Source organism: Trachurus japonicus, chromosome 24 (genome assembly GCF_045865225.1).
Source record: "Trachurus japonicus isolate A0001 chromosome 24, Traja_1.0".
Taxonomy (NCBI): domain Eukaryota; kingdom Metazoa; phylum Chordata; class Actinopteri; order Carangiformes; family Carangidae; genus Trachurus; species Trachurus japonicus.
The window spans coordinates 20,861,834-21,150,191 of NC_140930.1; the positions used below are offsets into that span (position 1 = coordinate 20,861,834).

A 288,358-nucleotide genomic window follows, 5' to 3' on the forward strand; every position below is an offset into this window, starting at 1 on the left:
CAAATTTGTTTAGTTAGCAACACTGCAGGTGTATAAAAGTCTGTAAAAGTCCACTTACCAGCTTCTACCTGAGCTTTGGATCATGTCTTGCTCAGTTCCTCAGGTGATTTCGTTTAAATAGTTGCTATTAGAATGACTGGAAAACCCTGTTTACTGATGGAGACCATGGTAAAATTGCACCCAGACCTCGAAACCAAAGTTTTTATACCCCTGTGCTGGTGATCACAGTGATCTTGGTTCATCAGGGGGTCACACATTAATTCACTAATTTAAGATAAATGTCTATAAGGATATTATACTGTAATAAGATTTTTATTTCCAAAAGGTCAAAGGTCAACTTGGCCGGTCAGTGGAGGAAACAACATATATGAGAGAAGGTTCTAACAGAACAGCGTGTGTTTTAGTGTCCTTACAGTCAACTGTAGCACAGTAAAGATGATTCATACTGGAAAATAAGGGACTGTCTTTGTTAATCCTTATTTTGGGCTTCTCCGCTTACTTCTGATCATTTTACTTTAGCACAACTCCTCCATACTTCAACTGCCGCTGATCTGATCAAACGTCACAGGTTCAATCCTCAGAGCCGCCAGTGTTGGTGTGTCCCATCCAGCCTTTGTGTGAAATGTTAAATGGAATTGGAAAAAAACAAAACATGTAGGGGTAATCTATGTTGTCGAGAGTTTACTATAGAGGGACGGGGGAAAATCACAAAATGAGCCAACGCTGGGAGTGTATTTTACAATCACCAGAACAGATGGATTAGGGGATCCAGGCCTTTTTGGGGAAGGTTGTCTGTGTCTGTTGCTTTGGACTCACCAGATAAGGGAGCGTGAAGTGGCACGCAAGACCTGGAACAATAACAAACAGTGGATTTATTGGCGCTGGCAGGGTGTGTGTTTACAGAAATCACCGCCATGCGAGAGCTGATAAAAGCCTGGACATCACCACCAGAGTTCCCTTCACACACACTGATGTGAGCAAATCATTTTCATGTCAGGTTTGATAAGCAGGCCAAACTGGTCTGTGCAGACTGAAAGACCAAAATGATGAAGTTCAGGGCTGTTTGAATGAGTTGCACACAATGCTGTCTTATCAGTGAGTTGGTGCGCAGCACATGGACAGGATGTGTGTGTTCTCAGATCCCAACTTCAGATCCTTTACCGCAATGTTGCTCTCATGACCTGGGTGAACCATATGTTGTCGGTTAGATACCCTCTTCATATAGTTAAAACAGCAGCCCTATCAAACATTTGACCTCTAGCCAATCATATAAGATTATTTAAAATGGAAATGAGACCAGAGGTGAGGAAGGTGTTATGTTTTCATAATGTGGTGCATGCTGCCACCTTCTGGTTAACTGTATGCTTTACAAAGAAATACACACACCTCTTAATGATCTGTTTAACTGTTACCAGAAATGTATTTATTACCTTTACAAATGAAAAAAAAAAATCAATCTGAAAGCAAATCATGAGAATTCAATCAACAACTAAATTGCAAAAATACAAAACACCCAGTGATGCAATCCAATCTGCTACATAAATGTGAAGTGGATTCCTTATTGACACTGAATGTAAAAAAAAATTGTTTGCACTGAAACACCCGCAGAAAATGATAAACCAGCTCTGCAGCTCCTCCACAGGGCTTTTTAGCCTCGTGTAGCTTGTTGGTTTGGTTTTTCATGTCATGAGACCTGTTTCCATCTGCAGCAGGCAGCTGAAGATGTTTCTTTAAGGAGCAAATTGGACGTACATGTACAGCGGAGGCTAGAACACTTGGTATATTTAAGAGGTTTCAGTTGTTTTTGCTGAGTTGGCCATTGCTCATCATTATGCTCTATAAACAATAGAATAGAGCCATCATAAGAAGATTTAGATCATTTTCCTTACAGAAAATAAGCTGGGACTTAAACCCCATCAAGCAAATTTGAGGTGATTTGGAAAATCTATTATACATTCAAAGGAAAACCTTTGGCTTGAATAGCAGAAGGCATGGGATAACATTAGTGTTGAAGTTCTCAGGAAATATATTGGCACTATGCCAGAGGAATGTGCTGCTGTAACTACTGCAAAAGGTGGACATACACAATATTAAAGTTAAAAGTGGATAAAAACTGTAGGACTCACTTCATCTGATTGTGCTCAACCATCTGTATATTTAATGAACATTATGAAATAAATATTTGGATGCCAAAAAAGGTCAGGTATTTTCAGCTCCGTCAGCTGTTCTAATAATTATGTTTGACTAGAGCAGACTGTGATATCAGGGGTGCTGTTTAAATGAATATTGACTCAACACAAACAGCAAATCTCTATGTGAAAAGTCTTACAACTCTTGTGCTGTAGTAATAACAGCAACACAATCCTCTTCAGGGCATATGAAGCTCATCCACATGTGTTTGGTTTTGACAAATGAAAGCTTTTCTTGAATTTCTCACTGTTCACATGTGTCAATCACTTCTCAGTTTGGCTCAGAGGGGGCGGACAGTGAGGGTGAGGTCTGACTCATGTGTGGGAATGATGTAGCGCTCCTCTCTGAGCAGGCGCAGCAGCAGGTCCTGGGTGTCCTGGGGCCAGTGGTAGATCCTGGTGCTCAGGAGCCAGTTGGGGACGTGTCTCTGTGACACACATGTAACACAGAAGGTCATCTTCACACTCACACTCACAGTTCATCTTCTATATCAATTTGACTATGAAGTTCTGACTTCCTGATTTCATTAAAACGCCAATCCCCCCCCCCCCCCCCCTCCTCCCAGCTCAGTATTGATGTTGATTGTTTTGGTTGTGATGCAGCTCACAGTACTGTTTCTGAAAGGCTCCAGACAAACTTCTTTTACTAGGAGCACAGTGGCCCCCTAACTTAAAATTTTTGTAGCGCAAGCAGAAAATTTAGGGGCACACACGCCAAAAATGGACTTGAGAAGCAAATATTCACTTTGAGTCACCCCTTCCACGTTTCGCCAGTGTTATAAGAAAAAATAGTAAAAGTAAAAGAAGCCAAATTTACTGGTTGCACATGTGCAAGTAGATGAAAAATCTATTTATTTACACTGTCTCAAATTTTAGAATGCCTCCATTTAGGGGCAGTCTGGAGGCCAGACTGACAGAAAGATCAGACCTTTCAGAGAAGATGAGGAATGAAGACTGACGGATGAAGACAGTGAAATGTGGTTGAAAGCTGTTGAAAGTTGAAAATACCGACTTTAAGATGACCTGAGAAGATTTTGGTGTCCAAAGGTCAAGGTTATAGTGATTCCATATATTTGTCAAAGTAAGCAAACTTCTGTCATAAAACATGTGTGTGGCCAGAACAGACAAACCAGTTGACTATATGACTCAATTTAACCTAAATGTCTGTCAGGATGATATAAATGATGACATGTTACATTTAAAATGTCAAAGGTCAGCTTCATTGTGACACCCTAAAACACTTGTTTTTGTTATTCAACACTATATCTAGCCAGGAGAGGCTGTGAGCATGTCACTTGTTTGGTTGGTGGAGTGAACCTGAACTTGGCTGAAGTGTGTTTTTGCTGTTTATTGCTTGTACCTACCTTAGTTGCGTTAGGAAACAATACAGGCACCAGTCTGAAGTTCCGGCAGCCCTGTTGGATGAACTCATTTTGGATCTGTGCCCACAGGAAAAGAGGAAAATCAGTTCACATAGAACTCAATAACCTTACCTTAAGTGTTTTACTTAATAACACAGGCAAAAAAATAAAAAAAATCAATACACTCATTCCTTTAGGTTTGGATGAGTACAATTGTTTGCATTTGTCCATGTCCATACTGTGAGCTGAATTGGAGTTCCTGGATTAGCTTTTTAATTTACTGAAGATGTGATGAATACAAGACAGACATGGAAACTGTATTCATTTTCTCTTTGGAGAATAATAGGCAAAAAGCTTTTTTCATTTTTTACGTACAACACAGAGAGGCTGGACTGCACTACACTACACTGAGCTGTGATGACTGTCCACACAGACACACACACACCGGCCAGGCTGCTTTAGCATGTGTGTGTCAAAATGTGAAATGGAGAGACTGGGTGGAGCTAGAAAATGAAATGCCTGTTTCCTCATTCTTTTCTCTATACTGGCATCATGTGTGAGGAAGGACTTTAATGACATTACAGAATCAAAACCACTTGAGAGTGATATTGCAGACAAACACTTCTGTTGTCAGCTGTTTTCATGGTTGTGTGATGCTTACCTGATTGTGAATGTACTTGGTGTGCAGGCCATGGTCGTCGTCTCCATCTCCCTCCACGTCCTCCTTGTACTTGGGGCTGATGACCACAATGATGAGCACTGATTTCTGTAGAATATCATCTCACTGTCAGATGTTTCGCAGATGACGACATTGAAATAATATAAACTTGATTTACCGTCTATCTTCAGACTTACATCATTCAAGAAGCGGTCCATCCATTTGGTGATGCCCATTCTTCGGATTGGATTATCAAAGATGTCAATCTGTCGAGAAGGAGGCAAGTGTGAGCGATTGTATGGGAGCTCAGTCTGACACAGGTGACGGGGAAGCGACAGGACTTACTGCAGGTTTGAATCCTTGATCAGTCAGAAACTTGGTGAAAAGAATAATCTCTTTGGCCGTGTCCACCGAATATGTGATGAAAACGTTCCCTGTGATGGAAAGTCAGTGCAACGTCATTAGCTGTGATTATTACAACATTTCACATTTAGTTACATTGCACATGTTCATGCAGGGACAGAGATGGGACTCACTGCTTTCCTCAGGTAGGCTTATGGTCTTCTTGATCTCCCTTGTGACCGGTCCTGAATGAGGCCTGTGGGAGTAATCTATACTGAGCTCATGCACCACATCTCCAAGAGGAGCCGCCCGCTGAGCCGGCCCAGACCCCTGGGCAGCGGATGGAGGATCTTGAAGTTGTGGCCTGTTTTGCGGAGGATTCCTGTGAAAAGAAATAATCAGAAACCATTGTAGTTCATGCTACCTGTAGGAGGTCAGGGCTGGAAATATTACATCAGCATGATAAACAGGACAGCTTGCTCCTACCAGGAATGCTGGTTGTGTCTGGGATCCTGTTGGGCTTCTTCTGAGTAATGATGCTTGTTATGATAACCATAATTATAATTGAGACGCCGCCTATCTGTCGGAGGGCAGCACGCACAATACCTGGACTGAGTCCCCTGCTTTGGTTTGGGGCCTGCAAGAAAGACATGCAGGAGCAGACATGGCACATTAAAGGTTAATATTTCAAGAAAAGAATTTCACTGGAAGAATAAAGTCTTGCTAAAGTTAACTTATCAGGAATATCATGACTTATTTCTTGTAATATATATTTTTTTAAAGTATATTTTTTGGCGTTTTTGCCTTTTTTATTAGTACACAGTGAGATAGACAGGAAAGGGGGAGGCAGAGAGAGGGGGAACGACATGCAGGAAAGGTCTGCCTGACGCGGGACTTGAACTGGGGACGCCTGCGTTGAGGACTGTAGCCTCTACATGGGGCAGCCGCCTTAACCACTGCGCCATGCACCGCCCCTACAACTTAATTCTTGACATTTCAGATTTGTTTCTCCTATTTGTGGCCATAATAATCCATTGTACCAATGACACCCACACAAATGAAATTATTTTGGGGTGAAAAATTCATTAAACCACAATACGAAAAACACAAGGTCTATGTGAGGGCTCAAGGTAAAATAAGACTAAGAGCTGCAGTGCAATACTAGCAGCTTGGTGACATTGTATGAGGATTAAAAAATACATGAATGTCTCTACTGGTAAGCACAGGAAAGCATGGGTAACACACCGTAGTTGGGGCAGTTAATGTCAGACATAAGTGGGAGGGGGGTTTCCAAGCATTCTGTGTCCTCCACAGAGCAGTCCTGGGGCCAGTCTGAAGGCCCTGCAATACCTCTGCTGGGATGTTCTCTAATATTGAAGTCCCATTCATGCAGTTCTACCTCTCTGGGGCCACGAGGCCAGACACTGGCAGGGTGGGTTTTTTTTATCCGTCCTGGGTGTATTTGAAGTGCAGCTTGAGCGCCGTCCATGTCTCTTGATTGGTACTGGTACCGGCTCTCAGGGGACCCCCTTTGTCCATCAGTGTGTGTTCGACTGGGTGGATCTCTGTCATTGCCCCGTGGCCTGGTCTCTGTATGTCCACTACACTGTTCACATGCAGCAGGCCACACCAAGTCCAGACTAGAGGATGTCATACTCTCATCCATCTCCACAGGGACACTCCGATGAGGGCAAGGTCCTGACAACAAAAACCAACAGGGGAAAACAAGAGTGCGTTTCATTCAGACTTCTTTAGTGCCAAGAAATCAAATGAAGAATATAGAGCAGTAAAAACATACATGGAAAACAAATGTTTAGAGTAGGTTTTCATACTATTTACGTTATAACAACATGCAACAGCACCAGTCAGTGTCTTTAGGGTTTAACTTAAAATACTGATTGAATAAAAACTGTAATGTATATCCTTTCAGGGTTTAACACGCTGTATGTTATGTTACTGGTTATAACGTGTAGCTATATGTGTACATGTCGTAATGTGCTTTACAAATACATTTGCCTTGCCTCCTTTTGGGGGGGGGGTGTTTAAAGACTGCTCTTATACCTCAGCTTTCTGGCTGTAGAGTAAGAGAGAAGGAGAGAGCTGCCAACTCATTAAAAGATTTAATAATGCTCTTTGGGGTTTTGCTGAGTGTTCTTGTAGTTTCTTTTACCAGCTGAATGAGGTCAAAAGCTTTGCTGACCTGACTGAGTGTCTACTAGATGATTTTCTTCTCCATTAATGGTGAAGTCCTCGTGAGACTCTGCATTTTTTTTTTCCATTAAAATAATTTTTGACATTGCCCAAATTCCAATACATCACTGCCCTTACATGACCTCTAATCTTCATGACAATATCGCTCACAATGATTAAGACACCACCTCTCTTGGACCCTTGCGACTCACCGTTAAGATTAAACCCTGAAACATTTGATGACGGTGCATTTCCGTTGTCTTGTGTAAGGTCTCAGGCAAAAACAGGAAATCTGGGTTAGAGTCCAACATAAGACAGTGGATTTGGTATATTTTGATTAAAATGTTCCTGTGTTCAGATGCTCCAGTAAGACCCCTAATTATTCTGGACTGATGATCCATTTGAAGTTTTGGGAAATGGTAAGAGTTCCAGCTCTCCTGCCTGTTTTTTTTCTTGCAGGAAAATGATTAATTTAGTCTTGTTTATAAAAGACTTGTTTTCCGAGAGTATCTAGGACCAGGATCCAGTTGATCATAAAGCTGTGATAGAATAGACAGATTTATGAGTGCTGTGAGGCTGATAAGCTTTTGTTTCCTACCTTTGAAAGAGTCCATTTTCTCACAGAGAGAAGAAAGTGTCAGTTACGTCTGGCAAAGTAAAAATGAAGACAATGTTGAAGGAATTTAATAGTGCACAACACCTTAAAGACACAGCGCAGTCCAAACCACAAAGTCAACAACACAGCACAGTCCAAACTGTAGTTCCAAACAAAGGTTTCAGTACTAACAGCTAAACAATCATCACTGAATGAAATGCACAGTTTACAAAGTACAAAGAACTTGAAAAGGATCAGAACAACCATAATGAAGTAACATAAACTGTTTTGAGGAACTGTCTTTACACATTCTTCTATCTGACACCCTGAATGCAACACTACACACACCCTTTTAGTCATTGTTGGATTTAACATAACAACACGGTCATTGCAAACTAGTACAAAGGTCAAAGTCACTGATCCACAGGTGTGTCAGGTATGTCTTCTTAAAAACTAGGTTTTGTTATGTTTTTTACATTCACAAATGTAATCTACATATACAGTGAATCAAATAAACTTCTTTGTACTCCTAGACCTACCTTTCCTTGCTTAGAGCTCCGTATCCACAGCACAAACCTGTTCTGAGGCAAACAGGAAGTATTCCCATTGCTCACTGTACTCCTCTCTGTTTTATGCAAAGCTTGAAAGTCTCGTGACTCATTCATGCAAATAATGCGGGGCGTTAAGGCTACAGCTGCCAATCAGATAGTTTCTTAACAGGAAAAGTTTTCTGCATCAGTTCAGGTTCAACTGCTTTTTTGATTTGAAAGATGGTAAGGCAAATAGTTATACACAACAATAACATGACAAACAACTGACACTTACATGTACATGAATACAATTTGCAAATGCAATGTGTGTTCAAATGTATTGAACATATATTCATTTGGATCAAATGACTATGTTCAACTTGATGTGAAGCCTGGTGGCCAGTTGCATTGCACACACAGCCAGATGACTCAAACACTACTGAACAAATACACAACTCTGAGTTAAATTAACATGTTAACATGGAGACTGTACAGTGCTATTGCTGTTTTAGTTCAGTGTGCAACATGCTAACAACAAATTCAACTTTTTACCTTATTAAGAATAAAGATGAAAGGTTTGGAATAACAAAGTCAGAGAGAGATGTCCCTATATCAAAAGTGACATTGCTTTATACAGTATGTCACATATATTAGGATAGATCATTACATACAATACCCATAGTAAAATTTGAATATGTAAATGTATATAATAATGTATATCTACATACGTAATTATATATATTTTAAATATTGACATAATATTACATAGATTTGAAATTCAATTCAATTTCAGTATAGTTTTACATTATTAGCACATATTTTATCAGTTATATTGCATTTGTATGGGTGGACAAGAATATCCAAACTATATTTAATGGCAGTCCAAATGACACACCTTATGGGACCCAATATTTTTTTTTTTAAAAACCTATTCTTGACCTGTTGGTGACATCATTAATGTCTTGATATCATCATGGTTCCTACTGTATGTTTGTATCTACAGATGAAGACTGTGATGGGAAATTTAAACATTAGTAATAGTTGAAAGAAGTAAATGAGTGTTTAGAAAAAGTACTTTTTCCAAAATTCAAGATTGAACTTTAAGGCCAAAATTCTTATGAAGTCTGATCTTTTTCCGTCTGTTTAAGATTGGTAAGCACCACAGTCACATTGTTACTGGACAGCAAGGCCTTATGATCCACGACTGAGAAGACTTTCATGGTTGTTTGGGTGAGAACTGAGCCCAGCTCACGTGCCTTTGCCTTAAAAGTCACCACCTGGACCAGCTCCCGTCGGAAGCGTTGACTGACCATGCAGTAGAGCAGGAAGTTGGTGGTGGAGTTAAGATTCTGCAGCATGTTGGCTAAGTCTCCGGCCACATTGATTGGGATCCTGTAGTCGTTCCTGTTGAAGTTCTCGTTGTTGTACTTGGTTCTCAGGATGCAGTAAGTGACAAAGCGAGGCAGGCTCAGAACCACAAAGGACACAGAAACTGTGCCCAGCAACAGGATGGTCCTCCTTAACACGCCCCTGGTGCTCCTCCCATGCATGACACGGCGCTCTTCCTCCGTAAAGAGGTTGCTGGCACGGCAAAGATGATATCCTATGAGGTAATTAAAGATGATGACCAACACAATGGGGATTCCCCCTGACAGGAAGGTGGTTATCCACACTATAATAGTAGAGTAGGTCTCATTACGGTAACGACATCTGGGCAGCGTCACGTTCTCCCCATCCACAGTGAGGTTCACATGTGTGACAATATTGATCCAGCCCAATGGCACAGAGACGAGATGGGACACAAGGACGATAGCCACGCAGGTCAGTTTAGTGACCCAGGCCTGGGAGAAGTTCTGCTTGGCAGCTGTGCTGCGGAGAACAAGGTATCGCTCGATGGTGAACACCACCACAATCCAGGAGGAGCTATACAGCGATCCGTACTGCAGGAATCCCAGGATACCACACCAGGGGTGAGAGTGCCAGAAGGGCTGCAGCAACCAGAAGGTGAGGGTCAGGTCAATGAGGATCACCCACACCAGGTAGAGGGTGTCCACAATGGCCAGACAGCTCAGGTAAACGATGGCTGTGTTGGACATTCCACAATTACGGAAGCAGATCATATAAAATGTGAATAGGTTGGCTGAAGGAAAAGACGGGAATAAAAAACATTAGATGAATATGTGACATTTGACAGACAGACACCACAAGTTTTCACAAATCCTGAGTAAAATTTTTCAGCTGACGTCAGATGTTGTGGTCAAGTCCGTAACGTTAAATAGCTCCACAGTTTATGTACTTCTGCTGTGGCTTTGTCAGTGTCCTTAACAGTTAACTGTAACCACTGCTTTGTAGTTGTGTTAAAGGGACTACGAGGAGTTTCGGAAAGCAAAGTGTTTTCACACTACATTTCCCATGAGCCTCTGCATGCACGGTGAAATTCTTGGACCTGCGTTAAGACGGACGAAAGCGAAAACATTTGCCAAGAATGTTTTCATTAATCAAGAACGAAAGTCGGAGGTTCGTAGACGATAGTTCCGACCATAAACGATGCCAACTAGTGATCCGGTGGCGTTATTCCCATGACCTGGGAAACCGAAACTAGGAAATGCTGGGCGAGTCGACCACTAAATAATAATATCAAAAATAACTATAAGACAAAATGATATATTTATCGAAAATAGACCCATTAACAAGTGTGGGTAATGTAGATTCATCCACATTAATATGAGACTCTTATAACCTAAAAAAAACTCCTCTGGGTCTCTTTAAGTAAATATACTCTAGGCCTACTACTCTGACAAGATGGCCCATGCTGCGCCAATGATATGAAATGGTATACCTCCTGTGGGTATGGTCACCTGTATGGATACAGGTATTCTAAGCGTTGTGTGAACGTGTGAATGGATAAAAGTTGTGCATTGCATATGTTATCGGCAGAGGTAAGTGAGCTATTTATATTTTCTTAGCTAACATTAGATATTTACACAGCTTTAAGTCATATTTCATATTTAGCATTAAGAAAATTAGCTAGCGAGAGCATTTGCGAACATTAGTTGACATTAGGTTAAGATTTTAACACGGTTCGTGCTAAAATTAACCCTAGAATAAGTTAACGTTTGGTATTGAACATGATAACGTGATAAATAAATTAAAAAGAAGTCCAAAATATAGGATAAAATCTCGCAAGAGTGTGCTGTTGAGACAGAGACAGTCTTGGAACAAAGTTCATTTTCTCCCATTTGTCGGTCTGAAATTTGCATCAAAATGTTTAGAAGATATGTGGCTTGTGTTCCAGTTGTTATGTGATATGAGAAAGAAACACTAGGAGTGGGTTAATCATCAATAAAGTTATCCAGAATGTATAGTATTGTATAGTATTGTTTATCCTACTGATTATAACATGAAAAGCCAAACACACACAAAATAAATGTCAAGCTACAAACCTGGAATACCCAGAATGCAAAGTAATGGGTAATAGAACTTCTGAACAGTGACAAAAATGGTGACGCCGGCTCCCTCCATGACTCATTCACTGCTGGGCACTGGCTCACATGCTAATACCTGCAATAAAGCCATTAGAGAGCCAGGTGAGAAGAGGAGAGGAGCATTGATGATGATAAATACTGGTGAGGGTCTAGAATGCACAGTAGAGCTTTTTACTGCATGATTCAGCTTGATCGGAAATGAAAGGCATAAAACCTGTTGCGCCTAATTTAAGGTTGTACAAATATTAACTATATGACTACAATGTAGAGATCATTCACAGAGCAAGAATCATAGAATTGAACCAACCCCGATAGGATAAGGCCATCATGTTTGTACAGAGAGGTCAGTTTATTTATTTCTTTAACCTATTTGGTTGCACAACTAATGTGTCATCACTCCCAAAAATGTTTGTTGAGCCATGTTTGAACTCGTACACAGAGACTTGATACCTCTTTCTGTGCTTCAGAAACTTGATTTGGCTTGAAAGGTAAACTGGGCAACTCAGCCGATGACTCAGTATAACCTGGACATATATATGCATATGCTTTGGGTGGGTCTCAGCTGAGAGCCACTGAGAACAAGAAAGCAGCAGAAGGTTCTGTACAATGTGTTTTCAGTAACTCCCTGTCTACTGTTGGTAACTCTACAGAAAGACTTGATCATTCATTGAGCCCCTTTAGTTCTATATACATGGTACTGTAGGCTATATGGTTGTCTTTTGAGATTAATATAAATAACCTTTTCAGAAAATTAAGCTTTAAAAAGTTTTCACCTCTCACGGTGCAACATAAATCCTCTGGACTGGTACAGATTGCTTATCATCATCAGGGTGAAAATATCAGCCCTCACTGTTAAAACATAAAATCTGACATACCTGGTTCATATAGGACCTCCTTGGTGTCTTCCCTCTAGCTATAAAGATACATACAGGAGTGGCTCTGTCCACAGAGCTGCAGGCCAGATGGAAATCTCTCACTGATGACATATGAGGCGGCAGCAGCAGCTGCTCCTATAAAGCTTCAGGAGGAGGGAGTCGCATCACATGGAGACGTGGAGAATCAGTTCTTTCTAAAGGACAAACTCAACATCTGAATGATGACACCCTAAATTAAGACACTTTAAACAAAATTATTAATAAACACAAAACTCTTTCATTATAGGGCTTGTTGATATTTTCATTATCTTTAGGTTATTGATTTTTGAAGGGAAATGTTTTGCGAGTGATTGGTTAGGAAGTCCCAGCAAGCCAACCATCACTTTATTGATCTGAGAATCAATTCTTTCCCAGGGACACAGGTTAGTATATCCTTTTAGAACTGCAACAGAAAACAAAGTTCTGAGAGTGGAACAGATTTCTGGAGAAAGAAAAATGTAAAGATTTGTTACAGGAAAATACTACAATTGATGCTCTGAGTCTGGATGACTACTAACAGGTAACCCTGTATATCCATATGTGTAATAGTGAAATGCTCATGGAGCACCAATTAGCTAATTCTGTTTTTCTGGATTAAAGCACAGAGTCATTGTAGACCTATTATTTAATTACCACAATAAAACAAAACAAGATGCAGGCAACTTCTTAAACCTCTCATGCAGGTACGTCTGGATTTATCCAGCTGACAGGTTTTCCCAGAGAGAGGGTCTAGTTTCTATGGACCATCAACCTTTTTCCATCAGGCCTCTCTACAGAAATCTGAACTTTTCTATTCATCCCCATTCTCTCCTTCATAATATTCCTATATACCATTTTCATTTTTATTTTATGTGCATGAATTTACACATTTTGAGAAAGTCTCATGGTTTAAGCTCAAAAGAAAATGTTGATGGTGCAAATACTTCGGTTAATTAGGTCTTGAGCACAATGCTGGGCTAAATGAGGACTACAACTGACCACACACATGGAAACTGTCGATGTCCGTGCAGCCAGAGTCCGCTGTGCTTTAGGGGGACGAGTCAATTCTGTCACACACACAAGCACATCATGGTTGAAGCACAAACACTCGCGTGTGGAAAAGAAGTGTCTTGGAAAGAGTGTAAAATGTTTATTGTTATTTAAACGCCAAATCACTGAATTAACAAAACAAGTCATGTTAAAAATGGAAATAAAACATGTAAAGGAAGGAAGTTAGCGACAATTAAAAAGCATTAAGCTGTAAAACTGAAAAAAATGAGGGCATTCATTGGCCATGAAACCATCTGCATTGAGACCAGATCAGAGCCGGGGACCAGTTCATCTTCAGTTCAAACCTTCAACTCTTCAACTTCCTGTTCTCAAGTGCAACATGAACTGGTCCCGAAGCTGCTCTGAACTTACAGTACAACTGACTCTTGATGGATCACTTAGAAAGGTTCAAACAAAAACAATGTCTGTAAAAATCAAAGACTCAAATACTGATAGAATATAACATTGTCACTAAAACATAATAAGTCAGGAGGTGAGGCGGTCCAGCTTCAGCTGCAGGTTGGCGCCCTGCAGGCCCAAGTGGAGGATGTGCAGGAGACGGGAGAGGAAAAACCGCCACAGACTTCCTTGATGATGATGATGATGAGGAGGAGGAGGATGAGGAGAGGCCTTGGAATAACAGCTCATATAAAGGCAGATGACCTCTTCTCAAATGAGGTCAACCTGTCTTTTTCCCAGCTCAACAGAAACAACATGCGTGGTACAAAGGCAGAAATATTCCACCCAGATTTTCTCAAATTATAAGCGAGGAGGGATATGTTGAAAATCCTTTCGCACTTGGCTTGAATTTACAAAAATCTGATGTATGTCGTTTGTAAAAGAACTCTGCTCTGACAGCGTCGGCTAACGACTAGCGCTCTGAGGAAGCTGAGGAGGGCTGCAAGAAAAGACAAGAGGCTGACGGAGGACTGCACCATGCTCGTCCCAAGAAGCCTCTGCACAAACTGAAGAGTCACGAATAAAGCAATAACCTGGGAGAAGTTGTTTTTTTTACATTATGGGAGAAAAAAAATTAAATGGAGGCTTCCAATTAAATTTCTAGAAAATAATACAGGAACTACAATATATTACAGATTAACTGTGCCTGCTCAGGTGCTCGCCTTCCTTTGCATTTTCATTTTTATCATCATTATTATTATTTTGTGCAGGAGAAAATAAAATCTGAAACAGAGGCAAACAAATAAACTAAAACAAGCCTTTCTTATTTACACTGAATACAGGTATTTCATTGCATTACAACAACCCCAGCTGTGGCTGTCCGTCCTCCATCTCTCACCTTCCCTAATTATCATAATTGCAGAGTTCAGACACTAGGGGGCGTGTCAGAGACTGAGGGGCGTGTTTCTGGGGGTTTGTTGTTGGAACTGAAAAGCTCAGGTTGAGCTGAGGAAGCTGTACAGATCCTTAAAATAAAGGCCTATCTGGGAAGGCTTCAGAGTTTTTTGAACAGCACTGGTTCGGCTAATGTGGTCCCAACCCTGAGCCCCCCCCCCCTCTGGAGAGAGAGGCCATGGAGGGGGGTTTAGAGGTTGTCCCCGGGCTGGTACTGAGGCTCAGTGGCTGTGAAGTAGTCCTCCAAGAAGGCCTGCAGGTACTCAAAGGTGGGCCGCTCCTCGGCGTCCCTTTTCCAGCACTGCAGCATGAGCTCGTGCAGCGAGATGGGGCAGTCCTGGGGGCACGGCATCCTGTAGCCCCGCTCCACCTGCTCCAGCACCTCGCGGTTGTTCATCCCTAAAAAAAAAAAAAATCAAATACACCCAGAGTATGAGAATGTTTAGCTCAAGGCTCCCAAACACACTAAAAAGACAGTCTGAGGACTTTGAGGACCCTCAACAGAGCTTTTACAGTGTTAACAAGTTTATCTAAACATTTTAGATGTAAGAAATCATTTTAATTGAGACGTTTGAAAGAGTGTCTTTGGTCTAAAACTTTTTACCAAGATTAAGAGTATTAGAGCCATGCTGAGGGAAACTTTGGGAAATTTTGAGAATAAAGTAATAATATTATGAGAATTCTTTTTTTTTTTCTTGCCAATTAATTGCACAATTTACTGACACTGTTGTTGTCATATCTAAAGTACATTTCAATTCAAATCCTAATGTTTCATGTAGTTCTCTGAAACCATCAAAATTCACTGTATGTTGTTGTTCTATGCACTGACAGTAATAATAACAAAACCGAGGTTGATATGTTTGAGTGGCAGCTGAATTTCAGATCCAACAAGACCACTGAAATGACCAGCTTAGATTTATTACATGCACTAATATAAATGATATTAATAACTCCATTCACTCATTCAGTAGCTGCACACCACTGACATTACATTATGAGTGAGAATTTCACATACTTGTTAATAGCAACAGGCCACTAATGATTTTCCCTGTGCGTTGTGTAAGCACAGAAACATCCAACGTTATGTTGTTAGTAGTTGTTTAGAGTCATTGACGAGTGCATGAAATCTGGATTCTGTCTTTCATCAGAGTCAGAGCAGCACAGCTCACAGCTCAGCCACCACATGACGTGAACCAATACAATGAAGCTCAACACTGTGTCTTGTTGAAGATTACATCATTGGAGCCAAATCTTGGAGCATCAGACTTGCCTCATATTCTGTCAGAGAGCGAGAGTTCACCCAGATGAACTACATGAGATGTCACAGGAAACAGACTGTGTGTAATTAACAGACCACTTCACTGACATGTCCCCACTCCCCAGGGGCTCAAGGTTGTTAAAGCTAAGCTGCTAAGTTCTCCCTCCTCACCTGGATAAGGCACCCGGCCCTTGGTGACCAGCTCTGTGAGCAAGATGCCAAACGACCACACATCTGACTTGATGGTGAACTTCCCGTACAGCGCAGCCTCTGGCGCCGTCCACTTGATGGGGAACTTTGCACCTGCAGGAGAACAGAGAGAAGAACATGACCTCTACTTCCTGCTTACATCATCATCATCATCATCATCATAGTCCACTGCTGCTGCCTCTACACTACACATGTGAACACTGTGGTTATTGTATGCTGTTATGTAACTGCTCCCATGTGAGTCTTCACTTGCTGTAATTCCACAGGTGAAAACAGTGATGTGCCTGTATATTTGTATACCAGCTAGCCTGATCCTCCAGTCAGTGCCCCTGACCAAAGGCACTGGCTCATAATCTGGAGTTGGTCCCCGGGCGCTGCACCGTGGCTGCCCACTGCTCCTCAGGGATGGGTTAAATGCAGAGAAAGAATTTCACTGTACTAGCTGTATATGTGACAAATAAAGTACCTTTACCTTTACCTTTACCTTTACATGTGTGCATTGTATATGTTACAAATAAGAGCTGTGAAAATATCTTTTATGTAAGGGAAAGTTGACACACATTGTTGAAGGGTTCAGGGTCGTCGTCTGGGCCTTGTAACTACGCAGAGTAAAGACTGTTAGAAACTGGAGACTTGGAGAGATTTTCCTGAGCAGGAGAGGAGAGATGTTACTGAGCTCCATATTGGGAATAATCAGATCCAGTGTGTGTGAAGTTTGGTCACTCTGAAAGTGAAACTATCTCTGCACCTGCTCTTCTAAGCTCTTATCAGTCCCTTTATGATGAGGCTCAAACTGAATGTGAAGTGTCATGTGGTGCTAGATGCAGAGTGTATGGTCAGTAGGTAGGATGTAGATTCAAAGCAAGAACAGACGTCTCATCTATTTCCAGTGCAGTGTTGATGCCTCTGAGCTGCAATTAGCTGAAATGATAGGTTCTCTAATTACTCTTCAGGAGCCTTCAACTCCATCTCAAGGTCTTCTTCTTGTAAATAGAGCTGACGGGTTGTCAGGGAGATGATTTCATGGTTACGGTGAGCTCATGTGGTCATACTTAGATCAACTGATGACTTAACTGTCTCCATGACAACTCACCTTTTCCATTAGTTAATGTAAGACAGGCGATGTGGCTACAAACTGGACGTTGACTTTTTTTTTGTCTACAGTTTTAAAGGCCAACAAAATGTTTCTTTAGCTCTGATGGATGTTGGTCAGACGTGTTCTACACTTTAACAGAATCTGGACGTCAGTAATTGTTAATGAGTTATGACTATTGCTTAGTGATGTGTTTGACTGTTAATGATATTGTTTAAAACTGACATCATGAGTCACTACTAGCTGAAAGGACAAAATACCCCCCTCCAAAATAAGTTCAGTCTCACAATTAGACTATTAGGTCAATATGACGTCATCAACCTCAGTCTCCTACTGCGGCTGATTCTGATTGTAGCTACATTGCTTAATATTAGCTTGTCCCTTTGATGAGGGCGCACTGAGAGAGTTTCCTCCATGACCTAATGCAGTCACCATGTGAATGTGTGCGTAGGAACATCAGGAATGTGCATTTGGGAGCCCCACCTTGCCGAGCAGTGTACTCATTGTCTTCAATGAGCCTGGCCAGGCCGAAGTCAGCGATCTTGCACACCAGATTGTCTCCCACCAGGATGTTGGCGGAGCGCAGGTCTCTGTGGATGTAGTTCATCCTCTCGATGTAGGCCATGCCTGCTGCCACCTGCAGCACAGCACAGACAGTACGCTGCATTAACACACATACATACACACATACACACACACACACACACCATCCTCACACTCACTCTGCTCAATGCTGGAAATATGATTTACTTCAGGATACATGGAACCGCTCTGTCTGTACATTAAGCTACCAGTCCCACTTTGTTTGTGAATGGCAGAGAAATCATGTCCAACCACTCAGTGGACCGGATTCTGATTGTGTAGAGAAGCAGCTAATCTATTAATGAAGAGACAGACACATTCATCTTGTTTTGACTGACTGACTGACTGGTGTTAAGCAATTACTGTAAGCATCGAATATCAAAACTCATTGCCCATGTTTCAAAATAAAGGTCTTACAGACATTTCACAAATTTAATGTGAAATACTTTTTACTCGTGAATAGAGTTTGATGATACCTTGAAAACAAAGTAAAACATTGGGGATTATATATAATAACATATATCATACATATCTGATGGTCAATTGAATATTTTTGGGCCCTTTAACAGGAAGTCTGGATAAATAACTTTGTGCTTTAGGTCAATATTAAATGCAATTTTCTCTATTTTTCAACATTATAAAGACAAATTAATGAATTAATTGTGAAAATATCTAGTTTAGCAATATTGCACCTGTACTGAGTGTGACGTAACTATAACAGGGCACCTTCTCTTTCGGCTTATCATAATGAATTTATCATGGAATATGGAGGAAGTGTTGAGCATCAATCAGGAAACATGTCTCATTAAAATAGACAGATATAAACTCTAAGCTTGTTTTAAGCCAGTTTTCTCTGCTGCTAAGGGAAGTAAAAGAAGTTTCCAAGGTATTTATAAAATGTTGCTCTCCTGTAACAGAAACAGAAACACACAGCGACCACACAGTGAATATAAACCATGCAAGTCTCTGCTCCAGGTCTACCTGAGCTGCCATGTCCACCAGGTTCGGCAGCTTCAGACCTCGCCCTTCTCCGTCCTTCAAGAAGTCCAGCAGGCTTCCTACAGAGGACGTAAACACAAGTCTCATGTTAGTTCATATACATACAGACTCTGAAGACACAGACTGCTCCTCTTTGTCCCACATCCACATGTTAATGAATGGTGCCCTGGGAGCAGTCCCAGTATGGCAGCTGGTGGTCTGGATCTGAGGTTTGTAAATTGCCTTTCACTTCTATTTCAGATCATAAACAGTAATAACAAAGGAGCGGGCCAGGCACAGATATTTCAGACATTCATAAAACTGTTTCCCTCTTTCAAAACACATTCTCCAGCTTAATGGGCTGACCCAGATGTGGCAGCAGCTGCATACAGCAGACACACAGTGATGCACATCAAAGTTTCCATTGTTGTGCTCTTTGGTGTTAAATGTGCATGCACAGCTCTCTGTCTTGTGTGGTTTCTACATTCCAGGGTTTTGGTGGATTGTTTTTGAAGACCTTAATCATCTTCAGTGTCTTTGGAAAAAACGCTCACCATAACAACAGTTACAAAACACTTCTGCCTTAAGGGAACCCGTTTCTACCAAGACCTTTCTTCTTGTACCAACATCAGGCTAAATAATATTTCCACTCAGAGACAAAATATTCAAATCAAATGGCAGATGGTCATCTCTGCTAAATTTACTAAGTCTCTACTTCAGAGAGAATAAACCCTCTCTGTTTTCCTATTTTACCTTTGGGCCAAAACATAAGCTTATTGCTCTAAATACATCATCTCCATTACCAATGTAATAGTGAATACCATCCCAGGAGAACTACTGCTCTAAGCCTTTGGGCAGTCATGTGTTAAGTATCAATTAAACTGACTTTACAAAACACAAGGGTTACAGAGATATCATAACCTCTTCTGTGAGTTTGTGGTCTAATGAGAGTGAGAGCAACATTAAGGAACAAGGACTGAGACATCTGCTGCTGCTGCAGCCACAAAGGAAACACTGCAAACTCAGAGACAGCAGACGACACGTCTTCTAATTATAAAGAGAAGCTACAATAAGAGTGCCCTCTGTAATAACATATAGCACACAGTAGTCCACCTTTTCTGTTTCACATAGACTATAAAGAGGAATACAAGTAACACATAGTATAACCTGATGACATACAATAAATGTATCTAATGCTGCAGTGGTGTAACCAGTATTTTACATTATAAATATTGAGTTAAAGCACTTGAGAACTTTTTAATTTCAAAAATACTCAAGTACTCAAAATAAAATTTTCAACGTCAACTTACTGTTATATTTACAGAACCTAAAGACTCTGAAACAAACTAATTAAAGCAGAAGTAAGTGATCCGGTGGTTTTGGCTAACTTCCTGTCAGCAGATGGAGTTAGCAGTCCCCGCCCTCGTCCCTACGTCACCACATTCACGTGCATCCCTTGGCTGCACACACAGAGAGGACCGCCCCTTTATGCCGTTCTCTCTCCTCATTGGATAAAGGTTGTAGGATACAAGGAAAGTTTTCTCCTCGGCTTACAGCAGAGCAGAGTGACTGACAGACCCGTGTTTCAGTCCAAACACTCTATATAAGTGATTGCTGTCGGAAGAACTATTTAAGACTTATATTAACACAAACATTCTGCTTACTTCTGCTTTAATATACTGACTTGATCAGGGTTAATCTATAGAACCTGTAGGATAGTAGAGTATGAGACCATGCCAATAGAAATGACTATAAAACACAACTGAATCAACAAAAGTACAATGTCTTGGGTCATCAGACTAAATTAATCTGAACCATGAAGCATCTTCTGCCTCATCTTTATCTGACGTTGCGATGAACAGTGTTTAGTTCATCACATTCTTCAAAATAAAATAAAATTCAGTCCATTGAATAAAAGATGCTTCAAAGTAAGAGTGGCTCACAGACAGGGAGTGCAGTGAAGGTTTCCAGAACAAAATATTCAGGTAAAGTGCAGCAGACACTGGATGCTCAGCTTCGCATCATTTCTCTTCAGCTATTTGTGGCCAAAACATACAAGTTTCTTTTTCCTGAGGCAAAGTGGCTACACGTGTGTTTTGTGCTGCTAGTGGACACATGATGACCAGGGTGAGAGTAGCTGAAGTTGCATCACCCTGTGATTTAATACGTAAAGAATGTTGTGTTGCAAAAATATTTCGCAGCACCAGCAGGGCGGCACAGTGGTACAAAGGTCCAGAGTCCATAGGGTTCCAGACTGCCCCTAAATGGGGGCATTTTGCCCCTAAAATTTGAGACTGTGCAAGTAAATTTTTCATCTGGATAGATAGATAGTCTTTATTGTCATTCAGATTCAAGATGTACTGCAGAACAAAAAAAAGTTTGCATTAGGCCACAATAAAAACAAATAAATAGGGTGGTGCCGATGCCGAATAGTTATAATAAAATAAGATACAAATAAGAAAGAATAAAATAAAATAAAAATCTATTTGCACATGTGCAACCAGTAAATTTGCAGGTTTTTATTTTATTTTTGCTGAATATTTGCTTTGCATCAATTAAGTCGATTTACAGTGTGTGCCCCAAAATTCTCTGCTTGTGATCCTAACATTTTAAGCTAGGGCCACTGTGCTCCTAGTAAAAAAAAAAAAAAAACTTAGTCTGAAGCTCCGTCATATTGGTCCATTAAGTCCATTATTGAGTAACTGGAGACTCTAAAGCGCCCATAGGTTTCCAAGCAACCCTCACCCTGTGCCAGCTCTCAGCTACATGGGTAAGTGGTATAACCAACAGATGAATGGAATCAACACTGCAGCTACAAAGTGGGTATGTATAGTTCAGTTTCAGGTTACACGTTCACATAGGTTCCTACAGCTCTGAAAACAGAAGGAAAAGTTAATGAACTGAGTTTCTGAAAGTGAATCAAACCGCAAAACGCAAAGAACAATGCACATGCTAGTTAGAGGTGTTGTGTGTGTGTGTGTGTTCATCTACCTTTGCCCATGTACTCTGTGACGATGTAGATGGGCTCCTCTGACACCACGGCGTACAGCTGCACCAGCTTGTCATGGCGGAGCTTCTTCATGATCTGAGCCTCCTCCAGGAAGGACTCTGGGGACATGGTGCCAGGCTTCAGAGTCTTCACCGCCACCTTAGTGGTGCCGTTCCATGTTCCTAGCACGCGCACACAGGACTCCGTCAGTGCACCGCCAGCGTCGATTCATATTCATATCACATCATTTCAAAGTCTGACTCTGCAACCCTGCTGTCTAACCTGAGGAGATGATTGACGGCTGAGAGGAAACGCTCCTCAAAAAACAAAAAAAGGGAAAGTCTGACTTTGAAATGACAATGAGGTAAACACGCATCACAGAATGAGATTAGGAGACACTATGAAAATCAGTCTGTTTTTAATTCTCATGGCTGCAGGTTGTGCTGAGGGATAATTAAATGGGTATGAGATTTAGAGTGGACCTTGATTTGAAATAGCTTTTTAAAAGCCAGCAGCGCTTTGAGAGACACAATATGCCAACACGGGAGCAGATAATCCTTTGTAGGATGATTAACAAAAGCAAGTCTGTAAGCTCCTCACTGACTGCATGCCAGTTACTGAAACAGTAGACACAATAACATGTCGATCACTGATTGACTTCAGTGGAATAGTCCTCCATTTCTATCATTCTGTGACAGTGATGGATACAGGGTGGGGTTAGTGGGATGGGAGGGAGGGGGGGATTTCATTAAGGAGTGAAAGTGGGCTTCTTCACTGATGCAGCTATGCAGAGACTTTGAGATACGAGACCGAGCAGGTGATGATCACCTGCTGGATGAGGATCCCAGGGCCACTGGGTGTCATCTGCAGGGACCTGAGAGCGCATCCTCATGTTCTGCAGTATGGAAGTCTAACACGGCAAATATCCAAAACACAAAAAGATGTAGTGGAATAAACATCCCACAAGAGATGGAAAAAAGTAATTTCTAGATACAGCTTCTCTCTCTTGATCTCTTTTCTGCTCGCTTGAGTTTTCAAGTATGACTCTAAACGTCCTACTGGAAAGAATGTCTGACCCATCTCCTCTCCTTCTACAGTATGACGACCAGCTGTCACCTCAGCTTTGAGCCTCTCCTTTGGATAATATGTTTCAGAGGTGTTTGAACAGCATCTCTAACGAACAATAATATATATTATATAATATATATAATATATATATAATAACAAGTGTTTGACTACTGATGGAAACAGTAAATTTGAGCTTGCAATTGCAGCTGCAAGCACGTTGTCAACACCACACCTTGTAACACCCAATGGTGACACGTTCAGGGACATTTTGAACCTATTCCAGGTTTTTTGATTGCTTAATTAGCTAAATGAGTTTTGGATGCTGTTTTTAACTTTGCATTATGCAAATTAAAAACAGTTAGTTAAAGCCACTGTCACTGATGCAAGGGTGAAGTAGCTGCTTTATTCAAAGTGATTTGAGAGTCAACATTAAAAGGCAGAGAACCAGCAGCTTATTTCATTGTCCTAAAAAAATCTACATACTGTTTTTACATGTATTTAACAAAATACGTTTAAAAGTAGAAAAAAAACTTTACTGTATGTACTTTTGTTTATATTCAGTACTGGCTTTTGTTTATACATTTTTTCGCGTCAAGGACATACATTGAAAATTGGTGTGTCACACTGCAGAACATACTGGATGTGAGGTAGAAAGGTTTTCATGGGGAGAAACTGATTTTTGTATCCTATTATATGGATTATGTTACAAACTGCAATAAAATCTAGTGGGAAGAAAGAAATCCTTTTCTTTTATTTCTAACTAATTAACAAAATGTGTCATTTCTTATCCTGTCACATTAAAAAAAAGTAAAAAAAAAAATTGTAAATCTTCAGATTCATATCCAAGGTGGGTGGGTCGGCTGTGAAAATGAAAAAGATAAAATCTTCTGTTTGGGGGATTTTCTTACCATAGAAGACATCAGCAAAACATCCTGTGCCCAGCTTCACCTCCAACTCAAGTGCGTCTCTGCTGATCTCCCAGGCATCATGACTCAAGCCCACAGTGTCAGGGATGTAGTTCACACACACGCCCGTTAAATTAAAGCACAAACCATCCGCACACTCTACAGGGGGGGAGGGATGATGAGGCACACACACACAGTGTTAACTACAGGTACATGCAGTAAGGCCACATGGAAGGAAGCCATCTTTAGACCGTGAGAGCAGAGTCTCGGGACACACTGGGATGTTTTTCTACTTAATTTGGGGAGGACGGGGTCAGAAGTTTTTCCTCTGGCAACATCCTCAAACTGAGAGTGATCAAAATTCCCCGCCCTGTTTGATCTGACCCCTCCCTCCTCCCAGGTCACGATCATCTGTTTTAGAGTCAGTCTGGTGTCTCTGCTGATTCACAGCGGCTCCTTCCCTGTGACCTCGTCTTCTGAAGGCGACTGGATCCGTACCCATCCAAACCTCCCCAAACTGCCCGTTCCCAAGACGCTTGATTAGCTGCAGCGACTCCCGTGGGATTTCCCACACGTCTTTGGTTTTGACGGACAAGTCGGCGAGGCGAGGCATCCCTTTGTGGCAGGGAACCACCAAGCGACAGCAAAGCCCAGCGGCTCGGTCTGCACGTGCCGAGCAGGCGATGCACAAATAAGAGCACAGAGAGAGAGAGAGAGAAATACAGAGTTAACGTAGCACCGAGCAGGGGCGGACAGGAGAAGCTCACAGCAACGCCGCAGATAGAAACAACATGGACCAGAGATGGAGCAAACATAAAAAAGCTGTTTGGTGGATGGCTGCTGCCAGGTCAGAGGATGCAGCAGTGATTGGTCTAATAATAATAATAATAAGTCTCCAAGACGGGGTCTGTGACCCTTAGACGGTACTCAACTCAACTCAACTCAAAATGTATTTATATAGCACATTTAAAAACAACCTCAGTTGCCCAAAGTGCTGCACAACATACATAGAGTCAAGTGCTAGCAATATAGATAAAAACAGCATAAATCATCAACATAGATTAACAATGAAATAGGGCAATAAGAACAACTAGAAAATTTCCTCTCGGGAAATTTTGAAAGGCCCACGGGGCTACTGCCGGTTTTGCCATCTCTGTCAACATGGGAATCAAACCCACCATCTTAAGGTCAAGACAGAGCTGATCAGACAGACACATGATCATCTTTCTATAAGCACTGATATGGAGGAGCTGTAACCACATTAGGTTAACTGTGTGTGTGTGTGTGTGTGTGTGTGTGTGTGTGTGTGTGTGTGTGTGTAATCACATGAAGTTACCTGTGTGTGTTAGAGTGTGGGAGAGGAGCATTTGTATGCATTTGTATGTTACCAGTGTGTGTCTGTAACTGTAATCACATGAAGCTGGTTCTAGAGTCTCTGTGTGTGTATGACTATGAGCTGCATCCTGTGTCAGTCTGATTTAGCTGTGTCTGTGTTTATAAACATTTAAACGAGCGCCAGGTGGATTGTTTATGAAGTTAACGAGCTCTGGCCTGAGAATCACAGAGGTTACCACGGCGATAGGGCCCCCCCCAGGCTGAGACAGACAGAAATGTGGAGAAAAAGAGCGATTTTCTGCCTCTGCACCGGTCTCACATTTAGGCTTACTGTGACAAAACGGTAACTCCTATCAGAACAAAACACAGATCACGTTGCTCTAAGGACTTCCTGAAAAATTTGGTACGATTTGGTGTTTCTACAGTAAATATTTTGGAGAGGATGGCAGTTTTAAAACATCAGTCCGTTCTGCTTCTCTCAGAAAATATTTGTATTGGAGTCAATGAGGAGCAGAGACAGACGTGGCCGCACACAGAGGCTTATTCTGTAAATTCTGTAAGTCTCTCTGATATTTTGAGCACATGACATGAGAGATAACAAGTTTGTCTTACAAATTCTGAAAAAATTATGTGTGCAGAGTGTAAATTGTGGCCGGGCTCAGTGTGGAGAGAGAGTTTTTCTGGCATCTCTCCCACTCTAACCGATGATGTCACGCACTCTGACACGAACATTCCGTGCAATACACAACCATTATAATCTCATAATTTCTCCAAAAATGATCATGGTCATTGAACAGGGATTGATCAAAAACTATATGACCCATCAAAACGTGGAGTAATACGACAATACACAAGACTTGTGTCTACTGTTTAAAGTTTAAATGAAGTCTCTAGGTGAAAGTATGCCTGAGCAGTAGACGTTTGTTAAACTCCAATGATTGGTCTTTTTCGCTCTTTTTTTTTCGCCCGTCCCATTGACTTCAATGCAAAATTTTGCGCAGTTTTTCGCGACTTATGTCGCGAAAAATTCGTACACTGTTGAGAAAAGTAATAGCACACCGATCCCGATCAAACCGCACGTTTTGATATATAATTTGTCCTGCAACTCTTCGCCCGGGCACTGGTCCCTGCAGCTATTTCATAGCTGTAGGGATCAGTGCCCGGTGCGATGGCCCGTGGCCCTAATTATTAACATAAGGTAAAAACAAATAAAAGCTATACTAAAAGATGAAAATAAGAGGTCAGGGTACTAATAACAGGTACTGCAGGGGGTCACGAAATCTTTGGTTGATTAGACAATTTTTATAGTTTTTCGTTTCCATATTTATCTTTGAAATAAAAACATCAATTTAAATGATTTCTGTCTGTGTGATTATCATATAACTGACAGACATTGCTGATGTTGGCATTGGTATCAGTGAACAAGGTCTGTTTATAAATGGAAGTGGGACTGCCACCCTACTAACCGTACCTGTACATGAATAAATGATCCTGTTCATTATTTGAATAGCTTAGTATTAATAGAAAACACAATTTTATACAATGGGGCAGGGTCCCTGGGGGTCCCTGGTCTGAAAAACGTTGAAGACCCCTGGTCCAACGTCTCTCAGAGCTCATCAGATGATCCAGATCTGCCTGTACCCATCTGACCACTCAGAGTGCGACCCTCTTCCATCACCTGTGGCTCTATAGGAGCTTTAATTTTGGCAGATCTGGCTAACAAAAAGACACTGTGGAGTTGCATTGTGGGAAAGTGAAACACTTTTACACCTTGACCCTGGCTCCAGCCTTTGCCTCTGTGTATTACCATTACATTCAAGTCGCAGAGCTGAGCATCTGTTTTTCTGCAGATAAGCACCAAGCCAAGGCCGACGGGCTCTTTTAACATCACTTATTCTTTTCTGACGGTATTTCCTCCAGGATCCTTCACAACTCACAGGAAACTCCTGGAAACCTCTGGCTGAAAAACTATTCCATCTGCAGCAGCACCATAAAACAGTTTAAAGTTAGCTTCTCAAACTCTGAATATTTCCTTCAAATGCAGATGTGGAACGACATATCTGTCCCAGCCCATTCAGTGAGAACAAAAAGATATCAGTTATGCTTGTTATGACTTTTGAAGAGATGGCGTTGCCATTTGTTTTTTTACGTTCATTGTCCCTGGAGGGTGGATCCTAATGATTCAATACGTTCTGTTCATTCATGTCTAATCTGAAGTCAGATGGTGTTAGCAGTCACAACTGTCTACCTTAGACTTTTAATTATACTATGGATAAACTAAGCTAACGTGGTTTGAGCTCAGTCTTCTCCACTGTGTTATGGTGGCCCTGTTGAATGAATCTACAGCCAGGATGAGAGCAGCTCATAGTAAACGTACATGCTCTATGTCAAGGTTGAGTTAAGCTAATGGCATTTTCTGCCTCACATACACTTTACGATAATGACAGTCATTTATCTGAGGAGAGAGCAGCGGTCACTCATGGGGGAGATCTTCATCTATAGTTGTAGTGAAACACAAAGGCAGAGCAGGGACTTGATGCTCCAGGAGGAACATTAGCAACGTCCTTGTTTAGACGGCTGAGTGCTTCTCCTGTTGCTTCCACTTCCATCCCATCTTCCTCCGACTTGTTTTTAACTGATGTCACCGTGTCATGAAATCAAACATGTTTACTCATGAGGAAGACCTGCTGTTTGCCAGCCATTGATTAAACCGCTGAATTAGGGGGAGAGTTTCCGCTGAAACTTCCACGCTGATATCTAGAGACCTGATATCTGCTGCTATAAGGTGTTTGCATGGGGCAGTAAAGACGAGATAAAGGCCAGTGCTCAACTTTCAACTCGGCCATTAAAGCCCATCTGGCTGGGCCTGCTGCTTCATCTGCTGCACTCACACATCAATACGGCTCCGTGTTCACTCCGCTGGCCGTCGCCGTGGACACTACGTACTGTAGTGGTTAGGAAACAGGCACTGGTCCAACCTGAGGACAAAGCTACACACTGACTGCACATATTCACCACCGTCTCATGCTCCTGCAAAACTAAAACTTCTGCCACCAGCTTTAAAGCGTAGAGGTGCTGTGGTCACATTTCAAGTCAATAGAGGGACTTTAACTTTTGCTGAGCAGCCAGGAGCTGGCATGTTTATATAACTATAAGTATGACCACATTCATTTCTAATGGTATATTTGTGTTTATTTTTTGTATGTTGTCATTATTTTGAGTCTGATGTAGAGGATTTATATCCTGTATCAGATGTATTTTCAATAAATTTCATTAAAAATGTTTTTTTAATGAAATCAATTTTTAGTCTCCTCTGAATCAGAGGTTTTAAGGAGGTTTTTAATTATTATAATAACCCAACCTGCGGGGCCACTAAGGTGCTGAAAGTGGACTGACAAATCATTTACTGAACACAATAATTCTGGTGAAAAAATGTAAATGTTAATAAAAAATATATCTTAAAAAAAAGAAAAGAAATTTATTTATTTTCAAAACAATAGTCTCTATCACTGTGGACACTGTGGTTTCCCCTGGTTTCTGTTCAATAACATATAAATACAAATTAAGAGAGGTTTATTAGTGCTGCTGACACTTGGAAAAGGTGGGGAACTTCTGCCCCAGTGGGAATAGTGTCAGAGAAAAAGTTCAACCCTTTGTAATAGGAAGAATACACCATGTGTTCTTTCAACTTCCATATCTTCACTTTAACTGTGCTGTAATCTAACTTGAATCTCAGCTGATCTTCGGGGCCTCTTGTTTTTATTGTTTTCTGTTGTGTCCAGTTCATGTGAAGAATAATCTGTAGTGTGTGGCATGGCTCATGAAAGACAGGAAACACAGAAGAAAGCAGAAAGCTATAAAAGCACAAGCCCTGAAAAGAATCAAGGAGTATTCACGAAGGTGTGTTGTCAGCTCTGCATGTTGTGGAGAGAGTGGGTTAATGTTCCACGACACAGACGTACAGTCAAATCCATATTGTTGATTTTCAGGACTTAAACATCAAAATATCAATGTGCCAATTAGAGCATGACAGGAATAATATCCTTTTTCACAGTGAGAGGGAGACAGAGGGAGGAGGAGGCTGATGAAGCAGAACAAACAGAATCCACGTAAGAGGACAGCGATAAATACAAATAAGACAGAAAAAAACACCACAATGCACATCTGTAAAACTAAAACAATGATGGCTGTGTCATCCTGACAATCTGATTATAGAATATGTGTGTCAGCAGCACAGATGCAGAGGCTGTCTCCTGAGAGCACACAGACCTGGATGAGCTCATATTGACGCAAACTGACACTGGTGCACTAACGCTAACCCCTGTGCTTTACAGAGGATAACAAACCGCTTTCCCACACTCACTATCACGTCATGCTTTTATTAGTTGCATGAAAACGACTGTTGATCTATATACTGAAGAGTATATGAACATAAGAGTGTGAATGCAGCAGCATTCCTGTCTAGCTGTGTCTCGTGGTCAGTTTTTTTTATTCCTCTATGTGAAAATGTGCTGTCAGACAAAATGCAATTACACAGTGTAACAGTGTCTGTGTAATGTGCTCTGGATCAATTGAAGGAAATGGACATTGGACAGAAGAGGAGACTTTAACGTTGCTATTTGAGCCTGTGCAAACGAGGCAACAGCACTGACGCTCAGTCTTCCACCATAACAAATCTCTCTATGGCAACATCTGTCCGTTTCCCTTTCTAATGGAGAGTGGGCCTCCACGCGTCCTTCATGTGCTGTACTGTACAGCTTCTACTGAAGGAAATATTGCAGCTAGACCACACAGTGGCAGCCTGTCGGTTCTCAGGTTAATCAAAAAAATCTCATTGCTGTCGGTGATTAAATTTCACAAATGTGATGTCTATGAAGAAGCTTTAGGACCACTTTAAGAGAAAAAAAGAAGATATCAGAAATTACAAGAATAAATTATAATATTTTAGGAGAAAAGTTGTCATACTGCAACAATAACTTTGAAATATTGTGATAAAAAATGTAAAAAACGTACTTAAGATTTTTCCAGCAGCCAATAACCCAGGTGAGAGGACACTAACTCGCTGCTGTTTGTCTAACAACGGAATAGACTTTTCACTGTCCTGATGATGATGATGAAGAATCTCATTATTAGTGAAACCTAAGCGAAAGTAGAACTTCTCTACATTCCTTATTTCAAAGCTTCTGATATTTCACCTCTGAAACCACTCACAACCTAAAATAACCACTTTATTCTCATTATGTTATAACTCTATTCTTGTAAAAAATAACCTCTTGTCTCTGGTCTTGTAATACTGCAACTTTATTCATGCTATTCCACATATTTTTTTCCCTCACTGTGGCCCTAATACTCCATCTCAGGTGTCACCTTACTTTGGGGTAATTAAACTTTCTAATGTTCTAGGTCATTGAAGTGTGAACCTCCCTAATGCAGTTTTAAGTTGGTCCTGTATTTACATATTCTATCTTTCTACTTTTTCCTCCAGCTCCTCCGGCTCTTAAAATAAACCAGGCTGTGCCCTTAAGTGAACCTGAATGTCCCAGAGTTTGTCAGAAAGATCCTCTACGTACAGATGCAGAGTAAATGTGAGTGCAAAGCTTCCTTTCTCGTACCTGAGTAGTGCTGAACGAGCTGCTGCAACGTGTCAAACTGAGCTCTGGTGGTGATGTAATATCCGCCGCTGTCCAGCTTACGGATCTTATAATGTTTGACGTGGTCACCTTTCACATCGTCCCAGTCTCGTATGGACAAGGAGAAGGCACCTGTGGGACACAGGTCAGAGGTTAGGGTGTGATAAAACTGGTTTACATAAAACTAGAGATGTATCAGTCAGGTTTCAGCCTGAGGTTAAACTTGGACTTCAGTCAGGTTTAAATCAGGTCACATCCCATCAAAAACATAATAAATCTGATCTGCTGCTATGGGAACAATTTGTAGGTCAACTGTGAAAGATAATTGACTGACACAGAGCAGCATAAATTAAAAAAAAAAAATACACACACGCTCATGGACACAGAAGTTGCTGGTGTGAGTCTGCTTGTGTGCGTTTACCCTTGGTGGTTTCACTCTCCCGGATGAGATAGGTGCCTCGTGGGTTGCCGGTGGACAGCAGCTGTCTCTCTGCATCTTTACGGCCCAGTTTACCAAAGTACCAGCTGCAAACACAGGACAAAACATGGTCACTCAAACAGCACATAGAGCATGATGCAGCGCTGGGACCACTTTACTTTGGCTCTAAAGAGCAGTTAATTTTGAGTTGGTAGCCAGAACAACTGAGTGACAGTGTACAGGAGCTTCTGCTTCCTTCTCAGTCAAAACTGTTTGACACCGGCTTCACACTGTGAAAACATCCTTAATAGAAAACACAGGAGGGCAGTAACTTTAGTGGAGTTCTGGTTTCCAGAGTTAAACAATTGCCGGTTCCCTGTGGCACCACTCTCCTCATGAAAATTCACACTTAACAACATATGAACAAATATAAAAGCAATGTTACAATCAGGGCTGAAACAAATGATTTATTAGGGTCCGGGCAGCTCAGCTGCCAGGACACTATTGTATTCCTAGTAGGAATTCTTCTTCTTCTTCTTCTTCATGGGCGAAAACTCACCAAACTTCACAGAAACATCCAAACCCATACCAGATTCACTCAACTCCAAGGACATGTGCCCCCCGGGGCACAATAAGCGTTTAAATTTAAAAACTTTAAAAATTCCTACCAAACCAACGGTAGATGCTACAGTTTTGAAACTTCACCACAATGTAGCCTCAATACTGCTGAAACTTTTGTCCACTTAAACTCATTAGAAATTATGAAGTCCATCACTCTGTTTTTTTCAATAACTGTAAAACTTTTAAAATGTATCTCCTCCCACAATTTTTGCTCAATTGACACCAAACTTGCTACAGAGCATCTCCAGACTGTCCTCCACAAAACTTGTTTCTCGGATTTTTGATTAAGCAAAAATTGAGCCTACAGTGCATGAAAACGTTTTACTGTAAACAGTACTGTAAACATATACCATCAAATTCTTGCTAAATACATTTTCAATCTTCCTGAAAAAAAATGACAATATTTTGGAGTCATGGTTGATGAAGTTTGGCAAATATCAGAATTTTAATTCAAAAACTGAATTTTTGAGAACATTTTGAATTCTGGTCTCATGGGAACAACTGCAGTCAATGGCCCTCATTTATCAAACTTGCGCAGGATCTGGTGTAGATTCTGGTGTAAATATCAGTGTACGGCAAGTGTCACGTGTGATTTACTAAAAGTGTGTACGCTGCTGATTTCGGCGTAGAACCGGCGTGGTGGTGATAAATCCGGCGGCTGAAAACATGCGTAATTTAAATGTCACGCCCCGATATATTCCTGCTTTAGAGGCGTCGCCCTGCCCCTTTTACGACATGGAGACACGGAAGACGGCCAAGAAGAGGGACTTTACTGGCGTTACCGCGTTGAACAGGGAGAGGGCGGCAACATTAAATATCTAGACATTGATAGATTGATAGTTTTTGTGATTGATAAGCGTCATCCGGTGGATGGAGGCTGCAGACGCACGTGTCACCGACCACGTCAGGAAACCCAGCGATCTCATGAAATGCTCCTGCAGTTTACTAAACACAAGTGACTAAGGAGAAATCATATAGGCATATTACTGCTGCGAACGCTACTTTATGACCATCAGCACCGCTGGCATGGTTCGGCTGATGGAGGGATGTGAAACACGGCTCGATGTCCCGCTGACAGGTCCCGGTGACGGGAAAAAAAAGAAAAGAAAAACACTCCGCCGCGGAGATCAGCTGGACCTGGACAGGTAGCGGAGCCCCCCCCCGCCGGCAGAGAGAGAGACTGAGCCGTCCGGTCATGCTCTGGTGCAGGAGATGTTGGAAGTTTGTGTGTGTGATCTAACAATAACAGGTCTGTCTGTCATTGACTGTTTCTGTTTACACAGCTGATTAACGAGCATCTGTCACGTCGTGGTTTTTAATTCATCTCAGTTGCCCAAAATAAAACTCGAGTTATATTTTCAACACGGACTTGGTTTTATCGTTTCTTTTTTTTTTTGGCTACTTTTTATATTTTTATCAATATAAACAACAACAACATGTGGTCCACATCGCTGCGTTATTAGACTATGGTTTAATAATCGTTCTGACACAGCAGCACTCCTTCCTGCATGTTCTACGCTGGTTCCAAATGTGCTACACCTGGTCAGAGCTGGCGTGAGATTTGTGCTTACCGTACGCTCACGCTCAGATTAATAAATGCCGATCCTTGTGGTGAATTTGGTGTACACCCATTTTTTTGGTGTACGCAAGTTTAATAAATGAGGGCCAATGTGAGAGTGGAATTTTTAAACATGATATTTTCTCTTATGAAGCAAAACACTTATCATTAAAAACAAATCACCAACATTTCCAAGCTGTCAAGATGCAATTTATGTATTATCAGATTTTTGTTTAGATAACTGAATTTCTGACATTTTGACCATTTCATCACAACAGCTGCCTGGACACTGACTCCCCGAGTCGGTAAATGAAGCTACACAGCAGGTCTCACTACCAGCTAATTAGCTCAGCGAGTTAAGAGCTGGTTCTTGGTGTCAGAGATTGTGAGTTCGAGACCCAGCAAAGGTGCTGATGATGATGACAGATCAAAATGTCAGATGTCCTCAAGCTGTCTTGCTGTCTAGATGCAATTTATGTATTAACAGATTTTTGTTTAAATAACAGAATTTCTGACATTTTGACCATTTTTGAAATCTGCCTTTACAACAGCTGCCCAGACACTGACTCCCTGAGTCTATTTGAGAGGACACACACCATGTCTCACTTCCAGATAATTAGCTCAGTGAGTTAAGCGCTGGTTTGTGGTGTGAGGGGATGTGGGTTCAAGACCCAGCAAGGGTGATGATGATAATGACACATCAAAATGCCACAATCCTCATGGTGAAATCACAGCAAGCCTCTAAATTAAAAAAACAAATAGCTTGAACCGGACCATGGGCGAAAGCTCACTAAATTTTGCACAAAGGTCCAGTGTCATCTTCTTCTTTCTACTTCCAAGGAAATCATACTTCCCATGGGCAAAAACTCACCAAACCTTACAGAAATGTCCAACCCCATGCCAGATCCCATGTATTATCAGATTTTTGTTTAGATAACAGAATTTCTGACATTTTGACCATTTTCGAAATCTGCCTTGACAACAGCTGCCTGGGCATTGACTCCCTGAGTTGATAAATGAAGCGACACAGCAGGTCTCACTACCAGCCAATTAGCTCAGTGAGTTAGGAGCTGGTTCTTGGTGTCAGAGATTGTGAGTTCGAGACCCAGCAAGGGTGATGATGATGATGATGACAGATCAAAATTTATGTCAGATGTCCTCAACACGAAACACAAGACAGTTGCACTGATGGTGACATCACAGCAAGCCTCTAAATTTAAAAATCAAAATAGCTTGGACTGGACCATGTGCGAAGGCTCCTAACATCTTAGAGTCACAGTAGATGTTTAACAAATACGTATCATTATTTTACCTCAAAAACTGATTTTTCTTTTTACTGTGGTTTCAAATCTGCCTGCACGACAGTGAATGGCTTACTCAATTTGTGAAGCCACTGTTGAACTGCCACTTGTCAATAAGCTCAGTGCGATAGACAATGGTCTTTGGTTCCCGAGGTTGTGGGTTCAATCCTCAACTGATGCAAATTGGACATTATAAGGTCAACTGTCTTGTCTTCCTATTCTCCTGTTTGTTGCTCAGAATTGCCTAAATTTGCCCAAAAGTAGCCCGGACCCGACCCATCGCTGCGCAGCAGCTATAATTTATTCCTTTGTTTTTTCCAAATGATTTATTTTCTTTACTTTATTTACTCAATTATTCAATAAATATATCAGAAAACAGAGATAAATGTCCAGCAAAACATCTGATGGCAAAACACAATGCCATCAAATATAACTTTCTTTTATAGTGACAAACTGTCTAAACCCACAAAATACATACACATACATACATACACAGCTGAGCTTACACATGAACATCTATCTCATTCATTTTAAACAAGTCTGTATTCACATTCTATAAAAACTGGTCTCAGATCGCTGAAACTCACTGTTTATAATTTCATCACACTAGTTTATATCGACAGGGATTAGGATGGGTATATATTTATTTGTGTAACATAGTATGTCTACAATATAATATAAATGAACATCAATAAATATAATAAACATACTTATTTGCATTGGCTTGACATTTGCGTTAGTACAGTTCCAAATCTAAAAAGGTTCCATGTGATTTTTGCATACACTACATCTGTCTATGTGTATGAAATCCATAAGCCAGAAGAATTGCTCACATTCTAGCTATTTTGCTTGGAAATACTAACGTCACTGCAGCTAATGTGACTGAGCTCATTGTGGTTGTCCCATGAGCCTTTCTTTACTCCCCCACCCACCCACCCTACCCCCAGGACACAGTTTGATTTGCTGTGATGTTGTGAACAATGCAGCTTGTATGCAGGTGGGGGTTCAGCTTTTCAGTTTTGTTGTTGTTGTTTTTTTTGTCTACTGTATGTTTGACAGCTGGCCTGTCAGACATCCAGTCAGTAACCAGATCAAACTATCTTCCTCCCTGCAGCAGAGTAGACCTGCTCATCAATTACTGTTTAGTCACATTCTCTACCACTGGAAAAATACTCATTCATGGCAGAGAGGCCGTAGAAAACTCCTACAATGCTTATTCCTTATCTCGTGACACTGGTCAACACTGAGACGAGAAGTAAACACCTCATGAAAAGAGTGTTTCTCAAAAGGATTGAAAATGTGTGTGTGGATCTGTGCTGATATCAAGAGCTACCCACTCCTTCTCTGTGTTTTCCATCCCAGCATGCACTGGTAGACTCATAACGTGGCTGGATGTTTCCTCAGAAATCTTATTCAGTCTGAGGGCTCAGCGTGGGGGGGCAGGTGGGTGGTGGGTTCAGGTCTGTGTCAGTAGTTGATGCCGTAAACCCAAAACAAAACCACACACAGGATGAGGGGGATTAAAATACTTTATACTTTTATTTATTTATTTACTCATTCTTTTCCATCCATCACATACCTACATAATGTATGTGTGATAAAAAAAAGAAGCCCACAGTTGGTCTCACCGCTAAAACCACAGATGTATAAAAAGTTTGGTAACACTTTACTTGACGCCTATCTCTATAACACATTATAACCATACTTATAATGAGCAATTGTTAGTATTTCACGGACACATCGATAATGCATTAGAAATATAGTTATAATGTGTTATAATTGGCTTATAGACATGTATAACTATAGTTATAAACACTCATATATGATCATAATGCTTTGTAACAATAATCATAAGGAGTATTATAATAGAGTTATAATGCTCTATAATGTGTTATGCTTATTGTTATAAAGCCTTATGATAATTTATGAGTGTATAGTTATACACGTTTATAAGCCAATTATAACACATTATAACTATATTTATAAACATTATCAATGTGGGCATTGTCAGCGAGTTACAATTATAACGTATTATAAAACGGAAAGGTGAAATCCAGCGATCTGATTGGTTGTTAACCGTGGTATATTGAGCATATAACACGGCTACTATTCTAAAGCCTTATCACAGCGCAGGCTATCACTCCGCGTTAGGCACGTACATAGACTGTAAAAAGAATGGACGTAGCACCCGTGACGTCACCCATTGGTTTGGGGGAGTCTGTTTTGTGCCGCTACTACGGGGGTTAGCTGCGCCATGTTGGATTCTACTTGCCATATTTGGAGCGGTGCGGCCGTTGGCCGGCCGAGGGCCCGCCCACTGGCCTCGAAGCAGCGGTCACCGGACCTGTCACTCAACGGTTCTGCGCCCTAATTGGCCAGAACTTTAAACCTAATAATAGTAAAACGGTAGAGTTTAAAAAAAAATCACCCCCCTCAGAGTGTGTGCGGGGGTAGAAACTATCGGTTGAGACCAAAAAAATAAAATGTACCAGGCTGTAAATATGTTTTTTTAAGCTGTAAAATCGGCTATTTTAACATGGGGCTCAATTGGAGTTGCTCCCTTCTGGAGCCAGCCCCCAGCGACAGCCCAGGGGATTGCAGTTTTTTGAACGCGGAAGTGAGCTTCACTTCTCAGACCGACAACTGCCCCCTTGGGCACATATGACTGGTATGAATGGAAGTTGTTGTCATGTATCCATGACAACGGACTGTTGCCGTCCGTAGTAAAAGACAGTCGGTGTTTTTACGATGTTAAAAAACGGACTAAAGTAGTTGAATTCACATGTTTAAGGTTAACTTTCACCTCCGGAGAGGGTTAACAATGGTAGAGGGGATTGAGCAGTGACTTTCACCTGAAAAAAAGCGGAGGAAAAGACGAGATGCAGAGCTAACTAGGAGCTAACGTCTGGAGAGGTGGGACAATTTTTTTCACAGTGAGGCTATTTTATTGGATAATATGTATTTCTGGTTGAATAAAACTACATGAAATTGATTGCGTATCCCTCTTTCATATTGCCTTTATTGGTAACCGTTTTATAAAAGCAATATATCACTCCGCTTCGCGTCGGGCCGAACAACGCCCCCTTAGCCGTGGTATAATGAGCATATATACCACGGACTGGAGTGATATATTGCTTTTATAAAACGGTTACCAATAATGACAATATGAAAGAGGGATACGCAATCAATTTCATGTAGTTTTATTCAACCAGAAATACATATTATTCAATAAAATAGCCTCACTGTGAAAAAAATAGTCCCACCTCTCCAGACGTTAGCTCCAAATTAGCTCTGCATCTCGTCTTTTCCTCCGCTTTTTTTCAGGTGAAAGTCACTCCTCAGTCCCCTCTACCATTGTTAACCCTCCCCGGAGGTGAAAGTTAACCTTAAACATATGAATTCAACTACTTGAGTCCATTTTTTAACATCGTAAAAACATCAGCTGTCTTTTGCTACGGACTGCAACAGTCCGTTGTCATGGATACATGACAACAACTTCCATTCATACCAGTCATACGTGCCTGACGCGGAGTGATAGCTTACCATGGATGTATTATGTAGCTTACGCTGTGATAAGGCTTTAGAATAGTAGCCGTGGTATGCTCAATATACCACGGTTAACAACCAATCAGATCGCCGGATTTCACCTTTCCGTTTTATAATTATTGTTATAAAACATTATGATTTAGTGTGAGTGTTTATAACTATAGTTATACAGTGCTATAACTGCATTGTAATAATAAGTATGGTTATAATGCGTTATAGAGATAGGCGTCATATAAAGTGTTACCAAAAGTTCTGGAGGGAAAGTAGGATCTGTGGGACGACGGTGATTAAAAAAAAACAAAAAAAAAACTATACATGTGTGTGTGTCTGTGTCCACTAATCTCAAGCTATTTTAGTGCACATCCCAGATGAAAGTCCCCAGAACTGGACCAGTGTACCGTGGGTCTCTGAGGAGGCACTGACACACACACACACACACACACGCACGCACGCACACACGCACGCACGCACGCACGCACGCACGCACGCACGCACGCACGCACACACGCACACACACACACTACTTACTCCTCAGCCTGGATGGAGTCCACCGGAGCCACGTAATTACTGGGAATGTAGCCGCTGCCTCCAGTGGTGAGCGAGCGAGCGTCCCACCAGTCGCCTTCACTGAAACAGAGAGAGAGAGAGAGAAACACGTGATTACACTTCATCTAGGAGCTGACGTCCTCTCCAGCCTCCCAACACATCCAAATACAGCTCAGTCCAACTCCTTTCACTGACACTGTCCATGTGGAACACACGTCAGACTGAGTGAGTGTGTATACCACCGAGTGTGACGTGGCTCTCTGGGGGTTTGTTTAGCAGCCACGCACCCAAATCTATAAACACACGTACTGTAAACACTGTTTACAAGAATAATAGACAAGAAAAGGAGAACATGAAACAATTTACGATGCCTGCCTCCTCCTAAAATAAAGAGATGACAGACAAAGTTGGTGTGATACTAGTAGCATCAGAAATGACTCTGATCTGACCTGAAATACTGCGCCAGGTATCAATGAGTACACAAATCTATGTACTGATCTGATTACATGTAATGTACAGTATTGATTACAGAGGGTGAGAGTGTCACAGCCACAGTCACAGGGATGAACAACACACACACACACACACTTACATTCATGCACTACGAGCAATTTAGTGTCACCCATCACTAGTGGGAGGAAGCAAGAGAGAACCCAAACGTGCAAAGTCCACACAGAAAGGCCTCAGAACCAGGAATCGAATCCAGAATCTTCTTGCTGCTAACCACCAGCAGTAGTTCTACTGAATGAACCCCCTTGTTTTTGCTCCAATAGCAAAAGCAATCATAAAACATCCATAGGCTACAGGGTTAGCTGTTTACAGCTAAAGCCACACACCGTCTGACGTTGATATTTGGAAGGAAGAACTGGTATGAGGACACGTCTAGTTTCTATCCTCCAATACTAATTTATTTTACCTACTACACTGAAGTAGAATAGACAGATAGATAGATGGATAGATACTCCATTAATCCAGAAGGAAATTAATATGTCAGCTGCTCCATACATCCTAATAGAAATACTAAAAGGAAGAGAGTGAAGAAAAAAACACAAAACAAAACAAAAAACATATGAAACACAAGCAAAAGAAGAATGTAAGATGAGTAAGATGAAAAGAATGATATGTGACTAATAAACTCCTCCTTGTTATTTGAGCTTCAAGAGAACGAGCCATGTGAAGAAGACAAAGACCAATTCTTGTTCTTGAAGCTTCAGGATTGTTTTAGCTGTTTCCCCTGTTGCCAGTGTTTTTGCTCAGCTAAGCTAACCACATCCTGAGCCCAGCTCCATGCTCGCAGCTCTGACTCGTCTTGAGATGTTTTCTCTCTCTCTCTCTCTCTCTCTTGAAACAAAGCCAAATGTGGAATTCTGTGGGGACCGTTTTAAAATGTTCATTTGAAGAGACATGAAAACATACCAGTGTGGAGTGTGGTGTAATGTTGTTTGTTGTTTTATAAACTGGCAGACCATCTGTCTATTCTGCCTCCAGTCTCTGTGTTAAGATAAACTTAAGCTACAGGTGAGGTCAGAGCTTCCCGCACTGAAATGAGACTAATCAGACAGGAACAAAGCAGGAACAAGTTTGTTTTTTCTTTTCTAAATGTTTTGAAAGAAAATAACAGCTCAGGTGTTCCCGCTCCTGTTTCTATCTGCAGCTGCTTGTGAGTGATGCTGGTGACACATGAATAACAGTCGAGCTGCTTTGGATATGTTGAGAGGAGGAGAGGAGGGGCTCCTTAAAGACCACGCAGCCATTAGTGTCTCTCTCTGATGTCCTCCCTGCTTCTTCTTCCTCACTAACCACCCGCTCTTTTTTCAGTCCATCTGTCCCTCTGCGCCTCAGACTCCATCACATTTCACTTCTCTCTCTTCCTCTCCTCTCAGTCCTTCACACCTCCTCCTCCTCCTCCTCCTCATTCAAATATCTTCATTTTAAAAGCCATAAAACCAGTTATTGTTTGTTTATGACCCACCTCACTGTTGTTAACTTTGAGTCCCCAGTGTCTGATCACTGTCTGAACACTTTCAGCCAAATGTGTTATTAGGTGTTTAACTTGCTGTTGATAACTACCTGAATTCAAGGGGTTGTGAAAAGCACAGAAACATAAACATCTGATTTAAAGGGGAACTATACAAGTCCTTACAAGTCTTTTTTCACTGTTTTGGTCGCTTTTTTCTCTACAGAGCTCCCCCTACAGTTTTGGAGTGTATATTTTCACTGTCGTAAAAACTCACAGCTAACCCTCCTCCCTCCCCACCGGCCATTGTTTTCAAAGAAGCCGGCGAGAAGGTGAATCCCTAGAGCGATGTCTATCGATGTGGGTTATGTTAACAAGACATTACAGATTACCAGGCGTGCTTGTGTCATGGTGCCGTAAAGCAGTCCATGTTTCTCACGAGACGAGATCTGAGACACCGGATCGGAGGTGTTGATCTCGCAAGGTTGGTTTTCAGCCAAGAGACGCTAGACACAAGTCATTTAACCATCACAATTACTCTGAAGCTGTTTAATTAAAGGGATAGTTCACCCTAGAATGATATTTCGCTCATTATCTACTCACCCTCATGTGGACTAAGGGCTGGAAGAAGTTTCAGAGTCCTCCGTCCCTTCTCTGAGTTACAGGGGGTCTTGGTGTAGCAGTGCATGTCCATATAACGGTTGTAAAGGGACACCAGAGCTCTTCGTAAAAAAACACACACAAAAAAACATCCAAATACCTCCATGCTGCTCGTATGTAATGTCCGTCTTGTGCTGAAGCCCCAAATTGCGTAATTGTCCCGAAAAAAATTAAATAAGTCTATATTTTAAGCTTGTTTGTAGCGGAAGCTTCTCAAAGCTCCTCTTCCTGGTCCGTCCAAATCGCGGTTACTGCGAATCACGCGAGATTTGGACGGACCAGGAAGAGGAGCTTTGAGAAGCTTCCGCTACAAACAAGCTTAAAATATAGACTTATTTAATTTTTTTCGGGACAATTACGCAATTTGGGGCTTCAGCACAAGACGGACATTACATACGAGCAGCATGGAGGTATTTGGATGTTTTTTTGTGTGTGTTTTTTTACGAAGAGCTCTGGTGTCCCTTTACAACCGTTATATGGACATGCACTGCTACGCTGAGACCCCCTGTAACTCAGAGAAGGGACGGAGGACTCTGAAACTTCTTCCAGCCCTTAGTCCACATGAGGGTGAGTAGATAATGAGCAAAATATCATTCTAGGGTGAACTATCCCTTTAAGGTAAAAAATCTTGCATAGTTCCTCTTTAAGGGGAACCTCCTTCATATGATGTCGTCCTTCCCTCTTGTGCTGTGTGCAGCCAGCCCAGAATCAACATCTACCTGTTCAAATCACTGCTAAAGACTACAGTAAAGGATAATAATTTAACTGTTTTGAACAACTGAACATGTTAAAGGGATATTTCACCCAAAATTGATAATTCACCAATTTTCTACTCGCTGTCATGCTAAGGAAGAGTTCGGAGAGTTATCAAAACGTTTTGGAGTTCCAGGGGGGGTCCGGCTGGCAACGGATTTTCATAGTGTATAGTGGTGGCGGATAGAGTTAACTTTTGAATCATCCAAAACACACATTATGAAACATCTAAACACCTCCATACTGCTCGTCCGTACTGACCCAAGTGTCCTGAAGCCATGTAATGAAAAAGTTGATATCTGTTTTTAGCCTTGTTGTAGTAGTAGCTCCCAGACGATTCAAAAGTGAGCACAATCCGCCACCATTATATGAAAATCCGTCGCCAGCCGGACCCCTATGGAACTCCAAAAGTGTTTTGATAACTCCGAAAGTTCTATTTTGGGTGAAGTATCCCTTTAAGGGGCAACCAAAGGGCTGAATACTGGGGACACTCTCTCATCATTCACTGTACATCTCCACCATCTCCATTTTACCTTCATTCCTCCACTGTCATGCCTATCAGTATTGTTGCTGTGTTTGGCTTTACCAGCTCTCACCACCAACTCTACTCAATGCACAGTCACACATGTACAGCCCCCCCCCCGCGCTTTGACAGCCTCTCTGTGCCACCCAGTGCTTGCTTCTATCACATCCTTCACACACCAATAGGGACAGACTTCTGTGTGTCTGTGTGAGTAGCGAAGGGGGAGGAGGAGAGGCGTTGTTGGTCTTTCATTTATGCTGAATAAAGCCATGATAGGGGATGGCCTGGGGACGACATCCCAGGCAGAAACACACGCCTGCTTCCCCTTTGTTCACAAAGGATCCCTGAGGAGTGGAGGGAGGGAGGGCTCCACAGTCTGCCTTCTGAAGGAGAAGTATGCAAGAGAGAGAGAGAGGATGTGTTTGTGTCGTCTGTGTGTGTTTTTGTGTATATAAGTTGTGTCGGTATGTGTGTGTGCATGAAGCCAGGGACAGGGAGGGCCCCAGTCTGTCCCACTGCCTCTTTTGTCTCCAGAAACAAGCCCCATTAAACCAACTTAGCTCAGCCACAAAAAAAAGAAAAGAAATAAAAGACAGAAAACAACAAGTAAACAAAGAGACTCCCTCCTGTCTGCAAATGGATTCAAATCCTCTCTCCACGTGGTGACTGCTGATGAGGGAATAATAAAAACACAGGGGCTGTGTTGACTGAGAGGAGTCACACAGCACAGCACCATTCACAACACCACAGTGTGTTATTCATAGCCTGCAGTGCAATCAGAACAACACTGATTTCATTTACATACTGTACAGCGCTGGGTGAAGACAGGAGCTGCTTCCTGGTTACGTCTGAATATCTGACACACTCAAACATACCGACGGTGGGTCATAAACAGCCGGAGCCCAACGCAGCAGCGCCTTCTAAACATTCATGGACAGACCCTTTCCTGGAGGATGCCATCACAAAACAAAAAGGGACAACATTGCCATCTGTCAGCTGAGGCTGCACTGGGATCTGTGGTGGCCCTGCTTCACATGAGCCCCCGCCTGTTTGGGCATCTGTCACTCACTTCCTGCCAGGTCTGACAAGGCTGGCTTGCGGATGAGGTTTTTAAGGCTTTTTTTTGTCCAGCAGGGGTCAGTGTAAAAGAGCCCAGACAGAGGGAGGTAGGGAGGAGGAGGAGGAGGAGGAGGAGAGGAAGGGTCAACAACATGCTGCTCTTATCGTGGGTCTGACAGTCACAGTGGAGAGAGAGTGAGGGAGAGGAGGTGAAGCGGGGTGTGAGCTGATGGCGGTGTCTTCAGCTCTGGCTGCGGCCCAGTGGGGAGCAAGGTGTGTGCAGGAATGTGAGACACGGCGGCCGAGACAGGATGCTAACAGGGTGTGGTGAGGAGGAAGACTGACCTTGCTGGAGCAAAGGCTGAGGCCATAAAACAGCCATATACAGTAGAGAGTTTTCTTTTTTTTTTTTTTTTACCATTCATCAGGGGACAGTTTACAGAAGCATTTTATAGTACAGTATTTTTGACTTATGCTAATAAACAATGTAGGAATTTCGGCATTTTGGGTCCATATCTGATAGATGGATAGATAGATAGATAGATAGATAGATAGATAGATAGATATTAGAAAGTAAAAGAAGAATCCAATAATTACTAGATAAATAAATATTAGGAATACAAAAGTACTTAAAAGTACTTACTGTCAACAGAAACAATAGCACCACCAAATAAATAGAGGTCTATACGTTAATAATAATTTTAAAATGTAGTACTTTGGTGTAAAGAAAAAAAGAAAAAAAGACATTAAAAAAAAAGAAAGAAAACCAGATGGATATAAATACTATTCCAGTAGTTTCACTTATGTTTCTCTTGAAGAACCAAAATAAGTGACTTCCAAGTGAAACCAGGCCTGTGCATCATATTTAGTAATCCAGGATCCGGCATAATAACAGGAAGAGATATTTCAGAGATCAACTTTTCATTCCCAGTACTGATTCCAACACCTGAACTTGTGTAAAGGCCAGTACCTATTTACCAATCCAATACATTACACTACAATACATGGCTGTTTGCAGCTCCTGTTGTATTCCTCAGGTTAAAATGGAAAAAATTTTTCAATCTCCAATTTAACTTTTTTTTTTTTTTACTGTCTGTGAAACTCTTTTAGAGCTGCAAAGAAAAACAGATTTCCAGGTAAACTACCATTTCATCTAGATGTGAAACAATTAAGTTTTGATCCAGCACTTTGGGCAGTATCTGAAGCTTTTCTGACACTAGTATCGGAACAACTCTAATAATAGGGCTGCCATAAAATATTTTTATATTCCATATGCTGCAGGCTTATCTAATTTGTGCAGAAATCAGAGCCGTATCAGTGGAATGACAGCTCCATACTGAGATGTGGCCTGATTATAAAACAAGGCAGTCACAGTAAACCTGCTGTACCTCTGCAGACACATGCGCCGAAACAGCCTTATTACAATCCCATCTAAAAAGAGACTTACAGGGCCAGGACACAAATATCTACATACCGCTGCAGAAAGACAAACACGCAGACGGCAGCGACCGAGGTTCACTCCAGCACCGTGATGACACACCGAGAGAAAATGAAAACCATTCGCAAGCTGAGGCGGAGATGGTTAAAGAGCTGGCAGATGATCATGCCTCTCCTCCCATCCACACACACACACACACACACACACACACACACACACACACACACACACACACACACACACACACACACACACACACACACACACACACACACACACACACACACACACACACACACACACACACACACACACACACACATTGTCTGGAAGAAAGGCTAGCTACAGTAACATCACTGTGGGTGTAACAGGGCACTTCCTGTCCAAGTCCAGAGGGAAGTCTTGAAGGAACACCACACCACTCATCCCTGCTCCACCCTCTGTAAACCTTAAATAAACTGTTCACCACTGATTGTCATATTGCATGCTCAAGCCACCACTTTCACCCTCATTTAAAATGTGTTGCAGCCTTTAATACCGACTCCTATATAAAGCTGCTGCTAATCCTGACTTTTCTTGACCATATTCGCCGGTTTCAAGCCTTCGCTGCTTTATGGCTCCATAAAGTGAGGCCCAGTGGACTCATTCTGCTCCATATTATGATACTTAACACTTCATTTCCTATACGGATGCTGCCACTTTCGCCGCAGCGCGAACCTCTGTCTGTGACCTTCGCTGCAGCTACTGTAGCAGCATCTCCTTCAAGACAGTGACACAAGAGCTGAAACAGTTCAACAAGCAGCTGTTGATACTTACGTGCTGTTGATAATCTGGAACCGCTCTCCTTTCCTGAAGCTGAGGTCGTCCTCCGTCCGTGCCTCATAGTCGTAAAGTGCCACAAAGAGGGTGACTCCTGCAGCGATAAAAACTCAGAGTCAGCACGCTGCAGATTAGTGAATGAAAATGAAGCAGAGGAAACTCACACGGTGAACTGGAAGCTGCTCCAGCGCATTGAGTACACACTGTAAGGACCGCTCACCAAATGTTACAGACAACAGATAACTCAACCAGGCACAGAGGTTATTTCCTTCATGGTGAAGCTGTAGCACTGTAAAAGTTTCTGGCCTTACTCTATTTTTCTTTCCCAGTTCTATTTGATCACAGTATCTTTACTTTATGCACAACTACTGGATAGTTTCTGTCAAGCAAAGAACAGACCAATATAAACCTTTCAGATGAGTATGTACATGTGCACATATATATGCATTAGTGTGTGTGTTTAGAGGATTGTAGTATGGTTGGACAATAATAACACCAACTAAGTGGTGAGAATCTTTGTTTGTTTCAAGTATATACAATCAATGACCACAGCTGGTCATGGTGCCCAGAGGATGATTTTTTGATGTGGTGCCAGATGCCAGACAAATGTTTCATTAAGACAGTGAAATTATAAACATCCACTACAAATTCAAAAAGCTTACTGTATGTCATCTCATAATGTAAAGATTTAGTTGAATTTGTTTAAACTCTTGAAAAAGTATTTTTTCCTGAGTGTTAAATGATCTATCAAGATATATATTAACTGCATGTTGCTACTGTATGTTCTAGCCACTGTCTGCTCTGATCTGGATCTTCTGTCCTTTTTGTTTCTTTTTTTGTCTCTTCTACCCCAGGGAGGGGTCAAGAGGAAATAAATGAAATGAAACTCAACGGATTCCTGACTTCCAGAGGATGGACACCTCAGAGGCTGACCCATTTGGTTGTGAATGAAATATCCCCAAAACTAACAAAGCTGCCATGGGATGCGGAAATGAATTCTAGAGCCTCAGATTATCATCACGTGCCATCTTCAGGCCAACATCTGTCAAACACTTTGTGCTTGAAGCTAATACGCAAATGCAAAAATGCCAAACCACAATGACGAATATGGTGCAAATTCCATACTGCTGTCATCATATTGACATCACATGACTCACTGCTTAAAGATGACAAGGCAAATGACTCTTTGAAGTGAGATCCACGAGGTCTCTCTGTGTAGAGTCCTTCAGAACAGCTGCTGTCTTTAGACGTGGTCAGATGATGATGTGTAGGACAAACTAGTTTTAAGCATACTGATCCCCATTGTCTTGCAGTATTTACATTACATATTGGCCTATATCCACTGTAAAACACTGTTATCAGCGTTTCTGAGGTAAAATAGCAGAATAACCCTCGGAGAATTAAAAACTCTTGAACCTGAAGTCACTTTCTCTTATCCCCTCTCCTGCCTTCACTAATCCTGTTAATTTTACTATCATCACTGAAGGTAAAAAGAACAGTGGCGTTCACTTTAATATCCTCCAGTAGCTCTTCTCTCTCCCATTAATACCGTCTTACCCTCAGACTGCTTTTTGCTTGCTGCTTTTGTCACTAGCTGTTTGGCTCATTGTAGACGTGAAACCAGATAACAGCAGGAGGTTAACAACGCAGATCATAGTGTGAAGAAGAGAAAAAGTCCGACTGTTAAACATCAATAAAAGTAGTTAGTGAGAAGAACAATAAAATACTGGGGACAAACTCTGTAGTTGTGATTCAATTAGTTAAATTTAGGCAAAATGTAAACCTACACTCCCCAAAAGACAGACTTTTAATTGGGGTTATAGGGTTATATAGTAGTTAAATATGTAATCGAATTGCCGGTCTAACCACTATCAACGCTTCACATGTTGACTTGCTGTGTGTGTCTGCTGATAAGTGCATCAGCTAAATCCCTGTGACACAGTTTCAGTGGCTTTACAACAAGTGCACTATTCAGGGCTGTGTTTCTGTTGGCCCTGATGCAAATCCACCACCTGAGCTGCATGAACTGACACTAATGTGACGCCAGCATCTTTTTTTTATTGGATATATCTGTATCGACTCTTTTTTAAAAAGATTTTATTTGTATATAAGCAGTAGTAACATATTTAGTATGTATATAAGAAAGCACATCTTCATTTTGCCAAAGGGTAAAATGTTTCTCTGTTCAATACATGCAATATTGTATAGTCTATTTGTTGCAAATGGGTTACAGCTGAAAAGTGACGGGTCCTGAGTCTGGTGAATTCATTTTATTTTGCAGCCAAAATAGAAAAGGAGGCTTTAAGACCTTAAGTGTAGTTGAATATATTCTACATGTCTATTTATTCTGGCTAAAATGTGTGTGATGTGTAGAATATATTATTTAAATGACTAATCTACAACCTACCAAACACTGGTAATGCACACGGTTGTTTGGACCCATGGGAATGATTTATGATTAAAAAAAATAAAACGCAAACTGAAACAAAGTGGAGTTCCATCTGCCTCGCTGGCACTCCGACTTGATTCCCCTCGTCTCAGAACAAAAGACGAGCGCGGAGACAAAAGCGGCGCTCAGACAGAAGCAGGTCTGAGGTGATGGCAGCTGTGGAGCTGTTTCATGCCTCTGAGTATTTGACAAATGGAAGTTGAATGGGCACTTCTTCAAAGTCCACTTAAACTCTCTTGATTGCATTTATTCAAGTCATTTCACTTCAGACACTCTCGGCGGCCGGGGCTGAGGCTTTCTGGGAAATGTTGATATGAAGAGGGTGATTGAGGCTGTGGCTGATGGGGCTGCAGATAGGAAGGACCTTCTATTGCTCATGTGATAGCAAACAGGAGGGCTGGTGGGTGGGTGGAGGGTGAGGGGGGTGAGAGTTTTGCTTTAGTTTTCTAACCCCCACGACAGTTACAAGACCCTGAATGCATTGCAGCTGTGGTTGCGTGATGCTCAGATGTTCCAGTAGTTCAGCGAAGGTGGGCGCTAGGTATAAACTGCTTTGTTGATTCACTGCATGAGCGTTCACTGGGATCCCACTCAATTACTTACATAAGGCGAAAAGGACTGGCTGTGAATTTCCATTTGGGGAAAATGACATCAGCAGAGCATCAACTGATAATCAATAAGATATGTGTTCCTCTGCAATGTGACCGTCGAGGGGTAATTGTGGCTGTTAGGCAGCTGTATTGTAACAGTGGGTTTGAGAGGGAAGAGAGTGGCTTAAGTCCAAAATGTCCCCACTGGTAGAAAATTAAAAAGCTAAAACCCTCTCTCTCTCCTCCTCCTCTCTCTGCTGCTGTGTGGATTTGGATTATACAGTGCAAAAAATAATCCACGCTTTGAGGCAGAGGACTCCTGCTAAATTGAGTGGAAATGCTGAGTTCCTCTGCACGGCAGCCTGGGCTCAGTCAGACATAAAGGATATCCTGAGTAGGAATATTCCCTACCTAAACAATGAGCCCGCCTGCACAAAAGCCACTAATGCCAGCCGGACGTTCCTCACAGGGCCGGAGTGGGGCGGGGTAGGGGTCGGGATTGGGAGGGGGGGGGGGCTGCAGCAGAGGCTGTGAGGCAACGACTGTCAGCTGATTTTTGGGTGCCATGTGAAGTCCTCAACAGCTTGAACAATGTTTGCAAAGGTGTGTGTGTGTGTGTGTGTGTGTGTGTGTGTGTGTGTAGGCTGCTGTGAGCGAGGGAGCAGAGCATGAAATGAGAGGCGACCTTTAAACTTCACACTTTGTCTTTCTCTTTGACTCATCTCCCTTCAAATTCATTACTTCCCGTCATGTTGTTGCTAACTCTTTGTTTGTCTCTCTCCCCTGTTTCTCTCTCGGTGTTTACTTCACTGAATTGTCTGTTAAAGGGATAGTTCACCCAAAATTCAATTTTCACTCATTTTCTACTCACCCATGTCGACTAAGGGTTGGGAGAAGTTTCAGAGTCCTCTGTGCCTTTTTGGAGTTACAGGGGGGCTCCACGCAGCACTGCATTGCCATATGATGGTGGCGAACGGGGCTCACTTTTCTTCATGCAAAAAGACACCAAAACCATCCAAATACCTCCATCTGTGATGTCCCTCTTGTATTGAAGTGCAATTGACGAAAGCATTGAAGTGATGTGTCGACACAGGCAGAGCAGTGAACTGAGACACTGGGAGCTTCTGCTACAAACAAGCTGAAAATATAGACTTATTTAATTTTTTTCGGAACAATTTCTCATGTCGGGGCTTCAATACAAGAGAGACATTACAGACGAGCAGTATGGAGGTATTTGGATGTTTTTTGGTGTGTCTTTTTGGATGAAGAAAAGTGAGCCCCGTTCGCCACCATCATATGGCAATGCACTGCTGCGCCGAGCCCCGTTGTAACTCCGACAAGCCACGGAGGACTCTGAAACTTCTCCCAGCCCTTAGTCCACATGAGGGTGAGTAGAAAATTAGTGAAATTTGAATTTTGGGTGAACTATCCCTTTAAAATCAGAGCGATTCTCTCTTCGGTCACATGCAGTACTGTGCACAGTCTGGTGCAGGTGCAGCAGCAGGACACACACTGCTCTGTCCCTCCAGCTGTCCTGCTGGACGGTCAAGCCACCCATCAGCTGGTCCAGGTCCAACTATGAAAACCTCAGTGTGCTTCACATGAGGTTTCTGTTGGATTATCAGGAGGCCTGTATCATCCAACAGTGTTGTTTCTAAAAACCGACCAATACGCCAAACACGTCTGCTTTAACATATTATCAGTATACATCATGCAACAGAATTCCCATATTATCTTGTAAAGCCCCTCCTCACATGATCAGCAGTAGAACTATTTGAATTCCCATGACTCTTTGCTTCCCAGTGTGACCTTGGGCGTTGCACTCTGCTCAGATTTTTACGCCTCACTGCTGTGCTCAATGTCAGCTCAGTTTCAACTGGGACTTTATTTGGCTGTTGACTTTTCAACACACAACCACAGTACGATCGCAATAGTCTGTGACAACCTGTGATAAAAATTCTCTTTGTTTGCAAATTTCCCACAATTCAACACCATGATCCTGGCACAAAGATGCAGCATGGAGCACTAGTGTAAAGAAGCAGAGAGTAAAACCTGTGCATGTAGGTATCATAAACCCACACCACAGCTCACTCTGCACTGACTTTCAGCTTTCAACACGCACGTACTTCCATGACTCACACACACACAAACACGGGTGCATGGACAGGTGGTGCTGTAACGATACTAAACGCTAAATGCGCTATATTGCGCTAATGTGTTCCAATTAAACCGTGATCGCGGCCAAGGACTTGTTTATATTTTATCTTCATCATTTTAATTCTTATTCTCTATTCTTTGCCATTTCCTTTCATTTCTTTAAGGAGCAACTCTAATTTAACCTAATTTCCCTCTGGCACGCAATTCAGTACACAATTATGATGAACATGTGAGCTTCTCAAAGTGTTGTTGGCAAAAAAAATGGATGACCTTAATGTTACCATAGATTCAAAGAGAAAGCATAAAAAAACAGGATTAAAATTAGCTGTTAACTCGTGATACGTTATAAATGAGTGACTGGAATGAAACAGTGATGAATCCTTATTAACAGAGAATAACCTTGACTTTATGAGTCTCACTAGCATTCATCCTAACAGTTCAGCATTTATCATTAACGTGAGTACTGGGTGAAACATTATCCGACTTATGTTTCTGATAATTCATATTAGAGATCGAGACCGTCAGTGGTTTTCTGTTCCTCTTACCCGTCCCGCCACGAGTCCTCAGCGTTCCAGTGTGAGAGGACGTGCTAACTCCCCCGAAGACGGTCATCCCCTGTCCGACGGGGGCGTGGAAGTTGTTGTAGTTGGGGATGGCGGTGACCCCGAAGTTGGGGTAGTGCTGCGGCGTGGGATCGGCCCCATAGCGGTATCCTGCTCCCTGGGAGATACTGGTATCACGCTCGTCTGTGAGTTTGGTTGCTTCCTTATCCTTGCATTGCACACAGCCCATTATCTATAATCTAAGAGAAGACAACAAGAGGGAGAACAAAAACTTAGGTTGGCTTGGATCAAACTGGACTTGTGTGATAAAAAACGGAAAGAAAGCGCTTTGGAAAAATCTAAGCACATTAAATAACAACAGAATAACCTTTAGAAAAGACAGATTGAGGGTGTGTAAAATGAAGTTTGGACACAGGAGAATTCATCAGCAATAAGACATAAAGAGTAGGCATACAAACACCAGATAGACCAGAAGGCTTAACTGCTGGATCAATAAGATGAAATGAAACTTGGTGTGTGGATGAGGAACGAGTTCAAAGAGAAGCTCTCCCCCGCGCACGGCTCACCAAATGCAAGTGAACTCATCACTGTGTTTAAGGGTTTCCGCTTCACACTGCTTTCTCTACAGACGACACTCTTCCACTGATTAGCTTCTCAGCACCGGGAGGCTGCCGTCTTATATATTTTTTTAATAGCCTGACACACAGCTTGGTCTCTGGATGACTCACACAAACACTGTGTCTGTCATGGTCGGGGGGAATAACAGTTCCTGTCACAGTGATGTCAGGGATGCTGGCTGTGGAGAGGGGGGGATACATTACTAGATTCCTGCATGGTGGTAAACTTAAGATTTCTACATAAGAGGTAGAAAATCAGTTAACATCCCATTCCCAACATCGTCCCTTCATGTCTGACTCAAAACAATACAGATAACTTACTAATACTATGTCTTTACCATTGGATTGTATTGAACCAGGGCTCTACCCACAGCGACAGTGAGACAAATCATCTTGAAGCACTTGCTGAATAGTTTGTTCATGACAAAACTAGGATGGTCTTCCCCTCAGTGACATTAAATGTGGATTTTTTAAAAAAGAAAAAAAAATTACATGAGCCACAGCACAGCGGGGCACAACAATATACCCTCAGCCAAGTTTGTGCTCTCCCAGAGGAATTAATGCCATCTAATCGTTACTGTGCAAAACAAGAATGAAAATAACCGTGTGTTAGGTTTGCTCTATCAGCGCAGACACAACAGGCGTTTAATCCAGGCTCCCCTCGGTGCCAGTCTCGCCTTCAGCTCCAGTCTGTCATCAAATGTGTCACTTGGGAATATATGTCACTGCCTGCTCTCTCTGTCTCTCTCCTGTTTCCCTCCCTCCGGCTGCTAGACCAGAGGAGGATCATGGGATGGGAACCTCACCATCCAGTGTCACTGACAAACCACCAGTGTTAAAGACAAGCTGCTGGAGACAAGAGGTTGAGAAGATAAAGGATTGTAACTAGTAATGTTCCCCAGAGGAGGACTCCTCCTACTGAAGTCTGCACTTCATTGGTCCTGAAACTTGAACTGTTTCCATTTTGACCAGCAGCTCATGTCAGGTTTTACACTCCTAACCCTGTCTGCACATCTAAACAATACAAACTCCAACATTTCATATTCTGAAGTGTCCCAGACTAATTTTTGTACAGTTCAGGCTGAAGTTCACAAAAAATTATATGACAAAGTTTAATTTAAAGGGGGACTATGCAAGATTTGCATCTTAAACCTTTAAAGGTAGGATGGGAGATCTTATTCTGGAGCATTTTTTTTTTAAAAACTAAATTGCTTGAAATCCTCTTCACACTCCGATTGCAACCAATTAATGTAATGTTAGACAAGGAAGCATAGTTCCCCTTTAAGTTTTGTCACATGAAGATATAGAAAGTATTCCGTATGCTCAAGAAAACAGCAAAATGGGAGTTGGACTTTAACTTTAAAATTAACATTTAAACATTTCTTTCATGTCAACAAATGTCTGTCTGTAAGGGAACTAGTAACCTGACAGGAGAATCTAGACTTAGACTTGAATGTGAGTGCATACCGTTTGTAGAGTTCTTGGCTTATCAGATGAATTATTACTGAAGAAATCGGTCAAACAAACAATATGTTTTTTATGTCTAACACTTTATGTAATTTCCAGGTTGTAGCTGCAGATGTTTTCATTTCTCAGATACCTTCTAAGCTGCTCCACAAAACTAAATGTTGTGGTTAGAGGATTTTACTTTACTTACTACTGATTTATAGCTAAATTTAGTTCAATAAAATAAATGGCATTCAGTTTTGACTGAATGCTCTCTGATCCCAACCCTAGTCACTATCCATAATACTGTGCACAGGGCAGGTTTACGCAAGGTTGAATGTATTTACAGTACACCCTTGTTGTTCTGTCAAATGCCTTATAATACTGTTAGTTTGAGTATGTGAGTGGGTTCATCTTCATGTCTGGTCACTCTGTAACTACAGAAAAACAGAGAACAGCTGAGACAAGAGCCAGATCCTCTAACTTTTCCTCTGTTCTCCCACTAAAAAGTGAAAGCACTGACGCCTGGAGGCTCCACTACCAGCAGCTCTGTAACCTTGCAGTCTTGTTGACATTCCAGATCACAGCTTTCACAAAATGAGTGCCCCCTCCCCGCTTGTTTGGGCTCAGGTCTCTGTTAATGGTAGCACAAGTCACTAAAGAAAAACCTTCCTCTCCCAATTAGCACAGCGGCCGTGAACTGACTGACACACCGTGACCACTCTCTTTCAACATAATTACAGCCCGGTCCCTCAGATGGCACACTGGAGCAGGCAGAGGCCCAGACGCCCGTCACTACAATCAGAGGTTGTCACAGTGGGGGTGGGGGGTGGAGGGAGAGGAATCAGACCCGATCTTTTCTTGAAGCAAATGAGATAACACGTCTGTCACAGAACTTTTAAACTGAGCCGAACGCTGCGTGTCTTTCCGGTTTGGGTGTTAGAGGTGTTGCCTTACAACAGCTTGGTGTATTATGATTCTAATTACAAGTAAACCTGCAAGTAAGCGGAATGTTTGTGTTAATATAAGTCTTAAATAGTTCTATCCTCCGACAGCAATCACTTATATAGAGTGTTTGGTCTGAAACACAGGTCCATCAGTCACTCTGCTCTGCTGTAAGCCGAGGAGAAAACTTTCCTTGTATCCTACAACCTTTATCCAATGAGGAGAGAGAACGGCATAAAGGGGCGGTCCTCTCTGTGTGTGCAGCCAAGGGATGCGCGTGAATGTGGTGACGTAGGGACGAGGGCGGGGACTGCTAACTCCATCGGCTGACAGGAAGTTAGCCAAAACCACCGGATCACTTACTTCTGCTTTTATCGATTAATCGTACAACAATCATTATTAAATCATCAACTATTTAGATTTTTAAGAAAAAAAGTCAAAATTCTCTGACTCCAGCTTCTTAAATGTGAATATTTCTGGTTTCTTTGTTCCTTTATGACAATAAACTGAGTCTTTCTTTGGTTTGTGGACAAAACAAGACATTTGAGGACGTCACCTTATGGTTTGGGAAACACTGATTGACATTTTTCAACTTTTTTAACATTTTATTGACCAAACAACTAATCGACAGATTAATCGATAATGAAAATGATTGTTAGTTGCAGCCCTAATTAAAAGTAGAAGTTAAGAATTTGTGGCTTCATTTTGTACTGAAGAGACAAAGCAAAGAAGGGTTCAGGAAGAGTGCGACATCACCTCCGTGCTTCTTGTAATCAGTTTGGTTCCACCCGTGTCGACAACCTGGTGTCAAAACCCACAGGCAAAGCGAAATGGCTAACTCACACACTCAGCAGAACACACCATGACACACGCTGTCAACCGGCGCTGTAATCCTGTGTGACAGGACGTGGAGCGGGCGGGGGGCCAGGTGGGGGCCAGGCGGGGGCCAGGCGGCGACAGCAGCAGCAGCAGCAGCAGCCGCAGCAGCGGCGATGCTACGCTCGGTGCAAGACTGCAGAGCATTTCTAATGGCATGTGCTTGCAGGGGACGCCCCGACTGAAACCACAGACCCCCTCTCTCTGCATCCTGACATCTTTACATAACCCCCCCTCCCACTGGCAGACGCAGACTGAATCGGCTTTTGGAAGGGAAACAAGTGTATTGATCCCTCTGAGCCGCAGTGAAAGCTGCTCCGATGCAGTTGTTAAATGATAATCTTTTGGAGGATGGAGGATGGAGGATGACGGTGGCGGTGTGTTTTCAGTTCACAGCTGGTCACGTGGGAGCTGGACGTCACACACACACACACACACACACACACACACACACACACACACACACACACACACACACACACACACACACACACACACACACACACACACACACACACACACACACACACACAGTAGAGATAGAGCCAAGGCCATCCATGTGTGAACACAGAGTCTCTCACAGCTCTGTGATAATAAGTGAAGCCCTGGTATCACTCTGAGTGATGCTACACAGCAGTCAGTACTGACTCTGTGTGCTGGTCTGGGTATTGTTCACAAACCACTACTGACACTGAGACCATGACTCTCACATCAATTCTTACAAACACTTTTTCCAATATGAATTTTATGACATCTGTTCCATTACAATACACATTACACTACTTTTTTAAGCCCAGTCTGTTCTCACACTGAAACATCTTCTTGGTATTAAATAGCCTATCTGCATGCTGATTGGCTCACTGATGCTGATGAAATGACCCAGCTCTATGTCTGGTGTTGAGCTCACTGAGCACTGTGCTCTCTTATCAGACATGTGGAACAGCTAGAGCTGAGCAGGTTGGACTGAGAGTGGATGTGAATGGACCACAAAAGGAAACCTTATTTAGAGTGGACTGGATGCATCAGACTGAACTTAGTAGGGCCCGACCGATATGGATTTTTTGGGGCCAATGCCGATTACGATTATTAGGGGGGAAAAAACCCGATAACCGATTAATCGGCCGATTATTATTATTTTTTTATTAAGTTTTAAAATTGTATTACTATAATAATATATATTATATAATATATAAATTAGGGCTGCCTGGTCGACCAAAAAATCATTAGCCGACTAAAATTTCATTGGTCGATTGGTTGCATGAAAAAAAAACAACATTTGAAGCTGTCTTGTCAAAATGAAGTCAAAATCAATATGGGCTTTTATTTTGAAGGGCCAAATACAGGAAGTCATGACACGTGATACTTTTTTGTTTTTTTTACATGGCACGGCGTCTCTCTCTCTCTCTCTCTCTTTTCAATCAAAAGCGATCAGCGCCGTGTCAAAGCGCTCACCGGCGGTCAGTCTCACAGCAGTGTCACGGAGCAGAGACATGATAGTCCCCGCTGCAGTCAGAGTCCTGCAATGCTCCACACCGCGGACCCCCCCACCCGTCACACAGCCTCAGCTCAGTCACTCACCCTCATCTACTGTGTTTATTGGTGATAAATGAGCATACTGCCGTGCCGGTATATAACGGTAAAACCCGACCCCGACCGGCTTGTTGAATCTCGGACCCAACACGGCCGGAGACGAGCATTAATTAATTCACAACCCGACCGCGGTTAAAAAAAAAAAAAAGGGAAACAGAAAGCCAGTGGCAACACTGGTTTTGAGACAGATCAGTCACTCTGCTGTGTGCTGTGACTGAGGTGGTAGTGGATGGAGTTTGTCATGAGGTCGGCGCCGGTCATAATACATCCATGGCGCCGGTGCGGGGGAATCTTTTCAAAGTAAAACCAAGTTTTATTCCCTGCATTTGATTCCTGAAAATATCGGCGACAATCGGCGAGTTTTGGCCGATTACCGATTAGTTTCAAACGGGCTATAATCGGCCGATTTAATCGGCTCGCCGATAAATCGGTCGGGCCCTAGAACTTAGTGCTTAGAAGAACCTTCCACAATGGTTTGTTCATGTGAACCATCCACTTGAGAACTTAGTTTCATATTTTAAGCATAGATTGTAAACTTTATGATAAAAGTTAAAGCAGAAGGAAGCAGAATGTTTGTGTTAATATGGAATATGGTTAATAATAAGTCTTAAATAGTTATATCTTCCGACAGCAATCACTTACATAGAGTGTTTGGTCTGAAACACAGGTCTGTCAGTCACTCTGCTCTGCTGTAAGCCGAGGAGAAAACTTTTCTTGTATCCTACAACCTTTATCCAATGAGGAGAGAGAACGGCATAAAGGGGCGGTCCTCTCTGTGTGTGCTGCCAAGGGATGCGCGTGAATGTGGTGACGTAGGGACGAGGACCAATAGATCCATGACGAGGGCGGGGACTGCTAACTCCATCGGCTGACAGGAAGTTAGCCAAAACCACCGGATCACTTACTTCTGCTTTAATAACGATTATGTAATGAGCAAAAATCAGAGTTCCTCATTTGTCATTCCTCATTTCACTGCTTTGTTTACTGTGCATTATGAAAGAGACAATGCCTGACGAGGTGTCCATTATCAGGAATTAATGGACGACGCGGAGGTGTGAGCAGCCCGACGTTAAGTGAGTATTCACCCAGACCATGGTATAAGCCCTAAATGACAGATAAATCTTTCAACTGTTGTTTAGTTGCAGCATCGCTCATATTGGAAATATAAAATACAATAAGATAATATAATACAGAAAGTCTATATCATATTTTAATATCATGGCATTAACAACCCCCCGTGCAAAAATATAACAATATTGTGATCATACTGTACACTGCAGATTTTTGGGATATTACCCAGGCCTAAGACACAATACAAGAATCAAATTAGAAAAGATTTTTACAACTATACAAGTGAAAGGATAATGAATGACAGCTTTTGGTACTTTTGGTACAGAAGTGCTGAGATTCAATAATTAGCACAGATAGGTGGCGAGTGAAAGAAAAGTGTCAGTGTTGTCATTCAGTGACTTTTTTCTTCCTCTCACTCTAATCAAAGCAATTGTCTAAGTGTCAGATTAGTGAAATCCTGTTAAATGCACTTTCCCTCTTTACAAAGACGGCCCCCGACAAGCCCCCGTTTGTCCAGCTCCTTCCTCCACAGCTTTCTGCAAGGGGCCAGTTGGGGCCAATGTCATCAGTGGCTGCTCTCTTTGAACTGAAGGCTCTTTCATCTCCTCATTTCCCCCCTTCCATCTCTCCTTTTCACACAGCCCTCTCCACTGATTAATTATTCTCCTTTCACAGAAAAGCCGGCACCTGCTTGCCACTGGGGCTGTTTTGCTGTTTACCCCCCCCCCCCGGTTTCTCTCTCCTCAGCTTCACAGCGCTGCAGGAAATGGCACCGGAGGCTCACAGGCTCAATTCCCTAAAATTAACTGTTACCACATTTTCTCAGAAGGCACCTTGAATTATTCTCCTTTCGTCAAAATAAAAGCTTGACGATGGACTTAAGAGCAAACACCTCCTCCCATGGCGCAGCCACTTTCAATGTGAAATTAATGAACCCTCAGGGACAAACCATTTTGTGGAGGTGGATCTATAATTAGTAGCTACTCACATAACTCTGGATGGACAAATATCAGTAGTTTTTTTAAAGGGATAGTTCAACATTTTGGCACATTGGCCCATTGCCATAATCCCTACAGTCATAGCAGTAGGTTTGTTACCTTTAATTGTCGGTGCAAGCTATTTTTAGAACGGCGGAGCAGAGCCGCGAGCTGCTCAGAGCTACACTACGGAGGCTAATGGGATTTCTTAGTTTCCTTCATCAAACTCATCAAATACACAATCCAACAACTCCACAATGCTCTGGTGGACAAGTTGTGAGCTGCACATTCACCACGCTATGAGATAATCGGAATTGGGCCACTTGAACCTTGTAGTGTAAAGAACGGCCTAAAGGAGTTCATAAGATGGAAACTGACTAAACTCAGTCTGAAATAAGACATGTGTGTGTTCACATATGCACCATGTCTGTGAAAAAATGGAGGTATAAAGAGACATGATGAGGAGGGGGTGTCTAGAGCCACGCCCGTATGCACGTGTCACTCCAGGTGAATAATTCATGGCTGGTTGTGCAGCGCTGGAGCTGTATCATGGCGGCTGGGTGAGCAGCGTCTGTATTCTATGGGTGGGGGCCATTAGAAGCAGGAGAGGGAGGGAGGGGCTTCCAAGAGGTTGTTGTTGTAGGAGGTGGAGGGCACTCTGTCGTATATGAACCCCTCAGGGAAGCCCTCGTTCCAACCCTCTGGAGACGTGGGAGGGCTGAAGTCGGCCCTGGTGGGATTCTGTGTGTGAATGGAAACACCTCGGGCTCCATCGCAGTGGAAACAGGGTGGGTGCAGGGCGGGGGGTGGGGTGGTGGGGGGTTGGCTACTAATTTGTTTCACATAGATTGGGACGTACGCGTGGGAGTGTATATCCTTGACAAGGACACACTTAATATACCGCAACTCTGGCATTTCTAGACCGTTACTGTTGCTGCTGCTGCTGGAAAACACATTCACTTCAGCTGGTACAGAGTACAGTGAAGACAGCACACAGCTGATGGAGGCAGCTGGTGCGGTGTGATAGACTTCTGCCCCCTTTTTGGTCTATGCAGTCTCTGTTTCAGTTATCAGCTCTGTCCCAATACAGGGCCTGGATCCTTCAGGGGTCCTGGGGTCTCGGCAGGCGTCCTACACTGTAAAAATACTGTAAAATTACTTTTAGGTAGTTTAAAATTGTGTATACTCTGCTATGTTGCACATTAGGAGATGTAGAGGTTTTTAATTTGATATCCCCTTGTATTACTTTTCCTTAAATAAAATGTATTCTGCCACTTTTGCACACAACGATCACTCCTGTTAATGCACTGCCGCTGGTTTTGCCCACTGGTTGTCTTTTATTGTTAAGCAAATGTCAGGTTCGGTTTTATGTCTCTAGGTATTTTAGGCTGCATTTGAATTGCCCTCCGGAGACAATAAAGATTTACAAACAATCAAACCAAACCAAACCAAGGACAAAGTGCTGCAGCAACGACTCCTAAAATGTAGAAATGAGTTTTAGCATTTAGCATTTTTACCACTGCCAGTCCAAAATCCCTCTGAGGAAGCTGTCGGGACCAGCAATTCATAATGTGTGTGTGTGTGTGTGTTTTTGGGTGGGGGTGGTGAGGTGGGTATTGGCAGATTAATTAGCTATTGGCCCATTCCTGCTCCATACAATTGTTATTATATCGTATCCACAATCGGTCGACCTCTAACGCCCACTGTAAGCATGGTGTCACAACGCACCACTCCAATCACCTAGCAACCTTAACAACACATAACACAACTATATTTTTTTCTTCTTTTTTTTGAAATGTGATCCTACATCCTCTTCTGCTGTATTATTTTCATTTCTGGCAGACAATAGATTCTGAAGAAGGCTTCACTGCCCAGAAAAAGAAATGGAACGGTCTACTCTAAACTCGCTGCTGTGACACAATCAGTCCTTAAACGCAGCCTCCAAACACTGCAGCCTCTGAATTGGGGACACAGCTATTATGTCAATATGTCAGTGACAGTCAGACGCTGCCATACGACAGAACCGCAGCCCACAGATCTGCTGCTCCGGTTCTGGCTCCGGTCGCACCAGCAATTTCAATGACTACATTTGATTTCAACAAAAGAACATTAGCTGAATCACACCATGAATGTGATGTGAACTGCTGTGAGGGAACAGAGAGCAGCTATCACAGCCGCTGTGGGACACCAACTATTTCTACTACTACTACTACTACTACTACTACTACTACTACTACATGTGCAACAGAGCTTCTCCCTGTTCAAACAGCACGGCTGCTGGTAATGCAAACAAACGTGATGTTTCTCACTGTTGTTGTAGCACAGACGACACATAGTGAAGTAATTATTCACTTTACACTGTCCTCACGCTGAGCCGGGGGAAGAGTGTACACCAAAATAGACAGAGGAGAGAGAGGGGGGGGAGGAGGTCTGCATGGAGTAATAATGAGGTATAGTGTATGAGAGAGTGGGGGCTGGTAGGAGGAAAAGAAGAGGAGGGAGAGGAGGAGGGGGTGAGGTGGGAGGGAAGGCAGCAGGTGATCAGATGGATGGACTGGGAGAGCAGAGGACAGGTGAGGGCAGGGGAGGAGACAGCAATGCCCCACTGACTCTCAGCAGTGGAGACACCTCACCCTGCCAGTGTCCCCACAGAGGGACGAGGCCTTTGCCAGTCAAGCTTATTCACACACACACACACACACACACACACACACACACACACACACACACACACACACACACACACACACACACACACACACACACACACACACACACACACACACACACAGGAAGGAGTGAACAAAACAGCGCATCCAACACACCACAGTAACACACTTTAGGGAAGTTCACCTAAGACAACTTTACCAAAGCTGGGTTGGTAATTTCCAACAAACTACAACATTAAGCAAGTAAAACAAGCAGTCATTACAAAAAACGAATGGAAGCAAAGTGGAGTCCTTGTTTCAGAATGAACAAATTTAGGTAGAAAATTGGTCACGATTTCCATCTGTGCTCTGATGTCTGTGCATCTGTTTTTTCTTTTCCTTTTTTTTATTAGCATAGTGTGTTTGATTTTATGGCTCTATGTGTTCTTACTTTTTCTTATTTTCCATTTGCTTATGTTGTTTTTATACCTTGATGGATGAGATCCTTGGGGGGTATTTGAAGTCTGTGTTGTATGTTTATGTACACTCTGCTCAATCAAAACGTCAATAAACATATGTTTAAAAAAAGGGAAAAAAAGAAAATTGATTACAATTTTACTGTAAAAAGCAAATAAACAGGCATAAATTACATCCTGTTCAAAGTTAGAAAAACACCTGGATATTTGTCTCACACAATTATAGACATTAATATTCAGTGTACCATACTGTATGCTGCAGAATGAATGTATATGCTGTAGAATGAATGTATATGCAATATGATATGAAGCGTAAGTTGATCGTGGACTAATGTATACATATATAATATGTAGATATGGATGCAATATGGATTAGTATGTGATTAATTACTAACAAAAAATGGATAAACTTTTTTTTCACTTTCACTTTTTTGTATAGGTGAGGCGTATTGCTCACTTGTTTTTTGTTTTTCCTTCCTTAATTTTTATAATGTTTCTGTTTTTGTATTTTTGACTGTACATTTGATACTGTTGGACCCCAGGAAGAATAGCCGTAGCTTTGCTGCAGCTAATGGGGATCCGAATAATAAACTAAACTAAACTGTGTGTTGTATGTAAAAAGTGTCATGTAATCATGTAATACTGTCTGAGTGCATGTAACTGTAACTGAGATAAAAAGGGGAACCCTCGCTCAGGCAGGTCCTGGTTGGACAGTGTGGGGTCACCGAGGTCACCGAGGTCACCACGGAGGATACGCTGCTGACATGACACCACTGCTGCAGCAGCTGTAATCCCTGCCTCCCTAAACACACCATGAAGGCTTAAACCATAATAAGAGGGAGCAGCCTCCTTTTTCTTTAGGAACCAGGCGAGCAAGAGGAACACACACACACACACACACACACACACACACACACACTATGGGGTGAAATCGATGTCAAAACAACCGGAAAGACGCGCAGCGACATGTGTGTGCACGCATGGTTACTTTGTTACGCGTGCGTGCGTTGTTACGCGCAGGTTGTATTTCACGCGTGACAAAAGCTGCGTATGTATGAAGCAGCGTGTGCACGTCTGTCAGTCACTGTTTTACAAATTATGTTACACGTTCACACACACGTGCGGTCGCAGATTTTGTTGCTGCGCAGCAGGAAGTTGATCTGCACCGTGCGCACCACTCCGCGTAACATAACGTGCAGTGTAGTTGGCCTTTTCATTTTAGTCAACCAGGGGAGGCAGCAGTGAGCCAGACTTTGCCTGCCGGACCGGAAATTCAAAAGAAGAAGAAGAAGAAGCAGAAGGAGGAGGAGAAGCAGAAGGAGAAAGGAAAAGACCAATATAATACATCCATGGAAAAGACCCATGAGATAATTATATTATAGACAGGAGGAGGCTCAGTGACTGGGCCGTAAAGTATACCCCCGCAGCCCCCGTGAGGCGGGGGGCCCCCGCATGCCGTGGGGGCCCCGCCCCCGCCCGATAAGCCGGGTCCTTTTTAAAAAATATATATTTTTTTTTTTACACCGCAACATATGGTTCACGTCATGATAACTTCTGTATTTTGGCCATTCAAGCTTCCACAGTCCATAATTCTCTTTGTTTGATATTTCAAGAGACTTTTGGTTAAGTAACCATGGACAGCTCCTAGGCAGGATTGTTCTGCTGTGTTGACGCCGTCAACCCCCCCCCCCCCCCCCCTTCCCCCATCATCGCGGCCATCAACCTTCCTGATGGCTCAACAGTTTTGTTACAGTATGTATATAATTAATAAAGTGTAAAAAAAAAAAAAACTCGGCCGGGAGTGTGTTGCAGCTATTCAGGTGCACAAACCTAACGCACATCTCCAGCTGTCCCAGCAGTTGACAATGAACTGATTACGTGCGGGGGGTGTGGTTAACTTACAAATGTTTGTATTCATTTGTGTCTGCAGGCCATGTGTAAGCAAAGTAAAAGAAACAGAAACAGAACTCTTTCGTTTTTCCGTTTCAAAACCAAAAAAAAAACAACAACGTTGTTTTTCTGTTATTCTGTTTTAAAACAAAAACAGAATAACGTGGAAAATTAAGTCTTTGACTTTTTTATTGTTTTGTTATTATGATATTTGGAAACTTCGCTCCACAGCGGCCAAAAGGTCCCGGAGCAACTCTCTCCACACCCTCTGCTTGCGTCGGCACCCCCCGGCCGGAGCTCCGTGGTTCCCCGGGTCACGCTGCTGATCCGCCCCGCGGAGCAGGCAGCTCGCAGCGGCCTCCTCCTACAGCGGATCGCTCCGTCCCGGACCGGGGAGCGACGTCGCCGCAGCCGCCACTGCCGCTGTGGAGCGCTGGAGGAGGTGGTCAGCGGGGCGGAGCAGCAGCGTGACCCGGGGATGGCATATGGACCACGGTCCACAGCGCAGGGTACGAAATTAAGAAAATATTTTGGGGGCAATTTTGGCCCCCACAGTCCAAAAAGTGGGGGCATTTTCAAAATACTTGGGGGCCATTTCATATATATAGCTATATATATATATATATATATATAAATAACAAACTATAAGCTATATAAACGCCTATCATAGTCTATAAACGATATAAATAATGGGTTATATAAAGTTATGGTTGGTCAATATTAGATATTAGATATTACCAGTAATATGAGAATATCACTGGTAGGTAGGGCTGGGCGATGTGGGGGGGCTGTTGTGAACTCAACAGTCGTTCTGGGGTGAGCAGCCAGGGCCGTTGTATAGGGGAGAAAGGTGATGATAATTCTAGTGGCCCATGCAGCGCCCAGTAGGGCCCACAAAAAACCCCAGTAGTCTAATCTTTGTATAACTGAATTATTCTGCATAAGACCCTGACTAATACTCATAGTAATGCTGCATTAGCATCAAAACAAAGTAGGCTAAATAAAAAAATGATAATACATACGTAGTCTAAGCAAAAAAGTGGAAACGTGAGGGGGCAGGGGCCCACTTTAGTATTCTTTCAGGGGGCCCAGAATTCCTAGTAACGGCCCTGTGAGCAGCAGAGCGGCCGCACCGTGACCACGGTCCACTCCAACTGCCTGGTGTCCCCATTGCGCACCATGCGTCTTTTCAGTCACTCGTCCGAGTTCTCCTTACTTTTTCTTTTGAGACAACATTCATTCTCTCTCTTTCTTTTATTTTTTATTTTACCGGCGGTGTCAGCTGATGTGCCCGTCCGCAGCAACCCAAACAAATACACGTGTTGACTGGCTCTATTCCAGCCACATGATTGGTTCGGCACGGCGCAACTCTCAATATCATTGGCTATTTGTATTGTTTGCCAAAACATGGATGAATGAAACCTATCGACCATGTTCTCATATTTCTATTGAGGAAAAGTTATTTCACAATTTCTACCGTTTTATCACCCAGCCCTAAGTGGGCTATTGTCCCCCTCCTACCTGGGAAACAGGAGGGAGACACAGCTCTAACTACACAACACCGACAAGGACTGAGAGCCGCATGTTGCAGTGACGTTATAAGATTATTATTTTTTTTAAACCCTGCAAATAATAAGCCGACGAAAAGGTGCAACTTGCCTTAACTTTTTGTCGATGTAGGCTATTATTTGCTGGGGCTTTCGGGGGATTCACTGTGGGCCACCGCCAGTCTGATCAGGTCCATCGCAGCACAGCAGCTGCAGCACTGCCCCGCTGTCACATGACTCTCACGTATCAGCGCAATCTCGTTTACATCAGGAGAATAATGAGGCGCGACGGTAAATTAATGAAAATAAATTTATGATAATGTATAGATATAAATATATTTGTTTTGAAAATTTGGGGGCAATTTTGGCCCCAGGATCATGATTTTTGGGGGCATTCTTGGTAAAATTTGGGGCCAAATGGCCCATGGCCCCCGCTAATTTCCGACGCTGCCACAGCGGCTCAGACGCAAGGTGTGGAGAGAGTGGCTCCGGCCGGCCGCTGTGGCCAGCTGGGACACGGATTATTCTCTCTGTCTTCATTGAACAAATAAATCATGTCACGCAACAGCCTATAGGCTATATCTGTATCTCGTATTGGATCGATTGCACCATCTACTGGATGAAAATGGAACACAGAACAACTACACTACGCGTCACGTTACACGTAGTGGTGCGCAGCTTCACGCGAGCGTTAATGCGTGCGTTCGCTAAAAAACGCATGAATGTTACACGTGGTCACTACGCGTAGTGTGATTACCGGCGTGCAGCAGTCATCACGCGTGAACGTGCGCGTGAACGGGGGGCCATTATAAGTCAATGAGGAAACTACATTACACGTCAGGCGCTATCTGCTGCACAGGCGTCAAAGCACGCGGGTGTGACACGTCCAGTTGATAGGTGCACAAGTAATATGACACGATTGTACCGGCATACACACACACACACACACACACACACACACACACACACACAGAGCTGACCAGGGACAGTTATTGATAAACTGGTTTAGATTGAAAAGAGAAAACTTGGGCAGGACTATATTTAGCTGGCCTGAAAAGTGACAACAGCTCTGTTACAACTGTAAATGATTAATGACCTTGAAACATCAGCAGGGGAGGAGGGGGCGTTATAAATAAAGTGAATGGAGTAAAAATGTGTTTATTTTCATATGAAAGAATACTGTTAAGATCTGCAGGCACCCCAATGTCACCCAACCCCCTAACCAAGAGTTACGCGCTCCAGTTCAGCCTGGAGTAATCCTTCCTGTGTTTGAAAGCCTGGTGCCTGTGATGTGTGCAGTTTCAAAGAGGCTGGGTGGAGTACAGTGCACAGAGTGAAGGAGCTGAGCTCTGTTCTTCTTGGAGCACGTGTCCCCGCAGGAGGTCCGCCTGAGGATGCTCCAACCCCCGTCAGTAGAAATCAGTGAGTTTACCCTGTTTTTATCACTCTCAGCGTGAGCTCCTCAGCCTGTGCAGGTCGCTTTCCAGTGCCGAGGAGATAAAAGGCCTCAGTCTCTGCAAACAGCCAAAAGGAACTCTGTAAACTATTTATTATTATCTTCTTTTTTTTCTTTTTTGAAAGCTGCTTCTTATGTCTAATTTCAGTCAGTGGTGCTTTCCAGCCCTCACTCCTCCTGCGAGGCTTATCTGTGCTTCTGAGGCCACATGCTCGTCTGCATCTCTTCCTGCTGGCTGAGCGCAGGTCACAACAACATAGGCCTCAATGCTGTCTGCTCCCATGATCCTCTCTTCTCGGTCTCTCGGTCTCTCATCTCTCCCTACTGCAGGGACGGGGCGCTAGCCGCGTGTCCTCGCTGCTCCTGTCAGTCAAACTCCAGCTGGGCGGAGCCAGTGGTGACACCATTGTGTCAGGGCAGCTCAGTGTCAGCAGCAGCAGCAGCAGCAGCAGCAGCAGCAGCAGCAGCAGCAGCAGCAGCAGCGGATGACAGTGGATACCTGATGACCCTCTGAGCTTCTGAGGTCAAAGGGATAGTTCAACATTTTGGCAAATTCCCCCATTGCCATAATGCCTATAGTCATACGAGTAGGTTCAAATCATTACCTTTAATTTCCGGTGCATTTTGTTTTGAGATGCGAGCTGTTCAGTGAACACAATGGAGGTGAATGGTACAGGTCTCCTGTCCCTCATCAAACTCATCAAATACACAATCCAACAACTCCAAAATGCTCTCATTAACAACATGACCTGCACATTCACCACGCTATGAGATCATGTAACATTTCGAGACAGAGTTGTTTTCAAGGCAAATACATAGCCAGAACTACATTCCTGTGAGTGATTTCAAAAGCGCAAGTAGTTCTGAGTATTTGCTTATCTAACTAAAGATAATGAACCTACACCTATGACTCTAGGGATTATAGCGATAGATGAATTTGCCAAAATGCTGAAGTATCCCTTTGCTTAAAGATATAGCACGCAGAGACTACCACTTACTTAATATAGCTACAGACTACTTTGCTTTGGTGTGGGTTCATCACAGCTGTTAGTGTTTCTTTGTGAGACTGTGGGGGTGACTGGGGGGAGACTCTCCTCCTGTAAATAAAAACAAGCCAATGGGTTGGCCGTGCAGCAGATTTTTACTATCCGTAGTTAAGTTTTGTTGCTTGAACTCATGTGGTGGTTGTAGTAATTATGACAGGAGCCATGGAAAAAGTGTGGTGACATCAAGAAATAAAGTCCACGTCGAGAACACAGGGATATAAGTGAAGTTTGATTCCAATATCAAATCAGCTACTGTAACCCTGACAACAAAGACTGCGTAATCTTGAGGATGTATTTATTTTACCACAAATAACAATCTTCTCCTACATCTAACGTAGCCATGACTGATACTATAGTAGCTATACGTCACATGTAGCTGTTGGTTAATATCAACCACTGTAGAGTCTGCATGTGTATTGATCTTTTTTATACAGTCTATGGTATTGATGTAACCATTACAACCAAGGTACTGTATGGTATGCCTCTACCACTGTAGGGGCAATACTTAGAGAGGTTGGAGATGGATGAAAGCAGCTGCTTAGACAACCAGTCCATCGATCAATTGGTTGATGAACACAGGAAGCAAACTTCTGACAGTTTTGGTAACCAAGTAAATAAATGTTTGGAGATTGAGCTTCATCATTGCTCCATCAGAGCGAGCACTGTGACAGCTGTTTACCTGTAAAAACAGTGTCAGGACTATTGATCTGTTGAACTTCAGGCCCAAATGCACCTGCTGTTTTGACAATTCCCTTTCATATAAAAAACTCACTACAATGACCAAGACTTAGAGTGAGTCACTCTTTCAGCTGTTTCCTGACAGGTTACATGTTTCTCTGTTAGAGCCAGAGCACAGAGCTCTGCTGTTTCCTGTCTCACACTGTTCTTTTAGTTTTGTGACCAAAACAAAAAAAAAGTCATCAGCACCTGTATATTTTGAAACAAACCTGGAAACAAATAACTGGACCAGGTTAAAAAAACAAAAACAAAAAAACATATGTAATGAAATGCTTAAACTAAGTTACTTTTATCGTTTATAGTTATAACTATTCTTATACTTGTACTAACCCTAACACAAATTTCCATTCAATTTAGATGTCAAAAAGAGCCGAGAGTCAGACAGTTAACATTACATAATACCAAAGTGACAATTAGCTGCCTGATGACCTTGATATATTTATGTAACGTGTTAAAGGGGGGATTCAGAGGACTGTTGGTCCCTGTGCAAGTGTTGTTGTCTGGTTGCAACAACTGTGCAGAGACACATGTACAGTGAGTCTGTGGGCTTCTACTCAGCTTTCTCCTCAATCCCCTGTGTTTCCACTGACTTCCCATTCCTGATGTTTCCTGTTTGTTCATATATGTGTGTGTGGATGTGCTAGGTGTGGCTTCCCAGTTTCCGCTCCAACTTATTCCACTGTGCACCTGACCCTTCATACCTCATCGTCCCAACAAGCCGCTGAAGTATTTATTACATATAGCTCTTCACTCCAAGCCGCCAAGTCCCTGGTTTCTGTGCATGAGCTTTCTCCTCAATGTGTCTTTGGATCCAGACTAAGTCCTGTTGGTCTCATCTGAGCCTCAAAACCACATTTCCAGGACCTGTACTGTACCTGTACCTGCACTGACAGGTGGTGTGTAAATGAGCATCGAGGAATTGGGCTTTAAATCATCTGAAATAATCTAAAAAATAATTATCTACTGTCTTGAGTTCAATATCTGAAGCCACAACAAAGACATTATTGTAATTAACAAATGTATTCACAACTTTTACAACTTAATCATTTCTGATTTAATTACACACCTTTGGCAAAGAGTACACACTGGCTTGTAATGCACAGGTACTGTTTTGTCTTTCACCGTTTTAAGTTTATTTAATTCATTTGGATATTCATTTTTGCTTGTAACATGTTTGAGACTAATCAATTATAACACAAACAAGTAAACATGTGCTTTTGTTGCAGCTCTATACTGTGTGAATATACGCAGGCGCCTGCCTGGTGTATGTTAAATGTTTTTTTTACAGCAACATAATAAAAGTTCCAGATGCTCTGTGGATTATATGCTCCTTGTGGCCTGGCTCTGGTTTATTGGAAGAAGGAAAAAAAGAGTAAAAAAGCAAAAAGTAAAAGAGAAGGCTTGCGACCCTTCATTAAATGGCCTATGAGGTTACAAGCGCGTCAGCCAGAGGTGCAAAATTAAGCGAGCTGCTTGATGTGAGCCCTGCAGACGTGTGCTGACAGCTGACCTTCTGTTAATAATGCAGCTGTGTCCAGGACTTGACCCGGCAGCCCCCACACTCTCTCCTCTCCCCCCGGGGGCTTCGGATGAATCAACACCAACACACAAGATGCTGCCTCTGCTCTGCTCGTTCAAATATTCATCTGCTCCTTCGAGGAAACCATCAATTACCCCTGCCTTTCACTACGCTGCTTTGCCTCCGTTGGTACAAGACGGGAAACGTTACATTTTAAATTCAGCTGCATATGTGATTTTCTCATTCCCAGTAAATGCTGTGTGACTACAGCAAATGATAAGCTTCCTCTGACAGCTGAATAATAACATCTATCCCTCTGTTCTAGTACGCTGAAAGTATATTATGTTTATACATTTGCTGTGTGCACTCTTGTCTTTCACGTAATCCCCTGAGCTGTGAGCTGGTGATGGCTGGTGGACAGCAGAGTAAAGGCAGAGGAGGCACCTTCGCAGTCACTCTACCAGCTCCTCTAGAGGGATGCTTTGACTTTTCCAGGTGCTCGTTTGTCTTCGCTGACACTCGTCACACTCAGGGAAAAGGGACGTCTCAGATTTGCCCTTCACATTCGCCAGTGATGAATTGTTTCGGAAGCAAAACTAGAAATTTGAAACTTCTGTCCACTTTTAATGTTAAAGTCATCGTTAGAAGTTTGTATCCTCTCAAGTTTAGCATGATATATTATACATACTGTATATAAACTTTTTATATTAGGCTATACATATATTATATTATACTATACAATAGAGGCAGATCAATGACTTTCAGTGAATATGATGGCAAGATGCACTGTGAATACTTTCTATTTTACATTCCTCACTGACACTCACTCACTGGCACAATGAATAAATATAACCGACTCTACAGCCATTAATGTGGTGTTAAAGCCTTCAGAGTGTGATCTCTCTGGCTCCAGTGAAAGGAGCAGTGGTCTGTGGTGGTGGTGGAGAGCCGCCCTCACAACACACACTCAAAATCAACCACCAAATCAGATCCACGGCAAAGGCCATGTTGTAATGATTTCTATCATTGTGATCTGAGCACAACTAAACCTGCAACAGTACAACGTGTAGTTACACATTCTGATGGGGGTCACTACGTGGCTCAGAGTGACAGGACAAGCAAATACACATCATCGTGACATTCTTGAATCATGTCACCAAAGAATCGACATTTAAGACAATCAGAAACTACATGTTTTGTGTGTGTGTGTGTGTGTGTGTGTGTGTGAGAGGCGTTGCTACCACAGATGTAATCTGTCACAGTTCTGAGATGGTAACAGGAAGATTTCAGGACACAAACATGTTGATGACATCTTATTGATATGAAGTGAGCTTTATTTATACACATCTGATGTCCGTCTTTGAGCTGCTGAGATCAGCTGCTGCTGTTTCCTCCCTTCATTTCAGATGTCTGTGATAGTGTCTGCAGAGTGGCTTCTGTCTCTGCTGATCTGACTCTACAAAACACAACATTTCTCCCCTCACTAGTATTTTTTACGTCATACTGCAGTGGACCTTTTGCTGCACCTCCACCTGCGTCTCCGCCTTGTTATTATTTACTCTATACCGCTTATCCTACTAGGGTCACGGGTGAGCTGGAGCCTATCTCAGCTGACTTCAGGCAAGAGGCCCCTGGCCCCTAGACAGGTCGCCAGTCTATCACAGGGCCGACACATATATAGACAGACAACCATTCACACTCTCATTCACCTATGGGCATGCTGTGAGGCGACAGTGCTAACCACTGCACCACCGTGCCGCTCTACTCTCTCTTTACCACGACCCACAGTTCTCACATCTCAGTGCACCAGCGACACCAGTGCATAAAACTGCAGAAAAGCAAGTACAGTCACATTTCCCGAATTTTGGCTTTGACTTAGCAAAGTATTAGTATCTTCTGACGTTGAGGAGTAATGGTACACAGGACTCACACTGGTACACACTCACTCACAAACCTAGTCTGGACTTACGGTCAAATCCTTTTATAACTGTGATGTTGTCTGGAAAAAACTAATTCTGTCAGGACCACTATGTCAAAATAATATTTATTTACTTGCACAAGTTTTATTTGGCGGTATGGTACTGTTCTGGGACCCCCTGCTCTTCCACGCACTTGCGTGGAAAGCCTGAGGCAGGAAGAGCACCTTCCTGCCCTTCACGAGCCATCATGAACGGCATAAGCAGGGAGCGCAGCAGCAAAGAAAACAGAGAAGACAGAGCAGAGCAACCACATTAGGGGTGGGAGAAAAAATTGATTCACATAAATATCGTGATATCTTTTTTGACGATTTTTAAATCGATTTTTTTTTTCAAAAATCGATTTTTTTGGGGGGAAATTTTTATTTTTATTTTTGGAGAAAATTCTTTTTTTTTTTTTTTTTAATTTTTTAAAATATTGTGCAATGTGCATTTGTTAGCCTTTTTTATATACAGAGAGTACACGTTTTGAAAAGGGTTTAAGTTCACTTTATAATGGAGTATGTTAATTTATAGGCGCCTACAGTATTTGTGTGCAGATAAATGTTAAAAATGCAGACTAAAAATCGGGAGAATCGGCAATATCGTAGAATCGCAATTTGAATCGAATCGCCATCCAAAAAATCGTAGAAGAATCGAATCGGGAGAAAAGCATATCGTCCCAGCCCTAAACCACATGTACAATGCAGTGTTTCCTCCAGGATTTTTTTAAAGAGTGCCGGCGAGGGTGGTCTGATCGGGGGGGGGGTTGCGCGCGAGACCGGATCGTCGACTAGTCGCTGATATGACATCATTCATATTTTTCCCATCATAACTAAAATCCCAGGAGGAGGGAAATGCTCTGCAACAATCTGTATTCACTGACTGACAGCTCACGCACAGAAATGAGTCCACAGAACAGCAGCTTTATAAACAACAAACTGTAAATCAGTTTGTTTTTTTGTAACATATACAGGTGCAAAAGAAAATACTGTAGCTACTGTTCATTAAACAATTAGGGAGGAAAACGACACACAGGCCTCGTCACCATCACAGTCCTGCTCAGTCACAGTTTTACTCACAGTTTTAGTTTTTCCTGGTTGGTTGCTGCTGTTGTTGTTGTGCGCGACGTAAAGCTGTCGATATGAGCGGAGTTTTTTTTTTTTTCTTTTTAATTGCCGGCAGCCGGACATACTGCCCGCGGAAGCGGCAGCTTCTCCTGCTCTCTCTCTCCACGCCGGTCAAACATCGACCTGTCTGTAGGCTACTCGGTTTTCCACACACACAGGTCTGTCTCTAGCGCTGTATGTAGCCTATGGATGTGTCTTGTGTGCAGAACTGACAAATATTTATAGACGGACAAGCAAACTTAATCATCATTTATTTTATTTTGAAAATTGACCGGATTCTCTCGCCTTTTCTGTGCCCGACTTCCTGTCTGGTACGCGCTCGTTCTATCCAGCTTGACGGCGCTCGTATTTTTTTCATTCAGCGCACTCAGCTGTTGTTTCAAGCCGCTACTCTTGTAGCCTACTGTTACATGATCAGCGACTAGTCGACGTCAAGCTCAAAACGTCATTGTGGAGCAGTGGACTAGTCTGTGCAACCCCTAGTGGAAAACCTGCTTTACATTGTTTTAACATTAAAAAAAAAAAAAAAAAAATCATCATTCTGAAGGTGTGGCAGCTTTTATTTTGCCGTGGCGGTGCGCCACGATCAATTACATGTAGCGGAAACCCTGCAATGACAGGAGGAGCTGGGGTGGAGGTGGGTTGCAAAAAAGCCGGCAGAGGAAGCAGCAGCAGCAAGGGAGGTGACGTCGGGCTGGAGCAGTTTAAATAGCACGCTCTGAATGCAATTCCCCAATAGGAAGCAGCCACGGGGAGTCAGCTGAGCCATCAGCTGATCTGCACAGGTGATGACAGTTACAGTACGCTGTGCTGATTAAGAGCTTGACGTCATGGCCTGCCAGAACTAACGCTACGCTTAATATCTAAAGACATAAATGAAAGGTGAGAATTGAGCAGTGATTTACTGTAAAATGAAACAGGTAAATTAGAGGTTTGCTACTGGGATACACATAAAACTTTCAAATTACAGGCAGGTCTAAGTCCCTTTGTTATATGTTATATTGTTGTTGGTATGAGGCCTTGTGACAGACAGCTTCTCTCTCCTGTCCTGCCTGCTCTTCGTATCTTATGTTCAGTTACTCATCTGCCTCCTTTAGTAAGAATGATATACTATGTCATGGAATTACTTTATTTCTGTAACGCAGGCTGGGCTAATTTCCACCAATGGTGAAAATATTATCACTTCGTCAGTCAGTCCAAAAAAAAGTATTTTTAGACATAATGATGTTATTGTAAATTTGTAACCCAGTGCTCAAACTAGCCATACTTTCAAAATGACTTTTATCTGAATCAAGAGTGTGACATTAGTACAATACTCATATCTTTAAGTATTTTTTTTTTTCAAATAATAAAGTTCTTTGAGCTCACCACAGACAGACAGAAGATTAATGACTCAGAGAGACAAATGACTTTACTGATGATCAACAATCTAAGTGTCTCTTTCTACTTACTATGATGAATGAAATACAGCAGGAAGCCCTGTCACTGTCAAGACATCCTCAGATCACTGAGCACCACCAAAGACTGCTGCAACTGCTGACTGTGTGCTCAACAGGAAACAGGAGGAAATGAGCCATTGTTAGAACATGTTGTCGTACGGCTGGGGCGATTCATTCAATTTTATCATCGATTACGATTCGACAATGATGAGCACAACTAAATACGTGTTTACGCTGCAAACTGGTAGAAGCAGATGTAGTTTGCTTCCAACTGCAGCCAACCACATTAAATATAGATAGTCCTCCAGTAATGATGGTGTATTTACAGGGGTGGAAAGAGTACCCAAAAAATCTACTCAAGTAAAAGTTAGGGCTGGACGATTATGGCAAAAATCATAATCACGATTATTTTGGTCAATATTGAAATCACGATTATTTACACGATTATGGGGGGGGGGGGATTTATAGCTTGACCATGCTACATTATTACCTTAAATAAACAGTGCCAATGTGCCAATGTGCCTTTTAAGTTTATAATTTACAATATTTATTCAGAATGTATTTAAAACTTTTTTTTTAAGTTTTATGATCCAGCAGCAGAAACTATACAGGATGTTTAGCTTAACTTTTCTACATTTTTACCTTGAATAAACAGATTTGGAGTAATTGTCATGATTTAACTTATTAAGAGGGAGAATGGAGGCTCTCTGCTTCCGTGTGTGTCGCTTATTGCGTCTCTGGGATGAAATCCAACCTGGGAAGATCAGAGCCTCCGCCCCGCTGCGCTGTCCCAGCTCTCGTCACAAACGCACCCATAACTTTTTTTTTTTTTTGACGCGCCCCATAAGTGATCTCTTGTTTATGACAGATTAAACTACACAAATACACGTTGTAACATCGTATAACGTTATCCGCCGCTCTACAGATTGCTTCCTTGCCGGCTTTGTAAACATATGCACATGTAGCCTACGGGCCGGGGGAAGAGGAGGAGGAGGAGGGTTGTTGTTATGCGGCCGCTTTGAGGAGACGAGCGAGTGTTTTAAATTATTATTTCCCGTTCATTCGTCCTGAGCGGTGGCCGCTGATTTTTAAACGCCGCCGTCAACACACGAGTGGACTCGTCCACAGCATTAACTGAGAGAGGAGTGCAGTGCAGGCGCGGGGGCGGAAGCACGCATGTGTGTTTTTCAGAATAAAACACCAATATACAAAAAAATAATCTTTTTTTTTTCGATTACAGTGTTTTTATGATCGTGAGAAGCCAAAATCGTATTCACGATCAAAATTCGATTAATCGTCCAGCCCTAGTAAAAGTAGGCTACTGTTACCTTGATGAAATTTTACTCAAGTAAAAGTAAAAGTACTGGTGTAAAAATCTACTCAAGTAAAAGTAAAAAGTAGTTCATTTAAAATTTACTCAGAGTAAAAGTTACTTAGTTACTTTTTTTTTGGGGGGGGGGGGGCTATAATGGCCAGAGATTGGCCTAACATTTTCCGTGCATGCCTCTGTGTTCCAAATTTGTCCCTTCTCCATCGATACACTGGTCTCCATCATCTTTTAGCTCCTGTGGCACCAACTTGATTCTGACCTTCTGACACTGCAGTTGTCCAGAGCCAATCAGATGGACAGTTACTGGCACTAAGGTTGTCATGATCATGATCATGATACTAAAATGTTCAACTCAATATCGGTATTAAGGAAAATATTTCACTCACACACACACACACACACACACACACACACACACACACACACACACACACACACACACACACACACACACACACACACACACACACACACACACACACACACACACACTTGCCTTTACTGTAACTGCTCTGAAGCAGTGGGCTGCTTGTCTGTTCCTCTGAGCATGGCCATGGATCTGACTGGGCTCCTACATTTACTGTAACTCAACGGACCGCCGGTCCGGCCTTCAGCCCCGGTGTGTCTGGCAGGGTCAGCGGTCCCGTTATCAAACACAGCCGGACATGTTCATGAGTTCATTAAAAAAAAAAAAAGGCCGGACGCCCCGGACAGGACGTGAGAAGTGGACATGTCCAGGCAAAGGAGGACGTTTGTCACTGTAAACGTAGCCGAATAGATGGACATGCCTGATAACGTTGTCTTTAATCATTAACGTCAGCTTTTAACCGCTAGCTGTGGCTAATGGCTAATATCAAGACGACAACATAGCGACGAGCCCTGTTATGCACAAACTCACGTAGCGGTGAGGGGAGAGAGGTGTGTGTACCTGCTGCTGCTGTGTGCGTGTGTGAAGGGACAGAGAGAGAGAGAGAGAGAGGCGGCAGCGGCGTAGCTACTTCTGACAACCCACACAGACGCAGTGCAAGTTGATATATATTTTTTACTTTGTAACGGAAGCTATTTAAAATGTAACTAAGTAAATTTCTTCCAACAATACACAAAAAAGCTACTTAATTAGCTACAGTAACTTGAGTAAATGTAACTCGTTCCCTGTGTATTTACATGCATGGATAGAGAAGCCTACAGCCTACGACCTCTTTTGACGATAACAACGCTCAACAAACCAAACAAACATCCAACGGAACGTTAACACAATAGAGAAAAAGACAAACCAGAGGCAGACCAACAAAAAGCAAAAGCTGCATATGAGCACTTTAACTTGTGGGCGCAGCACCTGCAGGTGTGAAGAGAATGCGACACTCTGACGATCGTCTCATCATTATGACTTTCAACAGGATGTGGTTACAAGTATCTTGCACTCTTGTTAAGTTTCCATTCACCTCACTGAGAACAATGTCATAGGAGCGCTGTGTAATAATATGGCTCAGCCCCAAAAAACTGCTGAAAATAACCACTCACTTCTTCCATTCGCAGGAAGGCAGATTTGCTGATGAAGTGACTTGAGGCCGTAGTCGATCACTCATCTATAAATAGATCAAGGAGGCCTCTGTGTTCCTGCTCCTGCTCTCTGTGTTTTGTCCTCGCGGCGTCTCGGCGATGACTCGGACAACCTGGAGCCAAATGAGGCTGCGTGGCTTTGACCCGTGTTGCTTGTCATCCTCCCCTGCTCCACCTTGTCTGTGCAGCTTCAGACAGCAGGAGAAAACAGGAGAGCTTACTTTGAACTACACGGCCATTCGATGCATGTTTAATCACAGTCTTTCCTCATAGGTCACATAGACAGGAAAGATAAGTTTGATGCCACGCTGCTCCGTGCTGGAGGTACAGATGTCTGTCTTTGCAACCAAGGTGCATTTTTTTTTTTTTTTTTTTTTTTTTACAATAACCTGACTTCTCTGATGTCCTCTTCTATATACTAACTAAAATCAAAAACTAAAAAACAAGTCCTGCTGAGCTCACAGATGTTGTTCTGTGTAATACAGGTGCATCAATAAATTAGAATATGATGGATAAGTCCATTTCCAGCAGTTCAAGTTAAAGGGATAGTTCACCCTAGAATGATATTTCGCTCATTATCTACTCACCCTCATGTTGACTAAGGGCTGGAAGAAGTTTCAGAGTCCTCCGTCCCTTCTCTGAGTTACAGGGGGTCTTAGCGTAGCAGTGCATTTCAAGGCAACGGTTGTAAAGGGACACCAGAGCTCTTCGTAAAAAAACACACACAAAAAAACATCCAAATACCTCCATGATGCTCGTATGTAATGTCCGTCTTGTGCTGAAGCCCCAAATTGCGTAATTGTCCCGAAAAAAATTAAATAAGTCCACATTCCAAGCATGTTTGTAGCATTAGCTCTGTGTCTGTTGTCCGGTCTTCCGCTGCCAGCGCGCATGCGCAACCAGACTGAGACTCGAGTCGGTCTCAGTGCGAACCTTGCGCATGCGCGCTGGCAGCGGAAGACCGGACAACAGACACAGAGCTAATGCTACAAACATGCTTGGAATGTGGACTTATTTAATTTTTTTCGGGACAATTACGCAATTTGGGGCTTCAGCACAAGACGGACATTACATACGAGCAGCATGGAGGTATTTGGATGTTTTTTTGTGTGTGTTTTTTTACGAAGAGCTCTGGTGTCCCTTTACAACCGTTGCCTTGAAATGCACTGCTACGCTAAGACCCCCTGTAACTCAGAGAAGGGACGGAGGACTCTGAAACTTCTTCCAGCCCTTAGTCAACATGAGGGTGAGTAGATAATGAGCGAAATATCATTCTAGGGTGAACTATCCCTTTAAATAGCTCCAACCAAGTATTGAGTGCATATTGGTGGACATACTTTTCAGAAGGCCAACATTTTCATATAAAATGCTTTTTTAAATGGTCTTTTGTAACATTCAAGTTTTTTGAGATACTGAATTTTATGTCTTCCTTTAATATAAGCCATAAACATTACAATTAAAAGAAATGAAATACATAAAGACATGAAATGTTTCATTCTGTGTGTAATAGATCTATATAATAATTAGTTTCACTTTTTGAATTGAATTACTGACATAAATGCACTTTTCCATGATATTCTAATTAATTAAGATGCACCTGTAAGTATGTTTCTTGAAGCTTCAGCCATCGTTGAGTCTTTTGGGCTATTATGCCTTTAATTGATAAGGCAGCTATAGAGAGACAGGAGACAGAGAGAGGGGGACTGACATGCAGCAATGGGCAACCGGTGGAATCAAACAAGGGCCGCTGCAGCGAGGACTATTGCTTCTGCATATGGGACGCCTGCTCTACCCACTGAGTTCAACAATGCCCCCACTGCTGAGTTTTAAAGACAGGAGGTTATGATATGTCCTCTGGGGCGATAGGGAGTTTGTTGCTATTAGAAAGTCAGGAGAGCTGTCATCAGTAGAAGACAAGATGCAACAGAGAGAAGAGCTCACAGTTTTTTTTCACCACTGGAGACAGCTTTTCCAGATGTTTCCTTTCCATGTGAGCAGCTGCGAACTCTAACTATGAAAAAGAGGCACGAGAGATGCTCATGTACACACATCCTGCCTTAATTCAGGAAAACAAAAAGAAAGGAAACATGGACAGAGAGAGGGCTTGGACCGGTAACAAGGGTCTATAGTTGGACTTGAACTCAGTATGTTGCAGTTATAAGTTATGCATAATATATAAATCTAAATCACCACATGGACACGTCACCCAAGCTTCCTCCTCCTAGAAAAGAAACAAAAAACTACAAATGACACAGAAAATCTTCAAAACTACAAACTAGGCTACACAGAAAAAATGTTTTATAATGTGGCAACGTTGCGGATCTACCTGTCCCCCTCCTATGCACCTGTCAATCAAATTGATGTGCAAAGTATTTTCTACTTTTCTACAGGTTGACATGAGAGATTATCCATAAGTGGTGAGGGACAGCAGACAAACCTCACATCTCATTGCACCTGCCCTTCAGAAGCAGGATTTACCTCTAAGCAGATGAGGCACGGCGGCCCATCACCGACCCAACTCGGTGATCTGTCTCTATAGCCCTGTTGCTAGGTTACCACATTCCAGAGCCCAGTAAGCACGATGGGTCCTCGCTCCGCTGGCAGAGACGGTTTGGCAGCGTCTGGGGGATCGCAGATGACGCAGTAGTCGTGACGATTTTTAGAGTCCGTGAGCGATGGAGGACGAGGTCACACGTTATGGTGGACGGTGTGGGCAGCGTGACATCACTGAATCTCTGACACAAGTGCTTCAAATATCTGTCTCTGTTTCTGTGAGGGAGGGTGGGACTGGGTGACCTGGGACATGAGACTATGTTGTTCCTCTGAGGGGACAGTGTGATCCAGCTGTGACCTCTTGAGCCAGTGTGTGTGCGGTTGCCGGGCTCAGCACAGCACGTTCCTGCACACAGAGCAGCAGCAGCAGCAGCAGCAGCAGCAGCAGCAGCAGCAGCAGCAGCGTCTAGACAGCACCCAGACTCACAACGCCCCCACCGCTCAGCACCTCCAAAGAGGATTGTGTTCCGGCTGGGGATAATCTTTAAGGCTCATCATTCTTTGTCTTCAAATGGTTTATATGGATAATATGGATGGATAAACACACACACACACACACACACACACTGCAGGACACCTGTGTTGTCAAATTAAAAACATTAAAAATCACCTTCACCACAGAAATAAACAAAATCACAAACACACATGTAAATACAACTATATCATGTATGTACAGTATATGTGTATCATGGGAGGAACATCCTGAATACATTTCTACAGAAATACAAGGGTCAATTTACACCACACACTAAAAACTCCTGGGTTATTTATTATTATTTAATTTATTTATTTAACCCAATTTCTGGGTTACTCGTGTTGGGTTAAAATTATGGGTTATTTTTCAGAGAGTAACATATTTTCTGGGTTATAGAGCTAATATTTTAACCCAATTCTTGGTTGTTTTTTTCCAGTTATATACCATTTCTGGGTTATTTTTCAAACAGTAACCCATTTTCTGGGTTAGTTACTAAACTAACACCAGTTTGACCAGTAACTGCTGCAATATCTAGCAGTGATGGACATATAGATAGACCAATTAATACAGGCCGACTGAGTGACTGACCAGTTGCCAATGACAGCAACATCCTGAAAGTCTAATGAGACCAAAATCCATCACTGGAAACAACTGATAACTGAGAAACTGGTGAACCAGTTGAACCAGTGGGCTGAATGATGGGCCAGGGGGCTTCCTGTGTGTGATTGATTGACCATCAATCATAGCTCAATCATGGGAAACCATGTGCAAAGAAACACAGCCTGTCAATCTTGTTACAGCACAGAGCTGACTCTCTGGAGAGGCCTCACCTGATGTCATGCACTACCAGCCCCAGTTAATCCATCTTTAAATAGGCTTATATATCAAACACAGACTATAACACTATTGATCAATGTGTGAATTCGGACCTTGGTTTCTATCTCCTGGCCGTCGAAGTTACTCTTTAAAGATCAATGCACTCTGTCTGATGGAAGCTTTTTCTGCGTTGTAACCACAGACACTGCAGCTCTAAGTTTATATCCTTCACCTCTCAAACCACAGTAATATTAGAAGATGGAGCCAGGCCTGAGGCAATTTACCCCCTGTTGTGATTCTTGGTTTCTATTTAGGCCACGGCACCACACAGCAGGTGGGCCTCATCACGATCAATCAACGGATAATGTTTGAAGAGCTATATGATGCTGTTAACAGCAGTAATGATATGAAGGAAGGCTGTCACAGAGGATGTCTACTGCTTTGAATATAAATACCTTCAGACAATACAACAGTGAAGACATAAAGTCTGACAGGAAATAGGATGCTGCTCATGTTGACTCGGTGCTCTACAGACTCAGCAGTACAGGCTCTGCCCCACATCCTAAAGGTTTTCTCTACTCTTAAAATGTCATGTGGTTTGATACATGCTGCGCCGTAGCAACGCAACATGTTAAGTCTTGAATTTAAAGGTAGACTATGAAACTTTCACACATTTGAATGTCTTAAAAATGACTAAATCTGTTTTAAATTACCTAAACATTTCTATTGATTATCGGATGAGAGAAATCTGTGATTTTAAACACTTTAGTGGGTTTCAACTTCAACCAGATGGAGGATTCTAGTCTTAAGACATCTGGATGTGAAGTTATTGGAGAAACAAGCTGAGTAAATGTGAGACAGCTCAGGTCCCAGCTGAGGGAGACATCCTGTCCTGTGTCCACTGGAGGGTGTTGGTTAATTGTGTGTTCCTGGTTTTAATCCTCTGTGTGTCAATTCATCTGCTATATGAAAATCCTGTGGATGTCTGGTTCATAAGTTGTCAGAGCCAGTGACACTAAAGAAATCCAGTTCAGGAAGAGCTTATGGCGGCAAAGGCAACAATTCCCATGATCCCATTCTATTTCATAATGTCAGTCAATGCGATCTTTTGTTATTGTTTTGATTGAGAAGACTCTAGAGGCTGAAGGTACAGACTGTGGTGCATAAAGGGATTTTAGACTCCATGACACATTAGACATTATATAGTACTGTATGTAGGTAACATACATACATACTGGGATGATTAAGGTTATGTGCTCTAAGGCAGTGATTCTCAAACTCTTTTACATCAAGGACTCCAATCTGAAACTAATGAGGCCACAGACCTCCCTCTGATAAAAAGTTGCTTTTCTGTGTTTCATTGCATTTCATTAGGAGTCCAAAACAGCGTAATCTTCCTAAGACCTTACATGATGTAAACACTGAAGCACTGAACTGGGAGGACAATGTTAATGTTGACATGGTGACAGACATGGCTGCAGCCGCGGCGTCGTGGGTGGTGCTCTGCCGTTGTCGTGCCGGTTTGTTCACTTCACATCAGAAATGTTAATGCCACCTCTGCTCTCGTCCTCAACTGCATCATGTGGAAACAGCCTTTATTGTTGAGGACAAACAAACCTCCAAAGGAATTCAGGATATGTAGGGTAGCCGCATTTACATGCAACCGTGTAGTTACAGTGAGGACAACATGACATGAAGTCTGCCAGTGGACAATGAACAGACATCAGGGTTAAAGCCAAACTGCCCTGCCTGTGACAGATGAAGGCAGTCTGTGTGTGTGTGTGTGTGTGTGTGTGTGTGTGTGTGTGTGTGTGTGTATGCCTGCCCATCAGACAGGCTTCAGCAGAAAAACATACAGCTTCTGTCTGACCTTCAGTGTGGATGTGTCTGTATGATATTTAACAAAATATGGCTACAGTTTCAAACTTATACAAAGCGATGTAATCAGAAGAAACAAAAGCAAAACATGAGGATTTATTTTGCTTTTCTTTCTTTGGGACTCTGCATAATAAAAGCCTGATAGTTCTAACTTTAGCCACTTGATCGATGCGAAGTGAATGCAATTAACTACGAGGTGATGTACGAGTCCCAGGTGTCCCAATTTATGGTCAATGGTAATCCAAAGGCTCAATATAATGATATATTTACAGTTTGTTCATACTGAGCTGGCTTCCAGTAGTATGTAACTTACTGGTACTTTGATATTCTGTTGGAAATATGTTAGTATCTATTGTATCAACGTTTTTTTGGCCATTTTTATGTCTTTATTAGACAGGACAGTGAAGAGAGACAGGACAATTGGGGAGAGAGGCTGTGGGAATGACACCCAGTAAAGATTGTCACCCCTATATCTAATATATCAGCCAGTGTAGAGCAGGAAAAATAAGTATTGAATTCATCAACAGTCTTGCGTGGTCAGCATACAGAGAGGCCATGGCAGTTGAGTGTATTACTCATTGGGTTATTCATTTTTAAACAAGTGTATCTAAAGCTCTCTGTCCTCGGCTCTTGGACAACTCTTCTGACTTTTCTTTTGACTGAATTGACAGAAATCCTGCGAGGAGCACCTGGTCCTGGCCCGTTTATGGCGCATTTAGAAGTTTAGAAACACGTCCCCAATGCCGTCAGTATAAGGTTGCAAAGGGAGAGAGCTCTTTGCTTTTTGCTTCTTGTCTGACACCTTGGTAATGAGAAACATTTTTATAGGCCATCAATGAGAACTAAACCAGCTGATATTCATTTGCACCGACAGGGGACAGGATTGTTTTCTATACTGATAGATTCCAGTTGGTTTCTTTCTTTTTGCACCTCCTTTTCTTCATGTGTTCAATACTTATTCCCTGTGTCAGTCCACTTTATTGCACATAACTGAATTTATGGACATATATGTTTAGGTTCCTTTTGTATGTGTGGATTACTTGGGTTGTTACCAACATCTGGTGAAAATTTCATGTCAATAGCTCGATTAGAAATATAATTACCGAGCGAAACATTGAGCCGTTCAATACTTATTTTCCCTGCTGTATGTTAAGACGTTATCATCACTGAGACTGATAGTGCAGGCCAATAGTTAATAGCATAACGGTTTACAGTTTTATAGTTGGAGTGTATGTTAAATGAGCTGCTCTTATCAGCACTTTACAATAGCAGAGTGATTTGGGGTTCTGCATCTTGCTAAAGTAAACTTTGAAATACAGACAGAAAGCTGACCGACCTGTTGGTAACTCCTCTCAGGTAGAGGAGGAAAACAACTTGTAAGTTACTTTCAGTGATCTGTCAAAAACTCAACCAGTAACAAATTGAGAAGACGTCACCATGTCTGCTAACAGACAGAATGAGGCCCCTAACCCCCCTCCTCCACCCATCGGTGGCTGTAAATCAGCTGAGCAGCGGGCGTCTCCCAGCAGTCACAACACAGAGGTTAAAGTAGCACTAATTCCTGTGAGGATGCTCATTAAGCTGCTGGATAAGTCCCCGGGGACCCAAGGCCGGCATATGGCCCCAGCCCAACGGCCGCCCTCTGCCCACCCTTTACCCCCCTCCGCCATTATAATTAAAACCATGTCGCCGCTAAACCTCCAACATGTGGACTGCTGATTGAAACTGCAGCCAGTTATTGACAGTCCAGACTGCCCCGAGCAGAGGAAGCCAGAGCAACATCAAAAAGTTCTCTCTTCTTAGCGCTGGGGTTGGCACCATTTAACAGCACAGAGCCACATGACCACCTCCAGTCCAGTTAGTACGTTAGTAAATAACACATGATGGCAAAGCTGAGCAGGGACATTGAGAACTTGAGGAGGAATCAAAGCACAGCCCATGTGGTGAAGCCAGATAAATGAAGCTCTGTGAGGTGATGGGATCTACAGGCGTTCCCACTCCGGAGCTTTGGCTTTGTGGAGCGGATGGCCTTTGTGCCTGGGTGGGTTGAGTTTAAGCTAATTTTCAAAAACCACAAATGTTTTGGCACGTTGGCTTTATGTCCTGCCACGGCCAAGTGAAAGACGCCATTGTCGTCCATGTCCATAATAAGCCCATCCGAGTGTGAAGCCATTAGAGGGCAGGGTATACCCATGCAGAGAGCTCCTCACAGCTTTGGTGACAATATACCTGTCACGGCTCTCAGCGGGCCGGGCAGTCATTCTAAAGCCTGTCAAGGAGGAGCTACAGCTGCTGTTGTTCCGGCAGCCTGGTTCTCCACCTCTACTTCTTCAAACTGGGCAATAAAAATGATAATTTTCTTCTGCTTGGGCATATGGTGGCCTTGACATTTAATCAGCCTGTATGTAGACACATTTCCGCATTGGAGATTTTACCAGGAAAGATAAGAGGGTGTAGTTAATATCACGACACAACGCAAAATGTAAAACCTTTAAGGGGTAGTTCAACATTTTGGCAGATTCACCTATTGCTATAATCCCTAGTAGGTTCATTACTTTTAATTATCGGTGCATGTTGTTTTGAGATCCGCGGGGCAGAGACGTGAGCTGCTCAGCGAACACAATGGAGGTCTCATCAAATATACAGTCCAACAACTCTAAACGCTCTCATGAAGAAGACCTGCACATTCACCTCACTATGAAATAATCACGTATAATTATTAAGACACATGAAGCAAATACTCTGTCTGGAATGTAGTTCTGGCTATGCATTTGCCTCGAAAACAACTTTGTTTCGTAATGTTACATTATTATTTCATAGCGTGGTGAATGTGGAGGTCACAACTTGTCCACGAGATCATTGGATTGTGTATTTGATGAGTCTGATGAGGGATAGAGGACCTGTACCATTCACCTCCATTGTGTTCGCTGAGCAGCTCACGTCTCTGCCCCGCAGATCTCAAAACAACATGCACCAATAATTAAAGGTAATTAACCTACCCCTATGACTATGGGGATTATGGCAGTAGGTGAATTTGAACTATCCCTTTAAACTACTGCAAGGAAATGTTGTAGGAACCTTACTGTAGACTTTCAGTGGAGTCCAAAAATCTGAGGAGTTAAGTAAAGTAAATTCATTAGTATGCTGCAGCAGATGTGTTGACGGTGGGCAAGTCACTATAACAGGATGAGGTTATGGCATTGTACCATCTGCACAGTAGGGTCATTCTCTCACACACACACACACACACACACACACACATCCTGTAAACAGCAGAAGAGCACGCTGCAGCCGGCATCCAGCTCGCTACTGCTGCTGAACAGAGACAGTATACACATCAACCATGTTACTTCCCCTGTCAAGCAAACAAAGTCAATCAGTGTAAGCAGACAACATGCTGCAGAAATAAATATCCTGGTGGACTCCGGGGCCAAGCTGCCGTCCTCTGCACGCGGCCTCTACCCATGTGACCGGCCTCTGTCACAGGCCGGCTGAGTGTGAGGTCATTAAGATGCTGTGGACGCCTTCACCTTCAGCCTACTACCCACCCAGGCCTCAGGAGATGGATGGAGGAAGGGTGGAAGAGAGGGTGGAAACAGATGATATGATCAATCACCTCATCTTCTAGCTCTTATTGTATAGAGCTCATGTATTGCATTGCAAAAGAGTCAAATTTAAACTTCAAAACAAAGACCAAACTGGAAAGATCCAACCATCCAAGCTGCTGTTGGCAAACTAACCTGCATTTTCAGGCCCATTTTTGCTGCACGCACAGCTCCATGTTTTTTATTTATAGATACTTCCAGTACATTGTTCTGAAACTATTCAGGGGAATGATCTCTGGTAGAAGACACAAAAACACCGACGGCTTCAGCAGAAATAAACAGATCCCACTACAACACAGACTGTACATGTCATGTAGTAGAGCCAGTTGAATGTAACAGGTCCTTATGTTTCTTTGGGTTTTTCTAACTGGATTCTAGACAATGTAGTAAAAACAAGCTTATCTGCCTAATATAACAATAAAGAATGAACATGTTTGTATCCAAGCAATCCTCTGTCATTTTGAAATCTTTTTATGTGGATTGAAGTTTTCGCATTACAGTAGTTCCTCTTGCAGATCACTGTTAAAATTTAGGCAGAATGAACCTGGTGGGTTTGTTATCTTCCAAGACGACAATGAGTGCACATTCACATCATAGAGTACACATGAACCACCTTTTCATGTGGACCAACTAGACATGGTTCATAGTGGAACATCAACTTGCTAAATGATAAGGATTCCCCTTCATTTACAGTTGTGACATCAGCATATTTGATCCCCTGAGCCAGTCAGTCCCTGTTACAGTTCAACCATCCATCTCAGACCTTCTCTGGATCTTGTGCTTAAAGCCCCAGTATGTAACTTATTTGGCTTTTTATTAGCAAAAATCAAATCTGTCTTTCATAAATACGTATTTTACTGAAGTGGAATCATACCTGCATACAAATGAAAGCTTTGTGGTACCTTAGAATGAGTTGTTACAAGTCGTTACAAATACATAAGTGGGCGACGCACCGAACCGAGGCGGCCATGTTGCATGTTACAGCGTGACCGTACAGTAGGTAACCATAGAAACTGAGCGGAGCTGTGGGCTCGGCCTGTTAAAACTGTCACCACTGTGTAGTGTGAGGAAGGACAGAGGCACTGGTGTTGCATTCAGGTGCAGTTAGACAGACGACCGTCGGCAAACCAACCGGATGTCATTTTACTCGACCAGAGAAAGACGGTAAAACAATACCACATCACCATGACAACATTGTCACGCCTGTATTGTTTTGTCTCGTGCTGGTGGACCACTTGTTTACATAGACGCTTGTTTATCCTGTTACATGCAGCGTCTGTTGTCTGTCTGACGTCTGCCCCATTTCACCTGAATGCAACATCAAGAATACGTTCAGATATGCAACTGCACCGCTAGATGGGGGAAATTCCTACGTACTATACCTTTAATGGAGATGTTTCTTCTTTCTGAATTCTAGTCAGTCCAATGAGTTGTTTGTTACTTTAGGTGCAGAGGAATACACTGTGTAATAATCCCTTGACAGAGTTCTCCCAAAATTACATGCAGGCCAGATTGTCCTATTTAATGTGTACGTTCACATGCCAGCACACACATTCAGCAGTGTGTGTACAGGCACATGAAGATGTCACACACAGATATGGTTTCTGCAAACTGGAGCAGCCACTGCAAGCAGGAAGCAACTCTGTCCCTGTTTGCTGAAGGAAGATACCAGGATCCTTTGCACCGCGGCAGCGCTTTGATGTTTCCCCGAGCTGACACGTCTCTCAGCAGGGTCGCACCGCGCCGCCGCCACCGCTGCTAATTCGCTGACGTTTCCACTTTCTCATACAACACAGAACCTCAGCATAGTGATGGTGAGGATGAGAGAAAGCTCTGATGTGAGTGGATCTGATGGTCAACACAGAGAACGCCGTCCATACAGCAGGCTACGCATACGCAACAGCCTTCAAATGGTGAAGGAAGGCCGGGGGGGGGGGCAGTCTATACTCTGGTGACTGCTGGTAATGTGTTACGTTGAGGTTTCATGGGACATCTTTAAGTCTCTGAAACGAGCTACTAGTAGAAAACGGCATGTTTTAGGGAAGTCATTCAAATGTGGAGTCGATACAAGTGCTGAATCCTCTTTGGTTATTATTATTCTTTTAATAAAACACAACAGTCAATCAAAAATTCAAGATTTCACTTTTTTTGCAATAAATTAATTTACTTGTTGCTAGAAATAATTCAGATGTCAAATTGAACTTAGGGTTTTTTTCCGCCTTTAATGGAAAGCACAGCTGAAAAAGAGACAGGAAATTGGGAGGCAGAGAGGGGGGAATGACATGCAAGAAAGGGCCGCTCGATGCGGGATTCGAACCATGGCCACCTGCAGTGAGGACTGTAACCTCAACACATGGGGTGGCTGCTCTACCAAGTGAGCTAAACACCACCCAAAAATTGAACTTTCTAACAATATAAAGGATGAAATTTTGTAGACTATAAACTGGAATGAAAGTAATGTTACCCTTAAGAAGCTTGCTAACTAGCTTCATGCTAACAAGTTACCCTTGAGAGCTAATATTAAGACAGGTAAACATGTAGACTGTTGACTCTTAGGGAATATTTGGCACACCCTTTACTGTATACCAAACTGTTTTGTGTACTTTGTGTTGTCACACTTTGTCTGTTTGTGTGTTTTCATTTTCATATGTCATATTAGAAATTGCTCTGACGAAATGTAAGAGCTGTTTGACACCCTCAAATTACACCTCAATTAACGACCCTACAAGGATAAACATACGGCTTTCGGTGCCATGTTTGAAATTAAAAAAAGTTATGTGCTGTACAAAGAGTGCAGTGCATCCTGTGTGCGCTGTTAGTGGGGGTACATTTCAGTTTGCAGCTCAGATGCTTCACAGATCACTTAATTAGGCGGAGGCGGGAGGAAAGCGAGCAGATGAAAAATGCCACCAGATGTGTCAAACTACACTAAACTGCAAAGCTGCTTTCATTAACGGCAGCACTCGTACTCACTGACTGCGTCTCCTTAAGCATCGGGGCGAACTGGGAACCACAATGGAGCCACAGTCTGAGGGCAACGCTGACATTTCAGTGAATAGTTGCACAGCCCACACTGGCACAGTCATTATCGTGGAGGTAACAAGCAGGGAGGAGGAGAGAGGAGGGAACGCTGGGCTTTGAAGCCGCGAAGAAGCAAAAAGGCGAACACAAGTGTGTGTTTGTCTCGTGGCTGCGAATGATTCTCGCAGTGAATATCAATGTCGGGATAATGTGAGGATAATTACCACCGTGCTGTTTAGCTCCTCTTTCTGCACAATGCAGAAACTCTTAGAGGCAGAGAGAAGCATGAAAACATGATTGGAATCAGTGACTCATTTTCTGTTTCTCACCAGCCTACAACACCACCCACCCACCCAGAACGCTGAAGCGCGCACACACTCACACACACACACTCACACACATCTGCTCCGTGTTCACACAGTGAGTGTTCTTGATGGGCTACTGCTGCAGCTCTGCAGAGCATCCTGACGCTGGCTGTGTTCTGTGCGCCGTGTCCTCCGTATCGCCGCCGCCTCGCACGCCGAGAGGCTCTTCCTGAAAATGCTGAGTCACATGCATGCAAAAACTCTGATTCCGCTCTATAGGAAGGCCGCTGTGCGTGCTCCGCCGCCAAGGCAACACTGGGAAACTGGAGCACACATAATGAAGGAGCTGTTAGCGCAGCGTCGACTGAACATACCTATGAATGTTAAATGCTCAGCTGACTCTGTTCTCCTGGAAGACAACGTCTTGTTCAGCTTTTTCGCTGATAAAGTCTAACCCCCCCAAGAGATCCCCTCTCCATTTATAGTTGTTTGTTGAAAGCTCTGCTGGGTCTTCACAATGTTCTTCTTTATCAGCTCGTCGGAGGTTCCGCTCACACTCGAGAAGAGGAAGCTGCCTCTGACCGGGCCAGACTTCTCCTAGGCTTCAAAAAAAGGTTGCAAACAAGTGAAGCTCACAAATGGATGCTATGTAGAACAGACGGTTCTTGACCTGTGCTGCTCTCCATAGAAATTGCTCAGGAAACTAAAAATATAAAGTCTGACCTCAGTTCTTGTTTTCAGCGGATGTCCAGTTTAGACTGTTAACAGTCTAACAAGTCTATAACATCATAACCTATGATGCATTATCTTTTAATCATCTGGTGACCTCTCATCTTTATCTCTCAGCAACTTCAATTATGAAGGGTATGAGTTCAGTCACATAGTTGGCCAGAAGTCTGTTAGTACCCATGGGTTAGTGTGTCCACTATGTTAGAATCACACCTTCAGGAGCATCTACTTGGAACTGAAATATAATTTCTTGTGATGTACCTTGTATTAAAGTGACCACGAGGACTTTCGGATGTTTTCACACTACATTTCCCATGAGCCTCCGTGCGCACGGTGAAATTCTTGGACTGGCGCAAGACGGACGAAAGCGAAAACATTTGCCAAGAATGTTTTCATTAATCAAGAGTGAAAGTCGGAGGTTGGAAGACGATCAGATGGCGGCGTTATTCCCATGACCCGCCTGGCAGCGTCCGGGAAACCGGAACAAGGAAAAGCTGGGCAAGCCGACCACTAAATAATAATATCAAGACAAAACTATATATATATTGAAAATGGACACATTAACAAGTGTGGGTAACGTAGATTCATCCACATTAATATGAGACTCTTTTATACTCTTTAAATAGTAGCTGAAATTCAGACTATGTTAACTTCCAATCTATTTCCAGGCTGCTGCTAAAATCCTGACGCACAACCACAATGTTGCCTGACAAACATCACCAGACACATGATTCAAGACAAATACTGAGCTGTGATTTCAGCTGGATTTAATGTGATCACTCTGCCCCCACTGAAAAATAAATTAAAACATAAAGGTGGGAGGTGTCGGAAAAGTCAGTAAAACTAGTAACAGGTGCAAAAATGGCAACACTGCTAGTTGACACTAGTACATTTAGAAAGACGACTAATTCGGGAACCACTTCGACACTCAGCCAGCCAATAAGTGACAGGACGACATCACTCAGTCACACAGCGTTCAGCAGGCCCATGGTTTAACTTCATGTTGGTACTGTAGTTCTGGCCCCACCATCGCCATCCAGCCAAAAACCGGTCCTATCGATTTGTGTATGTGAGAAAGGGTTGTACAGTTAGAGTATGTGACGTGGCTGACCTGACATTAACCCTGACCTTACTGCAGCGCTGCGGCTTTAAAGATGGAGGCTGCAGAAACGGACAGCGTGTGAGGTCACACATTGCATAAAGAATAAAACACCTTTTGCTCTTTTGCTGTGGTGTGGGTCAAACATCCAGGTAGCCGCTCGGCTCCAGTGACAGGAAAGGACGCAGGAGGCAGTTTACATATAGTTTCCTCTACTGGGGGACCGCACCACAGGTATGTGTGTGTACTCTGCCTCTGGCAAACAATCTCAGCCGGGGATGGCCAGCTGGTAGCTATCTGTGTATGCTTTAACGAGTGTGTGTGTGTGTGTATATGTGTGTGTGTGTGTGCTTCCTATGACCCACATGCATCTAAAGACAAGGAAAATCCTCCAGAATAAGCATGTGTTGCGTCCATCCATCTGTTGTCAGTGTGCGCACGCAAGGTTATTCTCATATGCGATGTGGGTAAACGCGCCTCCATTCATCTACAAGTGTGTTTGTGTGCGGCTCCGTACGAGTGTGTGTGAGTCCAGTGGAGTGTGCGGCATCATACCTCTGGTTTTCAGCGTGTCAGGGTCTTTATTTCCTCCACATTGCTTTGTGCGCCGCTAAAACCCAGGCCCTGCAGGGAGGGACACACAGATGCTCAATTATTGATCGTCCCATTCAATAAAACATGAATATCAACTGCATGTGCCAACTGCCATCGTTCGCACACTTCTTTGTGAAAATAGGTCTTGCAAATCTTTCCCAGAATGCTTTTGGGATGACGCCGTCTGCCTCAACTTCAGTTAGTACGGCTTTTGCGACCTATTATCACAGTGATCGAATGTGAAACAGTGTGATAAACAGAGCAGGAAGAGGTTGGTAGATCTGACAAGTCAGTGAACAGGCGAGCAACAGGTTTCTGCAAAGTGCACCTGAGCTGCCAGCCTTAATCAAAAGCCGGTGTGATGGCCCCATTTCACTGCTCTGTAGTTTTTCTGTTTTTAGAAATCCATTCATTCACTCCTCCAGGTGTGAATGGGGAGAGTCGGTTGAATGTAGGACATCTCCATTTGGGCAAAAACAAACCTACTCAGTAGCTGTACAGTAAAAGTTGACTGAATAATTCAGAGAAGGAAAATCTGTTCTGAATCAAAGATTATTATTGTCATCTATGTACATAAGTACTGTCCCTTTTTTGTGTTACAATACAACTACAATTAATGACAATTAAGGATTTTCTTTTTCAGCTGGCTTAAAGCAGAAGTAAGCGATCCGGTGGTTTTGTCTAACTTCTTGTCAGCCGATGGAGTTAGCAGTCCCCGCCCTCGTCCCTACGTCACCACATTCACGCGCATCCCTTGGCTGCACACACAGAGAGGACCGCCCCTTTATGCCGTTCTCTCTCCTCATTGGATGAAGGTTGTAGGATACAAGGAAAGTTTTCTCCTCGGCTTACAGCAGAGCAGAGTGACTGACAGACCCGTGTTTCAGACCAAACACTCTATGTAGGGTGCTCTTAAAATCTCTAAAAATGTGTATAAACATTCATTCTTTATATTACTGGGTTTCTACTATCTTAGTCATGTTAAAAATATACAGATTATCCCTTTTATATTGCTTGTAGAAGACAGAGTAAAGTAGGACTTCATTTCCTAGAATCCTCTGGTTTTTCTCGTTTTGCAATAGTCCTATTAAAATAAATATTGTTCATATATTAACTCTGTATTTCATGTATTATATTGTTTAAAAATATTCTATGGTCTTTAAAAAAATGATAAAGGTTAACTTTTCCTGTTTAATAAAAAAGAGACTAGAACATTCTCCGGGAGGAAGTATCACACAGTTGACCGGGACAGTGAAGGAGCTGGCTGCGTTTTCCTCGGCAGAGAGAAAGAAGTCAATGTTTGGAGACTCGGACTAAAGGTTGGCCCAGATATTGCACTGCCAGAGAGACTTTTATCGGTCAGAATATTCTTTTCACGTATCTCAGTTGAGTGTGTTTACTTTACACGACGGTGAAGTTTTACGAGCCGCGACAGCGTGGTCTAGGGCTGTCAAAATTGCTCCAAAATGACGTTTGAATATTCGTTCTAAAAATAACACATAATTCGAATATATTTGAATATCTAATTGCGCATTATGCCAACAGGAGGACAAACTAGTACTACTTGTAGGCTATAGGTTATTTATTTTTATTTTTTTCCAATTTTAACATCTTTGACGATGCCCAGGACATTACAAAATGAACTGGCTCGCGGCTCTCCCGCCCCCCCCAGCCCCCTAACTTGTGTGAGCAATTAAAGCTCCCGACTCTTGTCCGTATAGACAGGCTTCATTCAGTGATTGAAGCGGCGCCGATTCCGTGGGCGCTCCGGTGACCAGGTTGAGCACCCACTGGGGAGGGGGCATTTCTCCGTGCCGCCTCGGCCACTCAGCTGTGTGTCTGTGGGGAGCCCCGTTTCTCATCCAACCATACGCTACCTGCCCGTACACATTCACAGTCAGTCAGAAATCACACAACTTAAACATCATAACAACAACATTAATGCGGGGTCGCTACAATATTTTCAGTTGTGCAGTCAGCTATTTCCCCACTCAGTTTTTTTTCCCCACTGTTTATTTAATATTCAAATATTAATTTTCACATTCGAATCTCGGGTTTTTTTTAATATTTGAATATATATTCAAATTTAGAATATTCGTTGACAGCCCTAGCGTGGTCTCTGCCCTTATCTCCGTACATTAGCTTAGCAGTGTTGTTATCAGTTAGCTCCTCGGCAGAGAAACCAGACTGCTGCACAACACGGACAGAGGAAGTCGCCACTAGTGTTGGGCGATTTTGACATTCTCAGATCGTCCCAATCGCCCTCCCTGGAGATCGCCGATAGACCTATCTACCGCCGGGGTCCGGGGGGGGGGGGGGGGTCGGCGGCGGCGGCCGTTCCACGTGTTAGTTCGACTGGGGGGGGGGGGGGGCGAGTATCGCTTTTACCGTGCCCTGCTGTCATGCTGTCATGCATGCGCACTTCTCTCTCTCTCTGTGTGTGTGAGGGCTAATAACGGAGAAAGAGCACTATGATCAATGAACGGAACACTATTGCGTTGCCGAAAGCCGAAAAATCTATTCATGGCGGACGTAATTTATTTGTGGCATATCAGTGAACACGTCGTCGGGCTGTGACATACAGGGCTGGTGTCGGCAGCCTAGTCACAGCCACAACACCAGCTAAACGTGTTTCCTCAAATTTGAGGCAGAGTGGCCACCCTGTTTACCACAGAGATGTTGTGTGCGGTCATATGACTACCTGGCTCCGTCTGATTGGACGTCGCCAGTGGCTGCATTTGATTGGTGCAACACTGTCATTTGACAGAGTATCTGTTGGAAGCAGCCAGAGAAGCGGCTTCATTAAAACAAAACAAACAGATCGCGCATTAGATCAATAAAAAAGTAGCGAGTATGTGTGTGTGTAAAATCGGCAAGAAAACAAAACATCGCCGATCGTCCTTCCAATCGCCGATAGACGATTGGATCGCCAATCAGCACAACCCTAGTCGCCACCGGACATTCGTGCGGGACTGGACGGACCGGACGAGCGGACGAGTCGACAGCAGGGAACGAGGACGTGTCGCAGGTATCCGGAGCTACGAGAGTCGGCGGGGAGCTGTCTGGACATCGCTCTGCGGCCTGGCTGGCTACACCGCCATGTTGTTTCTACACTGAGAGGTTGTGTGAGTACTTGACATTGGAACGATACCGAGTGCAGGATACAGGCACGGGACTGTGTTAAAACAGACTCGGTTTCAAAGTTAACTCTTCTTCTCACAACTGGATAAAACTTCATGTGCACCAACGCTTCAAATGGGCCCCAACGGTTAGGGAAAATTATCCAAGCGCTTGGGTTAGACTTTTTCTGGTATCATTATCATCTGTGTGAACTGTGAAAAATACTGTGGTACAGGTGTGGGTACAATTACTGTGTTTTGAATGCACAAAAGCACTATGGTTGATATTTCTATGCATTTGGGTTATTGAAATCACATTTTGAACAGTTAAAAGGTGTGAATACAGTAAGTGAATGGTTTATTAAAAAGATAACCATATTTTGATTTGGTTTAAAACTAAGCTAAAAGATCCCATTCATAGGTTTATTGTTTTCATTTAAAAGATTGGGTTCAGCTCAAATTAAAAACATTTCATTGATGTGAGGTAACTGAAAGGGTTAAAAACACTCTTCTGATTAAAACTTAGATATAGCCTATCTGGTGATTAAAAATTATTGGTTGGTTGAAATAAACTAAAAACTGTTCTATTGATTTAAAAAGGGTAAAGAGAAAGCATTTTGAGGCTTCAGGTATTACTGTATTGATTTAAAGGGTACAAGTGTTTTTGTTTTGTTTATTTTCTATTTGCTGAAGCTTTGCTAAATTTAAAGGTATAATTCCAAAACAATCTAAAAGGGTTTAATAAAAATAAATGTTTGTGTCATACCTTTTACATATTGTGGTTTAACATTCTTTTAAGAGTCATTTGTATTTCTGAGGGCTTACATAATTTTTCCTAACACATAGCATAGTAAGTTTTCAGTGGAGGCACCGCGCTAGTTATTTTCCTTTTTCCCACTCTAATGGTAAAGTCCCTTGTTTAATTCAGAACCACAGCGAATTCACCATCTTTAGCTGAGAACCTAGGACCTGTTTTATTTTATTGGGTGTGACCACAGTGTAGATATAAACACTAAGGGAAAAAGGGGTTACATATAAGTGATTGCTGTCGGAAGATAGAACTATTTAAGACTTATATTAACACAAATATTCCGCTTACTTCTGCTTTAATTGTGAACAAGACTGTTACATGGACTGTATAACGTCTGAATGAATGTATAGGTGACCAACTGTTTGTTCTGTGTCTCTCTGTATGTTGTCTATGTTCCTTCTATAAAAATAAAGTCCAAAATAAAGAAAAAAAGACTGTAACATGGACTGAAATAAATATGGAGTAAAAAACAAACATCAGAGCAGCCAGATTTATGTGACTAGATTAAAATAGGAAATACACCTGTAATGTGTAATTGATAAACTAAATCAATTTGTTTCAATTTGTTTAAAAAAACTAATGTTGTCATGGCTGTCTGCCTCCACAACTCAGACTAGTGTAGGATCACATCTCTGTTTATCAGATCAAATATGAACTACTAATAGCCATGTGGAGTCTTGATGGTCTGGCTAAAAAGTTTTGTGATGTCACCTTGACCTTTGACCTTTAGGCTCCAAAATCTAATCAATTCATGCTTCAGTGCAGGTGAATGGCTTTTTGTTTTGTTTTGTTTTGTACCACAATTTGAAGAAATAACCTCAAGGCTGGAAACATTATGCCAAAAAAACATCCAGGATCAAACCCTGCCCTGTACCAACATGTTTAATGCATTCAATTATAGTTTGACTCCTGAAACATCTCTGTCAGTCAATTTTGAGAGTCTTCACTAACTTCTACAGTGGAGAGAACAAGTGCTTTGTAAAACCTCAGAGTTGAGCTGTAGAATAAGTGTAGTAAAACCATTTAGAGCTGCCATGGAAGTACTCCGATCTTTCACTTCTCTTGCTTTTGTATTTTTCTGCTGATGCTTTGATTGAGACAGCCTTCAATAACTCTGTCATCAGACTATGTCCTTTGTACATTTCAGAACTGTGATCAAAAAAAAAAAAAAACACAGCCCAAGGAAGCAGAGCGCAGACCTAACCCATCATCGGGAGCTTACATGGCAACTTTTCTTTCACAGATAAATCTCCCCCAAGCATGGACAAACTTAACAGTAGCTGCCAGCTCTTTGACTGATGGCAGAATTACACAGCGGAGTCATTGTGTGGCAGCGGGGTCGGGGGGTTAACTGAACAGTGCGCCTCCTAACTGCCCTTTCTTTACAAAAGACGTGCTTGTCTCCGCTGCCAAATATGGTCCAACTCATTAGCTGCTGCTTTGACTTGAAAGCTCGCCCTTTGCTAATCTAATTTAATCTCTCTCCGTAGCTTCACTCATTGTTGGAGGAGCGATACAGACACTGCAAGTGCATGCGGCTTTCTGCGATGTGATGCAACTGTTTGCTCTGCAACAGCAGCCGCCCACGAGGAAAGTTCCCGCTGCTGCTGCTGCTTTATGTTTGTGGGGGTCTATTACACACAAATTTCCTGTTATTGGCTGCAATGGGCCTCCACAGGGTAAACAATTCATTTGACTTAAGTGAGTTGATTATATCTAAACAAGATCAATACACATGGAGCAGAGCATGATGGGGAAACAATCTGAAAAACACATTAGTTTGTGCGTTGCCTTTTTTATCTGTGCAGTGCAGATGTGCTCAAGTGTGACGGTCATTAGACTGTCACTACATCAACCAACATCATGGTGCCAAACACTTAACACACTGTGACACTGCCCTCTGTTTAGGCTGCTATTATTTTTGATCAATGATGAGATCACGATTATTTAACACAATGACTCATTTACTTTGGAAACGCTGCAACGCCACACATTTATTCAGCCTTTGACAACAAGCACATTTACAGTGGACTGCATGAAAAGTGGATGATGGAATGAATTTGGATGGCGGGAAATGATGAGACACAATAACCATTTTAGCTCAATTATCAAAATTTGTAAATTAAAATAAAATTAGAATGACTCCCAGCCCTACCTGCTGTTTTTAAAGGGATAGTTCAACATTTTGGCAAATTGGCCCATTGCCATAATCCCTATAGTCATAGCAGTAGGTTCGTTAACTTTATTTGTCGGTGTATGCTACTTTTTAAACGGCGGAGCAGAGCCGTGAGCTGCTCAGAGCTACGCTACGGAGGCTCATGGGATTTCTTGGTTTCCCTCATCAAACTCATCAAATACACAATCCAACAACTCCAAAACGCTCTTGTGCACAAGTTGTGACCTGCACATTCACCACGCTATGAGATAATAACGGAACGTTACCAGACAGAGTTGTTTTCAAGGTACTGTAAATGCAGAAACTGCTTGCCGAAAAACTCAGCGTAGTAAGGGAAACCAAGAAATCCCATGAGCCTCCGTAGCGTAGCTCTGAGCAGCTCGCGGCTCTGCTCCGCCGTTCTAAAAATAGTTTGCACCAACAATTAAAGGTAACGAACCTACTCTTATGACTATAGGGATTATGGCAATGGGCCAATTTGGCAAAATGTTGAACTATCCCTTTAAAAAAACACCACTTTTATTTCAAAATCCCCGTGTCTAAGAGCTGAGTGGCAGAGCTGTGGGTGCAGATGGAGAGATACAGTAGGGTAGAAATGATGTGGCCTCTGAACATAAACGGAAGAAGAGATAGTGAAGAGCAAAACAAAGACAATGAGGACAACAGGAAGAGAAGTGATTTGTTCAGACACCTCCTCTCCACTTTGGTCTGTTTTTTTTTTGTTTTTTTACACACTCTTAAGACGTCACACACACACACACACACACACACACACACACACACCTCTGTACTCTCCTCTTCAGCACGCACGCTGCAAGGTCAGAGAGTATTGTTTCAAATCCACTGTTACTATAGTGGGAGTGGGACGGACGGGAGTTAAGTGCAGGTAGTGTTCAAATGTTCAGCCAGACACAAACCAGCGTTTTTTTCAGCTGATGGTTTGAGCCGTGTGTTTATTTTAGAGTTGTGTGAGGGTGTCCTGAAATACTCCGGCTGACCTCAGTGTGTGAGTGAAACATGTGATTTAAGTCTTCTTTACCAGCAGAAAATTGCCATTTGGCTTCTCCCCACAACGTCTGTGGACTCCGTCCTCGCCTCTGCTCTCAGGCTGTCATGGCGACTGGTTCCCAGCAGGCTTTGCTGTGAGTCTTGTGCATCTACCCCCCAACCCCGCCACCCCGGCCCCGGAGGCAGAACCGACTCTTGTCTTTTCATCAGCCCCCCCCCCCCCCTTCTAATACAACATAATGGCAGCGGGGCTACAGGGCAAGTCATTCAGCCACACTGAGCTGTCACATGACCCAGCCGAGGCACAACGGCCTCAGTCACTCTGCTGCTGCTGCTGCCTGGCGACTGGGGCAGATGAGTGGGCTGCTGCTGGACTGCAGTGACACACAGCAGGATCCACACAGACCTACCAGACCTCTGGGCAGGAAGGCAAGTGCTAAACTGCTCAGCCAGAGTCCAGGCAGGGAAAATCAGGCTTTGTGCTGATTTTTTATTTCAATTTGCTCCGTTTCCTCCTCCCAGGAGGCTCGGAGCCAAGTCCTTTCACTGTATGGATCTATTAAAGGAACTGTCATCGCCACAGACTCTGTCTGAAGGCCTGCAGAGGCTACATCATACTCAGCCAATCACACAGCACTGTCTGGTCTCTGTTAAAAGCCTTTTTTTCAGTGATGCAACTTGACCATTATATTATATGTTAATTATTTTGTCACTGATTCACTATATTACTATTACACTATAACAACAAACTGAGTTGTTACTGTAGTTTCCATCACGGCTCATCCAGAGAATATAAATGTGTTTTGTGATTTCACATTGAGCCCTTGACTAAGGATTGGTGTCATTGGTGTCATACGATTTTAATTGTGGCTCTACTTTTATTGATACTGTTTTACAATCTGGTACTGTTATAGGGGACATATTATGGTATTACCACTTTCTGAAGGCTCTTTGTCTTACCTTCCAACAAAATGTGAGAATTTACAAAATATCTTTAATGTGCAGGCTCCCAGATTTAAGTCCATGCGGTTTTATGAGCTGTTCCCTCTATTGTCTTCCAGTGATGGTAGTAGCTTTCTAATTTGCATAACCCCACCCCTACCTGGTAGCAGTACAAGGGGCGGGGCAAGCAGTGGTTCATTTGCATTTAAAGGGACAGACACTGAAACCAGCCGTTGTGAACAGGGCTGTTTAGAGAGGATGAAAAGAGCTGTGATGTTTGATCTTTGGGGGATTTAGACCAAAACATGTCACAGACATGTCTTTAAGACACCTGGGAACTATTTTAATTTGTGGAAAAGGGGCATAATATGTCTCCTTTAATAATACGTTTTGTTACTTTGTAAGAAAAGAAAAATAAAAAACAGAATTTTTTTCCCCCACACGTATTATAATTTAATTTACTTTATGAAAATGTTTCTAGACTAAATCATTCTTAATTACTATCAATCAATTAAAAAAAAAGTCAAAAATGTCAAAAATGAAAATAATTGTTGTTTCCAGTATTACTCAAATACAACAACTAAAGACTGAGGCTACATCCACACTACAAGGTTTTCATTTTAAACAGTGGTTTTAACGATCTGCGACCAGACGAGTACTTCAGCTCTGTATCACAGACACGTCCATACTGCCACACCTGAAACACATAGTGTACACATTGCAACTGATGTAAACAGGAAGCAGACTGTCCTGCTCTGCAATTGATTAGTTACAGAAATACTACCAACAACAAGGAACAGTAAAGAACTAAGATGGGAGAAAAAATGCAGAATTTAACAACAGCGAACTGCAGCAAAGACAACGTGGTCGGTAAGACTTTTACCTCAAGGCAATGGGGTTACTGTGATGTCAGTGCTTGAAAATGCCTCAGTAGCGTGGACAGTAGGTGGAAACATAGCAGATGTTTCCAAACAAATTGTGTGGATGTAGCAGAAAAAAAGATGGAAACATTACACAATATTACAAAGCCAAAGGGCCACTAATTCATCTTCTGTTCAGGTGCTTTCAGATTCAGATTAGGGATGCACATTTTGAATTTTTTTTCTGACCGATAACCGATGCTCGTTAACCGATTATTAACCGTTAACCGATAAGATTAAGATGCTTGCGGTGCACGGCAAAAAAAAAAAATATCGCTCCAATTTTTTTTTTTTTTTTTGGGCCGTTAAATACACACGTGCGCTGCGACAGAGCAGCGCCACATCCACTGTGCTCTGTCTCAGCTGATCGCGCTCATATGGAGGTTAGATCGTCCAATGTAGAACTGTTTTTATAAAGTGCAGCCAAACACCAGGCTGAAGGAAGAGCAGAGCTCCTCTGACAGCTCCTCTGTGGAGCTGCAGGAGAGCTGCAGGTGAACAGGCTGGAGAGCAGCGACGTCCTCGTCCTCTTTTTTTTCTTTCTCAGCGCCGTAGTTACAGGTGATTCACATATGTCCGTGTAGGCTACATTTATTGTCTGAGCTTCCTTCATGGGGGCTGCTGCACATACTGTCAGTCCTCCTGTGTAACTTTTTGCTACGAAATATGACTGAAGGCACGTGAACTCTGCACGTGTCGACACGCCCCCATGAGTTGACGACATAAGGACCTAATAATAATAAAAAAAATAACCGATAGTATTAATCGGTCAAAGTTCTTGTTATCGGTTAACGGTTAAAGGTTAATCATGTGCATCCCTAATTCAGATTGTCCTCTTACATAGATACAGACATGGTTAATACCTCCTCAGAAGTTAGCTCTTGAGGAGAGGAACAAACCTCTGTTCTACAAAGTCACTATCTGACTCCCTCAGTGGCTTTCCATCCCTGAACATAGCCACTCGTACTCTCTGGGGACCGGGGCCAAGCCGGAGGTGCCCCGCTGGGCAACTGCTTTCCCTCTGCACCACAGACGAGTTCCCTATGCAATTTATTGTGAAGCTTCATCGTCAGCCGCCCACTTCTGGTTCATTTCAGGGCTAGTCTCTAAAGGGTAAGTAGGACTCTTTGCCATTTCAATAATAGCTGCATTTGCAAAGCTTACAGCTGCAGGCTACAGCCTTTACATGGATTTAGAGCAACCTTACAGACGGTGGGGTAGTTCAGTAGTGGTAATAGATTCAGCTGCCTGTGGTTTTTCTAAAACGTTGCATGAAGTTTCGGGTAAAGGTGTGACATCCTGGAACACTAATTAAACTCTCATTAAAATCCTGAACGTTTCATCTGTGTTCCCATGAGCCCTGACAGATGGGATTTGATTGACAGGTCAGGACTGTCAGTGGGCTGCCAGCCCTCACAGAGAGGCTGACTGAGGCCTAGTCCACACGAGCCCGGGTATTTTTGAAACCGTGAACGTATGTTACACGTCATAGCTGCACACGTGCTGATGTAAACACTGCAGCTGCAGAGGTTGTTTGCAGCGGTTTGCAGGTGAGCTCGCAAAAATGGAGGTGACAAAGTGGATTTTTATCACTTTTTTTTAATTTATTTTTTTACATCATCTAAATGCTATTTGTATAGTTTTTCGATGAGAAAAATATAACGAAACGGTCGTCAGTCAGCTCCAAACTCACCCTCAATCACAGACCACAGCTGGTTTTCCTCAGCAGCCAGGTGATGCACACAGCACAACAACACAGCACACAACAACACACAGCACAAGAGTCAAGACACAGCACAGCAACATGTGCAGGCTGCTGCAGCAGTGCACGTCAAAGGGACATCGTCGAAAATAAAATAAATAGGCTACATTTTTATTAAATTAATTAATATTTAATTGTTGGACTTGGAGTCTGTGAAATAAAGCTATAACACGTAGTTTTGAAATGGTTTTTGCGCAGCCTTCCACACGTGCATTGCGTCACTTGGTAGCGGATTTCACGGTTGCGTGTGTACAGAGTGTTTTTATTACACCACTGGTGTGGACGCGAAGCAAAACTCCGGTTTCAAAAATACCCGGGCTCGTATGGACAAGGCCTGACAGACGCTGCTGAAGAGTGGATTATAATGGACAATTATCCACACAGCAGATTAGGCCTCCAGTGCCCGACCTGCATGGGCCATCTGCATTTACTGTGGGGTGCTGTCAATTACAAATTCATATATCTGTTCAAACATGAGGAAAAAAAGATATTCCAACTGTATTGACACGCTTGAATTAAAATCTATAAGAGTACCCGAACATCTTGTCAACTTCACAATGAACTTGACCTATTGCCTGTCTTATTGACGTATTAGTAAAGATCTAGAATTACTGCATCATGGTTGGTTGTATGCCTCTGCAATTCAAGACTATAGGTTTTGACATCAATATCGTGATATCGATATTGATCACCCATTCCTTCAAAGAGCTGAGTATTTGTGTTCTGAGGAGTCACATCACAGACAGATGTCGTATTAACCATCCTGCCAAATTTGAATACTAGAAAAATTTGTTAGATTTCAAAATCATGCTAGGTTTTTAAAATTGGTACGGCGGAGTGATCTACGTCACTCAGCTTCTTCTTAGTCCCACAAAAAAAACTAGAGAAATCCTTGTTTTATCCTAAAACTCCACAATTCACTATATAGTTATCAATCTTTTCACGCATTCTCAGCAACCATATTCTAACTTATTAAATATGTTTCCAATCAAATCTTGTATTTCACTTTACACAGACTGTTTCTAATACATTTCCTTTCCACTGGAATCTTAGAAATGATTAAAAAAAAAACGAATCCAGACACATAGGCTGCACTCTCTGATCTCACTGATCAAAATATGAATACAAATTGTGCAAGGAGAAAATAGCATCTCTGGCTTTGGGGTTATTTAACATGTGAGAACGTCCTGCAGACAAAGTCCTGTGACTCTGCCAGCAGCAGCTTCATCTCTCGGTGACGTCACAACCTTTAAAAAAAAAAAAAAAAAAAACGAGGCCTAGGGGTGAAGGCCCAGCGCCAACATGATGCCACAGACCTGGATGAGCAATCATCTCCTTTGTCAGCATCTGGCAGCTGCATCAGCAATGCAGAGAAACGATGCTGCACAGTCAAACTGAGAGCAGAGTGGAACACAGAGGGCAGACAGGAAGCAGAGTTCAGGAGACTGCAGTGGAAATTGGCCATAATAGAATCTCTCTGATACACTGTTACTATCTTAGAAGCGATGAAGGCCCAGAAGCCAGAGTTTTCCATCGAAACAGCAACTCGCACTGAGTTCTGAGAGGAAATCTGTGTGCATGAACAATCAGAAACAGGGAAATTCTTAGAAAACCATAAAGCACAAAGGCTTCTTTGCAATGCAGATTTACCAGCAGCAGCAGCATCATCATCATCATCATCATCATCATCATCCACGTGCAGCACAGGAAGGCTTTGTTGAGACAGAACATCGCCTTTGTCACTCACATATGACATTAGACACAGCTGGAAATTTCACAGCAAGTTAATTATGTATGAAGAAGCTCTTGGCTATTAACATATTATGTACAGACGGCACTTTTGTTTTCCTCTCAAAACACAAACACTTGACATCGGTCTGCCTGCCACCATGGTAAACATGTCATTAATAAGTAATGAAGCGTAGTGAGAAGTATTGTCCAGCTCTCCCACTGAGAACAACGCCTACATGATCGCTGAGAGCCTCAAGATGCTCCAGTGTTCACAGCGGGCTGGTACAAAGCCAGTCGCACAACACAAAGCCATTCCAGTCTGCTCCCAAACATCCCATAATTCACATCAAAACCATATAAAGATATAGATATAGAGATCAGAAAGATTACATAGATTTCTGATTGATTGGCCGACTGGTTGCTGATGTTTATTTTTTTATTTTCTCATTTCTTTACTTATTTTTTCTCTCCTTTTCTTGTCCTTTTCTAGGATGTTGTTTCTACCCATTTACTTTGTTTGACTGCTATGTTGCGGTGTTAGGTCTTTCATTTCTTGTGTCATGTTTTTATGTTTGTTTAATGTTTGTCACTGGTAAAAATAAAAAGAACTGGTAAAAAGAAAAAGAAAAGAAAGATTAAATAGATTTCTGATATCAATTAACAACTTTTACTTCTTTTTTTTTTTTTTTTTTAAACCAATCTCTTTCACTCTGCAGCCCCCCACCCCTGATAATACTGTATATTCCCATACCGTATATGGGTTGGACTGTATGAAGATACAACCGACCTTCGCTAACCACTTTCCTGAGGTAAACATAGATCATACAATCTGATAGGTAGCCTGAAATAGCACAAAAAACAAAAAATCGGTAGAAAAAAGAATAAATATATAACTAAGATGAAAGTATCACTTTCCCTTTGTAATTTGTCCTAATGCCACGACTAAATTTTTACATCTCTTGGTCAAGATTAACAAGCAAAATGAAGAAATTCTATTGAAAAATGTTGTTTATATTCTGCATCAATTGAAAATTTGGGTCTCAAAAATCCAGTAAATCCAGAAATATATCTACTTTATGTAGTATGTGTAGTGAGGTAACCTCTGAGTTCTTGGTTGGGCTCCAACACCTGTTGACAGACATCTTGTCTTTTACATAATGTTAATCATGGAAAACAATGATGAGAGTCAATTTAGAGTCGTGAACTGAAAGATTAAAGACGTCTTTGCACATACATTCTAGTTGAATTGGCTTTCCAAACTGCATGAGAAAATGTGTCAGCGTGTACATGTAAAGGAGAGCAAACCACCAACCAGGTCAGTGAAAGGTGCTGCTGAGAGACTGAAAGCATCTTACACAATCCTGGTAAAGCACAAGTGATTAATGAGAGTAAATGCACAAACACAGGTAACACATTAACACACTTTAACACATTAACACACTTTTGCTCAGACCATGCGGTTGTGTTTCTGATGTTCCACCTACTTTTGCTTTACTTCCATTAACAACCTGGTTGAGCCACGTTATAGGAACTGGTCCGGAAGCAGTAGAAACTCTCAGGTCGGGTTGTGGCTGCCAGAATGAAAAGATTTCTGCTTGATTCACTCAGTGGCGAGGTTTTAAATAAACACTGAGGCGCTCCAATGCACTATTGAACTCATGAATAAAGGCTAAATGGAGTCGAGAGCTAAATGGAATTGGAGAGATTAAGAAAAAAAAAAGCCAGGGAGATTAAAAATGGAAAATGTTGAGCAGGATATGAGCGAGAGCCGTGTCTGCTGTGCTCTCATGCCTTGCCTGTGCTCCAGATGTAAATGAGCAACTGTGATTATGTTCGGAGGAAATGAAGCCACACTCGACCACCAGCAGCCGACTGACTTTGCACATTTCCGAGCCAGCACTGCGAATAAGAGACCAGCAAAAATGTGTGGCAGGTGGAAGCGGTGGGCTGATAAGAGACTGTGCATGATGTGATCAGCCTGATAGGATCTGTGTCACACCGGCTCCTCCAAACAAGACAAACAACTCCCGCTAATTGAATTCCTTTGAAGAAATACCCCTAAGACGGACATCTCCGATGGGCCTCGCGGTTCTGACGGCCTTTTATGGAAGTGTATCGCTTTCACATATCACCCCCCCCCCCCCCATATCACTGCAACAATGATCCGGCAGCAACAGACGCCCCAGCTCGCAACATTCCTGCTTTTAATTATGCTGATGAATCGTGAAAAATGTATATAAAAAAAAAAGGAGACAGAGAAAGCTCTGGGTTTCTGATTAGCAGAGTTGTGGTGGAGGATCGACACTGGGGGGGTGGATCTGGATCATATGATGTGTAGCTCAGCTCTCACACGTCAGCGTTATGTCCCCACCAGCTCTTCATACCCTGCATTCGTTTAGTTCTTCTGTAACAATAAGTTCATTTGAGCCCGTGAGTACGTCACAACTCTGCCACCAACTGCGGGGACGCAGGGAGAGAGAGACACATTTCATTCCCCCACCACTGGAAGCGTGACACAAAGAGCAGCTTTGTTGTTGTTGTTGTTGTGGGCTCCTTCTGACCCTCCGAGGTTCTGGCGTGATGCTGACCCACTGCAACCTCCAGTGGATGACGTCGTCAGCTCCTGCACTGGACTCTCCAGCTGAGGGGAGGGTTTTTCTTTGTCAGCTCTTGTTAATGAGATAATGAGGGGGAGGGAGGCTTTTAATAATAAACTTGACTGGGTTTAATTCAATAAGAGAAGATCAGACTTTCCAACACAGAGACTGACACCAGCAAACTCCATATGGGACAGAATACAAGTCTATGAAGGCTGAAACTGTTCATCCAACTCTATCAAATGACAGATACACCATTATCTGCTTACTGTATCAATACATTGTTAGTAAATGAGTAAGTGATTGCATACCAGCACAATGTTACCAAGACCACAACCCTGTGTAAGACTTAATAGGTTTGCGGTCTGATTGTTAGGATTGATATCCACAGTAGAAGATCTAGTTTACTTTTGTTGACTTTTGAAAATTTTACCTTGTCAAAAAAAACCCCAGTATGGATGTATTATGATTGCCATCATAACATATTGTATGGCACGGCTCACAGATTAACATGAGCAAATACATGAATGTCATAGAATCTCTCTTAACAATGGCAATGTAACTTCCTGTGTGAGCTGCTGTTTAAGAGCGACGAAGAAGAACTGATTTCAAGGGAGACTGTGGTTTCATCCAGGTGAAACAATATTAAGCTTATGAATTATATAGTATATAGTATATCAGATGAATGTATACACTTTCCAAGACCCAATGCAGTCTTTCAGGCAGGAGGCATTTCTGATACTGGTATAAGAGAGCAACTCTAATGACTTGACTAAACTTGAAGCTCTTTGAAAATTAACCAGCTGATGATGATGAGGAAGACAACTGTGTGTGACTGAAAGATAAGCTTAAAAATCAATTATTTAACTTATACAGACATGAACTGCAGCATTAACATCTGCCTCAAATCCTCCTGTGTCTTCTTGAATCCCACAATGGTGAAATGCTGTGATACTGCCTGTTTGGGAGAGTGTGTCATTTTGAAGTGGCAGTGATTAGAGTTTACATAACGCTGCCAACTGATGAGGTTTGGAGCTTCACCATCAGCTCTGTGCAACCACATCTGTTCAAAATGGCACCAGCTACATAGTGTGCCGGGCCGGCAGGGCCCAGACTGACATTACAGATGATGTAACCACTCTAGGTACACTTCACACCTGCACCTACTAGAGTCCCCTCTGGACCGGACTCACTGAGGACAGCCAGCTCACAGATCACTATACACAGCACAGCAAAGGCCCAGAATCGAACCAACATAAAGAAAGGATGGGGGGGTCACACACACAATCCTAAAGTCCAAAGTGGGTCAAAGCCAAGGCAGGTTTAAAATAGAAATCACTAGAGTGTAAATACCTGGACACGACCAAGAGCAAACCTGTGACTGTGATCACAGAAAACACCAGCACTCTACGGAGCCGTACTGCTACAACAAGGCTAAAAACAGAGATCAAATAATTTTTTTCTGAACAACTTTTTCCTGTCGCGGCTTCAGGACACTTGGGTCAGTACGGACGAGCAGTATAGAGGTATCTGGATGTTTCATAGTGTGTGTTTTGTACGATTCAAAAGTGAGCTCTATCTGCCGCCATTATATGAAAATCCATTGCCAGCCGGACCCCCCCTGGAACTCCTAAAGCGTTTTGATAACTCTGAAAGTTCTCCAAACCCTTCCTTGGCATGACGGTGAGTAGAAAATTGTTGAATTTTCGATTTTGGGTGAAGTATCCCTTTAACAACTTTTTAGTCCTTCAAATTTGACAGACTGGTTAATAATAATACTTCTCCTGTGGTATTATAAACATATTTATTTTTGGTTTCCCTGGTCTTTAAGCTGCAAAGTGACACATGATGCTATTTGTTTTTCATTCCACTGCAGTGAGTGATTATGTCATTTTTGTAGAAGCATTTAAAGTAAGAAAAACCCAGAACAAGTGTTAGTTTTTGGTACAAATGCAGGGATGTGTACCAAAAACTAACACTTGTTCATACTGTGCCTTCCCATCCGCTGTACGTATCCTACTAAGTCAGCAGTTCTCAGGGGCTCACAACAAAATCTAAACTATCTCTGAATCTATAATCTAATCTTTTTCAGCTTTCAGCTTCAAGCCATTTAAACTTATTTTAAACAGATAATTTTATACGATTTGAAAAAAAAAAAATCAACATACTCTGGCAGCAGACGCCATGTGCACACAACTGCCCTCGTTTAGATTTCCTGTTGTTCACTCCTCTCCTCCTCAACTCTGTGATTACCTGCCTGATCAGGTCTCTGCTGGCACCACAAAGTAACCCTCTGTCTGTAAGTCAGTGAGGTGAAGTGCAATGAGAAACACAGCACTTTGGCAGTGTGTCACCACAGTGTAAAAGGATGAGAAGTTGTTAAAAAAAAAAAAAGGGGCCAACAAGTTTAACACGCAGCGATACCATGCACGCCTTGTTCTATTGGCACCAGCAGCGAGAATACAAAGCAGCCACGCTTGACTCATAACTCAACCTGATTCAAGCAGGTTTGTTCTGCAATAAGCTATGAGTCAGATGAGGACATCTGCAATACACAAGCCCACAGCAAAAAAGGCCTGATTTAACATAAATGTACAAGGATTTATCTAAAATTTCAAATTTGTCAGGATTAATGCAGACATCCAACAGACATCAAATGATTAGGATTTTTAAAATTAGATCATCAGACCCCAGATCTGTGTGGATATAGGCTACAGCAGCTTGTATTTCATAAAGAGTTGACAATTCAACACTACTACTTCATCTAATCAGAGATTGTCCTGGCACTGGCAGCCTGTGGACACACCCACACCCACACCCACACACACACACACACACACACACACACACACACAGTGTATTGTGCTGCTTCCACACACTGCACCTGCAGCTGGCTGTAACATTGCATGGCCGTTAAAACAAGCAGCTTTGTTTTCTTGGTGCAAAAAGTGAGTTAAAGTGAGTAGAGTCAGCTGCTGGCACCGCTCAGAGCACAAGGGGGCTGGCATCCTGAAAGTAGGGATAATAATTGTAAAAAAAAAAAAAGGGAGATTACGACTACATCAGACTGTAGTTTATGAAATGTACCCTTGAGTGCTACCTAAAATAAGTCCATTAAAAGCAGAAATGGGCTGCTTCATTAAGAAGCACTTCTTAAAGGAGCACTTAATGGCAGGAACCAACAATGTCATCAATTACACTCATTTTGCAAACAGAACAAATTGCTGCTGTACAGACATGGCCAGGTTTTATGGGCTGAAGAAAATGGATGAAGGGATGCCCGTCAATTTAAAAAAAAAAAAGGAGACAGAGGTGACATGAGCGATTAACCTACAATTCACAAAGGAAAGGGTGGAGAAACTTCCCCTTCGTGATTAGGAAGGACAAGAGGAAGAGCAGCGCAGTGGATACGAGCCTGATTAAAACGCTCAGTGCTGTTATGTGAAAGACTTGTTGACAACAAGAGAAAGTGAGGGGGGTTACCAGAGTTTAACAGCACGTTATCCCCCAAGCAATCTGCCAGCGAACATCAGGAGACTGATGCAGGAGAGTGGTGCCTGAGCAGAACACGCCATATGTGTGAAGGAATGCAATCTGGTCCTCACAGTTAAAACTGAGCACTGTGGTTGTAGCCTACCCACTGCATGCATGCATGCACAACAAGCCTCCAAGATAAGGCAGCCCACTCTCTATCATGTGGGGTTGTGTCCTTCATCTGACTCCAGCGAGCATCAGTGGGAGAGATGCTGATGCTGATGGGAGAAAGGGAAAGTGGATAAAAGGAGGAGGAGGAGGAGAGGAGGGGGTATGGTAAACAACCGTGCAGAGAGAATAAGAAAAACCAATGCGTCAGGAAGATTTGAAGGCTAAACGCCTCCTGTGTGGTGGTAATAAACACAACGTAATTACTCTCCTCTCCTCCCCACGCCAATGACCGTGGATAACCTACTTGTTTCATTTTGCTCCGGGTGCCGTTTTTCTTCCATTTCAGCACCACTAAGACTAAAAGCTGTAGCTGCTGCTGCTGCTGTGTTTATATTTCACTGAAAACACACACACATTCACAGAGGTATCGCGTCAAAAACAAGCCGACGCCTCACCTAGACAGCGGTTCCACTCAAGAGAGGAGTCAGACAAGACGGGATGTAGCTAGCAAACAGGCTGTGAGCACGTTTACGTTCAAGAAACGTCAATAACCGTAATACCTGAAAACACAAAAAATCAAAGTAATTCATTCCGCTGTAGAGAGACACAAGCGGACTGAATGGAGAGTTAGAGGAGGAAACGACGGGGTTTCTTACCCGCTCGAACGCGTCTACTCCTCCGCTGCTCTGTATTCCATAACCGTTAGGATGACATGTATGGGCAGTTAGGACTGGCTGCTGCTGCTGCTGCTGCTGCTGCTGTTGCTGCTGTGGCCCTGATGTCACCGAGCTGTTCGGCGTAGCTGCTGCTGCCGCTGCGTGTGATGGCGTTACCACCGTTAGTAGCTCTGCGGGGCCACAATGGAACTGCTGCTGCGTTCACTGACTGTTAGGAAATGTCCCGGTTACACAGGCGTAAGCAAACGTCACATAACAACAAAGAGGGTTGGACACGGCGTAGAGTTATAATGGGTATTGAACCGGGACAGTAATGGCCGGCATGTCAAGCCGGCATGTTAAGACCATGATTTAAAATGACAATTTTGTGCTAATTTAAATTTTTGTAAAGTGCCTCAGTTGAAGTTGTCATCGTCGTCGATACATGACAATGTTTTGGTGTTTGCTTCCAGTGATGAAACAAATGCTGTTGCAGGAAAATTAATAATAAATGTAAGGATTGTTTTAAAAGTGGTTTGTATTAGAACAAAAAATGTATCGAAAAGTTAGTTCTTCATAGTTATGGAGCACGTAAAGGCAGCACGACTGGGTTGGTCCATTGACTGACAGGACTGTGTCCAATCAAAGGCGAGGAAGGGAGGGACAATGGGAGGGTGAGGTGGGGTGGGGGTGTAGGTTGACAGATTTCTTAGATTACAGTTTTTCTCATTCGTTTTAGCTCAATTCTCACGCGACAAAAGCATTTTTCTAAATAGTGAGCTCAAATCTCTAAACAAATCGTGTCACTCAGATTAGGCTAAATAGGCTACTCTCATTCACTTAAGCAAATTGCATTGTTTTGATACATGTGTACAAAAGAGTAAGTAGGTTACAGTTCTCTATAAATCTGAACAAAAATCCCTGACGTGGTTTATTGATTTGCTCACTGCTTCTCTATGCGTCAAACTCTCCCCAGTTTATAAACATTATTTTATCATCACGTGCAAAATGATCAATCCACACCAGGAGAGATAATAAGCCTAGCCTACATGATTTATGATAGTCTAAAAGTACTTTTTAGTTGTGATTGATTGCACTTATAGTTTAGTTTAAAACTATTCTGACACATGAGCCAAAACGATTGAGAGGTATCACAGCATTCATTAAGATTTAGAGGATCCAAGTAAACATATGTTAAAGTGTTACTAAGGTAGTTAAACTGAAGCTACCCAGAAATTCTTTAGTGCCATTTAAAATTTCTGGAAGGCTTGCAAGTACTTTTTCTGCCAGGTGCTAAGTGACCTGCTGTCTGCAGCTGATGTGAGACTATCAGCTGTAGTAGCTGCACTGCGTGTTTTGGTACCCAATTTAACGCTAGACCGCCATCTTGTGTCTTCACATAGTAAAAGCTGCCTAATAAAATAAAGTCATATGCACCAAACAGGGAAGAAACACCTGAAAACCAATGTTAAAATGGGTCAAACAGTCTATAGTCTATAGACATAGATGTCTATTCATTTCACTGGATGTATAGCTTGTATTTAGTTTATGATCTCTATTTAAAGATGAAAGGAATTAATCTGTGGGTTGTTTGAAAACCAAAACATACTTCTCATGTAGCCTACCATACATGAAGAGACAGTAGGCCTACAGTGGTCCTGAGAGCTGTACCCAACCTAGGATGTGCATGTTTTAATGCTTTGTGACTTCTGAGGTTAAAAGATTTGCACATAAATATATGATAACACTGTATTTGCGACACGCATTTTGTCAGAATGGGCGAAGATGTTCTCTGAAGTTGTTTGTGTTTTGTCTGTTTCCACATGTTTTCTTAAGTTGCTGTGTGCTGAGCTCTCAGGGCCAGTGTACCACAGAGCAGCTCCAAGGCCGAAGTAAAGCCAGATATGTGCCTATTATTATGACAGCCTCAGTCTTCTCTCAGTCTGATGCTAATGTCAGCAGTTTGTGGTCTCAGGACCAGGACTCCTGCAAGATCTGAACAGTTGGGACCAGGATCAGGGGACTGCGTTGGTGACCAGTGAGCTGTCATCTCTCCTCACATACTCTAGGGACATGACTGCTGTCAGAACTGACAGTCTGGGAGGTTGGTGGCTGAGAGGCTGCTGCCACCATGCAGCCTGTACCAGTGTCTGCGAGCTGCATCTGGGGTATGTATATGAACAATTATGTTTAAATGAAATAATAATGAAATATAATAATAATGAATAATGAAATAAAATTACTATCTGTATTTTGTTCTGCTTCACTGCCCTCTTATGTTGTTGTGCATCTGTTTTTCCTTTCAGGCCATGAATGACCTTGGTAAGCCTCATATGGACAGAGTTGACTGTTTGTATATAGTGGAGCTGAGGAACGGCCTTCTTACCATCCAGCTCTTCAGGAACATTGTCTTCCTTCTGTGCTTCTGAACATGTTTTCACTAGCATGTGTTCCTGTCTTCTCATGTGCTCTGAAGACCCCGGATCATCTACTTCTCCACCACAAGTTGTAGAACCCATTTCCCCCAACCCATTTCCATCACCAGGAACACAATGGAGCGGATAATGCCACCCAATGGGCCCATTCTTACTTGGATGAGACAGGTTGAGGATTCTGTTCTTTGATTTCTCAAGTGCATCCAACACCATCCATCCCCTGCTGCTAAAGACAAGCTCAAAGGGATGGAGGTGGATCCCTGCTGTGTAGCTGTGATGTACAGCACTGGGGGAGACTGTTCTGAGTCACTCTGTATACCGCAAGACTTCAAATACAACTCAGCATCTTGCCAAATCCAGAATTACAGAAGGAGAACAGAAATTTGACAATAGTCTTTAGTGAATGGAGCAACAAGAAGTGCCTCCTTCTGAACATCTTCAGGACCAAGGAGATGGTCATGGAGTAGGCTATCAGAGGTGTAAGCCACTCTTCAGCCAGTCATCTTATGTGGGATGGACAATGATTTGGTGCACCTGTACAGTAAACTGGACTTGTCAATGAACATAGACCATAACCTGACGAATTTCTGCTAGAACACAAAAAACTGGAACAAACCTTTATTGTAAAATAACATCAAGACAAGATATATCAACAACTTTAGTCAAAGACACTGTAAAATATCAATATAAAACTAGTTTTAGAACCTCTGTTTTATCTACATTACTTTAGGACAGAAGAGGTTGACAACAGACTATTATTTGATCATTGAAAAATTGTACATGATTCTTTTCAGTTTTTTTAACTACATGTTTTTCTGTCAGCCTTTTCAATAAAAAACTGAAGAAATTGAGGTGTTCTTAAAGCTTTGATGTAGATACATAAAAATAATTTCATATTAACACTATAAAAAGACAACACATGTAAGAGCTTTATAAAACATTTACATGATTTTCTATAATTCTAGCATCTAAAGTTTGTTAATGAGGTGTCAGAAGAACAGGGGTGACGCTCACTGTACACCAGTGAGACTGTCAGCTGTTCTGTTGGTTGTAAGTGTAAATATGGGGCTTTGATCAACCTGAGAGCAGTTCAAGTTTAACACAACTGTACATTTCCCCTTTTTATCACACCTCCCACACCGGAGTCCCAGACACTCACTTCAACAACATTCATCACTGACTTTTCAGTTTGTTTATAGTCTAAACAAAATATTCTGCTGAGGTCTGTTAGTGTCTGTTCTGTTTTTCCAAAGCAGGGAAACACACAGTAACAGGTTTGGCTTATGTGGTGCAGATAACACTGGTAATGCGTCATAAAGACAGAAGGCACTGACTGAATCTGCTATGTGTGTCTGTCAGCCGATGTGTTGAATCAAACTCTCCAACTACAAACAGAGCAGAACACATAATGTTCATCACCTGCTCCACAGACAAGTTAGTGTCTGTCTGGTGTATACATGAAGCTGCAATGTCTGATCTTTTCCTCAGGAGAAAGTAGAGCTCACGTTCATGAGGTAGCAATGACATGTAAACAGAAAGCTGCTTGATATGATGTTTGTTCTGCTGCCACTAAGTGACCAAAACAATTCCTGCAGTTTTAACGTCTGAAACTGTGATCTTTATGTCCTGACAGTTTGCAAAGACACACTCATATCATGTCAACAGAAATGTCTAAAATATTATAAACCAGTGTCACTTGAAATTCAAGACGAGACCAGCAGGTCTGAGCTGCACTGGCAGTTAGCGATGCATAAGCCGCAACTTGTCATTTGGATTTTTCTACATCTTAATGTTTGGAGTCCATTTGATTCATAACATCACACAACGTTCAAAGTGAGTACGGACCATCCATAAAAACACAAACAGAACAAAAAGTGAAAAAATACTAAAAAATACTTGAGCACAAACTTTTGTATGTGTGCAGCTCCAGAATCTGTTCTTCATGAAAGACCAAAAGAAACAAAAAAAACAAAAAACAAACCCGACTTGTGTGTTTGGTGTAGTCCTGAAAAACATGACACGTGGCAGCTCGCTGGTGTTTGTCAGTCCATTCTGCTGCTGCCGACGAGTGTGTTCCTCAGAGATGCGTCAAAGATGACCAGCTTCATACCACCATCCTCCTCACTGCCAGAGAAAGAGAAGAAAACACTGAGCCTCACTGCAGCTCTATGTACTGTACTACTGCAGGGAGAACATTAGTCCATCATCCATCCATCCATCCATCCATCCATCCATCCATCCATCCATCCATCCCTCCCTCCATCCATCCACTACAGTGCCAAGAAGGAAACGCAGTTCCTACCTTGGCTCATGCACACATTTCCATTTATTTGTAATCTGCAATAAGTGACATTTAAAAACAATGGGATAAAAATGGTGGAGTCAGACCTGAGGCTGGTTCCCTCTATGTCCTCAATGGTGTCAGGTAGGGGCTTATTAGCCGTCTCAGGCAGCAGCAGGGTGAGGGCAGAGCCCAACAGGGGGCAGAGTCCACAAAGGACCATGGGAGCCTGAGGACTGATGCTCCTCAGCAGGTACATCATGGGAGCCAGGACTCCTCCAGTCCGAGCAAACATGGAGCCGATACCGATCCCATTTTGTCTGTAAAGAGGAAAAAGAGAAGCTGAGTCAGGAGAACCTGAGGGCAGATCATTACAGAGTCTGCTGAGTCGCTTCTGTGAGTCTCAGAATCTGTGTGATTATAGGATCCTATAGGAAATCTTTCATCTGTATTGATCTTGTGTCCTGCCTGTGTGTGGTGGTGACAGTGGAGTATCAGAGCCGCACTGAGGACAGAAATCTGACATTTTGAGGATAAAATCAATATCTTGAGGAAAACATTGAAATATTTCAAGTAGAAAATTAAGCGGAATAGTTCTATCTTCCAACAGCAATCACTTCTATAGAGTGTTTGGTCTGAAACATGGGTCTGTCAGTCACTCTGCTCTGCTGTAAGCCGAGGAGAAAACTTTCCTTGTATCCTACAACTTTTATCCAATGAGGAGAGAGAACGGCATAAAGGGGCGGTCCTCTCTGTGTGTGCAGCCAAGGGATGCGCGTGAATGTGGTGACGTAGGGACGAGGGCGGGGACTGCTAACTCCATCGGCTGACAAGAAGTTAGCCAAAACCACCGGATCGCTTACTTCTGCTTTAAATTCTTGTAACATTACGATTTTATTCATATAATATTACAATTGAATCCTTGAATTTTCCAATTTCTGTGGCCCTAATACTGCATTTTATCTGGTATATTTTCTGACAGGATTTCACATTATAGATACAAATGCTTATTGGGTACACCCACAGTGACTTCAGGTGTCCATTAAAGACCTCCCTGTATTTTAGTCTCATCAGACCAGAGTCTTCAAATGCTGTCTCAACAATACACACCTTATACTTCAAAAACCATCTTCAATTTCACAATTATTGAAGCCAGCGTGCAAGAGTTACCTGTTCAGGAATTCTGAATTGAGTTCTACCACACTCTTTCGTTTAACACACATGAAAATAAATGTCAAACTGAGGTCACACAGTGACATCAGCAACAGAGCAGGTTTAACCCAGCTGATAGGAACTCCCCAAGTCCCATTAGCTGTTGCTCCAGAACGGGAAGGAGGACTCACCTGATGACAGTGGGGAACACCTCAGCTGAGTACACGTAAATAATGGAGAGAGAAGCTGTGATTCCAAACTTCCCAATCATAGCCAAGACTGTTTTAATGACAGACAGGTCTAGAGAGAAGAGGGAAGAAGAAACGTGGACTATGAAAACTATCTCGCTTCAAATGAACAAACTACATTTTTAAAAGAGATAAGGCATGATGTGTCCGTACCACTGGGAACGAAGATGGTCATGAGGCAGGCTGTGCCACCCACAGCCAGGAAAGCCAGCTGGGAGATTTTGCGGGAGCGGTTGAGGGTGAACAGGGTGATGGTGCGTGCAGGCATCTCCACCAGGCCGAAGATCATCTGGGTCAGGTAGATGTTCATCCCAAAGTCAGAGATGTTGAGGGAGAGGCCGTAGTACACCAGCACGTTGACAAACCTGGCACAGAAGAGAAAAGAAGTGATGTTTGATGCCAGCTGTGTGATCTCTGGCCTTCATCATATGACCAGCACACTCTCAATGTATCAGGCAGACACCTTTTCATCTTTGCAAAAAAAATTAAACAATACAAAATTTCATTTCACCAAATGAAAAATTAGCGCTGCTGTTTAACAGTGTGATTCCTCACACCACCACCAGATGGTGCCAAAGCAAAGCGTTTTTCATGTTCTGTACGGGTGACTTCAGCACAGCCTCCTCATCGGATAAAAACAACTGACCTGACCTGTGTGATGAATCACTCAGTTGTTCTGATTAAATCCCGTTTTAAAAGCTGTGGGTTTTTAGTTTTACCCTGACAACACAGTAAAACTATTTTATTATGAAGGCTTTACAGCTCATTTAAAAAATAAAAAGTCAATTCCACACTGAACTTGAGGATGCATTTGTAGTTTTCGGGGCAGATTCAGAAAATGTACAAAGACACAGACAGGAAATGTCTCTGAAAGACACCCTGGTAAAATCCTGACCAAATCCTTACAACCAAATAACTGCCCAACGAACAACCCCAGCCTCAGCTGTGCTTCACGTTTAAAGCTAATGTCAGCATGCTGTTCTTCTACATCTGTTTTCCTCTCTCTCCTGCTCCCAGCTGTCATTTCAGAGCATTTGCTGCAACACTCCTCCACCACTTCACCTCCACGCCTCATATCAGACAAAGTTCACCATCAAAACCAGACGTCAGCCTTCTCCTCTTCCTGTCATCAACACCACGAGCAGTGCCCAGACCCTGGAGGTTCCCTACACTATCCACATCCTATATATGATGACGTCACAATGGGATCTAATTCCCAAAGACTCATTTCTCACTTTTCCTCACTTGCTTTGCTCGTGGCAATAAATGTTAGAAGTTAAAAGACTGGTTACTCTATGTAGAACTGAATGTTACAAAACAGCAAATATAAAAAGTGTGAGACACGTTCAAGTGTTTTGATATGTTCCTACAAATGTCTTCACATAATGTTTAATTCAGAAAACTGTGTTGGTTTATAAACATTACACAGCCATTTTAAAAAAGCTTAATTTCAAAATATTTGTCTGTCAAATATTTCTGAATCAGGTTAAGAAGCAGTGAGGATTTGTCTTTGTCCATGGAAAAATGAAATGAAAGTACAGGCTGACTTCAATTTCATGAGCAACATATTTTTGTGGTGTTTTTCTCATTAGTTTCTTCCTGTTTTTTTATATTTTTTATATATAAATAGGTTTTGCGTATTTAGCTCTTAGTTTGCATACTTGGTTTCCTGTATGTTAGCACTTAATTGTTTACTTTCATCGATCCCAGTATTTCATTTACTTGATTTGGCATGATTCTGTTTTGTTGCACAGCACAGCACAGCACAGCACAGCACAGCACAGCACAGCACAGCACAGCACAGCACAGCACAGCACAGCACAGCACAGCACAGCACAGCACAGCACAGCACAGCACAGCACAGCACAGCACAGCACAGCACAGCACAGCACAGCACAGCATATGCATATGCATACATTTTTCATCAGAGAGTTGAATAAATATAAGTTCTAATAGCTGTCCATAAACACTCTTGAAGGCAGAGAGTAGCTCCAATGCTGCGGTGATCACACATCAATCAAATCAATATTTAAAATGTCTTACAATAGAAGCACGAGAACTGTGATGTGGGATCAGCTGCACTTCAGACCTTTGACAGATATCTGTCTTTTTGAGTCAGTGGCAAAAAAGTTCTGATCTGCTCTTACTCACCAGAGATAGAAAACAATCAGAGACTGTTTCCTCATTTTTGGGGTTCGAACCAGGTCAATGAAAGAGTATTTTTTCTTTGTCTCTGCTTTCTCTTGGACTTCATACATCTAAAGAAACAGAGAGCGGACAACAAGTCAGTACTGTCAGTCAGTGACACACACAGCTGTTTAAGAAGTTTGCATGTTTAAATGATAACCAGTCATCGAAACATTTATGCAAAATAATTAAGGCAGACTTATGTCTGACTGTTTGAGCCATGTCACACAGTCTAACTCTCACTACACACACTGTTACAAAGGTTAGAGGATGACATCACTCATATGCAAATTGGTGTGTGACTTTGAGAGCAGGCTGCAGCTACTGTCCAGTGACAGAGCATTTCCACTCTCAAAGCATTTGGTCTAGTAAAGTTAAAGATGAAAAGACAATGTTTGAGAGTTGAGATGTTTAAGTATGTTGGGACTACAGATGGAAATTAGCCCTAGAGGCTAAATCTGGTACAACCATCTTTTCATTGAACTAAACTAAACTAAACAAAAAAAAAAAGAGTAAGCAGCTTTTGTTTATTTTGTACATGTAGCATTTTGTAAATGTGTGTTAATGCTTGCTGCTGTAACACAATAATTTCCCAGCCAGGGATCAATACAGTACATATTAATCTGAATCTGAACAGTTACAGTATATGACATTGTCCCTCATCATACTTGAAGCCATCAGGTACATATTTCAGTTGCATTTTAAATGATTATTTGTTTTATAAACATACAACAATCTAATAAACATGTTTCCAATAAACTTATGGAGCTAATTTCAGGGTAATTAGGTAGCTAGAGCTAAATCTGGTAGAATCACAGCTAAGAAGCAGCTTTTGCTTGTCTCTGTAAGAAATAAAGGACCAACTGTTTCAAAAGTGACTAAGAATGTTGATGGTTGATCTACTACAGTTATTACTGTAAACTTGCATGAAAAGCTAAACAAGTGTAGCATCACTGGTCATTGTAGGTATTTCTTTGTGACTGGTGGTATTATAAAAATAATAAATAAACAATAAAAACTAGTTGAATGTGTACCTCAGACATCTCCAGATCTTTGGTGAGGGGCTTCCCATTCATCTGTGCTGCTTTCCGGATCAGCTCCCACGCCTCCTCTCTCCTGTCGTTGGCCATTAACCAGCGAGCCGACTTTGGCAACACCCTGAAATTGAAAAGACAAATTGCTCAGATGACCTACTTACAGTCACCTGCACCTGACCCACTGTGGTGCAGGGGGGGTGGGGGGTGGTTTGATACAAATCTCACATTGTCAACAACCTGATTTGCCATCGCAAGAAAAAGGCCTAATGAGATTGGTGGAAACAGGAATAGCTAAATGGAAGGTGGCCAGTGTTGAGCTTTTTTAAGATCGTTGACCTCATATGTAAGAGCTATAGCAATAATAAACAGATATATACGATGAATGCATTTTTCTGTAGTGTTCCATCAAAAGTACGAGAGGAATTTAGTACCAGCCATGCATGACAATCAGCATTGGCCATGCATTTTGTCTTCAATCGTAAAGAACGACAGGGAATTTCTTTTACCACAGACTTTCACATGCACAGCATTTTTACAGCCTACTGTTAAAGTCATCGATCGAAACCTTTTTTTTCTACACATACCATACACACTGCATGAAATCTAGGTCAAACTGCCACCCACTCACCATATGTAGAAGATGAAGAGGAAGCCAGGTGCTGAAATAGCCAGCTGCAGCTTACGCCAGTCTCTTATGAGGTATGCCACTCCGGCCAGCATAATGTAGCCAAACCCAAAGAAGTAGTCAGTGATGATACCAGCCAGCATGCGCTGCTTAGATCCTGTCCATTCTGTGCCTGTATGGGACATAAACAGTGGGCAGAGGTCACACAGCAATACGGTACTAACAAAATCAAAACTTTGTATGTATTACTTCAACTTCTAATATCCTCTCTCTGTTAACATTATAGTGTCTCAGTATTATGTTTCTTCACAATTATGGCTAAAGTGATTACGACTATCAGTATTAAAAGACAATCTAGTCTAGAGTAAGTGGTGCGTATTAATACGTTAAATTTTTCTCCCACTTTGGTGCGCAAAAGGCTAGATCCAACATTTCACATAAAAAAACTATTTATTTGCCATACCCCTCTCTCTCCTCTCTTGTTTCATTCGTCTCTCTACACTGTCAAGTAAAGGCCAAAATCTAATAAATCTAATATTCCTCATCCTGTCAGTCAGTTACTGGTAAATACTGTACGAGTATTTCTGAAAAGTCACACCGTCTGTTTTCTAAGTTGACTGAACTTTTTCTTTAACTGAAAATAACTAATGGGTTGAGGCAGAAAACAGCTTCTCTCTTCTCAGCACACTGACCTAAAACAAAGGCATTCATTATGACACCAGAGATGGATGTTCCAACCAGAAAACGGAGGGCGGCGTAGATGTAAAAATTGGGGGCAAAAGCAGCGCTGACCCCGAACACAGACTGGATAGCCAGACTGATGAGGATGATGTTCCTGCGGCCATACCTGGAATGAGATAAAAGCCAACTCAGTTGGTTTTGCACTAAAAAAAAAAACTTTGCACTAATTCAAAAGGAAAGACAAAACATCTCTTACTTATCAGCTAAGCCCCCAAACAGAATAGCTCCAACAAGAAGGCCAAACATGTAGATGGAGGCGCCAATGTTGTTGAGGCTGGCATTTTCACACACAAGGTCCCACTGCAAAGAACAAAGACAACAAATGAGGTGGAAACATCTTCCATGTTATGATAAGCAGTTGTATAAGTAGTCGGTGACTAATGAACTTTTGACCACCCCTGTTTCCTGAGACAAACACTTTCAGAAGTACAGTAACTCAAAACGTAGAAGCTTGATCTCTATGTTATTAGCAGTAGGTGCTACACCCCATATTCAAAATCCATAAAGCTGTTTCAGTTTGATGACTTCCGTTGCCTTTCCCTTGAGCCACTGTATTCAGACTAAGTATAATGAAATGAAATCAAATCTGTTTGCTTTGTTCTGTGTAGTTTAAAGGGACAACAAGGAGTTTCTATTCGGTTATAAAAAAGTCTCACGTTAATGTGGACGAATCTCCGCTACCCACACTTGTTAATGGGCCCATTTTCGATAAATATATCGTTCTGTCTCTATCGTTATTTTGTTATTATTAGTGGTGGCGGAAATGCTGGTCGAGCCGACCAGCGTTTCCTTCGTGGCGAGTCATGAGAATAACGCAGCCGAATCGCCATTTATGGTCGGAACTACGACAGTATGTGAACCTCTTTGAACTTCTGACTTTAATTATTGATGAATGAAAACATGAGTCTGTCTTGCGCCGGTCAAAGAATTTTTAGTGAATTGACAGGCTTCCAGTTTTCCAAATCAACTGCAGACCTTCCCAGACTTGTTGTGCTGTCCCATGTGTCATTGCTTTGTCCAATCACAACATTTCAGTCATGTAACTGCTGCCGCCCGGCCTCTCATGTTCATATGTTACAAAACCTGACATAAAGACAGGGTGTGTGTGGAGGGACCTTGAAGATGCCAGCACTGCACTGCAGGGCTCAACCCTCACCCAGTTTAACCCAGTCTCAGATATCATCAGAGCTCAATGTAAACCCCCCTCACATTCCTGAACTGCATGAGTCCGCATGTTAAAAACCATCAAGTGAAAAAGTAGATGTTCAGGAAAACAGTTGGCACAAGCCGAATTGAATCGAGTGACTCACCTCAGTTACTATGGTGTTTTGAAAGGTCTGGTTGCTGTACTCCCAGCCCCCCCGGCAGCTCCCAGCAGGGCCTCCATCATCAAGACTGACACCACTACTACTGCCGTTCGAGGGGACGGAGCAGGACAGGTCACTGGTGGCGGTCAGGAAGCTGATGTTCACGGCTGGAGCGCCCGTCGAGGGCCACGTGGAGCGGCAGACATGAGGAGGAACAGCCCCGCTGAAAATAGTGACCAGCATGTGAAACGCAAGAAAGATCTGAGGGAGACAGATCCATATGTACAAGATCTTCTGGAACTTCCCGAAACCTCCGATATGACAGAGAATTTCATCAAAATTCATTTCTCTGGCGCTTTGTTTGGGGGAAGGGGGCACACTTACAAAGGTGTACCACAGATCAGGTCTGAGGATTCAGAAGGTCCAAAAGTGCAAAAGAGTCACAAGCGGGTGACGGGGCCTGCAGATAAAAGACTTGAAATGAGAACGTGAGCCAGGCGGATGATTAACAGGTGGAGAAAAATGTCCTCTCTCTCTCTGTTGAAGTCACACCTGTGCTGCTGCTCCGCACTCAACTGTGGAGCAGCTCTCCCTCAGGATGAGCTAACCTCTGAGTGATGGGAGTGAACAAAGGCGGGAGGGAGGTGATTGCACTCACGTGGGAGGAGCTGCAGTGGATGATGGCTGAGCAGCCTCCACCCACTCCATCTCCACCTTCTCTCACTCCAAAACTTTCATAAGATTCTCCCCTAGGAGCCCATTTTCACATTATAGCGTGCATGTGCAGTGCAGCCATCTCTCGAAGAGGCCAAACTGGTGTACTGTAAGTCAGTGGTGTTTTACTAAATTGTGCAAAGAGCATTCACAGTTATTTTGTTTACATGGCACAGGTATCAAGAGGACTTGGTTTCAGTTGTCAAACTTGTTAAATTCCTCTCAGACACTAATACCGGCTGGCACATTCCAGCTGGTATTCAGTGATCTATCTACAATGGGATGCAAATGGGGGTGTGTGTGAGTATCTAAAGCTGGAAACACAAAAGAAGTAGATAAATACAGCAGGGAGGGATTAAGAGAGGCTCTGACACTGCTCTTCCATCATGGCAAGCTTCCACTTCTCTGCCTTATCAGGTCATCTCCTGGACTGAGCCGCTGCTGCTGCATGGTTTGAACCCGGGATGTTTTTTTCACAGGAGTGAGCCTCACACTATGCTTCAAGCCAACACCACTCACTACACACACTACTCACAAACCCATTCACAAAAGTGGAACAGAGCTCGTGGGGAGGGTGGAAACTGGAGAAGACTGACGGTTTGGCATCCTGTGATCAGGCGTGGGCTCCAGTGTTCCACGTTTCACACTGTGAAAGCTCGGCGCATGAAATTCCCAGCTCAAAACACACAGCGGGGGGGGGGGGGAGTGGCGTCAAAGACCGGTTTCATAAATAGTTAAATTGTGCTGCGGTAACAAACTCAGAATGTACGGACACACGTGGTAAAGCAAGACTGCCCCTTCAGTGCAAAGCAGGAAATACAGTGAGTGCTGCATGTTGCAAAACATTTTGAACCACCCCCCCTCCAGTAAATAGATCATGTGTGCCAAATGAAATACATTCAAATTCTCTGGCGCCATGATTAAAGGATGCTATTCTAAGGCGGTCTATATTTTTCTTGTTGCTTGAGGGAGAAGGAGCACTGAGCAACCAGTAGGATAACTGCATCATTCAGTCACCAGCCACTATTTGTGTCATATGGAGGTTATATGAGATAAATAAACAAAAATGTTCATCAATCTAGAGGCACTGAAAAAAGAATACAAAAGAATGAACAAGATTAGATATAGAGATACTAAACATATTAGCGACTGTGTTATTAACTTTCAGATCTTGCATTATAATCTCCAACTGTTTGTTGTTTCATTAAGAAAACTTTCACACTGAGTTGACACATTAATCAAAACCACCACATTTCCTTCACCTAAACCAAAACTGCCTTCATTGCCTAAACCTAACCACAGACTGTGGATGTTCAAACTCATACCTGCATAAATGAAGTGTCCTCACCTAACCTAGTATTTCCCCATCAATCCCAGTGTTCTGTTGTTGACACCAATAAGATAAGATAAGGTCAGAAAAGATAAGATAAATCTTTTGATGTGTGTTTTTACACAAGTTTGTGTTGCACCACAATCACAATCACTACATTTCCACATGATGCAAGATAAAACACTTGTGATAAAAAAAAATGCTGCTGCTTCTGACCCTTCCTGTCAGCTGTGAGGCCTCTCCACGTCATTTTCAATTCTTAAGTGACTACAAGAGGAATCCAGTCAAGGTGCTGAAACATCACAGGGGTGATCAAAAGAAATAGGAACCTTGGGGGGAAAAAAAGTGCAGTCAATAATACTGACTAATGATAAAGTGTTGATCTGTTATTATGTCCACAGTTCTCCCGCCAGAGGGGGACGTTTACGCCCCAGCAGTTGGAATGCTGGACTAACATCGCTCACAGGATGCAGTGTGTAAGGTCAAATGAGGAGAATAATTACGGCCACTAAGATCAGATAGGAAGGAGGTGGGACGGTCGCCCTAAAGCACCAGGAGAGACAATTAGTCCGTCTCTTATTGCCTCCAACTTCACTCACAATCATCACAGAGGGAGGTGCGTAACACAAGATTAAAGGTTCAGTATTGGAGGTGTTTGCCTACTGGCTTTCTCTCCTCAGATAAATGAATCCACTCCACTGCACATTCATCATTGACCACTTGAGTCCCTGCAACCTGTGTTGGACTTAATGAAAGTCATTACACAGACTGACAACAGGCTGCAGATGTGTACTGGCATCGTTAGGACGCTCCACAGGACATTCTTCAAATTCCCAGAGGGAAGTCATGCTGCTTGTTTCCTGACGTTGTGTCTGGGGGGTGAGGGGGTGGGGTGGTGGTGGTGGTGGTCTGGCCACCAATTCCAGGTTTTCCAGGGATGAGGAATTACTTGCTGACACCAGACAACTGGGTGCAGACGGGCTGTTTTCTACTGATCGGTATCTCAGCCACTAGACACCATGCTGACTTATTAAATTACTTCAGTTAACACATTTATTTATTTACATCTGCCTTTAAAGAGAATGCATCATGGAAATGTTGTCATGCAAAATGTCTAGAGACATCATTTAACAGAATTTATTATTATCATTAAAAGAGAATATGCACAGTCAGCTGTGGTGTTCTAGGAACTGCATTAAAGCAGAAGTAAGTGATCTGGTAGTTTTGGCTAACTTCTTGTCAGCAGATGGAGTTAGCAGTCCCCGCCCTCGTCCCTACGTCACCACATTCACGCGCATCCCTTGGCTGCACACACAGAGAGGACCGCCCCTTTATGCCGTTCTCTCTCCTCATTGGATAAAGGTTGTAGGATACAAGGAAAGTTTTCTCCTCAGCTTACAGCAGAGCAGAGTGACTGACAGACCCGTGTTTCAGACCAAACACTCTATAGAAGTGATTGCTGTCGGAAGATAGAACTATTTAAGACTTATATTAACACAAATACTCCGCTTACTTCTGCTTTAAGAGTTGTGAGAATGATGTTTCTGATTTAAGAGCTGCATCAAAGTAACTAAGAAAAACTGTAAGTTAAAACCCTACACCTGCAGCTGACCAAATGAAGATTTAAGTCAATTGTTTCTACAGCATAAAATCAGTCAACAGTAACTAGAGCAGTTTGATTTTAAATTAATTTCATTTCCATAAAGACGATTTGATCTGGAGACTTTTAATGAACCACTGCCTTTACTGTGTCTGTTGGGAGAATATCAAGGTAGAGTCTGAGATGCATTACTCATATGGCAGACATGTTTATCCACAGCAAGGTGACAATGAGGGACACCACTGAAGCTTCAAGTGCAGTTGAAGACCTGACTCTGGTGTGAGTACTTAGTAATACATGCATAAGTGAAGGAGATCAGGTGAAGAGGTGAAAATGAAGAGTGAAGTTATTAGGAAGTTAGAGGTCAGAAGAGACAAGTCTTCAACACTGAGAGACGTCTGTTCAGTGACCTTTTCCACCGTCAGGGAACAATAGACCACAACAGTCTGGCCTTTTGGTCTCATCAGAGACCAGATGGGCTGCTGCACTTTGGACCATGTGTAAGGCTTTTACTGTGTGTGAAGGGAGGCCCGTCAGAAGTGTTGCACTTTAAGGTGAGAGATAATAATAGCCCGGAAGACCTGAGTCAGGTAAGACCTGATTTTCATGATGAAAACATCACGAGTAACATGACAGAGAGACAAATGTTGGTTTTCTCCCTATCTTGGTTCTAATATTTCAGAAAAATAGAAAATAATTTCAGAAAAAGAGGTGGAAAAAGGAAAAGTCTAAAGGGGTGCAGAATAAAAGTATTAATTTCTACAGAATATTTTTTATAGTACACAAATAATTGTTTTATAAATTTTGACAGGTCCAAAATATATAAATATTACATCTGGTTACGTTGGGAGCATCTGCATGAAATGATTCATATGTGTTACCAGTCCACTGTCAACAACGGAGCTGCTGCTCGTTAAATATACGGTTAGCGTTAGCTTATAGCTTTAGCTACTAGCCACTCCCTAGAGGCGTACCTGGCAACCAGTACAATTGAAGGTTGGAGCGAGAGCGGGTGAGTGTGAGTGCAACACTTAGCCTACTGGCTGGGAGGAATTAAACTTGGAGCAACACTTTTTCTTAAATCCTCACGCTCTAATTAGTCTCTGCAGACGGAAAATATTTCATAGTAACAGCGCTCAGTTCTACTGTATGCTCTACATCTAGTACATTATCATCGGTTAAAGAAGCATTACTGTACCAACAGGCAGCTTGTGTTTTGGTCTCTCCATCTGATCTCAAAGGGGCGTCGGCCTCACATGAATGGAGGGGGAGGGCCGGCTCTCAGAGGACCCTCTTTACTCAGTGTAAATAATAGTGGAATGTGAACTCAAATACATCACTCCACATTAAGAGGGCACACACAGCTTCTGCAACACATTAAGCAAACAACACCGAGCGACCGGTGAGAATTTCACTACTCATGAATTCACCGTCTGTCCGGTAAATAATGGAACCGGACACGCTTCCTTGTAATGTACTTTACTAAGTGGCGCGTAGCCGGCTGTCATACGCGGTGTACTGATCCGTCAGTTTCACCCAGATTAAATGTGAGCAGAGTCCTGCAAACTAAGAATAAACAAGTGGGCAGGGTTTGAAGGGCCTTGGAGCGGCCCAGCAGTTATGAAGACAAATATTTCCCCTCTGGATCAGTAAGGCGGGGAAAGGTGTGTTTGGAGAGGAGACAGAGGGGCGCTTTGTCCCCTTTCCCTGACAGGTCAGCTCTCCCCAATCTCACCCCCCCCCCCCCCCCCCCCCCCCCCCCCCCCACCACCACCACCACCCTCCACCATTCCTCTCTCCCTTTCCCTCTATCCCACCTTCCTGCTCCCTCGCTCCCCTGCTCTCTCCTGGAGCTCACACAGACCCTCTCACTTGAAAGATGCTATCGCTTCTCTGTCGCTCCCTCCTGCTCATCCTCGCCCAACAGGTAAGAAGAGAATTATTTGCATCTATTCTCACGCTATAGACGGACTGGGCTTTGTGATAAGACAACACTCTGTGGCACTGAACACCTGCCATACGTGCTGTAGCTCGGATGTTTTCAGAAGTAGAGCACCAGCTATTTAAATCTTGAAGGAATTTGCCAATACTAAACTCTTAAAGCTTGTGGAATGTTTTTAAGTGTACTGAGTGGGTTTTAATGTTGCCTTTTTATTTTTACTGCTGGCGAAAGAGGAGTAAAGTCTGAGGTCATTATATCTAAAGCTCTAGTGGACCCGTTTTCACACCATGAAATGAGCTTATTCAGTAAACCTGGCAGACAGGCTTCAGATTTTTGGCTTAACCTTCGGTGACCCTTGGAAGCACTCAGCAGCCGGAGAACTGAAACACGAGTGATCTGCATCTCAACAAAACAGCAACAACTAAAACTATTAGAGACACCGCAGCACTGAAAACTATTGGAATTCATTTTCACTTCATAACAGACTTAATACTGTATCTTTTGATTTATACATGGATGTCACTCGACTCAGCTACAGAACACTACAGTGACTGATTGGGCTTTACATTGTTTTTCCATTTTGACTTTTCAGCAGAGGATGAAAAATATGAGAAATAAAGATGTAAATGTCCACAACTAGATTAACACATGGGTCACATCATTCCTTACACACCTCATAAAAGCACTGAAATAAGTAATGCTAATATTCTAGCTGTGGGTGTGTGATCATTAACGCATTTTTAGGCCCGTTCAAAATTTTTTTGGAGAATGTCTGGAAACTTAACGTACACAGCAAATTCTACAGATTCCATAGACATACACATCACTATATTTGTGTGATCTACTGGAGGAAATAACGCAAAATGTGAAAATGCCTTTTGAAATTACTCACAGTACATGTGCAAATTTGATGTTATGACATCTCGTCACATGAATGCAACTGTTTGTCTTCACTCTCTGGAGATATAATGAGAGATAAATGCTAATATACTGGAAATATTCATTTTATTGTTGCAATACAATGCTCTTTTGAAGAAAAATGCTAAATTGAAATATTAAGTGTATAAAAACAAAGCAAAATGAAGTTGGTTAAACACGGTGAAAATTCAGATTAGCTACTTAAACTCTGTGAGCTGCTAGTCAGTGTGCAGACGTCTGAACTGGGTCTGTCTCCTCTCAGACGGGTTGGAGCCTCCGTCTGACACTTTGCTAAAGGCAGTGCAGCCCTGAGGGCAGCATCCACAGCTGTTGGCAGCTAGTTAGCATGTCTACTACCTCAGATACACTATATAAGATTAAGGTGTAGTTCCAGTGTTTCTGGTTTAACAGCACCATGCTGGGCTGGTGACAGGTGACAGGTGACTGCTGTCATAAGCTGACGACAGTCTGCTCCATCAGAGTGGGTTTCTAGCAACACATGCTGTACTTCTTATCCTAGGAGGCTCACATGTGGGGAAGCTGAATTCTTTGAAAATCTTAATAGTTGATCTCTGTGGGTGCATCACACCAATCTGCCTATTGGTGAGGCCGGTATCAGAGGCCCTGGGCTTTCCAGGTACTCTGTACTGCACCCAAATGTTGACCTGACCAGAGTCTGCTATAGCATAATGTAAAGTAGTCATCCTCACCGTCAACATTTCACAAAGTGTGCATACCTACAGCCTTCGCACTGACCAAGTCCAAACTAGAAGAGTGGTGATAAACCACTATTAATGACAACCATGATAATTAAAGGATGAAAAATGTATAATAATGGCACTTGAATGAATAACATTGTTATGAATAACAAACCAATGATACTATGGCCATGCCAAATACCAGTTCACCTAGTCACCTTGCTCTTTTCTACAGTTATGGTAAAAATAGAGGGAAAATACACAACAAATTAATTTAACTAATGATTACTATTGTTGTGATTTTTTTTAATGCTTTCTCATTATCTATAGGTAACTGATGGTGAGCAACTGTCTCACAGTGAGCTGACCGAGTAAAAACCTAGTGTCCAGACCTCCTGATTTTATCTGTGCCACTGTCACCAAACAGTCATAATCTCCACACAGATGAATTAAAGACAAAGACTGAGCTACGACCATGGCTCTTTATCTTGAAACACAGGAGACAGATAAGATTTCTTTTTAAATTATTTCAGGCTTTTGCCTTCATTTGTGAGACAAGACTGGATTTAGGGCAGCCAGGACAAAAACTAAACCCTAAGCGAACCAGGTGAACTATCAGGGACCACAGTTCCTTTTTTGCCTCTCAGTGTGTCTTATGTTTAGTTGTTCCTCCGTTTCCTTAAATAATGTTGCTACATGTAATGACAGTAGTTAACCCAGAGTCTCACCTCCATTTTTTTGGGGGGGGGGGGTGCTCCTCTCTTTGTCCTTCCTGCAGTTCCTCAGCAGCTCAGAAACCAGAGTGACTTGGTAGACCAGGACTCACACACTGAGAAATGGTAGAAAAAGTACCATCAGTCAGTCAGTCAGTGAGGGATGTCGGTGATTATCGGGCTGGGAACGTGATGTTGTTGTCCACCCAATAAGTGTGGTATCCTCAATGTTAGAACACTTACAACACACCACCATTTGAAATTCTGCTCATTTTCACCTTGCCAAACATTTGAAACAGAACTTTATTTGTAAATAGCATCAACACAAGCGAAAATTAATTGCAAATGTGTTAACTTTGAACCAATCAGTGTGTCTGTTCCTTTCCTCCCCCAGTGCCTGAGCAGGGCTCAGAACAATGGGCAGCAGCGGGCCCCTCGGGGGGGGCAGTCTGTGGCTGAGAGGCGACAGTTCTGCCAGTGGCCCTGTAAGTGTCCGCAGAGAGCTCACTGCGCCCCAGGCGTCAGTGCCGTCCTGGACGGCTGCGGCTGCTGCAAGAGCTGCGCCAGGCAGATGGGAGAGCCGTGCAACGAGAGGGACGTGTGCGACCCGCACAAGGGCATGTACTGTGACTTCTCAGCAGACCAGCCCAGATATGAGGTCGGAGTGTGTGCATGTGGGTGACTCACATCTTTTCCACTATTACTCAGTGTGTCAAAGTAACAGGGGTGCTACACAGTTTCTGTTTTAAACTTAATCTCTAAATTCAGTTTGGTCAGAAGGTTTACACTGAGCCTAATATACTGATTAAAGTCACAGTACAACAGAGGCACAGTTTAAACCCTAACCTGGAATAACTGGACCTTGAAAATGATGTTGTCTGGTTTACTTTCTGGCTGCGTAACCCCTCTATCTTTACGTACGTGTATGGACATTTGTTTTTCCATGCAAGACATACAGTATTCATCACTTTTGTGCAGCCCTCCAAAGCTGTTGTGATTTATTGCCTGTAAACAGTAAAACATCTTCATTAACAGTCACTGGTGACACTGGTGTTCAGACTGAAAGCAGCACTGTACTGAAAGTCTGTCTCTGTGGATGTGAATCTCAAAAATGTCACATTATAATGCCATTTACTTGATAAATAAACCTACATCTAAACTAATTTGGAACATGTTGAGGTCAAATGAGGATCAACTGTTGCAGTGCTAGTGATAAAACACCAGTTTATGACTAATCAAGATTGGACCCATTTTGTAACATGTTTTAAAGTTTGAGGCAACATGAACATTCATCTTGAGATTCACATGGCATCACCAGAGCAGCAGATCCCTGAGATGTCTCCTTTATTCTTTCAGACATGATGGCAGTGGGCTGCGATCTGAATGGGGCCCACTATGAGAACGGAGAGGCGTTCCAGCCCAGCCCCCTCTATAAGTGTACGTGTATTGCCGGAGCCATTGGCTGCACCCCTGCTTTCATCCAGAAGCCTGCGGCTCTCTCAAGCACTTCCCCACAGATGGGCAACATGCCAGCTGGCCTCCGCAGCGCTCAGAGCCCCAAGAAACACCAGCAGGACACTACCTACATGTCAGGTGTGTGTTTATACAGTAAACCTGTGGAGGTTGGATGAGAAGGGGAGGCAGTGTGACGAGAGATGGAGGGGTGAGCTGGGACTGTGGTTACACTTCCTTACAGAAAGATTGATGGTTCCTGGTCTACACAGGAGAGGGGACAACTTGCTTTTTGTTAAAAGCATGAAATGCTTCATTTTGGTGTTTGCTGTGCGTGGAACTCTTTGGAAACACTCATTTAATGTGTCACTGTAGAAAAACATAGCTCAACATTTGATTAAGGATTTGAGAGCACAAGGAATCTGAAACCTTAGATGATTTTTTTTGATTAATTGATAGGATAGTTGAGAGAGACAGGACAGGAAATGGGGAGGCAGAGAGAGGGGGAATGACATGCAGCAAAGGGCCACCAGATTCGGGAGACGGCGCCTCACCTTGGATGATATTTAAAAAGCTATTTCACTGATTTAGCAATGATCTGGGTCCAGTGATGTACTGTATGTAGTGTCACTGGAAACATTTAGAGCTAAATCATTTAAAGTTTTTTTCAATCTTATATTCACCAGTAGCAGGAAATGAATCCCCTCAGTGAATCATTTGGTGTTCGGTTGATTCTGATCTATGTTTTGGAGGAGTGGTGGAAGACTGGCTCGTTCTTGTGTAGGGTGTTGTTGACACAATGCCCTTTAACTGTAATAATGAAAGCTTACAGGGATCCTCCTTTAGCCTGGAAGAAGAACTGTCTGATCCAGACCACACCCTGGAGTCCCTGCTCCAAGACCTGCGGCCTGGGGATCTCAGTACGCGTCAACAATGACAACAGCAAATGTGAGATGAGGAAGGACCGTCGCCTGTGCCTGCTGCGACCATGTGATAAGAGCGTGCTCAGGAGTATTAAGGTGATAAGTTAAAGTCAATTTTATGAATTGACATTACATATCTAAAAGTCAAAGTAAAAAGAAGCCCCTATTATTTCACACTGGATAAACTTGATGAAATATTATTTGAACATGGAAAGGACGATAAAGGAGGAGAACAAGACAGAGAAAATCTTCTTGCAGGTATGGAGTTTAATCTATGACTCCCTGTAAATGAGAGCTGCAGAGACCTACAACATAAATACACATTCAAAGGAACTCTGTATTGTGTACTCTTTTTGTGTGTGAGCGTGTGTAGGTGTGGGTGTGCGTATGAGTATGAGTGTGTTTTCTTTTTCTGTTGTTTTTTTTTCCTTTCTTTTTTTGTTTTCTCTTTTAATAATTTTCTAATCGATATACATGTATATATTATATTTTATTTTATTTTTTTGTGTTGTGGTTGTTGGTGTTTTTATTATAATAATATATTATTTAGTTATTTACTTATTTTATTTTTTCGTTCCATTACTCTCTTGATACTTGTGTTATGTCATTATTACTGTTATTATTGATTTGATGATTAGTAACATCATTTATTATTCTTGTATTAATCAGTATATGCACATATGAGAGGGTATGTTTTTGTGTATGTGTATGTATGATATGGATAAATTAAAACATAAAAAAACATTTCAAAAAGTTCTAACTGCCATTTTTGTTTTTGTTTTTTACCTCCAGGTGCTTAAGGGAAAGACGTGCCGGCCTAAGTTCCAGGCAAAGAAAGCAGAGAAGCTGACGCTGTCCGGCTGCACCAGCACCAAAAAGTTCAAGCCCACGTACTGCGGTGTCTGCACAGACAAGCGCTGCTGCGTCCCCAACAAGTCCAGCATGATCAAGGTCAACTTCACTTGCAAAGGAGGCTCCAACACGCAGTGGAAGATGCAGTGGATAACGTCGTGTGTGTGCCAGAGGAAATGCACCAAACCAGGCGACATGTTCTCTGACCTGCGGTTACTTTAACGGAGCCGAAGCCTGAGGAGCCGAGAGACACGGACACAGGGTGGGACCCTGCTGTGGTGGACTGAGGACTTTGGTCAAGTTCTCCTCAGCAGTGGTGATGTGCCCCAAGGAAGCTGAAGACACAACCGCAAACTGAAACTACAAAACCTCATTTCATAAGGAAGAATGGCTGGGATCATGGATGAAGGAAAAGACTGTTAGCTGCAATAGAACCTGTTACGAACCCTGTCTTCAGGACAAGTATGTGCAATAACATGGACTGTGGCCAGTGTAGTATCTGTAATAGCAGATTTGACTGTACCTCATAATATTATGGTCAGGGAGCCGAAAATGGCAAAAGAGATCGAGTTAGACTCTTTGAATCTTTCAACATGCTGTTGTTGTTTACTTTTTCAGACAGGGAACATTTTAATCAGGTTTAGAACATATAAATATATATACAACAAATCTGGTTGTGTGAAGTTGTTTTTGAAAAGAGGCAGACAAGACAAAAAAAACAAAAACAATAAGTTATACAGATTTACAACAGAGTGGACCTTCATCTGCAGATGCTGAGCCTGGGTGCGTCACGTGTGAGTCTGGCCTTGGTGGCGTCCAGTTGATGATATTCATCAATCAGTGAGCTGAGGGAGGCGACGGCCTCCGAGAAGCAGCTCTGCTCCATCCCCTCCACATGCAGGAAGTGGTGTAGGTGAGCCTTCACCAAAAAACAATGAAGAATTTATAATTACAGTTGGAAATCAGATGGCAGCATCTTAAAGCTTTTAAGATGTGATTATGTCTATTGTAGTGGCAGTAGCTACAGTGGGAATATATATCCTACTTTCTTTTCTTTTTTTCGATTATGTGTTTTTACACTATAATTTACTCCCTATTTCTGACATTAGCAAAACTAAAGAAAAAAAACTGCTTCAATCACAAATCTATTATCTGGTTCCAGCAACTTAAATGTAAAGATGTCAGATCTGATGGTTATAAATAATAATTGCCATTTGCAACCATATGGAAAATATTCATCATGAAGTTATAAGACAGCTGCAGTACGTCTTCAGTCTGATAACATGTCTCACAGAGACAGGGCTCAAGACTGAGACAGAAAACGGTCACATATATTCAGAGTGAAGTTTAAGTTACACATGTTCACTATTCTTTAGGCGGTTGTGGGTTAGGGGCTGACCAGCTGTGCTGCATATGGCCTAAAAACATGGAGTTGCACCTTCTTCCTGTAAAGCTTGGTGAAACGCTCTCTCAGCTCCATGAATGTGGGCTTCACACAGGTGTTGTTGGCCAGGGCCAGCAAGGAGTGGGAGTGACCCACCGGAGGCACTGAACACAGGCCCGTCTTCCAGCCCTCCTGGTTCCACGAGACGAAGGGCAGAGACGGCCTCAGTCTGGAACCGGAGACACGGGAAGTACAGAGGGTGAAGAAGCTCAGACACGTTTCAGTGATGGGCAAATGTAATGGAGTTATGGTTAAATCAGCTTAACTGCAACTATTGGTTGTTTCATCATTGGTTCATCTGTTGATTATGTCTTAAATCAAATAATGAATAACTAAGTAAATGGAATATAAATAAATAGTGAAAAAGGGCAATCACAGATTAACAAATTGAGCTCTAAGTGAGTTCTTCTCTTGTGTCCAACTGACTCTGCAAACTTGAGTTTCTAGTGACAAGACAGAGAAGCAGACAATCAAACTTGGTACCACTGCTGATGTTTGGCAGTTTCGTGTGTCAGCAAGCTCTCCAGCACACAGAATTAACACCATACACGGTTGGGTTATTTTCTGTTTTGTGAAAAAGGAGCAACACGACCAAGGGCATAAGATGTTCAAAACACATGTCCAGTGATTGAAAGTGTTGTTGTGATTGTGATTTCCCTCCCTTCCTCCCTCCCTCCTCTTCTAAACCATGGTCACGCATAAATATGTGCTCTCATACCAGCTTCTGTTTCAGTTTCTCTTGACAACATGCCACAGGAAAACAAGGTCTGCAGGAGGAGCTGAGGAGCGATGGCTGCTGAATGAACTAGTCATGAATCACTGCTGCCACAGCTGAATGGGGGTACTATCTGAGAGACTGTGGGGTGAAGGTCACATCAGTGTGGGTGCCCTACTGGTTTTCGTTGTCTCTTTCAGTAAGGAGGAGGCCGAGTGGAGGACGGTGCTCTGACCTTTCGATGTTCCTGCGCAGGTCAGACACTTGAACGTTGCCCCTGACCATGAGGGCACAGGCCAGGTAGAGGCTGCGCTTCGGGTCGGCTCGGATCAGCTGGTGGTCTTTACTGAAGGCGTCACTGAACATCTGATCCAGTCTAGAAGGTACAGTGAGAAGAGGAGTTAAAAATATTATATACAGTGTTAAAGAACTCTTTTCAGCTATTACATTTAAACAGACAGATGATCACCTCCTGGGCACAATGTCTCTATTGCCTGGCTGCAATAAGTGAAATGGTTTGCAGAGATTTGAGGTACTCTTTGGTTCGACTGGCAGCCAAGTGGTGCAATGTTTGAGAAAGCAACATTTTAACCTTATACTGTATTTATTCAGGGTGGTTCTGCTGAGAAGGCAAGATATTTTTAAGCAACACCCTGCTCTGCATTCATACAGTCACATACATTCAGCTCTTGGGGGTTGCCGAGCACAGCCACCGCTCTTTTTGACCAATGAGGTGCCGGACTGGGGCAGAATTAGGTCTCCATGGCCCACACAAGGCCACTTTCATGGCAGTTGTTGTTGTGGAGGAGGAGGAGGAGGAGGAGGAGGAGGAGGCTGGTGGTTGGGGGGCTGGGTCAGATGGTGTTTTTCCTGTCGCAGGCCTGCAGCACTAAACTTGAAGCTGCCACTGCCTCAGTTGAGAAAGTGAAAGCTGGGCTTTGTGGTGTGTTGTGAGTTTTATGCCTCCTGATTAAAAATGTTTTATGCCTCCTGATTAAAAATGTTTTGATGAAAATATAAAATAACATCCTTGTTAGAGATGCACCGATCAATCGGCCGCCGATTAAAAAAGCCGGTTTTATATCCAATCGGCCCCAATCGGTGACCAGCCGGTCACTGTCGTAATTTCCGGTTTTCGGCCGATCAAACTGACCTGCATGTGCGGTGCGTATAGCTCAACTTGCCCAGAGCAAAACAGCAGCAAAGCTAAAAACTAGCAGGAAACTCAGGAAGAAAACATGTGGCTGATTTGGACTTATGTCACTGTGTGCCAGGACAACCCAAAACACGCTCTTTGTGATGCTTGCAAGTCAAAAGTAAGCCGTGGAGGATCAGTGTTTCCTCCAGGATTTTTTAAAAGAGTCTTTGTTCCACGTGACCAGTTCTCAGGGTTCCTACACATTTGAAATTTAAAAATTCCATACTTTTTCCAGACCCTAATTTCCAGACTTCTCAGTAAAAATATTCAAATAATTTGTGACATTTGAGGAAATAACATTTAAATAAATCATGCAATTAATCATTTGTTTTCATTATTCTGAATTTGTATGCCATTATGTCACCAAATAATTTCCAGGAGATTGTATGTACAATAGGGTATACAATATAATTAACCCAAATAACGTCAGAAAAGACCAAACCCAGATAAGAAATATATTTCCATACAATAGTTTCCATTTTACATACTTTTCCAGACCTGGAAATGTATAAAATCAAATTCTATACATTGCCATACTTTCCATACTTGTGTAGGAACCCTGAGTTCTGTTTCCTTACGTTTCAAAACGACAGTTCAAATAACAGTGAACTTTTCAGTAAGCTCATCACTGCAGGGCTTCTGTCATCACTACACTCAAGTGTGAACGGACGGTGGAGTTCATGTGAGCTTGAGCTAATACCCGGAGCTTTGCGGGGGTCGAAACAAACTGTGAGGTAAAAAATAGCAGTAGCTTTGACGGCCATGCAGCAGACCTTCTGGTGTGGAGGCTGACATCTGTCAGCGTGTAGAGAGGAGTGAGGCTGGGCACCAGGTAGTGCAGACGGGGGAACGGCACCAGGTTCATGGCAATCTCATTCAGATCCATGTTGAGAGAGCCCTCAAAACGCGCCGAGCTGTGACAGAGGAGAAGAACGCAGAAAACTAAAGGTGACACCTCAGCAACTCTGACAATCTAATTGATAAGGCTTGTGTACAAACAATAAATGTATTAGTAAAGTAATATACAAACTTTCTGTTTACATTCACTGTTTCTCACCAAAATACATGATATGTATCCTTGTAAAACACATTAAACACTTGTAGAGTGACAGAGCTTGTATTTGTCGACTCCACAGTGACATTGTGGGAACCAACTCTACAAAGTGTCTTTCCAACAATTAACAGGATTCCCAGACAAAGAAACTACAGTAGAATCACCTCCTCTTGGTTTCCTGCCTTCAACACTCAGACAAGTTTGAGGTTAAATAAAAAAAAAAAAATATCAGACATTAAAAACCTGAAACATCACCAATAGATACTAATAGATAAATAAATGCTTTAGAGTTCTCACTGAATGTTGTGTTGCTGCCACCAGATCTTTACCAAACTGAATCTAATGGGAGATTTTGAATTCAGCTGTGAGATTATCTCCACCTTCATCATACTGTAAAACGCTACACACTGTCATAAATATTTCCTTCATTAACAGACATCACAGACTTTGACAAGCAGCAATGAAGTTGCCCTGTAGGCCGGTGGATGTCAGCTTTCTAAGACGCTTGATGTTGACTTTTTTCTTCATTTGTCATCGACCTGATTTAACTAGAGATGGGGAGATTTTAACTTCACCACTGCCTCTATTTACACCATTTACTCGTGTATTTTAACTGCAGGTTTGATTCTTTTGGTTTAATTGTGATTTCGCAAGAGAAAAAAAGAATAGAAATAGCTTATTTTGTCATAAAGACAGCTTGAACATAACATATAAGCAGTATGTAAACATTATGATATGAAAACACACACAGTGATACTATACCTGGTAATGTTGAGCAACAGGTTAGCCACAATGTTATTCATGGCATCGAAGGGCTTCTCGGCTCCACAGACGCCGCCCTGTCCAGAGATGACAGTGCTGTCTCTCCTGATCACCTGCCCCGGCTTTCCTCCATGAGACATATGTTGAATCTTGCTCACAATGTCGAGCAGTGACTGCAGGAGGAGACATGAGGGGGTGCAAAGAGTTATTGATGGTTTACATGTGTGCGCACATCGGACACAGGGTGGGAGCTTGAATCACAAATAACACACAGACCTGGTTTTCCACAGGTAAGACGCAGTCAGCGTGCTCAGTCAGCTCTCTCATGGCCAGGACGCTGTTGTAAGGAGAGGTGATGACATCGTCCTCGGCCGACGGATAGATGGAGGTGACGATTCGACACACCTCGGGGAACTCCTCCTCCAGCAGGCTCAGCACTCTGGTCCCCAGCCCCGAACCAGTACCTCAAATTCATTCAGAACATTTACCACTAAAGGAAGAAGCTTTCAGCAGTGACCTGATTTATTTCACATGGAATCCCGTTCCCACAACCACGGTCACGGATTAGAGAAACCTGATTCTCATGCTATGTGTACAGGTAACCCGAGAGCTTTTTATGTGTGCATGTACATGGGAAAGATGGGAAATTATAGCTGTGACAACAGTGAAGGGAGGAAAAGTTCAACTTTAAGCAGTGACACACTGCATTGGATCTTTCTTTTTTTTAAAACATATTTTAACTTTAAATCAGACCAAAGCAACAAGAAACTAATGGGCCACAATAAATGTGGACATTTTGGTTTCCCCATTCCAGCTATGGAATAATTTAATGTAGAAGAAGAACCAGTGTCTTACATCACTAATACTATATACAGAAACTAGATTTAGAGGTTCAGTGTGCAAACTCCTCTGAAGCATTAGCATCCAAATTAGTGTAAAATGAATGAATAGAGGTTAGACTCCAGTGAGGGAACTTTCATGCAAACATTTTGGTCCAACAGTGTTGTGCCTTACCTCCTCCCATAGAGTGAATGAGAAAAAAGCACTGCAGACAGTCACAGTGCTCTGCTGCCCTCCTAAGTTTCTCCACTATCTGCTCCCGGTAGACTGAGCCGTACGTCATGTGTCCCACCGCCCTGTTGAAGAGACAGTGTCAAAGCACGTTGCTGCAATGCTCATGTATTAAACAACACAATATTATTCTGTGTCATGGGTTAGAGCCAGAACAGGGCTTAAGATAAAGGTATGTTACTGTTCATATATAATAAAAATTATTACATATAAATTTAGTTATTCAAGTGGTGGGTCAAATGCAACCTGAATGTAGAGAATCCTCATAAATAAACACTCAACATGTGAGAAAGAATTTCAACATGAAGACTAAAGAGACTCAGGTTTAAAAGTTGTTAAGAGTTTAAAGTTGCAAATATTGTTCATGAAAAATGGAGACTAAACATTTTTTAATTTGAGTTGATGTGTGGTTTGCTTGTGTGTGCACATGCTCAGCTTTATCTTAACTGGTGATCGAAAGACTTGCACTTGCAAACAAAGCTGGTGGCAGCACAGACAGAGTAATGTATGACTTTCAATGTTTAATGAAATGTTTAATAAACTTCAGAATAAAAGGATGGAGGGAATATCTGTTCAAGCTCTTTCAAGAACAATATATGAGCCTGAGAAAAGTAAAATTGGATAAAGACAGCCAATTGCTGAGGATGCTTTACCACAACCACTGCGCCTTTGTTTTTCTGTTTTATCCTTGTAATTTTGAAAATCTTAACATGTGGTGGCCGTCAGAAGGAGCAAACATGTCCCTTTCCCTGACCACCACATCATAGCAATCCTGTGTGATGCAACTGCACGTATAAATGATTTAAAAAAAACACACATGTTAAAAATGATGGTATGGAGCAGTTGCTCTGGGCCACGTGAGGTTGTGGGGCGACATCCTGCAGCTAGGCCGTCTCTCACCAGTTGTTGCCTGAACCCGACACGTCCGTAAGAAGCTGAGCGCTGTCGAACACTTCGCGTAACGGGCCCTGCAGGATCTGGTTGACCACGCCCTCCTCCATGTCCACCAGCACCGCCTGTGGATTCAAATGAGTTGAAGGCTGGCACATGTACTTCATCACCAAACGCTCAGCACATGCCTGTGACCGCCGTCGACATTCCACTACTCCTCTTTGTAACCTTAACCAATGGATGCCAGAGCATTAATTACACAACCCCAGATCCTGAACTTGACCCTGACTCTAAAATAAGCTGGCAACCATGTCAAAATACATAGTTTGTGTTTTCTGGTTATCAGCAGAACTTACTCTGGCCTTCAGATGTTGGATCCTCCCTCCCACACCACAGGCTCTCCCGTCACCTTTCCTGGAAAAGCACAACCGATATTAAAGGTACACTTTTGGACAACATATCTCAACCCATGCAGCATTTATTGGATAAGAAAAACTGTTGTGATTACCTTGAGTCCACATTCCGGAAAAAGCTACTGAGAGCCTCATCATACAATCCTTTCTGTGGAAGAAAAATAGGATGTTAGGAAAGCCCTTAGACATTGTGCTGGGTGACTGTTTTTATAGGATGAGATGGGGCAAAGGGCTTCCCTTTTAGGATAATACAGGTTTGTTACAACATGGGTTTTATATACATAGCTGTGGTCATCCTTCCAACCCATCATATTTTGCGGTCGCAATGTGTTTATGTTCCCACTCAACCATCATTTTGGCATGTACAAATGTATTATTATAAATTTAATAAAAATGACTAGCAACAGGAACGCAGGCAAAAAGCAGAAAAGTAGGACACATGCTGTAGTAAACTAGGCTATTTCGAGGTTTAAACAGATTTTTAAACAAGAAATTGTAAACGAACAATTGTTTAGTCTACAAAATTTCAGAAAACAGTGAAAAACGTATTTTACTGCATAATTACTTGAGACCCACAGTTAGGCTAGAACTTCAAATTGTGTTTTCATTGGAAAACACAAATATATTTAATTCACAATAATACAGAGAATAGGGAAAAACTCTCACATTTGAGAAGCTGGAGCGAACAAAAGTAAATACCTAATCCCCCCAAATCCCCATAAAATAATTTTAAAAAGGTTGATGAGTCATTCAGTCATATTGTTTCAAACTTTTATTTTCACAAGGTGAAAAATCAACAGTGGGTGACATTCCAGTTGATTGTGTGATATAATAAATATTTAAAGGTGTACAGAAATGGCCGTTTGTCCCGTTTGTCGCGCCGAGTTGTCACGAGCTGCAACACGAGTTTACCCGAGTAAGGAAAACGAATTTGATTGGTCGTTATCGAGCGGGCGGGATATTCAAAGTTTGGGGCGAGCCCGAGCTCCGTGTGTGTGTGCGTGTCTCAGACGTTTGAATGACGGATTACGGATCCAATATCAGTGGCTAGTGAATCGTGTACAGGCTGACGTATAATCCGTGCGCCTGCATTATCCAATACGAAAAAAAAAACTACACTAAAATACACACTTTCATCACGGATTTACTCAAAAATAGAATTTTGCACAAAGTTTGGCCTACAACGTCTGATAGATGAGTTATTACACTAATTTTATGACCCAGAGTGGGCTCAAATTCAATTTTCTTTTCTGTACACCTTTAAGATATCAAAATACCATTTTTATGACTCCGGCCATATATTTAAGGTTTGAGTGATCATATACTGTACTGTATGCCTATTGCATGGTTAAAGAAAACCTAAAAGTCTTCAAACTTTTGCTTTTTCATTTTTCTAATGAACTATTACAGTTTATTAATGAGTACCATAATTTAATAATGTATGTACTGTATGTGAGGGGAATACATGAGTGAGGACAGCTGAAGACAGAGGCTAGTGTGTACTGGTAAGCAATAACTGTCAATAATATGTCCTACTACTAGTTGATGCACGAACCAGAAAAGCCCATCAGTGGGTGAAAACATTACTTCTGTGAGATGGTCTGTTATTGTCAAGCTATCACCAGTCTGATCAAATACAACAACATGGGCAGTTGTAACGTTAATGTGTTTAAAAAGGTGTACCGTCCACCTTGTTAAGTAAAGTGCTGTCATTGTATGATGACTGGATGAACACTTACTTTATTAACATGTGCATGTTCTCGCAAAGCCAGATCCCAGAACCTGCAGCCGACCTGGTTGCCACACTGTCCGACTGGAGGACACGAGAGGAAAGTTCAGTTAACGCCCAGAAAGCGAATATTCTGCGAGTTAAATGATCCATGTAGGCTAAACTATATGTCTATGGGCTAAACAATCTCAACAAAGACATGAGCCACAGGTTACAGTTCACTTTCTGGCTGAAGAAGCTACACGACAAACTGTCTAACTAAGCTAACTGTACTCACCCTGGACAACAACTGACTGTGTCATGGCGGCAGCGACACAAAGACGCTTCCGTCGTACCGACCTAAATCATACTTGGTGTTAAAATTTGTCCTCAACTGTCCATTACAGTGGATTTTCGATAAACATTTTGAAAGCTTCTGCAGACCCGCGCTCATGGATGTATTATATTGCCCGCGCTTCAGCTGTGTTTGGTCGAGTGCTGATGACGTTTCCCTTGGAAACGGCGTTAAGTTACGTTATGTAGTCGGTTTCATCCAATCGGTTAATAACAGATTGACAAACATTTTAATGTATAATTTCTCCATCATATCGTTTATTTTCTATTATTTAGATTCATGTATTCAAGTTTACTGCGATTTTTATTTTATTTTATTTTATTATGTCTTTTTACTTTTCAGACAAATAGTCACAGAGTGGGAGGAGATCTTGTAGAAAGGGAGCCATTCACTGACAAAGGAGTCACAGATCTTTATAGACTTTACGATACAGTTTTATAAGGTATGGTCAAAGTTTAACCTATAAGATAACAGCAACTATTGAGCATGTCAATTTTTAAATAAACGATAGGCCTAATTGACACTCACTGATTATCATCTACCCAAGACATGGAATCCTGACTTTGTCATGACAAAACTGGAAAAAGCAAGTTGATATTCTCACTCATCCTCCACTCTTTGGCTCAGAAAATCCACTTCATACGCCATAGAGGGCAGTGTTTCCATATTTGTCTTGAGTGGCAGTAAATTTACAACAGGAATACAATACAATGAACCACTTAACTTTTTCCAAGTAAGCTTACCATACCATCAGTACAGTTCACACATTTTTGATTTAGTTTATTTACAAAACACAGTAGCCTATGTGGTCCCTAGGTATTTATTTTATAAAATATTGCAGAAGGGTCACACGTCTTATAATTTGAAAATACACCTGAAACAAGTCAAACTGATATGAATGTACAGTATTTATTTATTTTATCAGAAATAAAACTGTAAAAAAGAGTTGGAGCATGAGCTTGTACAAAAAATGTGCCATTAAGATAATAAAATGGGGAGATGGACCATAAAATGCATTAACATGAAGTGTGTCTTTCACAATGTAGAAATAGCTGTAAGTCCTATACTTAACATATCTTCACATTGTTTTACAAATGACAGATTCAGTGGTTTCGTCTCAGGTCTTTTTTTTCCATATGCAAATTTGGACGATTTGGTCATGTTCGGGGCAAGTTCATCTTACACAATAAAAAAAACAACAACAACAAATTAAAAAGACAGAAAGAAAGACAAAACTCTGACACAGTGAAACAAATGACAACACTTCTCTTCATGGCTATGTTTAACAGAAAGATACTTTTTTTTTTAATGTGTTTGGTCAGTGCTGTATTGGGGAAAGTGATGTTGACAGAGGTGTTATGCTGCTGGGCAGGTTCCAACGCTGACAGCTCCACTGACAAGAAGAGCTTTGCTGAAGCTCACTTGGCTGTTATTGATGGTCATGTTCCTCATACAGCCCACGTAGGCCTTTCTGGTGGGAATGTTCTGTGGCAGGAAAAGATCTGAAAAGGAGAAAGAGCATTATGATACGCGATTAGTACAGTACTAAGTTTGCAGCAGAGGAGAAAACCTGAGGAAGTTGTGCTTGGACATACCTGGAGCTCCGCCGATGAACACTGGCTTTCTACCATCTATGGAGCTGGTGTTGAGCGGCCCCACCACATGGTTGACCTCAGAGCCCACATTCAGCTGGACAACATTGGCGTCTCGGATCACTGAGATCATGCAGGACAGGATGAAACGGTTTAGCCCAAAAGCCCACGTCAATCTCTGATTATGTGCTAAAGACTGACTGTTTCTATACTGAGACCAAAGCATTGTGACTCTGCTTTGACTCTTGTAATTATATCATTACTCCAGAGGTGGAAAATGTTTTCAGATTATAACTTTACTCAAGAAAAGCAGCAATGCCACATTATGAAAAAATTATTTCAAGTAACTGGTAAAAGCACTATTGGAAGTATTATTACATTGTACACAAGTAAAAGTATTCATCATAGTATTCCATAGATACTGCACATCTTTGTACTCTGATGTTAAAATATGTTGAATTTTATGTTATGTATTATAACAATTATAATGAAAAAAATGAATCAATTCATAATAAAGTGTCAGAGTAAAAGTAAATGCTGTCTCGGTTTTTCCCTCATCACTAACATGACTTTACACTGAGAACGGTAGCAGAAGTGAGCAAAGTTTTAAGAAGCTATAGTCTTGTGGGTTTTTTTTCATGACTTTTGAGAGTCACAAAGAAAATTCTCACCAGTGATTCGGTGCCAGTTGCCGGCACACAGACCATGTCTTGGAGACACTTTGGTGAAGAACTCATGGGCCCCGTCACTTACAAGTACCACCACCTGAAAATACAATGAGAAACTGTCGCCATGCTTCTGAACTGCAGGTACATTTCAGTTTGTTGAACATTAGTTGACCAAAATGTGTGTAGTCTTCTGTGCAAATGACTCACTGCTCCTTGATAAGTGTACATGGTGATGAAGCCCTGTGCTGAGCGCACATGCATTAGCACCCCAGAAGCCACACGAGGGCGCACCTCCATCACCAGCTCAAACTTCAGCCCCAGGTCGAAAGATTCATCTGAGGGAGGGGAGCAGACCAAAGAAGATGAGATGAATTGTTGGGTACTTTATCTATTCTGGACTCAAACTCTGTGTTTAGTGCATAAAATGAAATGAATTGATTTGTTCAACAGCTGCAGCTGTACTTCTTAAGTTCCTCAGGGCCTTCATTTTAACACCCTATCCTCGAAGGGTTTCATGTTCTCTTGTTCAGCCTCACTCACTCCTGCACATGAGATGGTGAAAGACCAGAGGGACTTGTGACTTTTCCAAAAGAAAATTTTATGAGCTGTGTAATAAAACAGATGCTGAGTTTCCAAATAGTTTTGGATACTGCCAGAACAAATGTGGTGTTACTCATTGGGAGGTACACTGCACAAAATCAACACTATTACAAACTTGGTTTCGGATGTAACTGGTGGAAAAACTCTGCCTTTAGTGTTCCTTAAAAAAATGTAAAAGGAATTTACCAAGCACGATGTATCCTCCTTCCTCTGCGAAGTATGTTCCCGGCTCAGAGACTCCCTCGTAGCAAGGAGTGACCCCATATGTCTCTGTCACAGAGGACAGCCACTGTCCATCCAGCTGAAGGTTCTTTAAACAGCCGGTAAAGCTGTAAGCAGAGTTTATCTAAGAGGAACACAAGGAAATATAAGTTTGTATATAAGGGACCAACTGTAGTGACACACAACAGTGTTGGAAAGTATCATTCATAGATAGATAGATAGATAGATAGATAGATAGATAGATAGATAGATAGATAGATAGATAGATAGATAGATAGATAGATTCCAGCTAAGGTTTATAAATATAGTGATTTGTAATGTCACTGTTCTATTGGGTGCTACAGATCTTAGCGGAATAATCAAATGGATGTGTTTAATGTTAAAACTTCAAACCCAAAGAAACTTAAACCCATACCTGAATATTCTTCTGAGCTCTCCCAGGAGGAACTCCTCCAACATACAGGGGACTGGTGACGTTCCAGGAGATGTTGCCTCCCTGAACTCTGTCCTCCATCACTCTGAGTCCGTCAATTATTAAACGGCCCACACTCCCATCACGTATAAAAATAACCTTCAGGAGGAGATGACACAGGGTCGTCACCGTACATGTTGACACGTATTTAAAACATGCACCTATGCTACATTCTGTGTGGACGGATCGAAACAGTTCATGAACTTACATTGTGCCATGCTCCGTCATTGTATTTCTTCTCACTCCTGATTTTGACTCTCTGGTCTGCTACGTTGAAGGTGTACACCAGTTTTCCGTGGGCCAGGAAGAGAGCCATGAAATTGTCCTCTTGGACATCAGATACATAAAAGATGGCACCAAAGGGTGAATGGGTCTTCAGGGACAAAGAGAAGTGGGACCTGACAGATGGAAGGTGCATTTAGTCATGTGTGCTGATGACAGACTATGTGCACATTGAGCTTTTCAACAGATGTGACCTTGAGGTTACTTATGGTCTGGTGTTAGATGTACAGTACCTCTCAGAGAAGGAGTCTGGGAGATCTGAGTACTGCTGCCTGCTGTTAGCGATGCCGCCATAGTGGAAGGCTTGTTGAGATGCTCTGGGAGTGGAGGAGAGGTAGCAGGGCTCTACCTCCAGCTCTGATGGCTCCTCGTCGCTCTTCAGTTCCATCAGGCCTAGAGGAAGGCTGGACTTATCCCTGGTGACCTTTGAGAGTGTTTATTCCAATATGTCAGTATGGCCCAAATGACTCAACCAAAGGAAAAGCTATACTGTAGATCCATGCTTTTGTTCTTACCTTCTGTGAGTGGCCATTTTTGGCTCTGTGCCTTGAGAGCAGAGCAGCAGGGGGGCGCTGGACTGGACAGTCCTGCAGGGACATCTGTACCTTCTCTGTGTACCGCTGGAAGTCCTCTGGCTCAATGTCACGGTCTTGTCTACAGAAACACAGAGGGAGTGAGAGCAAGATCTTAAAGGGATACTTGAGTTGTTTTCTAGGCAAATGCAGAGACTGCTTGCCGAAAAACTGCCCCGATGGGAACGCGCATCAGCGGTTTTGCATGAATTTACCTCGAAAACAACTCTGTCTCATAATGTTCCATTATTATCTCATAGCGTGGTGAATGTGCAGGTCACAACTTGTCCACGACAGCGTTGTGGAGTTGTTGGATTGTGTATTTGATGAGTTTGATGAGGGAAACCAAGAAATCCCATTAGCCTCCATAGCTTAGCTCTGAGCAGCTTGCGGCTCTGCTCTGCCATTCTAAAAACATCTTACACCGACAATTAAAGGTAACGAACCTACTCCTAAGAATACTGTATAGGGATTATGGCAATGGGCCAATTTGCCCCCAAATTTTGAACTATCCCTTTAAGACATTATCATGTCTCAATAGAAACTCCTGTGACGCTGAGGGATCTGAACAAGCAAGTTGTGTCCAGTCATGCTCTAAGCTGCTGCATCCACTCAGCAGCAGTGATGTACCTGTTGATGTAGGCGTAGCTGATGCAGCCTGTGAAGTTCTTGAAGCTGCTGCTGGGAGAGCCTCCGTAGTAGAAGGCTTTCACTGCAGCATCTGATGAGGATCTTGTGGCCGATGAAGGACGTTTCTTCTCCTGCTTGTCTTTGTCATCCACCAACAAGGAATACCTGAGATGAACAGTTCAAACACTCACTCAGTACATTCTGACACTTTGTCCACCAGTGTAGCTGCTTTCATACAGTAATTATCTAATTACTGTATACATCACCCCAACTTCCCTTTACCTCCCATACAGGAATGTAATATATGAGTTAATATATCAAGAGTGTTGGTGACATAGTATAAGCACATACAGTACATTTGCATGGGCAAAATATGTATGTCCATATAAACAGAAAAAAAGTTAATTATTTCAGTAGAGGATATGCTACTCCATACATATTCTCAAAGCATAGGAACATTGCCATGGTGCCAAGGTGGAGTATTGTGTGTTTCATGTTTGTGTAACTGAGAGGAAACAGGATGTGGAGACACCAAACCCAGGTGCATGACAACAGGCTGTAAACAGGATACTGCAGCTGAGAGGTGAAATACTTACTTCTGATTGTTGACCGAGGCCATCAAGAAGTGTGTCCTTCCATCGTTGTATTGTTTCTTGTGTGATTTGACTCTTGTGCCCCTGCAATTCAGCACAACTGCTCCGTTCTCCAGGGAGATACTGAACTCATCAGACTGAAGGAAGAGACAATGAAATGAAATTTTTGTTATTCGAATATGGTTGTAAGTTATTATATCATACCCAAAAAGTTATATCTTGATACAGTTTGTTTTTTATGTTTTAAGTCTGAGCGTTCATGTCACTCTACAGCAGTTCATAGTTTTATTTTTCACATGTGTGGTGCAATATAAAAGTGTGAAATGGGGTCCAAAAAAGACCTGTTCTTGGTTATACTATTCAAACAAACAGACACGTCACTAAAAACTAATCATCTAAACCAGATTAATAGATTTTTAAACAGACAATGCGTATTTTATGCGTGTTTGTGTGTGTACCTCTTCGTTGTGGTAGAACAGAAGTCCACTGGGCTGTAATGTCCTAAAGTTGAGTCCTCCCTCAAAGCTGTCAAAGGGTGATATCTTTGCTGTGGATCCCAGGTAGCCCTCTCCAGTGAAATATGCTTTACGGGACATCTGTGACAATAAACACACATCTCACATTCATCATCATCAACTTCTACTCAGCATTCAGCTCATACATTACAGTAATTAACACCTCAGCTGACTCATACAGTATGAAAACTGTTAAACTTTAAAGTTGAGGGTAAAAGTTTGTATGTGCAGACGCCTATTTGACTTGTGAGATTATTGATTTGGGACTTACAAATGACTCCTCAGGGCAGCCGCTACTGATGCCAATGGTGCCCGGCTCTTCTAGCAGGTTGAAGTCTTTCTTCTGGAACTGGAAACCTTTCACACAGCCTTTCAGGCCAACAACCTCAGACAGCTCTTTCCTGTGGTGACGAACACACACACATATGTATACTCATCTCCACACACCAAATTTAGACTGTCATGTATACTTAAAATCATTTTGCAAACATGGCATGGTGAATTGACAGACTTTTTTGGCTTCTTAAGTCATAATGAGGTGAAAAAAACAAAAAAGTCCTTTGGGAAACATTACAGGCTTACACCTTACAAAGCTCATGCAAGTAAGGAGTTGCCTTTATACACTTCCAGCAGCCAGAAAAGTGAACATCTAGGTAGTCCCTAAGTTTGTCAACATTGTGGGTCTAAATTTGGATAATCAGCTTTCTACCAAAAATGGCTGTAAACTCTGGAACACAATCAAGTGGAACCAAATCAACTTTCAGATACAAATTCATTTACGACAAAGGTGAAGTGCTGCTAAACACCCATTTCTAGCTAATTGTAGCTATTCATTGTTGTCCTACTGTATGACTATTTGTGTGTTTGCTGTGCTGACATTGTCTCTTTTTGGAATCATCTGCTCATCTTTAGCTAATTATTGGATATGTAGAGGATCAATTATGTTGTATGTTTTGTGGTGTTTTTGCTAGTGACTGTTTTAATTCAAAGCCCAACCAGGGACAGGTTAAAAATTACCAAAAGCAACAAACATTTTGTGCAACACACAAGTTTCATGTTGTTTTGAAGCTATAGAAATTGCATGGTCCTATTCAAATAAATGAATTATCTTCAACTTAAAGCAGATATCAGTGGAATGTTTTTGTTAATATAAGTCCTAAATAGTCCTATTTTCCGTCAGCAATCACTTACATGAAGTATTTCAGCCTAAACACGAGTCTCTCCGTCACTCTGCTCTGCTGTAACCCGAGGAGAAAATTTTCCTTGTGGGATACAAGTGTTATCCAATGAGGGGAGAGAACAGCATGAAGGGCTGTGTGTGCAGCCAAGGGATGCGCGTGAATGTGGTGACGTAGCACGAGGACCAATTGATGCCTGACAAGGGCGGGGGCTGCTAACTCATGGTGCGTTCAAGGAAACTCGTACTTTGTGTTTTTCCTTCCTGTGAAGTCATACCAGTTCGATCTGGTACGAGTTCACGGGTCGGAAGTTACGAGTGGCCGTTATAGGGAACTTTCACAGACAACAGGACGGTAAAAACACGAGCTACGAGTTACCTGGAACGCTACCAAGTCGTAGTTGTGACTTGAAGCTGTAACTTACGGTTTCAAAAGCCTGCCTTGAACACAGCATTAGCCGAAACGGCCGTGCCACTGATATCTGCTTTAAGTATGCCTGTCTGACATTTGGTTAGTAGTTGATGTTTATCTGAGTCTTTTTCTGGAAAACATCTGCTTCCACCCAAAACTGACTCACCCACCACAGACAGACACTTAGCAATCAGCAAGTCAACAGAAGATGATGGAGGCCAAAACGGAGCTACAAGGAGAGTGAATGTTAGACTCCTGGCACCAACTCACCTGAATCTGAGGATGCCTGAGGGAGCCCCACCTATGTAGATATCTGCGAAAGGCAGTGTGGTTTTTGGATTCTCCATTGATTTAACATGGCTCTTGTCCACCAGTAAGATCACCTTCTTTGACTGGTGGTAGATGACTGACACCTGTACAATCAGACCAACACCAACAGTTTCAGCAACACAAGACTCTATCAACATGTTAGAGCTGAATTTACCCAACTTATTTGTGTGATGTACCTCGTGGTAGCGCGCGTCATTTATTTTCAGCTTTGGTGAGTCACTCTCAAAAGTTGTTGGGCCGTTGCTGAAGCCAAAGTCGTACATGAGACGCAGGAAGCCATTCTTTAATTCCAAAAGGAAGAATTTTTCCTGTATAGAAAAAAAATGCATAACTCTGTGAGAAAGGTTTCCAAACTTCAATCATTTTTCATTATATATCGACAATATGAAGGAAATGTGCTACTGTACATTACAACATAGTTAATTTCTAATGAATAAATAAACTTGTGTAAAGATTACAGAGTTTTTAGACTTACCGCATTGACCATGAGGAAAAGGACTCCATTGTTCGCAACTGTCCGAACTGCAATATCAAATCTGGTGACAACACCGAATTTGCCCCTTCTCTCAATATTATTGATTAATGCGTATCCTGTCCCATCAAACAAGTAGCTGGCAATGCGACTCTGAGAGAATGCCAACTTGTACCTGAGATGAAAAGGAGAAAATGTGTTTAGATATTTCAGAGACATCCCATTTCAGATTTATGGATTACCACAGACCCCAAAAGTCTTTGGGCCTGTCCCAATTCTCCCCCTAGCCCTAAATATTTGCCCTAACCCTATATTTTGCGCGTTCACGTGTAGGGGCAGGGTGTCCCATTACTCTAGTGAGCAAGGGGAAGTGCGATTTTGTCCTTAAAATCAGCCCTCAAAATCTAGTGAGGTCCGATGTGGGCTTAAAACGAAGTGGAAAATGAAATTACCCGTTGTCACGCTCGATCGCCGTTTAGACAAATCTGAAATGCCTGAAGAAACATTACTATTTCTCTGTGTGTGTGTGTTTTGTGTCGCTATGTGTGGTATTTATTGGGGGAATCACGATGTCGCATCAGTGGCTGCAGCTGACAGGGACAGCTAACGGCGGCAGCAAAGCTAACGGCGGTAGCATCAGGACGTCAGCTGTTAAAACCCTCCCGTTGTCGGACACAACATGAAACTACTCCAGTTAGCTCAGTCATGCTGTAACTAAGATATCCGCTGGAGAAAATATTTTTTCATGGACCGTTTACTGAGTCACTGAGTTATTAAAGTTAAACAGGTAGCTAACCGTTAGCCCGGCTAATCTATGATAACCATGACTAATTACAAAAATTGTTTAGACTGAGATAAACAAACACAGCCAACGCAACAGGCAACACAACAGCGGAACCGCCGGCATTTTTCCTGAATGAAATAGTAGCACGCTCCACCGGTATAATTGTAAACATGTGACGTATGTTATCACGTTCGCTACGTTCACTACACTAGTGGTGTCCATAGACTGTAAAAAGAATGGACGTAGCATCCGTGACGTCACCCATTGGTTTTGGGGAGTCGTTTTTGTGACTCAAATATGGCGGCCTGAACAGCGCCATGTTGGATTGGCCGGCCAAGAACCCGCCCACTGGCCTCGAAGCAGCTGTCCACGGAGCTGCTCGGACCTGTCATTCAACGTTTCCGCGCCCTAATTGGCCAGAGTTTTAACCTAATAACAGTAAAACGGTAGAGTTTAAAAAAAAATCACCCCCCTCAGAGTGTGTGCGGGGGTTGAAACTATCGATTGAGACGAAAAAACTTTCTGACACCAGGCTTTTAACATGTTTACTGAGGATGTAAAGTCGGCGATTTTAACATGGGGGTATGGAGAATGCTCCCTTCTGACACCAGCCCCCAGAGGAAGCCGATGGGATTGCAGTTTTTTGAACGCGGAAGTGAGCTTCACTTCTCAGACCGACAACTGCCCCCTTGGTGGTGTCCCATTTCCATAGGGAAAGATTTTCAGCCACTTTCCCTCAACGAGGGGAATTTACGGTTGAGGGCACTCAAAACCAAGTGGAAGATTTAAGGGGGAGAATTGGGACAGGGTCTTTATCTATACTCTTGTTACAATGAATGATACATTTAAACCACAAAAGTATAATATCAAATCAGACAGATCCAGAATTATATAACTAATTTCTGTGACAATTGTCTATTTTTAAGACTTTTAATATTCTATTGAAGATAGGATCATCAAACTGAAATGACTGTTGTGTAATACAAGAGTCTATACATGCTCCTTCATTTTTAGGTTTTCACCCTCCACAATGGTTGTTCAGTTAAACAGTTTCAACAATCACCCTGCATGTGTAAATCAGCCAAGCCTTGTATATGTATACCTGGGACATGGTGTTGAGGTCACCACATCCATTTTGTGTGTCTGCTTGAAGTTGTACAGACTGATCACGTCATTGTTCAGTGAAGCCAACTCGATGCAGCCCACAAATGGCGCAAGACTCAGAGGAGGTGGGAGCTGAAGTTCAAAGCAGTTTGCCACAGTCACACATTATCATTCAGGAATAACTTAGAATGACTAATTAAGCATTAATTTATAATGAAAACCTTTGTGAAATGCATTACCTTGACATCTGGTGGGACCCCACCAACAAAGAAGACGATGTCCTTGGGGTCAATGTCAAACAGTGAGTCAGAGCCTGGAGCTTCACCTTTCTGGATGAACTTCTGCTCGTCTGTGGAGCTCTGACTGGGAATGGTGAGGAAGACTTTTCCATGTCTGCCCAGCCTACAAGCACACACAACACACACAAGTCTTTTAACTCTGAGAGACGTGTGTGGTTAACTCATCATAGATCTCATCATCCTAAGATTCACTAAACTTTTAAATTATATTTTATTAAAAATGATCCAATGAAACTAATGAACCTACACCAATCAGTTTATATGAGTGCTTCTTATATGAAGCCCATTAACAGATATTACCTCTCCACTTTGATGTAGTTGAAGACTGCAGGCCATTGGCTGACAGGCTTTGAACCCAGAGGAATCTCAACATCCTCCCCCCCGAGGTTGTACACATAGACCAGGTTGTCGTTCTTGATGGCCAGACCCATGTAGTCTTTCTTACCCTGAGGGCGTAAAACATCAGAAAACATCAAAGCCGGTTCACCCACTCCCCATCATGACCATTCACACTCCTCCAAGGAAATGCTACTTTACAGGAGCATGCACATCCTAGATTTGTGACCAACAGTTGTGTTTATGCTGAAGCTGTTGCTCCGCGCTGTAAAAGCTGTAGACAATCACCACTGCATACATTACAGTAGCAGAGAAATCACCAAGGTGAAACATGGCTCAAGAGGACAGAGGGGCCTCACACTGGGCAGCTGAGATCACTCTCAGCTCCAGTGGGCGGGAGCTAACGGTATTTACCGTATGTAAATTAAGTCTGGTGGATACTATTGTCACAGGCGTCTCTTGGAAACCTTTTCAATAGGGCAACTGAGCACATTCAAAGGCTGTTATTCCTGCTCCCATGATCACAACAAACAATTCATGTCCACAAGCTGCCCCCTGCTTTTTCATCTTTGCCCCCAGGCCCCTGGGTGTAAGTCTGTGAAGTTTTAGTTACAGATCTGGGCCTCATTCCAACCCACGTAGCAGCCATTACATTAAGTGCATACAATTGTTTCCTGCAACTGTGTGTACTCGATCTAATGGTTCCCGTCTGCATCCACTCAGCATTCTTCCTAGTAAACATTTATTCTATGCTAATGACACCAAACTGGACTCCTCACATGTTTGTCTCCCAGGTACAGGATGAAGCGGTCCTCAATGGGGTCCTTGTCCGGGTCCACTCTCATGAACAGGCTTATGGACGTCACCGTCTTCAGATCTTCCAGGTTACTGTGAGGGTGAACTTCCACAGAGGACTGGCCATTGAACTTCATGGACACTTGGACCTGGGATAGAAAGCAACCCAGAGTGAGCATAATGGAGGCCAATATCTCTTTTGATAGTGAGGCATGGGAAATGTTCAGGTGGCCAAAAGAATTTCTTTCTGTTATATATATAAGAATCTTGCTATGAGGATTAAGGCTTTGGCTTTAATAACAAGACATTTTATCAGGTCCTTTGAATAATACTTTGGTGATCAGTATGTGTGTGTGTTTGACTTAGATGGCTGTACCTTCCGATATATCATAGATCACATTTTTATGCTTGGTATATTTTATAAATAGCATCCATGACCACAAGCATCAATACTGGTATTAGGTCAATGCTACTTCTCATAAAAACTACTTTGTTTATTTCACTGTTTATTTCATGTTGTCATTGCATGCTTTATTCTAATTGAATGTCTTGTTAGCACTGTAATTGTTAGTAATGTGGAGTCTGTTTGTCTTTCTGAAAGTTCATTGGGGCACTATCGATCTTTGGATGTGTTGAAGTGCAGAGGATCTGCCTGTTGGCTTTGACATGGCACAGCCTTGTTGCAACACAGTAAGCATGTGACCTCTAAATTAAGACACAGCTAAAGGCCTGACCTAGCGATCTAAAGCTGCAAACTGGCTCATGTGTGCTAATCATTTTAAAATGGAGTAGACAGGCCAGGCCAGGACATGCTTTAAAAGTAATCAGTAAAATCTTAAAGTCAGTCATTAACTCACTTTCTTGGCCACGCTTCTGGCCTGAGCTATCAGCTCTCTGATCCTCATGATGTTGGTTGTCACATTGTTGACAGGCTTCTTCTCCTCAACTACCTTCAGTTTGTCCAGCAGCTCAGGAACAAGCACGTTCAGGTTCTCCACTGCAAAACAAGAAGAAAAATGTTCATTTAAATCTGATAAGAAACTGGAGAGTCAACACATTTGCTATGTGCAAATTGAGAATCTTTGAAACATATGCGTTCCCTGGCTCTATTACCAGCCTCTCCAGCAGAGGAAACAGCCTGCTCATAAGCATCTGCTGAGTACTCATTGTTTCTCATGTTGTTGGCCCATTCCTCAACCTTGTTGCTTATAGGGGTCACAGTTTGAAGGACCTCTGCTGAGCGGTTCAGAGTCCCCTCAGCCACCTCCAGCGTGAACTCCAGACGCTTTGGTGTCCTGTCTGGAAAAGGATGCAGATTAGAGAATAAATCATCAAAGTTTACCTCAAAGGGGGTGGGTATAACAAAGATGGCTTGCTGATCTTCAGATAATAATTTTAAATGGTAGATTCTGTCATGTTCGTGTTCCAAGGATGAGGCCGTGTTGATAGCAAGTAACTTAGTTTAATGTCTCACGTTCTCAACAACATACATGTGGCTCCATGCAGTCTTGCTCTACCCCGTTATATGGTACGGTAAGCTGACTACTAACCAGTACTGCCGCCTAGCGGTCAAACATGTAATAACATCCAATCATAACATCCCCCCTTTTCTAAGGTAAAATGCATTAACATGAATCATCACATTAGCTGTGTCAGTTATTTCAACCATTTCTCATTCAGCATAACTCTGCAACATATAAGCAGTATAGACAGTTTATATCAGATTGCATAACTCATCTCTAAGCCACTACTAGACCATTTAGAACACATTCACAACATCAATCAATATACATTTTGTTCAACATCTTTAACATGCATATTGAATTTTCTTTGTTTATAAGTTCAGTCTATCAGGCTTTCTGATTTCTCTTGTGGACCTTCTTAACTCAGGTTCGCTTGGAGTAGGTGTGTGAGAGTCAGTGTTACAGTCCATAGCAGGTGTGGGAGTTACCTGAGATTCACCACAGGTTACACTGAGCTCACCAACAGTCCCTTGAGGAGTCTTTAATAGACTGCGACGATTGCGTCTGAGGATTTGTCCATCATCAGTTTTCACCGTGTACGATCGTGGAGCAACTTCTTGCAGGACAGTTGCTTTTGTACTCCATCCATCAGCATCCTCAATCCTGACTGCGTCGTTGGTAGTCAGTGGAGGGAGATGCTTGGTTGTTCTGTCATAGAATGACTTTTGCATCATTTTCTGTTGTCGTAGCTTATGTTCAATCTTTGAGTGATTCTTTTGCTTTAATTTGTCGTTTTGATGACTCGGCAAAGTTGTTCGTAGCTTCCTCTTCATCAGCAGTTCAGCTGGTGATAGGCCGCACTGAAGAGGTGATGCTCTGTAGCTCAATAAAGCCAGATAGGGATCCGAGTCACTGTCAGCTGCTTTCTTTAGGAGTTGCTTGAGAATGTGAACTCCTTTTTCAGCTTGCCCGTTTGACTGTGCATAGTGTGGGCTTGACGTCACATGCTTGAAATCATATTGCACTGCAAACTTCTGCCATTCTTTGCTGCTGAAGCAGGGGCCATTGTCGCTCACCACGATGTGTGGGATGCCATGCCTGGCGAAGATAGATTTAGCATGTGTTATGACACAAGTTGATGTTGAGCTTGTTAGTAGCGCCATCTCAGGGAAGTTTGAGTAGTAATCCATTACCACTAAATAGTCTTTACCTCTGAGATGAAACAAGTCCATTCCTACTTTGTGCCATGGTGCTGTTGGCACCTCAGCTACCACCATAGGCTCTTTGCTCTGCTTGTTCCTGTGTTTCTGGCATGTTTCACATTTACTTACAAGTGTTTCAATGTCTTTGTTCAGTCCCGGCCAGAAAACCGTGTCTCTCGCCCTCCTTTTGCACTTTTCGATGCCGAGATGGCCTTCATGTATCCTGTGCAACATGTCCATTCTCAAAGCCCGTGGAATAACAATCCTGCCCTTTTTCAACAGCAGACCATCCACAGTACTAAGCTCACCTCTGACATGGTAAAATTGTGGACACGAACCAGCTGGCCATCCCTCATCCATGTTCTTCATGACATGCTGTAGCTCAGCATCCGTTGCTGTAGCCTCCGCTATTTGTCTTGACTTTGTGTCCGACACAGGCAGTGTAGCCGACACCATGTTCACGTGACACTGTATGTCCTCGTCTGTTGCACTCACACTGTCGCCTGTAGTTGCTCTGGATAGGGCATCAGCAAGGACTAGGTGTTTACCTGGAGTATATATCAGTTCAAAATCATACCTTTGCATCTTCATCATTAACCGCTGAATCCGTGGAGACATTTCATTCAGATTCTTTTTGATGATGGCGACCAGCGGTCGATGATCAGTTTCGACTGTGAAAGATGGCAGGCCGTACACGTAGCTATGAAACCGCTCCAAACCATACGCCAGTCCCAAACATTCTTTTTCGATCTGAGCGTATCGGCATTCAGTTTTTGTCATAGCCCGAGATGCATAGGCTACCGGTTTCCAGTGCTCACCCTCAGCCTGGAGTAGAACGGCACCAATACCATCTTTGGAAGCATCTGTAGACACTTTTATCCTCTTCGTGTGGTCATAAAATGCCAACACAGGTGCTGTGCTCAGTGTGTCCTTGAGTTTTTGCCACTCATGCTCATGTTTCACTGTCCATTTAAACTCACAGTCCCTGTGCAGAAGCTCTCGTATGCATGATGTCTTTGCTGTCAGATTGGGAATGAATTTACCTATGAAATTCACCATCCCCATGATGCGTAGCACCCCTGTCTTGTCTGTGGGCCTTGGCATGTTCTGTATTGCATGTATTTTGTCTTTATCTGGCTCGACACCACGTGCAGACAGCTTGTCTCCCAGGAAGAGGATCTCTTGAACGCCAAACTCACATTTACTCTTGTTGAGTTTCAGTCCATACTTTTGTATGCGCTCCATAACTCTGTTCAGCCTCTCGTTGTGCTCTTGGGCTGTGGAACCCCATATGATGATGTCATCAATGTAGACTCGAACTCCATCCAAGCCCTCGATGATCTGCTCCATCGCTCTGTGAAATATTTCAGGTGCTGACTTGATTCCAAAAGGCAGTCTGAGAAAGCAGTATCTGCCGAAGGGCGTATTAAAGGTACAGTACTTGGTGCTGCTTTCATCCAGTTTCAGCTGCCAGAAGCCTTGTGAGGCGTCAAGCTTTGTGAAGTATTTGGCACCTGACATTTCACTGATGATCTCTTCACGTGTAGGTATTTGATAATGTTCACGCTTTATGCTCTCATTTAAGTCTTTAGGGTCCATACATATTCTCAACTCACCATTCTTTTTCTTTGTGATGACCAGTGAGTTGACCCAGTCTGTAGGCTCATTAACCTTTTCGATCACTCCTAGCATGATCATTCTGTCGAGTTCTTTCTTTAGGCAGTCTTTCAGTGGCGCCGGAACTCTGCGTGCTGCATGCACAACTGGTTGGGCTCCTTCTTTCAACTGTATTTTATATGTGAAGGGCAAAACACCAAAACCCTTGAAAACATCTGAAAAGTTCTGAACAATTGTGTCCATACAGTCAGTTGTTGGGTTTATGGTTGGAACGATGCGATGCACTCTTTTCACAAGCCCCAGTTCTTCACAGGCTCTGTCACCAAGAAGTGATTCCCGTCCCTCATTCACAACAAAGAAGGATAGGTGGTGCACTTTTCCTTTAACTGTGACACTCAACCTGCATGTGCCCAAACATTTGATTGGCCGCCCATTGTAGTCTTTCAGTCCAGATTCTTTTCTTTTTATTTGTGGCTTATTTTTCATTGCCTTCACATCACACATGCTTATGAGATTTGCTTTCGCACCAGTGTCCAATCTCATGGTGACTATAGTCCCATTTATCATTAGAGGAGCTATCCACTTATCTTCTGTAGTGACATCATTTACATTGTCTGGCTTATTTATTTGTTCACTTTCACAATTCACCATTCCAACAAAGAACGTGTCACTTAGATCAGGCTCGTCTATTAAGTTTACAGTTTTTTCTTTTTTCCACTCTTTCCGTTTGGAGAAGCATTGTTTAGCAAAATGATTCTTGCCTTGGCAAGTGGAGCATTGCTTACCAAACGCTGGACACTGTCTAGGCTTGTGCTGTGAGCCGCAGCGCTTGCAGTTTGTCATCACGTCCTCCGACTGCTGTGCAGGCCGGGTCTGTGTGCGCCGTCTCCGCTGATACGACACTGCTCCAACCGCTGCCGCGCTGTCGCTCTGCGCCGAGGCGACTGCAGACATCTCGCTGAACGTCCTCACGTGCCTTTGGGACAGCTCACTGGCCTGGCAGATCTTAATGGCTCCTGCCAGCGTCAGCTCCATCTCCCGTAGTAGCCTCTCTCTGACCTTTTTATCCGCCACACCGAAGACAATCTGGTCCCGTATCATGGAGTCCTTCAGCATTGCGAAGTTGCAGGACTGCGCCTTTAGCCGCAAGTCCGTCAGGAAGCTATCAAAAGGCTCATGCTGCCGCTGTGTACGAGACCGAAACACGTACCTCTCGTACGTCTCGTTCTTCTTCGGAGAACAGTGAGCATCAAACTTGCTAAGCACTACATCCAACTTTTCATTATCTTCAGGACTGTCAAACACGAACGTGTTAAATACTTCTATGGCCTGTGGCCCTGCTATTGTTAGCAGCAGCGCTACCTTTCTTGCCTCCGGCTTTTCCTCGAGTCCCGTAGCAGCAACATACAGGTGAAACCGCTGTTTGAAGGTGCGCCAGTTCTCGTCGACGTTCCCCGTTAGTTTCAAACTTTCCGGTGGTTTTAAATCCATGTCGTTCATTCGAGTTTACTCCTGGTACCATGTCATGTTCGTGTTCCAAGGATGAGGCCGTGTTGATAGCAAGTAACTTAGTTTAATGTCTCACGTTCTCAACAACATACATGTGGCTCCATGCAGTCTTGCTCTACCCCGTTATATGGTACGGTAAGCTGACTACTAACCAGTACTGCCGCCTAGCGGTCAAACATGTAATAACATCCAATCATAACAGATTCATCAAAATAAAAAATAATAATATCAATGAAAGAATGGTTTTCAAAACTAGCAACTAGCAAATCAGCAGGGCTGATAAATAAATAAATGAATGAATAAATATAGGTATACATACATATCAGAGGAACTTTAGGGACCAAATATCACCTCACCTGTCTGAAGTTGACTGATATCCTGCACAACCTCTGCCAGTTTTTTGGCGTTTTTATCCATGGTTTCTTTAGTCTCCTCGATGTATTTCAGGTGGTCAAGAACCTCAGTTTCAACCTCTGTCAACAGAAAAATGTAGTAAATAACAGAGGGGCCGCCAATAAGACAGTAAAATGAAGTTCTGTCAGCCATTACCATTACCATTTTGTTCTGAATGTAATGACACAGACTCCTTGAAAACATTGTCGCTCTGTGTTACCAGGTGTTGCAGCTGTGTGTTGATCCCAGTGATGGCCTGAAACACAACACAACACAACACACATGGTGAAACCTAGTTCACTATCAGAATTGAATGACAGCTCATTTATGCTGTGTAGTACTACAGTGTAACGCACATCTTCAGCTCTTTGGGACAAGTTGAAGGTGGTGACCGATGTGATGTTTGCGTCGTTGATGTATTTCATTATGTTGTTGTAGACATTCGCAGCACTGATGGCTTTCTGGACAAAGCCGTTAGCATCGCTGGCTTTCAGATCCCTGGAGGAGACAGGATGGTAGATGTTAGTCTAATATGAGTGTTTCAATAATTCTACTAATATAATCAAAGATACTCAGTGCCCATGGAAATAATACCAGGTTTAACAGCTAGTTGTTGAAGAAAGTGAAAAATAAATCCTAAAGTAAATGAATCCTAATCCTAGGAGGAGCTATTACTAGTTTTCTCTGGTGCCAAACATGGTTTCTTACTTGGAGCTGCTGGGGGTGATGCTTGATGAGAGCTTTTGCCATTGTTGGTTTAGGTATTAGTACACCTTTTAAGCAGAGCAATAGATTGAGAGCTACAATGAGACTCGTATTGGATAGTGACAGGCCGGGACTAACTGCTCAGTTTGTTAAGTTCAGAGAAGGAACAGACATGATGAGAGAGATAACACATTTACTTTCCAAGTGTAAGTAAAAGAGACAGGCCTCCTCTTGTCTGATTGTCTCATCTAGTGAAGGTATATTTCATTCCTAGAGGTTCATGTGTTCAGTAGGAACCAGTGGGTTTAGGGTTCAGTTCAGTTCAGTTCAGTTCAGTTCAGTTCAGTTCAGAAGTACTGAAAGATTAACCAATTCATTGTTGCTTTTGGTCCCTCTATGAGTTTAAATCATGTCTTACTCCTCCAGCTCGTCGGCCTGTCTCTCCAGCTCCTGAGCGTGGCTGTCGGCCCTCTGAACCAGATCTCTGTCAGCCATCGAGAGACGCTCCGTCTTCTCCGTCAGCTTTTGGCTGGCGCCATCGATCGCTGCGTGGTACTCTGTCACATTCTGTGCACACAGATACACATATGAAGTAATGCAAGACACACACGTGCATTGCTCCATTTATTGTATAGGCTATGCAAGTGTTAATCTCAGTTACATTGTGAGTACAGCATAGGCAGTTTGAAATGAAATAATTTCATGAGTATATTCACCACAAGGTCTGATATGAATATGTGAATGTCACAGTCTATTGGGTGATGGTGCATGCTCCGTATATACATGTATACAGTACAGTATACCTAGGGTACCAGAGATGTTTCTCTTGAACCAACCTTCACCACTGCGGTAACTAAAACCACTTTTTGTCCAGAGAAGCACATGTCCTCACCTGCACCAAAGCATCCACCTCAGCCACAGTCTCCTCAGTGTCAACGATGAGGCCTCTGGCTACTTCCAGTGTGTTGTTGACAGTGCCATGCTCTTCTGTCAGCCCCTGCAGCTTCGCCTGGGCACAGAGAATAACACTTAAGTTTCAGAACATATTTATCTCTAATCTATCTATCTATCTATCTATCTATCTATCTATCTATCTATCTATCTATCTATCTATCTATCTATCTATCTATCTATCTATCTATCTATCTATCTATCTATCTATCTATCTATCTATCTATCTATCTATCCATCTATCTATTATTTGCATGCCATGTAAAGAGGTGGTTTGTCATTTGTTCACCTATATGAGGATGTTCATGTGGATGTTGGAGCTCACAACCCCATCTTTTGTTTGACCACTGCATGACTAAGTATGGCACAATGCCGAGATGGTTTGATTGGCTGTGGTCACTCAGCAGTGTGCACACTGTGGCTGCAGCTGGTGTCGACTGGTCTGTGCTGAGGCTAGGAAGAGCCCCAGATTAGGAGAGGCTCTGTGTTTGGTTAGTGCACCATTCATGGCATTGATTTACAGCAGAGACCCTGATCATGGAGATCTACACTCCTGATAACACATGCACACACAAACATATACAGTACATACACACAGAGATACACACACAGAGTCCAGCAGCAACTCTTCTGCTGGGCAACAGACCCATAATGTCAACCAGGACATGGCTGCAAGCGCTGAATCACAACTTCCTGTGTCCAAATTCCAGCCACATATGATTAAACACAGTTGAACATGAGATTACAGATACAATCATGTTTCAATGTGTTTGCTACCAGAGAGACAGCCAATGATTTCTACATGTCTGCAGCATGAACATGAACGTACAGGGTTTGAAACTTGTCACAGGTCACAGTGGTTACTTCTTTTCAACTGCTGAACTACCATATTATTACACGCAGTATTATTACACTGCTTATAACTTACACTACACTGTACATTTATTAAAGCAACATTGACATTCAGTGCAGTTGTGTCCATACCAGGCCAGTATTTCCTCTCTTTTAGCTTTAATGAGGTTCAAACTATACGTAACTCCTGTGTTCACCAGCTACTTGCTGACTGTACTGTAGCTGTCTGCTGTTGGCGATGGGCTTATAGTATAGTGTAGTTAGTAAAGAGGTTAAATAAGGTCTCCTAATAACCCCAAACAGATCTCTGTTTTTGACAACATGCTAATGAATGGTGGAAGCGGGAGTTCACTGAAGTTGAACTCACAACCTTCTGCTATTTTTGAATTGTTGTGGTTTTAATGAGGTATTTCCATTACTCTCTGTCTGTTATATTAAGTGTACATTACATATTACTCATTGTCTGATTCAAATGGCCATGGGCTAGTAGAGGTCATGCTGTATGGTGCAAAGTGACACAACCGAGAGATGGATGCAACATGGTCATTGAAGTATAACTGGTCATCATATATATGTGCTGTATTCTGTATAGTGTATAATATATATTGTGCAATGTTTGCTGAACAATAAAAACAATAAATGCCTAATAGTGTTCTGGGTTTCTCTCCCAGCGTTAGGAGAAGAGAAAATTAATGTCATATGTACAGTAATAATTTTGTGTTTGGCTGTGGGTTGCATCATGGGAAAAAAAGTTTCTGTGTGTAGGCTCTGGATAATGTAATGGGAAACATTTTTCATCGCAGCCATTACTTGTCCCTGTGCGCAGGCCCCCTCCTAATGTAACAGCCCAAAGCTTCCACAGATGGTTCTGAGTTTGTGTTCTCGGCACTTAAATACCAAGATAAACAATCCTCTGACATGCCTGGTAAACTACAACCAGATCTCCCCCACACACTATTAGGCAACCATGGAAGAGACAAGCTCCTCTTGTGTCCTTTAAGGACAGGTACCTCTGTGTGATTACATACAGCTCAATATTGTTTGGAGCACTATGAGTGGAGATAAAGCAGACAGCACTCAGAGGAGGATCTCCATGCCAGCACACTCCCTCACAGCAGGGAGGACTGGCTGCGAGCTCTTTAAAAGTACTGTATCGTCATGAATTCATAGTGATAAACACTGTAAGAAAAAGGAGTGCTGGGGGAGATAGACGAGAGAGGGGAGTGGCACTCGGTGAGAGCATGGGGGTCGTGGGAAGTCACCTCATTTCTCTGGAATTTGAGGACGCTGGCTCTGTTCTTGTCCGAGGCCTCCTGGACGCTGCTGGCTGCTTTATGGAGGAAGCCCTGCGCGTCTGACAGCTGGGCGGAGAACCGGGACAGAACCTCCCTGACAGGTGGGAGGCGGCTATCTGTGACCATCAACTTCTTCTCCAACTGACGGATACGCCTCAGCACTGGAAACACAGTAAGACATGAGCTATTACTCTGTCATCAATAGTGTCACATTTGACTGACCCAGGTCTTACTTCTGTACACTCTCAGACTACAGTAGTACTGCAGGAGTGTGTATTACAGTCTCTGCCATATTTTGTTGTGTCCTTATTGTTATATGTTTGTTAAGCAAGTACTTTGCATTGAAAATTTGAGAAAACAGCAGATAATATCATTCTGTGTATATGATTTTGAATGAAACTGAAATAAAAACTACAACAACTTTTCTGGTAACTCATAAACTGTTATATCGCAGTCAGTTATTTCACTTCAGTGTCTGTTACATTGGCAAAAAAGAATTATATTGATGTACAATGTGTACTATGTATGTGTGTTTTCCTCACAGTCATGGGCCTCAGTTGACTCATCAGTGGCCATGGGCTCTCGTGGGGACAGGTCCAGTTTCCTCATCCTGGTCACCATTCCCTGGGCCACCTCTGTGTTGCGTCTGACCACCTCTGGATCCACCTCCTGCTGAACACTGTACAGCTCCCAATCGTGGATCATCTCTACACACACATAACACATGCACACACATTAGAGTACGGAGAAAGCACCCTGCGTATATGTATTAGCACAGGCTCAGAAGCCGCAGGATTCTGTACTGTAAGACCGACTTCAAAAGTGTGAGAAATGTGCAAGACACAGGAAGTGCAAAGTAGCCTACTCTGTTGTATGTGTGTTTGATACCTTCAATACGAATGTTGAGGTCAGTGAGATTTGTGCTGAGCTGCTCAGCCAGGGTGAAGGTCTCCTGTGTGTCGTTATCCAGCCTGTTCCCCAAACTCACCACCACACTCTCCTGAAAACCACCACATAAAACTCATCAAAGGGCTTTGCTTGCTACTGAAGACCACACTGTGACTCCAAGTCCTCATGCAGAGATTTAAAAAAGTCAGAATAACTGGAAAAACCATTCACTCCTTACAGTTACAGTTTTGTGCAAAGATGTTACTAAGAGCTATTAGTTGCAGTGCTGCTGTGTAATGTGTTTCCATGGAAAAAGCTGTGGTCTAAACTTCTTAAAGTTAAATGATCATTAAATGAAGCATGACTTCGCTGACCGCTTCTCCCAGCTGTTTGATGTCTGTCACCACTGCGCTTGTGGCCTCCTCCAGCTCCTCGGTCTGAGCTCCCATTGCAGATGACTGATTTCTCCAGCTTTGGAACTGAGCCTGGATGCAAAGAAATTACATTTATGCATTAACAGCATCATGATCATTTAAAAGTAATGAAAAGCTAAAGTAGCATTTAAAAGATTTAAAGAAAACATAAACTGGTGCTGTTTTGTTTTTTTGTTTTTTTTAAATCATCAACATGGTCCATGCTATTGTTTATAATACAGACATAGCTACAGTGCTACACCTTCAGGGAAGATTGGAGGCTAGTGGGTCTGTGCTAGCAGGTTAGCATGATAACTTAGGTGGAAGAGTAGAAGTGATGGAGAAAAGAGTTAACACTGGTGTTTGTTTCCACCTCTGGAGACAGCTGTTAGAGAACAAAGGATGAAGTTTGATGCTGAACTCACAAAGTCTTATTTAGACTGATAAGTAGCTGTTAACGTTGGCTAACTAGCAACAGCAAAATGTACACGTTCCTTTAAACTGCTAAAGTTTTTCTCAATCGCTTTGGTGCTATTCTCAGATCAGAATGAAAGTTCTCATAACTATTACTTCAACCCAGTGCTTAATTTGTAAATCATGAGGTGCCGGAACGCAAAGTACATATGACAGCTCAGGGATGACGAGACGGGCAGAGGTCCCGGAACGTATGCGGCGCATGTCGGGGGGGGGGGGGGGGGGGGGGGGGGGGGGGCGATGATGGCGGACATGCCATGCTGTGGGACACAAGCCTCAATTTCAAATATAGGCTATAGCCTACTCTGTACAGCACAGGCAAATGCCCACATCACCACAGGCAGGAATTTTCTCAACAGGTCAAAACAAACAAAAAAAAGAGCTTATAATAAATCACACAAATCTTTCTATTATTCAAAGATTGGCACGGCAGCCTATTAATAGACAGTATGCTCAGCTCAGTTGTGCAGCAAAACCTGAATTTTCCATAAGAAGCCAGGGATAGTAAGTCTGCTTCAGCTTGAACTGAGCTGCTGTCCAAACAGTTGTGCATCCCATCCCTGACCTGTCGCTGGACGTCCCACACTACTCTCCGCTCACTGCCTCTCCTCTTCTTCTGAATCTCCCTGCTGTCAGCGGGCTGATGCCAGGGTCCCGCCTGTTGCTCCGGCCACTGTTTCCCATAGTTTCAAATAAATTACGTCCGCCACGAATAGATTTTTCGGCAATATCGTTCCGTTCATTCATCTCGCTCTTTCGCCGTTATTGGCGCGCGCGGCACACACACGCACACACACGCATGCATACACACATGCACACACACGCACGCACACACACACACACACACACACACACACACACACACACACACACACACAGGCAGAGAGGGGTGGAGAGAGAGAGAATGGCGAGTGCAGCAGTGCACAGCGCGGTAGAAGCGAAACTATACCGGTCAGTGCGTCAACTTCAACAGATCTCCAACTCTTTCAAATGACGTTAAATCTATAAACAACATGGAATTATGGGGATTTGTTCTGTAAATTAATAAATACATATTATTTTATTTTAAACATTTTTAAAACGTTTTTTTTAATGAGAGGTGCCGGATCTGCCCAAATAAGTACCGGAACACAGGGAGGCCAAAATTAAGAGGTGCCGGATCTTGTTCCGGCAGGATCCGGCTCAAATTAACCCCTGCTTCAACCTCCACAACATGTAGTCATTTGTCCACATCATAGTAGCAGTTTCTCCTTCCTCTGAACAAATTGCAAATGCTTTTGGACATGTATCAGTTGCTCTCATACAATTCTCTGCTGTTTTACAACATTATCATTTGTTTATGTCATGTCAGTCAAAATGAACTATACTTTTGAACGCTGAATAGTCTTTCCCTATAAAACTAATAGTCCTCATTTCATTGCTTGAGTCATCACATACACAATTGTTGAACTAGTTTTCAAAATCTGCCAAACTAATTTTAAATGTTGGGAGAAGCACTGTGAATTCAATTATTCAAACATTTACAGTAAGGAACAACAGGTATGTATGGTATTGGACAGTAATTCAGCACTAAACAATCTGCACTGCTGTCATTGTGTCAGGCATTACTGTAAGATACAGTGGGACATTTACATTTAGACTTACAGCTTCACTATAGAACAGATTTACTGTATTGTAATGTATTACAGCAACCACAGTAAAGATTTCCCATCTTCACAGTACGGTACTGTACTACAGCATTTTACAAGTAGGAAGCACTTTTACAGTATTGTACACTACAGTAATAATGGTTGATGCAGTACATTACTGTAATTTGACTCTGCATCACATAGGATTACAAGACAACCTCACAGAGGTGGAAGAGACTGAGCCCTTTTTACTCTGCTACAAGAACAAGACATTTGTGCAATGGTGATTACAAACAATGGCATAAGGTTGAAAGAGATACAATGTAAGGATGACATTACTGGGAATATTGAATCTGTTTCAATCGCTACAATTGACAGAGTGATGTAGATGAAAATGTGACTGGAACGTCTGGATGTGCAGGAATGATTTACAGTACTCTGTAGGTTCAGTTACTATGTACTGCAACATTGTTTACGTAAAGTTGTACCCAAAGAGTGTTTCTTATGTTTGTTGTAGATGACTGTAGTCAGGGCCGGCTCAAGCCATTTTGGTGCCCTAGGCGAGATTACTCTCAGGCGCCCCCCCCAACAATGATCATAATGATCATAACGATATCATAGCAGTGTATCTCTATGTCCCCTCTGACCCTGAGATACACAATTTGCACAACAATCAGTAAAATTGCATTGAGTAAATCCTGGGTGAAGACATGAAAAAATTAGTCTCTTCACAATCATGAGAACAAACTGTTGTGGTGCTTGAAATGGGTATACGAAAGTCTGGACTTCACAAAAGCAGTGGAATATACTGTATGATATAAGGCGATAAGTGTAGGAAAAAAATTGTGAAATTGCTTTTTGAGCATAAATGTTAGGCCTAACTGTCATTCTCACCAAATGTCTCAAATGTGGGATAACAGAAGCTAAATATTGACTTCACATTACATTTCAAACTTCATGAGATGTGTGTAGCCCGAAATGAGAAATTGTCTCCAAATATCACCTAAATAGACAAAAAAACACACAAAATTTACAATATTTAGCCTATATAATGTACCCTATATATGTGTTGTCATTGTGGTACTGTTTGAGAGGTAAAAAAAAACAAAAAACTAGTTTGATAGCTCAGCAGGTCTGAATACAGAGCTGGAGCTGATCTATTATTATTATTGAGAGCATTCCTGCTGCAGACAGGTATCTGCTGTGTGTGTGTGACTATACGCAATTTAGGAACATGTTTGTCATTGTTTATTTATTTGTTTTGGGTTTTTTTTTTCTACACAGAAAACACTAAGTGAAGGGGCGCCAGCGGACATAAATCATTATTAGTGTGAATGCTGGAAGCATTCACACTATTGTTATTCAAATCTTTATACTTATTAGTGTGAATGCTGCAAGCATTCACACTATTGTTATTCAAATCTTTATACTTATTATTATTAGTGTGAATGCTGGAAGCATTCACACTATTGTTATTCAAATCTTTATACTTATTATTATTCTTACTTCTTCTTCCCTTTTTCTGCGTTTAACTCCTTCTTCATACTTTGTGCTATTTCAACAATTCATATATCAAAACGTGCAGCTTTTTCAGGACATTTATGCTATTATTTTTCTCTTTCATACTATTTATACTTTTTAAAATATTTAACTTTTTGTGCAATTTTTCTCTCATAGGAAATACATTGAAACAGTCTTCAAACTCTTCAAATCTTCTGCTTCATTCAGCCTCTAATAGCTTCAGCATACTTTCAGCTACAGACTTCATTCAACTTTTAAACTGTTCACAAACCTTTCAACTATTCAGCTGTATCTCAGCTTATTGATATCTTCAACAGTTTCAGATATATGTATAGTTTTAAAATCATTAAAATTTCTGACAAAATTCAGATTTAACATGAAAGTCAATGGGACGGAATGTTCGGACGTTGGCAGTTGGCAGAGTGACAGAGGGTCTAAAAATCCTCTCACATTTTTCTCTCTATCCTGTCAGCACGGCCACAGATTACACTCTACACACATAATTTCGGGCATGCTTGTAGACAAGCTCATCCTTGATCTCTTCATGTGCTCAAAAAACCAGAGAGACGAACACAATTTAAACTGGGAGCCTCTGAGTGCAGCCATTTCCCTCTCTCCTCTCATTGACTCCCATTCAAAAGTAGGCGCTGATTTTCTAAATGTCCCAAAGTTTCCAACCTGCGACACAATCAACAATTTTTACTCTAGAAACACCAAAGTGACATGGACGCGTTCAGCAAGGTCTTATGGTTCGGAAAATGTAAACCTTTTGCTCGTACTAAGTACAGATAAGTCGTACATTAGATCTGTTTGAGGGTGTCACAGAGCAGTTAAAGCCTATGATTAAAGCTGCCACCATGCCTTAAAGCCACCAGCCAGGTTACATGGTAACCTCAACATGGCAACCTCACCATGGTAACCTCACCATGGCAACGTCACCATGGCAACGCACACACATTCTCTCTATTTGACTGTCTGTCGGTCACACACACAAATGGACACACACTGACCATACACACATATCCAACACACACACACACACACACACACACACACACACGGACACACACACACACACACACACACACACACACACACGGACACACACTGACCATACACACATATCCAACACACACACACACACACACACACACACACACACACACACACACACACACACACACGGACACACACTGACCATACACACATATCCAACACACATATAATTTTTATTAGAGTAATTTGAGTGTACTTAAAATGTTAATTTTTCTTTCACCACAATCTTCAACAATTCAAATAATTTCCAACCACCTAGATATTGTTTAATCTATATTAGTAATAGTCCAACAATGTATTCATGCTGTCATGTTTAAATATATTTGAGTAGACTTCAGCTTTTCAATTTCTTTATGCTAATCTTCAACAATTTAAATAATTTCCAATCATTTCATACAAAATAAACCTCCTTCTTACAGGTTCCATTTGTTAATCTATTTTCACTTATTACTTTAGCCATGTTAGCACTTGTTTATCTGTTTTCTGTAGCAGTGCTTTTTGCAGCTGACTGCAGACTCCTCAACTGTTAGACTTAATAATGCAGGATTTTCCAACACATTCCTCTGCCTTTTCAACATTTCTACTGCTTTTAGACTAAACACACATTTATTACACTTAAACCTAAACAATTCAGGATTTTTTCCATCACGTCATGTCAATCAGCTTCCTGCTTACATGTTCCTTCTTTTTAATCTATTCTCACTTGTTGCTTCAGCTATGTTACTGCTGGTTCATCAGTTTTCCTTGCTGTGGCTAGCTGCAGATTTCAACTCTTCAACTGTTAAACATCTTCAACATGCAGGATTTTAACATTTTCTTCTCCTTTTTTTTTTTTTATTTTACATTTCTACTGCTTTTTGTCCTTAAAAAGGCATTAATCTTCAAGTTATATGTTTCAGCTTCAACGTTAGACTTTTTCAACAGTTCTTCAGCTAATTCAACTTTGTTTCAATGATTTCTTCAGCTTATTCAGCATTGCTTCAGCAATAGCGTTCAGCTGCTTACAGCATTCACACGCATTTTCTGCAGGAAATGCTTTCTTTTTCTAGTTATTATTCTTACTTCTTCCACCCTTTTTCAGCAGTTTTCTGCTCCTTCATACTTTGTGCTATTTCAACAATTCATATATCAAAACGTGCAGCTTTCTCAGGACAATATTGCTATGACTTTTCTCTTTCATACTATTTATACTTTTTAAAATATTTAACTTTTTGTGCAATTTTTCTCTCATAGGAAATACATTGAAACAGTCTTCAAACTCTTCAAATCTTCTGCTTCATTCAGCCTCTAATAGCTTCAGCATACTTTCAGCTACAGACTTCATTCAACTTTTAAACTGTTCACAAACCTTTCAACTATTCAGCTATATCTCAGCTTATTGATATCTTCAACAGTTTCAGATATATGTATAGTTTTAAAATCATTAAAATTTCTGACAAAATTCAGATTTAACATGAAAGTCAATGGGACGGAATGTTCGGACGTTGGCAGTTGGTAGAGTGACAGAGGGTCTAAAAATCCTCTCACATTTTTCTCTCTATCCTGTCAGCACGGCCACAGATTACACTCTACACACATAATTTCGGGCATGCTTGTAGACAAGCTCATCCTCGATCTCTTCATGTGCTCAAAAAACCAGAGAGACAAACACAATTTAAACTGGGAGCCTCCGAGTGCAGCCATTTCCCTCTCTCCTCTCATTGACTCCCATTCAAAAGTTGGCGCTGATTTTCTAAACGTCCCAAAGTTTCCAACCTGCGACCCAATCAACAATTTTTACTCTAGAAACACCAAAGTGACATGGACGCGTTCAGCAAGGTCTTATGGTTCGGAAAATGTAAACCTTTTGCTCGTACTAAGTACAGATTTGTCGTACATTAGATCTGTTTGAGGGTGTCACAGAGCAGTTAAAGCCTATGGTTAAAGCTGCCACCATACCTTAAAGCCACCAGCCACCAGTTACATGGTAACCTCAACATGGCAACCTCACCATAGTAACCTCACCATGGCAACGTCACCATGGCAACGCACACACATTCTCTCTGTTTGACTGTCTGTCGGTCATACACACACACACACACACACACACACACACACACACACACACACACACACAAATGGACACACACTAACTACCACACACACACACACATCCAACACACACACACACAAATGGACACACACACACAAATGGACACACACTCACCATACACACACATCCAACACACACACACACACACACACACACACACACACACAAATGGACACACACTCACCATGCATACACATCCAACACACACACACAAATGGACACACACTAACTACTACTACACACACACACACACACACACACAAATGGACACACACTCACCATACACACACATCCAACACACACACACACAAATGGACACACACATCCAACACACACACACACACACACACAATTGGACACACACTAACTACCACACACACACACACACACACACACACACACACACACACACACACCCAACAAACATACAACCACTTACCAAACACATACACAATTTACACAATTACACACAAACAGACACACATGCACACACAACAAACACACACACAAATGGACACACACTAACCATACACAAACAGACACACACGTCCAACACACACACATTTCATACAGTTGTCAGGTCAGAACTTTTTGTATATCTTCCTCACACACACACACACACACACACACACACACACACACACACACACACACACACACACACACACACACACACACACACACACACACACACACACACACACACACTTTTGTATATCTTCCTCACTCTCTCTCACACACACACACACACACACACACACACACACTTTTCCTACAGTTGTCTGACTGTTTTGTGTGTACCTCTCTATCTTCCTGTTGTAGTTAATGGACTCGTTGCTGTTAATTTTGTTCTTTAGCTATTTAAACTGAAAATACACATTTCCCCATTTTGGTCATGTTGAACACATTGTTTTACACGTATCCTAAACTACTGAGGCTCTTCTCAACCATTTCACACCATTAAACCCGCTGTTTACATGTTCTACTCCTCAGCTAATGCTAATGATCTATATTCTTCAACAATGTTCTTCTGCTGTCAGTTTACAATGTATTTCAGTAGGCATTAACTTTTTTCCTAATTCAGAAATTTTTCAAACTCTTCTTTGACAATTCAAGTAATTTCCAGCCATTTCATACAAAGTCTCACATCTTCTACTTTTAAATATATTCTCAGCCATTGCTTCAGCTATGTTAGTGCTGGTTCATCAGTTGTCCTTCCTGTCAGGTTAGCTGCAGATTTCAACTATTTAACCATTACATTTAAACATGCAGAATTTCAATGTTTTCTTCTCCCTTTAGCATTTCTACTGCTTTTTAGCTTTAAAAAGGCATTCATCTCACACTACAAGTTACATGTTTCAGCTTTTTCCCTCCTAGGGATGAATAAATTATTCATCTACTCTCTACTCTACTCTACTCTACTCTACTCTACTCTAGCATTAGTCTTTTCAACATTGCTTTAGCAGTTTCGTCAACTAATTTAGCATTGATTCAACAATTTCTTCAGCTAATTCAGCATTGCTTCAGCAACAGCGTTCAGCTGCTTTCAGCATTCACACGCATTTTCTGCAGGAAATGCTATCTTTTTCTAGTTATTAGTGTGAATGCTGGAAGCATTCACACTATTGTTATTCAAATCTTTATACTTATTAGTGTGAATGCTGGAAGCATTCACACTATTGTTATTCAAATCTTTATACTTATTATTAGTGTGAATGCTGGAAGCATTCACACTATTGTTATTCAAATCTTTATACTTATTATTCTTACTTCTTTCACCCTTTTTCTGCGTTTAACTCCTTCTTCATACTTTGTGCTATTTCAACAATTCATATATCAAAACGTGCAGCTTTTTCAGGACAATATTGCTATTATTTTTCTCTTTCATACTATTTATACTTTTTAAAATATTTAACTTTTTGTGCAATTTTTCTCTCATAGGAAATACATTGAAACAGTCCTCAAACTCTTCAAATCTTCTGCTTCATTCAGCCTCTAATAGCTTCAGCATACTTTCAGCTACAGACTTCATTCAACTTTTAAACTGTTCACAAACCTTTCAACTATTCAGCTATATCTCAGCTTATTGATATCTTCAACAGTTTCAGATATATGTATAGTTTTAAAATCATTAAAATTTCTGACAAAATTCAGATTTAACATGAAAGTCAATGGGACGGAATGTTCGGACGTTGGCAGTTGGCAGAGTGACAGAGGGTCTAAAAATCCTCTCACATTTTTCTCTCTATCCTGTCAGCACGGCCACAGATTACACTCTACACACATAATTTCGGGCACGGTTGTAGACAAGCTCATCCTTGATCTCTTCATGTGCTCAAAAAACCAGAGAGACGAACACAATTTAAACTGGGAGCCTCTGAGTGCGGCCAGGTCCCTCTCTCCTCTCATTGACTCCCATTCAAAAGTAGGCGCTGATTTTCTAAACGTCCCAAAGTTTCCAACCTGCGACACAATCAACAATTTTTACTCTAGAAACACCAAAGTGACATGGACGCGTTCAGCAAGGTCTTATGGTTCGGAAAATGTAAACCTTTTGCTCGTACTAAGTACAGATTTGTCGTACATTAGATCTGTTTGAGGGTGTCACAGAGCAGTTAAAGCCTATGGTTAAAGCTGCCACCATGCTGTGGCATGGTCTGTCTGTCTGTCTGTCTGTCTGTCTGTCTGTCTGTCTGTCTGTCTGTCTGTCTGTCTATCTATCTATCTCTCTATCTCTCTATCTATCTATCTATCTATCTATCTATCTATCTATCTATCTATCTGTGGGTGTGTGTCACCCTCTCTATCTGTCTCTCTCTCTTTGTCCGTCTGTCTGTCTGTCTGTCTGTCTATCTATCTATCTATCTATCTATCTATCTACTGTATCTCTCTCTCTCTCTCTCTCTTTCTCTCTCTCTGTGTCACCCTCTCTATTTGTCTCTCTCTCTTGTTCTCTCTGGGTCTGTCTGTCTGTCTGAAATGATATTATTCAATACTATATACTTCTAAATAATAATAATTATAATCCCTCCCTTCCTCCCTCTCTCTATCCTTCACACGTAAGAACAGGGTGAGGGGTCAGGGGTCACAGGAGGTGGTGGCTATGGTAACGGGGATGCTGGCAGCTCGGCTGAGGGTGGAGTTCAGCTTCTACAAGCTGACTGACCAGATAGAGGGTTTTGTGAAGACCTGGGCTGTGAATGGTGTTTTGTGTTCGGTCCAGGAGGACTCACTAGTCCTGAGTTTCTGAGTTTTTTCTGTTGTCGTCATTTTGCTCAGTTGATTATGTCCTGGTTTGCTCTGTCGCAAGTGTGTGATTGAATTTGATAAAGTTGTGTGACCATAGTATGGACTGATAATAAAAGTTTGGTTTTAAAAATCAAAAAAATCTATCCTTCCCTCTCTCCCTCCCTTCCTCCCTCTCTCTATCCTTCCCTCTCTCTTCTGTCTCCCTCCTTCCCTCTCTCCCTCCCTCCCTCTCTCTATCCTTCCCTCTCTCCTTCCCTTCCTCCCTCTCTCTATCCTTCCCTCTCTCTCTTCTGTCTCCCTCCTTCCCTCTCTCCTCCCTTCCTCCCTCTCTCTATCCTTCCCTCTCTCTCTTCTGTCTCCCTCCTTCCCTCTCTCCCTCCCTCTCTCTATCCTTCCCTCTCTCCTTCCCTTCCTCCCTCTCTCTATCCTTCCCTCTCTCTCTTCTTTCTCCCTCCTTCCCTCTCTCCCTCCCTTCCTCCCTCTCTCTATCCTTCCCTCTCTCCCTCCCTTCCTCCCTCTCTCTATCCTTCCCTCTCTCTTCTGTCTCCCTCCTTCCCTCTCTCCCTCCCTCTCTCTATCCTTCCCTCTCTCCTTCCCTTCCTCCCTCTCTCTATCCTTCCCTCTCTCTCTTCTGTCTCCCTCCTTCCCTCTCTCCTTCCCTTCCTCCCTCTCTCTATCCTTCCCTCTCTCTCTTCTGTCTCCCTCCTTCCCTCTCTCCCTCCCTCTCTCTATCCTTCCCTCTCTCCTTCCCTTCCTCCCTCTCTCTATCCTTCCCTCTCTCTCTTCTGTCTCCCTCCTTCCCTCTCTCCTTCCCTTCCTCCCTCTCTCTATCCTTCCCTCCCTCTCTCCCTCCCTTCTTCCCTCTCTCTATCCTTCCCTCTCTCTCTTCTGTCTCCCTCCTTCCCTCTCTCCTTCCCTTCCTCCCTCTCTCTATCCTTCCCTCTCTCTCTTCTGTCTCCCTCCTTCCCTCTCTCCCTCCCTCCCTCCCTCTCTCTATCCATCCCTCTCCTTATCTCTCTCTCTTCTCCCTCCCTCCCTCTCTCTCCCTCTCTCCTTCTCTCTCTCTCTCTATCTATCTATCTATCTATCTATCTATCTATCTATCTATCTATCTATCTATCTATCTATCTATCTATCTATCTATCTATCTATCTATCTATCTGTCTATTTATATCTACCTGTGTGTGTGTGTGTGTGTCCCTCCCTCTCTCCTTCTCTCTATATCTATCTATCTATCTATCTATCTATCTATCTATCTATCTATCTATCTATCTATCTATCTATCTATCTATCTATCTATCTATCTATCTATCTATTATTCTTACTTCTTCCGCTCTTTTTCAGGATCTAACTCCTCCTTCATACTTTGTGCTATTTCAGCAATTCATATATCTATCACACACATTCTCTCTCAGTCTGTCAGTGTCACACACACACACACACACACACATCCAACACACACACACCGATGGACACACACTAACTACCACACACACACACACACACACACACATACATACACAAAAATGGACACACACTCACCATACACACACATCCAACACACACACACACAAATGGACACACACTAACTACCACACACACACACACACACACGGACACACACTCACACACAAATGGACACGCACTCACCATACACACACACTAACTACCCCCCACACACACACACACACACACACACACACACACACACTTTTCCTACAGTTGTCTGACTGTTTTGTATGTACCTCTCTATCTTCCTGTTGTAGTTAATGGACTCGTTGCTGTTAATTTTGTTCTTTAGCTATTTAAACTGAAAATACACATTTCCCCATTTTGGTCATGTTGAACACATTGTTTTACACGTATCCTAAACTACTGAGGCTCTTCTCAACCATTTCACACCATTAAACCCGCTGTTTACATGTTCTACTCCTCAGCTAATGCTAATGATCTATATTCTTCAACAATGTTCTTCTGCTGTCAGTTTACAATGTATTTCAGTAGGCATTAACTTTTTTCCTAATTCAGGAATTTTTCAAACTCTTCTTTGACAATTCAAGTAATTTCCAGCCATTTCATACAAAGTCTCACATCTTCTACTTTTAAATATATTCTCAGCCATTGCTTCAGCTATGTTAGTGCTGGTTCATCAGTTGTCCTTCCTGTCAGGTTAGCTGCAGATTTCAACTATTTAGTGTGACTGCTGAAGCAGTCACACTATTGTTCTTCTGTTTGGCCATTTTCTTCCGCCTTTTTACGGTCTTCTTCTAGTCCTTCATACTTTGTGCTATTTCAACAATTCATATATCAAAACGTGCAGCTTTCTTTGAACTTTATCGGCATTACTTTTCTCTTTTTAACTATTTATACTTTTTCAAATATTTAACTTTTTCACAAAAAATCTCACATTCATCAAAGTCTCAACCTCTCTTCTTCACAACTCCACTGTAGTGTAGGGGGTAGGGTAACTGCCTGCCAACCCTAAGGTCACTGGATCGAATCCAAGGGAAGAATTCTTGTTATGTTATGTTGAATTCTGCTCTCCTCCCCCGCCTTCAATTGGTTACAGGTGTTTGTTATCTCCTTGATTACTCATACCAGTTTGCAGCACATCATCACATTACAATGAATGACAACAGTCTTGAAAGCAGTGTGCTCTCTGTAGCCGAGTGGCAGAGTAAAGGTTTAGTGATCATATGGTCATGGGTTCGATTCCTGCCTCAGTCATTTCACATCATTGCTTGACTTTTGATTCCAATTATTCAGCTGTCATTGGACAGTCTTTGATTCCTCATAGTATAAAGCTCATTGTAACTCAGGTTCTCTGTGGCCATATGGTTAGTGTGTTAGGTGTTGTGCTATTTCAACAATTCATATATCAAAACGTGCAGCTTCTTTTGAACTTTATCGGCATTACTTTTCTCTTTTTAACTATTTATACTTTTTAAAATATTTAACTTTTTCTGCAAATTAAACTCTAGACAAATTATTTTCTCCAGTTTTGTAGCCACACTTGTCTTCTGGCTAAAATTCTGGTCAAAAATGCAAAGAGACTTAGATAATAATTTAAAATATTTTTTAAATGCAGCCAGGGAGCTCTCTGCTCTCATTCAGCCCAATGCTGAGAGTTCTCCACAACTCTGTCTGTAGTCCAGTTGGTTACAGGTGTTTGTTAAGAGACGCATTAATTGCTTCTGCCACCGTTTGCAGCACATCATCACATTACAATGGCAACATGCTTATGTCTGTGCTCTCTGTGGCGAAGTGGCAGAGTAAAGGTTTATTGATCATGAGGTCATGGGTTCGATTCCTTACTTTTTTTTTTAAGCAGAAGCCAGTGATCCTCTTATCAAAGGTTTTCTTTACCCCTCACATACTGTCTCTGTCTGTAGCCTAGTGGTTAGCTTGCTGGTCTGGAGACCTGAAGGTTGCTGGTTCAAATCTTGCCTCAACAACAATTATAGTGAATTATTTTCCCAGTCGTCCTCTGTTGACTTCTGATAACTTGCTTCATGTTGAAACTGCTGCTCTCAGCCTGAAATTCACAGAAATTTTCATTCTAAGTCATTCAAGCTTGACTCTCAAGCTGTCTTGATGTTGACAGTGTGCAGATCATTAACAGACAACAGTCTCTGCAACTGTGTGTGCACCGTGGCCTAGAGGCAGAGTGGAAGTCTAATGACCATGAGGTTGTGGGTTCGATTCCGACCTTGGTCAAACATTTGTATGGTGATCACTGCTTGCACTATTTGCTAATTCTGCAACAGCGTTCAGTTGCTATCAGCAGTCACACCATTTCCATTCTTGGAAATGCTTTTTCTAGTTAACCATTACATTTAAACATGCAGAATTTCAATGTTTTCTTCTCCCTTTAGCATTTCTACTGCTTTTTACCTTTAAAAAGGCATTCATCTCACACTACAAGTTATATGTTTCAGCTTTTTCCCTCCTAGGGATGAATAAAGTATTCATCTACTCTCTACTCTACTCTAGCATTAGTCTTTTCAACATTGCTTTAGCAGTTTCGTAAACTAATTTAGCATTGATTCAACAATTTCTTCAGCTAATTCAGCATTGCTTCAGCAATAGCGTTCAGCTGCTTTCAGCATTCACACGCATTTTCTGCAGGAAATGCTATCTTTTTCTAGTTAGTGTGACTGCTGAAGCAGTCACACTATTGTTCTTCTGTTTGGCCATTTTCTTCCGCCTTTTTACGGTCTTCTTCTAGTCCTTCATACTTTGTGCTATTTCAACAATTCATATATCAAAACGTGCAGCTTTTTTTGAACTTTATCGGCATTACTTTTCTCTTTTTAACTATTTATACTTTTTCAAATATTTAACTTTTTCACAAAAAATCTCACATTCATCAAAGTCTCAACCTCTCATCTTCACAACTCCACTGTAGTGTAGGGGGTAGGGTAACTGCCTGCCAACCCTAAGGTCACTGGTTCGAATCCAAGGGAAGACCTCTTGTTATGTTATGTTGAATTCTGCTCTCCTCCCCCGCCTTCAATTGGTTACAGGTGTTTGTTATCTCCTTGATTACTCATACCAGTTTGCAGCACATCATCACATTACAATGAATGACAACAGTTTTGAAAGCAGTGTGCTCTCTGTAGCCGAGTGGCAGAGTAAAGGTTTAGTGATCATATGGTCATGGGTTCGATTCCTGCCTCAGTCTTTTCACTTCATTGCTTGACTTTTGATTCCAATTATTCAGCTGTCATTGGACAGTCTTTGATTCCTCATAGTATAAAGCTCATTGTAACTCAGGTTCTCTGTGGCCATATGGTTAGTGCTCAGCCTGAAATTCACAGACATTTTCATTCTAAGTCATTCAAGCTTGACTCTCAAGCTTTCTTGATGTTGACAGTGTGCAGATCATTAACAGACAACAGTCTCTGCAACTGTGTGTGCACTGTGGCCTAGAGGCAGAGTGGAAGTCTAATGACCATGAGGATGTGGGTTCGATTCTGACCTTGGTCAAACATTTGTATGGTGATCACAGCTTGCACTATTTGCTAATTCTGCAACAGCGTTCAGTTGCTGTCAGCAGTCACACCATTTCCATTCTTGGAAATGCTTTTTCTAGTTATTCTTACTTCTTCCGCTCTTTTTCTGCATCTAACTAGTCCTTCATACTTTGTGCTATTTCAACAATTCATATATCAAAACGTGCAGCTTTTTCAGGACAATATTGCTATTATTTTTCTCTTTAATACTATTTATACTTTTTAAAATATTTAACTTTTTGTGCAATTTTTCTCTCATAGGAAATACATTGAAACAGTCGTCAAACTCTTCAAATCTTCTGCTTCATTCAGCCTCTAATAGCTTCAGCATACTTTCAGCTACAGACTTCATTCAACTTTTAAACTGTTCACAAACCTTTCAACTATTCAGCTATATCTCAGCTTATTGATATCTTCAACAGTTTCAGATATATGTATAGTTTTAAAATCATTAAAATTTCTGACAAAATTCAGATTTAACATGAAAGTCAATGGGACGGAATGTTCGGACGTTGGCAGTTGGTAGAGTGACAGAGGGTCTAAAAATCCTCTCACATTTTTCTCTCTATCCTGCCAGCACGGCCACAGATTACACTCTACACACATAATTTCGGGCATGCTTGTAGACAAGCTCATCCTTGATCTCTTCATGTGCTCAAAAAACCAGAGAGACGAACACAATTTAAACTGGGAGCCTCCGAGTGCAGCCATTTCCCTCTCTCCTCCCATTGACTCCCATTCAAAAGTAGGCGCTGATTTTCTAAACGTCCCAAAGTTTCCAACCTGCGACCCAATCAACAATTTTTACTCTAGAAACACCAAAGTGACATGGACGCGTTCAGCAAGGTCTTATGGTTCGGAAAATGTAAACCTTTTGCTCGTACTAAGTACAGATTTGTCGTACATTAGATCTGTTTGAGGGTGTCACAGAGCAGTTAAAGCCTATGGTTAAAGCTGCCACCATACCTTAAAGCCACCAGCCAACAGTTACATGGTAACCTCAACATGGCAACCTCACCATGGTAACCTCACCATGGCAACGTCACCATGGCAACGCACACACATTCTCTCTATTTGACTGTCTGTCGGTCACACACACAAATGGACACACACTGACCATACACACATATCCAACACACACACACACACACACACACACACACACGGACACACACTGACCATACACACATATCCAACACACATATAATTTTTATTAGAGTAATTTGAGTGTACTTAAAATGTTAATTTTTCTTTCACCACAATCTTCAAAAATTCAAATAATTTCCAACCACCTAGATATTGTTTAATCTATATTAGTAATAGTCCAACAATGTATTCATGCTGTCATGTTTAAATATATTTGAGTAGACTTCAGCTTTTCAATTTCTTTATGCTAATCTTCAACAATTTAAATAATTTCCAATCATTTCATACAAAATAAACCTCCTTCTTACAGGTTCCATTTGTTAATCTATTTTCACTTATTACTTTAGCCATGTTAGCACTTGTTTATCTGTTTTCTGTAGCAGTGCTTTTTGCAGCTGACTGCAGACTCCTCAACTGTTAGACTTAATAATGCAGGATTTTCCAACACATTCCTCTGCCTTTTCAACATTTCTACTGCTTTTAGACTAAACACACATTTATTACACTTAAACCTAAACAATTCAGGATTTTTTCCATCACGTCATGTCAATCAGCTTCCTGCTTACATGTTCCTTCTTTTTAATCTATTCTCACTTGTTGCTTCAGCTATGTTACTGCTGGTTCATCAGTTTTCCTTGCTGTGGCTAGCTGCAGATTTCAACTCTTCAACTGTTAAACATCTTCAACATGCAGGATTTTAACATTTTCTTCTCCTTTTTTTTTTTTTTTTTACATTTCTACTGCTTTTTGTCCTTAAAAAGGCATTAATCTTCAAGTTATATATTTCAGCTTCAACGTTAGACTTTTTCAACAGTTCTTCAGCTAATTCAACTTTGTTTCAATGATTTCTTCAGCTTATTCAGCATTGCTTCAGCAATAGCGTTCAGCTGCGTACAGCATTCACACGCATTTTCTGCAGGAAATGCTTTCTTTTTCTAGTTTTTACAGTATCTTTTTTTTTTTTCCCTTGACTGGCGGCGCCCCTCCAGCAGTTGGCGCTCTAGGCGATCGCCTATATCGCCTATGCCTAGAGCCGGCCCTGACTGTAGTGTATTTTTCCTTTTCACAATGCTGTGAACAAATCAGAATGGCAAAGAGCATATGCAGTAGAAATGTGAAACATACATATTCAGTATCTCCAATAAATACAGTAATGTGTAACTTTACTGTAGTTTTCACATGGCTGTACAAGTAGTGTATAGTGCTGTCTTGAGCATTTTCAGGTAGTATCATCACTTTTTGCATTGGAAAACACTTAGAGAATAAAGTGTCCTAATGATGACAAAGCCATTTGACTATCTTGTTCATAAACGATGGTGTCAGGACTTCTCATTTTGACGACACTGACAGTTTCATTGACATGAGTAGGCTACTTGCTTTTGAGGGATGGACAATCCATTTTGAGCAAGTGGCGCGCTTTTGCAGGTCATCCACTAGGTTTTGCAGTTTGCAATAATTGTTCTGAGAAATGCAGACTGCAGAGAACTGTTGTGCAAATGTTAAGAGTGATGTGAGAAAAGCACCAAAGCGATTGAGAAAAACTAATGTTGCTAACATATTAGCAAAATTGTTAAGAAAAACTGTTAAAACATAAAACAGACAGAAGTATTTTTTTTATTGGTAGGCCCATGTCGTTGTTTGAATTACTGCAGCTTTAATTTTTATTTGAACAGGCTACATAATAATAATGTACTTATTTTCTTGCATTAACACAGTATTTACGTATGTGCATGTACCTGCAGGCGATGAGCGGTGTAGTTGTAGTATTTGAGCCTGTCATTGGCTGCAGCCCCAGTAGAGATGTTCAACACTCCAACTTTCAGCTGGTCCAGTGTTTTGTTGGAAAGCCGCAAGTCTCCGATCAGATGCCAAATGCACTCATCACAACCTAAAACCAAACAGGAAATGTGAGTTAAAGATGCCGAAGATCAAGCTGACAACCTTTTGTGCTCCTATAATGGAGTCTGTGCTGTGGTTGTGTGTGGTCACTTACTAATATTGCACAGGTTGACTGTTGCGGCCTCAGCCAGGCACTCTCCTGTGTGCATATCACAGTGGCCGCTCTCACAATCGCACTCTATGAAAAAAACAGATGCAGATGCCTTCCATCATTCACAGTGTGAAACAGAAAGTTCTGTACATTAGTTTCTTGATAAGCTTGAAACAGGTCAGTGTAGTCAACGAATATATATCAGGACAAACAGATGGTTTCTTGGCTTCGGGCCGGCACATCTGTCTTGTGGCCTCTCTTGTGTGGGACTGATGGTTTTAGCAGCTGTCTGTGTGTATAGATTCGGGTAACATGGTGATGTCATCCAGCTCTCCACAGAGAGTCTCAGGCCACAGGATCACAGCCCTGAGCAGATGCTTCTCTGACATCATGTGCTGTGGTAGTGGGTGTGGGAATGTGAACCCTCATTGCTGCTCTTTTTTTTTTCTTTCTCTGGGAAAACGTTATCTGCATTGGACAAATCGACAAATGGTCTGGGGGCGTTTTATTTAAACGAGTTAAGAGAACATTTGGCAAGTCGTACCAGGGATAAATAACTTACTCTGGCAGCCGGAGGGGCTGTAGTCCCAGTGACCTGGAAGGCAGCGCTCGCAGTAACGGCCTCCAGCCCCCGGGCGGCACGGACAGCTGTGGGTGAGAGGATGGCAGGTGGAGCGGAGAGAAGCTGGCCCGCATTCACACCTCCGACAGCCCTGACAGCTGGAGAAACCCGAGTAGCCCTCCTAGATTACATAATAATAATAATAGCATTTATTTGAATAGGGACAGTGCATATTAATGAACATTAGTATAACTAAAAGAAATACTGCTGTAAATATGCCGGATTATAGCCAGGCGGCTAATTTGCGTCCGACGTCCCTAATAAATAAATAAAATACAGCAGTACACCACAAGGAATAAAAACAAAACAATAAATACAATACATATAGCGAAATACATAAAAGTGCACTACACAAACAAGAAAGACAAAACAATAAAAACAATGTTAGACACGGTACTAGGACAGGACAAACATTAATGTGCAAGACATAACAGTAATACAACATCCAGACAGCACAGTAAGTAAACAATCAGTCATATCGCCCCAGGTCCAGTTAATGGTCGCACTCTTGTGTGTCCTTAAGCCACTGCTTAAGATTCCCTTTAAAAGAGGAATAAGTGGGACATTCCCTTATAGTGGAGGGAAGACTATTCCAAATGCCTCCCCCCACCACAGACAGCACGTTCCTCCCAAATGAGGTGCGCCTGTGGGGAATCTCGCAGTCACCTCTCTCGCAAGCCCTGGTGCTCATGCCTCTCACTGTTCTTTTTTTGATGAACTCTTTCAGTGGTGGTGGAGCCAAACCATGAAGGCATTTATACACAGAGCAGGCCATTCTATACATTTTAAAACTGTGAAAACTTAGAAAATTGTACTTTTTAAGGACATTGCAGATGTGAAACGAAAAAGGTTTTTTGTCCAGAGTCTTTAGGGCTTTTTTGTAAAGAGAGTCTATTGGTTTAAGTGCGGTGGTACATGCCAGTGACCAACTCGTAAAACAGTAATCTATATGTGAGAAAATCATACAGTGTAAGAACATCAGAGCTGCCTTATTAGTTAATGAATGTCTTATCTGTCTAAAATTTGCCAGATTATATTTAACAGAATTGGTTACTTTTTTAATGTGCTTTCTGAAAGAAAGTGTAGGGTCCAGAATCACTCCGAGGTATCTGAACTCGCCTACCAAGGCAAGCTCCTCCCCTTTCAGAAACACACCAGAATGATTCGGCCTGAGTGGTTGTTTAGCAAAATACATACATACACTTTTCTTAACATTTAAGGCGAGACATGAATTAGTGAGCCAATCCTGAACATGAGACAAAGCTGTTGTGAGGATCTGTGCAGCCTCTGTCATGTTTTTAGCGGGAGTGAAAATAACCGCGTCATCCGCGTACAGCTGTGCGTTAACACCCTTACAAACATCAAATAAATCATTAATATACAAAGAAAATAAAAGAGGTCCGAGTATCGAGCCCTGGGGGACCCCTACTGGACAACTCAGGTAAGCGGATTTGACACCACCAACCACCACGCACTGCTTCCTGTCAGCCAGATAAGATTCAAACCAATTTAGGGCCTGGACAGAAAAATTAAATTTTGACAGCTTAGCCAGCAGTACCCGGTGGTTGACCGTGTCAAAGGCCCTTTTAAGGTCCAAAAAAACAGCTCCCACACAACTATTCCTGTCCAGGAAACATTTGGTTTTTTCCAAAAACATAGTTATAGCAAATTCAGTTGAATGGTGCGTCCGGAAACCAAACTGCATCGGATGTAATTGTGTAAGACCACTGTTAATGTGTTCTATTAGTTGAGTGGCTATCCATTTCTCCAATATTTTGGAGATTACAGGAAGAAAACTGATGGGTCTGTAGTTGTTAAGTTCAGTTTTACTTCCTGATTTAAAAATAGGGTTTATAACGCTCACTTTCCAATTAGATGGGACAGCAGATTGTCTGATGGACAGATTTATCAACTGCGTGATGGGACAAACCAGAGACTCCATGTTAGCTTTTAAAAAATTTGTGTGAAATCCATAATCATCCTTCGCATTAGAATTATTAAGAGCGCCGATAATTTTCCCTACCTCACTTTCGGAGATTTCCATTATATTAAAAACGGGCTGTTCAAGGTTAACAGGGTGATAGACACAGTCAGGAGCCTTGAACAGACATGAAATTTCTTGAACAGATTTTATGAAAAAGGAATTGAACTCTGTAGCCAGGGTAGCTGGATCTTTCACTAACTGGTTCTTGATATTAAGTTCCAATCCAGTACTACCTTTTTTGGTCTGCCGCCCAGATAAGCTATTAATTTCTTTCCACACTTTTTTTGAATTTCCCTTAGAGCTCTCAATTATTTTTAAAAAAAAGTGTGCTTTAGCTTTTCGTAGAGCTAATGTTACTTTATTTCGGGCTGAGGTAAATTTTTGACGGTCAATAATTAGACCAGTCTTCAATGAATTTTTAAGCAACTGGTCTCTAATTTTTGAAAGTGAGCGACATTCATTATTAAACCAAGGGAGGGAGCTGGATTTTTTTGTCCTAGCGCTCCCTCTTCTAGAAAAGGACAGCAGAATCTCTTTAATTTTATGAGAAAAACAGTCAGCGCTCTGGTTTATATCATCGCAGGAGATCAAATCACCCCATTCCACCTCCTTAAGAGCTTTATTAACATTTTGTTGTTGATTTTTTGGAATAAAGTTGGAATGTGGAGATTTCTTAGATAGTTGTGTGTGAGAATTTAAGAAACGATTTTTATTGAGTTTCCGGGAAAAGAAAATCACATTGTGATCTGAGATTCCCGTGATAAAGTTATGGGTTTTAAAAATTCTTTCTGGCCTATTTGAGAACAACAGGTCAATTTTAGTTTTAGAATGATTTGTTAACCTGGTTGACTGGTCAATTAATTGAGTAAAATCAAAAGAATCAGTAATTGTCTTGAATGAAAAACACTGTTGGATCCCAGCATCTGTCTGTTTAGGTTGAATTTGAAATACATAATTGAAAGGGTGATTTTGGTTTGTTATGGCTAGAAGGGTCTTATTTTGGCATCAGTTGTGATAACATTATGCACTCAAACTCAAGCACTCTAACTTTGGTTTGGTTGTCAGCAAACCATCAATTTAGCCAAATGATCTCAACCGCTTTATTTGGGGATAAATCTCTAAGTGTATACAACTACTTCAGCTTCAGCTTCTTACACTGCAAATGACATGCTGTCACAGCAGGCAGATCGCACAACACTGAGTCACAAGGATTCTCTTACCTCACACTGGTCGCAGAATCGTCCGGTGACTCCTGGTTTGCAGTGACACACTCCAGTCCTGTCGTCGCATGAGGAGGTGCCACATTTATTGCACAGGCACTCTGAGACAGACACAGGACATATGCCATGATGAGACTGTCGGGGGTCAAATGATGTCATGAGCATGGTTATTTTGGGACTTCCAGGGCCTCAAAAGGCATATGGTAGTCCTTGCTCCAGAATTGTGACCTTTGTCTTGTTTTTCCACTCAACAGCATTAGGTTTACATACATACTGCACTGTACACACTATTTAAAGTAACTCTGACTTTTCATGCATATGCTGACTTTGTTATTGTACAACAACAGTTAAATACAAAAACAGAGAGCCCCTCATATGTTGAGTGTAATACATGAGACATACTGTAATAGCTGTTAAATGCTAAATTACTTTTTACTTCCTCCTTTGTGGCTATTTCATTCATTCATTCATTCATCCATCCATCACTTTGTAACACATTATATTTCTGTGGATCAGACATAACAGATGTAGGAGTCCCTTCACTGCTCTCACCTTTGCAGTCCTTGGCACTGATGGCGTCGCCATAGAAACCGGGGGCACACCTCTCACAGTTAGCACCGGCGGTGTTGCCCCAGCAGTGCTGGCAGTGGCCCGTCACGTTGTGGCACTCGTTGAAGATCAAGTTAGGGTCAGAGTTGCCGTTACATTCACACCTCTTACAGGAATTACCAATTGCCATGGGGTTGCCGTAGTAACCTGGGGCACACCTGGATCAGGGAAAATATATCAATAGTACAAATTTAAAACTATGCACATGTTTTGAACTGGTAAGTATGTTGTTTAGAAGCTGTTGCAGGAATTTAACTGCAACCAAACCTAGTGAAATATCTTGGATGTGGAAAATATGTGTTGCATAACCTCCAGTGTTTTATTGGACTTTAACCACATTACTGCTTACACTGAATGTTACAGAACTTCGTCAGCACTGACCTCTCACAGAAATGTCCAGCGTAGCCATCTTGGCACTTGCACCGCAGAACGGCACCTCCTTTGTCACAGTGCACGGCGAAGCTGGCCGCACACAGAGGGGAAAGTGTTTCAGAGGTTGTTGCACTACTACACACTGCTTGCCAACACACAGCCTTTTGGTTGCGGAAACAAAGAAGGGACAGACTTACTTGTTAGAAGCGACTGAGAGGGGACAGGCGCAGGGTCGGCAGGTGTGGTGTCCACCCAGGCCGGGAGTCAGCATGTAACCATCTTCACACCTTTCACAGAAATCACCTGTACTGTGCTCTTTGCAGTTCTGTAGGGGAAGCATTAAACTTATTAAAAACAACTGATCTTGATGGATTTGTTTGTTAACAGTTATATATATAAAATAGATCATAATTAGCATGGAAAACTTACTATACAAACGCCTGTGATGTCCTCACAGTAGTCAGCGCGGCCTTTACAGTTACATGGTAGGCATAGATTTTGCTCACTTAGGAAATTTCCCTTTCCACACAGCTGCAATAGAGACAGAAATGTACATGTTTACTGAATAGAGAAGATAAAACACTAACAGAGTTTGTTAAATTGTTAACAGAAGAGAAAACATGACATTACTCCACTAAGCTCAGTATAAACCATGTCTCATACCCATTTTAATTTTACACTTCAAAGAGCAGGCTGACCCACTAACTAATCAACGTCACCATTTTTAGGCCCCAAGAATACAATACACCATTCAGGAAAGTAACTGACAAATAGTAGGAAATGAACAGGCTTTCTTTGAAAGCCCCCAGTTATTCATATTGTCCACATAGACAGTGTCTCAGTGAGTTCATGGGTTTATAACATTAACTTTTCCTGAACTGCTCTGAGCTCTGGGGAAAAAAAAGCCTCACAGGAGTTCCATCTGAGCAGATAGAGACACAAGATAAAACACAGTCTTCATAATTAATATGAGTATCCGCAAAGCAATGTTTCCAATACAAACTCAGTCAAGTGAGTCTCCATAGTTAACAAATCTCACCCTGAGGTATGAATAACAAAAATGACTTTGCAAGATTACTGAACAAGCCCACCACACAGAGGCCCAGAGGCCCAAAAGGTCAGGGAGCCAAAGCCAGAAACTGTTATTAACATTCCTTGTTTAAAAGTTAATAAACTCAGTGGAGGTCCTCTGCAAATTTATAAGGTACTAATAAACAAACAAAAGTGATTTCATGTACTTCATGGCAGAAGATATGAGTCTATACGATACTGTACATAACAGCAGTTAATGTTACAAAAACACAATGATAATGGATGTATCAACAGCACATCATACTGTAATATCCCTGATAATAATGATAATCAGATGATTTTTGGGTCAGACTTGGACTCCAGACGTCCACATTGCACTGAGTGAGCTCTGAGGAAACTCTTGCGAGTTCCTCCCATCAACAGAATCTCATTTTAAAACCTGCATCCTGTCTGATGTTTGTTCACCACAGTTTCTCAGGATGGTGTGATGTCAGAGTTCACAGTCATGCCCCCTCCCTCCCCCCCAGCAACCCTCTACCCATCCACCCACACACACACACCCACACACACACACACACACACACACACACACACATTTTCAACATTTGAAGCAGCACCATTCAGTGCGCTGTACATGTTGTACAATAGCACTTTGTTTGCAGCAGACTGTAAGACCCCCATACTTTGACCTTCTTGTTCCAGTCAGTCAAATGGCCATTGATGCTGAAGGGCAGGAAAAGCCAGAAGATGGAACATTCCCCCAGACACGATCCAGTACAGTATGTGCACGTGATTCATATTTTCCCTTGATTTATTCACAGATAGCCAATGAGACAAAGATGTGCTTCTGTGAAACAGCAGCACTGATTCTTCCAACAGACCCTGTTCCTGTGGTTTTCCCGCTGACCCACAGTTCACACACACCTATCCATCAGTACTTACACACTCAATGTGTCAACCCTCCATGTAAACACATTCTGAAAACGTTCAGTGCTTGCAGAAAACACAATATCGTTTGGCTCCAAATGGTAGTCTGGGGTAGTCTTGGGGGTAATTAAGATCAAGATTATGGGAAAACCACTGAGTTCCAGTGCTATTTACCATTTGTAATGCCACTTTAAAAGGGTTTTAAAATTCAGCCATGTGACAGTTGGTGATGGGTCAAACAGCTGTAGTGTGGACACACAGGGGAGTGGAGAACAGGGAATTTAGGGTTGGAGGGAGATGGAGCAGATGGTGTAGAGGTGTAGGACAAGGATCCTTTAGATTCCTCTGAAATGAGAAGTATAGAATCCAGCAGCTTGTGGAGGAACATCTGTGCATGTTTCATCGACTTGTTGGTGTTGTAACCATTTGCATTTTAAGATCCAGGCCCAAAGGGACTCATTCAACATCTTGGAAAATGCATAAAGTTGGCATCACAATGTGTTTCCCTAGATTAGCATTAAGACTGAAACCATGGTGAAATCTCCTCTGCAGCTGCACCGAGTGACAAAGCTCTGACCCACTGTACACTACCAGTCAAAGTTAGTGACACGCTTTTGGACAGTATAGAGCATTTCTGAGGTTTCAACATGGTAGCTCTAAACATAACAGAATAGCACAGGCTGTCCCGTTTCAAAGACTCCCTAAAATGCAACTGAAAAATACATCTTTTGTGTCTTGTATTAATTTTTTGTCTATTAAAACCTAAGTTCCTTTACGTTCTTCCAATTTTGAAAACCAGTGGTTTCAAACCACTGGTTGAAATAAAATATGAGTCCCTTGGTGAACGTTAGAGTTTTCTAGCCACAGTTGAGATGTTTCCTCTTGAGTCCAGGATTTCAGCAGTTCAGCATATAGAAGATCAATGCTAACCTCACTCATGGAAACAAGGCAAATCTTCATCTATTACAGCTAAGACTGTAGATTTCTCAAACTTCATAGTTTGAATAAGATGTTTAAACATGGTGATGAAATGAAGATAGTTCAGCTCAGCAGCCTGTTGCCAACTATGAACACACTCAATAATGTGAGCTATGTCTGTGGCCTTCACGCTGAGCCCACGGCAGCGCAGAACAAAGATGACATTCAACATGTTGTCATGTGAAGCTGCTTTTTCCAATTATACACCCTCTGCTCTGCCGACAGAGTTCATCAGTGTGTTTCCTGTGTATCGACTGAGGGCTCATATGACGGATCTATGGGCTCCATATCTGTGATAGAGAGACAAACAAATGGAGCTCCAATCAAACACAAAAACAGGATTTGATAACACAGGCGTGTGGTGATGTCCAAAGTCAACACTCTCTGGTCATGCAGCTTCAAATCTGTTTGGCTGTGCCCTCTCTCTGGAGTGTGTGTGGGGGGTGGGAAACTTCTGACTTCTAACTACGATTGGTCCTGTACTTGCATCGTCCAAGAATGGGAATTGAGTGAATTAAGTGGATTAACTGTTAAGTCTTGTAGGTTGAATCTCATTTCCGCTCTGCTTCTCAACTGGAGCTGGCTGCTTCATTTAATACCGACACCGACGACGGATTCAGACAGTGGATTTAGACATGCTAACTCCTCCTCAGTGAGGACAGATCCAGGGTCATGAGAATCTCATCCTGACTCAATAACTATGCAGAGTGTCCAGAGGCAGGGAGTAGGCTAAGGTCTGCTCTCAGGGGAACATGGACTCAGACATTAAAAAATAAACATGTGCATCACCAAATAGTTGTACCACTTTAGCAATGCTAAGGTTGGGGGTTGGATACTTCCACAGATTTTGACCTCCAGCCTAATCTCCCATGGATGTTTCTTTATGACGATCCAGTTTGAGAAAACTTGCTTTAAGGCCTCTTATATCTTTGTTTATGGCTATTCGGTGTCCTTGCTAGCAGACACAAATCAACCTTAAAAACAAGCGTTACATGGAGGCCCTCACAGTGCAAAAGAATATTTCCGCAAAAGGATTAGTTCATCTATGTGCCTGACATCTCATTTTGTTTATTTGCAGCTAGAGGCGGAGATATGTGCATTATACATGAATTTGCAGCCTATATAGATAAATAAATCTGGACATACTCTCATCCAATGGCAAGAATGTTTCTGCTTTGACAAGAAGAATGAGGTTGATGACAACCCTGTTGCCTTTACTAGATATTGGTCAACTATGTAAAACCACAGATTACAGTCAATGATGCATCTTAAGGGGCAATTTGTAAATTCTGTGGTGGTGATGTTGATGCCACACAAACTTTGGCTATCACCATATGAACAGCGCTGAGTCTTCAGTGCAGATGGGTGGCTACAGCAAATCGCTATCAGAAAGTGCTGAGATGGACCGCGGCTAGCTGGTTAGCGTGCTAACTTCAGCAGAGGAAAAGAATAGTGACAAGAGATAACCATGTTGCTGCTTTCCACCTGTGGAGACAGCTGTTGGGGAAGAGGTTTGATGTTGAAGTTGCAAGCAGCTGAGTGGTAGATTAACATCAATAAATACCAACCCTGGCTATGCACTAACAAAATCTTACAGTGAGTACTTTTATGGTGACACCTAATCTAAACCTGAATATCAATCATATAAAGTACCGGTCTGTGATAGTAATCTACATATTTTTACTTTCCGCCTGGCTAGAATAATACAGATACAGTACCTATTTAGTAATGATGACACTGGATGTAAGTCCGGGGGTATGAAATCATCCATTGTGGTTCAGTGGGGAGAACAAATATGCTGCTTTTCTTTTAGAAATGCAACAAAAACAGTGCAACTCTCATAACAGTTAGCGGTGCAGCCAAACAAACAGTGGGCTGACAGGATAAATCTGGTTAAATAAAGAAGAGTGTGTGAGGAAGACAGTCAGACAGACAGTGTCATCCCACATACAGTTCACATAATATCTGTGTGAACTGTGTGTGCATGCACAGGCTTTTGTCTTTTGGAAAATGTCCAGCACATGTACAGTATGCATCATTTCCTCTGATTATTTAGGACATGGGAATGCAATTTGAAGACAGAATTACAAAACTATACTATAGGGAACACTGGCTTCTGTGCCAATAGTACCCTCACTGTCTATTGTGATTCTCTCTCTTTCTCTCACTCTCTCTGGGGTGTTGCTCAACATTTGGCAACTGGTTTCCATTAGGGAGCTATTGGGGAGGGGCATGACAGTAACTCAGAGCCCATCTGAGCCTTTGCCTTGGGGTACCTCTGATGACACAAACACAAACATGAATGAACACAAACAAACAGGACGACTGTGAAGTCCAGGCAGATTCAAGTCTCCTAGACACCAGACAGACACAAGCTTAATAAATCTGTTTCATCCTTCACACATTTTTCACCTTGACTTCTCTTTACATGGCCATCAGCCTCATTACATACATGTAGGCCTACATGTACAGTAGGTAAAACAATAATCCATTGCTGTGCTAGCATGCCCAAAAGAGATCAAATCAAATGTGTCTTACTGTCAGCAACGACTGCTGCTGTTCTCCAAGCCTGGCGGCAGAAGCATGGTAGGCAATCCCTGAGAGGATGCAGAGAAGGCAGAGGCTGGACAGAGATTTAGCAGCCATATTTGTGTTTGCCCAGTGGAGCACTGATCCCCCTTTTCTGTCTCTGTCTCTGTCAGTGTCTCCTGGCTGTAGGGAAGTCTCTGGGCAGCTCCTCTCAGCTCAGCTCAACCCGATTGGCTTTGGGTTTTTTCTGCTCCTCCGACCTCCAGATGCGGTGCCTGGTCCCAGCCTGAGCTGAGTCCTGTAAAACAAACTTGTGTGGACTTCCTCCCTTTCTCTCCCTCCCTCCCTTGCACTGAGTCCTCTCCCCTAGCGGACTTGCCTCTCCCCTGAGCCCGTGCCTAAATCACTAACAGATGGGAGGGAAGGCTGGAAACTGAGGGAGAGTGAGAGGGGGAGAGAAAAGAGAGAAAGAATGAGAGAGAGAGAGAGTCCAATGAGCAACAGAGGGCTTCTGTCTCTTGAGCAGAAGGCAGGCTACAGGCAGACAGTGCACACATCCAAACCCCCTCCCACCCCCCAGCCCCCAGCCGACGGGCAGAGTCAGATTGAGTGTTAGCTCCTCGTCTCCATTTGCAGGTCTGTGGCACCCTTTCACCTTGGGCTCAACAGGCAGTAGCACCCCTCCCTCTGCCCCCCCCCCCTTCCCTTTCCCCTCTGTTCGGCCAGGGTGGGCAGAGAGGCTTTAAAGCTTCAACACTCACTCTGTGCTCTGCAGGCAGAAAAGAAACAGCTGCTCTGATCTCCAGACATACTTACTGTTTCTCTTCCAAGGTTAGATCATCAAAAGCTGCTAAATTTATGACCATTACGTGAGGCTCTTAAAAGGAGTCTCACACTTCTAACACAAAGACAGGATTCTCAGAGTCTAAAAACAGTAGTTCCCTCAGAGAATTGCTGGAAACTGTAAAAACTCATGACAGAGCAGACAGTGGGAGTGCAGGTCAAAAAGTTTTTTACTCTACAAAGACCACAATGTAAGCAGCTCTAAATACGTCCAAGTTATGTTGTGCCTCACCATAGGACCATGTGGAAGTTATATGTCTCAAGTGACTAATAAACAGGTTGTCACATTCCAGTTATGTATGGAAGAGATGTCATCCACACGAGAGCAAAACAAGGCCTCAGGCAGCTCCATATTTGCTATTCTGAACAGAACCAGGGTCAAAGGTGAAATGAAAAATGCCTTCTTGATTTCTGAATACGGATAAGAAATATAATCTCAAACACACCTCCTTGTCTAATTATAGTTCTGGTGACCAGTCACAGGTAACACAAGGCACTCCTTACCCTAATCATAACCTGTACTTCTGACCTTAAAGGGATAGTTCAAAAGTAGCGAAACCAATGAATGTATGGCGAACAAACACAGCATGTCTCCAAAATCAGGCAGGTTTCCAGGATGCCAAGTAGTCTACTCATTTCAATGTAACAATTGCCGATGAGAACTGGTGTCAAAAAGGAAAAAAAAAAAACGATCACGGACTTCATGATCGATTACCATGGCAAGGCAAGGCAAGGCAATTTTATTTGTATAGCCCGTTTTTACAAACAGTTTGTCTCAAAGGGCTTTACATGGCATCGTAACAACATCCTCTGTCCTTAGACCCTCACATCGACTGAGGAAAAACTCCATGGAAAACCCTTTTAACAGGGAAAAATCGGAGAAACCTCAGGGTGAGCAACAGAGGAGGAATCCCTCACCCAGGACGGACAGACGTGCAATAGATGTGGCAACAACAAAGCTTTGAAGCTTCGATTTTTTGGGGTCAGCCCTATTCGCCATGCTATGAAATATTAACGTATATATGAAGCAAATACTTGGAATTACTTGCGTCTTTGAAATCACTTGCGTCTCTGCCCCGCCGATCTAAAAACTGCTTGCACCGACAATTAAAGGTAATGAACCTACTTCTAAAACCAAAATGTTGAACTATCACTTTAATACTGAGTCTTAAGGTATTTAAACTTGTGATGTATAGCATTTGTCTCCAGAAAGCTGCCAGAACATACAGTGGGCTCCTGGATTGTGGAGTGGGGAGTAAACACATATGCTCATAAGCAGGGACTACCATTATTAACTACTAACACTATCAACCACACAGTTGAAGCTGGTAGACAGGTGGATGGAAATGTTATTGAGCTGGTTTAGATCCTACCTTTCTAACAGAACTCAGTTTGTACATGTTAACGATGAATCCTCTTTGTACACCAAAGTGAGCTATGGCGTTCCACAAGGATCAGTACTTGGCCCAATTCTATTCATTTTATATCTGCTTCCTCTTGGTAGCGTTATCAAAAAATATGACATTAATTTTCATTGTTATGCGGACGATGTTCAGTTATACTTATCCTTTATCCTCGAAACCAACACAATTTCTAAACTTCAAGCTTGTCTGCAGGATATTAAAATATGGATGACTCGTAACTTTCTGCTGCTCAACTCAGATAAGACTGAAGTTATTGTACTAGGTCCTAAACATCTTAGAAAACAACTAGTCAATGATACTGTTATTTTAAATGACATCTCTTTAACTTCAGCCCTCACGGTCAGAAATGTTGGTGTTATTTTTGATCAGAATTTATCATTTGACTCTCACATTAAAGAAATCTCAAGAACTGCCTTTTTTCATCAGCGTAACATTTCCAAAATCATATCCCTTCTATCTCTAAAGGACGCTGAAAAATTAATTCATGCATTTGTGACTTCACGACTTGACTACTGTTAACTCTTTACTGTCGGGTTGTCCGAGTAAGTCACTAAGGACACTCCAATTAGTTCAAAACACTGCTGCCCGTGTCCTGACTGGGACGAGAAAAAGAGACCATATCTCTCCTGTCTTGGCTTCTCTACACTGGCTCCCAGTAACTGCTAGAATAGATTTTAAAGTTCTCCTCCTAACATATAAAGCACTACATGGTCAGGCACCCTCATATCTTGAGGACCTTATAGTTCCCTACCACCCAAATAAGACTCTGCGATCCCAAAATGCAGGCTTGCTGGCTGTGCCTAGAGTATTAAAAAGTAGTATGGGAGGCAGGGCTTTCTGCTATTGGGCCCCACTTCTCTGGAATCAACTTCCAATTCAAATTCGTGGGGCAGATACTCTCTCTATTTTTAAAAATCGACTTAAAACATTCATTTTTAATAGAGCACATAATTAGGGATCTGACTATGGTATCTTTTTATTTTTTCCTCAAATTGATTTGTTTTTAACTTGGCCTAATTTTATTCGTATGATTGTTTTTGTTTTATCACTGCTACTGTTTTATTGTCACTGTGCATTTTTACTGCCTGATTGTTGATTAATATTGTTTTTAATTGTTTGATTTGTTTAAAGCACCTTGAGATGCATTTCATGTATGAAAGGTGCTATATAAATAAAATTATTATTATTATTATTATTATTATTATTATTATTATTATTATTATTATTATTATTATTATAATAACTGGCAGCTCCTGCACTCACTTGTGTTCATCCCATGTAACTTCCCGTCAGGTGGTAACAAATCATTTTGCCCCTGGATGACGTCTGTCTTCTTTCTTTACTTCCATCTCAACTTTTATGACTAATATTGTTAAAATCTGCTGCAAACTCACATTGAATTAAAACTGCCCATCTAAATGAAAGGTTGCTGAAAACGTACAGATCAATATTTACCCCTGTTTCCAACCCCTGAAGCTCCACACTCTAATTTGGCCCTTACAAGTTCCCCTTCTATTACCTGCTTATGAAATGGCTGTTACCATAACATAGTTAATTGCCGTCTTTGGGAGTAACTCTAGACTCTTGCTCTGCACTTATGAATTTCAACCTTTATAAAACACTTTCATGCGATGGAAATGGCAGAGGGATGGCAATAACCACCAGTAAGCAGATGTTAGGCTTTACTCAACCACAATCTGTTTACTTCACCGGCTCACTGAGACGGAGAAGACTTTCTCTCTGTCCATGTTTGGCCCATTGGCATTCTGAGCACAGGCTCAGCATAAACACCAGAGATCACTGAGAGGCCAGGGTTGTATGCAGAGACTGGGGAGGTTTCACAGCACAACTGTATTCTTAACTTCTCCACAAAGGGAAGGGGGGTTTGTCCCGGGTGGTCTTCTTTGCCCAGTCCATTCAGCTCTGACCATTCATGTGATCAAAGGCCACTGCAGTGATACAGCAGGCATGGCACAGTGCAACACTGCCCTCTGAGCCAAAAACAACAGGGAGAAATCCATCCAGCTGCAGAGTCAGCATCACAAGATCTAACATAATACAGTACAACAAGACTTTATCACAACCACAGTGTCTTACTGACACTTTTACTGCTGTTTTCTGTAGAATAATTTGCATATTGATTTCTATTGTTCATAGAAATCAATATGATTTGGGAACACAAGAATTCAGATTGGGCAGGAGACGTGATATTAATCCCATAGTAGTAGTCCCATACAGTATGAAAGTAGACGTATGTGTATTTTTTGATTATCAAGCAGCTCTAGGTTCTGTATTACAGTAATACTGTGAAAGTATGAAAACCTCAGTACAAAGAGATATGCACACAGCCTGAAACTAAACCTTGAATCCAGTTGTCATGTTATGCCACAACAAAGCAGTCACCACAATCACCATCCACCCTGACAGGACAGGGTTTCTCTGTGTGTTCTGCATCTGCAGTATTGTTAACTGAGTTGATCACATTCATTGCTATTGAGGTTATTCTGATCGCGACTCACGCAACTGATCGCCAGCTCAAGGCTGAGCAATGGAGCAAGGCATGGCGCCCCGCCCCAGAGTGGGCTCTGGAGGTCAGGAGTTGAACCCTCTCCCCTCGGCCCGCGGTGTCTCCTTACACTCTCCACACATACCAAAGAAAACTATGACCACTATCACAACAAACACCTCCTCACTTTAATACTAAGCAGCACTGAATAACATACTAGTGCTTAAAGGCTCCCCAGGAGGAGAACAAGCACATTTTCACAAATAAATGTGAACTTTTGACATTAGATTCGAAGTATGATTGGAAATAGAATAGAATTTAATTTGTATTGAAGAAATTTAGCTTACTTTCTTGCAGGACAGATGAGACTTACTGTATGTAGCTTCAGTTCCTCTGTCAACACAGGAGCACAGATTTATCTAGTTTGAAAATTGATGGAAACATTTGGGGAAATGAAAGAACACAACTCAACAACAAGTGTATATACCATAGGCCTGGTTGTTTTTAAACATGTTGAAAAGTGACGTCTTATAGCTTCAATAATGTTGGCACAGCAATCTTCCCTTCCTGAGTCGGTGTAGAAGTGTAAGTTAAACATGTTTTGTGAGGTCACAATGACCTTGACCTTTGACCATCAAAATCTAAACCTTTTTATCTTCAAGTCTCAATTAAAGTTTGAGCCAAAACTAAAGAATTACCTCATGGGGTGTTACTGAGATATCACACTCACAAGAATGGTATGGATCATAATAACAAAGAGACAGAAGTTTACACTTAACACAGCTCTACACATCTGGCCAGCTGTTGTGTGGAGTGGCCATTGATGTGTCTGCCTGTGAAGGTAAAAAGATGGCACAAAATCTGCATTTGATCAATGCAATAGGCCTCATTAACAGTAGTAGTACTGTACATGAAAATATGGCAAAAAGAGTGTCTCTAGGCCTTAGGGACTAGAGTACTTAGATATTTTTCCACTTGTGCAGAATATTGCAACATGATTTGTAGCAATGTCTCGATTATGTAAGCATCCAGAGAAATGAACATGTAGATACATATCTTGTTTAGCTTTCTCTCTAATGTTCCCCAAATTATTTGAGGGAAATGTAAACTGCCCTCTGTGGTTTTTAAGTGCTGCTCTCCTGTGGGATCCTGCTCCGACTGTCCAGCTTGTGAGTGGCCTCTTCAGGAGGAAGTTGTATCTCAGGCTTGGCAGTGAGTGTTGATTAGAAACAGATGGAGGGAGGTGGGTGTGTATGTGTGTGTGAGAGAGCGATTTGAAAAATGTAGAACAGAGATCCAAGTTGGTGGGAAAATGGAATAATTCAATCCACACTCACATCAGCTGTCTTCGCCGAAAACTGAAACCTGAAGCCTGAAGCCTGAAGCCAGGCAGATCACATGAAAATCACAATGTGAATGTTGGTGAATTGTTCTGGTGGTTTTAGTCCATCATCTGCCTGTCTCAGTCAAAACTACCGAAAAGAAAAACACCAGGAAAAGGAATGAGTCACTAGAATAGTGCCTTCAGAAATACACCCCCTCGTCCCGGTTGATGGTCTGTCTGGCCCGCTTCCTGATTTCTTTGGCCTCCTTAAAGGGATAGTTCACTCAAAATTGAAATTTCGACTTGTCGACTAAGGGCTGGGAGAAGTTTCACAGTCGTCCGTGCCTTCTCTGAGTTACAGCAGGGCTCCGTGCAGCACTGCATGTCCATATGATGGTTGAGAACGGGGCTAACTTTTCTTCGTCCAAAAAGACACACCAAAAAACATCCAAATACCTCCATAGTACTGTATTTAATACTGTAATGTCCCTCTTGTATTGAAGCCCCGACATGAGAAATTGCTCCGAAAAAATTAAATAAATGAAGCGTAGCGTTAGTTCTGGCAGGCCATGACGTCAAGCTCTAATCAGCACAGCGTAGCCGTCATCACCGGTGCAGATCAGCTGATGGCTCAGCTGACTCCCCGTGGCTGCTTCCTATTGGGGAACTGCATTCAGAGCGTGCTATTTAAACTGCTCCAGCCCGACGTCACCTCCCTTGCTGCTGCTGCTTCCTCTGCCGGCTTTTTTGCAACCCACCTCCACCCCAGCTCCTCCTGTCATTGTATTCATGTTGGTTGCTCTGCTCTGTCTGGGTTTTCTTTGCTGCTGCGCTCCCTGCTTATGCCGTTCATGATGGCTCGTGAAGGGCAGGAAGGTGCTCTTCCTGCCTCAGGCTTTCCACGCAAGCGCGTGGAAGAGCAGGGGGTCCCAGAACAGTACCATACCGCCAAATAAAACTTGTGCAAGTAAATAAATATCATTTTGACATAGTGGTCCTGACAGAAGTAAGCTTGTTTGTAGCAGAAGCTCCCAGCATCTCAGTTCACTGCTTTGCCTGTGTCAGTGCAAATCTTGTGCGATTTGCATTGACACCCACTTCACGCCTCCGCAAATCGCGCAAGATTCCGGCAGAGCAACACTTTAATTTCATAGCTGCATTTTCCCTTTTTGACTTGATGAAAAACAAACAAAGCTGTGTGTAACAGGCTGCCGCTTCACCGGTGCCATGGCAACAAGATTAGAACTACAGGATATGATCCATCAAGTCACAAGTCAACATACAGAAATAGGAGGAGAGGTGTTGAACTTGGCTGACCAATCTTCTGCAGCCTCAGTGTGAAGTTACATGACAGACAGCAGAGTGGATACAGACCAGACGTGTGTCATGCTGAGGGGAACAGGAAAACTCCACCTTTAATCTGGGAGCACACAACTGTGTGATGTTTACACAGCCTGGAAGCACGTGCAGACATACTACACACTCAGCCAGAACCTCAACTTTCTGTGAGAAAAAGCATCTGATTGGCTTGCATTCTTCTTTTTCCTGTGAGACTTGTTTTTGTCCTCAGTATTTCACAGTAGGTGGACGTGTGTGTGCATTTCGTATCCGACCACATAAATATCTGGCCACAGCAGAAAGAGAAGGATCAATCAGTAGTTGCTGTATCTGTCATCAGTCTACGTCCGTCTGTCCCCATTGAAATCAGTCAGATGTGGCTGCTGCTAGGTGCAGAGCTTCATTAAAGCAGATATCAGTGGCACGGCCGTTTCGGCTAATGCTGTGTTCAAGGCAGGCTTTTGAAACCGTAAGTTACAGCTTCAAGTCACAACTACGACTTGGTAGCGTTCCAGGTAACCCGTAGCTCGTGTTTTTACCGTCCTGTTGTCTGTGAAAGTTCCCTATAACGGCCACTCGTAACTTCCGACCCGTGAACTCGTACCAGATCGAACTGGTATGACTTCACAGGAAGGAAAAACACAAAGTACGAGTTTCCTTGAACGCACCATGAGTTAGCAGCCCCCGCCCTTGTCAGGCATCAATTGGTCCTCGTGCTACGTCACCACATTCACGCGCATCCCTTGGCTGCACACACAGCCCTTCATGCCGTTCTCTCCCCTCATTGGATAACACTTGTATCCCACAAGGAAAATTTTCTCCTCGGGTTACAGCAGAGCAGAGTGACGGAGAGACTCGTGTTTAGGCTGAAATACTTCATGTAAGTGATTGCTGACGGAAAATAGGACTATTTAGGACTTATATTAACAAAAACATTCCACTGATATCTGCTTTAAGGTAACTCGGTGTAATGAAGGCTCAACACCTCCCTGGGAGTGATCCTCTTACCGACGTCTAGCATCGCTTTTAACAAGTCAGTGCACTTCCTCCATGCTTCACCTTCTCCTATCATCTCTTCACTCAACTTAACAGGCAAATAAACAACAGTTGATTTATTTTATTTTTATTTATTTATTTTCCAGCAAACAAAAAGCAGTTGAAGTATATTTTAATAAACTACAACTGACTGACCTATGTGTTGTTTTTAGATCATCACCCAGAGATGAAGTCTGCTGACTGCTAGCTTCTCTAGTTGTAGCAACTTTAGAAATGACCGCACCATAACCATAACCATAGACCAGGGCTATTCAATTGGCGGCCCGCGGGCCACATCCGGCCCCGACCCAATGTCCGAGTGGCCCGGCTCGTGGTCCCCCCCCCAAAAAAAAACACACAGAGGGAAACACGTTTTGCGAGAACTCAAAATCCCTACTGCAGTTCAGACAGTGAATGCACCACTCAACGCAGCCTAGCAACACGCAACCAACCCACCCGGTCAGTGCGTTGTTTTGAAAGTTACCGGTATAACCGAGGCTTGGTCGGTCGGTCAGCTCAGCTGCTCTCCAGAAACACCGTGTCGGGCCACAGCCACTCGTCACGGAGTGGGAGGCTTCGCCGCGGCGGACGCAGAGGCCGAGGCAAGGCTGCCCTCCGTGGTCCTGTGGTGCGCAGCGCTACGGGTCAGCGAGAGACAAGTCCAACGGGGAGACTTGTCACTCCACACCGGGCCGCTGTGGCACGACACGGTGTTTCTGGTGAGCACGCTGACCGATCCTCAGCCCTCCCATCAGCCAACAATAAACCGTGGTGGCTGGTTAATACTCCACCAGTCTCTCCACTCCTTTCAGTCACACATGAGCACCGTCCACGCAGTGACAGCACGCCATGCTCCGCTGTCCTTTTTTTTTTTTTGAGGGAATGAAGTAACCAATAATTTAATTTTAACGCAACTAAATAGCCTACTTGCAATGGAATCATAACAGTAACTTGATTAGGATAGCTACTTTTCAAAGAAATAATCCATAATCAAATACTTTCCCAGAGTAATTTGCCCCAAATGGCTTTTTGCTCCTTGTTTTTCACCAATCAAAATATGTTAGAAAATAAATCTTTGTTCATCTTTAGGCCTAATTTTAAGACTAGTCTACATTTAGTGATTTACATAACCCCCTGCTGTAAACCTCAGTGGAAACTCAGACAGTAGGAAACTTTTAGTTCCTAAAAAAAACCCTCCAATTCAAAGCATTAACAGCTACACCTTTACTAGCCTACTATTATTGACTTATTCTCTTTTTTCTGGCTGTGTAGATTTGTTTTTAATAGCTAATGCTGGGTTTTAAAAATGCCCCTCATTTGTCATAACTTGACCGCTGAAAATGTCCGGCCCAGCTTAAGGTCTCGGTTTTAAAATCTGGCCCCACTGAATTTGTAATTGAATAGCCCTGCCATAGACTGTAACAGAGCAGTCTCTTTCTCCAGGCGCTAACCGCGACCAAAAAGCCACTCGTAGCCACAAATAATGCTCAGAACAGCACCAAACGTCATCAACAGTACAAACAGGGTCCCAGCACATAATACAGGTATCAAACATCTGTTAGCTTAGCCTGGTTTCTATTGAAAAGAGACGAAAACAACTCACCCACTCTCCTCCAGTTATACGCTATGCAGCAACTTTCCGTGCCCAGCATAACGTTAGAGTCCAGGCACTGACAACACACGTCCGAGTCCGACTGGAAGCACAAACATTCAGTTTCAGCGGCCATGGTCAGGCCATGGTCAGGCAGTGACCACACTGACCACTCGAATCCCCCAGGTCCAGCACATAGACTCCACCGGCAGCTCTCCCTCTTTCCTCCTCCATTTCCTTCAGCTCGTCTTCAGTAGCTACTCGGTCTCAACAAACTGATAGGGGCGCCCATCGAAATGAAACCAGTCATCGTTGTTGTCAAACTCCATAAACTCAGCCGTGTTGTCCCCAGTCTCTTCTGTGGTGTCTGCTTGTTACTGCCATGGTTACAGGTAGTCCGTGGCGTGCGTGGAGGCGATTAGAATTAGGCTACCGTACCGAGTGAAGTAGAGTCCCGCAGCTCAAGGATGAAAATGTGTTATTATTAGGATACTCCTTGCAATGAAGTCAAGGTTCCTATGTATCTTCTTGCCTATCAGTTTATAAAAGTTATCATCGAGTGTTAATTACCACTCCTATAAATTCTGTAATATTCGCCTATCCAAGGCGTACCCAAAGTAAATTGAATGCTGTTCTTGAACTGTTTGGAGAATATGGATGGGCTTGGTCTCTTTTGAAAGGTAACACTCTGAAGTTTTTCCCCAAACTGAAATAATCACTATAAGTGCTATTTTCATTGAGTAATCTAAGTTGGAACACACTGAATTAGAATGTTTTTATTCTCGCCTGAATATTTTTGTTGCAATCAGATGCCTGAAGATGAGTGTAGCTGAGAATTTTAGCTGGAAAACACAATGGGACCACAGCATGAAGCCTTACCTGGCCCCAGTTCAAATTTGATAACAATCCTGCTAAAAATTAGTATTTTACACATGTTTTTCTAAGTGTATATCTAGGCGTTTTCCTAAAATTGCCATTGAGAAACAATACATGCGCCAAAGTGCAGCTTTTGCACAGTCACGCATGAAGATGGCAGTGCTGCCTTTTCCCAGGGACCGTGAATGCAGCACATCGTTTTTTTCGGAATTTCATTGGCTATTCAATGCATCAGTTGCCATCGGGATCGGTTCCTATTGGCTGAAGCCATTCAGCGCTGTCGGAGGGGATGTTCCTCATCAGACACAGCCACTCATTCGCTATTGCAGGCGGCAGCCGGGGACAGGGAGCTTGTGATTGGTTGAGTGAGCTGTCAATCGAAAGGTCAGAGTGCAGCGCCATTTTGTGAAGTGAAATAAACATTGTTTTCATGTAAACGCCGGACTTATGAGGAGAAATAAACGGATTTACTGGATATACAATGCGTAATTTCATAAGATGCAGCAGCGGGATGAGGCTATCTACTGGTACAACCGTGTGTTTTGGACTAAATACTTTACTGGATTGGATTTACTGGACTTTTCTGAATGTAACGACACCAAGTTTGTGGGGAAACCCTGTGATCCTGAGCCTGCCCTGACACAAATCGTGAGTTATATCGGCTTTTTACGAACTTTGTTAGCATGTTTATAGTCTGATTCGAGTGTTGCTGTGATGATTATATTTAGGAATGGTCGGCATATCTTTAATCACAAGAGTTTTAGCTTTCCAACGATATGTGGCATGACTATTTCAAGTGACTGGTGACATCCTCTATGACACCTCCCTGTTTAAAACCCCCCCGGGGGCCCGTGGGCGGGCCGTTGGAGTGTTAACAGGTTAAGAAAATCACGCAAACAAGCACAAGATTAGACGTGACGTCACACGTGAGACACGTGAGAATCACAGCAGGGAGCACAATGAACTTCAAAATTGTAAGTTGTAGTGGACATTATTATGGACATAATTCACCACACCATGTTCTTGCTCAGCTACGTGGGTATTTTACTGTGACTAATGTGCGTTCCGCACAAAAGGTTTAATGTGTTACCTTGTCCGGGTATTAGCGACGGGGTCCCTTTAAGAACGCCGACTCGGCTTGTTGATATTACGGGCAGCGCCATGTTTGTAGTTAACGTTTTCTGAGTGATGAAATAAACGACACGCCGTTGCGTTGTCAAAGTGAGAAATTGACTCTTCCCTTCTAATATCGCAATTTCCACACTGGTGACCCCGACGTTTGTCTGCTGGACGCATTCCAGAGACACACCGAACGACTATGGCGACACATGCTGTAACTTTGAAGCTCCCGGAGTTCTGGGAGTCGTCGGCTTCTGCTTGGTTCGCACAGACTGAGGCACAGTTCGCGCTGTGTGATATAACCGCGGACGCCACCAAGTACTACTATGTAGTGTCGGCCCTCGGCAGCTCAACAGCGACGAGAGTGGTTAGTATCCTGAAAAACCCCCCTGCTGCGGATAAGTACACTACGCTCAAGGCTCACCTGTTGAAGACTTTTGAACTTTCTGATGCTGAGAGAGCGAGCCGGCTATTTTCTCTGCATGGCTTGGGCGATAGCAAACCCTCTTAGCTTATGGACAGAATGTTGGAACTGCTTGGGGAGCACAGGCCTGGTTTTCTCTTCATCCAGCCGCCCCCCTCCCTGGTGACTCAGCGCTCAGTGCAGCAGCTACAGTTTCGCACTGGCCACGTTCTGACCCCGGCCTATGTTTTTACCATGCGAAATTCGGCTCCAGGGCCAAGCAGTGCCGACCACCTTGCAATTTCAGAGGGGCGGGAAACTCCACATGGTCCCCAAGCCCGCCGGCGGGTGGCGCCCCTGTGGTGATTACCGCAGACTTAACGACGCTACGACGCCAGATCGCTATCCAGTGCCTCACATCCAGGATTTTTCAACACACCTGGCGGGTAAGGTCATCTCTTCTAAGGTGGACCTTGTCCGCGGATACCACCAGGTTCCTGTCCATCCCCGTGATGTTCCCAAAACAGCGGTGATCACCCCTTTTGGACTGTTCGAGTTCTTGAGGACGCCTTTCGGCCTTAAAAACGCCGCCCAGTCCTTCCAGCGCCTCATGTACTGCGTGATCTACCTTTCCTGTTTGTTTACCTGGACGACATCCTTTTGGCCAGCACTTCCAAAACCGAGCACCTGGCCCACCTGCGGATCCTTTTTGAGCGTCTCAGCCAGCACGGACTAATCATCAACCCCGCTAAGTGCCAGTTAGGGTTCACCACCATCGACTTCCTGGGACATCACCAAGGATGGGGCCCGGCCACTCCCGTCTAAGGTTGACACGATCTCGAACTTCCCACGACCCGTCACAGTGCGGTCCCTGCAGGAGTTCCTGGGAATGGTGAACTTTTACCACCGCTTCATTCCCGGCGCTGCTGCAATCATGTGCCCCCTGCATGAGGCCTTGAAGGGGAAAGCACCGAAACACCCGGTGGATTGGTCCTCGGCGAGAGAGAAAGCGTTCGCGGACATAAAGGCTGCTTTGGCTAAAGCAACGATGCTGGCACACCCAGCGCCTGATGCACCTATTGCCATCACTACGGACTAGGGTTGTATATCTCCACCACTGAGGCCGATTCGATACGCATCTCGATACGCTGCCACCGATACGATACATTAACGATACACTGCAGCTGCCGTCGATACGATGTGATACGATTCACTCCTGTTCACGATGCGATGCGATTCAAATGCGATTTGATAACGATATGACTTAATTACAAAGAGATTCGGTTCGATATGATGTTTGATACAGTTGTGATATGAGAGTTTCTTCCCACATCAAGTTAATTACCTCAATACCATTCTGCTTTACTCTCTGTATCAATTTGAGGGATGTAGCCTATATTTGGTTAATTTTTACTGGGCAAACCAATAAATCATATTTGAAAGGTACAGTCTAGAGGAAATAAATGGTAGAAATGAAATCCAGCTTAATCATATGGGCTAGTCTTGTGTGGTGGCACCTCTGCAGTTTGGTCTTTTGCTATATAATAATAATAATAATAATAATAACTTTATTTATATAGCACCTTTAAAAACACAAGTTTACAAAGTGCTTCACAAAACAACTTAAAAGAGACAAGTCACAGGTGTTTTGTTGTGCACGGGACATTTCTGGGTGAAGAGTCTGTGTTTTCTCTCCAGCCAGTGACAGAGCTCAGTGGTGTAGGTCCGTGCAGCAGAGTAGGAGAGCTAACGTTAACTGTACTAGCCCTGCTCCGGATGCTAACCGCTACGCTAACTAGCGGTTAGCATCCGCGGCTACCACCGCTTCCCAGCTCACTACAACCAGAGCCACTACCACGGCCCTCCTACTAGTTACAGCCGGTGACAGCCGAGTATTGACCTGCCGCTTCACTCGGACTGTTTACTTTTCTTGGCGGCTCTGACTACAGCTGCTGCTGCTGCTCCTGCTACCTGTCAGAGCAGGGGCAGGAGCAGGGCAGGAGCAGGGGCAGGAGGCTGCGCAGTGCGCACGGCTTTCACGATGGTGCGTTCAGGTTGCCTCGGAAAATGAAATGATCGATTTAACCATGGAATTTACCGATGTAGAAGGCTAGAAGAGATGCATCGCAAATTCAACCATAAATTATGTCCGATGTAGCCTGAATCTACCGGTGCAGTCGCATCGCACACGTTTATATCGGACCACCGATATGAATCGGTGAATCTCCACATCCCTACTACGGACGCTTCCGACTATGCGGTCGGTGGTGTGCATAAACAGTGGGTGGATGGTGCCTGGCAACCGCTCGCTTTCTTTAGCCGCCAGCTACGCCCGCCTGAACGGAAATACAGCACTTTTGACCGGGAGCTGCTGGCACTCCACCTGGCCATCCGACATTTCTGTTCACTGCTGGAGGGTCGACAGTTTACAGCTTTTGTCGACCATAAACCCCTAACTTTTGCCATGGCTAAGGTTTCTGAGCCGTGGTCTGCCCGCCAACAGCGACAACTCTCTTACATATCAGAGTTCACCACGGACATACAACATGTTGCAGGCAAAACTAACCTGGTGGCCGACTGCCTCTCCCGCGCCGTGGTGGGAGCCGTCCAGCTGGGGCTTGGTATACGCCCACATGGCAGCCGATCAGGCCACTGACCTGGATGTGCAGGCACTCAGGACCGCTGCCACTGGACTGCAGTTATCGGAGATCGCTGTTGGCGATGGCGGCACCATGCTGCTTTGCGACGTCTCCACTGGACAGCCACGGCCCATCGTTCCCACAGCATGGAGACGACGTGTTTTTGAGGCGGTGCACGGCCTTTCCCACCGAGGTAGAAAGCCGTCTCAGAGGTTGGTGGCAGCCAAATTCGTCTGGCATGGTCTCAAGAAGGATGTGAGGGACTGGGCAGACTCATGTGTGGAGTGTCAACGCTCAAAGATTCACCGCCATACCAAAGCTCCCCTGGCATACTTCCCGGTACCGGAGCGGAGATTCGACCATGTCAATGTTGATCTGGTGGGACCCCTTCCCTCCTCCCTGGGGTTCACTTACCTCCTCACCATGGTTGATAGGACCACATGTTGGCCGGAGGCTGTCCCATTGACATCAGGGACTACTGCTGAGATGGCTCGAGCGTTCATCGGGACCTGGGTTGCCCGGTTTGGCACCCCATCTGACCTGTCTTCAGACCGGGGCTCACAGTTTACCTCCGAGCTTTGGAACGCCATTGCGAACAGCCTGGGTGTGAAACTCCACCGCACCACTGCCTATCACCCCCAGGCGAACGGGCTTTGCGAGCGCTTTCATCGGGCTATGAAGGCCTCTCTTCGCACCAGCCTCAAGGATGGTGGCTGGGTCGACAGACTCCCGTGGGTCATGCTGGGCCTGAGGACGGCCCCTAAGGAGGACCTGCAGGCCTCATCAGCAGAGCTGGTGTATGGCCAGCCGTTGCGGGTTCCAGGGGATTTCATTCCGGACTCCACTACTCCTTGGTCCTCGGCCCAGCAGCGGACGGCGTTTCAGGATAAGGCGAGGCTTTTTGCGCCCGTACCAACTTCACGCCACAACTTCCTGCACTCCTACACTCCCCCAAGTCTACCATTAGCGGACTACGTCTTCATTCGTCATGACGCACTCCGGGGGCCACTACAGCCTCCTTACGACGGGCCGTTCCGCGTTTTAGAACCCGGGGAAAAGCACTTTGTGGTGGACTTTGGCGGTAAGGCAGAACTCATTTCTGTGGACCGCCTTAAGCCGGCTCATCTGGATGTGGACAAACCTGTTGGGCTTGCTCAGCCTCCAAAACGCGGGCGTCCTCCGGTTCATCCCCAGTCCCCGAGCGTGGCACCTGGTTTAGCCCCACACCGCTGTTTTTCCTCCCACCTCAATGCCTCAGAGGCGCCGCCGCACGCGGGTTCCTCAACCCACGCTCCAGTGCTGAGGAGTCGTTGTGGCCGGGTTATTCGCCCACCTCCTCGCTGACTGTTCTTTTTCTGTGTTATGGTGAATTCTGGGGGGACGTATGTAGTGGACATTATTATGGACACAATTCACCACACCATGTTCTTGCTCACCTACGTGGGTATTTTACTGTGACTAATGTGCGTTCCGCATGAAAGGTTTAATGTGTTACCTTGTCCGGGTATTAGCGACGGGGTCCCTTTAAGAACGCCGACTCAGCTTGTTGATATTACGGGCAGCGCCATGTTTGTAGTTAACGTTTTCTGAGTGATGAAATAAACGACACGCCGTTGAGTTGTCAAAGTGAGAAATTGACTCTTCCCTTCTAATATCGCAATTTCCACACTGTGGTTAGCCTATATCGACAATTTGACACGTTTACCTTTTCAAATTATTTTAGACTTGTATGGGTGAAGGCTGTGCGAGGGGGGAGTTGCCAATACTACTTGAATAGGCTATAGCACTAATTCACTTTTGTAGGCCTGTAGCAGAAGCTTGATTCATTTTTCCTATTATATCACGTGACTGGTCTGAACGCTCTATCTAGTTGGTTGGGCCCTCGCTCCAGATGCTGTCAGTGGCCAGCCTGATACAAGTGGTAAATTGCTTTCATCTCGCTGCGTCTGGAGGGACAGTGAGGACTGATCTATCTGCCAAATGAAGACACCTGCAGTCCATAAGCTGTCCCTCTGCCACTTTCATCACTGCCCGACGTAGTGTGGCTTCATTTTAGAAGCTTCCAGCTCTCACAAGTTCAGACATCTTTTTCAACAATCTGTGGACACTCGGGTGTCAAATGGGCAGTGAATTCTCAGCCATTTACAGTAAACGCTGTCACCATTTGCTGTGTCATCTACAAGACTTTATCAACCTGATGAAACACAGCAGCCTGACTCAAGATGACAAAAATATATAATGTATTTCAAACCAAGTTATTAGTTTATGTTGCACGCAATGAATGTTTATGAATGTAATGCAACTCCAAGAACAGAAAATTAATCAGAAGTAACTGCAACACTGGCATCAGAATACTATTTACTGGTTACAGCTCTGCTTTTATCACATCATAGCATTAGTAGTTCAAGTAGGCTACATGCTGGTGTCATCGGTTGAGAGCCGTGCAGCTTACAAACAAGCACATACAGTAGGGCCACAAACACAGGGAGAACATTTTGTTCTCCTTGGTTTTCCAAATAGACTAGCAAATAGTTTGGCTACAACATCAACCCTGCCTACATTATATTTATCAGTACAACCAGGTGTTTTACTGAGCCTTTATCACAGCAATGAGATAAAACTTGTATTATGTATGATGGACTCTTGCTTTAGACAGTAGCCAGACTGATAACAGTTAACATGTTGCAGATAAAAACAAGGAAAAATATTGTAAACAAACAACATGTTTCCTGCTGTAAACAACAGACATAGCAACAGGAAAATTAACCAATGAATTGAATGAGTGTACAACTGTCACCCAACCAGAAAAACACAGCTCAGGAGCTGAAACCGTGCAGACGATCTGAAATGATTTCATGGAGTGTCATCAGCTTCACAATTAACAGCAATTAAGCTCAGAAATCTTGGATAAGCATCTGATGAGCATTTTAGTCTCTCTCCCTCATACACATACACACATGTGTACCACACACACACACACACACACACACACACACACACACACACACACACACACACACACACACACACACACACACACACACACTGTTAGTGCTGCTCAGTCGACATCTGCACAGGAAAACAAAAGCACTTAATCAGACCTAGTGGGAATAAACAATCTAATCTGTCACCATCAGCAGTCCCCACCACTGTCACCCACTGTCACCACCTCTCTATGGCAGCACACAGAGCGCCCTCCGCAGTCTCTCTCGCTCCCTTTTTCTCCAAGACTGCACCTGCAGCAGCAGACACTCTAGAGGGCAGTGTTACCCTCAGATTGGAGCAGAGGAACCAGTTGCAGTGTCTCCCTCGGACCTCCTAGCGTGGAGGAAGGAGGCTCTCTTCCTCTTTTGTTTCTCAGTTGCTGCAGGATGGAACCCCTTCCAGCTTTCTTATGAAATAATGAGAAAAAAACAATCCACTGTCTGGCAAAACAGACAGACCATAAATCTGCAAATCTGGCATTGTTCACTCATTGAGTGGCTGCAGCTATAAAGCAATTATAGCTTGAGACAGTCAGTATAGAATCATCTTATCCTCTCAGGATGCTGTATGAGGTGAAGCCACAGTACCTGTTAAGTCAGAGATAAATGAGAAAACCTGCGGCATTTGGCCTTTGTATTCAAATTATGAATTCTAATTGTGTGTGTTTTCTGAAATTTAATCTGATTGGATCTTTTTTCCCTGAAGGGCCTGATTGTGTTTAGGCATACAGATGATAACCTTGTCTGTGGCAGACTCTTTTGCCTGTGCAGACTGCAAAATGGTAACCATACACAAAAAATGTATTCCTCCACGCTCCCATATGGACCTCAGATAATTGTAGAGTCTTGCTTGAACCCCTGAGGTCTGGAGACGTTTATCTCACATTCTGCAGCTAATTGAAAAAAGATAAAGTCTGGATCATTGAGAACTGTAAAGAATCTGTATGCAGAATTTATTAATCTGGAGCCTTGATGGTTTATTTATTTATCCTTCTTCATCTGGATTCTGAGCATATACTGTAGTACAATGGTAGATGTCAGTGTGCTCTTTGGTTATGAAGTAGGTCTAGGTTCTATATTAACACTGTGAAAATATTTAAACCTCAGTTCACAGAGAAATGCGCGCAGCCTGTTTTCAGAAACCAATCTGCAAAACAAGAACTTTTGTAACTTTGTGATGTCACAACATAGAAGTTACTGAGCCCTGCCTACCTGGATCTGCAGTCCAGCTTTGGACAGTTGGTTTCTGTGAGTCTTTGCCTGAAATCTTCTTTATTGTTCATTGGATCACAGACAACAGTCTGCTTCAGATCCTCAGAACAAAAGAGGATCTGAGCCTCTCTTTTGATTGGCTCACTAACTTGTTGTGATTGAAGCTTCAGAGAGAAGCCTGAGGGAGGAAATGTAAAACTACACTGAGATAGTTTTTTTGTCCTTAAAATCATAAATATATCTTATCACAGATAAATACTTTTAAATAAAACACAGGATGAGATGTGTAGTTGGGATGTTGGATGTTTGAAGTGGAGCTTGCCAAAACTGATCTGGATCCTTAACTATTTGTGAATGTGTACTTTTGATTTGCAGGGAAGAACCTTGGAGATTTTATTTGTTTTTTTTTTAGTTTATGGAGAAAAAAAGAATCCAAAACTTGTTAGGTTTGAGATCTGTACACATTTCCTGTTTTTTTGGAGGTCTGTCAGTAAGCTGTGAAGAACCTACATGTGGCATGAGGTTGATCATTAAGTGTATTTATCTGGGTCCTTGACTCTTGCAAACAGTTATACTAGATCACTTTTGGGCCTTACAATGGTTAATTGTTTATCCACAGGGCCTGGGCTCTGAATCCACAAGAACTAGGTATAAAATCCAGATGATGAATACAGATTCTGAAAGACAGTTTACAGTAGATTCACACACCTGTCTACACAAGGTTGTGGTTGCACAGTTGGAAGATGCATAATCAGAGAACAACCAAACCATGAGGTTGCAGGACCTCCATGCAGGAACTCCATCATCTAGTGAAGGCTAAATTTCTGCTGCGTTGAAGGTTCTTGAGCAGAAGCAGAAGCCACCATCATCTTTAAACGGAAGAGGTGACCATCATTCTTCCTTAAGCTGACCACCATAAGCAATTGGTAGAGTGGAGCCTTGGCAGGAGAGGTGAAAAAGATTGACCCGTTCAACCACAAATCTAAGTGTTATGACTGGAGGAAACTAGACACCACTCATCACCTGCACATTATCATCCCAGTGGTAAAGCACAGCAGTTGCAACTTAATGCTGTAAGGGTTATTGTTCAGCAGCAGGGGCAGGGACACTCAGGTCAGGGTTGTGGTAAGACTGAACCAAGCAGAGTACAGACATATCCTAAATAAATACGTGGTTCAGAGTTCTCAGGACCACAGACTGGTCTTCTGTGGCCTTCTAACTCTGAGTGTCCTTGAGGAGCCCAGCATAGCCCAGACTCTGGAGAGACACGATGACATTCTCCATCCAACCTGAAAGAACTTGAGAAGATCTCCAAAGAGGAACGGCTGTGAAGGCCTTCACCCAGGTGTGGAAAGCTTGTCACATCATCCCTGAGAAGAATGAGGGCTGTGTTTCCTGCTTCAACTTTGTCACTATAATAGTTGAGTTTTTTGCCTTCTTAATTAATTCAAAAACTAAATCTAAAATAAGAAATCATTTGATGACATATAAGTTTATCCATTGTTCAAAAGTGCTTCTGGCTTTCCTCATGTGCTGCAGCTATAATTTACAATGGGTCTCGTACGTGACCTATCATGCCTGTGTGACGCTCCACATTCCCCGAGCTGTAATTCAATCTCCACCAGGTCACACTCACCATACTGAAGAAAACGTCTGTACCAGATATCTAAGAAATTTGAGTCAGTGTTAAGTCCTGGTGGAAATATTGTGAAAACACAGGGGAAACGGAGGTGGATATTTTCCACAGTAAGTCTCTGACATGTAATGACAAACACATCACTCACTGTCACTCCTGTCTGATCAGTATTCTGATGCTTTGCAAGGAGAAAGGAAGAGGTCAAGGTTGATTTGAGTGATGAGTTTGCTACGAAATATTGACTGTTATGATAAAAGATTCCAAATTTAGGCATCAGTCTTGCCAAATGCGTGAAAGACTATGGGTTTAAAAAAAACCCAGCAAACCTCAGCAGAGAGGACTGTGTATAATGGCTCGCTGCTCACACCCATAACAAACTGACTGCTGTGTACGTTCGTGTTTCCTGCTTCGGACATGTGAGAGGAGATTTAATCTTTTACCCGGGTGCGACCTCTCCCCTGTGACTGCTGGGGTCATGGGTGCAAATCAGCCATGGTAATCACACACAACAATCGGCCCCCAAAACACACACACAGAATATATGATATTAACCATCCAGCTTTCAATTTCTACCATCCATTTTTCAAATTTGTAAGAAATCCAAACTGCTGCTCTCACAAAGTTGGAGAAAAACCAAATAAAAAGAAACACTGTGGACTGGGGAGCATTTGTCCCCCCTGGGGCAGGACCATAATGTGATATTTGCTGTAACAATTGCCCAAGTAGCACTTTGTCAGCCTCAAAATGCAAAGCAATAACAGTCACAGGTTCTCAAATAAGCAACCTTTGTTTGGCCAGGTCTGAGCATCGCTCTGAGATGTTGTCTGAACCTTTCTGGAAGATTTTCAGGTTATTATAGCTGCACAGCTTATTTTTCAGAGACTGAGGGACTCAGGCAATAATTGTGTGTCAGTTATGACTTTCTGCCATGGTGTATTTGTTTCAGTCTTAGACATTAGTGCCAACTCTTGTGCATGTGAGAATATATTTAATCCCCTCTATGACAAGAGCAGTGTAGTACCCGTTCAGGAGGAGGTTGTGGTGGATGGATGTGACTATGACACTGGCGAACAGTGTTCAACTCCCATGTGATGCGAGCTGTTTATGTTGTTTATATTCATCATTAAGTGTGTACTCGTCCAATGCAGTTCCCATGGGCTGTCAGCCCAGTAGCAGGAGCAACCCCTGCTTGCTACTAACAGGCTGCCGGCTACCATTATGATGGGATGTCGAGATTTGATTGATATGTGATTTGATGTTAGGCGGAATGTGGGTTGTGATGATTTAATGTTGGTAAATGTCTGATGCCAATGTTTCGTGTGACTGAGATTACTGATGACAGCTGACAGTGGTAGCTTATCGGTTTTAAGTTGTGTTGTTCAGTAATCTAAATATGACATCCTCTTACAGTAATGTGTCATTCCAACCCATGACATATTATCCAAAATACTAATATCCTATTTATCATCAAAATTCAACATTAGCTCAAACTCAGTCATCTACATTGGGGTTTTGACATCAAAATCTACATCTGACCTGTCTGATAGTACAGTCTGGCATCAGCTGGGACAGTAGCAAACAATGAACTGATTTTTCAGCCCTGTGTTGTTAAGAGGCTACAAAGAAAAAGAGTTATTTTGTACCTATATGGATCTACCATAGAGAACTGGGTCTTGTCCCTTGAGTCAAGGCTACAGAAAATATCAGTGAACTAAAATACAAAAAGTTGAACATCAATAGAGTTTTAGACTCATTTTTACTTAGATACTATTCAGGAAAGATAATGTTTTCTCTTTATCTGGGTTAACCCATCAGTGTTTGTGACCTATTTAAAAGCCATACATTTCTCATTATGTGGAGTTAATACAACCATAGCTGGAATCTACAGGTGTCAATACACTCTCTATAACAGACTCATATCATTTTGTATATCAGCATTGAGCTCTGTTGCTTCTTTGATTTTCCAAATAGACTATAAAGTTTCTGGTATATTACTAAATACCTGCATATTTTTTGGTTTAATAGACAATGAAAAGTCAACACTTAGCTTTGTACCAGTCAGGTCATTTGTTTACCCCAATGTGTTGAACTCTAGAGGAGACAGGCTGTAAAAGTTATGGTTACTGCAGTGTTGACATTATAACAGTATGACAGGAAACAGCAATTTATGAGCCTATTATTCAATTAAATATATTTAGAAACAAGGCCAGTTCTCTTAAACATTTTGCAATGGGATGCCCTGTCTCTTGTTTCTTGGTTCTCACTGGTTTTGTACTGAGCATAGTATAATATACTGCGATTCACCAAAGGAGGGACTCAGTTTTCCATGCTTTCCTAATCCAAATGGAAAATCCATACACCTTTACCTCCTATTCATGTAAGAAAAGTCTCTGTCTAATAAATCTCAGTCTGGGTCAGCGTTTGAATGATTAAATGTGTTCAATACATCATGCACCCATCACACACTTTGAATCATGGGAGTGGAAAACGGCTGCAGTAGTAGAACTGGCCAATACTGAGCCAGTGAGCTGAAGTGCTTTGATGATGTAACCTTGAACAGAAGATATTTAGGACTCCCCCACACATTGCCACACTGATTAGTAATAAGGATAAAGTTTCTCCAAAAACATTGTCAATTTTCCCAATTATAATCCTTCTGTCATACTGGAAAATTATTGGTAAAATGCGTGTTTCTTCACAATATTTAGTTTTTCCCTCTAATGCCAACAGGAGAAATAGAAAACGTTAAAATGTAGTGTACAAGGTGTCTGGAAGATGAGTCAAACTTTTCCTCCTTAATTAGTTAGAATTTTAGGGGGTCTCTTACCTTTGGTCAGGGCCAGGCTGCTCATGTCGAGTCATAGTGCTAAAATAAGATAAGCTAACAGGCTGCAGGCTATTGCTTCCTAGTTATAAATAAGTAAGTGTAGAAATGTCTGAATTGCCTAAAACTTGTGATGATGTCTCTTTTTCCAAAGTGGAAATGCATACTGTGATTAATTCACTCATAATCTGCATAATCAGAAATATAAACTTTAGGAATATTTTACATTTTCCTGATGTGCCTAGTCTTTACTTATGTATAAATCTCACTCAGGAAATGTTCCTAAATCTTTCAGCCCTGCATAATCACCACTGTACTGCACTTGTGTCGCCTTGTGTCAAATCATAAGCTCAGTGTCACAATAACGAGATCTTTTCACAAGCTAGCTCACTTAACTGGATCCTTGTATAACTGGATGAAAGTCCGAAGGTGTTAAGGTGAAGTGTGGTACAGAGAACAGAGAAGAGACAGTAGTAATTAGACCTGATTTAATGCCGTACTCCCACTCAGCACTAATCACCCCACCAGGGGGACAGCAAGGGGAGGACAAGCTGCTCAAAGAAATGGGCCCATCGAGCGCTGTTGCTCCACAGACAGGAAGAGTAGGAGGCAACAACTGTAATCAGTCAGGGCCTCTGTGGAATAGATGATGGTGCAGCTGCGCCTGGGATTTTTAAGATGTACTGTTGTGGAACAGGGACAATACAGAGATGTGCTCTATTTTAAAAACACTTGGAATCACAGTCATTACAGTCATCCTCTAGTCACACACCAAAACACTGAAAGTACAGTACGTTGCTCTGCCGGCTGCTTCCTGCGGAAGCCTTTTCAAATCACCCAGCAACACACTGGTGAGTCAATCATTCTTAAAGCTGCGCTACTCCATATTTTCATATTATCAATGGGTCAAATGTTATCTCAACTCTCGAGAGTTGCTCATAATCACATGATACCAGTGTCTTTCACGTCATTGGTTTTGTTTCATGCCCAAAACTTTACTGTTTTAGTGTAGCATTCAGTAGCTCAAGAGCTGTTGGAGACTGAATACTGGACAAAAACTGTGGACTCAAATCCAACTCCAAATAAATGCTGAATGCTGAATATGTGTGTAGGCAACCAAACATGATAGTGATTGTGAGATTGTAAAATCTTTTAACTAATTGCCTCATGTGTTAAGACCATATAGAAATAAAGATGGATGTAGCCTTGATGATATCAGACTATGAAGAGCAGTTTTTAAGTTAAGAGTGAGTTTCTCCACTGTTGCCTTGACCCCCCCCCCTAAATTCCAGCTAATCCAAAACTGAGCCATGTGTAGAAATGAAACTTTGGTTCATGTTTAATTTGACTCACTTAGCTTAGCTTGTAGCAATATACTTGGCTTTTTCCACTGCAAATTATGAAGTGGGATTATACAGCTCACACACTAATGTAATGTGGCCTCATCCTAAATCCACACTACCTGCCACCATCTGCATTTTCCTCTCCGCTTTTTATATTCAATCCCATTGTGTCAGAGTTTGTTATCATTTCGGTCTGCACACATTTTTGTTTGTATCACTCAAGTTGGCAGTGGAGAAAATACCATAAATACACAAATATGTGTGTGAGTGCGAGTGAATCTTCTGCTTGATGGTGCTCACTGAGATTTCCTTATATTACTTAAAGCAGATATCATCGGCACGGCCGTTTCGGCTAATGCTGTGTTCAAGGCAGGCTTTTGAAACCGTAAGTTACAGCTTCAAGTCACAACTACGACTTGGTAGCGTTCCAGGTAACCCGTAGCTCGTGTTTTTACCGTCCTGTTGTCTGTGAAAGTTCCCTATAACGGCCACTCGTAACTTCCGACCCGTGAACTCGTACCAGATCGAACTGGTATGACTTCACAGGAAGGAAAAACACAAAGTACGAGTTTCCTTGAACGCACCATGAGTTAGCAGCCCCCGCCCTTGTCAGGCATCAATTGGTCCTCGTGCTACGTCACCACATTCACGCGCATCCCTTGGCTGCACACACAGCCCTTCATGCCGTTCTCTCCCCTCATTGGATAACACTTGTATCCCACAAGGAAAATTTTCTCCTCGGGTTACAGCAGAGCAGAGTGACGGAGAGACTCGTGTTTAGGCTGAAATACTTCATGTAAGTGATTGCTGACGGAAAATAGGACTATTTAGGACTTATATTAACAAAAACATTCCACTGATATCTGCTTTAACTTTGTATAATATTATAGGGTTACAATTATCCACGGAATGACCCCTGTGATTTCCAACCCTGAGAAAGACCAAAACACTGGTCATTATGATATTCTAAAAATGATGTTAGGATAAAGGAAGCCTCTGGGGATGGGGATCATCCATACCAAACGTTATGACAATATGGCCACATTACTTAGTCTAATGCTGTGTGTTATGTGTCAGATGCATAAAATAAACATCCAACAAACATCTCTGACAGCAGACTGTAAGATCTGAGTGAAACCCTCTGAATATTGAGAAAACCTGTGTTATGACTCTCACTGTACTGTATCATGGCCTTTTAAGGATTCTTGGCAGGAAACCGTCACATCCACACCCTCTCCTTCGCAGTGTCCTTCCACACACTTGGTTGTACAGTAAGTGTCAGTTGGTGCGTCGGCCTCAGCACAGCAGAGTGCAAGGTGCTAATGCCAACACCCCACATGAATAATGGGAACCCTGTGCAGTGGCCCAGCTGCTCCTGTCCGGCCCCAGTGCAGCAAAAAGCCAAACAGCAGGGCCCCTCACACTCTGCTCTGATAACACACTCTGCCGTCACACAGGAATGCAGCCAATCACAACTGACCACAGCGTGTGGCGATATCTCAGACCCCTGCCTGCCCATCTGCTTCCTGGCCTGCCTGACCTTGGAGGTCACTCGTACAATGGATTTAAGGCCAAGGTTGAGGCCAGAGACTTGGGTTGGCTGACCTCTGACTGAATGATGGAGCTCTGCTCAGCCTCGTTTGACCCGCGCTCAGAGGAAAGTAAATCAAATGCAAAACCTGCATGGCTCTTTATGCTTTCAGTTTTCAGGTTAAATTGTTTAACACGGCTCTCACCCCTAATTGTGTAAAGTACACACCGTTTCCAAATGATATGGTTCATACAAAATAAAACATATAGCAAAATTTTATTAACCAAACCAATGATTCAGCTTTGCTTCCAGTCCAGTTCTTTTGCAACTTGGGTTTCACTTTTGGTTTGGTTTCAACTAAGTTACATTAGCAATGTACTGCAGGAATAGATTGAGATGCACCTGTATATTACAGCATATACCCCCATATTTACCTTCAGTGATATTCATAGATACAAAGGAGAGACAGAAGCCAACAGTGTATGTGCGTAGGCAGCCAAACAGCAGCTATTGACCTACTCTGATAAAGTGCCAGGAGCTGTTGTGTTTAACTGCCTGTGTGTGTGAATGGCACCATCTGACAGACATCTCTTCACTCTGTGACTCTAAGGTTATTACAGCACAGACTGCACATCAAAAAGCCGTCAAGCTTTAACTTGATGGACAAAACACTGTCCATCAAGCTTTGGCCGGGGTCATATGATGTAAAGCTGTACATGCACACTGCAGTCTGACATTACCTATCTCTGAGAGGAAACCATTCTCATATATCTGGCTCAGTTTTTTGCTCAGTGTTATCTCACTGCTCAGTGTTATCTCAGCAAAGGTGAATGTGATGTAGTATCTGACAGAAATGATTTTATCAGATGAGGTACAGAGTGTTGAATGTTTCCAGCCAGATCATTTCATCAATAATAATAACGATTCCAAATGGAAATCTATGTGTCTTTTTTCACCACAAGGAGCAGCCAAATTCATAAATGTTAGTTTCTGACACCTCTGGGTTACATATTTTCTTCATTTTTTACATACATTTTTCTATTCCTTGTTTGGTTAGAAAGGAACTTGGGTATAACACTGTAGTAAGGTCTAACTCAAGCAATGCATGTACGTATGTAGGGTGTACGTTTGGTTTAGTGTTACAGCTGCTTTTAAAATGGCTACTGTAAGTTTTCTCTGCTGGTAAACAAACATGGTTTCCTCCTGGCAGCTGCTGGTGGTGATTGTGACACGATGAGAGCTTCAGCCATCTCTGTGTTCACAAGACAGGAGGTGCAATATGCTCTCAGAGCTGCACTTCTTCAGACTGGAGGGTATTGAGCTGCTAACAGGAAGTGAGTCAAACAGTGCAGGAAAGGACTGAGAGAAAAGTTACTTAGCCTACTGATACTGAACATAAACAGCTGCTAATGCTAACACTATGGGGCAATATCAAAACCTTGACTTATTGACTCAACATAAATACAGATCAAATTATTAATTATAGATAATTGTAGATACATATGCCACCTGCAGCTGAGGTGTAGGCTACTGTATGTCCAATAACAATTAGCATAACGTGGATTTGAAGATTTAGTAACACACTAGGTACAATAATATTATAGGCTGTTCCTGCACCAAGAGTATACAGTAGTAGTAGTAGTGTCTTTAAATAATAAGTGATGTGTTGTGGGTTGGCACAGTGACCAATTTTCTCCAGAGGAATCATTCTCAGTTCAAGTTGTGTTTGTGTGTAAGTGGGTGGAAAGACTACCTTCAAGGTGAAAAAACTGTTTTATTTGTGTTGCACTCAAACTCTCAGTGACATGAGTGATTACACTTTCTACACGTTAGCATCATGTTACATATGAAAACACAGACATTTTACAGTAAAGGCCTACATGCCCTCCCACGGTTCAGAACCCACCAGCACAATGTTGTGCCTAGAGAGTATAGCCATGTATTTAAGAGGGATTTATAGCAACTCATTCCCCTTTTGATTGATTATTATTTGATGTTAAACACAGCAGCAGCATATCTGGTTTGCTTACCAAGGTAGGAACCTAACCATCAACCATATTCATTTTTCTTTCAGAGCAAACTTAAATTGCAACACTCATTACCCGATTTCCAACTTGTTATGGTGAGTTTGTTAGCGAAGAGAGGCTTATTTACACCTCCTGCAGACGGTTTGGAGATGTATCTTTGTTAGCTGTAAACGTTTTACGCCATCCACCAGCTGTTTGTTGTTGGGCTTCAGCAATGTATTGTGGACAAGATCATGGACAGTTGTCCTAATGGGATAGTGCATGAGAAATGGGATGATTATGTGTGTGTGTGTGTGTGTGTGTGTGTGTGTGTGTGTGTGTGTGATATTCATGCATATAGATTTTAACCAGTGTGCCCTGAGAATGACCTAACAACAGTGAGCACTATCAGAGCAGCAGAGCTATGTGCTGCTGTGCATGAGACCACAAGGAATTTAAAAATGCCCACCCTGTGAAAACAGCTCTTTTCCTTTGGCATTATACACTTTCTCAACTGCTGAACTACTGCATTCCTACGCAGGGCACCTATGGAGCACACCGCATCACACCACTTTCTGATTCACTCAGCTACTGTCTGCAGAGAGTGGTTCAGAGTCTCCTTTCTTCTGATTGGCTCGCTGACCCGTTGTTACCAGAGCTCCAGAGAAAAGCCTGAGAGAAGAGATGTAAAACACATTGATTCTTGAAACCACAATACGGATTAACACTTACAGGAGAAGAGGCAACCATGGAGTTATTTTGCTTGCTGGACCCTTTAACATGTTTATGTTTTTCTTTGTACAGAACCCGAGCAAGTCCTCCAACCTGAACAACCAAATATGTGTGTGTGTGTGTGTGTGTGTGTGTGTGTGTGTGTTTTTAAACAACTAAACCTATGTCATATAATTTTTCAGCCTTTTCATACAGCACATTTAAGTGTCTTCTGAAAAAGCTTACCTTAAATACCGTACTTCCTTTGCTAAAGTTTGCGGTCATATTTAGTATAATAAAGGTGTGATTTTTTTTAAAGGCCCCTGCATACAACAGCAATTTATCTGCTAGTTTTATATAAGGGAATGGAACTCAATTCCCTGTGTTTAATGTGTGTTTTCTGATCCATCCATCCTCTCCAACCAAACCCTTATGTGGACATTGTTTTTAAACTTCTCCCTCTGCTCTGCTATAATAACTACAGACCCTAGATTTTTGTGAAAAATAAAAACATCTTTGGGTCATTACCTGCTGAATGAGCTTCCAATGGGCTCAATTTCTTCAAGAGACTGCTCCCATTGACAATGTAGGGAAAAGTTTCTGCTTTCTCTGGTTGATGATAAAATCTGACATATTCCAGGTTTTAGTCAGGCCCACTGTGGTCCTCAGCTGTTCAGCTCACACATACATGTTGTGTGTATATGTGAGTGTAAGGATGGTGGGTTTTGCATGGGGCAGAACTGTGGGAAGCGGTGTTGGCCAACATGAGGGCAGCTTTACTGACAGGAAGTGGGCCCGCTCTGTCCCCACATTCCTCCAACAGATGTTTGACAGAGAAAATATTTTAACAGCTGGACAGGGAGGGGAGGGAAAATATATGTTTTACGATACATCACACTGGAGGTGGGGGAAAACTCCATATGGATTATATTTTACATTATGAGGTGTGGGTCTGTGCTGTCCTCAACTGGTCCTGGGATGTTCAGTCACTGTATCCTCTTCAAAATTTCCCATAACTCCCTAGGTCCATATTCAAGTGTTATGACAGTAAATGTATCCATTCATCATTCTTTCTCAAAGGAATGTGGCCACACCCACCGAATACAAGAAAACAGCACCTGGTCTTCATCAGTACAACCCCGCTATCATGTCATCTCAAGTGAGTGGTGACCACAACGACGATGATGTTGATGTTGATGATGATTCCTAAAGATGCTGAGTTACTAAAAAAAATAGCAGGATTATCAGTGCACCTTTCACAAAGTTCAAAGCACACGTCTATGACCATGGTTCCAACAGTATGGAAACTGGCTGCATTGTATTGTTGACCAGAGACAGTAGTTTCACATCACTCTTTTCTGGCCATGTCAGATGTCAGAAAGTGAGAAGTGGTCTCCATCGACAGACGGCCGAGAGAGAGAGAGACTTCCTGCTGGACTTACTCCATGTGCCACTGTCTCCTGAAAGAGACACGGTGTCTGGGTCCTGATGCTGGACCAATCAGAGGCTTACTCTCCTGACCTTCACCCCCAGCTGTGTAGATCAACAGTGCATTAACAGAAAGCTTGATGAGTCCACCATCGACTTTATTACGGTACACTCATCAAACTGAACCCTGAATCTTGAACTGCAGTTCTTTCAGCAAAAAATTGTTCATTCACCATGTTTGAGTTCTTGACATTTACACTGGGCACTCAGTAGCTCCACCATGATCCTTGCTCAGCTAATTTTCACTTTTTCCATCATAACTGCTGTGTGAAGTCTTCAGTTATGGCTCAAAAGGCACGAAAAACTAATCATCTTTGAGTCCAACTGAACAATTACTGTACACCAAATCTGAAGAAGTCCCATCAAGGCTGAGGTATGGGAATGGGATGGATGTTGCTGGCACACAAGCATAAAAATGAATGATAATGATACCAGTTTAAAAGAAGAGGTCTTTAACAAACATCAGATTACAAAGAGCTTCACAAGGACAAAATAACAAAATGAGGGGAAAACATGCAGATACTAAACTCAAAGTAAAGCATGACGTTTTAAGAGGGAAGGTAATGATTTTGCAAATCTGTGTGTTTTCTGATCTAGCACCTCTCTGGTTGAGGTCTGGTTAGGTTTCTGTTGCTAAACTACCCTGTTGTGTCACGGTCTGCGCCTCAGCCTCCACCTACTGCCGCTACAACTCCCTGTCCATGTTTCAGTACAGTTTTAACGTGGTTGCTGCTGGATGTGAACCGTGGTCAATGACAGAGCCACAGTGACACCTACTCTACCAGGTGCCCAGCAGATATTTCTGGAATTTTTACCACCCCACTAATCTCTGTCTTATCTTTAGTCCCCTGAGCCCCCCTGCTCACTAACACACCTGTTCCCAGTTAGAGCATCATCATGGCTGTCCATGTGATTCCTGTCTGTGTTCAGTTGAATCCTGCCTCTGCCCATCAACCACCCTGCCTGCTCATTACCCTGCATGCCTGTAAGCTTTACTTTCACCATCAAAAGATTTTGTTTCTGCATGCATTTACATGTAATGTAAATCATTGATAACATTACTTTACTTTTAACCTTTAAAAAAATTGCACCAATTGAGTAAATTATTTGTATCTTGTCAGTTTAGGATTTGATGAGAAAAAACAACAACAATAACAAAAAAATCAACATTATACTTTGCTACAATTTAAAGTTGTATTTGTTACAGAGCAACAAGCAGAAGCTCAAAGGCACATTGACATGATCTACTGTCCATTTACCTCAGTGTGAACCCTGTGCTGAATCCTCTGTGTTGTGACAGCTGTGAAGTCTGTTTGAAGATCCTCTCAGTGGAAGGAAAACACGGACTGGGAGAGGATCAATATCCCTCCTGTTATTATTGCTGGTGTGGCCTGTATAGTTGTTGAGTCTGGCCCGGACCAGCAGGTAGCTGTCAGTCACAGACCACCTGAGGTGACGCCTGCCTCTGAAAGCAGAGGTTGAAGCTTAACAGGCTACAGGGAATAGTACCTCCAAAGATGACAGGCATATATGGCCAACTGAAAAAAAAAAAAAAGTATATATACAGGTGTCTAATGGATGCAATTTCTGCAGAACCACTGTGAGGTGTGCTTTTGATCAAATGCACAACCTTTCACACTGTAAATACCCAGAAATTCTGAAGACTCAAACTCAATTCATACATGAGGAGGAGGAGGAAGACTTTGTCTCTTGAACTTTCAATCATATGTTAGACACCCATATTGCACCACATTTTTAGATTAAAAAAAACAAAACATTCTTCTTCCACCTTCTGTGACTATCTTACACCTTGACCATTATCACCTTTGAAAGCAGCCCATCAATACTCTTTCTACTACACTGAATTTTACTGTATCTTCAATAAGCCATAAATCAAACCAAACATGTAGTAAGTGTCAGGCGATAACAGACAGATAAGCTGTGCTTCACTGAATAACTTGCTCATTTAGATAACATGATGACGAGTAGATTCTCTGTTTTGCTAAAGCACTCTTTCCAGTCTCTGGTTATGCTGTCGTTGCTTACACAGGTGGACGAAGGAGAACACCATTCATCTGTGTCACTGCAGCCACTTTGAACTGAACTCTCTGCAGAGAACAGGAGAACTTTGACCATTTTGGGTTTGATTCAAAGCAGATGAGAAAAGATCCTCCTGCAGCATGGAGCTGAGCACACACTTTGGCTGGAGTGTCTGGCTCTGTGGCCAGACTGACTACTGAGGGCTCTGACCCCGTGACCTCACAGCTCAGACTGCAGGACAGAGTGCGGCCAAGCAGTGTGGCTAAACACTGGAAGAATAGCAAGTTGATGCTCAGCACTTAACAATGACCACAACAAATGTATCTTTAATTCAGCTGCTGTCAACTCTGATCACAGACCAGAGGCAAATAAATCGAAACTAATAAAACTTGGCGGGCAGAGAATTAGTTTGCATAAATTTGCCAATTTTGCCACAGCCTATGCTGGAGTGACATAAAGTTTGATAAGGACATTCATTGATGATTCCTAAAGATTTGGTCAACCCCTCAGACATGCTACTTGATGTTTGCCCTGATGACATACGTGGTAATCACAAGCCCCAGATGACTAATAACTAAAAATGAATTCAATCCAGCACTACAATCAAGCCTATATTTTCAAACAATCTTTCAAATTCATTAATTTGTAGCTGTAGCTGAGCATAGTTAAACACAATACTTAATTGTCCATGATATCTTCATGACAAACAAAAGCCAATTGTAATGGAGCTAAGCGAAAGTTCAGACATGAAGACTATCTCTTTAAGCTCACATCCAAGCCTCTTCACAGTTCTCCAGCTATCCTCTTGCTCCGCCCTCATCACCTTATTCATCCAATCACAGTCTGCCATCTCCTTTCTCTTCTACCAATCCGTCATAGCTGTCAAATTTAAAAGTATTCTCTCTCTCTGCTGTCTTCCTGCTTTCATTCAGCTAAACCCTCAGCCCACCTCCACCCCTTCACCACCTCCATCAGGATACTGGTGTCTTTCTTAGGATCTTCAATCAGAGGTTCCCCGTCAGGCGGCCCCACGACAGTCGACTAAGGTCTACCAAGGAAGCCAGCATGAACCGAGCTACGTGACAAAAACACACATGTAGCACTGCTCTCTCATATTAATATAGTTTATGCATGATATCTTGAGCAAAATAGAAGCCAAAGTCATGATTTTTAAAGTTCTGCCCCCATTACTTCGCTGTTTAACTGCAATGTTGCGCAGCTAGCAGGAGGAGAGCTAGGGGTCTTTTCCTATGGTAGCACTCGTGGACCTAGAGCTGTTGAGCGTTATTTAGAAAATGGAATTCTCCTTTAAGTTTATGCTCTTTTTTTTTTCTCTATTGCTCGAGTTACGAGTGTGACTTTATTGCTGTACAGACTGTCTCCTCCGTTATCTGACGGCCCTGTTCCTGTGTGCGTAGATGAACAGACAGTAAGTGGTGTTATTACCCCCGTGATAGTAAACGATTTATATTTATGTATGTAAAGCTACTCGGCTACTTCGGCTTCGGCCTATTGAACTGCATGTACTTTGTGATATAAATTTTCTCTCTATGCATTTCCAGTAAGTAGGAGGGTTTCTTTCTTTTAACTCTGATTTGCACATCAGTATGTGCTATGTGAGAATAACTGTAGTGAATATGTCCTTTCAAAGTTGCAGAGCTTGTTATAATATGATCTTTGTCTGACCCGAGGCCAAACTGTCACAGCGCCAAGAAAACAGCTACAGTATTTTATTGTGTTTTACTGTATAATCTGTCTCCGGAGATAGGAAGAATCTGGTCTGCAGTAATCTTCAAGGTGAGGGAAGATGATGAAATTTAGGTTGGCTTAGAGTCAAAAGTGAAATAAGTAGAGGCCATGGTGGGGGCTTACCGGAGTCTGTGAGCCAGTTTCTTTCCCCCTGTGAAAAGAGCAAGGCTTAAGACAGATGGAGATAAAGACCAAAGGGAAGACATTGCCTGTCTTCTCCCCTAATGTGTTATCTTGTGCTGCTATGCAGAACTCCCCTGCATTGTGTGCAGGCCATTGTGTCCTGGCAATGCTAATACCTTGCTGACATGTTGCAGTGGGTGGGGGATTTCTTTCTGGCCAGGCAGCCTGGAGAGGCAGGGAGGCCTGGAAATGACCAACCTGTAGGACCACAACTACTGTACAGCTGTAGAGGAAGGCAAAGATCTGCTCTCTCTCTCTCTTTCTCTCTCTCTCTCTTTCTCACACACTATCTATGGTCTATTTCCCCCCACATGTTTGGAAAAGTACTCGAACACCGTCTAAACACTCATTTCTTTTCTATCTGAGAAGCCCTGTCTGAAGCCAAACTAAACATAATCAGTCTGGGTTTAGGGTCAAACAGAGTATTACTGTACTTGTGCAGCTTCCTCTTAATAAATATCACCAGTTATGCCATTAAAAAGGCTTGTGGCACTGTTTTTTTAATTACAATGATCATCTCTCTTCAGTAAATCAATCAAATATATTTTAAATATAGATTACCCTGCTTTTACAACAGTGTTCCATATTTGCAGTGCTATATTTAGTTTACTTCTATGCTGATGATTCACTCATATCCATCTAGCCTAGTGCCCAGACCTTAGCTATTACATTCAACCATCAAATGGATTCTAAATGCAACAAACGAAATCAAAGTCTACATCATAATGTTTTTGTATTATGTTTGTATTTCCATCAGAGAACCAAACCAAAACTGAACTAAATGGAGAGTGAATATTCACCTTACTCTGATCAGTTGGGTAGAAATATGTCTCCAGTGAATGTTACAGTAACGTAGCTCTGTGTGTACATAGGTGTGAATTGTCTGTGAACACACTTTCCATATCCAGTTTAAAGTCAAAGGTCATAATTTCACTTGCTTCACATTTTATCTATCTTTGCTTGACTTTTTATGTTGGTTTCATGGCTTTCCATAAAGCTCATCACAAGAGTTAACCAGGCTTTCAGTGCAATCTACAAATGTTATGGTTCAGCGCATGTCTATAATGTTGACGCTGAAAGAAGCCAAAGCAGGAACTGTGGGTATGCAGATGTGACATTTGTTATGACCACGTGGGTCCGTCTGCTGAGACCAGAAAGGAACTGAAAGGGTGGACAGAGGAAGTGACTGTGTGAGAGCAGTCAAAAGGAACATTGCCCTTGGGCCTATGAAAGCACATTTTTCCCCAATGTCATGGAGATTTCTCTTGCTAATGAGCTGTATCCATGGGCTATCAAGTGCTGCCAAATGCAGAGGGGAGTTGTTCCTCTGCTTAATTAAATCATGGCCTATTTTGTGGCCTTAATACTTCAGACGTAAGCCCTCTAGTAACGGTTAGTGGGAAGTAAGATGAGGCAATCAATGAACCTGAGTCATAACTATTTTGTTATTAATATATATATATATTTTTAAAAACACACCTCAGTAGGATGCATCGTGTTTACTCTAGGGAAAAAGTTCCCCATCTTAGCCAGAAATCTTTCCAGCTGTGTTTGCCATTAATATTGTGTTTAATATATTTTTACCCACATATAAAAAAGTGGGAAAAAAATTAGTAAAACTGTGGGTGGGAGCTCACTGACTTCCTTTTCCAACGTAGCACCTGCTAGCAAATTTTCAGGTTTATTTAGCCTCACCCAAGTTGACAGTTGACAGAATTACTTCATAGGTTTGTGATGTGTAACTGGCTGGATCTGTTTTTCTTTTTTTTTTTAAATTTATTTGTTATTATTTGTTATGGATTGCTTCACTGCAGTGAATGCATGGTGGAAAGACTCAGGCAGAGTGTTGATGAAAAGGATGAAAATGACAGAAATAAATGTGATGAGAAAAGAAAAAGAAGAGAACGTTCAAACTGCTGTGTACATTGACCTCCAGACACACAGCCATAAGAGGTTTTCACATGCTGGCTGTACAGTGGCAACAGATATGCTCATCAGAGTTAATAATAATAATAATAATAATTCATTAATTTTGTATAGCGCTTTTTCAGTGACCCAAAGACGCTTTACAGATGCAGTAAAATACAACACAAAAAATATAAAATAAAAAAAATAAAAAATAAAAAATAAAAAATAAAAAATAAATAAAAAACTTAGCTATGGGTAGGGGAGGTTAAATGCTTGGGTGAAAAGGAAAGTCTTCAGTCGGGATTTGAAGAGGGGAAGTGATGGAGAGTCTCTGATGGGCTGGGGAAGAGAGTTCCAGAGGTGGGGTGCAGTCCGGGAGAAGGCACGATCGCCGTATGTTTTTAGCTTGGATTGTGGTATGGTGAGGGAAGAGGTAGTGGAGGAACGGAGGGTTCGGGTGGGGCGGTGGCAGGTGAGGAGGTCAGCTAGATATGGGGGGGCCAGGGAGTTGAGGGCTTTGTAGGTGAGGAGGAGGATTTTAAAGGTGATGCGATCTTTGACAGGGAGCCAGTGGAGGGAGTGAAGGACAGGAGTAATGTGATCACGGGACCGAGTGTGTGTGAGTAGGCGGGCAGCAGAGTTCTGGACCATCTGGAGTCTATGGAGGGAGTGAGCGGTGATGCCAGTGAGGAGAGAGTTGCAATAGTCAAGACGGGAGGAGATGAAGGCATGAATGAGGGATTCAGCAGCTGGGGGGGAAAGACAGTTTTTGATTTTGGCGATGTTGCGGAGGTGCAGGTATGAGGTTTTAATGACTGAGTTGATGTGAGGATCGAATGACAGGGTGGGGTCCAGGATGAAACCAAGGTTACGTGCGAGAGGGGAGGGGGTGATGGTTGCATTATCAATGGTGAGTGAGATGGGACCAGATGTACGGAGGGTGGATTTGGTGCCAATGAGGAGGAGTTCAGTCTTGTCAGCATTGAGTTTGAGAAAGTTGTGGGTTAACCATGATTTTATTGCAGAGATGCAGGTTTCAATGTGGGCGAGAGGTGGGTTCTGGGTAGGATTTGTGGTATTGGTGCAGAGGTAGATTTGAATGTCGTCGGCATAGAAATGGAAGTCCAGTTTGAAGTTGCGGATGATGTGGCCAAGAGGGAGCAGATAACAGATGAAGAGGAGGGGGCCGAGGACAGAGCCTTGGGGGACGCCCTGTGTGACAGGGGAGAGGGGTGAGGTGTGTCCGGAGAGGGAGATGAAATGTTGTCTGTCAGTGAGATATGAGGTGAGCCAGTCCAGTGCGGTGCCCTCAACACCCAGCTGGCGCAGCCTTTGGATCAGAATGGAGTGGTTGACCATGTCAAAGGCTGCGCTGAGGTCCAGGAGCAGCAGGATGTTGAGGGCACCGGAGTCTGCGGAGATGAGTAGGTCGTTGATGACTTTAACCAGGGCAGTTTCAGTGCTGTGGAGGGGACGGAAACCAGATTGGAAGGGATCATAGAGATTGTTGAACTGAAGATGAGAGTGGAGTTGAGCGGAGACAACACGCTCAAGGGTTTTGGATAGAAATGGAAGGTTGGAGATGGGGCGGTAGTTGGATAGGATTGCTGGGTCAAGGGAAGGCTTTTGAGAATGGGAGTGACAGATGCAAGTTTAAAGATGGAGGGAACATAGCCAAGGGACAGGGACTGATTGTAGAGAGTGGTGAGGTGGGGGAGGAGGGGAGGAAGGCAGGCCTTAGTTAAGGGGGTGGGGAGAGGGTCCAGGGAACTGGTGGTGGTCTTGGAGGCAGAAATGATGTCAGAGATAAGGGAGGAGGTGACTGGGGTGAAGGCAGTGATCAGGTGGTCAGGGAGGGGGAGGGTGATTGGAGGGGGTGCTGGGGCAGAGGGGTCAGAGATGGAGGCGGCCAGTGAGGTGTTGATTTGGGAGATCCTGTTGCTGAAGGAGTGGAGGAAGGAGTTGCAGAGGTTAGTGGAGGAGAGTGGGTTGTTGTTTGAAGGATGAAGAAGCTTCTTGACTGTGGAGAAAAGGATGCGAGGGTTGTGATTAGAGCTGTTGATAAGGGTGGAGAAGTGGGAAGTCTTGGCGGCTTGGAGAGCATCACGGTAGGAGGAGATGTGACTCTTGTAGGCCTGAGCATGGACGGTGAGGTGGGTTTTCCTGTACAATCTTTCCAATTGACGGCCTGTTTGTTTCATATTGCGCAGTTCGGGGTGTACCAGGGGGCGGAGGTGACAAAGGAGACTGTGGTTGTTTTCCAGGGGGCCAGGGAGTCGAGACAGTTGGAAAGAGTGTGATTCAGCATGGTGGCATAGTCTTCGGGGGTGGAAGGGGCCTGGTCAGTGGGGGGGAGAGCGGAGGATATGGACTGGGAGAGTGTAAGTGGGTCAACAGATTTAATGTTACGGAAGGAGATGGAACGTTTCTGGAGATTGTGAGATGAGGGCAGAGGGACGGAAAAGAGGATACAGTGGTGGTCAGAGAGAGGAAAGGTGAGGGGGTGGGGGCTGGATATAGGTAGGGAGGAGGAGCAGACGAGGTCGAGGGTGTGGCCTTTTACATGGGTAGGGAAGTGGATGTGTTGAGTGTATTGAAAGCAGTCGAGGAGGGAGAGTAGGTCGGACGTGAGGGGGGCGCTGGGGAGGTCGACATGGATGTTAAAGTCACCTGTTAGCAAGAGTCGGGTGGAGAGGGAAGAGGCGATGGTGCGGAGCTCAGACAGTTCAGTGTAGTTATGGAATTGGGGAGAGAGAGGGCAAGATATTCAAATGATGAGGTGGGTGGGAGGTTAAGGTTAAGTTCAGTGACAGAGAGGGTTCGTTTATGGATGACTGCGATGCCCCCGCCACGCCCAGAAAGGCGTGGCTTAGCGATGTAACTGTAGGTGGGGGGAGTGGCTTGGTTGAGGGAAAAGAAATCAGAAGGTTGTTGCCAGGTTTCAGTGAGGAGAAGGAGGTCAATGTTGTTGTCCAGTAATAGTTCAGATATGAGAGGAGCTTTGTTGGAGAGGGATCGAGTGTTCAAATGTGCAAAAGAGATGGATGGGGCAACAGGGGGGGTGAGGTGATGGTTGTGGAGGCTGGAGGTGGGTATTGAGCAGAGGGTTCGAGGCGCTCGGTGAGGGCGTGGTCTTTTTGCCCTGGGCCTGATGATGATGTTTATGGTCTGAATCGGGGAACAGGTGATGGGACGGGGGGGGGTGCAGGGAATTGGGGAGAGGGAGGATTTGTAGAGGGGATGGGAGGGGAGGGGGGGGGGCACAGGCAGGCAGGGGCATGAGGTGTGTGGGAGGGTAGGGGGGGAGGATTCAGAGGGGGAGGCGCGTGAGGTAAACAGTCAGTCCTGTGCATTTACTGAGTGGTGGAAGTTGGAGGCCAGCATGCGGGAACCCAGGGTGCTCAGCATCGCGTGCGTAGTAAGCAGGGCGCTCCCAGAACAGATCGAAGTTGTGAATGAAGGAGAAGTTATTAGAAGCAGAGACAGTTTGGAGCCAGGAGTGGAGATGGAAAATCCTGCTGAAACGACCTGCACGGCGGCCAAATGTGGGGAGTGGACCAGAGAAAAATACAGATTTACCCCAGCTATTGAGGAGCTTGAAGAGGTGGTTGAAATGTGGTTTTATTTGTTCGAGCTGGGTGTTGGCGGTGTCATTTGAGACACAGTGAATAATTACTTTTGTTATTGTTGGGGGGGCTGACTCCAGGAGACGCGGAAGTTTGTCCAGGATGGTAGGGGCCGTGGCTCCGGGGAAGCAGTGCGTGACCGCGTTCGCAAAGCGTATGCACCGGACGATGGAGTCGCCGACGATCATGGCAGTAACGGGAAAGAGTGGAGTAGGTGTTGGATTTACAGGAGTGGGGGGTGGTGTAGCAGCAACGGGAGGTCGGTGGTCAGTCGTGGCGGCTTCCGTGGTGTCTGTCACGGGGCTGCTGTCCAGTTCTGGAGGCTGCTCCACAGGTGGCTTGGGGTGGGTGAGACCAGAGCGTCGGATAACAGCGTCTTTAAGTAGTTGAAGGCGGGAGGAGGAGGAATTCCCCGGCTGATTGTGTCGCCAGGAAGAAGCTGGGGGAGACGCAATCGGCGGGGAGGACAGGTGGGATGGGATCCAGGTAACCGGGGGATGTGCTGAGTGGGTCGACACGGTGAGCAGAGAGCCCCCTGTGGAGAGACTGAGGACATGTTCCCCAGGTCGGACTCCAGCACTGGAGCAGGTAGCGGCGGCCGCTGGCGGAGGACCAGACGCAGCGGCGGCAGGCAGTGGGGGAGCCGCGGCCGCTGTCATTGCTGGGCTCGGCTCGGTGGACGGAGAGGGACCAGACGTGGTGGCGGCAGGCAGCGAGGAAGCCGCCGCTGCTGGGCAGGTAGCGGCGGTCGCTGGTGGAGGGTCAGACGCGGTGGCGGTAGGCAGCGAGGGAGCCGCCGGCGCTGGAGAGGTAGGGGTAGCGGCAGCCGTTGGTGGAAGACCAGACGCAGCGGCGGTAGGCAGCGAGGGAGCCGCAGCCGCTGTCACTGCTAGGCCCGGCTCAGTGGGCAGAGGACCTGACGCGGTGGCGGCAGGCAGCGAGGGAGCCGCCGCCGCTGAGCAGGTAGCGGCGGCCGCTGGTGGAGGATCAGACGCGGTGGCGGTAGGCAGCGAGGGAGCCGCCGCCGCTGTCACTGCTAGGCTCGGCTCGGTAGGCGGAGAGAGGCAAGTGTCGGGGGCAGGGGGAACATCAGGCAAAGGGAGGTCGGTAGGATGAGCAGTGACATCGGGCAGCAACACGGAGTATTGGTTTGAGAGGCTGAGGGGCGGGGGCGAAGTAGTACGGAGATTCACCCCTTTTCTTCCGCGTGCCACCACCGACCAGGGGGCTTGTCGGGCAGGGGTGGGAGTGGAGGTGGAGGAGGGCCGACGACATGGTGATGGTGGATCCCAGGGAATAGTGTCGGCAGCAGCAGAGTTCATAGTGGAGATTATTATAGACTGTGTGGTCGCGGTGTCGATGAACTCGGAGAGGAGGGAATCTTTTTTCCTGAGTTCTTCAGAGAGTCGTTGGATGTCTTGTCTGAGGTGGGTGATGCTTCTTTTATTCTTCTTGCAGTGGACACAGGGCACGGTTGATGATGAGGGGTAGGATGCCATGGTTGGAGCAGGCAGCTGAGGAGACAGAGAGAAAAACTCCGACAGCAAGGTGTATGTTGACAGGAATAGCTAGGAGCAGCCGGCTGATGCTAGCTAGCGTAGCTTCAGTACAGTCGGCTGGTGCTAACTAGCGTAGCTTCAATGTAGGAACAGGAGGCAGCAGAAACTTACACACAAGGACTCCAGTTGGAGTCCAGGGCGTTAGTTGAGGCAGAAATTAGGCAGGATGGTTTGATCGGCAGGTGAGGAAAACGTACCGGCGTGGGCCCAAACACTGGGCCCGGTGAGATGGTTGGGTGTCCGGTAAACGTTGTGTGGTTGACAGTCCAGAGTCCAGAGTTCAGTCGATTCAGCGGCGATGAGCTAAATGCAATAACTGTAGACATTTTCTCTGCCCTGAGTTTTCTTCTTTTTTGCTTTTTACATTGAATTAGATGTACACTTCATGTACTGCATGCCACATACTTTCTGAAATCAACACTTTGCCAGTCTTGCCTGGCTCCAGGGTTAAAGAGGTCTCAGTGAAAAGCCATTTATCGCCTATTTAAAACTGCCAGACCTTTTCTGACTACAGAGGAGGTGTGTAACACAACACCCCAGCAGAGAAGCCAAGCACTTTAGCCCCATGGCACTTTCAATGATACATGATCCATGAACAATAGCTTAGTAAATGCAGACACCTCAGAGAGCTTAGGCGATGTTAGCCATATGCCCTGCAGGTTGTATCGCTGTAAGGAATCCAAGGAGGAACTACAGATACAGTGGTTCAGGAGGAGGATCCCACAGGAACAAAACAGACTAAAAAGAGATGAATGTGAGATCTAAGGAATTCATTCATTCTCCTTATTCTCTACTGGAGTGATAATAAGAAGTAAAAGGTTTGCAGAAAGCTTTTAATCTGCATTTTAAAAGCTTGTACTTAACAGGTAGATGGGCAGACAAACAAGGGGAAGAAAAGAATTCTGGGATACTCAGCTCAATAGTTTTCCTCCATAAAAGGAAAGTGTGTTTTTGTGTACAAAAGCTTTGAGATAAAAAGAGTTTCCTCACAAAAGCATAACTTAACAGCTGTTTTTGCAATGTGCAGAAGTGTGAATATAGCTTTTTCATCTTCATGACATGAAAGGCTCCTTTCAAGATCCCTGTGTGCAGTAAAAAAAATGGCCACTTGCAGCATAGTGGAACTCAGGGGAGGTAGATCCAGGTGGCCCTGGTTGGTATTGTGGGAGGGTGGCGGGGAGTTGTTATGTTGTTGTGTTAATTTATCTGAAGAGTGGAAACTTCCCAAATGCCAAGACAGACGTCTATATGTGCAATAAGTTAAAAGCATGAGAAGTTTGGCCTCAGCTCTGAGAAGGCCTTGCATCATTGCAAATGCACTCCTCGATGATGACTGTTTTCTTAAATGTGGTTTCAAGCGTTTGAAGCAAAATAAAAAATTATAGCATGCCAGAGAAGGCAGCATTCTGTTGTCACACTGCAGCTCTGCCAGACTCTGCCTCTCTCAAGTTCAAAGTGGAGTGGTCCCAGACTTATCTTGCTGTTGCCACAAGGGACCTCATTTATGACATTGGGAAGCCTAGCGGGGCCTGATTTCAACCATAGAACATCCCAACCACATTTTCAAAGGGCCAAAAAAAAAAAAAAAAAAAAATTACTCTTCCTGCATTTTCTAACTCCAGCAAAGAATAAAAGCTCAAACTACTGTACATACTTGGCTCAGATTTCGGTCTCATCCACATCTGTTCACAGCGCCACTCTTGAAGAACACACACAGACACGCACACAAACACACACACAATGAATACATTTCTAATTACAGTTTAGTTCATTTGACTCTCACTGGCTGTTCATCATCTGTCTTAGGTAAACATGACCAAAATAATCATTCTATCATTGTGCGACTTATGCATGGAGTTATAATGAAAATGTTTATTTCCCAGTCAAATATTATGTCTGAAGAGGTGGTTCTATATACACACACACGCAATCTATGTACACACATACATATTACTGTATTTTGGGAAAATCAGACCTACATTGATTTCCAGGATACCTACTTTAAGGTATGCAAGTCTGGTGGCTTTCCTCTGTTTTGCTAAGCCTCCATGTTTGTTTTTAATGAAGCCGGTGAAACTGCAATCCATGGAGCTGTGGATAATGTTATATAACATCAAGCATGTGTCGCGGTGCTGCAGAGATGAGAGCTGGGACAGCGAGCGGTGGCCAGGTACTACACTGATTACAAGGTTACAAGGTTGGTTTTCAGCCATGAGATGCCAGGAGGAAGGCAGAGAGCCTCCGGTTCCACTGGTAACAAGTCGCAAGTCATGTAGTTAACTATCACATTTACTCCAGAACTTTTTACAGTAAGGTAAAAATGTAGCATATAACCACGGGAAAAATCCTGCGTAGTTCCTCTTTAACTCCAACCACAACTTGTTGTTACTCAGAGCTTTTTTTTGAGGAGACATTAAACAAAGCTGAGATGGTTTTTGCCACAACCACTATTATGTCTTCTTAACAATATCTAAACTTCAAAATAACCACATGGAAAGTGTAAAAAATGATAACAAGATGTTATATGCAAGTTTCTTAAAACAACATACACATACAAATTCTGCATGTATGTTTTTCTCATTCATTTTAAACATGTCTCATGGGAAAGTTGTCCCAGACTTTAATTGGAAACCACTGTGTGAGATGTACTGACATGGTTATTGGCCTATTTACATTTTATATGCTCTGTTATATGCATACCATATGCATTTCCTAATATTACTGAAAACTCCTGTTCATGTTTAAACCAAAAAGAAACTGTTCATAAAAACTGCTATTACTGTAATGTACAGAATCACAGCAAAGTCTTTCTTCTTTATTCCCCTTTATTCTGAAAACCTGCATGTTTGAAATATTTGCTTTTCAATTTTTTCCTGCAAGAAAAAAAAGATGACATCTGGAAGACACATTCACCACTTCCTTTGCCTTGTCACATAGTAACTGCCACCATGGCAACAGGGGTCTGAGCGAAGGCAGCGTTCAACAGGAGTTCAGTTACGTTTCTGCTGCGAGGCGGTGAAATAAAAGCCAAGTGCAGATGAAAGGAAGCCGCATCCTAAGTTGATTCATCAACAGAGCGTTTACTGAAGAGGAAACTGGGCTTCATCTCCTGCCACGGTCTGCAGCGTGTTCCAAAATCCAGATAAGATGAGGTTAAAATCCCTCTGTAGTCTCTCTCCTCGTGCTGTCATCGCCGCAAATGATCGGCTGGTCAGATCTCTCTCTCTGACAGCCATCTTAAACCCACTCACAGATCTCAGGGGGGCTAGTTTCTGCATTGTCAATGTGCTCACAGCTCCTCCAGCCCACATGGTCACCATGGTAACCTTGGACCACCTCTGGCTTCTAGTGCATCTGTCAGTCAGCAACCCCCCCCATCGCCATGTCCCGCCCCACACAACCACGCTGCCATCTTGCCTCTTTGTGGCATGAAGGTGTGTTTCAACTTCAAATTGAAATGTCAAATATAATTCATAACACACTGAGTAAAAAATGTTAAATTCATGGATTTTTACTCCGCTGTTTCGTCTCCTTGCCAACACCACATGCAGCAAGAGTGGAGGCAAGAAGAACGCTGAGATGGAAATGCACAACTCCCATTTGTTTTTCTCAATTTTTATCTAAAGAGGGCAGCCTTGAGCCTTTCCTTGTGTGGCCCTCTTGACACTTACAGAAAAAAAAAAAAAAAATCACGCAAACCTGCTGTGTCACAACCCACACTATGAATGCAGGACCACCCATCCAGCACTAAAAGTTCCTGGCTGGGATTTAAACCTTACTGACCCCCCTGCCCCCCAAGCATCACATCTACAGCAGGGGAAAAAAGTATTCTGTGTGTGTATGTGCTGGCATGTATGCATGAATCCGTGTGCGCATAAAGGGAAGGGAAGTAAAGATGAAGAAGAAGGAGGAGGAGGAGGAGGATGACGACAGAGAGCAGCTGAGTGGCGCAGCTCTCTCTTATCATTGAGTAATGTTGTGCACTGTTATTTCAGAAAAGAGTGAAACAGCATTGTGCGTTCAGCAGCACCAAATGTGTCTATTCTCTTCTCTTTTTAATTGGAGATCTCTCTCTTTTGTCACCCTGTCTGTCTAAAGCCCCCCCTTCGCCTTCCAACCCCACCCCTCTAAACCCTTCTGATGTCCCACACTTCTAAAAAGGCAGTGCAAGGAGGAGGAGGAGGGATTGGGGGGTGGGTGGTGGTGGTGGTGGTGGTGGGGGTCCTACAGGAGGAGGAGTAGGAGTAGGAGTGTGGGGCTTGTTGGGGGGAGGGGCATAGTACTGTTGTAATCTGCAATTGCTACAGTCTGGAGCCTTGCTACGCTGTCACCATCCCAAATTGATTTAACCATCAATGGCAGCATCCATTTAAGGGCTGCTGGCGCTCCGGCCATGACTGCCCCGCTGCAGCTGAATGTGCACCCAGCCCCCTTTTGCTCTCTTTCCCACCATCGGGTATCAAAGGCTATTGTGTCCAGAGAAAGTAGAGGGGTCACCCATTTACCCCCCTGTGGGTCAAACCATGAGCTGGGACAGAGTGGAAAGTGAAATAGTAGAGGAAGGAGAGCGACGGCGAGGGGGGAGGAGAATGAGGAAGAGGAAGAGGAGGAGGAGGTCTTGAGGTGCAAAATCACTACAGGGCGCTTCAAGTTGTCTGTACAGGGGGAGATGAGTTTGTGGCCTCTGATGTCAATGGAGCCATTCAACATGACACACTGAAAATATATGGAATATTGTTATCACAGGAGATGAATGTCCCTGGTTGGGCTCTGGCTCTGTGTTTATCACAGCTGGACTCAGCCCAAGGAAACAGCTTCTGGTTTCCACCACTCAGTAACTGCAGTTGTTTTCCTGCAAAATATTTCTGTTGTGTAGGCTGAGGAATAACATAACATGTACAGTACACTGAAATCCTTGTGCATGGTGAAATTTCATGTTACCATGTTCTGTGGCTCAGGTTTGACCTCCAGCTCCAGCCTATAAGAGGAACACGATGATGAATATTCATTCCACAGCAGCACAAGTAAAGACTACGGTAAATAAAACCCATCGTGGTCTGTGATGCTCGAGGTGACAGAAGTAGAAGGGGAGGGGTGTGTGTGATTTGAATAGTGCGATAACAGATGAGGTAATACTACACTGCCCCTCCCGTGTTAGGTCCGCTGGTGCACGGTGCAGGATTAATACAGATGTGCTGTTTTTCCACTTGTGAGCAGCAGTTAGAGGCAAAAGCTGACAGGGGGTTTTTACATTGAGAGCAGATTTGTTGAATTGCTTAAACTACTTATGCTTAAAGGCTCCATTCACCCAAATTACAGACTTATCACAGTTGAGCCCTGTGGAGATGTGCTGTTATTTCTGCTTTCGGCTTCTGAAATGGAGGTGAATGGAGGTGAAAATCAACATCTCTTTTTGGAGTTGCCTGAACTGGTTTCTCAGCAACTGCTTCTTCATTATTGTTCCTGTGTATGTTAAACAGTCACAACAGAGTTTTGACATTTCTTGGTCAAGCAAATTAATACCATATCTGCCATGTGTCCCGCAGACTTGGTCTAAAAAGTGAAAGAAACTCCAAACTATCTGAAACACTACCAAAAAAAGAAAAGAAAGAACAGATGCTGGAAATAAAAACAATAGATCAGAGATTAAAATTCAAGTACAATTTAAGGACACTGTTAGAAATTTGCCATCTACACAGTTAGCAATGTTTTATTATTGTCACACTAGTTTAAATGAATATCAGTGAGCAGAGCCTCTTGGCGAGGCAAGATGTTTTGACATTTCACTGCTCTACAAGCGTGCCAACAGTGGGATCCAAGTGATGCAGGTCCCCGTCCAATCAGATCACAGCTTGAAGGCTCAGAAGAAGGTGACTCAAATGCAGCCAACGACGGCACCGGTCTGGTCTGAGTCCACGATAATGATCCACTTAACCGCACAGGCACTGATGTGATTGTCAGCTATAGTGGGGAGGACTCAGACATTATCCCACTGGCTGGCCTGCGGCCTGGACGTCTGGAGAAGCAGTTTTTCACTCCGTGACAAACTTCAGGTCTGAGTGCAGGGGGCTGTTACTCTATCTGCTAATTGTGCGGGAAGAGCTCCTCTGGAAGAATAACTTGAGATGGAGTGTTGAAGTTTTAAACGCAGCAGAGGGAAAGCAGAGAATCCCTCCACCTCTAAAAGCAGCCTTGGGGGCGATAGCAATTATGCATAGGATATCTCTGGGTTGATTCATGTGCCAGAATACAGATGAGGCTGCCTTTCACATTCCTCTCCTCTACAAAGAGAGTATCACTCCCTTGTCACCCAGAAAAGGGCCGCCGCGCTCGCTTCCTTTATTTCAGTTTTGCTCCCGACGTTTCCATGGCAACTCAAATACTATTCAAGCCCCTGTGAGCAAAAGCAGTCCTTGCAGGTGGCTGTGCTTTAAAAAAAAAAAAAAAAAAAAAAAGCAAAGAATGCCACAAGCGCAGCTCCTTTAAAACAAATGTTAAGTGAGGCTGCGGCTTGGAATGTGTCGATCTGAGAAACCGAATAATTCCTGTCAATTCACAGCTGGCGAATAAGTCATGACGTGTTATGAATGGGAAGGGTTTGATGAGGCACGTTGGACTTCAATGTGAAGATGTGAAGGTTGTTTGAAAGACCTGAGGTTCACTAAAGAGTTTATTTAATGACCCATTTGATTTTTCCCTCATTGAAACAGCTCTCCATCTGATATGATGGGGGAGGGGAGTGCTGGAGTAATAAGTCTGATGTAACATGAGTGTATTTCTATGGTGAGCTTGTCGCTGAGTAACCAGTTTCCTTGGCAACCCTCACCTTCCCACTTCCCAACCACAGCTACTCCCCAGCCCCCCTCTCTCTCTCTCTCTTCCCCTCAGCGCTGTGTGATCTCCATTATGGGAGGAGGATATTAAAGTGTTCTTATCAAGGCCTCAGTTTTAACAACAAGGCCGGCACTGTCCATGCCCCTACACAAGTCCAGATAAACAATACGGGTCCAGTGTCATCCACCATATGGTACTGAGTGGCTCTCAGGAGAGTCTCAGCTGTGTTGTGTCACTAACTGAACTAATGGCTCCTCTCATACAAATGAGACCTGAGGGCTGGATGGTGCGTGACACTCTGCTCAGCTCCACAGGGAGCTGCAATTATAGGAAAACTATCCATAAGTGGCCAGCTCAGTACTGAAATACATTCTGTTCTAATTTTTTACCATCCAAATGTACATGCTCATTATGGATATTCTGTATATTTGCTCCTTTTTTATTGTTTTAATGTTTTTGGTGATTAATCTGAATGATTCTAATATTATAGAATTGTATATAATGTTGTTTAATGAACATATATCATGTAAAACCCACTTATTTTTCTCTATAGAGATTGCTAGGTCTGGTTCTTCAGTTAAAAAGTTAAAGGTACACAGGACAGCTTGCATGAAAACTTTGGAAAATAACCAAAATGAGTGAATGATAAAGATGCTACTAAATAAGAACAAACAGGCATCTGTAAAATGGAGAAACCCTTTTCAAAATGTCTCTGTCTTTCAGTGTTGACTGCAATGCATTATGGGTACATATTTGCTTGTCTTGTTGCCACCGGTTGTAGGCTACTACTACTTCACATTACGCATTGAGAGGCAGTGAGTCCAGTCCACTATATAAGGTGTAACATTTCTCACTATGAATTCGTACAACACTACATGGCAGAATCTCTGTAAAATGGACTTCTAAGGGAGTAGTCAGTGGTTTCAGGTGCAGCAGGTGTCAGTCAGGGAAACGGCACAGTGTCACAAACCCTGAAGGATGAGGAGTAGACTAAAAAGGTGCCACTGTTTTCTGATTTCAAACCCTTTTTTGTCTGTTTTTTTTAGAAACCAGGGCATTCTTTTGGATTGTACATGGTCTATTTTCTAGCCCAGAATATTAACATACTGTACTAAGCCGTATTTCCTAGATGAATAACTGGCAACACATGTCATACTGGTAAACCATCAGTGTGTCTGTAAACTGAAGTAGGTTTAAACCACCATGCCAGCGCTGTCCTGTGAAGAGCCTGACTTTGTTTCCGTGCCACATATATTGGAGTGAGCTGCTTCCTGAGAATGTCCTGCTTGTTGTTCACATGCAGCTATACATCTCCTTTATGTTGTGGTGTAATTAAGAGTTAACATTACAAGGATGTTCTTCATCACAGCAGACACATGTCTGTGCCATAAATTAGCTCTCTTGCTCCTGGACTGAAAAGAGTCTTTCACTCGATTCTTGTTTCATTATCTCTCTCTCTGTCTGCTAATGGGGCATGGGAGCTGGAATAAAAGCACAAATCATATTAATCACAGCAGACTCCAACCAAGGTCAGTGCTGAACCTGTCAATGTGATAAATAGATATCATATTATATTTAACACCACATATTAATATCAAAATATACATTATGCTATCTGATTATTCAATTGTGGTTTAAAGCTGATGAAACTCTGTTCAGATCCAATATATTAAAAAACTGGTGCGATAATGTAACAAGCTCAAAACTGACTGCAATATGTGTATCGCCACTAGAAAGGCTTGAAGCAAGCAAACTGCTTTGTCTTTGATGAATGAATTCTAAAAGTAAAGGATCGGTCGTGGGTTGGGTTTGGTTCTATCAGCTGCAACCCATTGGGGTTGGGTCTGAAGCTGGGCAGGTTTCAGGCCTGTGCAGGGCTATAACGTCAATTCCACTGCTCCAAGTTTTACTGTGAACTGAAGCTAACTATATTCAGGCTTGAACATGGTCACAGGAGTTTAATATCAATCCTCTTTCCTCACTGAGTTAAAGAAAGAACTCTTCCACTAAGGTCAGGGAGCCACTGTGGTTTTGGTTGAACACTGGAAATGTTAATGTGCCATGTGCATCACAAGTCACTGTTGACTTTCTCAGTATTTAGCCACAATAAGACCACAATCTCTCTCTAACTTTAACCTGGGCTTTGGGTCGCCCAAATAGCCATACAAATGTAATCATGCTGAGCTGCTGCTGCAAAATGGATGTATGGACAATGAATTTTTCAGGAGAGTCACTGTGACTATTAAAAGGTAAACATGATTTTAACCAAAATCCAGAAAAAGATCACATTGACAACTCATCTACTTGTTAATGTGTGTTAATAAGTGTTCAGGGTTAACACACTGAACTGATGACATCCCAATGTGTCAGCAGAACTCCTGCGTTATCACTTAGTTAGGAGTTATAAGTCTATTTTTCTCCTCCGTGACTGTAACGGTAATTGAAGACGCTGATTTCCTCCTGATGATCCTGTAGAAACCCGGCGCACCCCGGAGTGCTGCTTTGATTATGAGACCGACTGTTTCTCAGGAATCTAATAGAAGTTCTGATTAATTTATTCTCTTTTTGGAACGACTCCCAACACAACTCCCACTGAACAGGAAGAGAATTAACCTCAGGCCTCCAAATCAATAGAGGAACTAGTTTCTGGCCATTTTCTTCCACCATTACGTCAGGAAATGAAATCAAGGTTTCTTCTCCTTTCAGCTCTTGGATTAAATATCACTTATCTTTAAAGTTTGTTTAATTAACATTTAATTGATTCCAATGGCAAGGGCTGATGATTAAGTAATTGTGGATGACCAAGTTCTGACACTTCTGGCACACACTGAGTAACTAAACATGTGGTGGTTTCTGGAGCTGAGCTGGCGTTTGGTATTGACATGAAATATGATCTGGGAAATTAAATCCATTGAAATAACATATCCATGAATCTAAAGGTTTATCTGATGCCAAAATGCTGCAGAGCAGTTTATTATACTGTGACACAGGATTTTACAGCTTTGGAAAGTTATCACAGTGGCAACAGTTTTGTCTTTCATCACAACTGTAACAAGATTAACAGCAGAAATACAGCAGGGATGTGTGCTTGCATGTATTTGATTGACCACAACAGCGGTTTGTTGTGTAATGCATGAAGTTACAGTCAAGCTTGGGCTTGGATACTAGGGTGCATACTCAGAAGTTTAATTTTGTTGTTTTGGTAACGCTGATGATAGGGGCAAAAGCAAAAAAGTTAGGGCAGCAATATTTGGTGATCACGTTAATTTTGGCAGCCCTAATTTTTTTACATAGAAGACATCTTAGTGCAGCTTTATATCTTCTGCTAAGTATCATCCTGCTGCATGTTGACGGAGTGACAGAGGGGGGGTGGGGTGGGTGTGTTTTGAAACATATTGAGGAACACGCTGACATTCTGACAAGTAGAGTTTGCACAAAACCAATCATTCATAACAAAATCAAGCAGTAATTATTGATCCACTTAAAAAATATAAAAATAATGGCATCAGAAAAGCTGCACAGTGCGATCATCACTTTTGACATGTGGTTTCCTGGTTTGGCTCTAGAAGACAGCTGTTGGATCGTGTGCAACTAGAATGGAAAATCAGTGTGGCTGAGCAGCAGTATGAAAGCTGCTATGATACTGTAAGAAAGTTAATGTTTGGTTGGTCATTACTTTCTCCTTTGTGATACAAGGTGCAGCGTACTGTTTCTTTTTATTCAAACACACTGCACTAGTCTCTGGCCTTAGATTGTGGAGTGAAGAAAATGTCCACCATGCACCACAGGCGATGTGAACCAGTGTGTGCAGTGTGGCCCTGGAGAATCAGTTAGAGGCACTTCACAAAAGCCTGCTTGTCCTGTGGTTGATCCAAGAGTGCAGTTGGGATCTGTGATTTACAGCGCCGGTACCCACAAGTCCTTGCAAGCGCTCATCACGCTGCAGAGGAAGACACTGACAGCCAAAGTTCACATCAGTGTTGGGTGTGTGTCTGTGTGTCATGGTTCATCTCTGGTCTTCCTTTCTTATTTTGAAGTTCCATGTCTCATCTCCCTGTGTTCTAACCTTTGTGCCGGGATCAGACTACGCAATTAAAAAAAAATAAATTAAACATTCACAGTGCAAAATTCTTGCTGTATCTTGATCGGGAGACTGGCAACACTACAAGTATGACCCCGACCAATCATCGTCCATGACCCTGCGTGAGTTCATAGGTCATCGGGTCGGCGTCACAACAAACTTTCACTCATGGCTACTGTAGCGCTGTGTGTGATGCTAGCGGTCTTTTGCTCAGACATGGAAAAGAAAAGGAAGAAAAAGTGATCATGGACCTGTTCTGGTGAAGAGGACAGTATGGACTGTTTGTCCTTCACAGAGAACATGAGGTATGTTAAAGTGATAGTTCACCCAAAACTCAAATTTCACTCATTATCTACTCACCCTCATGTGGACTAAGGGCTGGGAGAAGTTTCAGAGTCCTGTCTTTTTGGACGAAGAAAAGTGAGCTCTGTTCGCTACCGTCATATGGACATGCAGTGCTGCACGGAGCCCCACTGTAACTCAGAGAAGGCACGGAGGACTCTGAAACTTCTCCCAGCCCTTAGTTCAGGGGTTCTTAACCTTTTTGACCTTGAGGCCCAATTTTTATAGTACAAACTGGCCCGGGGCCCATTAAATATATATGTGTATATATATATATATAATTAACTATTTAATACTTTTTTTTTTTATTGCAAATGGCATTCTTTTCATTTCTTCACAGATAAACAAATCTAAACAAGTTTTTACCAAAATCACACTGTCTGGAATTTTTTTTTTTTTTTTCAAAAATCAAAAAATGTTCTTATCAAGTCTCAACAAAATAGCACTTCAATAGATATTGACCGTGTGTCATCACAGTAGATGAGGTGAGTAGTGACTGCGCTGAGGCTGTTTATGTCGCTCTGTGTGGTGGGGGTGTCAGCGGCGTGGAGTGGGTCTCTGTAGCGGGGACAGCTCCGTGACACCGCCGGCGAGTGCTGTAGGGACGGGGGCAGGGGGCTCACGGCAGCACCGCTGGAAACAGCAGTGATGACGTGTTTTCACGTCCGAGTCTCCAAACCAGAAACGTTTGTAACAGCACCGGAAAAGTCGCTAGATTTGTTGCTAGTGGCTTTTGACTAAAAGAAAGTCGTTAAGAAGGTTTGGAAAGTCGCCAAGTTGGCAACACTGACGTTACCTTGTTACCTAGCGTTGCTCCTCACAGGTTCACATGCAGCACTGTGTGTATGGTAGCGGCCCCGCCTCCCCCCACAGAGACAAAGATCCTGGATGAATGACAAGAGGCTTCACTCCCTCTTGTCATTCATCCTGTTTGGAGGCCAGAGACGCGGGCCGACTTTGGACATGCTGATCTACGCAGTCCGCGGCCCTTGCGGCCCACAGGTGCAAAACTGAAAGTTTTTTGCGGCCCTCTGGGGGGTGCTGGCGGCCCAAGCGTGGTCCGCGGCCCTATGGTTAAGAATCACTGCCTTAGTTGACATGAGGGTGAGTAGATAATGAGTGAAATTTGAATTTTGGGTGAACTATCCATTTAACAAATGTGTACACCTCAAAACCATAAACTTACATTGCGTACATGAAGCGAGCTAACGTACCTTCACTGTGTCATCCTATTGGTCAACATCAAGTTTCACGTCGCAGGAGATATAAAACAGGCGGTGAGATGCAAAATATTCTAACATGCTTGACTTTCTGTTGGGCGCCAAAATTGCTGGTCTTCAGTTATGTTACACTACACGTCTGTTTGTCATTCCCAATGTTCATAATCCGGCCCGACGCCGGAAATTTGTCAGCCATGACAAAATCGTGTGAAAATCGGCCTGAATTTGTGTAGACTGATCCTGGTATAACCCTCACCTAACCCTTGACCTCAGTGTTTTCCCATTGTCCTTTGTCGGTTTGTCTGTGTATGATCTGTTGTCCTGCCCTGCACTGTTGCCCCGTCTTCCTGAGTGTTTTCTGAGTGTTGCAGCCTTTGTGTGTCTTCTGTAAGTAATAAATACTTTGAACCACCCTGCCATCTCTGTCTATGCCTAGTCTGCATTTGGGTCCAGTCCCTTACACCTCCTGACACTGTGTGTGTCTGCGTGTGTGGGGAGGGATACTGAGTGGAATGAGGAAGGGACACATAAGAGTCCGGCCATTTAGCCAAGGCAACAATGGGCTCAGAGGTGATTGAGGAAGTGATAAAACCAAAACCAAATGTTACAACAATAGGCTGCTACACAAAATTTGACTACAGTGATAATTAACGTTAACAATGTTTTATTTGTGATCTAATGACCTGAGCAGTCTTGACAGCTTGAAGGTTATATTCCCACCCATCTCTGTCAGGGGTTACCATGTGTTCATGTATAGATGGGAAATGTGGAGGTGATACTTGGACCTGACTGCTGGGACTTAACTCCCTGAGGGCTTGATTTGTCTTGAGCTTGCTGCTTGTGTTGTCTCCACTTAAGATTGTTTACAGTCACCTAAGCTAGTCAGCCGTTGTGCCATGACGTGTTTCCCTGCTCTCCCAATCAGAGACGCAGGCACGGGATTTAAACCCCCCGTCCACTGAACAGCTCCGTTTGCTCTGAAGAAGACCTTGTGTCGAAACGTCAGCAGCCGCACCTCAATAAATATATATTAATTGACCGTGTGCTCCAGCGTCCTCCCTTTGTCTAGTCAGCTGGTTTGTTTGGTTACTGGTCAAAAAGTTGACTCAGGTCAACATGATCAACAGATGTACCTGCAACACCGGCAATTTACTTAAGTACCTGCAAAACCACTTTTCTTGAACCAATTATACTCCAAAAACACAAAGGTGACACATGGCTAACGTGATTGCTCCCTCTTGCACATTTCATAGAATCTGTGGCTGATTTTGAAGACCACAATGTTGTGAAGGCTGGAAATGGATTTTTTTCTGAGGGAACCATTGAGGTTAATCTTAACTCATTATTTGGATCGTTCTCAGACAATTATCCTTAAACTGATACAATACATTCAATATAATGATCCCTAATAAACATCTGCTTTGACTGTCCGTGGTACACAGTAATACACAGTGGGAAATGAGACACGAATTGGCAGACATTTAATCTTAGATATGATGGAGAAATAAGTCTCCACTGCACCGGATCAGACAAAGCAGCCTGTAACTGAGCCTGTAAGTGACAGAGATAGAAAGTGTACTGATAGTAGCTGTGATTCCCCTGGTTAGTGTCTATACACAAGAATGCAAGATCTAAATATATCTCACTGCTTTCCCTATACAGATGGCTGGCAGCGAACACCAACTCACAGAGCTTCAAAGCTCATGCCCAGGAAGACTGTGGAGATCTAGAGGGTGTTGTTGCATACAGAATACATTCCTACATCTATATTTCATGAGCTGATACAGCACACCAAGTGTTTCCTTCCTTTTACATTTTGACCAGAACTAGTGAAAAGGACCAGTGAGTGTCAGAGCTGAGGTTCTGACCTGCCTTCACTCATCTATTATATCAATACAGCAAGGATAACTACTGGGATTTGGATATTAGGCCTACACTTGGCCATGTTTGAAGTTTTGATTAGACTGTGAATAGTTGTGGAACCTGGTGCCAGTGTTGTGAATTTTTTGTGGAAAGTTGGGTTCATCCTCTGTGGGTTATGAATGTCTGTACCCAGTTTCATGACAATATGCACATAGCTGGGCTGGACAGGCAGGCAGAATGACAAAATGATTTGCATCTGAATTTGCATCAGTTTAAGGGTTTGCAGAATGTACAACCTGCACAGGGACTTTTTGTTCATTGCTTGCATGGGATGAATGCATAATATCAGATGTCAGATGACTCCAAACTATATGTTAAAGTGAAAGCTCCCATACCTGTAACAAGTAACTGACGGTAGTCCTATTTTTGCACTTTTTTCAATTTGCACAGAGGTTCAACAATCATGGGGGAATCCATTATACCAAAAGAGATACCAATTTCTGTCCTGACAGTAGACTTAATTGAAAAGAGACAAGTGATGTTAGAGTACAGGGGCATGACTCTCACTTTTTCTGAGAAAGTCATGCTCTCCACAGCCTCATAGCCTCTCAGTCTGTATTTTGAGTCAGAATACGTCATAGTGGGTCACTGAGGCTGGTTCTTTCATTTACTGCCTATCACTTTGTCTTTTGCTCTCTCCACTGTGTCTGCAACTCACAGCTGAGAGCAATGAGCCAGTGCGTGTTCTCTAACTCGGTCAGGGAGATACAGGAAGTCACTGACACAGTTATTATGAATCAGCATGAAATGGCTTGTAATTACTCCTGGAGTGCATTAAACTTCCCACAGTGATCATGTTACAGTGATGAAGGACTGACTCCTCCACTCAGAGCTGAGTTTTTATAGGATTTTTTGTTATGAGCCATTTGTTTCTAATGGTATCTAGTTATTAATTCTATCAACCTGGTTCAGGATTAATAATTAAAATTCATCTAGCTGATAAAGTTGTGAATTTGCATGTACTGCAGTGCTCCCAGACTCCCTAACTTTGTTTCTTAGAGGTCATGTTTTTTTGTCACTTTGGTTTTGGAGATTGGCTGTGATGAAGTGATAGCAGCAGCAGCCAAAGACGCCCACCAGAAGTGCAAATCAGTGACTATCATTGTGTTGAATTACATCTATGAATCTGCTAAAATAAAATTAAATATGTAAACAGGAAGTCACTGCAGGATGAAGAGCAGTAACAACTGTCAACAATAGTGGCCAAGCATTAGATAGAACTTAACTGCTAATCCTCTGTAAATCTAGATGACTCAGTCCTGACTTGTCAACACGTTCTCACTCCCAGTGCGTCAACAGCCTGACGAACGGTCACTGTCCCTCATCGTCACATGCCTGACTCATTAGGTGCCCGTTTTTCGTCAGGTTTTGACGCGCTCGGCTTTCAGTTCATTCCAATGCAATCCCCTTCGCGGCGATATGTGACGCTCAGAGCAAGTGATCCAGCCGACCCGGCGTGCGGCACTGAAAGACGCTGTGAGCAGAGGAAAACTTTTTTTTTTTTTTTTTTCTAACTTTTCCTTAAAGCTTTATTGAACCTGATGCTGCTGTGTCTGAAGTAGCTTTCGGCAAAGACGTCCTTTCGGTTATTTATTTATTTAGTGATCATGGTGTTTGGTGCAGAATAATCAATCAATAAATAAATAAATGACATCCTTGCCGGAAGCTATGTCAGACCAGGGGGGGGGGGTTGTGGATTCAACAGGTGAAGACCATGTTCAAAAAGCTGCTCTGTTTAATCAATATATTCTGAAGAAAGATCTGATTATTAGCCATAACGCTGTAACCATCCAAGGAAGACTGTGTAACAATATTATGTGCTTCTGCTGAGTCCAAAAGCCCTGTGTAATATCAACTTTATTTTAAGAAAACACGCTTTGTTTCCAATGTCATATCACGGAGAAGCACTACATTACCCATAATCCTCATATTTATCAGCGACGTGTCTGATTGGTTGAGCTTGCTGTTACCAGTAAATGAAAAAATAAAACAAATTGAGCTAATATTATTTTCTTAGTAACTAAAAGGTCTTAACATCTTTTTTGTTTTCAACATTGAATAAAAAAACGGTGCTATATTGTTAAAATTCAACAATAAAGTGCATAAAAGTTGGCTTGACTTCTTTCTTTTTTTCTTTTTTTTCCATAATTTTCACCAGCATCTTTCTGGTCCACATCACATCACATTTATTGTAATTTTTAATTCAATGAGTGAAATTTTATTTTTTATCTGAAAAACATTATTATGAATTCAAGGGTCAGAGGTCACTGATTAGTGTTAAATTTAACCTTTTTGACCCTGTTTCCTTGAATAAATCACTAAGACTTTGATGCGGGAAGCTGAGATTTTGATAGGTTGTTCAGAGCACTAGGGACAAAGTTTCTGTAGAATTTCAGACCTGTTGGACCTCCAGAAGGGTCACAGCTGACTGTCCAGGCTCGTTTCTCGGCCTTCAAAGCCTAGATTTAGAATCCTTTTGTCTAATAACGTCCACATTCTTGGGGTTATGAGACTGAAAGTTTCATGTATTTGTCCGGGGCCTAAGGCCATCCACCATGTGCAATTTCAAACCCGTGTGACCTTCACAAGTGTCAAAGGTCGCTGATCTGTGACCTTTTTGACACCGTTTCCTTGAATAAAACACCAAGACTTTGATGCAGGAAACTGAGATTTTATTATGTGGTCCAGAATGTCTAGTAGATTGTGTGTGCAAAGATTCAGAGCTCTGTGACATTCAGAACGGTCACAAATAGCCAAAAAGCAATGCTCCTTTCTCTGACCTCATATTAAAGGAGAAATGTTTCAACAGCAATTCTTTAATAGCTTCCAGATGCTTTGGCCTATCAGGCTGAATTTTTAGCTAAGGGAGCTGGTGTACAATCAGGAAGTAGGGGAGCTGTGCATAAAGCCAATTGGTAAGTGTCAAAGGTCACAGGGGTCAAACATCAAAGTGAATCCAGCCATTCCTGCTTTTTCTCAACAAAACATACACGCTTTAAGTTATCATCATGAAATATAAATATGTTGTATATCAGAGAGTCCTCTATCAGAATATTTTGGTCCCATTGCTCTAGGGGCCCCGGGGGGCCACTTGGCTTTCCCATGCTCCCACAGAGTTGGGTCTCGGGGTGATGGATAAGGGCCTCACCATGAGTCCACAGGCCAAGTTTCAAGTGATTTGGTCGGTTTCTATGGAAACGGCGGCCTCAAGGATACAGAGGAATGCGGCTGTTTGAAGCCCCGCCTCTCGAAAAGTAATGGCTCGATCAGGACCGAACACACATCTACGCGTTCGTCTTGGGCCCCCGAACCATGTATTAAAAAATTAGAACTGTACGACTTTTGGAAATGTGTTTTGTCTATTTCGGCTTTTCTGACTAAGAGGGTCTCTCACGCTTTAAGTCTGACAGAGTCTGAGTCTGAAAAGCCCAACTCTGTGGGAGCATGGGAAAGCCAAGTGGTCCCCCGGGGCCCCTAGAGCAACGGGACCAAAATATTCTGATAGAGGACTCTCTGATATACAACATATTTATATTTCATGATGATAACTTAAAGCGTGTATGTTTTGTTGAGAAAAAGCAGGAATGGCTGGATTCACTTTGATGTTTGACACTTACCAATTGGCTTTATGCACAGCTCCCCTACTTCCTGATTGTACACCAGCTCCTTTAGCTAAAAATTCAGCCTGATAGGCCAAAGCATCTGGAAGCTATTAAAGAATTGCTGTTGAAACATTTCTCCTTTAATATGAGGTCAGAGAAAGGAGCATTGCTTTTTGGCTATTTGTGACCCTTCTGAATGTCACAGAGCTCTGAATCTTTGCACACACAATCTACTAGACATTCTGGACCACATATTAAAATCTCAGCTTCCCGCATCAAAGTCTTGGTGTTTTATTCAAGGAAATGGTGTAAAAAAGGTCACAGATCAGCGACCTTTGACACTTGTGAAGGTCGCACGGGTTTGAAATTGCACATGGTGGATGGCCTTAGGCCCCGGACAAATACATTAAACTTTCAGCCTCATAACCCCAAGAATGTGGACGTTATTAGACAAAAGGCCTCTAAATCTAGGCTTTGAAGGCCGAGAAACGAGCCTGGACAGTCAGCTGTGACCCTTCTGGAGGTCCAACAGGTCTGAAATTCTACAGAAACTTTGTCCCTAGTGTTCTGAACAACCTATCAAAATCTCAGCTTCCCGCATCAAAGTCTTAGTGATTTATTCAAGAAAACAGGGTCAAAAAGGTTAAATTTAACACTAATCAGTGACCTTTGACCCTTGAATTCATAATAATGTTTTTCAGATAAAAAATAAAATTTCACTCATTGAATTAAAAATTACAATAAATGTGATGTGATGTGGACCAGAAAGATGCTGGTGAAAATTATGAAAAAAAAGAAAAAAAGAAAGAAGTCAAGCCAACTTTCATGCACTTTATTGTTGAATTTTAACAATATAGCACCGTTTTTTCATTCAATGTTGAAAACAAAAAAGATGTTAAGACCTTTTAGTTACTAAGAAAATAATATTAGCTCAATTTGTTTTATTTTTTCATTTGCTGGTAACAGCAAGCTCAACCAATCAGACACGTCGCTGATAAATATGAGGATTATGGGTAATGTAGTGCTTCTCCGTGATATGACATTGGAAACAAAGCGTGTTTTCTTAAAATAAAGTTGATATTACACAGGGCCTTTGGACTCAGCAGAAGCACATAATATTGTTACACAGTCTTCCTTGGATGGTTACAGCGTTATGGCTAATAATCAGATCTTTCTTCAGAATATATTGATTAAACAGAGCAGCTTTTTGAACGTGGTCTTCACCTGTAGAATCCACAACCCCCCCCCCCCCCTGGTCTGACGTAGCTCCCGACAAGGACGTAATTTATTTATTCATTGATTGATTATTCTGCACCAAACACCATGATCACTAAATAAATAAATAAATAAATAAATAACCGAAAGGACGTCCTTGCCGAAAGCTATGTCAGACACAGCAGCATCAGGTTCAATAAAGCTTTAAGGAAAAAAAAAAAAGTTTTCCTCTGCTCACAGCATCTTTCAGTGCCGCACGCCGGGTCGGCTGGATCACTTGCTCTGAGCGTCACATATCGCCGCGAAGGGGATTGCATTGGAATGAACTGAAAGCCGAGCGCGTCAAAACCTGACGAAAAACGGGCACCTAATGAGTCAGGCATGTGACGATGAGGGACAGTGACCGTTCGTCAGGCTGTTGACGCACTGGGAGTGAGAACGTGTTGGACTTGTGAACTGGCCAAGAAAAAAACAAACAAAAAAAGCAAAGAAATACTTAAAGTCTTAAAAAACAGAAAAAATAATAAATATCTTTTTTCATGGGTGTCTTCCTGCAGCTGTTGAAGACACAATGAAGTCCTGTACAGTGGTGTATGCATGGTGAGAAACAGACAAGTAGGCTAACAGAGCTAGGCGGAGGCTTCATATGATGAAGACCAGCATCGTCCCCAAACCAGAACTTCATCAACCTGCTTGATGAACATGACAAAAACAACCAGCAAGTGACACACATCTGTGGGAACTTCTTTGTATTATGTTTTATTGTATTGTAGCCTACTGAATGAGTGTAAAAGCAGAAGTAAGCGATCCGGTGGTTTTGGCTAACTTCCTGTCAGCCGATGGAGTTAGCAAGGCAAGGCAAGGCAATTTTATTTGTATAGCCCGTTTTTACAAACAGTTTGTCTCAAAGGGCTTTACATGGCATCGTAACAACATCCTCTGTCCTTAGACCCTCACATCGACTGAGGAAAAACTCCATGGAAACCCTTTTAACAGGGAAAAATCGGAGAAACCTCAGGGTGAGCAACAGAGGAGGGATCCCTCACCCAGGACGGACAGACGTGCAATAGATGTTGCTACAGACAAGAAAACAGTTTACAGTTTGTCACAGAATGTGCGAAATATGGAAATGTTAGCAGGAGTTGATGAAGGCAGTCTCTGGTGAGGGGAGGGGGGGGGGGCGGGGGGGGGGGGGGGGGGGGGGGGGGGGGCGGTCAGCTCGATGGGAGGACTGGGTGGCAGACTGGTCCATGGGAAGGAAGGGGAGGCCGGTCTAACAGCAGGGGAAGGGGAGGGAGGGGGGCGATGCAGGCGGCGGCTGGTGCAGAGAGATGGAGCTCCGGTGGATCTGTGGAAACACAGAGAGAGTGCGAGACACCAAGCAGCAGCCCCCGCCCTCGTCCCTACGTCACCACATTCACGCGCATCCCTTGGCTGCACACACAGAGAGGACCGCCCCTTTATGCCGTTCTCTCTCCTCATTGGATAAAGGTTGTAGGATACAAGGAAAGTTTTCTCCTCGGCTTACAGCAAAGCAGAGTGACTGACAGACCCGTGTTTCAGACCAAACACTCTAAGTGATTGCTGTCGGAAGATATAACTATTTAAGACTTATATTAACACAAATATTCTGCTTACTTCTGCTTTAAGATGAAGCAAGTATTTGCTGTGCTTTCATTTCATGAATACTGAGATATTACATTATAAATTCCAGAGTTGTTAAAATGTTTCCATTTACACACACTGAGAAATATGTGTACTACATAGTTTGGAGCATCCCGTTTATAATGAAAATATTAATATCACACACAACTTTATTGGGCAATTTAAGATTCCGGCACAACATTTTGTCATATTTACATGTTTATATTAATTTTGTGAAATGTATACCACCATTTATATCAGGTATCAGATCAAATAAGTCAAAATATGTCTCATCACCTCTGAAATGTAAATAAAAAAACAGATATAGTCAGGATTGGTTTTCTTATATCTGTCACTTATCAGTAGGGACATTTGATAAAAAATAATAATCCATAATATAACTCTAACCTCTTGTGTCCCCACCCAAACCGTCAGCACCACTTCCATAGCAAAAGCACCCAACATCCAGGAAACACACAAGTAAGAGACAGTTCAAAGTAGCTGAGCAGCAGAGAGCAAATGCAGGGGAGCTGATGATGAATTATTTATCACATAAGATACAAGACATAAGAATGTAATTTTAAAGAGTTTCTGGGATCTGGGTTTATTTTTAGTAACGACTGAATATTTCACTTCATTTTGCCCTCTAGTAAGCAGGCGACCTTCCTCTCTCACTCTGTTTCCCACACACTCACAGCGATGGGAAACCTACGCTGCTTCCTTATTCCCTCTGCTCCAGTGTTTGTTCAGAGCATCTCTCATGTGCGTCCAGGGAAGTGTTTGAATGAGGCCATCCTCGTGCTTTTGTCAATCTGACACATTTTGTTATGTTATGTAACATAATATGAGAGTGGACTTGTACAACTGGATTTCTAAACCACAACTACCTGTGTTTTATAGAAGTCCAGACAGCTGTTACAGTTATTCCTTAAAGGTCTCATACAATAGAAAGGTAAATGTCCATGTGTAGTGTGATTATAAAGCAGCTCTATAGGTTCTTCCTTAATGCTGTGAAAGTGTCAAAGCCTCTGTCCACAGAGAAATGCATGCAGCCTAACTGAACCTTAAAACAGACAGTTTTGGACTTCTGTAACTTTGTGATGTCACAACAAAGCAGTCACTGCTCTTAGCAATTAGCCTAAACCCTATCCACCATAAACCCTCCTTGCAATCCTAACAGTTTTGACCTGAAATCTGCAATATCTTTATTGGATCACTCAGTCAGCCAAACAGAGGAGAACTGGCTCTGAACTGGGGTCAGACACTTTGTGTCTCACCAAAACGTAGAGAAATGTATTTTGATGTTAGTCAAACACACACAATCAGTTATTTCTGTCCTCTAATGGCAGTAATTGATGGTCTTTAAATTCTTGATTTATGTACTCTTCCTTTGTCTGTGAAATTGACAGTTATGTATCTGTCTTTACAACACAGTTCACATTGACATCTTTGTAGTGCGACACAGTGTGCATAAGACATGACTTGACAAGGCAAAAAAAAAAAAAGACCAAAAAGCCCGAGGTGTATTTTAAGCTCCAGAGGATTGCTGCTGGTTCACACACAGACAGCCATGTAAAACGTAGCTATTACACTCACATTATCTGCTGGATTATTGTGCTTATCTCCTCACAGTTGAGGTTCTCTGGATACCTTTTGTTGGAGACCTTTACATCCTCTCAGGATATGCGGCACATGAACTTAAGAAAGATGAATGTTTTTTTAAACCCCTGAGAAAGGGAGTCATTGTGTGAAAAAAAAGCATGACAGAGTGGCTTGTGATATGACCCTGTAATGTAAGATTAAAGGATCAATCACCTTCTCGAAGAGACTGAAGCTTAGGTTAACTTGTCACTCCTATAAATTCTGTAATATTCGCCTATCCAAGGCGTACCCAAAGTAAATTGAATGCTGTTCTTGAACTGTTTGGAGAATATGGATGGGCTTGGTCTCTTTTGAAAGGTATCACTCTGAAGTTTTTCCCCAAACTGAAATAATCACTATAAGTGCTACTATCATTGAGTAATCTAAGTGGGAGCACACTGAATTAGAATGTTTTTATTCTCGCCTGAATTTTTTTGTTGCAATCAGATGCCTGAAGATGAGTGTAGCTGAGAATTTTAGCTGGAAAACACAATGGGACTACAGCATGAAGCCTTACCTGGCCCCAGTTCAAATTTGATAACAATCCTGCTAAAAATGAGTATTTTACACATGTTTTTCTAAGTGTATATCTAGGCGTTTTCCTAAAGTTGCCATTGACAAACAATACATGCGCCAAAGTGCAGCTTTTGCAAAGTTACGCATGAAAATGGCGGTGCTGCCTTTTCCCAGGGACCGTGAATGCAGCACATCGTTCGTTTCGTAATTTCATTGGCTATTCAATGCTACAGTTGTCATCGGGATCGGTTTCTATTGGCTGAAGCCATTCAGCGCTGTCGGAGGGGATGTTCCTCATGAGACACAGCCACTCATTCGCTATTGCAGGCGGCAGCCGGGGACAGGGAGCTTGTGATTGGTCGAGTGAGCTGTCAATCGAAAGGTCAGAGGGCAGCGCCATTTTGTAAAGTGAAATAAACATTGTTTTCATGTAAACGCCGGACTTATGAGGAGAAATAAACGGATTTACTGGATATACAATGCGTAATTTCATAAGATGCAGCAGCGGGATGAGGTTATCTACCGGTACAACCGTGTGTTTTGGACTAAATACTTTACTGGATTGGATTTACTGGACTTTTCTGAATGTAACGACACCAAGTTTGTGGGGAAACCCTGTGATCCTGAGCCTGCCCTGACACAAATCGTGAGTTATATCGGCTTTTTACGAACTTTGTTAGCATGTTTATAGTCTGATTCGAGTGTTGCTGTGATGATTATATTTAGGAATGGTCGGCATATCTTTAATCACAAGAGTTTTAGCTTTCCAACGATATGTGGCATGACTATTTCAAGTGACTGGTGACATCCCTATGACACCTCCCTGATTAAAACCCCCCCGACGGCCCGCCGGCGGGCCGTCGGAATGGCAACAGGTTAATGTCCTTATACCACTTCATCTTTGAACGGGAATCTTGTAATCTTGATTCTTTAGGGGTATGTGGCCCAGATGGGTCAACACAATGTAAAAGCCACTGAACAAATGCAGAGGTACTTTATTTGTCTGCAGTGATATGCCTTTCATATGTTGACTTGTCTGGGCCACCGTACCCTCACAGTAATCTAATGAAATTGTCAGTCTTCAAGTAGAAATATTACTTCCTATTGTAAATTTGTAATTTCTGAATGAAGTTGGAGTAATAATATATTGAACACATAGGCTAGGTGTTTTTTAATGGAAATCCGGCAAGCCTATTTTCTAGGCCTTTTCTCGAAAATTGCAAATCCGTAATAAAATGAGTATATCTCTGCAACCACAAGGTCTATTTGAATACTTTTGGTGTCATAGTGAAGGGAAAAAAATGAGAAATTGCTGAGATACAGTATATGTGTTACTGGTGAAGAGTAAATGAAGATGACACACAGCAAAAATTAGATAATTAAATAATCCCCCCCCTCAAAATTATTGAGATTTTACTACAAAATATTCAGGCGAGCTTTCCAAAATGTCAATTTTTGGCACAGGTTGGAACCACCTGTCACTATAAACCATTATTTAATCTTTATTTTCACACAATTTGCATAAACTAACTGAAAAAGAATCAACCAGGACTAAATAACAACTACTTTCTAGGCCCTCTGTGTCCCTCTGCGTAAATCTGCACTGAGAGCAGTTTATTTGGGTGCAGTTACGCCTGGCTCTATCTCTGCAGTGGATTGATTGATTCGAGTAATTGACAGCTCATTCGAACTATTAGAGCCAATAGAATGAGGCTATACCCATGTTGATGTGATTGACAGTACTGGCAGCCAATCAGAATCAGAAATTCTTCTCATGAGCCAATCAGAATCAGCAGAATCCTGAAATGTGTGATGTGCAGGCTGTTGTGTGTGGCGCTCTGCCCCGGTTCCCCGGTTCCTAAAGCCCTCCGGACTGATTTAGATGTAACACCGGTCAAAGTTCAACTGGAAATATTGTTTATTTGAGTAGTGTTTGGGCCGTGTTTGGGTCATAGACACAGACGGCAAGCAAGGAAACGTCACTTCCGGTTAGGGCTGTGGGGGAAAACAAACCGTTTTCCCCATACACACTCATGCAAAAAGGCGGCATTTTAAACCTTTGTCAAACGCTTGTTCGCCGTCCTGTCTTAGTTTTAATCACATGTATGTGCTGACAAAGAGCTATATATTAGAAAACTCATCACGATCTGGGTCGATTGCTGTCCGTACATCTTAAAATATAAAGTTTTCACAGCCATAGCCTACACCGAGTCAGCAGGGTCGGCAACCTTCACTTCCGGTCAGAGCGTTACACGTTTGGAGAAGATGAGCGAAGTTCCGATATAAAAGTTCAGGTTGTGGTTTTTGAATTTATTTGCGGTGCAAAATAATACACAATAACTCAGGCAGTGTCTACGAGTGTCTAGAGCCGGCCGGCGGCGACTAAGAGAGTGTCAGAGCCGTGGGGGAAGACAAATATGACTGACTGTGAAATACCTAATATTTTTAAATGTACGGACAACAATCGACCCAGATCGTGATGAGTTTCTAAAAATATAGCTCTCTGTCAGCATATACATGTGATTAAAACTAAGACAGGACGGCGAAAAAGCCTTTGACAAAGGTTTAAAATGCCGCGTTTTTGCATGAGTGTGTATGGGGGACACGGTTTGTTTTCCCCCACAGCGCTAACCGGAAGTGACGTTTCCTTGCTTGCCGTCTGTGTCTATTGGCAGTGGCTCTGTGATTGTTCTGCATGTCTTCAACTTACCCATATGGGGGACTTTGGTTTTTAGCAGGATTTATGGTGGCCCCAAAGACGGTTTATAACCAAGACCTTCCATGACGTATCAGCTTCCTGTATGATGTCATGTGGGCTTCTGCATGGCCACGCCCCTTTAGGGAGACCAGAGGCAGCGTAGAGTGTATTGACTCCAATGGGACAATTTAACGTGAACACCGATTATGGTCGATTCTTTCTCCCCACAGTCACTGAAGTAAATTTTGGACTCATTTCTCAAAAGCCACATCTCTTCTGAAACAGTTTGACACGAAAATGGCAATTTTCAGATGGACACATCAGGAGAAAATCCACTTTGTTCAAGACCTGTCTCTGTCTCTACGACACATTCTCGCGAGATTTGGCACAGATCTCCTAGGCAACGTCAAACAAACAGCTGCGAACTCCCGTGAAAATGATTTAAATGATTTTTGTCATGCTAAATATTACTGTTAGTAGTGAAAATATTTAATGTTATCATAAGAAAATATAAACATCTCACTTTCATCTACCTACACATTGTATAAATCCACACACACGATCACAGACGAGGTGGTGACGGTTGGCCACGCCCAGGGGTTAATTTGACACCTCTTAATTTTGGCCTCCCTGTGTTCCGGTACTTATTTGGGCAGATCCGGTACCTCTCATAAAAAAAAAAAAATGTGTTTAAAAAATATAATATGTATGTATTAATTTACAGAACAAATCCCCATAAATCCATGTTGTTTATTAAGATTTAAAGTCATTTGAAAGAGTCGGAGATCTGTTGAAGTTGACGCACTGACCGGGCCGTATTTAGTTTCGCTTTTACCGCGCTGTGCACTGCTGCACTCGTCCTTTCCTCTCTCCCCCCTCTCTGTCTGTTTCTGTGTGTGTGCGCGTGTACTTGCGTGTGTGTGTGTGTGTGTGTGTGTGTGTGTGTGTGTGTGTGTGTGTGTGTGCGTGCGTGCGTGCGTGCGTGCGTGCGTGCCAATAACGGCGAAAGAGCGTTATGCGGAGATGAATGAACGGAACGATATTGCCGAAAAATATATTCGTGGCGGACGTAATTAATTTGAAACTGTGGGCAACAGTGGCCGGAGCAACAGGCGGGGACCCTGGCATCAGCCCGCTGACAGCAGAGAGTTTGAGAAGAAGAGGAGGGCGCAGTGGAGAGGAGTGTGGGACGTCCAGCGACAGGTCAGGGATGAGATGCACAAGTGTTTGGACAGCAGCTCAGTTCAAGGTGAAGCAGACTTATTACCCCTGGCTTCTTATGGAAAATTGAGGTTTTGCTGTCACAACTGAGCTGAGCATACTGTCTATTAATAGGTCGCCGTGCCAGTCTTTGAATAATAGGAAGTTTTGTGTGATTTTTTTATAAGCCCTTTTTGTTTTTTTTTGTTTTTTTTACAAGTTAGACCTGTTGAGAAAATTCCTGACTGTAAAGCACCGCCTGTGGTGATGTGGGCACTTGCCTGTGCCTAAAATAATTTCAAGTAAACGTCATAACATGGATAGCCTATTATTTGAAATTGAGGCTTGTGTCCCACAGCATGGCATGTCCACCGTCATCGCCCCCCCCCCCCCCCGCCGTGCGCCGCGCGCGTTCCGGGACCTCTGCCCGTCTCGTCATCCCCGACCTGTCATGTGTACTTTGCGTTCCGGCACCTTATGATTTACAAATTAAGCACTGGCCACGCCCATTTAGAGAGACAGGAAGTGAAACCATTTCTATCATTGGAGCCTCTCATGGAGGATCTTTCCATTTATTGAATATCTTTGGTGGCCCTGAGAGGTCAACAAACTTAATACAAGACATGCAAATGAGATCAAAATGAGAGTGGCAAATGCAACACAACAACAACAACAACAACAACAACAACAACAACAACAACAACAACAACAACAACAACAACAACAAGTGCTTTCAGGAGACATAAAAAGTGATGAACATGGGTGAGAAGCACTTATCCAGTGCTTTGTGAAGGCTGAATCACAAATGTGTCCCCTGGAAACACTGCTGTAGCGTTGTGTGTATGGTTGTGTTGTGTGTGTTTGCAGCTCATGTTTTGTCAATTTCATGAAGATTTTTCCATCCTATGTAGTACAAACTGTGCAGGATTATTCTGATTATTTACAACATAGCTGTTTCATACTGTTTTACTGTCCTCTGTGTTCTGCCTGTGTAAGTACAGCACTGAACCCTCACTGTATCAAGCACTGCATTTTTAAAATGTCCCTTTTTCCTGCTTGGTTTCCCATTGTTCGGGGTTGAGCTTCAGCCAATAAAATCAAACCTTGGCAATCACACCAGAACTGGATATTAATGTGCAAGCTATCATCATGGATAAAATGTGACATTATGAATTATTTTGTGGTATTATAGTGCAAAGTATAATTACATGGATATAAATCAAATAAAAGCAGGATCTGCTATGAGAGGCCATGGCTCTTTGGTGTGGTGCCATCTAAGTACTGGAAGCTTAACAACAAAACTGCTTATGCTTCTCCTAATGCTTTAAATTGCTATTGGTTTATTCTACTTAACACACTGTGAGAAACAGTGTCTTCTTTCAAACAGTATCTGCCTTTACTCACTGCTGTGGTGGGTTAGTGTTTGTCTTCCAAAATGCACAAGTCCAAGCACGCAGTCAGACAAATGTGGCCCTCCAACGTCCAAAAGAGCAGCAGATGGTGGATAGCTCAGAGCAGGGATGGGCAGCCAGGTCTGACTGCAAACACATTAACTCCATGGCTGCATGAAACCACATTCAGTGACGGAGCTTGATTGGATTTGCTGGACCTCCGTGTTTTCATTGGCTGCTATGCCATTTATCTGTAATATAATGAGCAGGAGATTGAGTGAGCTCTTCTTCCTGCCTTAGGTCTGGCGGGTATGACATCATAGTCTGGATGGGGCGAGAGGATCATAACCTGATTATCTGATAAAAAAAAATGGAGACAAACACAGCTTTGTGATGACTTCAGGATAATAGGTGTTGGTCTACCCATGAGACGGGAAAAAAAAACTCATTAACTGACCATTTAAATCTCTGTTTCATGTTGTCAGAGCATGTATCCTGGGATATCACACCCATAACCTTTAGTTTCTTCGTCTCTTACTGATAAAGTTCACCCTCATTCAGGTTTTAATTACAAGTTGTCCGGTCACAAGGAAAGCTCAGGCTTCTCAAATTCCATTTCCTTTTGACTGATACCTCTTTATTTTCATCCCCAAAGGAGGAACTGACCTTTGTTACAGCCACCACACCTCTTTCCAAAGATTAAATAGTCCACTCCCCTAGTTTTGTGCAGGGACAAGCAGCAGAGTTACATTTTGTGGTGATTTAAATTTGGAGTAAATGAGATAATTTAATTTTCAGAACCAGTAATTTAATATATTTAATAGAACTTTATCCAATTATCCAGACACAGGAAATGCAGGTGTTGTACCATGAAAGTTAGAGGGTGGGGCAGGATGGAAATGTGCCGATCTAGCTCAGAGTCACTCTGTACAGATTTGCTGGCATGTATTATATGAAGGAACAGTGCCAAGGCTGTGGTAGTAGGCGTTTAATTTCCTGTTCATAAGCACTTAATGCTGGGGTCTGTGCTCTGCACAAGAAGAAAATGAACATTAAACATTCAGTGATTTATCTCTGTAAATTACCGGCTAAGTAGTGCTTGGTTACACACTGGACTCTGGCTTGATTCCAGCGACAGATCCAATCATGTCGTGGTTGTGTGAAGGAAATGCGACATAAACACTGGGGGAAGATGGCGTGGCCCGAGATTTATATTCGGTCTGCTCTCATCCTGCCTATCTTTCTGGGGTGTGGAATTAGACATCTGTAACACATCTCTGCCAGCAGATTTATTGGTTGTTGTGCCGGGTTTAATGGTGCACTTGACAGTTTCTCTCTGGCTCAGTGAGCAGGCTGGCTCCTGGAGAAACTCCTTCAGTTGGCTTCACAGTGCTTTTTACTGTGCTACCTTGTCAGGCTGAATGAACCTGTTGATCACTGACAGTTATAAAGAGAGGCTCGAGTGTCAAGTTTAGTGAAAAAGTTGTAAAAAATGCGGAAGTTGCGTTTTTTTTTCCCCCTTAGTGGTGTAGTTTATAGTTGCTTTAGCAGATTAGGGGTGCATCTGTGAAGGGGTGGGGTTATTGCTGTGCACTGTCAGTATTTTGTTTGGTTTATTTGGCAGTAGATTAAATTATAACCACATATTATTAGTTTTTACAGTTATTAGTAGGTGAATTGATTTGTCTGAACAGAGGTCTGACTACAGAGTTGCATCCCTGTTGTGTATCTTAAAGACTATTGTCTAAATACATCAGCAGATTATTGAACATCCTTAAAACTAACTAAATTAATTGTGAACTGTTACCTAATCCAATAGGATAAGAGTGCTTCTTAGTCTAAACATCCAGTTTAAATTACTGGGAAATTATGATTTACATTTTTACAACAATGTACAACAAGTCCTCCAACCACAACCATCATATCAGTTGTTTATCACGACTGTCAGACATGACCCAGAGTAGCATACCAGCAGCAAGTATACCACACCATTGTTATCATGGTTATAATAATAAACACATGATGAGGGTAAAGTTATGGAAAGTTATGGATGTGTTAGACAATGTGTTAAACAACTTGGTAGGATTCGATTCGATGTGGTTCGATTAAAGTTAGTAATGGGTAATAAAACTTAAAGAAATTAAGAACATTGAATTAAAGTGACAGTTTTCATGAATCCAAATACACAACAGGTCATGTGATCACATGAGCATCTAAAACTGTAAAAGATGTTTTGGCTTGATAAGTGGATGCTGCGGCTTTCTTTATGAGAGGTTTACAGATCTTTTACAGAGGCAGTAAACTGATGGCCTTTTATGTATGGTTTATCATTCACTTGCTGATTCTGCTGTTGTTGAAACAGAAAAGGAGCCATCTTTTTATAATGGGCATTAGTTTTTTTCTAGAATAAAATTCATGAAAACATGTTCACCTCCACTCTGAAGGTAACACTTTGGTCAGGGTGGCGACTGCATTGTGAAAAAAAAAAGTCAGTAAAAAAAAAAAAAAACAATCAAACTAAAACAGGCTTAGCTTGTATAAATGTATTATTGGCACTGAACCAGAGCAGACGTTCACTTTGACTCCTGAATAAATTCCTCGCTCTTTTTTTCTTCTTCTTGGCTATTATTCCACTGTCCTCGCTGCCGTCCACATGGCCAGATCTCTGCTCCGACAAGTTCAAAAGGACTGTGCGTCCCCCTGACCGAGAGGACAACAGATGCAGCACGCTGCCTGTTTGAAACGGAGCCATTAATCACAGCAGAGCCACTAATGAGTGGGAATTACTCAGTGGAGCAAGAGAATGAAGAAGGAAAAAAAAGACAAAAAAAACAGAGACACCTTATTTAATTAAGAGGAAAAGCACAGATTGACAATAACTGGCAGCACTGAGGGAATCCCCTTACCCCAATACAGCTGGATTGTAGCTTTATCGCTATATTTTTGAGGAAACACAACATTGTTTATGGATTGTGCATGGGACAAAAGTATCTGCTGCCACTGTTGATAAATAAACATTAAATGTAGACACATTAACACCCTCCAAACCCTTTCAATCTTTCTAACTTTTCTTAAACTCAGTTTCAACTCTGGCCTGTAACTGTGAACTGGATCCACTCATGTTTTGTCTGACATTGACCTGAGAAGTGTGGGCCGTGTGTCACGGGTCAGAAGCCACTGGGGGAGGGGGCTGTTGGTACAGTATTAGTTTGCACGTGGGCTCCAGAGAGAGGCTTTTGGTTAAGTAACAGATGCCCGGTGTCAAAAGTCACCATACTGCTCCCCCCGTCTCAGACAGAAGGGAGATGGGGAGGGACAGACGGCCTCTGGGCCCCTTTTCAGGGGTCCAAACAAAAACACTCCTTTCTATGTAGCCTCTGATGCCTAAGGCTTTGTCTTCTCTGGAAACCTGCCACTTAGTCATATTGTAGTGACACAATTAAAAATAGCACGCAATGAAAGCAGAAAAAAAAAATCTGATTTCCTGACCAGATCTGCCTGGTGAGCACTAACTTTCTTGAGCTGCAAGTGGGATGATGTCTGGATGTCTAGATTAAATCTGGGTTAAATCTGGTCAAAGGTTATTTACATATGGCGCATTTCCACTAGCACGGCTCGGCTCGGTTTGGTTGTGTTTCCATTACAACTGAGTATCACTAGTGCCGCCGTGACGTCATTTACACGGCGCCGAGCAACGCTCTAAACTCTGTAAATATATAACTTTAGCAACATTTGAAACATTTTCAGGCGAGAAAGTAGTCGTTTACCCAACGTGTTGAAAATCTGACAAAATTCCAGCTGTTTACAATTTTGTTTCAACGAAGTCGGCGTTACTAAAGCTAGCCGTAGTGAGCAACGCACTTCCGGTTAACCTACCCTCGCTGTAGCTAGCTTTAAACCGCCGTTTTGACTGCTCTCGTCCCGTTAACGGCATTTAACCATTCAATATGCCTTACCGGAGAGTCTTGCCAGCTCTGAGATCGGCCTGGTTCATTGTAAAACATTTATTTATTGATGTAAATGTGGTGTTTTCTGTGCGTACAGACCCCAAGGCAGTGCTGCTCTTGTGTCTAACCACAAACAAACTTCTGCTACAGCCACAATTGTTAGATTTCATCAATGAGACCAACATTTATCCCCTAAAAAGAGTTTAACCAGCCGGTGGTAAACCTCTAAAAGCCATCGGGTAAGGTAATTAGCGGTCGTTTTCTCCCCGGGGTGACGATGGTAGGCTGGCCGGCGGAGCACGTCAGGAGCCGACTGCTGCCTCTACGATGTTGCGGTCGCTGCTCGGACCAGGAGCTTCACTTCTCCCAAAAACATTGGGGCAAACTTCTAAACAGCCGTCGTTTGGATAAACTAACCGCACACTGGGGATCTAAACAGTCTAAACAGGAAAAAATATTAAAACTTAATAAAGTCACGTAGGTAATAACAGGCTTCAGCAGGAACATTTCTGTTGTCGGTCGTCGCGCGGTTATGACGCTTCCAGTGACGACACTCATCGGCCAATCAGTGGAAGGCAGTCGGCTGACGTCACGTTTTAGTAACGCTTCGGCTCGCTTGGAACCAGGGCTGAGGTGATACCAAAACTGTACCTGGTTGCAGGTACTGCGTGCTAGTGGAAACACGCAAATAGCGCGCCAAGCCGAGCCGTATCGAGCCGAGCCGTGCTAGTGGAAATGCGCCAATAGTCTAAAGCCTTGACATGACTCACAATAGCCACTGTAATCACTTTTTTCTCCGCTAATTAGCATGTGAACAATAGAAACACCAGCAGCCTGAAATGAGACAATATAGTTTAGAAATAAAAGCCCTGTGAAATAATGCAGTAACTTTAACATGAAGCTTTGAACTAAAGTTGCAGCGAGAGTGGAAGTACATCAAAAATGTGAGCTGTGAGAAACTAAAGAAGAAAGAATATATTCCAGCTTTCCCTCTGAGAGATAATTTTACAATCAATACAGCTGAAATCACAGCTAAGCCTTTTGTTTTTAATGTAGCCTATGTGTTCATGTGTCAGGTGATTTTTTTCAGATGGCATCATAGATAAATACTCCAGATTTGGCCATGGCTGTCCAGACATATATTATTTGTAGATACCTCCCCATGCTCCTTAGATAGAGAAAAGGCCCTTGACAGGGCTGAGAAGGATTATCTCTTCTTTGCACTGTTAGAGTCAGATAAGGTCAGTCGGCTACTCACCACTGTCTTTTCGTTGTTACACCAGTAATATAGCCAGATAATTTAACTGTGCAATTGTAAGTACATTTGGTATACTGTGATTTAGACGATAAACATCCTTTTTTCTTTTAAGGTTTCAACTCAATTTAAAAAATATGTAGAAATTCATATTCTGAATAAAAATCTCATCTATATAAGAAAAAATAAAATAGCAAAAGCAAAAAAATGCAGGATCTGCAGCCCCACATTTGCCCTGCACCTCTAATCCTGGGCAACAGCCTTAACGGCCCTTCTCCAGGAGTTTCGTTCCAGAAAGTGGATATGAGCTCAACTGGGATGGCTGAGACTCAGCATCAGTCAGTGTCACAGAAGTCCATTAATAAAGATAAACAAATCTCCAAAGAAGCTGGATAAGGACAGACTATGTGGAGTTACTTGTGGTGGTGGTGGTGGGAACCCAGTGGTAGCTGATAATAATGACATACTAACATCACATGGTGATTCAGGGTGTAGTACAGTCATAAAGTGGCTGTGCAGGTATATGCTGGTGCAGGTGAAGCAACAACAGGTCAGTTAAATTTCTCATCAGCGGTTGAGTAAACACAGGAGGTTGTGTGACGAATGTTGTGTTACGACCTCTAGACATGGATGAGTTAGGGAGAAACAGAACCATCAACATTACAAACATGTTTAAAATACCTATATCTGGTTTTATGCGCGTGGGCTGCTGCTCCTCTTCCTTAAATGGTATCTTATGATCATCTAATGACAGTCATCTCTGTCAAGCTGCCTGAGCAAACCACAGCTTTTATGCTTTTAAAAGAGTCTTGAGTCTAGTTATGGTTACACAAGTATGCCACAGATTCCCCAACAAGAATTAAACCTCGTAAAAACAGCTGCTGACATAAGAATTTTCTTACAGAGTCGGTGAAATATTACACATTTCCAGGTCACACAGTACTGTAAAGGCAGTCTGTAAATATGCTGCTAACACACTACACTAACAAGAAAAGATCAATTTCAACTTCCAACATCGGTGCACTTTTACTCTACTTACAAAGTTTGCACATTTAATGTGATCAGCATGAAAATAGAAAAGAAGAATAGAAGATATGTAAAATAAATGTACATATTAAAAGAGGAAAAGCACAGTTAAAGTGAAGTTAAATTCATTCATCTTTAACATTATCAAAAACATGATCAGTATATTGATCCTTTTATTTCTAAATGTTCTGTTCCACTGCCACGGAGACCCTTGGCTAGACCTTCACTAAACGGTGATCTCCATTTAAAATGAACAGGCATGGCTCCTCATTGGAAGCGTGCATGAAAGTTACGAGGACAGTGAGTAAAGCTAGTGAGTGTTCACCTCCAGAGAACCTTATTCTCCAGAATCCAGGATGTTCATGTAACTCCCTCTGGAAAGACTCGCCCCAACCTCAACATCCCACCTGTGAGTTCCTAAGTTAAAACCCTCAGAGCCCATCAGAGAGGCCTGTAAACCTCTCTGGACTGTCCAGAAGCTGCTGTTCCTCTTCCCAGATCTTCAGAAAGGATGAATTTTGGCTGAGCAGTGTTTGGATCCAAACAACAGGACTGTACTTGAAGGTCAGGTGTTTGGTCTGGTCCACCAAAAATCCTGGGCCCAGCTGTGGATTCCTCAGCAGGAGGTGCTGCTGGACCTGACTGGATTCAAGGCTTTTATTTGTTATTTGTCCACATAACCCTAAAGTGAGTTACAGTTATTTTTCCTCTCCCAGTTGAGTAAGAGCCCTGACTGCAAATTGAATCAAGATCTGGAACTCCAGCGAGCAGACAGGGTATAGTGTCCCCATACCTTTCACTGCAATAACTCTGTTTTTATGTTTCTTGCTTCATAAGAGAACACTCGGCAGGACAGCCAGCTGATGACACGTTTGATCACACATGTGAAGTATTATGACTGAGGAATGGCCACTGTGAAATATACCATTCTCACCAAATGATAATGTATAGGTTGCAACTGTCCTGATTTTTTTCGTTTTTAAAAGGAATTCATTAGAGAGGACAACAGGTTTTAATGAATGAAATTTGTCAAGAAGATGAAATAAGATCTGAACTGGTGAAAATTGTTTTTGTTTGTGCCAAAAGAGTGACTGATTCGATAAATGGGTGGGTTCAGGTCAGGTCACTGAAGATTTGGTTCAGTGAATGCGAGACTTCCAGGAAGTGTCTTGAGTAGTGCAGTTGATTATAGTTGGAGGGAAATCAAGAGGAAACCTTTCTAAATTAACAGTATGATTATCGGAATGTCCCATGAGGCTTTGCTTCAAGTTCAACACCGTGTCAGAGTGCTTGTTGGACTTTCATCACCCGTGTGAATTCCACACACGTTCTCATTGCCAGTCATGGACAGTTAAATTATAACTATGCTGTTCGACCAGTGACCAAAGAATTCATCTGATTGGCATCAGCTGTATTGGAGCATAAACACTTCCTGTTGCCACGATGACACCCTGTCACAGCTGTTTGGTTACACTGTATGGAAACTGATTGAGCAGCTTGTGTTCCTGGAAGCTGAGGAGAGGGACACATTTTGATGGACAGAGGAAGTGCTGTGTCAAACATTCCCAACAGCTCAGAGAGAGAGAGAGAAACAGAAGCTGACGCTGATCCCCTCAGCTGGACTCCAGCCACCAAACACAGCCACCGCTCATCTGAAGCTTATTGCGGCATGTATGGTTCTCCTACTGTGTGTTCACTCAGAAAACACTGTACGTACTGATGTGCACTGGAACAAGCTAATAAACCACAAGTCAGCGCTGGTTTCTTTCAATCATGACCATCATTGTGCCAAATTTTAAGGCTGGATATTTGTGAGGAAACTGCCTGCGGAGCTCCGAGACAGGATTGTGCTGAGGGGAAGGCTACATTAAAGGTTAAAGGTGGACTCCATAATTCTTCTATTTATTGATAATAGTTCTGAACAGTGTTGGGAAAGTTCACTTTCTGGATGAACTAGTTCAAAGTTCAGATCACAGTTTTTTAAAATGAACTAGTTCAGTTCATAGTTCATAATTCAAAATTTTGAACTAAGTTCACGGTTCCAAAACTGAACTAGTTCATAGTTCTTTTTTTCCAATATGTTGCTACAAATTGCCTCAGCCTACTACTTTACTTTCCCCAAAAAGTATCTGAGTTATGATGAAAGTAATTAATTACCAGGAAAAGTAAGTATTACGTTACTATTTTATAAAATTCTGTCAAATTACTTGGACTTCCCTCTCTAACCCCCGTTTATCTTTTACTAACCAACTGCAGTAATCCTCCACGCAGACTCGCTGTATCACTCCGCCTCTTCCATGTGCCGCTGATCCAAACAGCTGATAGGTGTTGCCAGATTGGTTGGTTTTTCCGCTACATATTAACACCTGTTTACGGTGTGTTTTAGCTGGGTTTTTGCCCGGAAGGCTCTATGGAAATCTGGCACACTCGTGAACAAAGTCATACTTTGAGAGAGCGCCATTCACAAACGCCAGAATGAACGCGTTCACAATAACGTTAATCAAACAGAAATACAGTACGTTCAGTTCACGTTCGCCCAAAATATGAACGAGTTCATGAACGATCGTGCTAGTCTTGGCCAGTCTCTTGGCCTCTCTTCTAATTCAGAGAGGAAACACACATGTAGTAATGTGCAGACTTTGTTTTTAGTTTAAGTTGTTTTAGTTGTGTGCATTATTCCAGTGCCAAAGGTGAAACATCCCAAGACTCTCAATGACTATAGGCCAGTGGCACTGACCGCACACGTCATGAAGGTCTTTGAGAGACTGGTTCTGCAGCAGCTGAGGCCCTTGGTGAGCAGTTCCATGGATCCTCTGCAATTTGCTTATACCAGGCCAAAGTTGGTGTGTACGACGCCATCATTTCCCTGCTGCATAGGGCTGTCTCACACCTGGACAGGCCTGGGAGCTCAGTGAGAGTGATGTTCTTGGACTTCTGCAGTGCATTCAACACCATCCAGCCCTCCCTGCTAGCAGGGAAGCTCCATGACATGCAGGTGGACCATGACATGGTGGCCTGGATTACAAATGACTTATCTGGCAGGCCACAATATGTCAAACTGCAGTCGACACCATCACCATGTGGTGACAGGAAGCATGGTGCACCCCAGGAAGGCTAGCAGTGTGGTGGGACGAAATCTGGACAGTTTGGAGGAAGTGGCGGAGAGGAGGATAAAGGACAAGATTAATAACATCCTGAAAAACCCCTCCCACCCCCTCCATGAGGAGCTGTGGCTGAGGGGGAGCACCTTCAGCCAGAGACTCACTCTCCCCAGGCAAGGCAAGGCAAGGCAATTTTATTTGTATAGCCCGTTTTTACAAACAGTTTGTCTCAAATGGCTTTACATGGCATCGTAACAACATCCTCTGTCCTTAGACCCTCTCATCGACTGAGGAAAAACTCCATAGAAAACCCTTTTAACAGGGAAAAATCACCTCAGGGTGAGCAACAGAGGAGGGATCCCTCACCCAGGACGGACAGACGTGCAATAGATGTTGTTACAGACAAGACAGTTTACAGTTTATGTCACAGAATGTGCGAAATATGGAAATGTAAGCAAGAGTTGATGAAGGCAGCCTCCAGGTGCAGAACGGACCGGTTAGGTGCTCGGCGTAAGCACGATGCCATCCCCCGACCAATGCTGCATGTCATCAAAATCTTAATATGAATATCTAAAAAAACAAAAACAAAACAACAGCATCAAAATAACATTGATGGGGTCGGGGACAGTAGTGGCTCCTGTGACACACCATCTTATCTCATTATGAGTACACTTTATTTTAAGGGGTCCTTGTTCCTGTGTATCTACCTAATCAATTACAGTGTAATTACCTATGTAACCGTATGTAATAACATGTACTTACATTGTAAATACATAGTGTATTTTGGTGTACTTACAGGTCCTTGTTACACTTGTAATAAGAAATGCCAAAGTGGCCTCTCTCTTTGCACAAGCATTTCTTATTACAAGTGTAACAAGGACCTGTAAGTACACCAAAATACACTATGTATTTACAATGTAAGTACATGTTATTACATACGGTTACATAGGTAATTACTCTGTAATTAATTAGGTAGATACACAGGAACAAGGACCCCTTAAAATAAAGTGTTACCCCTTTACTGCTGCCATATGCATCTCTTTGGCTAAACACCCTACAACATTTTCTGGCATTGCTCCTACAACAAACTGCAAAGAGACCCTGGATCATGTCCAATGAAGAGATAATTACTCCAGCTAAGTCAAGTGCTGTATTACAGGAAATATACATAAATATTTCCAAAGCTTATATTAATTGCTGGTAAACCTCCCAGACTGAAATAAATCTATTCTCAGCTCAAAGAACAGAACAAGTGTAATGCACTCACTGACAGCATTTAATAAACACTGCCTGTTTCCAGTCATTAAATCTTTACAGAGAGAAATTTATATGAAGCATGCTTTGCTTGATGGATCCATCAGTACATTAATAAAGCCCAGAAATTCCACTCTTTTTGATACTGAACACATATTCAGGATTTATACAGAGCCTGGTATGAAGTTTAAATCACAGATGGAGCAGAACTATGAGCATGTTTTGCTCTTCAACGTTTGTTTCAATATTTTTTTTAAATATAATTTATTTGTGTAATTTTGGCCATAATTTCTATTGGTTTTGACAACACTGTTCTCAACAACTAACAGGACAAGAAATGTTCACATAGTCACTGTAAACATGGCAGCTGTTTATCCAGATTATATAAACCCTGTCATGTGGAGGAAAACTATAGTGAATGTAACAATACATCTGATGGTTACCTGTGTGAGCACACACCGGCATCACCAAGAGCATGAAGCGCAGAATACAATCTGCACTGGAAAAATCAGTGAAGCACCACAGCTACAGCTCTGACTGTTCTCAATACGGGTTTTATATAGTTTGACATCAGCAGGGTTGCAGCTGAAACACTTACTCTCAATTTGCACTTTGTGCTCATTTTATATCACTTTTAAATTATGCTGACCTTTACAAAGTGCAGTGAATTTTTATGTAAAGTACCTTTACTGTCTATTGTTTTGTATGCCGTGTATATCTTTTGTTCTCCATGCCATTGCCAAAGACAGTTTTCCATTTTATGCAAGTTTAATGGACAATAGAGTTCTGGATCTGATGAATTTGCATACATCTACTGTATATTGGCTCCTGATGTATTTGAATACTAAAATGCAATAACTATTAGACCTACTTGTGTCTTAATGGGGCAGTGTTATTATAAATCTATTAACTTGCACGTTCACACAGCCAGCTACTTTTGCCAGTTGTCCTTCCTGCATTTGGCAGAGCAACTGTTATGATTAAAATTGAGTTTTTAACCTTGACAGTCTCATAAAATTCAGGGCTCAGGGATTTTAGGAGTGGGGGTCGGGAGAAAATAAACCAACTTCTGCCAGGCACAAGCTAACAAACAACTTTTCAATTAAGTTCAATCTTATTTGTGAAGAGGCAAATCATAATATGCATGATGTCAAGGTCAAGACCGTAGTTTATAAAAACAAATGAAAGATGCTAACTGCCTCAACTGATCTAATCTGTCTGCTGGTCTCTGGATCTGGTCTCTTGACAGACATAGATCTGGGTCTGACTAAGGCTCAACATGAGGCTCCATCTCTCTAATGTTTCCTCCTCCAATCATCGTATTGCTCTCTCCTCGCTCACCTGTCAACCTGGACCAAGCAGGAGTTGGGGGGCGGGGCTTAGGACATGATCCACATTACTCAATCTGGACATCAGAGCAGATGAGCATCAGTCTTTGATTTTTGACTTTAACCTAATTTTACTGGAGTGAGCGTTAAAGAGGAACTAAGCAGGATTTTTTCTGTGGCTATGCTACATTTTTAATTAAAAAGCTCCAGAGTAATTGTGATAGTTAACTACATGACTTGTGACTTATGAATGAGAATGGAGGCTCTCTGTCTCACGGCTGAAAACCAACCTTACAACATCAATGTAGTACCTGGCCACCGCCCCGGTGTCCCAGCTCTCGTCTCTGCACACCGCGACACAAACGTGATTCGTAACCCGTAATCTTTTGTTTATGACAGTTAAGACTACACAGATTGACACGTCGTAACATTGTATGTGTTATATATAAGTGATCCACGGCTCCATGTATTGATTTTTCACCGGCTTTGTTGTAAACAAATGCACATGGCCGGGTGGAGGGTTAGCAACACAGCAGAAAAGTGACCAGCTTGCATAGTTCCTCTTTAATAATCTTATTTGTTAAAGACAGTGGCAAAACTTTCAGTGGGAGTCTCCACTAATCAGTTGAATGTTCGTGGGGGTAATCCTAAATTCTCTTTCAGTTTAGTGAAAACCATTAGATGATTTCGACGTGGGATGATGCAGATGATTTACAAAACTTTCAGGACTGTGTCGTCATACAGCAGCTGAGCGAGCAACAAAGCAGAGGAGGGAAAGTGAAGCAAGGTAAGAAGAAAAGCAGAGGGCGGTGAAATACGGGTTGTTGCAGATGAAAAGAATACAGCCCAAGAGAATGTTTTGTTGTTCAGTTCAAAGCAGAGACCGAGTCATAGATTGAATGTGTCTGCTTGAGGGTGCCCATCACAGCAGCCTCCTCATTAGCATCGCAGCTGACAAAAACCATGCTTTTAATTAATCTCTTCATTTCTGTCACTGTACTAAATACCAGAAGAGTACACAATACAGGGATCCCCTCGTCTTTGATGTATGGAGACTGGCTGCTCCGCCGTGTACCCTACCCATCTGGCCTGAACTGACAATGGCAGTCCAACATCAAATCTCATTAGTAGTGACTAGTATTCTTTTCATCTTCCACAAAAGGCTTCCATTGTGCTGGTGCTAAAGTGCATTCCTCAGCTCCCACTCGTCTTCTGGGTGTCTCAGAGGGACGGAAGGGTTGGTGGTGGTGGTTGGCGGGGGGGTGAGGACATTACTGACAGAGTTGACTGAGTTCAAATTCACCTTCCCATGTAGAAAGACGTCACAGCAATCTGTTGTCCAATTGATTAATTTTGCAATAATTAATATACAACTTCTACTGTTCTTTTTGAGACAAAGTGGAAACTTGTCTTTCGATACAATAGTGACAATGGCCCTCATTTATTAAACTTGCGTACACCAAAAAAATGGGTGTACACCAAATTCACCGCAAGGATCGGCATTTATTAATCTGAGCGTGAGCGTACGGTACGCACAAATCTCACGCCAGCTCTGACCAGGTGTACGCACATTTGGAACCAGCGTAGAACATGCAGGAAAGAGTGCTGCTGTGTCAGAATGATTATTAAACCATAGTCTAATAACGCAGCGATGTGGACCACATGTTGTTGTTGTTTATATTGATAAAAAGATAAAAAGTAGCCAAAAAAAAAAAAAAGAAACGATAAAACCAAGTCTGTGTTGAAAATATAACTCGACTTTTATTTTGGGCAATTGAGATGAATTAAAAACCACGACGTGACAGATGCTCGTTAATCAGCTGTGTAAACAGAAACAGTCAATGACAGACCTGTTATTGTAGATCACAGACACAAACTTCCAACATCTGCAGCACCAGAGCATGACCGGACGGCTCCTCAGTCTCTCTCTCTGCCGGACACCGGAGCCCGGGGGGGGGGCTCCGCTACCTGTCCAGGTGCAGCTGATCTCGGCGGAGTGTTTTTCTTTTCTTTTTTTTTTTCCTGTCACCGGGACCTGTCAGCGGGAGATCGAACCGGTGTTTCACATCCCTCCATCAGCCGAACCATGCCAGCGGTGCTGATGGTCATAAAGTAGCGTTCGCAGCAGTAATATGCCTATATGATGAGGCATATTAGGGCCGTGATTCTCCTCAGTCACTTGTGTTTAGTAAACTGCAGGAGCATTTCATGAGATCGCTGGTTTTCCTGACGTGGTCGGTGACACGTGCGTCTGCAGCCTCCATCCACCGGGATGACGCTTATCAATCACAAAATCTATCAATCTATCAATGTCCAGATATTTAATGTTGCCGCCCTCTCCCTGTTCAACGCGGTAATGCCAGTAAAGTCCCTCTTCTTGGCCGTCTTCCGTGTCTCCATGTCGTAAAAGAGGCAGGGCGACGCCTCTAAAGCAGGAATATATCGGGGCGTGACATTTAAATTACGCTCGTTTTCAGCCGCCGGATTTATCAACACCACGCCGGTTCTACGCCGAAATCAGCAGCGTACACACTTTTAGTAAATCACACGTGACACTTGCCGTACACTGATATTTACACCAGAATCTACACCAGATCCTGCGCAAGTTATTTATCAAACTTGCGCAGGATCTGGTGTAGATTCTGGTGTAAATATCAGTGTACGGCAAGTGTCACGTGTGATTTACTAAAAGTGTGTACGCTGCTGATTTCGGCGTAGAACCGGCGTGGTGGTGATAAATCCGGCGGCTGAAAACGAGCGTAATTTAAATGTCACGCCCCGATATATTCCTGCTTTAGAGGCGTCGCCCTGCCCCTTTTACGACATGGAGACACGGAAGACGGCCAAGAAGACGGACTTTACTGGCGTTACCGCGTTGAACAGGGAGAGGGCGGCAACATTAAATATCTGGACATTGATAGATTGATAGGTTTAGTGATTGACAAGCGTCATCCCGGTGGATGGAGGCTGCAGACGCACGTGTCACCGACCACGTCAGGAAACCCAGCAACCTCATGAAATGCTCCTGCAGTTTACTAAACACAAGTGACTGAGGAGAAATCATAGGCATATTACTGCTGCGAACGCGACTTTATGACCATCAGTACCGCTGGCATGGTTCGGCTGATGGAGGGATGTGAAACACCGGCCCGATGTCCCGCTGACAGGTCCCGGTGACGGGAAAAAAAGAAAAGAAAAACACTCCGCCGCGGAGTTCAGCTGCACCTGGACAGGCAGCGGAGCCCCCCCCCGCCTAACCGGGGCTCCGGTGTCCGGCAGAAAGAGAGACTGAGGAGCCGTCCGGTCATGCTCTGGTGCAGGAGATGTTGGAAGTTTGTGTGTGTGATCTACAATAACAGGTCTGTCTGTCATTGACTGTTTCTGTTTACACAGCTGATTAACGAGCATCTGTCACATCGTGGTTTTTAATTCATCTCAGTTGCCCAAAATAAAACTCGAGTTTCAACACGGACTTGGTTTTATCGTTTCTTTTTTTTTTTTTTGGCTACTTTTTAACTTTTTATCAATATAAACAACAACAACATGTGGTCCACATCGCTGCGTTATTAGACTATGGTTTAATAATCGTTCTGACACAGCAGCACTCCTTCCTGCATGTTCTACGCTGGTTCCAAATGTGCGTACACCTGGTCAGAGCTGGCGTGAGATTTGTGCGTACCGTACGCTCACGCTCAGATGAATAAATGCCGATCCTTGCGGTGAATTTGGTGTACACCCATTTTTTTGGTGTACGCAAGTTTAATAAATGAGGGCCATTGTGAGGGAATACGGGGAAAATTTTCAGTGGCGGAGCCAGGAAATTTTCTGTGGGGTGGCCAGGATGGTCATGTGATCATTATGGGGTGGCAATGTCTCACTGTAAAATATAGCGATATTTAGGTCACCTACTGTAAACCACACACCTCCATAATATTTAGAACGCAGGTAATGATGGAAAAGATCAACTAATATTCAGTGTAGCTTACTCTTTTTCTTATTCCTGCAAGTAAAGAAACAAAGATTCTTACACTATACAAATGTAGCAAAATATACAGACAATTGCACAGCTTACTGTGATGAGAGGATTCGGGAGATGATCAGCTCCGCTTGTAGTGATCACTATGAGCTCATTCTGTTGGTGTATCAGGAATACACAGACATAATTTGAGAAACAGTTGTTTTTATTATAGCCTGATCAAGCTACAGTATAAACACACACAAATAATGGCCAGCAAATTGGGTCAACATAAGGATTCCAGTCATAGACAAGGCTTAAGGGCTACTGTACAAATGCACAAAACAGTTATATTTTGATGGTCTGGAATGTTGTTGAAAATAAATTGGAGAAACCTTAGGTTGAGCAACAGAGGAGGGATCCCTCAGGACGGGCAGACATGCAAGAAAACAATTTACAACACATTGTTCACCATCTCCTGCTGTGGGTCTAGTCTGTTGACACCTGTCAGTTGAACCACACACATGATAAAATATTAATAGGAGGATTTGGTCATGTAGGGTTTAAATTATACTATACTATTACCTAGCATTGTTATTTAGAATGTAATGATTAATTGCAATACATAAAGTAAACAGTAGCTGTGGGCATACCTACCTTGTGATGAGCCCTGCATGGGTTCTGTGGTGACAGTGTCTGAAACACAAATGTTTAAACTGTCAGTAAGTCTTAATGATTTTATGAAGCATTATTACATATAACAGTATAGGTGATACAAAAGGCAGAAACGGCAGGCAGTCACAGTGTGCTGTTGCTACAGGATCTGTGTTCTCATCTTGTTCTTGTCTGTCTTCACCACTGTCCCTCCTTTCAACATTCCCTGTCTTTCTACTGAAGTAGCAGGCAATTGAGTAGCAGCATGCAAGTCACTATTAAAAGATAGGTAAAGGTAAAGGTACTTTATTAGTCACTTATTACACGGCTCTATTGAATGCTGCTCTCTGATTGGTCCAGCGCTGCGTTCTGCGGTCTGTTATTTCTGTATAACGGACCGTCGTCAAGTATAACAGACCGTTGCTAGGGACAGCGCTCTGATCAGCGCAGCAGAGAAAAGAGAAACTATGCAGGATATTTACCTTGTGTTTCATTTTTATCGTCATTAAACAGCTTCAAACTAATAGTGATGTTAGATAAATGACTTGTAACTTGTTACAAGGAGAGTGGAGGCTCCTTCCACATCGCTGCTGGAAACCAAACCTGCTGATCAGAGCCTCTGACCCGGTGTCACAGCTCTCCTCTCGTCTCGGTCGGACCGCGACTCCGCGGCTCCGCGACACAAACGCACCCCGTAAACAGTAAAGTTAATCTCTTGTTTATGACAGATACGACTACACACAATACACATATTTTAACACGTGTATGGTAATCTATCGATCCACTGATTGATTATCAAAGGCTTCAAATGCACGAACGGGAGGAGGCTCGGCAAAACAGCGGAAGTGACCGGTCTTGCAGATTCGCTAAATTATGCAATTTTAAATCAATGAAAGTCGTATTTTGATCAGAATTATGTTTCAAATTAATTATTTCACTCGTAAACCGTGTAATAAGCGGGATAATGTATAGTTGGTCGGTTGTTATGGAGAAATAAACCCCTTCATGTTGAATGAAACCCCTCCGCTTCGCGTCGGGGTTCCATACAACCTGTCGGGGTTTATTTCTCCATAACAACCTCCGAACTATACATTATCCCTTACATATACAGCTAGTACAGTGAAATTCTTTCTCTGCATTTAACCCATCCCTGAGGAGCAGTGGGCAGCCGCGGTGCAGCGCCCGGGGACCAACTCCAGATTATGAGCCAGTGCCTTTGGTACAGACAGGTTAGAGACAGACAGGTGAGAGGGGCACTGACTGGAGGATTAACCTAGCCGACATGTTTTTAGTGGTGGGGGAAACCGGAGCACGCGGAGGAAACCCACGCAGACACGGGGAGAACATGCAAACTCCACACAGAAAGGCCCTGGGCGGCCCGGGATTCGAACCCAGGACCTTCTTGCTGTGAGGCAACAGTGCTAACCACTGTGCCACCGTGCCGCCCAGATATTGTGTGCTGAATGTGTGGGAAAAAAACGTTGCAGCTGGTGATTAATCAATAGTATAATGATGTCTATTTTTTTAAGTGCAAAAGACTTGTCTTAAAAATCACGAAATTTACACAATATAATGTAACGTAAATGAGGGCAGTCAGAGCAGACTCTCCATTCGCTAATGTACCACAAGGAGACTTCCAGATGTGTCTGAAATGCTTCAGAACTGGAGTAAGTCACAGTCAACAAGTAAGAAAACTCGACCAGAACCGACCAAAGTGACCATAGAAAACTTACCTCCAAAGGTGTCCTTGCTTGGCGACAGCGTATTATGACAAACTGGCTGCTCCTGCTCTGCTCCTCTGCTCTGTTCCCATGGTAAGTTTGTTGTGTGCTGCAGTAAAATGCGTCCGTGCGGAAACGGCGGTAGGGCGGAACTAAAGTTCCGCGCGCAGAGCCGTTTTTGGTCAAATTATGCCCCAGCCATGGGGGTGGCCAGTGGGGTGGCCAGAGAGTGGTCAGGGGTGGCCGGCCACCCCGTAGCTCCGCCAGTGACAGATTCATATGCTAATATGTGGTTCAGAATCAGGAGTTTGTATAAACCTCAAGACAAATTAGAATATTTGTGATGTTAAATTGTATGGACTGTGAAGACCTTAACATGGTATCATTCTATTGAGACTTGTACCGGAGATAGATGAATCAGAATAGATCAGAATAGGCCGATTTTGTTTGGCTGACAAACAGACGTGTAGGGCCCTAGTTTCCTAGACCGAGCGAAGTCTAAGTGCAGCGCAGCTTCGCCACGCCAACGAGGCGTGTCCAGGTCCATTTCTCAAGTTTGGTGGGCAGCGCAGTCCGACTTACGCCAGCGCAAGCCCGCCCCTCGTCCCTCCTACCGGCGCAAACGGCAAAGGGGGAGGAGAGAGGGCGGGAGGGAGACAGGAGGAGGAGAAGTGGGATTAACACAGCTGATTCGGATCTTCACCAATCAAATGAGCTCCTCTCCTCACCTTTAACTGCGCCGCGGGCGATGCACGCTGCAAGTTTGTCATTTTATACTTTGACATGGACGGAGGAGACAGCGACGCCAGTGGCCGAACCTCTCCCAGGAGGAAACAGCTGTTTTGGTCCGGAGGTCCGAGCTCAGAGTGACTGAATAATGAGTTTACTAATATCCTTAATCAGGTTTGATCTGATACACTGAGAACCACTGCCCAGAGTAAAAAACAACAACTAATTATAGCTGCTGCGCAGCGATGGGTCGGGTCCGGGCTACTTTTGGGCAAATTTAGGCAATTCTGAGCAACAAACAGGAGAATAGGAAGACAAGACAGTTGACCTTATAATGTTCAATTTGCACCAGTTGAGGATTGAACCCACAATCTCTAGAACCAAAGACCGTTGTCTATCGCACTGAGCTAATTGACAAGTGGCAGATCAATAGTGGCTTCACAAATTGTGTAAGCCATTCACTGTCGTGTAGGCAGAAAAAGAAAAATCAGTTTTTGAGGTAAAATAATGATATGTATTTGTCAAACATCTACTATGAGTCTAAGATGTTAGGAGCCTTCGCACATGGTCCAGTCCAAGCTATTTGGATTTTTAAACTTAGAAGCTTGCTGTGATGCCACCATTAGGACAATTGTCTTGTGTTTCATGTTGAGGACATTTGACATTTTGATCTGTCATCATCATCATCATCATCACCCTGGCTGGGTCTCGAACTCACAACCTCTGACACCAAGAACCAGCGCTTAACTCAGTGAGCTAATTATCTGGAAGTGAGACCTGCTGTGTGTCTTCTCAAATAGACTCAGGGAGTCAGTGTCCGGGCAGCTGTTGTGAACGCAGATTTCTGTTATCTAAACAAAAATCTGTTAATACATAAATTGCATTTAGACAGCAAAATAGCTTGAGGACATCTGACATTTGATCTGTCATTATCATCATCACCCTTGCTGGGTCTCGAACTCACAATCTCTGACACCAAGAACCAGCTCTTAACTCACTGAGCTAATTAGCTGGTAGTGAGACCTGCTGTGTAGCTTCATTTATCCACTCAGGTGAGCCAGTGCCCGGGCAGCTGTTGTGATGAAATGGTCAAAAGTCAGAAATTCAGTCATCTAAACAAAAATCTGATAATACATAAATTGCATATTGACAGCATGGAAATGTTGGTGATTTGTTTTTAATGATAAGTGTTTTGCTTCATAAGAGAAAATATGATGTTTATAAATTCCACACTCACATTGGCTGCAGTTGTTCCCATGAGAGCAGAATTCAAAATATTCTCAAAAATTCAGTTTTTTAATTAAAATTCTGATATTTGCCAAACTTCATCAACCATGACTCCAGAATATTGTCATTTTTTTTCAGGAAGATTGAAAATGTATTTAGCAAGAATTTGATGGTATATGTTTACAGTAGTGTTTACAGTCAAACGTTTTCATGCACTGTTGGCTCAATTTTTGCTTAATCAAAAATCCGAGAAACAAGTTTTGTGGAGGACAGTCTGGAGATGCTCTGTAGCAAGTTTGGTGTCAATTGAGCAAAAATTGTGGGAGGAGATACATTTTAAAAGTTTTACAGTTATCGAAAAAAACAGAGTGATGGACTTCATAATTTGTAATAAGTTTAAGTGGACAAAAGTTTCAGCAGTATTGAGGCTACATTGTGGTGAAGTTTCAACACTGTAGCATCTACCGTTGGTTTGGTAGGAATTTTTTTAAGTTTTTAAATTTAAACGCTTATTGTGCCCCCCCTAGGAGGGGGGGGCACATGTCCTTGGAGTTGAGTGAATCTGGCATGGGGTCGGATGTTTCTGTGAAGTTTGGTGAGTTTTCGCCCATGGGAAGTATGACTTCCTTGGAAGAAGAAAGAAAGAAAGAAAGAAGAAGAATTCCTAGGAATACAATAGTGTCCCGGCAGCTTAGCTGCCCGGACCCTAATAAACTAATAAAGAAACTCACATTTATTCAAACCCTGTGTAAGCAAGATGAGAGGTGTACACTAATCACAACATAAACAAACACCATGCGGGATGAAATCAGCGTAAAGGACGCTCTCTCTCTCTCTGTCTGTCCATCTCTTTTTTTTCTTCTTTTTTTTCTGTGATAGAGATGCTGAGTATAGGCTATATACTGACTATCTGATACCGAGGCTGTTGTGGTGGGCTAAGAGAGATGATGATTTGTGTTTTGTTTTTCATTACGGCTGCGTGACGACCTGGTCGCTCGCGCTAATTAATTAATAAGTAAATAAATAAATAAATAAAGGGGATCATCACAAGGGCACAGTGCGTATCTCAACACGGCAGCAAAATGCAGTCATCCACCCTCACAGTCCTGCTTTTGGGACATCCGCAGCTGCTTTTCAGTGCCAGTTTGTCCCTGCTGTGTTAATTCAGGTGGAGTTTCCATTACGCGTGCCGACAGCCTTTGATCTCTGCTTTGATCTGACGTCAGATGTGACGGGACAATCTATATAGATAT

At 42.7% G+C, this 288,358-nt stretch overlaps 7 protein-coding genes across 14 annotated transcripts; 1 reads left to right on the forward strand and 6 right to left on the reverse strand.

Annotated features, from left to right (window-relative positions):
* Positions 1-655: 655 nt before the first annotated feature.
* Positions 656-7,964, reverse strand: traf3ip2a (TRAF3 interacting protein 2a). Of its 2 annotated transcripts, XM_085771168.1 has the most exons (11): positions 7,875-7,964; positions 7,339-7,387; positions 5,796-6,248; positions 5,037-5,187; positions 4,745-4,932; positions 4,554-4,642; positions 4,406-4,474; positions 4,212-4,316; positions 3,554-3,628; positions 2,438-2,617; positions 656-848 (listed from the first exon to the last, which is right to left on the reverse strand). In XM_085771168.1, the coding sequence occupies exons 2-10, from the start codon at positions 7,352-7,354 to the stop codon at positions 2,471-2,473; spliced, it is 1,293 nt and encodes a 430-aa protein (XP_085627294.1). In that variant the 5' UTR covers positions 7,355-7,387; positions 7,875-7,964; the 3' UTR covers positions 656-848; positions 2,438-2,470. The 2 variants fall into 2 exon arrangements, with proteins under 2 accessions (XP_085627294.1, XP_085627293.1); XM_085771167.1 differs by lacking the exon at positions 656-848 and having other exon boundaries at positions 1,397-2,617.
* Positions 7,965-8,980: 1,016 nt separating this feature from the next.
* LOC146961938 (putative G protein-coupled receptor 139) lies at positions 8,981-12,312 on the reverse strand. Its single transcript, XM_085771628.1, has 3 exons — positions 12,226-12,312; positions 11,309-11,426; positions 8,981-10,005 (listed from the first exon to the last, which is right to left on the reverse strand). The coding sequence occupies exons 2-3, from the start codon at positions 11,385-11,387 to the stop codon at positions 8,981-8,983; spliced, it is 1,104 nt and encodes a 367-aa protein (XP_085627754.1). The 5' UTR covers positions 11,388-11,426; positions 12,226-12,312.
* Positions 12,313-13,378: 1,066 nt separating this feature from the next.
* Positions 13,379-112,503, reverse strand: fynb (FYN proto-oncogene, Src family tyrosine kinase b). 6 transcript variants are annotated; one of them, XM_085771751.1, is made up of 14 exons: positions 112,351-112,503; positions 92,945-93,013; positions 51,635-51,891; positions 45,891-45,987; positions 38,667-38,765; positions 31,116-31,219; positions 30,677-30,826; positions 24,228-24,392; positions 23,733-23,888; positions 21,759-21,938; positions 18,771-18,847; positions 17,691-17,844; positions 16,076-16,207; positions 13,379-15,045 (listed from the first exon to the last, which is right to left on the reverse strand). In XM_085771751.1, exons 3-14 carry the CDS (start codon positions 51,879-51,881, stop codon positions 14,837-14,839), a joined length of 1,770 nt encoding a protein of 589 aa, XP_085627877.1. In that variant the 5' UTR covers positions 51,882-51,891; positions 92,945-93,013; positions 112,351-112,503; the 3' UTR covers positions 13,379-14,836. The 6 variants fall into 6 exon arrangements, with proteins under 6 accessions (XP_085627877.1, XP_085627878.1, XP_085627881.1 ...); XM_085771752.1 differs by lacking the exon at positions 92,945-93,013; XM_085771755.1 differs by lacking the exon at positions 24,228-24,392.
* LOC146961940 (organic cation transporter protein) lies at positions 69,185-124,960 on the reverse strand. Its single transcript, XM_085771757.1, has 11 exons — positions 124,367-124,960; positions 123,253-123,356; positions 123,008-123,162; positions 122,319-122,487; positions 121,688-121,811; positions 120,618-120,724; positions 118,620-118,831; positions 118,410-118,518; positions 117,174-117,386; positions 116,772-116,909; positions 69,185-69,198 (listed from the first exon to the last, which is right to left on the reverse strand). The coding sequence occupies exons 1-10, from the start codon at positions 124,706-124,708 to the stop codon at positions 116,828-116,830; spliced, it is 1,617 nt and encodes a 538-aa protein (XP_085627883.1). The 5' UTR covers positions 124,709-124,960; the 3' UTR covers positions 69,185-69,198; positions 116,772-116,827.
* A 4,847-nt stretch (positions 124,961-129,807) lies between these two features.
* ccn6 (cellular communication network factor 6) lies at positions 129,808-135,802 on the forward strand. Of its 2 annotated transcripts, none has more exons than XM_085771759.1 (5): positions 129,808-129,934; positions 132,673-132,952; positions 133,635-133,871; positions 134,556-134,749; positions 135,446-135,802. In XM_085771759.1, exons 1-5 carry the CDS (start codon positions 129,887-129,889, stop codon positions 135,725-135,727), a joined length of 1,041 nt encoding a protein of 346 aa, XP_085627885.1. In that variant the 5' UTR covers positions 129,808-129,886; the 3' UTR covers positions 135,728-135,802. The 2 variants fall into 2 exon arrangements, with proteins under 2 accessions (XP_085627885.1, XP_085627886.1); XM_085771760.1 differs by having other exon boundaries at positions 134,577-134,749.
* Positions 135,803-136,036: 234 nt separating this feature from the next.
* On the reverse strand, positions 136,037-145,276 carry tube1 (tubulin, epsilon 1). The gene is made up of 12 exons (XM_085771758.1): positions 145,060-145,276; positions 144,793-144,866; positions 143,149-143,201; positions 142,997-143,054; positions 142,650-142,765; positions 141,693-141,814; positions 140,955-141,142; positions 140,679-140,851; positions 139,636-139,776; positions 137,900-138,040; positions 136,944-137,118; positions 136,037-136,424 (listed from the first exon to the last, which is right to left on the reverse strand). Exons 1-12 carry the CDS (start codon positions 145,082-145,084, stop codon positions 136,266-136,268), a joined length of 1,425 nt encoding a protein of 474 aa, XP_085627884.1. The 5' UTR covers positions 145,085-145,276; the 3' UTR covers positions 136,037-136,265.
* Positions 145,277-146,006: 730 nt separating this feature from the next.
* On the reverse strand, positions 146,007-197,664 carry lama4 (laminin, alpha 4). Its single transcript, XM_085771109.1, has 40 exons — positions 196,713-197,664; positions 191,667-191,768; positions 191,435-191,562; positions 191,247-191,327; positions 190,809-191,023; positions 190,257-190,357; positions 186,993-187,173; positions 186,434-186,517; positions 186,177-186,328; positions 168,221-168,331; positions 167,847-167,958; positions 167,501-167,665; positions 166,926-167,119; positions 164,753-164,869; positions 164,279-164,427; positions 163,512-163,653; positions 163,318-163,411; positions 163,119-163,235; positions 158,085-158,270; positions 157,829-157,968; positions 156,956-157,120; positions 156,141-156,286; positions 155,781-155,943; positions 155,540-155,673; positions 153,657-153,828; positions 153,358-153,489; positions 153,122-153,264; positions 151,534-151,663; positions 151,206-151,343; positions 150,751-150,884; positions 150,155-150,319; positions 149,468-149,606; positions 149,186-149,376; positions 148,879-149,068; positions 148,614-148,769; positions 148,163-148,322; positions 147,584-147,711; positions 147,380-147,473; positions 146,712-146,831; positions 146,007-146,618 (listed from the first exon to the last, which is right to left on the reverse strand). The coding sequence occupies exons 1-40, from the start codon at positions 196,818-196,820 to the stop codon at positions 146,473-146,475; spliced, it is 5,625 nt and encodes a 1,874-aa protein (XP_085627235.1). The 5' UTR covers positions 196,821-197,664; the 3' UTR covers positions 146,007-146,472.
* Between the last annotated feature and the right edge of the window lie 90,694 nt (positions 197,665-288,358).

Coding starts and splice junctions, on each gene's coding strand:
- traf3ip2a (XM_085771168.1), bottom strand. Junction 4,475..4,553: donor ATCAAGGATTCAAACCTGCA/GTAAGTCCTGTC, acceptor CCTTCTCGACAG/ATTGACATCTTTGATAATCC. Junction 2,618..3,553: donor TGTTTCCTAACGCAACTAAG/GTAGGTACAAGC, acceptor TGTGTGTCACAG/AGACACGTCCCCAACTGGCT.
- LOC146961938 (XM_085771628.1), bottom strand. CDS start 11,387: ATGGAGGGAGCCGGCGTCACCATTTTTGTCACTGTTCAGAAGTTCTAT. Junction 10,006..11,308: donor TTGCATTCTGGGTATTCCAG/GTTTGTAGCTTG, acceptor CTTTTCCTTCAG/CCAACCTATTCACATTTTAT.
- fynb (XM_085771752.1), bottom strand. CDS start 51,881: ATGGGCTGTGTGCAATGCAAGGATAAGGAAGCAACCAAACTCACAGAC. Junction 45,988..51,634: donor GAGGACTCGTGGCGGGACGG/GTAAGAGGAACA, acceptor TTATCGCTGCAG/GAGTCACCCTCTTTGTGGCA. Junction 18,848..21,758: donor CACAGAGTACATGGGCAAAG/GTAGATGAACAC, acceptor CGTCCTCTGTAG/GAAGCCTGCTGGACTTCTTG.
- LOC146961940 (XM_085771757.1), bottom strand. CDS start 124,708: ATGAATTTTGATGAAATTCTCTGTCATATCGGAGGTTTCGGGAAGTTC. Junction 123,357..124,366: donor AAAACACCATAGTAACTGAG/GTGAGTCACTCG, acceptor TGTTCTTTGCAG/TGGGACCTTGTGTGTGAAAA. Junction 118,519..118,619: donor GACCATCTTCGTTCCCAGTG/GTACGGACACAT, acceptor TCTTCTCTCTAG/ACCTGTCTGTCATTAAAACA.
- ccn6 (XM_085771759.1), top strand. CDS start 129,887: ATGCTATCGCTTCTCTGTCGCTCCCTCCTGCTCATCCTCGCCCAACAG. Junction 132,953..133,634: donor TGAGGTCGGAGTGTGTGCAT/GTGGGTGACTCA, acceptor TTATTCTTTCAG/ACATGATGGCAGTGGGCTGC. Junction 133,872..134,555: donor GGACACTACCTACATGTCAG/GTGTGTGTTTAT, acceptor TAATAATGAAAG/CTTACAGGGATCCTCCTTTA.
- tube1 (XM_085771758.1), bottom strand. CDS start 145,084: ATGACACAGTCAGTTGTTGTCCAGG. Junction 141,143..141,692: donor CATTCACTCTATGGGAGGAG/GTAAGGCACAAC, acceptor AATGAATTTGAG/GTACTGGTTCGGGGCTGGGG. Junction 137,119..137,899: donor CTGCGCAGGAACATCGAAAG/GTCAGAGCACCG, acceptor CTCCGGTTCCAG/ACTGAGGCCGTCTCTGCCCT.
- lama4 (XM_085771109.1), bottom strand. CDS start 196,820: ATGGCTGCTAAATCTCTGTCCAGCCTCTGCCTTCTCTGCATCCTCTCA. Junction 191,769..196,712: donor AGCAGCAGTCGTTGCTGACA/GTAAGACACATT, acceptor TCTCTATTGCAG/CTGTGTGGAAAGGGAAATTT. Junction 157,121..157,828: donor CCAGAAGCGTGGCCAAGAAA/GTGAGTTAATGA, acceptor TTTCTATCCCAG/GTCCAAGTGTCCATGAAGTT.